General features: G+C 47.2%; 2 protein-coding genes across 2 annotated transcripts; one reads left to right on the forward strand and one right to left on the reverse strand.

The window, feature by feature from the left end:
• Positions 1-5445: 5445 nt before the first annotated feature.
• Positions 5446-7840, reverse strand: RPS19BP1 (ribosomal protein S19 binding protein 1). Its single transcript, XM_082311188.1, has 4 exons — positions 7740-7840; positions 7506-7646; positions 7096-7193; positions 5446-6120 (listed from the first exon to the last, which is right to left on the reverse strand). The coding sequence occupies exons 1-4, from the start codon at positions 7786-7788 to the stop codon at positions 5986-5988; spliced, it is 423 nt and encodes a 140-aa protein (XP_082167314.1). The 5' UTR covers positions 7789-7840; the 3' UTR covers positions 5446-5985.
• Positions 7841-53203: 45363 nt separating this feature from the next.
• On the forward strand, positions 53204-212807 carry CACNA1I (calcium voltage-gated channel subunit alpha1 I; the record flags this gene model as incomplete). The annotated part of the gene is made up of 36 exons (XM_082309099.1): positions 53204-53484; positions 122016-122127; positions 123179-123312; positions 141270-141367; positions 158659-158818; positions 161063-161378; positions 162083-162175; positions 168034-168340; positions 169757-170154; positions 178340-178491; positions 179115-179300; positions 179993-180110; positions 180603-180758; positions 181211-181301; positions 183844-184046; positions 185218-185634; positions 186581-186681; positions 187735-187858; positions 188646-188714; positions 189769-189953; positions 190291-190417; positions 191520-191645; positions 192131-192220; positions 193223-193415; positions 194504-194655; positions 196240-196349; positions 196958-197091; positions 197833-197903; positions 201662-201740; positions 202318-202439; positions 203190-203528; positions 204171-204317; positions 208571-208687; positions 209073-209241; positions 210125-210321; positions 212106-212807. The coding sequence occupies 36 exons, from the start codon at positions 53204-53206 to the stop codon at positions 212805-212807; spliced, it is 6576 nt and encodes a 2191-aa protein (XP_082165225.1).
• Between the last annotated feature and the right edge of the window lie 19770 nt (positions 212808-232577).

The raw sequence follows: 232577 nt of genomic DNA on the forward strand, positions 1-232577 counted from the left end.
TGCATACTTGGAAACAGCAGAATTCCCCCCATCTACGTTACATAAAAGCTATTTGAATCTGAAATTGGCATGGCTGATGGGATTTCTGTCTCGGTTCATTTTTCCTCTGAATTAAGGGCAGTGAAGTGGACTTCACACACATAGCGTGCATGACCCTCAGGCTGCTGATCCCTTACCTGATTTTGTACTACGTGGTAAACCAGAGTCCAACATTCCCATACACAACCAAGCAGCCCCTGGCGGTTCATTGCTCACAAAGCTGCTGTGACAACATATGGCCTCTTCTCACGAGTTTGTTTCTGCTGTTATCACGATATTTATAACTACCTTCCTCTTCGCACTGCCTTTAGAGAGACCCAGGTGCTTGTACTTCTTTTTGCAAATGAAAAGAGGAAACCACCACCGCTGACAGCTTTTTCACATGCCTGTATGGAGAACCAGATGCACCTTTGCAGCACACTTACTTACAAAAATAAATCCCCAGATGCAGCTTTGGAGAATGAAGAAAGAATAACGATAAAATCTTCCAAATAGCTTTTGCCCTGGCAGAAAGCCCAGAAATAGCTGCAAGGACAGGCTGTCCTTTGGGAGATGAATGCTCCCTCAGCGCTGCTGAGCTGGACTGATGGAAAGAAAATGTGGGTTATTCTGATCGAAACAATTTCACACAGTGGTAGTCTGGTCACAGCCCCCTCTCCCCCGGCCCCAAAGCCATGTCATCTCCAGAGAGGAGTCACGTGCCTCCTGAAAAAAATACACTCCTTGTCTCGCCCGCGTTTCCCGCAGCCTCGTTAAGTATTGCCTCACCTTTTTTTTAGGCATGGTTCAGCTTCTGTCCTTGGCATATCCATATGCTTTCCCTGTTTTGAGATGTCCCTTGCTTTCTCAACCCTCACTGCTGTGTAGCCACCGTTCTTCTCCACTTACTTACTAAACCTGTTTCTAATTCAGAAAGCCTTTTTTTGGGGTGGGAAATCTATACATTTTTGGTCAGAATAACACCAGTTTTCTTTATCTTTCCATAAGCTTAGGCCTTCAGAAACAACAGGATCTATATTGTCCTTCCTATACACATAATTTCCATCTTGTGTATACTAATTTTTCCTTAATACAGTTCAAGTAGCTTCTGGAGACAATCTACCTTCCTCTGTCCTCCTGATGCATTCACAGCCTTGCTGTACAGCCCAGCACATATACTCCTGTTACACTTCATTTCCAGTGCAAAGACAGTCTTGGGGTCTTACCATAAGCATCCCTGGCTGGGCCAAAAAAGCTCATCTTTGCTGACTTTCCTATTGAAATGCTTCAGGCTGTTTAGTTGGGCCTTGTGAATTAACAGAGGAATTCAGTCCTCCAACCTAGGCAATACTATTTTGGCTGCTGAGGTATCCCAGGTATGCTGTCTTTGCATTATTTTCGGTACGCTCATGCCATGTCACAAGCCACCGAATGAAGCTGGCTCTACCCACAAGCTCCAATTTCCCTATTACATAGGTGCCTGTTCTCCAAGTAATGGCTAGCTGCCTCTCATTTCTCCTTCAGCTGCTCTTTTCCTCTCTTTTACACGTACACACCCTTTTAAAAAATGGCAGGGAGTGAGTTCCAAGCGCAGCAGACGCGTCAGCTTAATTTATATAGGGCAGAGAATCTCCTCGTTCTGTAACTCCTCTGCGTTTCCATTGCAGCGTGCGGACAGTTGGAGAAAGAGACCTAGTCTTTGCCTCCCATTAAAAGAGATAAATGAACTTGCTGGCACATAAACGGTGCAGCTCAGGACAGACCAGCTTGGCTAGATTACTGGTTAGCCCTGCCAACAGCTAATTTGTTCAGAAAAAGGTGCGTGTAACCCTGTAGACAGCTCCAGAGCAACCTTCATGCTTTTTATTTCCCCTGCCCCCACCAGTTGGTGGTTGGCACTGTTAATCCTATTTATTTAATGTAACTATGGATAGACATGCAAACCTTTAATCCGTCTCAAACCTACTAACCCTTCAGCCTGGCTTGGCTGGCGTTCCACATTTTGAGCTGTGAGCAGGCATTAGGCAGCCTGCCTTCTTTTACGCTCCTCATTTTTAATTGAATTGATGGGTCTTGTCTCAAAATGAGAAACTTCCTTTTGCTGTAACTTTTCTTTTGTGAGTTATTCAGGGTGCTGCTGCTGTGCACCCTTTCTACAATAACCATTCCCTTGCCCAAGGCTTTCAGGAGCCCGTCAGTGTTGTAGGTGCTGATGCTGTGTTGGTCATCAGCAAGACTGAAATGGAAGTCAGTCATGAAAAAGAAACCAGAGACTGAGATTCCCAAAGGTTTTTAGGACCCTCCCCCTTGGTTTTCCCCCACAGCTTTTTCAGCATTTCAAGTCTTGTTTGCCTGAGCAAGTTTTACAGTCTGTCTTTGTTCATTCGCAGACAGGTTTGTTATTGCTATGTCATTTCAGAGGCAAGAAGTTGGTCAGTGTCTTGAGCAAACGTGTTTTCTTGGTTTACATTTGCAGTCCTCCTCCCTCCCAATACACATATAACGCTGATACTAGCTGTTATTGCTTTCTAGACTAAAGAAGTAAAGACTTGCTGATACAGCAGAGGCTGTATCGACTTAACATTAGCTTGTAGCCTTCTAAACAAGATTTTCCTGTGTGCTTTCCATTCACATTACAGAGGGAGCAACAGGCCATTAACCGGCCCGATGAATCTTATTCACAGTAAGCTAGTTCAACACTGAGCATCTGGGAACTATTCTGCCTCCTCTAAACCGTTTCCCTGAAAAGGTTTTAACCACGTTAATAACACTCCAGAGCTTTTATTTGCATTTATATTAAAGCTGCTGCTGCCGTCTCCCATTCCGACTCCCTGCTGCATGTGGGTGGGGATGTACTGTAAGATGGCACCCTCCTCCTTCTTCCCTAGCTCAGCTACCTCTATTTTCTGCTGCAGGGTGCTCAGCTGGTGTCGCAGAGCTGGGAAGAGAGCCAGCAGCCCGATTTGCTCAGCCAGCAGCCTGATTTGCTCAGCCAGCATGCAGCCCTCGCCCTGCAGCAGCGGGATGCCTCCTTGCGCCGCCGCTCGCAGCTGCGCCGGAGAAAAATGCCGTCTGGCACCTCTGAGGGTTGCAGGATGCAGCGTGTTAGCTTCCAGCATGGGAACCGGAGGTCAGAGGCCGAGTAGGAAGAGCAGCTATGGCAGCTGCTCCTTCCCTGACCCCCTCTTCTCTCTTTCGTGGGGCAGCGAAGTCTGGCTGCAAGGAACAGAGAGATGGCACAAGTTGCTGTAGGATAGCCACCTCCCGGGGTCCCAGCACAGCCGAGGAGCTGGCATGCTCTAGACCATAACGAAGACGGTTGGGCACGTAGGAAGATGCTTAGCTTTAGCTTACCACCAGGGACGTGCAACAGGCTGGTACCCGTTCCCCCCTCTAGCTTGAAGACGTTCCCCTCAGGGGCTAACGCCTGTCCTTCTTTACCCAGTGTGCAGGCGGCACTGCTGTTCTTTCTTAGGAGGTCCAGCTCTGCTAGAGAGGGGGAAAATCAAGGCTAGAACATGTCAGATCTTTGCCCCTGCAGAAGATGGTTTATCTAGAGCCACCCGTTCACTTCTGCTTGGTTTTCTTTTCTCCCACAAGATAAAGTGTAATTTATTTAAGGATACAGTTGGCTGTGCAACGAAGTTTGATTTCAGATGGCAAAATCCAGTCTGTCCGGTACCTTTACCCTCTTCAACAATACAACGCCTCATTGCATACAGCCACAAGAGGTATGTTGATTACTTGTGTTGGCTCTGGTCTTTCCAGCCAGTAATGAAAGCTCCCATCCAACTTTAAAACTCCACAGATCAGGGGGGTGTTATCCTTGGGGAAAATCGCTTTGGGCCACACTTTAAAGCTCCTCATTAACTTTGAAAGAACAGCTTTCCTGTTTGCTTACATTTGCAAGCAAACAAGCTTGGTTTTGTACAAAGAGAGTGAACCACATTACCCTAGTGCTCCTTTCTGGAGCAACAAAGGATGGTTTTGCTTTCCTCAGCCTGCAGAAGAAGGGCCCAGGAGCTGAACAACCACAAGCAACAATGGTGCGTAGAAGGAACTGGTGGAGGAGGTGCAGGGGGTGACATGAAGGACCTCTGTAAGGTCAAAGGAACTGCCAAGTACTGGAGATGAAGGCTTAAAACAAAATAACACCCCAGAAATCTACTGCTTTCAAAAGTCAAGTTGTGGCAGAGCCAGCTTTTTGACACTGTTAATTGTCTCCATGACAGCTTCACATAGAGCTGCACGTTAGACCAGCTCACGCTCGCACTGCAGCAGGCACAGAGTGCAGAGGTTTTAGGGAGACATGCTGCATACACATTTTGCTTAACTACTTTTTCAAACAATAGTGTTTCCATTCTTTTAAGAAGCAAACAGTCATTCTCTTCTTTTTACCTGTTGTTTTTAACTTTGGGAGCAAGAACAAACTGAAAAAGAAGGAAATTGGTCTTTGAACTGTTCTGTATTCACCGCTTTTGGCTGCAGAGAGATGAACTTGATCCTATTACCAGAAATCCCCTCCCATGTGTTATTACACAATTTCAAGTACACACACTTCAGTACGTTCACTACTTCCCCTGTCTGGACCTCATACGTCTGGGTGACTTTCCCTCCCATGCAGACAAGAGGGAAAGAACACAACAGAGGAGGCACAGACCTAAGAGGACAGCACTAGGAGAGGGCAAGGAAGGGATACCAAATTCCCTCCAGTACTGACATCTAGGCCGCTGCTGCTCAGGTCAGCCAAGCCCCTTGTAATCAGCTCCTGAGTCTAACCAAAGCTTGGCATTAGTCCTTCTCCTTACCTCTTTTTTTCTCAAAGGGAACGCACTTTGCATTCTTTTAGGTAAGGGGCAGGAAAGGGCAGTGTCAGGAGCTCCCCAGAAGCGTATTTACAGTGATTTAGCAAGGAAGAGTGTCTGGAACAACACTCCCACCTGCTGGGCCTTCTATTTGTTGCAGCATAGTCTAATTAAAAAAAAAAATTCCTTTCAACCCAGCACCACAACCTCTGGCTCAGAAGATTTTAACTTCATGCCGAGGCTAACATCTGGGTCACAACCCCTCCTGGCTACAGAAGCTGGCAGCACCCAGCAGCGGTGCCCTCCTGCTGTGGCTGAACCTCGGTGGGAGGCTCAGGTGTAAGCATCCAGAGGTCAACTTTCTCCACGTAAGCCCTCTTCCTTGGAGAGGGGAGACCGTGAGTAGGCAAAACAGGAGTCATCTCCATTCCAGCCCGCTCTCTTTGAAGGCCTGAGCATGTCAGATTAAATACATGTGTCAACATGAATCAGAGAGAAGCCACTCACACAACTGAGTCATCCTAAAGAGACGGATGCTTGGATCAGAACAGTGACACGGTTTGCCTTCATCAATCGTAGCCTGTCATAACAATCACTATTACAAAGGCAAAGATAGGCAGTGTCTGCAACGATTATTTAATCAAACGACATACATATACAAAGTTTTTGCAATGACTGAAAAACCTGACAGAGGCTCTAACAACAGAAACTGCAAGGCTACTCAGGTTTAACAGTCTTTCAAAGCATCCTTCTCTTCTGATGATCTATTACTGCTGGTCCAAAACATTTCTTCGTTCAGATACAGTGCTTTAAATGCTCCCTGCCAAATAACACAGGTAGCAGAAGCCTTACATCCTGAGGAAGGGGAACAAGGTTTCTATTTGGCTTGCTCCACCCTTCTACATTAAGAATGCAAGAGACATTGGCTGGAGATTATAAGAACAACACATCTCAGAGCCAAGAGAACCTCCACGGCTCTAGCTGGCCAGTAACAAGTTCTGCACAGATGCAGAGTTTCTCTGCAAGTGTGACATTAAAGCACTTGCTGACAGAGGCACATCTCCTGTGTCCCATCTCAAACGTGCTGAGGAAACGGCCAGTCCTGCGTGCTGAACACTCAGCTGCAGAAAGACTGGAGCTGTGAGAATCCCTGTCACGTTGTTTACGGTCTCCCAAAGTATTCCCTCTCAAATTTACGGAAATCTTCCTCTGTAAAGACAGTGCCCTCGGGTTTCTTCTTTGCCGCCTTCTCTGGAGGCTGATCTTTGGACTTCCTACCTCTGTTCTGAGCAAGAACCTTGAGACAATAAAAAAGTAAAAAACAGTCAGTCATTGTTATCCAGACCAAACCACAAAACGGTGATTTTCAAGCTCACCTGCAGCATCCCTGCTATTCTGCTGGTACCCTGCTATATCCTGGAATGCCTCCAAAGAAAACTGAGAGGCAGTCACCGATGTAAACCAAAGCAGGTCACTGGGACAACAGCAAATACCAACCTAATATTTGGAGCCAAATACGAAAACTACTCTCTGGTAACTGTCACAGAGATAGAAACACTGATTTCGATTCAGATGTTTCTGAAACTGTGACCTTCTTTTATCCTGTCTCTCCATCAGACAACCTGAAAACCCAACAAGTTGGTGGAATTCCCTCAGCATTTTCTAATACACCATCACCTCCTTTCACAACCTCCAGCCTGAGAAACACTGGCCTGAACCACCTGGTTTGTTTAAATTAAAAGCCCGTATCTCATGAAAATAGCCCAAGATTCTAGCGCTGTCAGCTATTCTTTTCAAATCCCGGCACGGGACTACCTTTTGGGGAAGACCATTGGCTAAATTCTCAGGTTATGAGAAACATCATTCAAGATGCTATGAAATTTCTATTACATGAGCCAGCAGCCCATCTGGTTCCTTGCTAAACAGCCTCCAGCTACAGAGAAGGACAAATCAATGAACAGTAAGGAGGAGGTCTGAACCAGGGCTTCTTTGCCAGCTGAAGCTATGAATATCTTTGGTAATTAAGAAAAGCCAACAGTTGTCAGTAGATTTTAACTAGTATCAGAGAACATCGCAGGGGACAACATATCAACAAGAGTTTAAAGCTTAGTAAGTTGCTTTGCCAGTGCACACAGAAATTCCTTAAGGCCACTTCCAGACAGAAACTTGACTCCTTTGTACAGGGTCTAAGCTGGAAGACCGGGGATGATTCCCATTCACCTGTGTTCCTCAGCAGAAGCAGACCCCCCAGACAAAGAAGTAACAGTCTTACTTGTTCTGTGATGGCTTTGTCTGCAACAAATTGTCCCTTCAACATGTACTGCAGGTTTGTTCTCAAGTGATTCACGGCCTTCTTCTTGTGATACTCCTCTAGGTCAGAGCAGAGTGGAACAAAACACATCAGCTGCTCATCCAGACAGCATGCAAGGAGAGACATGGGGATCAAAAAGGCCTCAGGAGAAAGAGACACTGCTACAGCTCAGGGATAGGGGTGCTTCTACAGATCAGGCTGTGTTTAAGTGTGGGACATCAGAAGTGCACCCAGGAGGACGGGATGGGATGGATACAAGCGACGGGGAGGGGGGCGGCTGCGGGACACCGCGAGGGGACCCGGTGCGAGGGCTGTGGAGGGCGGCAAAGCTGCTTTCCCCCCCCACCGGAGGGAGGCGGGCCGGGACTCACCTATCGCCGACTTGACGACTCTGCCCTTGACCGTGGCCTTGTTCCTGCCGGGCTCCGGCGCCTTCTTCCTCCGCCTCGCAGCTCCCGCCGCCCTGGGGCCCTCCTGCCCCCGCTGGAGACCCGGCAGGGCCTTTCTCCGGCCTGCAGCGGGAAGAGGGACGGGGTTACTCAAGCCGTACGCCGGGAACAACCCCGTCTCCCCGCCCCCACGTCCCCCGGTCCCCACGGGCCCACCCGGCGCCTCCAGCAGCTCTAGGCCCCGCCGCAACAGGGAGGCCGACATGACCCCACACCCCCTCGCCGGTGGCCAAGTTCGTCTCCTCGCCACACTTCCGCCCGCGCGCGACGCCACTTCCGTCTCCGCCGTGCCACACTTCCGGCGCCATGCGGGTTGGGCGGGAAGGGCCGTGGCGCCATGTTGTGGCGCCATGTTGTGTGGGGATTACCTCAGGCCCGTCCGGGGCTCGGGTCGCACACAGCGGCTGCGCCGGGTTCTTGCTGGTGGCCCTTGCTTGTCGCCCCTTTCTCCCGTGGTCTGGGAGCTGGCCCGTAGGCCTTCTGTGTTACACCTTCATGGAGCCACTGCAGTGGGGCCAGGGCTGTGAGGGGCCCCCGCCATCACAGGAATAATAACAAATACAGGCTGTGCGGAAAGGGGATGGCCAGCAGCGGTGTCATGTTTTGTCTTGGCAAGGCCCCAAAACCCAGATGTAACTCGGTGCCAGGCTCCCTGGGCACAGAGGTTCACTCTGCCATAAATTGCATCTATTATTCAGTATTACTTTAGTCTATTTATTTAAAGCTTTCCTCCCCCGTTTTGGCCCCTCTAGAGACTTGATGCTAATAACTGCTAAATTTAGCTATCATCTGAATAAAGCTTATTCAATTACAGCCAGTGCTGGCAGTAACAAGCTGACACTGGAGAAGAAGGAGAGAGGTTTATTCTCCCTCAGACATGTCCTGCAGGGAGAAAGCGATACAAGCGGCTCTCGTTGTTGCTCATAGTAATGATCTCTAGTGGTGACAGATAACAGTTAAACCTCGGTTCATTAAAAGACATTCATTCTCTGGAAATTGTTCTCCAGCCTCTGCAGATGCCACCTCAATGCCTGCCTTTTAATTGTCCGTTCTCTTCCGAATCCCTCCCTGGGTGGACCCCGGCATCCTGTGTCAATATCTGCCGGTGCGATGGTGCTAATACACTTTTCTGGGCAAGACCTGCTCGGTGCTCGTTCCTGGCTTCAGGGCTGGGGAGTGTTAACCATTTACTGCTTGTTCAGCATGTCGCTTCTCACCCTTAATTTTCCTTTTACAGTTATCAGAACCATTTTTTGATTGATTCGGAGCGACCATCGCTGGGTGTGTAACGCAGAGCACTTCTCCATTTTCTTGTTTTCTGTTAGTAGCTAGTGGAAGATAGAGCTTGCTTAGCTCTTAGTTCCCTGCCAGGTTTGTTCCTCCAGTTGTGTGAAAGCTAACGAAGTTATGAGGAGGTTGTATTTTTGCAAAGGAGAAGCTGAACCAGCAATGAGTTAATAGCCTGTTGCTGAAATTGAAGAGAGCACTAGAGAGCATTCTAGTCAGCAGAAGATTTGTTATTGCTTGTATACTCGCATTATCTTTATCTTGGTCAGAGTGAGATAAATGATAGCTGCCAGTGATCGTACCGTGGGGAAAGCGTTTACGAAGATACCTCATCAGTCAAACGCTCTCTTTTAGCCCCTAAAATACAATTTACACGTTCTTTGTAAGCTGTTCGTTGTTACATATTGCATAGTATATTCAAGCTAGCTTATTCTACTGGTTAAACGCTACCTTTGCATCATTTAACTTTATTAGGATCACCTAATACATTGTTACACATGCTTAGTGTCAGAACAGTGTAACCTCATAAATGCCTTATGAAGGCACCTGATGCAAAAACATCTTCGTTACTGGCACTGCAAAAAATGTTTAACATATTAGCGTGGTACAAGCTGCACTGATTTATTATCCCGTTGATGGAAAATATATGCCCTTTTCTACCTCAAAAGTAAACCATTACCAGTACTATCCTATTTCTATTTCTGTTGCGCCAGTTAATAAAGCTCTCAATTATGTAGGTCTCAGAAAATCTGACTCCCTTCTTATTAAATACCTTCAGTAGCAAAAAACCATAATACAGGCAACGCCTCCTTTGACCAGCAAGGTTGAGTGCAGACTTGCTATGATTTTAGTCAGCAATTACCTGCTAAATAAAATTTAACGAGCGCACAGGGGTCACTTTGCTGAAGAGGGAAGGCAAGGCCCTTTCTTTAACTGCATTCACAGCCTCCTACCTCAGAGTCTGGTCAGGCCCTGGGAGCTAGTTAGCGCACCAAGAAGTTAAATGGATGTGCACTTTGTGGTGCGACGCATTCGCCAGGTTTGGATCTGTTACCAAAGATCATGGTCCAACATGGGCCACGGATTTTTTAACACTTTGTAAAATCATGTACCTATTATTAATACGTTATATTTCTTCAGCTCCTTTTAACAGGATTTGGCAGCTTTTCTCGGGGCATGATCATTAATATTTCTCCTAACTGTGTTCGGGCTTCAGCTGTGGTTGGTCTTGGCAGACACGGTGATAATAGGGTCTGTCGTGTCTCTGTCCGGGTGACTTTGGTACAGCTGATACCTGTCACGCTCCTGCAGACACAGGTGCAGATTCTTCCCTTGCTCTTTGACTGTAATAGAGAACTATGCTTACATCTTTTCCCTGCAGTGCTAAACAAGATCAGTTTATTGACTTATATTAGGAATGTACAAGCATCTCGTACTATGAACTGGATTTTGCCTGTATATGTTCCTTTAAACCTGTATATATTTAGAATTTATGCATTTGGATTACATAATCTCCTCTTCTATACGTTACAAACTGTAAAATATCCATTGTTGACCTTAGATTAAGTTGAGTAACCTGTGTTTGACAAATCTGCTTCATGCTGAGAACAGCATATAAATGCTGTATTTCTCTTTGCAGGAGCTTGCATGGCTTTATCACTCTCACAGTGAGGATATGTTCCTTATTTCATTATGATATACATATTTAACTATCACTTTCTTTTACCTGAATCACTGTTGGAAGCAGTTGAGCAGACCCTACAAATAGCTTTTTCCAGACTAGTATGTAATATTAAAAATTTAATGTTAGGAGACACTGTGTCTGTGTCAGTAAAAAAAAATCAGTATTTCATTGTACTGTTTTAAGGCTTCTGTTCAAATTAAAATTTCATCCAAGAAAACTTCATCACTTTGTAATCCCTCAAAAATCAGTGCAGTTAGCTCTTTGAAGTGCTTTGGGGACAGAATGAATGTCAAATGGTGTTCATTTAAATGTATAACATCCAAATAAATCACTACCTTAGAGCCTGAATAATCTAACTTCGGATGGCAAAAACCACAGGCGCTGCATTTCAGATTGAGAATGTCTTTGTTTCTGAGAGTTAAGCTATCTTCGAAAGCTTTTTGCTGCTAATGTTCCTGTTTTATAGCTTTCTTTAAATCTCATGCCTCAGTGGGTACCCGTGAGCTGGCTGGCTTTTCAGTTACAAATAACCCAGCATACAGATCAGTTTAAGTTTTAAGTAACTTCCATATGTGAATATTATCAGTTCACTTTCTGCTTTATTTCTTTTGGCATTGAAAAATGGAAATTTTCCCTGTCTGAATATGTTGATAAAGTTTCTGATTCATCTTGGAGTGACTATTCTCCCTATTATTCTAGGCTTTGAAAGATATCTGAGATTATCGTACATTTGGCCTGTTCCACCTTATTATTCTGTACTGTGTGCTAACAGAGACGTTAATGATATTCATGGTTAATCATATTGCTGTCTGTGGCAGTTAATAATAGCTGTTTGTTTGCTCTTACTTTATGTTCCAGCTGCTGGATTCAGGGGGTTACGTAGGAGTCTCAGTCTGAAGGAATATTGTGAAGAATATTAGAAAACAGAAGCTGAGGGCAGCATTAGAAGTAAAATACAACAATCACAAACATTTATTTAGTTTAGGGCTTTTTTGAAAACAGTCTTATGGTTTTGGGAAATGGGATCCTGATGTTTGAACGCTTGGTATTGTCCACACTGACACATATATCGGTATTTTCTGTTCCAAAATGAATCCGACCAATTGCCAAGCTGATTTATAACAGATTTTCACCTCTGCATATTTCTTCACGTGTGGATTATGGAATGTGCTTTGCTTTAGACAGCTGTCCAGTTTCACCACATCCCATATTCTGTATTTTCTCTTGAACAGCAGTATTCGAAGCTGCTGTCATTAATATTTAGCTGTGTTTGCCAACTTGAAGCAGTTTGTGTCGTGGTCACTGTTCCTACAAAAAACCATGGATCACTGCCTGCCCTGTACCTCAAGTACATAGGAACCTTTGTCCTTTAACTGTGTGACATGCCTTTGAAAAGCGATTTGACTTTCTGGCCTACTGAGTTTGAACAAGGGCTGGACAATGCTTTGATTGTATGCTCGCATGGATAAGTGTCTAGTTACTTTAGACTGACAGAAAGTCTTTCATTCTGATTTTTTTTTTTTTTAATCCAGTGCAGATACCTACCTCTTACATGCACTTTTCAGCCTGTTCCAGGTCACCAAGACGCTGGCTCTGCCTTGCACGGCTTCTGCAGATAGTGTTGGCACAGGTTAAGATTAAATCGGCCTCCCACCGTACTAGATGCTGTAGTGAGAAATGAACTCTGCTCCTGAAGAACACAAGAGCTATTATCCTCCTATACAGATGAGATAAGGAGGCACAAAGATTAAGCAACTCGCAAAGTAGCTGAGACGGGATGAATGTTCAAACTAGGTCTTCTGAATGACAATGTGGAGGCTCAGCCCAAGACATATCCTTGTTCTCCACCTGCTGTTTTTTGGCTCCAAATGGGAAGAGAGCAAGCATCAATAGCTTTGCTGAAGCTGTAGGAGCCCACTTTGTAGAGAGAGGTAATATTTTTAAGAACATAAATGTTATATTTGGAAAAAACCCAAACAAGTCCTTCTTCAGGGCTTAGAATAGCAGAAGAAATATTACTTTGCCAGTAATATTTTGCATATATTTTGCAGAGTAGGTGTCACAAGGTTTTTGTGGTCAGAAATAATGGGGTTTTGCATCCAGACTCACAAAAATGCCTGAACTTCCAGTGCCCTCATACTTTCTATCTTTGCCTGAAGGGAAAAATCTCTTGAGAAGGGCATTTGCTGCTCTTGCATGCCTCCTGGAGTGGAGCAGGCAAACAGGTCTGCAGCTGGAGGGGAACGATTTCCCTCTCTGTTTCCCACCGCTATCCTTAAATGTCAGGAGAGGGGGGAAGTAGTAGAAGGATCCCAGGGCTCAGAGTGACTGACTTTTCCCTGTTCCTTCTGTGGGCCATGGAGACGGTTCCCGTGTCTTCCTCCTGCCCTCCCCACCTACTTCATTCCTGCAGCATCGGCTCTGGGAGAAAGTGGCGGAGCTTACTGCCACTGTTTACTCCAGTCTAGAAGGCCAAAAGGTATCCCGCTGTAGCTGCTTTTCCTTCTCCCTAAAAACCTGGGAAAAGAGGATAAAGATCCCATCAGGGATGGGCCTGAGTGAACAAAATGCAGGTGAGCTGTGGACCACGAACTGCTAAATGCTGGAGAACGAGCGTTACAGATGGCGGACACAGGAAGGAGGTAAAAGCAGGGCTGATACAGGGATTGGAGTGGCTACAAGCTTGCTTTATAGATTGTCAGGCTGAAGGAAATGCATTGTAGGAAGAAGAGTAAAGTGTGGACAACAGCTACTGCTGTATGTACGCACTGGGGGTTATTGAAAAACTTGAGAGCTTTGGGCCCGTATCTTGCTTTTGGGGGATCCAACTTGTTAATTTTTGTGGTTTTGTGTCACTCTCAGTGCTGGATCATCACAGCTTCCAGGAGTTACGAGCTGTTTGGTGGAAGCCCTTGAAGAATCTTCCAGGACATCTTCCCTTGTTGCTTTGGGAGCTTACAGTTAGTGATGGGCTTGATGAGACTTGCACCTCAGTTACCAGCATCTGAGCCTCCAAGCTTACCGGGAGCTTTGTTTTCCTTTCAAATCAGCTTCAAGCAGCTGGACTGTTACCTGTTGACTTTAGTTTTTTTTCTTTTCTTCCCTCTGGATTTCAGCCTACCTTTTTTTTTTTTTTTTCTTTTGTGCTTCTAGAACTGATCTTTCCCTTTTGAGCTGCAGACTGGCCTCCCTGGCTTGACACTTGACCTTCTTTTGTTTCACCTTTGGCTTTCAACTTACTCTTTATTCCTCCCTTACATTGTTTGATTTGCTCTTTGTAGCTTTCTTTTGTGTTTTAGTCAGAACTATAGATACTCCATGCCAGAATCTAAGAAATTCACCCCTAAAAATATTCCCTTGCTGAATACACAGAAAATGGACAGAAATTGAAACAGGGATTTTGAGACAAGGTTCTGAGTGTAACATTCTTTAACTGGAGGGATTTGTAGAAAGGCAGTGGTGGTTCTCAGTTCTGGAAATATTGTGGCCTTTGATGAAATAAAGTCTTGTTTCTTCCAGGAAGGATGTATTTTATCCTGATTACAATGGAAATAATGATTTCTCATGTAAAGAGCTTGGATATACACAGAGAAGAGGCTGTATTAGAGCTCAGAGCTTACGTATCCTCATGCTGTGCAGATGTGAAATCGGGGAATGGCAGTCATTGTTGAACATGGCTGTTTTCAAAGCAGTGACAAAGAGATGGAAGGCTGTGTTTTGTTCCCAGCCTTTCTGCTCCAGGGCCTTAAAATGTTTACAAGCCCCAGAGCTGGCTCTGGATGCAGCGAAGTTTAGCTAGTTATGCTTGTCACCAACGATTAAGGGTTTGGAGACAGACAGGAGATGGGCTGGGGCTGTCATGGGCTTTTGCTGCCTTAGGCAGGCCTCATTAGGGGATGTCTCCGCTGCTTGGTGCAGAGCAGAGCTGGTGGAGCTGGGGGCAGCATTGCCCGCTGCCGCAGCTCCTGACTGCTGCATCCTGTGCTGGCACCGGCCTGATCTTCCCATGGCTAAAGGTGTGTCAGGTCCCCTGGTTCAGTGGCTAAAGGCGTATTGTGTCCCCTCCTGTTCCCCAGTCCCTTCAGGCTTGGGAGGGAGCCATTTGGAGACAGCAAGAGAAACAGGGGGAAGTGGAGGAGGGACGGGATCGTGAAGGTGTTGCAGGGCAGGGGACATCCAGGCCACCAGAATGCATCAGAAAGGAGCGGGGCAGGTCAGCTGGTCCCCTCCCCAGCTGCTTCTGATGTGGGAATTGAGAGCAAGGCAGCATTGTGGATTTGGCTGCAAGCAGCAGGGGGACTGGATGCTTATTGCCACAATGCACACTTTGTGGTTTCCTAATTTGTGGGATTTTTTTTTCAGAATTGTTCAGAACTACACAGAATAGCATGTGAGGCTTGCCCAAATCAAGGAGATGTTCTGTCCTGTGGCTGGCACGCTGCATTTATCAGTGTGGTGCCAGACCTCTCTCCCTGCGCTCTGCTTTTGTCATTTTTTCCCCTCCCCTTTTTTTTTTTTTTTCCTTTCCTTCCTTTCCTCGCTCTCTTTAATAGCTGTATTTTGTCTTTCCTTGTTTTATTCCCTGTTTCCTCAACTGCTGTCTCTCTTTGTAGCCCTTGCTTTTCCAACCAGGATCTGCAATTTCTGAGGCTGTGGGAGGGTGACAGTTCAACCTGACCTTTTTTGTTCTTGGCTCCCAGCAGTTGAGTCCCTCTAAATTATACGGCTGGCTCTCTCCTCTCTTACCTTCCTTTCTCTCCCTTTCCATACCACTGTCCTCAGCAGAGTGTAGAAAATGCTCTTTTAGAAAACACTGAAAATCCACCGGCATGCACTTGGGGGTCCCCCACTCTCTCGGGGTGCAGGGGCAGCCCTGGAGGCGCTGGGTACCAGGTACCCATACGCTCACCACATGAGTCCCCCTGGGCCAGGCTGCCTTCTCCTCCAGGGCCACATGTCCTGCTCTGCCTCTGTCTTTGGAAGTCCCGGGAACAAATGTGAGTGGGAGAGGAGGCCAGGTTGGCATTTCTTGCGCGGGTGCATGGTGCCACAAGGGCTCTCCTCACTAGATGTCACTGTGAGGCTGGGTTTCACCCACCACAAGCACAGCAGCCAGGAGAGATGGGTGCTGAGATGGGTGCTGAGCTTTAGGAAGGCCCTGCCAGGAGCAGGGGGAGGGCATGGAAGAGGTTTGCAGGACAAGTGTTGAGTTGCTGTAGGTTTTACCCAACCCTGGCAAGTTTTGGGCGCAGAACCAGCAAGGTGCAGGAGGGTTTTGGGGCACAACTCCATACCACCTCCTTTGAACACCCAAGCCTGTATCTAGTAGTCATCAGAGCTTTAGTGTGAGTTGGCCACTGTGACTTTCATCTGAGTAGTGCTCATCTCCTGCCAGTCATGATATTGGTTTGGCAGCAAGTCCCTTGCTAATGCTCAGCCCCGGATCACTGTTCACTGTCCCCATCTGCCATCACCTGTCCGTATGTGCCTTGCTCCTCCTCCCTGCCCTGGCCACAGCACACCTCCATACAGTAAGTCACCATGTCGCTGCCTCCCTGGCAGGGCCATGGGGGAGAGGATCCTTGGGGAGGCACTGTGGTAGCCCCCAAAGCTGAGGTGGGAGCTGGGGAGCTGCGGTGAGTGGTGTAGGGAGGCGTGCCAGGGGCTGGCCTTTTCTTGCACCGAGGAAGGCAAGTGACAAGCCAGCCACGTGGTCCCTGTTACCGAAGATGTGGGGCATGACTGCAGGGTGGGAGCCGGCAGACCCAAGTGCCCGTGGGGAGTCTGGCTTGCAGGAGGCGTCCCTGTGCAGTGAGCGAGGAGACCTTTTGTCCCGCAGTCAGCGTGCACATTTCTCAACATGGTGGCAGAAGCCTTTATAATTTCTTTTACTTGCTTCATTTTTTTGGGCTTTCCTTCTTTCACTTCTTCTTTCTTTGCTTCACTCCCTCTCTCTTCTGATAGCTGTCTTTTGACTCGCATTGCCTATTTCTCTCTTTCCTTGTCCTCTCTTTCTCCTTCTAGCCCTTGCTTCTCCAGCCAGGGTCAGTGGTTTCTGGGAGGATGACAGTTCAACCTGACCTTTTATCTCTTGATATCTTGAATCCCGGCACTTGAGTCCCTCTAAATTGTAAGGCCAGCTCTTTTCTTCTTTCTTATCTTCCTCCCTTACTCCACTGTTTGTTCCTGAAACTTTGTACTGTGAACTGGACCTTGTGATCATGTCTCTGTCCTTTGAGGGGTCGCTACTGTGCAGAAACTGTAAACTGTATCCTAAGGGAGAGGAACTGGCTAATAAATGCCCCATGAACCACCATATCTGTGGCATAGATGGTCTTTAGGAGAATTATGTGGTTTTATTTTTAAGTCAATTAACTGCAAGCCAGAAACAAGGGAACGAGGGTTATGTGGACAGCCAGCAACTCCGGGAAAGTGTTCTGGTCTGGTTGTGGGTAGGTATACAGCCTCCTGTCTTACTGGGTACACCACGGTTTACACTGGTATAAGAGCACACCCCATATACGTGTTAGCATCCATATGAGTTTCTGCCTGGATGTATTCACATGTATGGAAGCAGTGCCATGGGATGTACAGTGTGTGAGCTCCTCAGCATGCATCTGCACTGATTTTGTACAGCCGATTCCCTGTGTGAGGTTTGGATGGCTTCAGGTAAATGTGTGTGTTTGTGTGCAACCCGGGTGTGTGCATTTACACATGCGTGTGCATCAGTGGACGTGGAAGAGATTGGATCCAAACCCCCAGGACGTGCAGCCTTTGGGTCTGGCCAAAGCGGTGGGGAGCCCCAGACTCCTCTGCTGGGCTCGCCTTGCCGTGCTCTTCCAGCCAAATGCTGCGCTGGAGGCTGAATCCAGCTCCACTTGATCGCATGCCAAGGCGTATTAACATTCGCTCCATCACAGCGCAGCCCAATTAATATTTGATTCTGGCAAATGAAGGAGGGCAGATAGATTAAACGGGGTTGCCAGCTGGGGTGGTGGGAGTGGCGAGGGGGAGGCATGCTCCTTTTTGTGCCGCCCAGAGGAGCAGGACTACACTTTCCTGGAAGAGGAATCAGGATCTCCCCTCTGCAAGCAGTAGCTCCGAACGGTCTGCCTTGGTGCCTGTTGGACACGAAGCTGTGCTGAGACCAGGCGGCTCTAGGGGTGGGATATGGAGCTTCTCACCACTGGGTTTCTGCTGACCGCTGGGCTGACCGCTGAGTGTCGTTGTGGAGGAGGAGCAGGAGGTTGCCTGAACCCTCTGGGGCCTAATCGTGCAGATCTAATGGAGTGGGCATGGCCGGTTAGCCAGTGCTGATAGGAAGCTGCAGCGCTTGAAGGGGTTTGCTAACCCCTTGTAAAGCGCTCTGCAGGAATAAAGGCACAGATCCAGGCCACAGATGTCCTGGGGAGCAACTTCTGTGTCGTCTACTCAATGCATTTGCAGATAGCGGATCAGTGTCGGCGGTGCCCTGTCAGTGCCGCTCAACAGGAACCGTGGCTTTGCTTTCACATCCCAGGCAGGTGGGATGAGGCAGATGGGCTGAGGTGAATCCCGTGCCCTCCCCTTCTTCGCAGAGCTGCCTGCGGTCCCCCGAGGGCTGGGAGGCCCAGCAGGGTTCAGCACATCCAGGGGAAGCTGGTCTGGGCTGTGGTACTTTCAGCCTCTCCCAGATGTGATTGCCCCCTCCTAAGCAGGCATCATGTCACTTCCCAGTTGAAAAGCCAAATGAAATTTCAAGGCAGTTTGCAGCTTTTATGATTCACTTGTTTGCTTTTCTCCCTTTCTCTCCTTTTTTATTTTTTAATTTATTTTTTTTCCTTTCTCTCTTCTGTCTCTATTCACTACTGCCAGCTGCCTGCTTTGAATTTAGTTTGTATCAAGAACAGGTGAAATTCATTTTCTGCTTTCCTATTTGGTGCAGAATGGGTTCTCCCCCCTACATTCCCCTTCCCTGCCTGTTGCTGAAGTAGAGATGTCTTGGAAACATTTCCTTTTTAAAATCTCCTTCTGCCCTTTCATAACTATTTGGCCTCTCTGCTGACAGTGTGGGACAGGTGCTAACACAGTGCTCCTTTCCTGATTCAATAGCTGGAGAATAAACTCTTGGGCATATTGCAGATAACCAAGTGAGAGCAAATCTCACTACAAATCTAGCTACAAAAAAAAAAGTAAAATAAATATTAGAACAGTTGGAGAGGGACAGGTTTTTCATCATTTCTGGGAAATTATCCCTACTGCTGAGCCCCTGAGAGCTGCGAGCATACAGAGCATCTCAGGATTCGGTGTTGGGACAACAGATACGGCCTGACAATGCTTGGACCTGGGAGGAGAAGCATGGCATGGCAGGATAGTGGCCAGGAGGTGATATGGTCAGTTTGCAGCAGACATCTGGTAAATCTGTTGTTTTAATCTGGAAATTGTGTTTTTGTGCTGCGGATATAAAACTTCCCAGTTAGGCATAAAGGAACTGAAAGCAACTTCCCAGCTCCCACAACCCAGCGATGTATAGGCTCTGTATGTGTGCGTGTGTGTGCAATACTTGCTGGTAGAGCATATTTGTGAGATGTGGCGTTTATGTTACCTTTTAGCGAGGAAGAATCGTTTATCTCAGCATTCTAATTATGTTCCATTAAAATGCAAATTTGGGTTTATGCATTGAAATTGTCAGTACCATTGCCATGGCAACTGGAGCTTGAGGGTGGGGAATTGGAATAGGTGGGACCGTGCATCTTTCTCTGAATCCCTCTCAAATACCTCCAGGTAATTGAAATCACAGTACCCTTCCCTGGGAATCGTGGCACTTTCCCACTAGTGAATTTGGGGCATCACTGAAGTTCTCCTTGGAGTGGTTATAACAGGGCAAGGCACCATGTGTGTAGGTCACCGGGTAACTCCCAGCAAAGTAGAAGAGCTAATGTACAGGTCTTTCAGAAGGAGGTGAATCCTTCCCATTTTGCCCCCCATGTCATGCTTCTTTTGAGCTGTCCAGCTGGGAAAGAGGAAGGGGAGATCCCTAATGACTTCACAGATTTCCACCTGGAAGCCCTCAGATGCTGCCACAGTTACGGGAAGATCCAAGTGCTGTCTATGCTTTTAAAACCACTCAACGTCCAGTTAAACACCCAGTCAAGCTGTCTGCGTTGGCGATGCCCTGCAGCAGTGAGTTCCCCTGTCAATCATCCTTGGCACAGAGAGAGTAGAGTCTTCCCTGTACCACCTTCTTGGGGCCCTGCTCCTTCCTCTGTTCTGCATGGCAAGATGGTGTGTCTCTGTCTTCCTCCTCTCTTTACCAAGTACAGCTGGGACTCCTGGAGCTTGTCTCTCTCTCCTGTTTAAGAATCAAGTGGAGGGGTTTTAGGATGCTGGGTGGAAGCGAATGCTGAGAGAGATTGGGATATGCCTGAGTACATTTTACAGGGGAAAAATGTGCCCCTCTGTTTTGGCTGTTGACTGAAAATTTTGATGATAAATAAAGCATGATGACTTAATTCCCAAACCACACTGACAGCTGGGCAGGGAAGACAGGACTAAGTCTGTTTTCTGGCTCCCCACCCTGGTGTTGCCACAGAATTGTTTTTTCCTCTGTACTGGGAATATGATTTGCTGATAGTAAAATCTAGATACAGTCTTATGAACATGGTGACCCAAACTGCGGTTTCTGTTGAATATCATTGACTTGGGTAGCTTGGAGGCTGTTTACCATCCATTTAACAGTGAAATAAAGAAAAGAGGAAACATTCAGAGCAGGCTTTACTTTGATCAAGGGAGGTCCCAAGCAAGGAGAGGTAGAGTCAGGCATTGCCCCCAGAACAAGACAGAGAGTGGCAAACTGGAGTGAGTTTAGTGGAAGGCCATGAAGATGATCAGGGAGATAGAGCATATAACATTCGAGGAGATGCTGAGGGCACTGGCTTTGTTTAGCCTGGAGGAGGGCAATTTAAGGGGGATCTGATTGGTAAAGTAATGGGGGGTGTATGTAGAGACAGTGGAGCTGGACTCTTCCCAGAGATGTGCACCAAGGACAATAGGCAGCAGAGACAAGTTGCAGCGAGGGACATTCCAACTCCATATAAAGAAAAAACATGATCATGAGGGTGGATCAGATGTGAGATGGTGGCCCAGAGGTATTCTGGAGTTTGCATCCTTTGAGATACTCAAAACTCGAGCAGATGAGGTGCTGAGCAACCTGCTCTGGCTTTGAAGTTAGCCCTGCTTTGAATAGGGATTCGGACCGGAGGCCTCCAGAGATACCCTTCAACACCAGTTATTCTGTGGGCTTCCACTGGGGACAGGTTCTGCGACGCATAGCGAGATGGGGAGCCCACACTGTTCTCTCCACTAGGATGAATCACAGCACAAGCAATCTGTGGGCTTCTTTTGCTATAAAATGCAGGACCTTACCATGGACCCTCAGCTTCTGCTTTGGGGGAGTTACGTCTGTGCAGTGAGCACAAAAGTGATGGGGATGGGGGCTGGGCGGAGATCTAGATCCCATGAAGACAAGGAATATATCGCTTGCTACTTCCACGCTAGACAAGCCACTAACTTGAGTAGATTGGGTTCCCCAAGAGTGACATGTGACTGGGAATGAGGGATAGGACTAAAATAGGCCATTTTACATTTCAGGCTTTCTCAAGGAGCAGATTAAAAATATGTGCTAGAGAATGTCCTTCCCTTCCAAGCGGAGAAGATGGTGGGGGGGAAAAAAGGTGATATTTGAGTTTCTGTGTCTGATGTGACAAGGAAAGGCATGGAAGTGGCTGTTACCTGAAAGCAGAGCAATGAAGAACTGGCTTCAGTGGGAAAGAAGCCATTTCACCATGTTCAATATTATCATCATTAAGCTGATCAGCTTCACCAGCAAGGAAGATACTGAGAATGAGAGAGAAAATATTGTAAGGGAAGGAGAGGAACACACATTCCAAATAGCTATGTTCTGGAGAAAACTTGCCAATAAGTGCTTACAGAGGGAGAGACAGAAGGTGAGATGGAGACCAGAAGAGAAAGTGGAGAACAGAAAATGACAGGGTGGAGGAGAGTGGGAGAAAAGAAAATTTCTATCATTTCTGTAACTCTCTCCATCCTGCTCCCTTGCTGTTCCCTCGCACACGCAAGTACCCTCCCCTTCCTCAGCCACACTGTGAGACTCAAATTCCCCCTGCACCATGCTGGTGGCACTCTGTTTCCTCGGGGGATGAGCTGAGGGGCTTCAGCCCTGAACCTCTGCCCCACATCCCTGCCTGTGGGATCCCCGCCCTCCCCTCCACCTCCCCAGCCAAGTCCTCCACTTTGGGACAGAGAGCTTGTGCCACATCTCCTTCTGTATGCACACCTGGGTGCAACAGAGGTTTCCTCTCTTACTGGGCTGATGTTTTACTGACTGTGAAGATTTAACCCTGTGTCTGCTGATAGGAAGGGGCTTTCCAAGCTAAGGAGTAAAGACCTGCTTTGCTAACGTCAGCGAAAGGTGGCTTCTGTCTCATTGATTTGGGGGAAGAGCAGACAGACTAGCTGACCCCATGTCATCCCTTGTCACTACATACTTCTGTGGTGATGCACATGATGCTGTGCGAAAACAGCCAGCGAGCCTTGTCCTTGTCCAACAGGTTGGCGTTGCAAAATCTCTTCGCCTTTCCCAAACGAGGTCCCCTAGTGGCAGCCGCAGCAGAGATGCTGAGACCTCTAGGAGCGGTGTCGGACCCGGGTGATGCTTTCCCTCAGCACGGCCTTCACTCCATCCCTTCACCTGCAAACCCAGGCTGCCTGTGCGCCCGCACCCATTCAGACTGGTGGGGATGGCAACACACGCACCCTCCCACCCTCCTTCACTTGGAAGGGAAGGAACAGCCGTTCCCTCGCCCTCCCTTCCCCCAGCCTGCCAGAAACAGATCCCCATGGGCTGCTTTCCTCTCACACCCTTGGCTGTTCTAACATGTCCTCAGGGAAAGTGTAAGACTGGCTGAGGCAATGAGATTGCGATCTTTCTCTTTCCTTTTTTATTTTTTTTTAAATTGACAGTGGAGTTTCCCTTACCATTTTCAGCAGATCTAAAAAAAAAACCCTTCATCAAATAGTCAGCATCTTCCTGGAGCGCAGTGGTAGCCAGTGGGGGCCGTGGGCACGTGCTTGCAGAGGGGATGATTCATGAGCCTCGTCTTGTTCTCGGGGCCCCCAGGACTCCTCTGCTTCTCTCAAGCTGCTAACAGGCCCGTGGCTGCCGACTCTGATGGGGCTCTGGTCACAGCAGCGCCAGCGGCCAGCGGGAGGGGAAGAGGGCGGGAGAGAGGCACCCTGCTCGTTGGAGGCTGTGGGGATGGGATGGGAGGGGAGGTTTTTGCTGGAGTATGTGGATAATCGAAGGAGGGTGCCTGGAGGCTTTACATGTAACGCTGGGGATGTGCTGGCGGAGAAATCTGGCCGGGAGGTCTGTTGACTTGGGAGCCCCCTATTCGAAACCCCCTGTACAGATCCCCGTCCGCTGCCCCAGGCATTCCCCTGGTCCCCTCTTGGTTCAGGCTCTTTCCTGCTGGAACCTGAGCCAACGCCAGCTCATTTTCACACACCTTCCCCTGTCACTCGGTCATTGACTAAATTAAATTTCAATTACTTTTTTCTTATTAAAAAAACAGTGAAAACAGCATTTTTTAATTGGCAGCAGGGAAGGGCGTGTGCGGGAGGTTTGGGGAGGAGGAGGAGGAGGCAGGGGAAGGTGGCGAGTCACGGGTGGCACCTTTCTGTGGAGACGCGGGAGGGCACAGGAGCAGGTTCCTGGTTGGGTGCCTCACTGGGAGATGTGGGGTGGCATGCTCTGCTCCTTCCCAAAAAGGGAGGCTAAAAATACCAGCTGGTGGCCCCTCACCTTTGGGGTTGCCCACCAGCTGTCAGTCCTGGGGAGGAGGGACACACTAAAGGGTGAAAGTGGTCTTGTTCAAGCGATCCACCATCGGTCCCTCATGGTCGGACATGACCAGCTGGCTTTGATACCCATGTTCTGATGGGCTGTCGAGGGTGTAGCTTGCTTGTTAGGAGACCTGGCACAGCCTGACCTTACCTCTCTGGCAGTATGTCCTTCACAGCCCCTCAGCAAGCTGAGGAAAGACAGTGAATGTCTTCACTTGTGCGTCTGTTGGGACCTGGGGAGAAGTGGTGTGTCTGCCTGAAGGCACGCACCATTTGGCTGCTCTCCTGCCCCTCAAACGAGCAGGACAGGAGCTGTGCAGGCAGCAAAGCTGCCCTGCATCCTCTGGGAACACCAGGAGTCCTAGCAAGAGCGTTGCCTCGGGTCTCTGGTTTCTGCTGTTGTTCAATTTTTCTTTTTTTCCCTCTATGCTCCTCACCGCTTGTCTCGGGGAAATGCCACCTGTGACCTCAGCCATCATACCTGTGTCAGCTGTGCGGGCCGGCAGCACCTGGGGCCCCTTTTCTGCCGGTGACATCTCCTGGGTGCATGCTGACAGGTAGTCAGGACTCATTGTCTCTCGAAGAAACCAGGAGAATAAGCTTGTGTTTGAATCCCAGGTGCAGTGAGGGTCTGCATGTCACAGCCAATTCAGCCGCTGCTCTGCCTGGCAGTGTTATTTTCTATTCTACGGGATCCTATTCACCTTCCTCTCTTTTCCTTTTGCTCGCTTTCCCCTTCGCTTCTCTCTTTCTCTCTCCCTCTCCTCCCTAAGATGCCTCCCAGCAGAGATTGGCTATTAAGCCAACTGTGCCGAGGCTGCGATATGCGCACAGGCATTAGGAACAAATGACATTGTTTAGGGACTTGCCTCTATTGCAGCAGTCGGGCGGCACAAATCTCCACGAGCAGCAGAGCAGCATCGTGCCAGAGAGTGTGCGTGCCAGGAGAGTGTGGGAACAACGCATGTACAAGAGGTGTGATTACCCTTAACTTTTTCATGAGCTGTCCCTTGCATCCTGCAAGTCAAGGTGTGAGGCTGATCTGCTTGAGCTGTCAACATATGGGCATGCATGTTTCTTATATGGTCCACGGGGTAAACAGCCACACTGTGTCAGTATAAGTTACGTATGGACTCGTGGGAATGGAGGAGATGCCTGGCTCCCACATGCAGTTGTACAAGAGCCAGGGTAAGCCCATCCCTAGCATAAAAACTGTGTGAGCAGCTCTGGGTTCCCCCCTACCTGTGGCCAAAATGTAAATGCAGATGCACTTGTGGTATCTTCTGGCATTATAGGAGCAGCAGTCAGAAGGGCTGGGAGCAGTGGTGTAGAGGAAGCACTGTGGGTATGGCTGTGTCTGTCACGGTGACGAGGGCACGGAGGAGGGGAGGTTTAGAAATGCTGGAATTCAGATGGCTTAGAGCAGCCACCTTTGAAAGGGGAGAAGGATGAGAGTGTGGTCTTGGTGGAGGTTATCAGAGGAACAGACTCAAATGGATTTTATGAGTTCATTTTTATCTGAAGGAAATTAAATGTCTTTCCTAGATAGGCGCTGATGATTTGGTCATGGCTGTGTTTAGAAACTGTGCTGAAGTGGCCATGGCTGGGTTGGCTTCTCAGCACAGTGGTGCAGGGTGCTTGATACTGGGAAAGCTGTGGAGAGCTATGTGGCTAGTGCTCAGCTCCCCGTGCTGGTGGCAGGCACGGTGCCCACCGGCCTTTGGAGGGAGCGGGATCAGCCGAGGGGGAGTCATTCTTCATACATCGAAGGGTCAGTACCTGCTTGGAATCTGTCTCACTTTATGACTGTTTCCCTTACAGACTGGTTCCCCCTTGCCGTGACTGGTTTGACTTTCAGGGATTTGCCCAGGAGTGGGTTAAACTTCCTCATTAATAACCAGACAGACAAAAATCGCTAGAAAAGGTAAATGAAATGCTGCTCTGACACATCTGATGCAGTGGGGGAGGCAGATCCCTCAGACTGGAAAGCCATTGTCTCCCAGGGGTTTTCAGATATCACATCCTCGATGGAAGCAAATAGGACATGCCCAGCTCCATGAGAGCATCTGGTAATGTAGCATGGAGTGAAGGTACAGGGACAGACTGGGGCCAAGACAGCTTTCTGATTTTATTTTGGGAGAGAGCTTCATGGTTGGTATGCGTTGGTTTAGGCCCTGGGCTGAAGAAGTGCAAGGGGCAGAGACAAGACCCACCAGCTGTGCGGCTTCTAGCAGGGAGACTCAGTGAGTGATGAGCAGTGCAAGGGAAGAGTGAATTAGAGCTGCACGAAGGAGTGATGGCACCCAGGCTTTGGAGAGATCAGCAGTGCCCAGTGCCTGGATGCTCTGACTCTTCCTTAGCGTGGGCAGCACCTCTGGAGACATATTTCCCTATGACATAGCCTACAGTATTAAAAAAAACCTAAAAAATGGTTAGGGAAGTATTTCAGATACCGTTTGCTGTTGTCAAGGCAGCTTTGCAACAGGCAGTGGTGAGGAGAGGCAGCAGAGGCTGGCTGGCTGCTGCTGGGCAGAACATCCCAGCAGGAGATCACACGGAAGAGAGCAGTGGGCCAGGGTTTGGAGCAGGGGCTCCTGCTACGAGCTCCTCAGTCTTCATCCTAATGCTCACCTTTGCCGGTGGCAACTGGGCAGTCTGTGACAGATCCCTCCCTTTTTCCTGTGCCTCTACTCCGAACCTGTTCGGAAATAAAAAAGAAAAGAAAAAGGTGTTGGGAGGATGTGGGAAAACTGCCTTGGAAAAATAACTCTTCTTTAATATGGGAAAAACTGTATCTTATTTTGTTGGAACAGATGCAGTTTAGAAAGAGGAACATTAAGGAACACTTTGGGGAAATCTTTAATCCAGTAGCAGCATCCAAGAGAAATAGTGTAGGAGAAAAAGACCTGAGGGAGATGAAGATACGGAGATGCATTAGCAGATAAATAGCATGTAGCAGGCTCTGGGCAATTCCCCATAACTGTGCCCTGGGAGGACCAGCTGGGCTTTCCTTTCAGCAACTCCAGCTCTGCAGTAGAGGAAGAGAGGGATACGCGGTTCGTCTCTCCCTGTCCTCAGCTCAGCAGAGGCTTTCCCTCGATCTGGCATATAGTTCTAATATCCAGAGCTTGTTCCTTTAAGCATTTACACCTCCAATCAGGCCGCCAGTCCCACTGCCATGTGGAGCCATAAACAGGGATAAACAGTAATTAGTATGGTAAATAGCTTGGCCTTGTGTTTTCTGGTTACAGTATCATGGTAATTATTTCCGGCTCCCTGCCTGTGTGCTCCTGCTGCTTGATTTTGTGTGCTGTACATCCTTGCCAGCCTGATAATCGCTGGACGCATTAAAATTGGCAATTGCTGTCTCTTGTCTCCCATCCACTCCTTGGGGGGGGCTGCTGGGCTAGGCCTGTTACGCCGAGGTGATCAGGGATGATTGAGGGGTGATGGGTAACACCAGACAGCTCTCCGTCTTCTGGGGGCTGTACCTTAATGGGCAGGACGTGGGTCCGTGCTGAGATAACATAGGACAGCATTTTCAGGGGCCCCGCCGTTGGTCACTGGGCCTTTGTAAAATATGGCAAGAGAAATGACCAGATGAAACAGCCGGGCAGCTCCTAGCCGTGTGTCCCACTGCTGAGGTTTTTCTCTCTTTCCCTTTTGGCTGCCTTGCTGCAGCAAACAGCTTTGTCTCTGACAGAGGGTCTGATTTCAGTCTGGATTTTGGCCCAGCAGGGATGGATGTGCACATGCACGCCAGCATATATGTGGTGGCTCAAGGTCCTGCTTGCTGGGGAGGGGCAGATCAAACATGCCTCATCTTGGTCTCTTGGCCAGCATCCCAAGCTCGGCTTTTCTTAAATGCAGCATGGTTGCTTTTGCATCCATACACATGGGCTATGGCCAGTTGAGAGCCTATGGGTTCGGGGGCCTGAGACCTTCCGACCAGCTGTGGGACCCCCTCCAACTTGTGAGCCATTTCTTTCTAAACTCCTCCCAGTTAAAAGAGTCTGTTTTGCAACATGGTGTGCTTTCGTCTTGTTTCTGCTCTTCCCCAGAGCTCCTGACTCACTTTTTCCTTCTGAGTGTCCCTCGTCAGCTACCCTCCTGCAAACTACAGCAGGTAAGTATGTGTCTCTCGCTTTATTTGCATCCAGCCCTTTCTGATAGGTATGCACGCCGGTCGGGGGTGCTGGAGGCAGCTTCTGGAGCTGGGGTAATTGCGCATTCACTCCCTCTCTCCCAGTGGCCAGGATATTAGTGTGAGCAATTTGTTAGAACCGTCTCTCAGGTCCTGTTTGATTCATGGTTTCAGCTATGAAATGTCACCAAAATCGTTGTGTTTTCCCAGTTATATCTGGGATATATCCCAGTTATATCTCCCCTCTTCCCCCCATGGAGATACACTGCCTTATAACCCCAGTGTACCTAACGGGTTGGATTTTGCAGCACTGTAGGGTTCATTGACAGATGCATTGGCTGCTCCCGATGTACACAGGCGTGTGCCTTAGCTGACCCAGTTTTTTATTTTGCTGGAGATATATGAGTGTTATTATTCACAAAGTGTTGCAAACACATGCTGGGCTCTGTGAGACTCTCAGGAAGACAAAATAAATGGGCGTTTCTGGGGAAGGAATGGCCAGGGGAGAGAGAGCTGCTGTTTCTCCCCAAAAAGCACCACAATAGCAACACTTGATTGTGGTGGTGGCCACAGGCATTTGAGATTAGACACCCACAGAAGACAGGCCTGGCAGGGTCCTCAGGATGTCACTGAATTCATATCCATCCCAGGAGGATCAATGCATGCATCATTCCCAAGAGGTTTTGGCTGGCCTGGTTTTGAAGGCCTGAAGTGTGGGATATTCCCCCGCATCCTCAGGCAGTCTGTGCATTGTACGTCTTGCTCTCCTTATCACTAAATGTCCTGTACTGTAATGTAAGCCTGTTGTTGCTTCTTCTGTCCACTGTGGACACTAAGAATTGAGAACTCTTCTCCTTTTGTAGCAAACTTTTATCTATTTGAAGGCTGTTATTGTCCCCCTTCTCAATCTTCTGTAGTCTAAACAGCTTCATTTTGCTCAGTACCTTCCTGGTAGGTCATGCTTTCTGCATCTTTGATCATGGCGGCACGATTCTCCTAACTATTTGCAGGAGTGCTGTGCTCTCCTCTCCCATCACTCTCAGACTGATGGAAGAAAACCTCTCCATCACCCCTGAAACTGTAAGTCCGTACAGAGACGCATGCTATCCTTCACTCCTCAAATATGACTTTGACTACCTGTCATTTTTCTAGACAACTGAAGTCATTCATCAGATTTTTTTCACAAGACTTGGATTGGAGTGCATTGCTGTTCGCAAAGGCAATTAATTCTAGCTGAATCTTGGCTTAGATGTGAGCCAAAAAGGTGTCTAAAGGAAAACGGATTTTGTGTGTGTGTGTGTGTGTGTGTGTGTGTTTCCTTTAGAAAGTCTCTGTAGTGTTGATCTAAGGGGCGGAGAACCTTTCAATTTGTTCCGCATAGCACCCATGCTGCTTGGAAAACCATCTCAGCAGTGGAAACCAGCTCTACTGCTTGGGAAGTTTTGCAGACGCCAAGCAGATGAGCTTTCCCTGGGGGCTGCCTTTGAAACCAACCTTCAGGTCCCCTCAGCCAGCACACGTGGGGGGTTGTGATTTTGTTTCCTCCATCCCAGGGTACAAAACAGTGCAGGAAAATGATTTACCAAGATTCTGCCAATCTCACCCTTCCCCAGTTTTTATCCCCTGCGGCTAGAAGATCGGGAAGTCTATCTGTCATATGGGCTAGCACAAGCTCATTCTCCTCCTACTTCTCATTTGCTTCCAGCACCTGTGACTCGGTCTTCAGCTTTAACCTTCAGATCCTCTTTCTGCCCACTCATGGCTGCAGGCTCTGCCTATCTGCCTTCTGCAACAGCTGAGAAGTTGCCTTGGTGTATCCCTGCCTCAGCTCTGCCCTGGCTGAAGACTTCTCCTCAGCCTTGGTCTCCTCTCCTGGCTGCTGTAGCTCCCATTCAAGGGCTCTTTAGGCACCGTGTGCTTGGAATAGATGCAAGGTACAAGTGAAATGAGTCCTCTGCATGTGCAGTGGTATTGCCAATATTTTGGAGTATCCCAAGAGGACAGTCACATCTGCCATCCTGCTTCTCATCCGCGTGGCCTGCAGGTCAGCCATCAGGGCAGAACCAGTCCTAAATCACCCTCTGTGCTTTAAAAATGTTTCCTTCCCTGTGTGCCTTTCCTTTTGCTGCTTTGCTTCCTTGCGATCTCACTGCAGTGGCTGCGAGAGCCCTCGCTGGCACCTGCATTTTGGGAGCTGCCTGCCCTCACCTCTTTACCTCTCCTGCTCCTGCTGAGTGCAGCTGAAATGGCATCTGTCCCCTCTCCCCTCCCTCCCATGCCCTCTCTCCCTCATTTCCCTCCCTGACGAAAGTTCAACTCGTATGCAATGATGCATGCAGAAACACTAAGCATGTGCTTAAGCCATGTAATAAGCTCTCAGCTGCTACAGGCTGTTCTTCAGCCTTGGGCTCCAACACGCTTCAGCAAAAAGACAGAAATATTACCCTCTCTGCGTGGCAGGGGAAGGTGACTCACACAGGGTTGCCCAGCCTGCCTGTGCCCGAGCTGGGAGGAAAATACAGGCAGCCTAATCCCTGCCTGATGCTTCCCCTTGAGTAGACAGTCCTGCCTGTCTCTGGATGCGTTGCCTGAGAGACGTTCTGCTGCCAGTGATGTACATGCATGGCCCATTGCTGTGAAGGTGCGGATGTGTGGGCACAGGCTGTCCTTGTTTTGGGTGTTAACATGTGTGCATGCATGTAGGCAGATGTGCGAGCGCTGGAGGGCATTCGTAGGCACACACACAGGCCTCCTGGCCCTGGTGGCTTTCACAGCAGCTGGGCTTTCTGCTTGGCTACTTTTCACACCAGGCAGGGGGGATGCAGAGGTTGACCAGGGGCTGGTGCCAGCAGGGAGGCTGGGAGGGAGTGGGAGATGGAGGCTGTGTCTGCTGTGCCACGGCAGCTCACCAGCTAATGGTGGCTCTACCCAGCTCAGCGCTGGCCCCTGACGGCTCTGTGTTGGGCTTGGAGCACCCTGGTTTGCTTGGCAGACAGCCCACTTAGTAGCCACACGTCTTAGACAAGCAGCCTTCTCCCGGGAGTTTTGTGTGGCAGCCTTTTTGCCAGGGAGGATGGTGTCACGCTGGCCTGATTTGCAGATGTGAGGGAGCACTTCTGAAATGCTCGTGGCCAACCCAGGGCAACTGCCCAAGCCCCGCTCCCCAGCCGACATCAAAGCAGCTCCTCTTTGAAATAGTGGCTCTGGAGTACTGATGGTGACAAGAAGCCACGTGTCTTTTCTGCCCTCACATGGGCAGAGTATTTTGTGGGTCTCTTCTTGGTGTATTTTTGTGGGGAGCTGTTTCACATGCATCTCTTCCTCCCCTTCATCTCCCAGTTGTAAACGCTGGAGTCCTTTCCTCCCTGTCCACTAGCACTTGCCTGCTCTGCACGTTGCTGGGTCTGGCCGCATGAGTCCCAGTGGGCTGCATGCAGGGTAGGAAAAGGAGAAGGCTTTTTCCCTCAAAGGCTGTACAACAGAGGGGGTAGGATGGAGTGATGCAGAGCCTGCTCATGCTGCAAGCTGGAGATAACCCCTGCTCTCCTTGCCCAGGCCTCCTGAGCAGCCCTTGGGGTTGCATAAAGCATGCTGCAGTGCCATGCAGATGCTATCTGGGTACCAGGGCGTAGCTCTATCAGCAGGACAAACTGGTTTGGCTGAGCATGGTGGCTCCATGCATCCCCTTCAGCTCTGTCTGTACCGTGCAGCCCCGGGTGCTCGGGCAGACCCTTCTCCTTGCTCCATCATCAGTAAATGGAGAACTTTTCACCTGCAGGTTTGGTGTGCTCCGAGCACCCCCTTCCTACCCTCCAGCAGGGGATGCTGGCAGGGGAGTGGGTGCGCCTGGGGAGCGGGTGCGCCTGGGGAGCGGGTGCGCCTGCACTGACGGCCAGGTCAGTGGTGTGAAGCTGTGGGAAGAGGCAGGCGCTTTGCATCAAATTCCCAGCCTGACGCGAAGTGACGGAGCAGAAAGAGTGAGCGACAGGGAGGGCGGGAGGCAGGATGGGAGCGATGGAGGGGCTGGGGGAGGGGAGAAGGAGAGTGGTCTGTAGCCTGGGAGCAGAACAGTAAACTGGCTTATTATTAACCGTAACCCCCGCCCCTTCCTAACCTTGCATCTGATAAACCGTTTTCCAATTTCTTTTTTTTTGTTTGTTTTTTGTTTAATTCTCCCTCAGGCACTGCTGTAGCTCAGATTTAGTCTCTAAATTTATATCTTTCTGTCTCTTCTGTTTTCTTTCTTATTTGAAAAATACACCCAAGAGGACTGTGGGACTTGGGAAGAGTTAGAAGCACAGGGGATGCCACATTGGATCAGTTGATCTAATCCGAGATCTTCCTTTCTGCCCATACTCCACCTCTGCGGAAAATTAAACAGTCGATCCCAGTGAAAAATACAGCTGTGTGATGGGAGGTTTGGTGAGGAACACCTTCCTCACCCTCCCCATGGCAGTGCACACCTTGATGTGTCAAATTTGGTTTCTATTTGACGAGATTTGGTATCCAGGGGATCTCCCAGCTGGGTGCTGGTACAGGATGACCCATCGTGTGGGTGTTGAGCTGGGGCTGGGCAGACCTGGCCTTTTACCCCATCTGGGGGTGATCTTGGATGAATCATCTTCTTTCTCTGGGCCTCAGTTTCCTCGTCTCTAAGATGAGAGCTAATTAGATCTGTCCCCTTCATCAAGTGCTTATATAACATCTCTACAGCTGAAAAATGCTGGAGGAGATGCCTTGTTTTGTACCTCAACAACCAAAAAGTACATCAGCTGCCTCTGGACCTAGAAAATTCCTCACTGGTAGCATTAAGTACATGAAAGGGCATATTTCCCCTGATGAGGGGGAAATCAGTAAATCAGTATACACCATACTTCAGATAGAGCTGAAAAGAGATAAAGCTGGGGAGATAGTCACCCCAATGGAAAAGGTTCCTCTCAGCTTATATCCTGGGGATTTGATCTTGTTTCATCTTACTCTGGAGCCCAGAATAAGGATCATTGGATTAAATCAATTTTCAGTTATGTTAGAGGGCAGGTGAATCTCAAACCTTTCATGTTGTGCCAGTTTATACTTTTAATTCAGGAAAGCGCATCATCTCAGCCACCCCTCTACTGCAGTGGTGAGTCCCACAATAAAAAGCACATTCTCCTTTTCATTCCTATATTGTTTTGTGCCTTTACTCCATGAGCTTCTCTGCCACAGGGCACAGTATGATGGGAAAGGGTGGGGTCCATCTGCATGTTAGGCATCCTCTATCATTTGCACTATCTACTACCTTCCCTGGGCTTGTGCTGCTCTCAGCAAAAGCAGTGTCTGGGCCAAGGTTCTGTCTTTCCTGAGCCATAGTAAATGTGAATGGGTCTCACCTTTTTGTAGATCTTACTGCATATGGACTCCCATCTTGATCCTTTTCCACTTCTGCTCTCGCTCCCTGGAAGGCAGCCGCCCTTGGACCCAGGACTTCTTGGCCCAGGATACAGTGTGCAAACCCATCACGAGGTGGCACCACAAGATTGCCTTTGTTGTTACTTTGCTTTTGTAAATCTCTCTCCATTTTTCTCACTAGCCCCAGCCATCCTCTTGCTTTTTGGCCTTTTGCTGCTGTCTGCCACTCAGCTGACTGCAGGCGCTTGTCTGGTTTTCCTTGGAGGCTCCCCTGGGTCCAAAGCCAGGCCAGACCATGGGTCAAGGCCAGCTGGCAGAACATGGCACAGAGCCTCAACGAGTTAAGGCCAAAGTGATGGATGGGTGATGAGAAGGTCTGTCTATTATTTGAGATGCAGGTTTGCTCTCTTCTCTTTTTTAAGGAGCAGTGAACATGCCTGAGAGGAGACCCCAGTCCAGCCTGGGATGCTCTTTAGCCCTTGCTGCCACCTTATCTGCTCCCTGGAGTAGCTGCTGATCAGAGGATGCCTGCTCTGCCTCTGCTCTGGCCTCCCTCCAGCTGTGTGAGGGTAGGCAGAGACTGCCCAAAGGAGCCAGAGAGCACCGTTGTGCTGAGAGGGTAATGGATCTCTTCAGGGCTTTTGACCTCAGCCTAGACAGAGCCTGTCCTGTAACAGGCATTTTGCAAACGCTTACACACTTGGGGTTAGCTTGTTTATGCTTTCTCCAAATGAAGCGCTGGTCCTTCTTGCATTGAGGGTGATCAGGCTGCTGTACGCAGGCACCCGTGGTTATCCTTTGGATGATCAGTGGGGGGAAGCAGGTTAGGATGGCTTAGCTTCAGTGCTTGCCCACCAGCTGGGAGACCAGCTCCCTGATACTTTGAGGCAGAGAGGCCAGGAGCAGAGATGAGAAGGTTTTGAGCAAGACAACAAATAGGTACCACTCTATCGACTCTATGAGACAGTCCCTTAGAGACAGACATACCTCAGCCTGGGTCCCAAGCCAAGGGACGCCTTAGGGAAGCTCAGAGCCAGGTTTCTCCATTGGATCCTGCAGACCCACATCTAGAGAAAATTCATCCAAGGCATTTGAAGACAATGCTCCACTTCCCAGCAGCTGCTCAGAGAACTGCAATGGTGATCTTCCTTTCCTAGACTGAGCTGTTGGGTTAAATTGAATTCCATTCCTTGGAGACCTCTCCCTCAAACGCACATCCCCTCATTAGGCTTTTCCTCTCCACTGTTGTTTTTCATAACACGCCACCTTTTCATAAATGGTCTTTGTCTCCCTTCTAGAAACCTGCCTGCCACTGCAGCTCAGAGCTGCCCTTTAGGGGCAGAGATTCCTCTTTCTCTTGCACTCTCTTTGTTTCTCTCCTCTGCTGGAGGGATTAATTTATATTTTCCCTCTCTCCTCTTTGTGAGCTGTTCTCTTTTACCATCCCCTTCTCCACTTGTCTTGACCTGTTCTGGATGAGGAGGGGTGATGTGAGGGGGTATCACAGCTTGCAGATGTTACAGATCCACAGTGTTCGGTGCAACTGGAAACGGTCCGTGTGTGCTCAACCACTCAGCTCTGCGGCACCACTCTGGCCCTGCAAAAGAGAAACCCAGGCAGGTTTGTGCACGTGGACGTTGCTTCCCTGCAGCATCGTGTCCTGCTGCACTCCCCGTCTCAGCCATTGTCCAATGTTACACCTCTCGAGGGGCTTCTTTTCCAACATGTAAGATGATGCTGTATTTATCAGGTAGTGGAGAGGGATGGCAGCACCCAGCAGAGAGGAGGAGGGGATGTGTGGGACCCCCCTCTGTGGGCCCCTGGATCCCCTGTGCAGCCGATGGGCAGGTTGCAGCCCGCATCTGATATGTGGTGGTTGTGGAAGGGGAGAGCAACTGTGGCACCGTCATGCCGTAAATGTACAAGGTACAGGTGCAGGTGTGAGGGAGGGTGCTGTGGGGTGCCAGCCATGCAAGTCCCCTGCTCTGGCAGATCACAGGTGAGAAGAATTGTGGTGGTTTCATCGAGATGCCTTTTGCCGATGACAAAGTCCTTTTTCTGGTCGCAGAAGTGGAGAATAGCTGGCGGTGGCCAGCAGCCCTTCCTCAGGAGGCCCCTGATGCCCAGGTGCCACAGCTGGGGCCAGAGGCATGTTGGCAGAGTGGCATTGTGCCCCGGGGGTGTGGGGCTGGAGAAGGCAGGGACACACTCTGCCAGCCCCAGGGCACATGGCTGGGCGCCAGAGGGGAGCTCCGCACTGGAGCAACGGGACAAGAGCCCCCTGGGAGGGAGTCGACGTCTGTCCCGAGAGCTGCGTGACCACCGGGATCAGGAGGCGGCGTGGATCTGATTGCCAGCACCGTGGCTGGGAGTGTGGGGCCAGCTCTGAAATGCATTGGCAGATCCGTGTGAGGAGCTGTGCTTAAGAGCCACAACACTGAATCATTTCCCAGAAATCCCCTGTCAGTCTAACCATAAACACTGGGGAGAGTGGAAGGTGGGGAGACGTGTTTCTTCAATTTGCTACAACAAAGCAAGCATAAAGGGGATTAGGAAGGCAATGCTGGGGAAAAAGAGGGAGAGATTTAGAAGGGAAGGGAACATTAAGATAGAGAGGGATAAAATGCAGATTGAAGTTGTTGGGCTAGAACAGGAGAACTTCTCAGTCTATATATTTAGCTCAGTGAGGTATATAAACAGAAACCTACAGCCAGCTCAGCCACTTCTCCCCCAGTGGAGTGAGTCATCAGCCCTTGGATCTAAAGTTAGGTTCACGTCAGAGCTTACACACTCTCTCTCTCTCTCTCATTTTATTTTTCTCTTTCTATTTTGAAGGGTGTGCGAAAAGCTGAGCACCGTCTCCTGGAAGCAGCAAACATAAACCCACAATGGCAACAGATGCCAGACCTGATGCCCTACCTGGGAGCACTCTGAAAAAGCCTGCTCTGTGTCTGGCTGCTCCTCTTCCTTGCCACATGCCTGGAGATGAGCTCAGCCGACACGCGGCCGTGGCTAATCTGGGCACCCAGTGGACGCAGCTCTGAGGGGTCTGTGCGCTGTGCAGACGAACCGGAGGGCGGGCTGGGCTGCACAGGCGTTCCTGGGGGCAACAGCAGCAGGATTCGCAGCGACGGTCAGTGTTTGGCTCCTGTGTGCTGCGTAGGAGAGCAGGATCTGCCGTCTGGGCTGGCTAGAGGGACCAGGGCTGGGTCAGCCTGGCAGGAGGCAGGATGATGCCCATGAGACTTGGCTAGAGGATGCCTTTAAATCCAGTGTAGGCTGCTGCCTAGTGGGTTCAGCCCACAGCCACCTGCAAACCTGCAGAGGAGGGGGCTGCATCTCCCAGAGCTATCCCTGCAGCCTCCTTGCTTTGATACGGCTACCCCTTTTCTGCTTGTTCCCTCTTGCCTGGTCCCCTCTCTGAAGCAGTTGCAGTGAGTCACACACTTTCCCCACTAACCCCCCAACCAATGCTGCTGGCTCAGGTGGTGACAGGGACAATGTGGACTTTCCTGTTCCTCTCAAAAATCACAGAGGGGACAGGGAGGGACCCCTGGAAATGCTCTGGATGCATCTGTAGGACCAGCTTGTGCCATGCTCTGGTGTGACTCACCCCCAGGTCACTCCCAAGAGAGCCCACACGTACCACTCAGGGCAGGTGACAAAACTCTTTGAAAGCACCTTGGGGGTTGAAGACGGAGCCCTGTGACTACTGTGAGCTGCAAGATGAGGAGTAGTTCATCTTCAGACCCTTCCCTTGGGGATGGTGGAGAGGAGGGTCTGCTCAGGGAGGTCAGCGGCTTCCCAGCCCAAGGCTTGGTGACAACACTGGGATTGCCACTGTGGGGGATGCCTGTGGTGTACGTACCAGCAAGCCCATGGAAATCCTCCCCAGGGTGTGCGGTCTGGGGAGGGGTGTGGGGATGAGGGGGCGCTGGCCTGGAGCACGAGCTGCCCTGGGCTTGCTGTTTTCACCAGCTCCAAATCTGTGAAGGGATGAACGACATGGCTCCATTTCCCCACCCGGCCCCTTTCCCGCTGCCCTCCTTCCAAGCCTGTTGCATGTTTTTATCAATTTGGAGGGTTTGTCTGAGTGAGAGTACAAATGTCTCTTTATCCCCATGCTGTGGGTATGCTGGAAGGCAAACAGACGTGATCCTGGGATGTGGACATCAGTGATGACCCGCGGATTATCCTGGTTGTACATTTATGTGCATCTGTCCTCCTGTGCCCCTCTGGGTGTACCCTTCATCTTCCTTTACCATTTTGTTTCTTTCACCTCTCCTTGCTGCCCTGTTTCTCCCTCCTGCCTCACCCTCTCCCTCTCTCTCCTGCCCTCCTTCTCATTCTCTTTTTCTCATTTGATATTCATGCATGAATAAATTCAATTGCATTTTTTCCCTGTTCCCCCTGAAGGGGCTTGTTGGTGAATTGCAGGCATCTGAAATCATATAATGCTCAGATTCATCATTTCGGGGACAGAATTGAAGCCCTTCTTCTCAGGAAGGAACAGCAGATGCTTTTTATGAGGGGAGGGAGTGGCGAGTGTCTTGTGGCTGGTGAAGAGGAAGCCAAGGGGATTAACCTCGGCAGCCCAGGGTGGACTTGCTAGCACGAGGGGACTAGAAGGTCAGCCAGCCCCTCTGGTGTGTGTAGGAATGGGGAAGGCGTACATAGGTGTATGTGTACGGGAGTGCGAGTGCCTATGGTCACTTGCATATTTGCTATGATGTGTGGTGCTTGTGGTGTGCTTGGGGAAGAGTAACATCTCTTAGGGGGCTGCCAAGAATTGGTTGAGGCAGGAGCTGTCTCAGCAATCGTCTAGAGATCTTCCCAGGCTTCCTCCTCAGCCGACTTTTGGGATAATTATGTGGCTCTGGTATCACCCCAAACTGCTGTGGGTCTGGGGACGTGCCCGGAGCCATATCCCCACTGCACTAAGAAGTTGTATGTCACAAAATCCTGTCCATCCTGCACTTCAAGGGGCTTCCTGATGTGGATGGGCACTTGCTGTCTGCCTGCTCCTATGCAGGAGCCCTCCAGCCCATGCAGGATGGGGGGACTCAGAGTAACCACAACCATCTTTGGTACCCAAGGTGGCTGGAGGCAGTCCTGCACAGCTTCGGTACAAACAGGCTCTGACCACTGACAGGGAGAGGTCTGGCCAGCACAAGTATTTATCCTGAAATAAAATCTCCTTCTGGCTTGTGGAAGATGCATGGGTTTACCATGCGACCGCAGCCCTGGTCAGAAGCTATGAAAAAAGAAAGGCTGGACTTGGCCGGCGAAGGGCTTTTTTTCATGAGGGTTGTTAATCAGGTAACTTTTGATGCTCACAACATTCCCATCATTTATAACTCTGTTCTCTTTTCTTTTTTCTTTTAAACACTCCTGGTGCACCCTGAGGATCCTCTGAGGGCTGAGTTTGTCTTTCAGGACAGGAAACAAGGTTAGACACTTTATAAAACACAACAGTGTTACGCTAAAAGCAGACAGCAGCCGTCATCTTTGCTCCAAAGACTTCTAAGGGCCTCATGAGAGATGGTGGCAGTGCCAACCACCTTGCTCAGGCTCCAGGGAGCTCGGCTTACGTGATGGAAATGGCTGGGGGCTCCGTGGCTTCTGCCCGATGCCCCTGGCACGGCAAAGCCAAGCCACGTGGAGATGGACAGCAGAGAAAAGGATATGTATTGGGTGTTTTTCACCCTAGACGGTGAACGCACGTGAGCTACCCTGAGGTCAAAGCAGAGATGCTCTGACTTTACTGGAAGGTGGGCTTGCTCCATTGCCTTCCTACGGAGAGTTAACGACCGAGGGCCTGTTTCGCAGTGCAATTAAAGTGCTTGGTTTCCCACCATTTTTAGGTCAGATGTGTTAATTACCCTGACCCAGCTATTCTAGCCGTGAATGCAAAGTCTGCTACAGCTGGTGCAGGTGTCATCTTGGTGGGGACGGGCTGGAGAAGGTTTTGTGTAGCCCTGCGAGGAAGTGGAGGAGCTTCTAGGCTGCAGTGCATGTTGTGCCACACCCTAACTGGGGGCTGGGTGATTTTTAGCTCCTTATTTACAGTGTATGCCTGTGGCAGATGCAAGAATATTTCCATTTCTCTTAACACCCAGGGTTTTATTGGTCTGAACAGGCAAAATGCATGAAGAGCCTTGAGGACTGTGATGGCTTCACATAGCGTCTCTTTCCCAGAGCCACCTGGGGGATCCTCAGCAGGAAAATTGAAGGTTGATGCTCTAAGGGTGAGGAGCCTGTGCTGGTGCAGGGCCAGGCTGCTCGCCCACGGGATGGGACCGGTGGGGGAGACAGCTGGGCTGGCCCTCCATCGGCAGGGCTTGGGGCCACCACACTGTGTTCTAGCCCCCAGGCAGTGGGATTCCTCTCGTTTCACCCCAGCTTCACGAAACACTGTAGGAAACTAATTTGCAGTGAATTGTTCCCACACCCTGAGTTCCCGTAAGAGATTTGGGAGTAGGATGGGGGAGAGGAGGGACTGGTTTTGAGGGAGGGACTTTTCTGGGGGGTTGTTAGTTGGTTTTTTCTCTTCCCAAGGGGTAATTCTCTAACCTGCTTGGTCTGTGACCTGTGGAGGGACACACGCTCACAAGTTCAGGGCAAGGCAAGCATGCCGAAGCTGGTGTCCGTCAGAAAAAGAAGGGGAAAACTGACTGTGCTGAGACCCCTCCGTGGACGTGGGTGTGCAATGGTGTGTGAGGAGATTTCTTCCTGTCCTCTGGTGTTGCTAAAATTCCTGCCTTATGCGCCTCTAATTGTAGGTTTCACCTAAAGACATTTGGTGTCACTGTAAGGACGGCGTTTCTCTCTCCCTCTCTGCCTGTACAGTTATTCTCTCTCTCTCTCACTGTGCAGTTCGCTCCATAAGCCGTTGGTGAACATACCATAAGACACAGATAGAGAGAGAGAGACAGACAGAAACCACACACCAGCCCTTCCTCCTCGCTTTCCCACCATGGAATAGCTAAACTTGCCCCCACCCACACCTCCATCACCTCCCAGCGCCCCACGATTATTTTGACCCTCTGGTCTTTTTGGAAGGAAGCTTCTGTCACTTCTTAACACCACCCGCCTCGAAAAACACGCACACACACACACACACACAGACAAAGCCCCCCAAACCCTCTCGCAAAGGAAGAGGTCCTTTTTTTTCTTCTTTTCTTTTGCTCTGACTCCAGAGCTTCAGACTCCAGTCTGAGCAGCCACAATTTCTTACCATGTATTCTCCTTTTAAACCATCTCCTTCCTGCACACGCTCAGTCCTTGCAGCCACGGATCTAACACAACTCCCCGCTTCTCGCCTGCAGGTTCTTTGCTCCCCGTCACTCAGCTGATCCTGATCTTTTTTCTCCTATTTCCCCCCCCACCCCGGGTGCTGAGGTGTGTGTGTCTGTGTATGAGTGTGCCTGTGTGCAAGGAGGGGAGGTGGGGGGGGCTTTTTTTTTTCCTTGGTGGGGGAATTTTTTCAAAGCGTCTTCATTATTGTTTTATTTTGCTTCTCTGACTTGGACACTTCTCCCTTGGAGATTTCTTTTCCATGCAAAGGTAGGTGAGATGCATGCACGCCTGGCTAACCTTATGTCTGTCTTGTTTCACTTGTTTTTGCTGTCCTTTTAATAGAAAACTTGCGCCCACCCGTGTACCTGCATCATTTGTGTTTTGTTTCATACCTGTTTCCTCCCTGGCAGAAGTAAAGGCTGAGGGTAGACATGTCTGTAATGTTAATAATTCTGTCTTTCCAGAGAGGAAAGTTATTTCTCTGTGCATGTCCATCTGTACATGTATGTCCATGTGTGGTGCCCATGTATGTGAGACTGCCTCTGTTTACCCAACAAGTAGCAATAACTGATTTTGGTGTGTGTTTTGGGCAGGGGTGGTGATGGAAGGGGAATGACCGTGTCCCCAGCAGTTTACATCCATGAGCGACTGCAGCAGGGAATGTGTTTCTCACACATATTCAGCAGCTCTTTATACATGACTATAAATGATACAAGGAGTGTGAATAATCCCAGGAATTTCAAATTTAGCCCTGGTTAGTTTGTACTGTTGTGATGGGGAAGGATGGTGGGAAAGAGGAAGGGTTACAAAATCTCCTCCCTGGAGAGGTAACTGTCTGAGACTTGTATATATATAACTTTTCTTAAAACCATCTCACTGTTTAGGGGCTTCTTGGGTTTGGGGTATTTTTTTTCTTTGCAAAGTAAGAGTTGGGTCTTGGATTTAGGTTTCATAAATTGTCTTTTCTTGTTTTGTTTATGATTATTATTGCATTTCAATTGCGTGTGCAACATCCAAAGTGTCTGAAAAGGGACAGGGAATAGGATGTACTTTAATATAGCAAATGCATCATCTTCTGTACATCACTGGAAGCCGTTGGCTGGAGTTGGGGTGAAAGAAATAGAAGAATTAAAAAAGAAGAGGACCAGAAATTATGTTAGACGTTGTTGACTGGCAATTATCTGGCATATTTTCTGCCAATACGGGTTTTCGTAACACTCTTGATGGATACGTTTTGCTTCTCGGTAACAGCAGCTGTGTGAAAAGTACCAGGGGCTTTAAAAAAAAAAAGAAAGAAAGAAAAAAACAACATGCATCATTTCCCTGCAAATTATTACAAAGAAAAATGGTAAACATCAAAAAGCAGAAGTTGATCTGCATTTTCTCTCTGCTAATAGGAAGCGTTTTTCTCATTGATCTGGGGTTGCTAGCAGTTCTGTATCTCTGTCGCTTAGAAGACTGCTTTGTTAATTGTCAGTTGTCTCTATGTGCTATTGCAGAGGTCTTGGTCTTAAATTTGGGCTGGTGATTGAGGATTTATTATCTCAGAAGAAGGAAGGGGTCTGCTGACCCTCCATCCCCCTCACCCCTCGATGTTTTCACTCCAACATGTAAACTTCTCTGTCAGTGGAAGGAAATCCACAAGCTCATTATCTTCTCAGCACCCTACCTGCAAAGAAACTTTTAATTCAAAGCACTGGGAAGGGAATTCAAAAGCCCTGTTTCTGCCCCCCTTCCCCTTTGTATTTTAAGGACACCTTCTGAGAATCTCTCCCCCAGCCAGCACTGCCCCATCCCTCGGGTCTGGGCAGGAGCACAGCCTCAGGCAGGAGGCACCTGCCCGCTGCCTGCAAGGGCTTATGCTGCTGGACTGAGAGCATTTAATTCTCCCTCCATTAAGTAACATAATATCATGGCATTGGCATCAAATGTGAGCTTCCTTAGAATGGCAGCAGTGTGCGCCTGTCGGTGAAGGTCTAGTGCCACGATTCTCTCCTCAGGGGAGCCAGGAGTCAGGCAGGGATCGAATCTGGGCATCACGCTGGATTCCCTGCCCATGGGCAGGGTGTTTGCACCAGGCTGGCTGGGAGAGGGTGCAGTACCTGTCCGGGAAAGCCTTGGCCCTGGCTGTAGCAGGAAGGTGGGGAAAAGCAGTTTTCCTTGCAGATCTCACTGGAAAGCATGTGTCTAAGCACTGGGCACCTCGATGTACCAGCAGATGCACATGTGCCTTGACAGGAGGTCTGGTGGTGAATATCTCAGAGGAGAGTCAGGGGGACAAGGAGGGAGCTTTGATCTACCACTTCTAAGGGGTTTGCCTTGTGAAGCCTGGATCAATCTGACAGTGCCTATCATAAAGCGGGTGTTATGCCAATCTGTCTCATGTTTTCTCTCACAAAATCTTGCCTTGTTGCTGCCTCAGGAGTGTTTTCAGTCAGTGGACCTGGCTGAAGCAGGGCCAGCGCAGCCGCAGCCACAACCATTGAAGGAAGCGTCACAGGAGGGGAATGCTGATTCATGAGGAGCTCCCTGTTTGCCTGTGGGTGTTTCTGGGTAGGCACAGTGGCCTTGGTTGGGATATGAGGAGCCTGGTTGGGCTGCTTTGGGTCTATCAGAGTGCACCTGCAATGCTGGGCAAGCTTTCCTGTGTCCCCACCTTTGTCCCTACCAAGAGCAGCACCTTCCCCGCTGGTCCAGCCTTGGGCATCCTCGAAGCACTGGTAATGCACCTGTGCCCCAGGCTGCAGCTCTGGCTTTTCCTCTAGTCCTGGGCTTGCTTGCTTGCTTGCTTGCTTCCTTCCTTCCTTCTACCAACCCACTTTATGCCTGGCTGCGTTACTGCTGCCTGATCTGGTTTTGGAGAACCCATGTGTCCATGCCCAGCGCGATGTGGTCTCAGCCTACAGCCCTGCTTAGTGTTACAGCCCTGCCCTGTCCCATCCACAGCAAGGTACACCAGGAGGATATCCCAGACTAGGGTGGTTTAGGCTGAGCCCTGGCTGCCTTTGATTTTGGGAAATGCCTGCAATTCTGGGCTCTGCTGCAAAGAAGCCATATGCTTGGTCAGCTTTTTTTCCTGGGGGAAAAAAATGTTGAAACCAATTTTTATTCATTTTTCTCAAAGAGAACAAGTAGCTACAGCTGGAAACTCATGAAATGCACACACAGTGTTAGGAATCTTTAAAAGAGCTGGCCACTGATTTAAAATAAATTTGATCTTTTATTAAATCAAAGTCCTAATCCTGCAAATTCAAGCAAGCAGGTGGACGGCTGCACTTGCACAGAGCCTTGCTAAAACTGCTGGGTCCGTGGATGGGCTCAGAAATCAAGTGGCGCAGGTGGATCTGCAAGATCAGGTAGTACCATTTCTTAGCTGTACTTTTTAAAATCTACAAGATGGGATAACGTAGGGCTGATTTTAAGAGTGTTCAAGATCTACAAAACCCCAGCGTGTTATTGGAAAGTAAAGGTTTCTTCCCAGTTACGCAGAGGTGCATAGTTGTTTATAATGACCTAATATAGTCAGCTTATTTAGTTTATTCATCTGTGTCTGCAATGCATACCTTGAAGCTCTTAGAAATCATGTAGTGGTTTGAAAAATGTCTTATACTGATACAAAATTTATTTAAGCCCTCTAATCATAACTCAGACTGCATAAATCAACACACTAACTTGGTAATAAACTCCTCGCTTTCTCAGTACTCGTCAGGCCACCGTGTTTGAAGCACTGCGGTGTGCCCTGAAGAGCAATCAGCCCGGTGTATCAGGAACTAATTGCAATGAGGAGATCTCAGAAAATGCCTTGTTGCTTGCCTTGGACCAGAGGTGTGTCCTGCTGTGGTGGCGCAGGAGGGAGGTGGTCCCTTGGCTAAGCCGGGCTCAGTCATCAGGGCCTTTGCAGGTCAACGCCAGTCCTTGCAGCCTGTGGGTGAGTGGAGGTGCTGTGGGCTCTTGGTGTGAAATGCTGCTTGTTGGTGTTTTCTGCAGCAGCTTGTGTTTCCCAGCACCTGCAGAGTGCAGTACGACAGCCTGATCTCTGTGTGACCAAGGCAGGGTCGGAGGGGTGCCTCCGAAAGGCAAGGTTATTCCTCACTTATCAATTGACTGTGCGTATTAAAAAAAAAAAAAAGCATCTGGTCTCTGCTTCTGACATAACCATCGTCTGCAGTGCAGGCACCATATCTTGCTGCATCGTGCCTCGACGTAAAGCTTGACGGGGGCATCCTGGGGAGGGCTAGCAAGGGGCATTTCCATGCAAAACCACCAGAGCTTGGGGTTGTGGCTCTGGGGTTGAATGGGATGGAGAGGAGCTGCTGACCTGTGCTGTTGGTAGCTGGTGAAGTGGCGAGTGCTGGGGATTTTGCTGCTGTGATGTGGATGCTGAAAGTATTTGTGTGGTGTGATCACTGTGGGAGGGAAAGGTTTTTATTTCCTTTCTCTGAAGTGTCAGAGTTTGGCTGTGGCTAGAAAAACAGTGCTGTATAGAGAGAACAGGTGAGGTTAGTGGTATTAAACATTTCTCAGGTGTTGGGTTAGTGTGTCTTGTTGACAGGCTCGAGTAAGTTGCTTTCCAGGGTGGAGGTTAGGAACGGATTTTCCTACAGGTCAGACTTGTAAGGATGGATGGGATCCTGTTTCTGCTGCTGCAGTGTGTGTGTGCGCAGTGTGTGCATGTGTGCATATATGCAGTGTGCCCAGCGGCATCTCGCATCTCCTCCCAGAGCAGGGACTTTCGGCAGTGGTGATGCCCTCAATTGCTTGTCTTCCTTGGGCATTTTTTTTTCCAATTTTGCCTTTAGATCTTCTCTAAGTTTGCCAGTGGGGGTGGTGGGAGATGGGGGGTAGGGTAACTGTTTATGGACTCTTTTGGACTGAGTTTCCTTGCAAGGTTGTCTGCTATGGGGAGGGATTGGACTTGGACTACAGGGGTCCACTTCAGGTCTGTGGTCAGATATGCTTGCATTGGTGTCTTTGCTGCTTTTCAGTGATTTCTATTCAACCATCCAAGCTTTGATTTGGGTTTTTTTTTTCCTGATGGCAGCAGGGAGAGAAGGGGACTTTTCAGGCCTATATAAATGAGTAGCAGTGTCAGTAGTCAAATCATGTGGGATACAGGGAGCCTTCACAAGGTCCTGGTCTATCTACTGACCTGAGATTGAACATAGGCCTTTGCAGAAGAGCTACCAGCATTGTCTCCTCCCTGCTTCTAGATGATTCCCATCTTCATAGCTACATTTCTGTCCCATATCCCCTCTCCTTTCTAGAGGCAGAGCCTGGGGCATCATTGCACTCCTCATAGCTTCAGCTCCCTTCCTGTTTTTGTTTTTGCCAGAGTTAGTTTGGTCCAAATGTGTATCTGGGTTTATGCAGGTTATCTCCTTTGGAGGCAGGGGACAATAATTTATAGGGACGGGAGAGGTGTAAGATATAACTCTTGGTGCTCCCCAAATCCCTTAGCGTTTTGTTCCCTTTAGATGTGCTCCTTCCTCTCTCGCTTCTCCCCACCTCCCTTTCCACCCTGGGGTATCTCCTCTCCAGATGTGAGCAGTGATGGGGGTTGGGACAAAGTCGGGAGGTGGGGTGAGGATGCTTGTGCGGGGTGGGAAGTTGCATCCAGTGCTGTGCTGTGATGAGGAGCAAGGAGTCTCCCGGGGTCTCCCTGCTCCTTGTATGCTGCTGTTTTCCTACACCTGCTCACTGCGACAGGTCCTGAAGGGACACTGGGTCAGGCTGGGCACTGGGACCAGGACAAAAGGGGCAGAGAGGTTGGTCCAGGAAGGATGGTGTAAAAGGGCAGAGCTTCTCGCTGTTGACTTAGCCCGGGTGGGAGCGACCAGCCTGCCTACAGCCCTGGGCTGCCCTTTTCCATCCACTCTCAGCGCAGGTGCAGCACTGGCAGCTACAGCACTGGGCACCATCTTCCCTTACGGTGGGCAGGAGCTGCAGCTCCATTCCCCCAGCATGGGCTTCTGCAGGAGGCACAATCTAGGTATTTGCATGTTTTGCCTCTCCTGCCAGCACTTCATATTCTGGCTGAAGGGCTGAGGGTGTGAGGACAGCCCCAAATCTGTCATTGCTGGGAGCCTACAAGACCACTATCTTCCTCTTCATCATCCTCATCAGACTGGTCTTAGTTGACATCTTCATTGCTGATCTGGAGGAGGGAGTAAACAGCATGTTAATGACTTTCGCAGATAGTGATAAAACAGGTTTTTGCCTGCCAGTGGGGATGCAGAAAAATAACACAAAGCGAACTAGCAAGGTCAGAAAGATGGGCAGAAAATAACATAATGAGATTCATCTTAGGAAAAATGCAAGCTAACGCACCTGGGGGCAATGTAATCTGAAACTTGTGGTCTGAGGACCTGGTGAGGGGCAGGGAGGGGACGGCACATCCCACAAGACCAAGGTGTGACAGTAGATGGCATATCAGACATGGGCTTGCAGCACGACAGGGCCAGCAACAGAGACATCAGGATGGCAGCTCGCCTCTGCGGCCGGCCCAGGCGCCAGCCCTGCGGGAAGGCAGTGCTTGGCACATCATTATCGGCAGAGCATTGGTAGGCGAGAGGCGGCTTTCAGCGCAGATCTGCATGGAATGACCACAGGGCTAGGGAGATTAATTTATGAGCATGGATTAAGTGCTAAAGATGTGTAGCTTGGCTAAGCGGTGGTTTCAGCAAGAGGACATGACAGGAATCCACTCATGTGAAAGGAGCCCACGTGCCCAAGGAGGAGGCCTCGCTGTGAGCAGTGCAGACCAAAGGGAGTCACAGGGAGCGAGGGGGGCAGGTTGGAAAGGGAAAACACTGGCTATGGGGCAGAATCTCCCCATCAGTGGGTCTGTTAGAGTGGGGAGCTGTTCCCAAAAGGAGTTTTTTGGGTACCTGTTTATTTGGGACACCAAAAATGAAAATGTTTTGTTGAAAGCAAGCATGTGCATTCTCTGGGGAGCAATGGGATGAGGCTGAGGTCTTCAGTAGGAATAACCTCTGGGTCTCAAATGCCCCACATATTTAAGGCCAGGTAATAATTTTCCACCGGGACACTTCCTTCGCCTCTGTGCCTCCTCAACCCGAAGTGAGCATGTTTCTCCCATGCCTTTTCTTCTCTCATTGTTTACCTTTTCCCCATCTCTCCAGCAACATCTTTACTGATCTCCACAACATCTCCTTCAGGCTTGGCCAAAGGCTTCTTAGCAGCATAAGCAGATCCCTGCTTTGCTGTGCCAGGGACAGGGACCAGAGGCATGGCCAGGACGGGGCTACCCCAACCACATGAAACAATGTGGTGGACATCGTCTGTGATGATAAGGGTGGGAGAGTCCAGGAGATCTAGGCTTGCTCTTCCTACAGCTGCGGGGTACTGCCTGCGGTACGGGTTGAAGGCAGGGTACTGCCGAGGCTTCAGGACAGATAGTGTGCTTATCTTTATTTTGTCCTGTGTTGACAACACTGCTCCTTCCTTCCCCTGCTCAGTGGGATGGGGGAATTTCTTCTGCTCCCTGTCCTGAGCAAGAGGAAGGATCCAAAATCACCAGGGTGGAAAGGGGGAGGCTGTCAAGCTCCTGAGCAAATCTGGCAGAGGTTAATAACATGTGTGGAGGTAAGGCACATCAATCACCCAGCGTGCAGCTGAAAGGCAACAGGTCATGGGCATTTGATCAGCAGGGCAGCTGGGAGACCCTGGCTCTGATGCAGGCCATGGATGATGTGTTTCGGGGGCGTGTGGGCACACTGGCACCTGTGAGTGATGGTTTCAGGCGCCGTTTGAGATGCTTTCTGCTGGGTTCTGCCACATCCAATTGCATTAGGAGGTGCTGAGATGATGGAGATGTAAAAGCTCCTCTTTCAAATTAGCTGCCAATAAAAGTGACCCTGTTCCTTACTGATACTTGTACACCTCCACGTGCATACAGGCCGATGAGAATAGGCGCTGCCTCACATGAACAGGCAGAGAAACACACCGATGCCAGTTGAACATAAACACAGAGGGAGCCGTGTACCACTAATTATATTGTACCACTGCAAATGCTCAAAATGTGAAACCTGTATGACTAACACATCCCCACAGCCAGACGCATGCATCAAAGATAACACACAACCGGCGCTTACCATTTATAGCAACAAACAAACACGGGCTCACAACCACGTACAACAGACCACCCCGGGAGGCACACGCGCACACGCAGCTACCAAATGAGGTTACCCACATGCATTCATAAATATGCCATGCAGTCAGAGACATCCTTAAATAAGACTGGGTTTGTGTGAAGCCAGCTGCAAGAGCCATGCCCCAAGATGTTCGTCAACTTCCAGATGGATGTTTGGAGATGATAAATAAATACGTGCACCGCAAGTGCTGCTCCGATTGACGAGGCTGTCTTGCCCTCCCCTGCAACGCCAGCTGGAGGTTGTCATTTTTTGTCCCTCTTCTGCAAGCGTGTCGCATGGTGTTAGCGGGACAGAGCGGCTGCTGCGCTTCCTGCCGCTTCTGAGTAGCAGGTGAATGGTTGTGATGGCTGGTCTGTAAAGGATGGGAGGTACTGTATACATGTAAGGCTGCTCTTAAAGGAAATATACTCTGCCCTTTCATCTTGGCTGCGGGCCCTGGTGTTGCCCATGCAAGCAGTGAGCAGGGAGGGATGGCCTCAGGGCAGTGTGGGCTGGTGAGGGATACAGGGTTAAGGATGGTGGTGGGGAAGGTGAACTCTGTGGATGCTCCTGTGTGGAAGGGGAGACGTCCTGCTGGGTGCTGGGTGGGTCGCTTCCAGTAATGGGATGGTGCTCTGAGGACCTCTCTCCGGTATTTCCCTCTCCTGTCTGGCTGCAAAAGGCTCTTTCACTGGCAAGATGCAATAGTCTTCCCTATCCTGTCTGCACCCTAGAGGTTTTCAGGAAAGGCCTGCATGAGCGTTGCAAAGGTCACATCAGCCCTCCCTCACCCACAGTCCCTGACAGCCCCTCTCTGCCCAAACCCCAGCCAAGGAGGGGTGGCGAGGAGCCAGGAGACTGCTTCAGCTGGGGTGTGATGCCTGCAGGACACCTTGGACTGGCTATGAGCAAGTGGCACTTTGGTCCACTGTGGCGTGCCTGGCAGGACGTGGCCTTAACAGCCCTGGGATGCCAGTTGCAGCCCTGGAGGGAAACGTCTCAGAAGAGACCTCTCTGAGCAGCACATGCCAGGAGGTGACATCGGCCTCTGGGGACAGACACCCCCAATCTGAAGCACTTCCCCTGAATCCTGGCATCTCCTTTTCTTTCTCCCAAGCAATCTCCCCTGCTCATTAAGTCCACCGCTTCCCTTGCTGTTTCAGAGCATCCTTCTCCTTCTTCCCCAGCGGAGTCTAGCAGGACCAGGTGCCTTCTCCGAAGCAGTGAAAGACTGAGCCAGAGGCTGGCAGCTTCTCCCGTGCCTGCCAAGTCAATGAGCTCCCTGCCAGCACACGTGTCCGGGGCAGGTGTGCGTGCCAGGTGCAGCACCAGCGGGGACTCGGCTCGGGATGGTGGTGGTTTTAAATGGACCTCAGGGATGGACAGTGGGAGGGGGATTGCAGACCTGGCTCCAGGGAAGGCTTTCGTGCAGGCTGTGCAGGGAGAGAAGCAGGAGGAGCTGCCAACCCACAAATACATTCCCTTCTCCTGGGAGGGAAGTGCAGTGGCTGTAGCATCACTCCTCCAGCTGTATGCGACTTTTGCAGGGGAATGTTTTTGTGCATTTGGGGGGCATTTGGCCAGAAAACAAAAGTCAGGGTGGGGAGGATTTGATTTTCACCGATTGGTCTGGCCTGCCACTGCCAGCTGGGAATAGGCTTGCCTGAGCAAAAGGTTGAGTGGGAAGAATGTGCATCTGGCCACCCCATAACCCTCTAATTGCCCTCTTGCATTGCCCTTGTCGGAGTAAGCAGCACTTGCACAAAGGGGAGGTTAGAGGCATCCCGAAGGCAAGTTCTGAAGCCTTAAAATCCTGTCTGGTTTTACTATTACTGTCTTTTATCTGGGTAGGAACTGTCTCCGTTGATGCATGTTTTTCTTTGTATGCAGATGTGTGCATGTGCCAAACTCATTCCTCTTGGTCATTTTGATTTAAATAGGGCCTCTCCTGGGTTGCAATATTGTGGCAGGCTCACTCCAACCGAGTTACACAGCACTGCTACAGCATGGGAAGGCCAGTAATTGCAATCCTAGGGCAAATATCAGCATTGCATGAGTTGCAGCCTGGCCAAAATAGTGGAAATACCTGATTCCAGCCTCCACACCTGAGCTGGTAGTGGTGAGGACCCTGGATCTGTCTCTGGCAGGAAAACCACTTCCTTCCCCTTTCAAGTTGAGACAGGAGGACTGACTCTGCGTAAAGAGCTTGGAAGTGCCCCACTGCTTGGGTTTCCCCCCTCCCTCTTTGACACAGCATATTAATCCTGCTTAATGTAGGAAATAATATGCTGTGATCACAGCCTTGGGGCTGGTGTGGGTGGCAGAGCAGGATTTAATCTCAGGAAGGAAAGGGGTATTACTCACATCTCCAGTAGGGCAGCTGTCATTCAAGGACTGTATTTAGCTTCAGGAGTCCCAAAGGGATTCACCTGGCTCTGTGTCCGTATGACCTCTAATGAGTCACTCTGGGCTGCACAAATTGGAGCGATAAACTGCCCATGATGCAGCCACCACCCGATTTGTGCATGTGTGTTTGACATGGGCAGAGCTGCATCCCAAAGTCCCAGCTGCATCTGGGAATGGTGAGATGGAGAAGAGGCCCTGAATGTTTGCTTGCAGGGAAAGGAGGGAAATGCTGATGAAGTTGTTTCTCCCATTCCTTCGCTCAGTTGTATTGTTAATTATGAAGCTTGCTATGTCGCAGTTTGGAATTGTCATGCCCTTGTCAGCGTGGATGCTCTGAGCACCGTAATAAGTCATTCCTCCTGGCTGTCCCTGCTAACCTTTCTCCTCCGTGTTGTTAATGGGAAAGAAGCTGGGCTCAGTCACTGCATGTTAATAGCCTGCAAGGGAGCCAGCTCAGAGCAGGCAATGGGGAGCTGGTGGGAACAGGGAACGAAAAAGGTGGTAGAAGGAGTTGCATGGGTGCTCAGAGTTAAAAACCTGGTGAAAGTGAAAACAGAGGTGCTGGATAGTGGGAAGGATGTGCTGCCACTTTCGTCACAGGGGTTAAAAAATTACGAACAGCATCCCAAAGCCAGGCAGGAGATACAACGCCTGTTTCTTTCCAATAGCTGCAGGCCTTTGGGGTAATGAATTCGAAGAGTCTCCGTGCTATCCCCTAAGGGACACTATGTCTGCTTTCTAAACCTCTGCGCTTTGCTGCTCTTTGTTCTGACAAATGCCAAGCCTCGAAGAACAAGCAAAGCTTTGGATCAAAGTGCATGTTGGAAGCAGGGGGCTGAGAGAACAGGGTGGATAGGCAGAGCTTGCAGGGTCTTAAGCGGGAATAACGGGGGACTGCAGCCCAAGGTGGAAACGTTGGCCGGACCTGGCAGATGAGTGCGGAGGACAGCGCTGGAGATCATGAACCCAGCAGTGTGGGTATCAAAGGGGTCTCAAGCTGAAACATCAAGGGTGCAGCATGCCAAGGCAGAGCAGCGTCAGCAGAGATGTGTGTGGGCTGCATGCTCCTAAAGTGAGGGGGACTGAGCCGAGTGCCTGGGAAGATACCCTACAGCCAGGAGCAGCTGTGAGCAGACGAGGTCTGTGCCGTGGATCTTGGTGACAGACACGTCCTTTCTTGCTGCTGATCAGCCCTTTTTGTATTGTGGTGTATCTGAGGGCTCTTGCGTTGCTTTTAAACCTGTACTGGTAGCACAGGCACTCCAAACGCTTGAGCATACCAATAGGGTGAAAGGAAGAAATCACCCATCAGACCACCATCGGGAAAGCTCTCTTTTGTAAGAGCGTCACTGTAACACCTCTCCAAAGCCAGGACTTGGAGTTTATTTCATTCCCCTCACTTTGACAAGCCACTTCCACTGTGCTATTTAGTGGACAACATTTGGCTTTGTGTTTTCCCAGAACAGGGCCACCATTAAGTGCACCCAGGCAGCAAAGTGATATTCTTTAGCAAAAGTACGGTGCTCTGCAGTACTCGAGTGCCACCAAGCGTAAGACCTGTTCTGCTCTTCCTGTGTCCACCTGCACTTTCTGACCATTCTGCTTAGTTGAATAACTTTTGCAGCCTGTCTTCATGATGCTTCCGCTGCCCTGGCAAAGGAGAGATCCACAAGCTCCAGTAAAGGGTGCTTAATATTTAATCCCACTTCTAGTTTGCGTTACAGCTCCCTGTTTGAATGACTGTTCTGCCCATGAGCGGCACGGCACGAGGCCAGCCCAGTGTGTCCCTGGGTGGGAGAGGGCATGCCTGGGGCAGCAGAGCTGAACCTGGGGTTGACAGGACCGCGTGAGGGACTGTGAAGGGCAGGGTGGCTGTGTTGTGTCAGGATGGGTCCACTCCGCTACAAAGCGCAGTGCTCCGTTAAGGTGCTCAGGCTGGCTCCGGAAGAGTTGGCACCATCACCTGAGATGGTGCAGCACCGTGGCAGGGTGTCTCAGGGGCTACTGGGATGATTTAAATAGTTAGTGATGGAGAGGACTAGCCAGAAGAGTCTTGGTGAAGAAAGAGGCTGGCAGAAAAGAGAAATATTGGCAGAAGCTATCCTGCTCCAACTGCTGGCATAGAGAAACAGCCATGCTTCAGCGTTGGGGCTAAACCAGAGAGTTTTGCTTAAAATTGTTTCAGCACAAAGTGCAACCACGGTTTATCATTGTCAGAACTGTCAGTCCTGCGGCTCTCCCCTGCTCTGAACTCACTGGGAAAGCATGGGTGTGTTGTGCTCTTGCTGCTGATTCCTCACATGGGTTTCATTTCTCTTTCTCCCCTCCTTTCCAGGGGTTCTCACTTGCGGCTGGCATGGCAGAGTACGTCCCCCAGCCTCCCTCCACCTGGCCCGCAGGCCCGCAGCCCCCTCACACCTCCGCCGTCTGCCCGCTGGAGCCCGTGGATCTGGGGGTCTCGGAGCAGCAAACGCTGCCGGAGCAGCCGCCATCCTCCCCAGAGCTGGGTGAGGACGAGGAAGTCACCTCCCCGCCGGACCCCGATGTCCCCTACCCTGACTTGGCCCCGGTTGTCTTCTTCTGCTTGAAGCAGACCACCAGCCCACGGAACTGGTGCATCAAAATGGTGTGCAACCCATATCCTTTCCAAGCTGCCCTTTCTCCCTCCCTGCCTCTTGCTCCTGCCTGCCCCATTCCTTCCCTCTCCCTGCCCTCCTGGGGCACCTGGCAGGTAAGGAATGAAGTTTCCTACATAATTAACAAACTGCTTTGTTCCTTGCTTGCGTTTAAATGGAACCTCAGCTGTTTTAGTGTGTGATCAAAAGAAGGTGATTATGAAAGAGGGGGTTTCAGAGAGAGCTGCTGACAGCCCCAGTCACCAGGCGCTGGGTGAGGGGAGTGGGGAAGGCGTGAGGAGAGGTATTTTAGAAAGGCCTGTTCTTCCCCTTCCCGGCTCCCTTTTCACCTCTGCCCTGGGACAGAGTGGGAGTTGCTAGCCCAGGGGCTTGTCGGCAGGCTGCCACGAATGGAATGGCAGAGGTGTCTCCTCCCTCTGAGCATCTTGCCCTTGGTGAGGGAACCACCACTCCTGGACCTTGACTGCAAGGATACCTAGGTGACCTCTTGCCTTTCCAGCAGGCACATGCCACTGTCCTGCCAATGTCTTGCTGTGATGCCTAGGCAGGAACAAATGGGAAAATCTGTTTAGAGTTTGATGCTGAGCCTCATACGCCCTGGGGGAGAGCTCTGGGATGTGAGCACGTCCTTCCTTTGCACGGGAGGTCAGCAATCACACACAGGTGTCACCATTCACACTTGGTGCCTTGATTGCAATGAGGCCCCTGCAACCCCCCAGTGCAAATGATGACCACCTGCACAGCTCATTAGCACTGAGGCTGCTAGGAATCAATGGCCTCTGTGGGTCTTGAGACTGATCCAATATAAAAAACAGGTGGAGGGCACTTGCTGCTCTTTGCACTGTGAGACCCTTCAGGTGGGGAGGAAGTAGAGGAGATGATGAACCATCAGAGAGGTTTGTCTGAAGTTTTATGTTAAACCTTTTTCTGGCTAGAAATCTCAACTGATGGCGCTTTTTCCCTGGAAGTTTCTTAGTTCCTAGTTTGGTGGGTATTATCTATAAGGATGCTTGGTATGGTTTTGATGCATTGGCTTCTAGATTAAATCTGAGTGTCCAGGCACGCAGCAGAGACTCACAAAATGTTTCCAAGAGCCTTTTCAGCTTCAAGAGCGAAACTCCAGGTGAAGTCTTGAGGTGCTGTTAGCAATAACAGATGACCTTAGATGGCTGATGAATCTGGAGATTTGTTTCAATTTCAAATGTAGGAAAAGGTTTGGGTTTCAGCTCTGAGCTCTTGTCTTAAAGCTCAGAAGCTCTTAAAAAGGCGTTGCAGTTTCAAGCACAGCAACTGAGAACTTGTTGAAGGTTTATGTTTTCTGCTTTCATTTCTATGGGCTGCTCCTTAAAATTTTAAATCTTCGTATTGAATTATGTATTGCTTTTCAATCACTGTGTGTCTACACTACTTATTATGGCCTGGGAATCTTGTCCCAGCATGCGGTGGTCTCAGAGTAAAGTGTGAAAGATTCATGTCTTAATGCAAAGGCTGGATTCAGAAAATGAGAGAAGAGTAATAGCCTGGGTTTGGGATAAAGATTTGCTCTTGGATGGGGGAAGGAGGTTGTGGGGGAAGAAGAGAAGTGCCTGTTCTTATTTCTGGCTAAAAAGTCAGTCAAAACAGTCTTTCCAGTTTGGTACATAGTAAGGAGCTTGTTTTAGGGTGTTGGAGTTATGTTATTCAAGGAGCTTGGCACTGTATGCCGATCTCAGTGTTTAAACGTTACTTTTGTTTTAACCATCAGAGATGTGTGGTATTTGACTCCAAAAAGGACTTTTTCGTAGTAGAAGCTATAGAAGGAAGGAAAAAGCCTCATGTAATCACCTGTTGCTGACATTACACCTGGCTACATGGGACATGGGCTTAAGGGCAATGTTGGGGTTGCTGGAAAACTTTTGAAAGGGTTGTTTCAGACCTGTGATTTCAGCTCAGCTGTGTGAAGTTAGGAGACTATCTGAAAAGCAGAGGCTATGTGGAGAGGATTTGTCTCCTCCTTTGATTCTGCCCCACCCCTGTGGTCCTCATTTTGAATGGATCATGCAGTAAGTAGTTCCCACAATTTTTTTTTGAATGAGGGGTAGTTTCTGCACCCTGAAGGTTTTTTGCAGGTTCTGGCATCATGTTTTTTTTTAATTTTTGATAGCACTGTAGAAATGGTACAGTTTCATGGCCTGGCAGCAGATCACTCACTGTGGTCTCATCCCTGGCTGAGAATGAGCCCCTTTGTAAAGGATGCTTCTATGAAAGTCAAAGTGTCTTCTAAGACTTCTGAGTCCCTGCCATAGGGCAACACCTGGCCTTTCCTGAAGACTTAGCAAAAAAGATGGGGCATTAATTAAAGCCTGTTAATCTTATCATTGACTTTCTACTAGGCCAGAGCTTGATGATCATTGTTATGGAAGTACTGTCAATGAGACTTAAAATGGAAGCTCTGATTGTTAAGGACTATGTAGCAATTTTTGTAAGCACAAGGTCATTAACCACCAAATTTCAATTTAGGTAATTGCATTCTACCTACTTAAATCCCCTTCCCATGAAGATTATTTTTCCTTCCATGAGCAGTCCTGCAATTTTCTCATGTGCTATTAAATAACTGCCATACTCCTTTGCTGCAGTGCAGTAAGAGACGAAAGAACTACTTATATCCCTGCTTTAAAATCGTTTCTGGATGCATATTAGTGTATAAATGTGTAATGCTGTTATTGCAAAAATTGTAGACCCTAACTCCCTTTTAAGATAGGGACTATGTTCCATGTGAAACTTCTGGTGTTTGTCCCCAAAGGGAGTATTTACTGTGCTTTTTGCCATTGTGCTGTATGGTGAAAAGGAGCCTGATGCTTTGAAGTTAGGTGATTGCATGTTTCTGGGGTGGCTTTACATACAGTGCAAATGAATGCTTGAGTTGCCCTGGTTTATTGGTGAGCAGATTTTTTTCTTTTAATACTGATTAACCTTGTTAGATACAGGTAACTGCTGTGTAATCAGCTGGGTACGCAATGCAACGCACACCTGGAGCCTGGCTTGGCTCCTGGTAAGTGTGCCTGTTGGAAAGGAGTCCAGTGTGATACAGCGTGTGAGCAACCTGCCAAACAGTTTGTTTAGGTTGATTTCTGTTTTGATGAACAGGCAGAAGGCTGGCTGCTCAGAGTTGCAGACCATGGGGCTGTTGCAGTCAATATTTGAGATATGGTTATGAGAGATGTAAGATTTTTTTTTTTCCTTTTATGAAACCTGAACTCCATGTCAAATAGGATTTCAAGTAGAGCTTGCAGGTGAAATAGGGTGAAAAGTGTGAAAACATGTTTCCAAAACAACTGTGTAGCATTCATCTTACAAATTTATAAAGTGTTTGGGACTAAATAAAGGGCATGCCACATGGTGCCTCACAAATGGATCCTGATGCACTTTGCAAATTATGAGAAGATAATGAGAGAGATGCCTGGATGTCTGCATTGCTGTTTGACTACTTGGGGTTCCTTAAAGACGTTGCACTTCATCCATCCCTAGGGTCAAATGCAATAGATTTGGTTTGTCCTTTGAGCTTTTCTTTAAAAGAAACTCTTTCCAGGAGGCACAGACCTCCCTTTGCTGTCATATCTATAATATTGACATGACAGTGAGAGCAAGAGTGAAGTGTGCCATTAAAAAAAATCAATGTTAAAACTGTAGCAGTAATAAGATAGGCTCTGCAGTTCACTATGTCATTTTCTTGTTTTTTGTTATATACCAGCCCCCTTCCTTCATTTGTGAAGTGTGTTGGCCATTTAGGCTTCTGTTTTGCTCTCGGGCAGTAAAGTGTTGCGTTTCCAGTTGATTTCAGTGGTGTAGGAGCAGTGAGTCAGGTCCCAGTTGTGCAAAAGCTTATATACACACTTATATACACTAATTTTTAGTACCAGGAGCTGTGTTTTATAGAGTACAGAGCCGGGTGGCTTCTCGACACTAGTATGACTGCTTGTGTGTACTGAGGAGCTGCCTTGTAGCTCATTAGCTTTAAAGATCCTCCAAGTAGGAGCTTTGCCATTGTACCTGTCCCTGAAAGTCCTACCACGCTTCTAGGGGTACCTTTCCTATAACTTGTACTGGCAGATGTATAGGCTTGGGCTATGTGCTTGGTGCACAAGAAAACAGGACTGACCTTGGGCATATTGATGGGGAACTAGGAAAACCTACAGATTTGTTCCCCACCTCCTCCCTGCCTGGTGCCACAGATATCGTTTATGTACGAGCTAACTGGGTATAGGATGATTGTCAATGGCAATAGTGGTGTTTCATGCTGGCGCTGTCCTATGGGAGCAGAGTGGCAAACTAAATGCTGGAGGAGCAAAGAACGTGAGGTGTGTGTGGATTGGTAGTTGGTACTTCTCTTGGTGTCACTGAGCAGGTGATGCCGTGGTGCATGGGGACCCTGTGCTGCCAAACCCACCGCTTTTCAGGTAACACACATGGCCGAGGGGCTGACAAATGTTTTGCTCATTAATAAGCTTTGGGTGAATAGGTGTGTTATATATTATGCCCTGGTCAAATATCAGCTTGGGCAATTTGGTTTTGTGTGAGTGAAATTTTATGTGCAGATTCTGTAGCATGTTGTACTTGTTTCTGCCTTAAGCTGTTGCGTTGTGTACTGGTAAACCCTGGATGCAGTCTTCATAACAACTGGATGTAGTTAATTAATAAATGCAAACTGCAAATTTACTGTAAGTCTTGTAATAGTTGCTGTCTGTCTTAAGGCCTGAGCTCCTGTAATCCTCTAATGAGGTTTACTTTTCTTTTTACATGTGTACATTTATTTGTGTGTGTATATAAATAAAAAAAGGTTCCTCCCTCTCTAGTATGTAGAGAAATGCTTGGAAATGGATCAGAAGCTGTAATAATATGTAAAAAATTGAGTGGCTTATGAATTTTAAGCAGCATTCATCATTCTTGAGGACCTAGGGATCATGGCTTTCCACTCTTGGGGTCAGCAGTATCAGCTTTTATGTGCATACCTGGAAAACACTAAAATGCATGTGTTAATCCTGCTTCTCCATTTTAAAGACAGATCTCTCCTGTCTCTCTGCAAATCTAGCTCAGAAGACAGGTGAAGAGCCTGGCACTTATTTAATGACTTGTGATAGCTTTTTATCATTCTAGGTAATCAGGAAGATGTTGCTGCTGTGCCCTTTAGGAATGGATTGATTTCTGTTGATCACACAGCTCTGTAGACCCAAGATCCAACAGGTGCAAGATGATTTTTTTTTTTTTTTTTCTGTAAGAGGTTATCTAACCTCTCTGCACTCCACACCATGCTAAATCAACTTTACAGTTGCTCCTGTTGCGTAGGAAACTGAGCTGAGCCAGAGGTCTCCTGTGGACATGTGGGGTTGGTGGCATTGGTGTTCCCCTGGGCGTGTGCCAAATGCTTTTCAAGCTTTAAAAGGGGGCAAGCCTGCTTTAGGTCCTGCTGGGTTTTCTGCCACTCTGCCAAGCTCCCTACTGGTGGAATGAAGTTTGCTATTAGCAAATAAGGGTGACTTTTAATAAACCAATTGTCCATAAACTTGATTAATATTTGAAGGCAATGCATGCACTGGGCCAACAGGGCCATCTCCCCAGGACCAATCTATTCTCAACTACTCTTCTCCCCTTCTGTGCTAAGAATATGAGCTTTAAAACCAGTTGTTTCCTATGCTTGTAAACTGACCCTTAATTTCCCTGTTAATTCTTCTCTTGGGAAAATGGCTGGGCTTTGCCCCATCTAACTCTACCTCTCTGAAAACCAGGCATCCAGGATCTTTCTATAGATATTTGACAGATGGCCATCTGTAGTGGGAAATTTGTCATGCTTAACTTAACCCCTCCCTTTGGAGGGCAAAGTTGCTTTCTGGAGGTGCCTATTTTTTCTTCTTTGCTAAAGAGGGAGTTTCTGGATAGCGGGCTGCAGGGATTGCTGGCTAGCATCCTGGGGTGCCTTTGGGATTGCTATGCTGTTTGGTTCCCCAGATGCTATGGAGGGAGGCAAAGGGGAATGCAGGGAGCAGGTTTGGTTTTGGAAATGGTGCAGTCTGAACATTTTAGTGCTTCCATAATGAAATATTGGGCAATCGTAGTTTTGTGGTGGGAGGGAAAGGCACACCATCCACCTGGCCTCTGGATTGGGAAAAAGTAGTCCTGTAAATTCCAGCTTCTTTCCTGGGATAGAAACCCTGTTCCTGGTTGTGGTTGGTAGGCAGAGGCAGGTGGCAGTGGGGGCATGATAGTGCTCAGGACCTGCACAAGCAGTTGGGAAGGAAGCTGCCTCTGCAAAACTAGTGACAAGGGAGTGTCATTAGTGTGGGTCGTTTGATGTGCAAGTTTACGATGGGAAGTTTAGAGGGATCATTTGCACAGTCAGACGTGGTGTAAATGGAATTTAAACTCGTGCGTTGTCATTAGTAGCACACAAGGGATGGATGTGTTTGAAGGGGATTTGCATGCTTGCGATCTGTAAGAAATTGGCTGGGTTGTGTGTATGCAAGATGTACGCAATTCCAGGCAAGTGGGCAGATGTAAAGGGATGAGGTCTAAATTTGGCTGGCTTGCAAGCTGGCCCTGTGTATCTAAGCACAAATGCTGAGACAGGATATCTCACTGCCTCCCATCCCTTTAGCTTATTCTCTGGAGGTTTTTTATAGTGAGAAGTCAAAGACCATGGTTTGGAAATGAAGCAGGACAACAGCACAAACAAAACCAGAGCTCTGACTGTCTGAAGCTTTAATGTTCATAGGGTCTAACAAAATCAGAGATAAGGCTGAAAAAATTCTTAGTGTCTTCATGCAAAGCTCTGAGGATTTTTCCCCTGTTACTGAAGGATAGATTCCTACTGTTGGAGGAAGGGCTAACTGCAAAATAGTGAGAGGACACTGGTTTAGGAGAGGGGTATTTTTTTTCTGTGTATATGTTGTGCTGCTCTGTTTCTCCAATATGTGCCAAAAGCAATAAAAGACCTGCTAATGTTCCATGCCCTGGTGCTTCAGGAAAGTGGGTCTAGGACTCCTACTGCAACAGCTTTTTATGAGGTATCTCGGTATGTTCCCTGGATTTCTGATCAATGAGTGTGGAAGGTGTGGGGAGACAGGTGGGAGAGAGTAGAAGATGAAAGTCACATCCTTGTCTGCTGTAAACCAGTGTTGTTCTGCTATACCTAGTGAAAACAGACCTGTTTGCACCAGCCATTGCTCTTCAGGCTGTGTTGGGAAGATTGGTCTTGTCTTGTCTTCTCATAGTAGTACAGTGTTATGCAGCACAGACAGTGTGGTTTGTGCCAGCCTGGGGGGGTACCTGGTAGTGTCAAGCCAGAGGAGAGGGACTACGTGCTCTGCCCAGTGTGGGGATGGTAGCAGTGTGTGCCTTGGGAGACCTCCCCATCCTTCTGCAAAGTGTGTTGCTGAACCGAAACAAATGCTGAAAAACCCTGCTGGAGCATATTGTGTTTATTCACTGGAATATATTTTGCCTTGGAGATGAGAACCATTTACTCTCTGAAAAATGGTCAGTTTGCCTTTTTCAGCCTTCTTGAGCACTGGAGCAGGGTGTGTGAGGGAGCCAGAGGGGGCTCTTGGAGAAACAGAAAGGGCAATAAAAATACTCATTTTGAGTTTAAGACCTATAAAGTACTCTGACCAGACCTCTAATTGCATGTTCTGTCATAACAATGTGAATTAAATAATGCAATTAACCACTAACAAATTGACCAGCTGCCTATTTGAGGACTTGACACTCTTCCCACCCCAGACCATGGGAAAGGGCCTGCAGTCAGCTGAATTTGCTGTGTGTTGTGAGCATAATACTTGACAGGAGCTGCTTCAGGTGAGGAGTTGTTAATAGAGTTGCAGCTCTTCTGCAGCAAATGGCCTGCAGCTGGTCCCAGGATGGTTAAGAGGAAAGACTGAAAAACTTGGCCCATTTCAGACCTATGGAGAGAACAGGAGCAAAGAGTTTGCCAAGCTGTCAGCCTCTGAGCTGGGAAGATCTTTATAGTCCTAGAGAGGAAACCATCTTTGGAAGATGAAAGGTGTAGGAAGGCTGCAGCCTGGTGTAAGATGGACCAGGCTCAAGTTTTCACCCACTTCTGTCCTGCACTTACTTTGCCCACTGGTTCTGGTTGATCCAGCACACCTTGGCCAGCCCCTTCCCCGAGTGCCTCACACATCTCCATGCCACTGTTGTGGGGCAGGGGTGAAGGAGGTCCTGTTTGAAGTGTGCTTCTCTGAAATGGGGTTTGCAGCCTCTTGCTGGTGGGGAGGAGAGCTGAGCAGTGGTGGGAAGTGCCACCAGGCTGTTAAAAGGGATGGATCTGGTTAATGGATTGGGCTTGCCCTCATATCTGTCACTGCTGTTCCTTGGGCCGTGGATTTGCACTGTGCTGCTTCACGTCAGCCATGCTCCTCCATCAGGGAGGGGATGCTGCTGGCTCCACTGCCCTACCTCCCTCCCCTCCCTGGAGGGGTGCTCTGGGCTCCGCTGCTGAAATGAGCAGGGGTCATTTCAGGAAAAGCTTCAGAGGAGAGGACAGGCTAGCCAAGGGGGATGTTTTTTATTTGGGCTGGAGAGTACAGCAGAGTTGTAACCAGCAGCTAGGGAAGGAGGCTGAGATGAGCAAGGAAGGCAGATAACAGTGCAGCTTGACTTGTAAAAGAAGAGATGAAGTGTGATTATGAAGATGTAAGACAGAAGCTGATGGAAAGTGATAACTGGAGGTTATCTAGGTTGGGAACAGCTACTCCAGCATCATGCTGCAAATCCCTGCTGAGCTTGGCAGGCATCTCAACAAATCCTTGTAATCAATGGTATCAAAGGCGGCTGATAGATCTGAGAGAATCAGCATGAGTGCTTGATCTTTATTGACGAGTAAGGAGGTGGTGTGATGGTGGTGTAACCCTCCTGCTGGAAGGCCTGCATAGGTGTTTGGATGGGTTGGGTGGTCTGGGGGCTGGAGTTTGAGTGCAGTGCTGTAGTTGTAACAGCTTTCACCTGCCAAGCCCTGACTGCAAGGTCAGCTGGTGGGGTTGGAGATGAAGAGCTTAGCCTGACCTTCCTGCCTGAAGGATGCCTGTCCCTGCCTGTTGCATCAGTGCAGATCAGGGGAGGGGACCGGCTCCCTCTGATGGGATGGGGGATGCACAGAGCTGTGATGTGGGTGACCATCTGTCCCCTGAGACAATGGTGCCATTTACGCTTACGTACTGCAACTCATCCAGGAGGAGAGAGAAATCTGTCCTCGCTAATGATACAAAACCACACTCTTTGCTTATCCTTTCTTCCTTTAGTTTTTTCTCCCCCGGTCTCCCCTCATCATCGCCTACTGTGCTTGAGTCTATAAAAGCTGCCGTCGCTCCCCCTCCTTGAGTGTGACTTGGAGCTGCCGAGTCCCTGCAGCTTCTCCAGCAGCCCCTCCTGTGACTAGCCACCCTGTCTCTCCCCTCTCCTTTCTCCATCTGTGGCAGTCTGTCATTTTTCCCTCTCATTTTTTTTTTTTTCCTTCCCTTGCTGTCATTCCTGGGTTTTGCTGCTAGCAGCTTGTCTCTGTTGATTGCTGCTGCCCTTGAATTGGCTCTTTCTGTAACGTGCCCTTCTTAGCCAGTATCATGGACAACAGGCTTCCTGGGGGGAATGGTCAGGAGCTAAAGGGAAGGTCTGAAGGTAGGATTTAAGCAGGGGGCATAACTCATTGGCTTAGTTATAAGCAAAGAAGAGGCCAGGGCTCTACAGAGCTGTGTAGAGTTTACCTGTGAAAAGAGTGGGTTTCCCCTGTCTGTGGGTACCCACAGTGGAGGGACCTTACAGAGCTATGGGAGGACAGGAAAGGGGCAGAGTGAGGAATCAAGGTGAGGAGTGAGGGCAATGGGAAATTAGGTGATCTTGGTGAGAGGCAAGGCTGGCTGGCTGGAAGCGTGGGGATATCTGAAGCAGTGACCCAAGCTTGGTGGCTGTGGTGGGGTGAGATTGTTGCCTCTTCACCCTCCTCATCCTCACAGGGTGCTTCCATTCCTATCTAGAGCATTATTCCCTGGCTAGGTCAGCACCTATCCCCCTGTACCCTCCAACGTGCGAGTGGCATCTCTGACATCCCCCTCCTGAGCTGTCAGTGTGCAGTAGGACTGCAATGGATGGCAGGGTACAAAGGGTGCAGCCACCCTGGGAGCAGGGACAAGGCCATTCTCTGTGGGGCAGAGTACTAGCAGGTGGGCATCCCCTGGACCAGCTCAGGTGGGATTTGCTGCTGGAGCAGCTGGCCCTGCTCCTCTCTTGGAGGTAGCCAGCTCCCTGCTAATCCCTGCTCACCAGGGCTGGCTCTTGTAGGTAGATGCAGACAGATGTGAGCTCAGCATGCTGGCTGGGAGCTGTGTGGCCATGGTCTCCTGGCCCTGTGCCCCAGCTTTTGAAAGCTGGGCAAGGTGCTCAAGGGTTTGCTTAGAAAAGTTGAACCAACCCTGCTGTCTCAGCCTTGTTCCTGACCCCCAAACCTTTGTGAGAGCTGTTTCATCTTGACTTTAATAACTCTGTTTTGTTTCTCGCTGCCTCCCCAGAGTATCATAGATGCTGAAATACCACAAGGGCTTTCAGGTTGCTTGCAGCTTGAAGTAACTGGATGTCCTGAGAGGCGGAGTGAACCAAATATACCTCTTGTGGGATTTTAGTTCTTAGAGTCACAGATAAAAAGGACTAACATCAGTACAAATTCATCCAGGAGAAAGCTGCTGAATCCAGTGCTTGTAATGCTAGCTATGAGATTTGCCTCAACAGGCAAGAAGGGAAGAAATGGAAAGAAAACACATGGTAAAATATTAGCCTCCCTATCGAAACAGGCAGTTTGTAGCAAACAGCAGCTGTTCTGTTTCATGGCATGGAAGAGGCAGGAGCTCAATATTTGAAAGTGGAGAAATATTTTCTTCCATGCAGAGGTTGACAGTGTCTCAAGTCAAAGATCCAAAATCTCTGCTTGCCTTCCAAGCCCTGCTTATTATTTGGGAGAACACTAAAACACCATGAAAGGTGTACTTGGCAAATCTGCCTTGCCCCATCATTCAAACGTCCCAAAAGGATGCTTCCAACATTTACCTGTATCCTGCATCTTGCTTCTCAGCCAAGAACTTGGCACTCTAGTGCAGCAATAAGTCCCCCTATGAATACAATGCCCATATTTTCTACAAAATGTACTACAGGTTATTTACCAGCTGGCTAGCGGGCATTGTTAACAAGCATTGTTATCAATAATTAAGCTAAAACATATTTGAGAAAAGTACGCTTTGTGATTTATTACAGTTTTTGTCATGTTTTTGTTCATATATTTACCAACTCGTGACGTAATTTTTGCTTTGAGTAAGTCTCCTGGTTTTATGGGTGAATCTGGCAGGCTCTGCTTTGTCCATATGCGAGATTCAGGCCAGGCCTTGAAAGTGTTTGTCTCATAAGTGAATTATATTAAAAAAGGCATGCTCATAGAAGTGCAACAGTAATAATATATTGTCTTTGTGGTACCGCCTGATGTTCAGTGCTGCTGGCCAACTGTGATATTTCTTAATGAAGGATGTTATTTTTTTTCCTCAAGGCAATTCTTTTGCTTGCTTTTTTTTTTTTCCCTGTGGCTCCTTTCTGATTAATTTCCTTGATGGAGTAGGATCCTTCCCTACCTTGGAGTTTGCTCCTTTCTTCTCCATGCTTGTTGACCCACTGTTTAGCAGCCTCTGTACTGGCAACTGCTCTTGTCTTCCTATCTGGAACCCTCTTTGGAAATGGGATTTTAGTGACTGGAGGGGGCCCTAGATGGTAGCCCACTTGTTTTATATAGGAAAAGCCATTGGATGCAGCAGTCTTCTTGCTCTTTCCTTGTAGCTTTTTGTTTGTCTGATGCTACAGCCTACTAGTTTCTATTTCTTATAGGTTGACCCTGTTGTCTTTCCCTACATGGGCGACCTCCTGATAATACATGGTTTTTTCCTTGCTGGGTGCCGAGTAATGTTTTTCCTTCATCTTCTGCCCAGTGGGATCCCTGAAGTCACATGGTTCATATGAGAGCCATGCAGACAAACAGAAGCAAAGAAATGGAAGACTTAGTTTTCATTGTTACACAAGGCGGTAACATGGTTTTCTAAAGCTGCCCAACTTTTCCCATTGTAACACACTTTTTATCCCTTAATGAAATTTTAATTTGAGGTCTGGGAGACAGGGACCAGGCAAAAAGCCTGGGAAGGATACTGGAATGGGGGACCAAGAAGCCCAGGAGGAAAATAAGTCCAGAGGGTCAGGCAGCCAGCAGGGAGCTGAGGTGGAAAGCTTATCCACCAGATATCTGCCCACCAGAGGGGAGGGACTGGGGACCGATGGCATGAGTGAGCAACCTGGAGAGGGGACTGGGTGGGCTGGGCAAGGCTAATGGAGGGACAGGTAACCAGGGTGAGGGAGGTGGGGATCTGGATGGGAAGAAGCTGGCTGAGAAGGCAAAGGCTGGGGCAGTGAGCCTGAGTGGAAGCCAGCTGGCAGGGCTGGAGGGCTCAGGCTGCAGTGAGAAGGGGTGGGATGGGAGCCTCACATGTAAGGTTGGTGGGGCAAAGTGATCTCCCTGCCCCGGAGCCTGCATGCTACAATTCTGCTTGTTTCTATTTCCCTGCTGTCAGCAAACTTCTGTAAGACCCATTGGCTAAATAGGTGTTGCATCACTGTCTTCACTGAATGCCATCTCATCCTGTGGATGCGGGATTCCTGTGGGAAAAAAAAGGTATAAGTATGCAGTGAAAGATTGTGTTGTAAAGGCATTGTGGAGAGGGAGAACCTGAGGTTCTGCATTCATCCTTAATTGTGTCTTAATTTCTTGGATTGAGGCATATCAAAACAGTCTCTCCTGAGCATATTCAAAGCACATTTTTCTTTTGCCCGTGGCAGCTGCTAATTTATCTCTGGATGGGTTGTTACAGGATGAGCAAAAGAGGTCTCAGAGGCTACCCTGCTGCTCAGTGCAAAACTAGTGTTTCAGAGCATCCAGCAACAAGTGCTAGTCAAAAAAAACCTCTTGAATGCTTCTGCACAGACAAAACTTTTTTTCTTTGCAACTGTTGAAATTCAACTTAGTTTTCCACCAAAAAAAAATGTAGTCATACCTGCTATGGAAGTTTCAGCTCAAGCTGCCAGTCAGATGAAGCTCTAAGCAAATGAGACTGGGTGTGGGAAGGGAGAAGAGTTTGGGGTAGGATTAATTAAAATTAGTGTTATCAGTGTAGCTGCATATAGCCTTCTACCATATAGTTCAGCTCTCACTGAAGCCTCAACTTTCTTCTACAATACAATAATTAACTATTAAAGTAGGTACTTCAAAAAAACCTTCCTCTATAACCTGGGATTTTTTTTTTCAAAGCACAGAATTGATTGCATTCCTCCACACTATCTTTGAGGTGCTGTTATTTCTTTAAAATGCATTTCCAGCATATTGTGATATGTCACACATCCTTTAAATATCCAATAGCTTTTTAACTTTTAAAAATCTATTTCACACTTAGTGGCATGCCTGTAATGCATTTTTCTGGAATGTGTGGCAGATGTCTGGGGAAACTGTGTTTTCTCCCATATGGGGGTTATTTTACTGAAAAATGAAATAGGATTGGCACTTCATTTGATTTCCCTGAGCTGTCACATCAGGGATTCTCTGGCTGGGTGTGAGACATGAATCCAGATCATAGGTAGACTGCAGAAGGCAAGATGTGCTCCCTTCCCTGGGTGAAGGGGAACTTCCCATGGAAGAACATCCTCCAAGGGCTGCAGGGGAGGGGAGAACTGGCTGGGTAGGTCTGCTCGAGGATATCCTGCTCCATGGGACTTTTCAGCATGCTCTGGAGATAGAGAGGTGCATACTTGAACCTTGCTCTATGAGGAGGAGGAAGGTGGCAGCTTTGATGTTACTCAAACCTTCAGGGAACTCCTGACTTGTGACCCAGGCTCCTGGGGTGGGAACTAAGCTAGGACTTCAGGGTTAGGTGTTGCTGAATTTGACTCCTAGGAGGAGTCATAAATGCCAGGGTTGCGGTCATTTTGGATGTATCAGGCCACGATTGCATGGCTGTGGTTTAGGGACAGAAGGGGATCTGTCATCACTGTGTTGCCCAACAATACCTGTGTTTGCAGGGGCCTGATCTGTGTTTCTATTTTGACTCCTCTTCCTCTCTACCCCGTTTGAATGTGGCCTTGTGTCCCCTTGTCCTTGTGCTATGGTGAACTATGTCCTGTACTTTCTCTTTTTCCTGTTCCTTATAGAGAGGGAGACAGGCTGAGTACTGTGCTTGGGGCAAGCCCCCTCTGTCCTTTCCCCTGCAACACCAGAGGGAGAGACAGGGAAAGGAGGTAGAGCAGATGAACTGCTGCAAGCCCCTGAAGCTGGTGCCTGTGCCACATCTCCCCTTTGCTGAGACAAACATAGTGGTGAAAATACCAGGTGTCTTTGGAGTAGTTAAACGCACTGACAGTCCCTGTTTTGTCATGTTGGGATAGCAGAGTCTTTCTTCCAGCTTTACATTTCAAAAGATTACCTGTGACACTTGGCCCACCCGTCTTGTGTTCAAGTTGGGAGATTCGTTCCTAAGTTTCTGGGCAATAAAAATGCCCAAGGCTTATTTGGCTGTGATAGCAGCCAGTGTGTCCTCACTGCTGGTATGTGTGGGCATGGGCATGCTGCTGTCGAGGTGTTTCTGGGCAGAGTTTCCAAGGGATGGAAGAGCATAGCCCTGGGGGAAGCTGTCACTGAGGGCATTGCAGCAGGGAAAGCAGGAAGGTGCTGGGTATCATGTGAAATAGAGATGCAAGCCGCTGTGCGGAGGCGAGGGGACGGGTGGCTGAATGACCTGGGATGTCCCCCACAAGACAGGAGGTGTCTGTGGTCCCATCAGTGGAAGCAAAGGTGTCAGGTTAGACAGCTCTAGCAGGAGAGCACAAAAGTGATTATTTCCTTCCCTGTCCACTTGACTTCTCTGAGTACTTCTTGAAAGTGATTAAGCAGATTAGTGTCATGCACTTGAGACTTTGTCTTGTACCTATGGCATTTCCCATTCTTGTTTGCGTGCGTGAAGGATTTCCTCATCCATCGCTGTGACACCTCTCCCCACTGGATGCAGGATTATTCTTTTCTGATGATTAACATTTTCATGGGTGTCAGGCAGCTTTTCAGGAACACAAAGAGAAATTCCCAATAGAGAATCTAATGCAAAGTCTTTACTTTCTGGACTTAATAGTTACACCTGGGATTATTTCATCCCACTGAATGACCTCTTCTGAGACCCTGCCCCTTCCCCCAAACAGCAGTGAGGCTTTGTATTTATAGGCTTATCTCTGCACCCCTTCCCCACCAACTATGCTGCTTATGCTTGGTGCCTTCAGGCACTTAGCTACATGCTTGTGTTTGGAAATTGCACGGAGGCCTCAAATACACTGTCATGAGATTGTTATGTCTCAATCTTCTCTCCCCCCCGCCTCAATATGTGCACACTGAGATGCAGGCTGGGAGATAACTCTCATGGAGCCACTGTTGCTCTCAGCAAAAACGTGTGCAAGCAGCAGTCAGACCATCGAAATGCACTAAGAATTGGACAGAAGAAAGTATAGGAACTGTTACTGCAATGTATTATTGCTTTTATTAACTCTCTATATTGATGATACATACACAATAAATATATTTGACTAATAGTGATACAATTACTACATAATAAATCATCTAAATGAGTTCTTTGTTACTCTAATTTACATGCGTCTGTATAAATCAGGGGTGTACTCACCATTCTCTTGCTGTCCCTGAAAGATACAGGAGGATTAGAAGACATTTGCATTGATGAGGCTTAGGTAAATATTTGACCTGCTGGCAAGTTCCTCTGCAATTATTCCTAGGAGAGACTTGCTGTACCTTCCCCTGTGCCTCTGGCTGGGTGATGCCAGATGGATACAGGAAAAAGGGAGGCCCTTCCACCAGTGTTTAAAATCCTGAGGGGACCTAAAAGCTTTTGGCTGGAACATGAGGATTTAAACTTGGTGTTACTGTTCAAGGTGTAGGGGGAAGGAAGGCTGTGGAGCTATGACGAGAGAATAGGTCATGGCAGAGGAAATTTAGTGGGCTGCTGTATTTTGGGTAAGCTGGAGGCCAGTGGTGGGGAGGGTAGTGACTGAAGTGCATCAGACAGTTAAAATCGGTGGGTTCCCAAATGTGGCTCAGGTGTGTTGGGATCCCAGTGTAAACCATTAGTGCAAGGAACTGTGTGTTGATGGTGGGAGTGGAGCCCTCCCAGCCCTTCCTGGGCACCACCCTGTGGTCTGGCACATCCAGGCAGCCAGTGAGGGATGCGAGGGGTGATTTGGTTGAAAAGTGAGATGTGCTACAGGAACTGGAGTTCCTACCCAGGAAATGGTCTAAGGGCTGGTGATGGGAAGGCCCTGTTTTGGCAGAGGTGGGCATGGGGCTGCCCCTGCCTGCTGGCTGTATGTGAGGTGGGCTGAGCCTCCAAAGGTATAGGGCTCAGCGCAGGTAAGTGCTCAGGTGTTTGTGCCATATCTGCTGCGGCTAAGAAATTGGCACTGCTCCATTGACTTCCACAGAGCTCTGCTTGTTAACTCCAGTTCAGGTCCTCTTGGGATTCTCAAACTGGGGTATACATTTTTACAAGAGGGAACAAGGTCTTGCAAGACTTTGGCTGCCTTTCTTGTTTTGGTCAGGCTGAATATACCATAAAGGACAGCCTTTGTGTCTGTGCTGTTTTCATACTTCTGTTCAAACCAGGCATTTACTGAAACAAAATGAGATCTGTGCTGGCAAGTTGGGTTTGCGTTTCAGCTTCACTTGGTTTGTGCTTTGTTCAGATTAATTCTCCTTTCCCCCAAATGCTTGTACCTCCCACCCCATCCCCCAGACAGGGAGGCAGCTGTTGAGTTGTCATTTCTCTGCTTTCATGAAGGCCCAGTGGGAAGAGGAGAAAAAGCAGAACGTCTTCTGCCTTCTTCTCTGACTGCAGGTAGGGAGCTGAGCTCCCAGAGGAGCCTGTGCTTAGCTGCTGCCTGTGAATTGGTGGGACATTGCTCTGGGCATGCTCTTGTGGCAGGTGCTGCTGGAGTGAAAGAGGGGGAAGGTCTAAAAGAGAAGGCGAGAGTGAGCCCAAGTGTTTTGGAGGTTCTCAGTTCAGGTACCTCACTGGTCCTCTGTGTACCTGTCCATCTGAGGTAGAACTACTAGGCAGACCCTCCTGGGATGGCCAGGCAAGCTGGCACATGGAGAAGGCACAGGAAAGGACCTGGGGAATAAGATGAGGCAGTGCATTAGTGCTCCTAGGAGCTGTATGTCTTTAAACTTGATGTGTTGCCATGGAGTGTGCCTGGCAGTGAAACTCCCTTGTTGCTTCTCTAATCCCATTCAGGCAAAGAAGAATGGCGAGGAGATTAAACACAATACAGAGCGAAGGCACGGTTTCCTGCTGTAGCATGGTCTCCTTTGTCCCTGCACTCTCCACTGCCTGGGGATCTCTGCAACTTACTCCCTGACATGGGCTGGGTAAAACAGCCTCCTTGGTACCTGCCACCCAAGACAAACGTGTTGCTTTCCCATGTCATGCAAGCCCAGGAAAGCACTTGCCACAGCTTCTGCACAAGCAACAAAGCAGGGAGAGAGAAGGGACCTTTCTGGGAAGCCAGAAGTGCAGGTGCAGGACTGGAGGCGGCAGAACTAATGGCAATACTCCCACTAAGGTAAACGAGCAGAACTGGGTTGGTGGAGGTCTGGTGTTACTTAACATACTCAATAATGACTGAAGAGGAAGCTAATAGTTCAATAATGGACATTTCAAAAGATCCTTAACTGCAAGATGCTATAGGAAGCACGACCTAGAGAGATTAGTAGCCAGGAAAGGACATGAGATGGTACTTAAACCCTGTTCTTCTTGCCTAGTTCTTCTCTTGGCTTTTCTATAAGCTCTTCTCACCAACATCCACCTCACATGGCCTTGTGACCCATCCATCTGTGGACCTCCTACCCGCTTGTGCCTTTGCTGGCCCTGACTCTGCCCCTCAGCTGGGTAAGCCACGCTCTCCCCCATTGCAGGGTGCTGGGGATCAGCCCCATCAGATCTCACTGTCCTCCTTGTCCCTCAACATCTTGCTCACCCCAGTCCTCTGGTTGTGGCCCAATGTCTCTCCCTACTACCTGCCATGGTCTTTTTGTTTCTAATGGCTGCTGTGGTGCAGGAGTCCCTGAGGAGCCAGAATGGCCCTTATTCCTCTGTGCCTACAATCATCCTCTATCTCCGTCTGCAAAATAATTTCCTTTTCTCACTCCTTGTTTGACGGGGAGACAGTTGAGCCACTATTCCCTCAGCATCTAATGTGGGGGGAATAATTGCTAAGGAAGGAGTGAAGGGGGCAGTGGAGATAGAGGGAGAAGAAGCTGCTGCTGTTCCTCTACATGGGGGTGACCATCCTGTGGTTCACGAGCAGTTCAGGTGAGGTGGAGTCCCTTCAGTGGGATGGAGCTGCCACAGGGGCTCCTGGGTGAGCCAAACCCCTGCTCCAGGAGGGAGCAGCTCCAAAGTGGTGAAGAAATGACCCTGTTTGTCAGTGTGGCATGCTGAGTCTCTCCTTGCTTTAATAAGCTGTTGTTTCTCCATGGAGATGTTCCCTGTCCCATGCCAGGTCCCCTTTCCATGACAGCCAGAAATACTCCTGTTTTAGCCAGAGGCATTTTCAGTAAAAAAAAAAACACCTTTCCCTTTTGTGCTTGCAGGGCTCAGTGCAAACACCCTTCACTTGGGAAAACCAGGGCTCAAGTCTTGCTACAGGTGACTTGCCCCAGTGGAGCCCTCCTCGGAGAACCCTGCCACCCTCTTGCCCCAGGCTGCCCTCCCCTTTGATCACTGTCCTCCCCCAGCTCCACGGGGTCCCCAGGCCCATGCGCAGCTTTGCCAATGGGTCTCCCTCCTGCACAGCAGCCTGCCAGGCTCCTTGTGCCCATACTTGATTGCTGATGGACTAATGGGTGTCTGAAGTGTGGGTTATTAATCCTGACCTCAGGCAATGTCTCATTAAGAATGAAAATAAAACAGAAAATGAATAGAAGAGGAAATGAAGAAGCTGACAGCTGAAGAAAAGGGAATTGTGAGGAAGAAGCATGGAAACAGGGAGGAAGAAATTAAGTTTGGGACTTGATTTCTCTGGAGGCAGAGTGGAGAGGAGGAAAAATGGAAAGTTTAATAGGGCAGGAGAGGAGAAGATAGAGGTGGATTGAGAGGAAGGAGGGTCAAAGGACCCCTTGCCTAGGTAGGCCATAGACCTGCTGAAATTTTATCAGGGCCAGGCTGAAGCAGATGGGGAGAGAAGGATTGTGAGTCTGAAGGCTGCATGAAATATTTAAGATCCTCCATCAAGCTAGCTTTTCAGTGGTGGTGAGATGCTGGGTGGGGGAAGGCAAGAAAAACTTGGCTGATAATGAGAAGCTTAAAAAAATATATTTTGACAACATGCAGCTCTTCTTTCCATCTCTCTTCTTACCTCTTACTTTCTCTTCTGTAGAGGTGACATGCTGTCTAATTATGCTGGACACAAGGATAAGTTTCTTCATTCTCTGAGGCTTTAGTTTGCTTTTGCTTTACTCTTCCTCACTTTCTTCCTCTTTTCCTCATTCCCCAAACTTGACAGCATCCATCAGTCACCAGCTTCAGGCTAGCTGGGTCTTGTTCCCCTCTTCTTACTGCTGGGGCTCTGTCCACTTTGGCCACAAATGTGCCTTCTCCCTCACTCTGCCTTTGCTCCAGCTGTAGACACCAGGTGGAGAGTCACCTCCTCAAGCCCTTTCCTTACCTGCACCTGGTGCCTGGTCCCTTTGACTATCTGCTTTTGGGAGTGGGATGACTTGAACCATGCCTGGTACAGTAAAGCCTTGAGCTCAGTTGAGGTGATGCAGGAGCAGAATCTTGTTGTAGAAGTATCCACAAGGATTTTTCTGACTTTATCCTACCTTGGCTGGTAGAGGCAAAGCTCTTGAAGTAATGGATGTCACTGAAGCACCTGGGGATCCAGGCAATGGCAGAGCCCAGGAGAAACCAGAAAGCTCAACCTTCTCTGCTCACAAGGTTTTAGACCAATGTGTACTGCACTCATGTGCAATACCATCACCCTTTTCTTCTCCGTCTTCCCTCCATGTGAGCAGCAGAGAGGTGTTGGCTTCAGACTGGATGTGTGTAATCACCATGACCTAGTTTGAGAGCTAAATCTAGAAGGGGGGGGAGAACCATGCCTGTTAAGTTAACAAATACAGTAAATGACTACGCTCCCTGGCAAAATCCAGTGTTAAATTCACTTAGTAATTTAGATCAGGCTTTGGTTAGGTTTAAAAAAAAAAAATCTCAACACCTGCAGCAGTCACTGTTTTAAAATGTAGAAAACAAACCAGACTTAATTTTGAATCTTTCAGCTCTGGAGACTTCATTTAGAGGTGACAGGTACTGCATATTGCTTTTGTGATCTTCCTGTGCATGATGTGTCCTGCCCACTGTTTGCTGCCTCCCCCTCCCTGCGAACCACGCTTGATCTTTTCTAAGAGGGTGGAATTGTCTGTTCTTCCTGCTGATTCAACTGAGGTCTGCAGGTGACAGGTCAGCAAGTGCATGTTGGGTTTTTTTTTGGAGGGGGGGTGGGAAGGAAGGAAGGATGTGAAGTACATTTGATGTGGTTCACAAAGCGAGTGAGCTTGGGTCATTGGTCTCCAGGTTTTCTTGATCACTCTGGCACCAGAAAACATGACAAGACATGGTTCAGTAGACAAATATTACTGTGTTTAAGGCAAAATATGCTACAGGACTGTACCAGCATGAGTTAATAAAAGTGAAGGAGTGAACAAAAAGTAAATGTTGTCTTGGATGACAAAATAACAGGCTTTCATAATGAACTAGCATCCTTTCCTAGGATTGATGGCTTCCACTAAGCCTGATCTGTTTTTTTCCACCCTTTGGTATATCACAGCCAGAAAACGTTCTGAAAATCTTTTGTGTTTCCCCCCCATCATTTTTGTGATAGGATCCCAGGTACTGAAATGTCTGGTTAAGGCTATTGATAAAACATCCGCAGTACAAGACAGCAGCATATCATCCAATTTCTTCCAAAGATATGAGACATGCATCTGCATTTGCAAGAGCAGTATAGCAGTTCACATCCGAGTAGATTATGTATGGGAAGCCTACATGTTGATGCTGTCTCTCTATTATCCTATATCAAGATTGATACAGAGTATTACCTTAGCTTTCCTCAAGTGTTGTTACTCTCTTTGGCTGTTCCCATTCCTCCCTCATTAGGATGAATCCATGAAGTGGGAATGAAAAATATAGAAACCTGATTTGGCTCAGGAAGCCCGTGAGCTGAGAGCGGTTGGCAGCTGGAAGAGTGCCTAAGGGAAGTATTGTGTCTGCTCATTCCATTTTTACACAGTTCCCTGGGCAGCTCTGTTGCAGCCTAGTCTGGACAGACATTTGGTCCAACTTGAGATGCTCATTTATTTGTTTTTGTTATATTCCTCTGACTGCTCCCTAACTTGTGTAGGCTTTCTGAGAGTCTGTAAACACTTCAGGTCACTTACTTTATTAACATTCTCCTTTCTGCTTAATTCTTATTACCATTTTTCCCCTCCTTTGCTTTCAAGTTACTTGCCCCTTTTGATGGGTGTTCCCAATCAGGGGGACACCAAACCTCCAGCTCTGGAGCAAACAGGAGCTGCTCTAGTCTACTCAACACCTCTTGGTGGGGATTTCTTGCTCATGATCGGTAGCTGCAGGGGTGGGGTCAGAGATTACTATCTCAGCAGCTGGTGATGCCCACCCCATGTTTGCCTGCTGACTAGAGCACTGAAGGAGCAGGCTGGGGAAGTGTCCCTGCCTAGGCTCTGTGGTGTCCCATCTTCCATCCGTCCTGCTGAAAACAGATCAGGAATAAGAGCTCCCCCAGGCTCTGACTCTCCTCTGCTGGGTAAAAGGATGCAACATGGAGATGAGCTGCTTGCTTTAAGAGGATGGGACCCCTGCAAGGAGGGGATTACCTCTCCCTTGATTGGAGAGGTCAGCCTGGTTCTGACTAATCTGGACACACTCAATTCTACTATATGGTTTGCTTTATGTTCATCTTCCCTCTCTCCTCCTTGAGCATATATGAGGCTTTGGTCTAAAAATTTAATTACAGTGATCTTTTCCTTCTAGGCTGTGAAACAGTCCCTGGTTACACAGGAAGATCTTGACCAACTTACTGACTAGTTGGAGGCTCAGCGATGTCTTTAAGTTCATTTGAGGACGAACCTGTAGCACAGCATTTGAGTGCACAGGCAATTCAGCAGCCTGAGGCTGCTGTAGGAAAGCACTGGCTGGGCAGAAGTTTTTCTTTCATTGCACAAAGGCCCAGACCTGTTGCATTACTCTTGCATGTCCCGTTTGTGGCTTTACACCAGATCTGCAGAGTTTTCTGTACTCTCACAAGAGCTCAAGCTCCCACAGGCTGAGAAGTTCTGATTTAGTCATAACACCAGTACTTGTCAGCAAGAGATGCAGATGGTTCAAAGGGAACTGTTTTTGTTTCTACTGTTTGCTGGGCATCTGTGTGAGAGAAACAATTCTTAGTTCTGGCTTTTCTTGTCAAATTGTATTAAAAGTTAGTTAAGTGTTATTTTCTACAAACTGCTCCTGCTATCCTCCCAACCCAGTGTTTCTCTCTTATACTGGGGTTAGCTTTGGATGCTGTTCCCATGCCCTTTTCTTTAGGCTCAGCAGAGTATGTGGTTTTAAGGTCTACTAATCAATTTTCTAGAGCCATGCTTAATTTCCAGGACTACACCTAATGAGATACTGAAAGAATTAAGTAGTCTGAGGGATAGTGACCTGGGAGGAAGGGGTAGGGGTGAATGAACACAGGCTTCAATGGGCATCCAAGAAACAACCTTGTAAAGGACTGAGGGTCATGCAGGAGTGGTTACTTAACTTCTTAATGAAAGTGATGAGAAAATGCTGCTCATGGTTTGCCTGGGTAAAGTCTGCTTTCAAGCCCTGGGAGCTGGTGCTTGTTTACAGGTGTTATAATGATAGTAACACAGCCTAATGCTAATGGAAACAAAGATGACCAAGGCTTTGGAGGAGTGGATCATCACTGAGCCCACTCCACTTTCTTAATAGAAGCAGCCTATGCCCCTAAATAGGCAGAAAGGGAAAATGAAAAAATGTATGGATACAGGTGACGTTAGCAGTTTTGAAGGTAATTTAGGGTGGGGGCAGGACAGATGTTGAAGGGAGAGATTTATTCAAATTGGATAAAGTGTCTAATTTGACTAAAAGGTTGCTTAAAGAAAATGACAGCTTGTAAAAATTATTCTTTCTAGTGTTGGGCTAAACTTCAGAGGGTGAAAATGACTCTTCAGTAGGGCAGAGGGTGCAGAGGGAGTTTGAGAGATGGTTCACTTGCCAGTGGGTGGCGCAGCCTGATGGGCAGTGGGGTAAGGGACACAGCTGGGTGGTGTTTTTTTTTTTAGCCTATGTCTGAGCTCTCCCTTGTGGGTTATCCCTGTCTGGGCAAAGGCAAGATGAGATGGTGTGAAAGAGCTCTGCTTAGAAGAGGAGGAAGGATGAATATTATGTTCCTCAGAGGGGGAGGCTTGTAGGCAGAGTACTCTGGTGTACATGCAATGTTGCCTTGAAGTCTCTCTTTTGTAGTGGTATATAAACATATTTGCCCTCTCCCCAAATCACTCTCTCCATCTGTTTTAGTTGTAGGCACCTTGGTCCTTATCTAATGTTTTATCACCTTGATAGCTCTTACCTTATTAAGTATGTCTGCTTCTATCTCTCTAATCTCTTCACATCACCTCCCCAGGGTGCTCTCTCATTTTTCTCTTACTGTTCTCTGTGACTCCTTTACCTGTTGTTTTTTTTTTTTTTTTTCACCCTTCACTGATGCATTGCAACCTTGGTTGACATTTTTGCTTTCCCTTGGAGCAGTGGTGAGGAAACACTGTGTGGTGGGTACGGGAAAGGGATGCAATTTATACAGAGTGCAGCTGCCCTGGGGACCTAGAGATCTGGTGTCCCCTGGGTTGGGAACTGACCCCTTCAAGCTTCCTATGTAACTTAAGTCAGCTCTGACCTTTAATGGCATAGGCAAACCACCCATGAAAACCTCTGTTCTACATTCATGCAAGAAGGGAATTTATGGGGGTCAGCAGCTGCCCACAATGTGTTAGGTGATGCCCAGAGATGTTGCAGTGGGGAGCCTCTCACTCCTGCACTGGCTTTCCCCAGGCATCTTCTCTCCTCCAGGTCCTGGTGCACAAGGACAGTTTGAGTGGCAGCCAAGGGACAGGGAAACCCAGTGTGTCAAATGAAGAGAGGGCTTGATGATGAGAGCAGAAGTTAAGGCAGCCTGGAATAAGCAGGGTTAAAGCTGGCCAGGACCTGGGGACAGATCCATATTTCCAAAGTGTAGTGACAGGGAACTGGCCAGAAGAATGTGAAGCTGGCAGGAGGGCAGCTGATGGTGCTGCTCTGCAGGACGGTTTACCATCCACCTTCAGCAGTGTTGGCCTTGTCTGAGCAGCCAGCCTCACCTGAGAGGCAGAGAGCAGTCAGACATCCTGAGATACCTACCCCTGTGCTGTGGGACCCCCTCCACATGGGCACCACCAGGAGAGCTGCGAACAAGACCTGCTTGTACAGAAAAAGGGTTGTAGTCAGCTGCAACCTCATTGTGGAGCACCTGCAGGCTCAATAGTGTGGGTGTCCTCAGCACCTTGGCATCACAGTGGCTCTTGAGCTCAGGTGAGCACTGTGCTGATAGACCCAAATCACTTCAGAGAGAGCCTGCTCCCCTGGGAGTGGGTTTATTTGGTTGAGAGCTGATTTCTCAAATTCAGACAGGCCTGTCACAGGGGGTGAGATGTGGAGGCGAGCTGTCTAAAAGACAAGTCTCTTCTCTAAGCAAGCTGTCTAGTTGCTGATGTCCAAGGCAGGTGGGCTGGATGGCCTGTGGAGATGCCTGTTCCCCATCAATGACTAGAAAGAGAGCCTGATTTACTAGCTTAAACTGCATTCCTAACTTCCCATGGGCTACCTGCCTGCTGGCTGAAGTGACATGAGGGGAATCTGAATCAGGGTGTGTGTGTGAGGTACCTGCCGTTACCCATGCTGAACGCGGATCGTTTGGTTGTCCTCCTCCTGCTTCACAGCAGGCAGCTCTGCTCCTGTGGACTGCTAATAGCCGAACTGCACCAGCTCTCTGTGCACGTTGGTAATGGCACCCTGTCCTCATATGGTGCTTTCATCAGGGATGAGACTGGCATTTTGAGTGCCGGCAGTCGGGTGCTTTGTTCCCTGGTGCTGGTTCCCAGTAGGTGACGGGGCTGTCAGTGGAGCAATGTGTGTGTGTGTGAACATGCGGCTGCTTCTCAGGCGCAGGCATGTGAAGAACTCTCTCTGACTCCTGAGCTCTTCCTGCTGCTTTCTCTTTCTCTGCCTTTGCTCCCCAGATCCTCTCTATTCTTTGCCTTGGCAGGAAGAGGTGTCCCAGTGTGCTCAAGGCTTGAAAAAATGCGAGCAAAATTGGAAATGTTTCAGCTTTTTTGTACATGTTTCAATTTTTCTTTGCAGTTTACAGTGCTAGACGCACTGGATCTTATTACATAAAGATGTTGTTTCTTGTCATTAATCCAAGGCACGGTGGCTGTTCTTGGCACTTTCCTTCTAATTTGCTGTTCTCCTTGGTGAACAGCTATCTCATAGCGTGCGCAGACTGGCTCTGCTTTAGCCCTATTGATAGCATTTGCCCCTTAAGCCTAGGGTCAAGGGAAGCATCCTTTCCTGTTTTTTTTTTCCTAATTTTATTCATGATATAAAAAATAATTGTGGCTGAAGCAATGGTAGCTCAGCAAGACCTGGGCTTCTCTTCCTGGGGTGTGAGACTTTTCCAGTTTGCCCATTCAGCTCAGGCAAGAGTTGCAGTGCTAAATTCTGGGCCTACTGGAATTGGGCATTGGACCCATGGATGCACTTTTGTCTGGAAATGCCACTTAAAAATGTGTAAGGATGGTTTTCCACAGCAAGAAAGTAATTTTCAGTGCTCAGCTGTTCATACGCTTATGAGTATTACTAGAATATGTCAGTATTAATGTTTCAGCATTTCTCCCTTTCTGCCTAAATCAGGATGCAGAAAGCATCATCGTTACAGCTTTTCTATGCGCAAGCATGGTCTTTCAGTCAGAGACCTGGCTAGTGGATGAGCTGTCCTACAGTGAAAGTTTAAGGCTGAAATCATCCAAGTTCTCTCCTTACTTCCCTCTGAGGTTAACATTAGGCATGTTGCTGGACTCCTCTGTACTTCTTGCTCATCTGAAAATAAGGATAATCACACTCCACTACCTGTTGTGATGGTTAATTAAGGCCTCCTTGAGTAATGGAAGAAGCTGGGATGAAGGGGAGGATGGAAACATAAAGAACTGTTGCACAACCAAGTGCTCCACTGTTCAATAGTGGAGAATTAAGTTGGTCAGCGCCGCGCCTTATGTGTTCACAGACCATATTGTTTCCTATCGGTCTCCTACCTCTGTCAGGTGTTCGAAGGATGGTGCTCACTTAATGAGCAGCTAGATTACACTTTGTTTTCCTGTGTTTGTTCAATGCATGGCTGTAGGCCTTATTGACAACATGCTGTTTAAGTCCTCCTCTGAAGACGGGATTATTGATTTCCTTGTAGTCTTTTTTTATCGCGGTAGTACCTGAGTGCTCATCATTATAGAACCCAAGTGCTTCACCAACATTAATTTATCTTTACAACACCCCTGGGAGGAAAGCGAACTCCCTGCTTATACAGAGGGGATAGGTTGTGGGCACAGATTGAAATCAGAAGCATCCAGTGATTTTGAAATCGTAATTAGAGATACCTGGGACTAGATTTTTCAGAGTCTGCAGAGTGTAGCCCTTCCTATGTTCAAAATATGGAGCCTTCAGCTGCAGAAGTGAGCTGTCAGTCATCCCTCAAGCTGGACTTGGGATTTCTGGTCTGTAGTGTGTAATGAAAACAACAGAATTAGTGACCACCTGCTTAAAGTGACTTGTTTTGCCTAGAGGTCGGAGCCTCTGGACAGATGCTTTCTGTGCTTCGCTCTCTTCTGACCCCATGGTCACAGCATGAGCCCCTGGAAGAAAGTCCCTGTGGGCCACCATTGCAATGGGTTACCAGATGGTGCAATTGGACCATGCTCTCAGGAGAGAATAGGATGTCCTGGGTGGGCTAGTCCATGTGTGCTGGCACAGGAGAGTGACCATATGGGAAACTTTCTAATTGGATTTATTTTTCCACCCAAACTAGAGAGTAGAGCAGGGAAATCCAAATACCTTTGGTTCAGCCTTCTGGGGTAGATGGCTTGCCCTACAGTCAAAGTTGGAAGAAGGTCTTACCAAGATGCCCTTCTCATGGTAGTAAAAGCCATTCCCAGGTGAGCAAGGACCGGGGGTGGTGTGGGAGTCAGCATGCAGGTCCTGATATTTCACACTGCATTGGGATCATGCTGGTGCTTTGCTCCAGGTGATGCCATGGCAGCTGTTCCTTCTGCTTGCAGTGGGGTGAGACCCTTGGCTGTGTAGGTCTTGCTGAATTTCAGTGGGGCTGGGAGCTGCTGCCTCCTCAGGGACAGCTGATCAATGGGATCTTGCCTTGGCACCTGGTGGGAGCATCCATCAATTATTTGTTTTGGAGCCAAACACTTGTGTTAAACTCTTGCCAGTTTTGCACGCAGAGCAATATGGGCCCTGCTTTTCCCATATGGGGAATATTTGGGAAATATGAGAATATTCCCATGTAGGAAATATGGTTCCTCTGAGGGAACCCCATTTTGGTCTATCTTCCTGTTTGAACTTCTGTCTGCTTTGTCTTGGGTATTTCAGGTAAATATTAGTTATTTACTCTTTTGTACCTTTGTATTTTGATCTCCTCCAGAGAGCTTCTCATCACAACAGTCTTTCAATAGAAAGTTGTTTTTTCAATTTCATTGGAGCTTTGCCATGGAAAACGTCTCATTTCCACAGAAAAGAATTATTTGGGGCAACAAGTGTAACACTGCAGGGCCTGCGATGCTTGCTCTAAGCCCCGAGTATCCAGGTTCTGCAGTATGTTCTGGCTCATTATAACAGAGCAGGTCAGCTGTAGGGTATGACATCAGCCAGATACCTTTTTTTATGATGTATTATAGCTGCCTGGCTCTCAGGATTTGCTGCTTCTGGTTGCCAAAATAGCTACCCTGCTTTACAAACGGGGTATGAACAGGGAGGCCAATGCAGGGAGAAAACTTAGAATGCTGAGTGAGTGGCTAAGAGCCCCACAGAGCAGCATTTCGGAATCCAAACAGTTCATCTTTTTTGCTGTAATAAATATTTTGATCTAATGCCAAAAAGTACAGATTTTTCTCTGGGGAGGTGAGGAAACGTTTTTCTGACCTCCTGCACTCTGCAGTACGTAATTGCATTGCTGTTGCAGGGCTAGCAGCTTTACTTTTTGACTTCCAGCTGTCATTGTTTGATCTCAGCCATACTGGTTGATTGTCTAAATGATGGTTTTATATGTCATAGTAAAATTTTGGTTTATTTTGCCTCTCTTCCAGCTGTATTTGCAAGTCTGGTGTTTGCTTAGATTTGGATAACTGATGTCTTGTGGGGAAAAAAGTCCTTGTTTGTCTACTTGTTAGCATCTGTGATAGGAAGTCTAATCCTTCCATTCGTGTGTTTCCAAGATCCAGCAGAGATAGATGTAGCTCTTTATTGTCAATTTTAGCTTCTTTTTAGACATACATATTTGCTGTCCAATGGGACGTCTGGTTCTCTGTGTGCATCTTGATGAGGAGGTGAAAGGATGAAATTAGTGTGTGTTAGTGAAATTCTAAAGTTTCCCAGCTGAGAATTGGACTCCTGTGTTTCTATTTGCAGCAAATGATCTAGTCTGCTGTTTGAGCTTTTTTCCCCATTGCAAAATTAAATAATTTTGTTACCTGCATTTTTCCAAGACAAGAGTGACTGCTATGCATTTGAACAAGTCTTTTTTTTTTTTTTTCTCCTTTCTAGGTGTTGCTAGAGCAATCTGTCTTGCTCCATTTAACAGAACATTCTCCTCACTGATTTCTTCCCTCAATGGCCAATGCCATCCCAATTTGCTTCTGCTGCAAGCCATCTTTGTGAAACTGCTAATTGCAGTTTATGCAAAATTAGGTGTCTCTTTGTCGTTCAACTTGAAATGCTGCACATTTGGATGGGGAGAGACAGCTGCTTTGCTAAGGCTATGTCTGTACTATTGTTCCGGAGGTAGGCACAAATTCTGCATGCCTGCACTCCAAACTGGCTCAGTATGAGCAAAGTCAAAGCCACGCAGTTTCTCGTGGCGCTGAAATAAAACAATAAATTGTGTTGAGGGCACAGCGTGTTACGCCGGGCTCAGTGCTGTGCCAATGTGGTCACAGCTTCCCACTGGTTCTGAGCACAAGTGTGGTGTGTGCATTGCTTGCCAGACACTGTGTGGACATCGCTTTTGTGTGAAACTTCTCAGAGCTGAGTGAGAACAAGGCCAGGGTAGGTTTTGGTCCTCCCAAAGCTGTGAAAATGTGTTTATGCGAGTGTTGCTCACTCCAAGAAAAGTGTAATGTACTCGCGTTGCTCCACATGGGACACTGCCTTAAAAACTACCTTATGCTTGGGAGAATGCAGGTGCAATTCTTGTTCCTTTGCTACAAGGGTGCTGGTTTTCAAGACCTTTCACTGAAATTGCATGGAAGAGAAACTTGCTTTCCGGTAGCAAGTTTTCTAATGAAAGCTGAGATAGCCAGTTGCAACCCTTGCATGAGAATTTCGAGTCCAAGTATTGCTGTGAAAGCGGGGAGAGGCTGCCCAGAGTAACCTCTGTGTTCTCCCTCTGCCTGTGGGAGAAGCTGGTCCTGCGTGACCTCCATATTCAGGGATGTTGCTCTAAGGCAACACTGATGTGGCTATGGGTGTGTCCCGTTCTTTTCTCAGTTGGTACTCTACCTGGAAGTAAAGGGCAATTTTTGCTAACCCCCTCGCACCACAGCATAGTCATTTTTAGAAGTGCAAAGTGGATTTATTGAACTGCAGGTGAAAAAAGCTCCATTATCTTTTCAGCTTTGGTGTTGTATATTGCAGTCTAGGTGCTGCTCCAAAGCATGCTCTTTAAGAGGAGCATGCCGCCATCTGTTTGAGGTTTATGAGATTGTAATTTTATATTGGTAATTTATTATTCTGTATTAAAAGGTAGGCATAAAATAAACCAAGCTAAAGGGCATACAACCTTTCAAAAGGTTTTCAGCCAGTTAAATCTTCTCTCTTCTATGTAATAATGTGTTTGAAAGCAAGATAACTAAACACCTGGATGTGGTTTCTGTTAGCTCTGTGTAGAGATTGCAACCCAAATGCAACTGGCTGCTGCTCTTGAGTCCTTCTGTACTTTTTTTTTGGGGGGGGGAGGAAATGCTGACATTGCAGCTGAGGTATTTGAATGACAGTATAAAGTTGGCCTGTTGATCGGTGTGTTAACTGTTCCAGTACCTTTTTACACCCATCAAACCAGCTGCTGGAGGCAAGCCATGTTCCAGCACTTTCCTGAAGTGGTTTTACTGCCTAATACTAGATTTGCAATGCCTTTTGTTCAGGCTTTATCATGCTCACAAATCCTTGTAGATCCACTTAGGTTCTGGTGTGGCTATTTCATCCATAGCATTTATTTTGTTTGTTTTTTTAAGCCACCTTCATTCAGTGCAAGTCAAATTCCCCATAAAAGGGGGATGACCCAGAACTCAGCTGTTGCTTGGCTCCTGGGTGGACATGGGTGAGGAATCCTTCTCTGTGGTATCTACCTGGATTTTGTCAGGAGCTTATGTGCATGCAAGGTCATCCTTATCTGGGCTCCTGAAATGAAGATGAATTGTGATTTCTGGGCAGAGATGAACTGTTTGCCCTGCAGAGAAGAACACGAACAAATGTCCGTATCTTTTTCTGAACCAAGGTACTACTGGATCATTATTCTCTGGCAGATATGAAATGCATATGCTGTAAAGCTTTGCATATAAATATATGTCCATTCGTATCAGTTTTCTGCGCACAGGTGACCATTAAATATGTTTGCTTTCATGTATACATGCATACATTGTACACAAATTTATCATGTGGAAGATGCATTTCTTCACTTTGTTTTTGCGTGGATGAACACAGTTGTGACCAGCCCATAGTGTATGGATTTTATATGTGGGTTGAGTTGAACACAGTGCAAGACTTAAATGTCTGTATGTGAATATTACAGCACAAAAGTGCACACATACAAGCGTGCTGAGGTTCTCTGCATTTAATGAGATACGTGCATGTTGATCTAGTTTTTCCCCAAAATCCTTCCTCCCTGCAAGTGAAGGTTCAACACCTCTTGGGACCAGAGAATTTTGCTACCCTGTAGTCTGAAGAGAAATGGATAAGTGAAGTATGATAAACCAAAGCCAGTGACATTTCTTACTGTGGCAGAATAAAGTCTGTGACTCTTATCTCAAAAGGCTGGGTTGAGTGATCTTAGAAATCAGCAGAAAACTTGTCTTGGGAAACCTGTGTTATGGTTCTGAGTTGTGCTGTTGGGTGGCTTGCTGAAAGCTGCTTCATCTCAGGAATTTCAACTGTGGAGCACAGATGCTTTTCTCTATTATAATTATGCTTTTAATACATTTACTACCTAATGGATGTATATTTGCAGCAAAGCTTGTCTGTAGGGTGCTCTTCACCACTTGTTATGTCATGTTATTCGTGGCAGAACCTTGCAAAAGTGGAGTAACACAGGGGAGAATTAGGCCCTGTTCTCTAATTGTTCCTTTAATGGATTACCCTAATTAGAAATGCATTATTTAATAATTAAAATGTACTATTTTGTAATTCTGTAATGATCTAAGTGGTTAGTCTTTGCAAGACCTGAAAAGGAGATCTAAAACCAGGTAGAGAGCTCTTACATGACATCTGAACAACATGCGCACCATCGCTAATTTAAGCTTAACCCTTGCTTTTTGCCAAAATGCTTGTATGTACATACATATATAATCTCCTGTGTCTTTTGGGAACTTGGCTTTCTCTTCAGCAGTGGGTTTTCTCAGGCAATGTTCACACTTTATGGCTTTATGTAAATCCCATGAATCACTGGATAGCCATACTTAACATGGCCTTTCAATAACAGCCGCAGACTCTGGATTTACAGGAAGCTTTACTTTTCCTACAACTCTCCAGACTTTCTATACTATTATGGTTTTTACATATTAGGAGAAATTGAATTTTTAGCTCTGTTTCCTTAAGGAAATAGTGTAGGTGTCTGCACCATCCATCTTTTGAACCCCTTGGTCTTACTTCAGTCCTTTTTGACAGAGGAGCAGAGGTCTCAAAGCAAAGCTGGTGCAAGGAGGCCACGTAGACATAAAAGACTGTACAAAGGCCTCTGCAGCAGAAATCCTGCTGTATGCGCTCTTCCTTTATTGGACATCAGGGACTCAATGTGACTGTTCAGCCTTGGGACACATGCATGCAAGGGAGACCCTGGTCCCTGCAGAGCCCCTGCTGGTACCTTGGGAGCCTGCCACTTGGCAGGACTCAACATTAATGCAGACAGTGGAGGGAAATCCTTACCCCTCTGCAGCACATGCAGCTTGGAAGATGAATATTTGACCACAGTGGAGATAAGATTTTTTTTTTTTTTTTTAAAATTTACTTTAAAAAAACTTTTTCCTGGGTGCTCTGCCTCTGAAACACATCTGATAACTGACCTCCAGCCTGAAGGTTGCTTCCGCCTCCTCTTCCTCCTGCTTGCAGGTTATTTTCCTGTCCCATCCGAATGACTCAGCAGTGATTACCCTCCATCATAATGCAGCTCACGATGGGAGGGCGACTCAACAGAGGAGCCCTGTGTTTCTATGCAGGGCCTTGGAGACAGCCATGCTGTACCAGAAGACACTTGCAGCTGATCTCCTTGTGTCTGGCGTTGCAGTGAGGCAGGCTTTCAGCTATGATATGTTAATCTGCATGCACTGTATAGGAAGTTGTCACTAAGTGCTACTGTTAGGTTTTTTCTTTTTGAGCAGGGTGGAAATAGTTATTTGCCCTTGTACATCAAGTCCTGAGTAAGCAGCATGCCTTGCCTTAGATTTCTGTGCATTTTCCTTAGCTATGCTATTTATTTTCTAGGATTAATGCTGCCCGGAGCGCCAGTGCCTGGCATAAAAAGATAGAGCTCTGTCTCTGTTCAGCTGTAGCTGCAATCCTGAAGCAGCTTGTACTGTGGTCACTGCAGTTACCAAAAGACATGGATCATTGCCCTGGTGCTGCCCAAGCATGCAAGAGGCTTTGGCTATAGCTGTGATATAACTTTCAAAAAGCGTTTCTTGTGTGTAAGCACTGATGACATAATTGACCAAATGCTAAGTGTTTTCTGGCTCTTACTTTCCTGTTTGTGTGAGGCTTGGTACAGCTGCAGTGGAGGCACTGGAGGATCTTTCTTGGCTATGATGGCGTGTCGAGTCGGCCCTTTGTACTTCTGAAGATCTGTGATTGTTGCTTTAGTTTTCTGCATCTTTCAGCTCTGGGGATTTCTTTGTCTTTTTTCAAATGATGTCACCTGGAATAGCTGCTTCTGCTGTCTCAAGCCTAAATTTGCATTTCACAGAATTTGAAAAATCTCTCTGGCTTAGGTTAAGGTTAAATCAGCTTCCCACATGTGTCTGTGACTTGCTCGGTCCTTTTGTGTTCTGTGTATGCGCCTAATCTTTTCACTAAAGAACCATATTTACTCAGACTGACAAATTTGAGCTGTAAGTCTGTCGTATGCATCTACTGATTCATCTTTCCATTGATGAAGAATAAAGGAGGAAGGTCCCACACTGGTAACTCTCTGCACTGAAGAGGCTCGTTGCCTCTGCATCCGTCTGTGCCCTGTGTCTTGTTTTCTGTCATCTTCCCCTTCATCTAAAAGCCCTGCGTGCCTGCTATGCTGGGAGCCCGCTGCAAGGAGAAATCACGTTGCCTGCCCTTAGGGGTTGCAGAGGAAGAGCCACCCCCCTCCACCCTAATTTCATATTGCTGCCTCAAATGCCATGGCTGCTGTGGTTCCCTTGGTGGTCTGTGCTGGAGGGAAGAAATAATCTTGTTGTCTTTTTGCTTTGTCTGTGCAGCACCTGGCGTACAGGTCCTGACCAGACCAGGGCACATAAGCACTGCAGTTGTGCAAACAATTAGTGGTACTAATTGCATGCTCTCAAGCAGCAGAGGAACACTTCAGAGCCCCGGTGGGCTGGGCAGAGGAAGGCTTTTCTTTGTGAAGAAAAATGTCTAGAAACAGCAAGTCTATCCTGGGTACCATCAGCACAGCTTTTTGTGGCGGTGGCAGCTTCCTTTTAACCTTGTGTGGGCTCCTGGCACTTACTACCTGTGGCCTAGGAGGAGCTGTTGTGTTTTAGCCTGCACATAGTCTTCATTGTGTGCTTTCCCTTCCTTGGGTCAGGGTGTCCCCAGATTGCATCTGTGCCTATTGCAGGGGCTCCCTTGAGAGCAGGGTGGCAGCCCAGGGCTGCAGGGAGGATGTTGGTCTCTTGGTGCCGGATGGTCTCCATCTGGGACAGGGGCTCCTATATCACCTCTGCCCAGTCCTCACCTCTGGTCTGTCACTAGCTGTAGGTTTCTTTCCCGCTGTCGTCTCCCACCTTAGTGGCCAAGGATGTGCACACCTCGCCATTGTACAAAGTGTGGCTACCTGGTCTTGTCAGGTGGCATACAGTGGTATTTAGGGGGGACCTGCCCAAAGGGGACAGAGCAGTGGAAATAGTTTCCTGTATCTGGGTGAGGTAATTTGCTTTCTTACAGAAAAAATAAATGTCCTCTCCCCCTTCCTCTCTTTCTGCTCCCCTTATTTTACTTTGTAGTTGTTTGCATTTTTCCCCTTTCAGGCTATCTCCTCCTTTTGAAAGGATGGAAAAAATGGCCCCATAAAACCTTTGCTCATAATTGACAGAGCTGCCTCGGCATGAGGGCACAGAGAATGAACCTGATTGAAGGGAGGAAAAAACAAATGGTGTTCCTGTTCATCTGAGAAACAAAAGAATTATTTTCTCTTTTTCTTCTTCTTTTAATAAGTCTATGTGTGAAATGAAAAAGGGAAAAGGCAAACAGAAGACTTTAAATTCTGCACCAGGGAAGATCTTGGTGTGTTCCAGTCCCTGTGCACGGTGTATAATTAAACCCAAAATAGAGCAGTGAACTGAGGGGGGGAGGTGGGCTACAGGACCAAGCAGGAGGGGGCAGGGTTACTTGCTTCAGAAGCACTATCCAAAAATAAGTCCCTATTTCTTTCTCCTGCTTTGTTTGACAAATGGGCTTGGTCTCATTTAATCCCATTTCTGGTTTTCTCCTTCCATCTCCATCTGCCCCCGTTCTCTCTGCAATGTCACCATAACTATTTATTAGAAGTATACTGGGCTATGATGTCCATAGCTGAGGCTGGATCTGCTGTGCCGGAGTTATACCTGCAGTGAAGGAGATCGGTGGTTCTGGCTGGGGAGCACTGGGGAGTGGTGGGCTGCAGGAAATCAGTCTGTGTTGACTGTAACTTTCTCTTCTAATTAGCTCTGTTTTTTTTGGGTGTGGTCCCATCCCCCCAGACTGGAGCCTTTTTCTCTTGATACAAATACATTTCAATATAACTTTTCTTCCACCCACTGCACCCCCTCCACCTTTCACCAGCCTTATATATGCTTTTTTGCTTCCGTGTCTTATTTAGCTTTAATTTCTCGTCTTCGTTTTCTTTTCTTCTCTTTCTCTTCTGTTCTATTTGCACATCTTCCCGCTTCTGTCTTTTTTTTCTCCCATTAATGATCTCTGTTGCTTTATTTTCCTCTCGTTGCATTTCTCTCATCTATGGCATTGCAGTGTCTTCCCTGGCATGTGGCTAGCCTAAAGCCTGTGCCCAAGTGTCTTGCTTCAGCAGGCATCTGCAGAACAGGAGGTGCTTTGCTGATGTGTCAAAAGGTGAAATACTTGTCCCATCGCTGAATTTACAGGCAGATAGAAGGGAGGCATGAAACAAATAAATGGTTGTTTTAGCAAAATTATATTGGGTAAGAAAATACCCCCAATACTTTCTTGCTTCCTTGTCTTTTTCTTATCCTGTTGTCTTATACTGCTTTTTTTCTTCCATACCCTTGCTTTCCTCTTCTGTTCAATTTTTCTAGGGCATCATACTTATAATATAGCCACAAGGTAAAGGCCAATGGGCTTGCAAAGGAAAATGCTTTGCAAGAAAGTGAGAAATTCAGGTTAATTGGATGCAATCAGGTCAAAATTTAGTTAATCTTTGAGTGGGTGGGTGTGTTAGCACAAGGCTGTGTATGCATGCCCAGTCTGGGGGCTGATCCAGGCATATTCGTTTCCAACTTTGTGTGAATATGCACATTCCCTTGGAGACTGGGAGAGTGATGTGCATCTGGGGAAAATGACAGGAATACAAAAGTGATATCTCTTCATGTCACAGCAGAGGAACTTCTTCCTTCTCTGGCAAGAGAACAAGGCTGCCAAATCCGAGAGTAAGAGTAGTGGTAGAGCTGCAACCTAATAAACAAGAGTGAAAGAGCAAATGGAGCATCTGTCCTCAGGAAAGGATGCTCTGTGTGGAGGGCAGAAGGACATTGCCTGTGTGAAGGATGAAGGGAGGGCAAGATTCCTTTGGATATCTGTATTGATTTTCTTTTTTTTTTTTTTTGTAATTAAGGAACAGGTTTAGTTTTTCAAAGCCATCTCATTTTATTCAGTTACTGAGATGTCTGCTGTACTTAATGCCTGGATAGGATTGGAAGTTGAGGAAATGGATGCTGTAGTTTTGGGGGGTGGGTGGTGTGGGTGCTGGGAATCATTGAATCCTTCAGACTGGAAGGGACTTCAGGAGGTCCCTCAGGAGTCCAACCTCCTGCTTGGGCCAGGCTGCTCAGGGCTTTGACCAGCTAGGATTTGAAAACCTCGAAGGATGGAGTCTGCACCACACCTCTGGGCAATAATCTGCTACAGCTTCACTATCTACATAGGGAAAACTCTCTTGCTTCCCTGTTTCATTTAAAGGCTATTGTTTCTTGTTCTCCTGCCATGTACTGCAGTAAAGAGCCTGGCTCCATCTCCTTTTATTACTGGATGGAGGGCTATTAGGTCCCTCAAGTCTTCTCTCCAGGCTGAACAAGCCCCAGTCCCTTAGCCTCTTCTTGCAGGGCAAGTGCTTCAGCCCCCTGAGCATCTTGATGGCTCTTCACTGAACCTGATCCAGTTTATCAACATCTTTCTTGTATTGACAGATCCAAAGCTGAGCCAAGTATCTGTATATGGTCTAGAAAGTACTGTATGAATGGAAATAATCACATTCCTTAACCTACTGGTTACAGTCGTGTGAATACAGCCCTAATGCTCTTAGCTGCCCATGCTGCTGGGGCAGAGGGTGGACTCCTGAACCTTTCTTTGATTTAAAGCATGCTGTCTGATTTGGCCAGTTGTGGCATCTGAGTGGGGATCACCCTGGTTGACAGTTGGCTGTTCCTCATCTTGGTCCTGAATGGAAGGGACATGGCTCAGCAGCTCTGCTGTGAATTTGGCATGTGGGACAGACAGTCTCCTGGGGGGTGGTAAGGGCTCTGAAGGTAAGGTGGAGCTGCTGACATTGTCATCAGCGAAAGAGGAGGATTTGATAGCGAGTGGAAGCTATTGCAAAGGGATCTGCTGCTTGGATAAGGACAAGCTTTCCTCTTTTAGGGAAAGGCCAACAGAAATAACTTCTCATAACCATTCAGTTGGTGAAATAGTGAAGTTTTGGCATCTATCATTTAGTAGCATTAAATCAGACCCGTTGGAAAGAAAGCGCTTTGAGTTTCTATGGCAGATACTCATGTGGCTAACCACGTGCCACCAGGTACCACTAAACACTGGACTCTTGTTCAGGTCTGCAGGGTAACTGCCATGTTGTCCGTCTGTCACACAGGAGGTCTGTTTAAATAATTCCAGTCCTCCAGCAGTCTTAAGCCTCTCTGAGTGTGGTCAAGGGCAGAAAACATGCCTGCAAAAGTGCTGCTGAAGCAATCTGTTTGGACTATCTGGTGGACTTTAAATTCTGAATCCCAGTGTAGCCTGACAGACCTTTGCTGTTCACACAATGGAAGCTTGTCTTCATGCAAGCAGATATCACCTGTGTGGCCTGGTGTGACTGCTGAGCTATGGGTTCATGAAAATATGACCTGCAGTAGATGTTCAAAAGCTGTTTTACTTCCAGTGCTGGTTTTATATGACCATGTGATTATGGGCTAGAATTACTCACTTGTACATCTTTGCTGTGTGTTAAGTAGTTGAAGTATGATATTAATGAATTACAAGGCATTTCCTAAGCAGTTTGAATATTCAGGAATATAGTAGAAAGTCAGCAAGAGGAGTATCAGACAATTCATAGGGAGAAGCCATTCAGAATTGCAAGCCAAGTCCCCTTTCTTTTGAATTTGATTATAAATCATTCATGATTAGGGTCTGTAGGAGGATACTAGAAAGTGGAGATGTAAGAAATTCCTAGGAAGCTGGAAAGAGTGCACTATCCTGATGTAACCTGAAATGAATAAAAACCTTGCTTCAAAGCTTGGAGATAGGACTTGCTGAAACTGTGCTCTGCCTGCATTTGGGGGAATCTCCAGTGGAGCCAAGGACTTAATGTCATAACAGATTAAAAGGAAAGGCCCCACTAATAAATTAGCTAGGCCAACTGGTGGCCTGTGAACTGTACGAGTGTTTGTGTGCTTCAAGTGATTTCCCATTTTGGGTCTGTGTCAGAGAGCAGGGCTTGGTTGACAGGAGAGCTGCTGGGTAAGTTGGGGCTTCAGGCTGGGGTAGGAGGTAGATTGGGTGAATTGGCCACCCTCCCTCAGCAACATGAGGTGAGAGGTGGCTCTCGGCTGTGTGGCGGCTGTCTGATGTGGTTGATTGGCTTAGGAGCTTGGAGTTTGTCCATCCCTGTGCTACAAAGCAGACACCCACCAGATACTTCAGGGCTGTGATGGACTTTGTTTTATAGAGTCTTTTAAGGTTGGCTGAGTGGGTGGTGGATTGATGTTATTGGAGTCATTTTGGTAGCACCTTCCAGACCAGAGAGCCCCAGTGCACCACCACTAAGTGTAAAAAGAGGAAGATCTTGGGGGCAAAGCCATGACTGCAGGGAGTAATGACCTGCAGCAGGAAATGGAGGGAAGGGGATGGGTGCTGTGGTTTCCTCTGCCTTTGGGGGTCTCCTGCTCCTTGGCCTGTTAATGCGTGGTCTGGAGAGACTCCCTTGATCCAGGAGTGAGGTGACTTTGTGTCAAGGTGGGAGCTGGGCTTTGCTGCTTGAGGATTGGAGCCCTGGTACTCTCTGTCCCCTCCTGGTAGGGCTCTTAAGCCCCCGAGGAGGGTGGCAGAGCGTACAGGCAAACCGGTTTATGTGATGCTGCATCAGGGAGGGACTCTGTACCTTGTGTACTTTTTTTCCTGCAGCTATGTAAAGGCAGCCCACAGGCTACTGGCACAAACACTTTCAAACATCTTTATCCGTGGCATGCTAAATCCTTGTGATTAGTTTTAATTTCAGCTATTTTCAGCGATTAAAGTGCTGCTTTCCTTGCATGGCCTTGTGCTTTTAGTTAGCCAAAGCAAACTCATGTGCTACAAAATCCTTTCCTTCATCCAAATGGAGGAGAGTTTTATCATTTCTGCCACAGCTTTTCTTTCAGAAATGCAAAGCAGGATCCAGTAGCTGGCAACCCCCAGAGCTGCCAGGAGCCTGTGCTGCTGCAGGCTGTTTCCCTGGCATAGGAATGAGTGCGTGCATGCCCACATGCAATGCTGAATGTTTAAACTTTATCACACTCACAAGGAATGGAGGACCCCTTTTGCTGCACGTGCCTGCTCTGCTCCTTGGTGAGCACTGCCTGGGATGGTGGGGTCTGAGGATCTGCTATACAAGTGTGCCATCTCCCCTGGGCTGCTTGCTGTTGAGTGGCATATGCAGTGCCACGAGGCAGTGCCCACCTCGTTGCTCTAGTCCAGGGACCTTCACAGACCCCCCCACCTGCTGTTTCTGCAGGTGCCCTCTCTCCTCCTTTCTCTTCTGCTCTAAGCACAGATTTTCAGATAAGTGATACAATATCATCTTATTTTGTGTGCAATCTGCCATGCTAGCCATATTCTCTGAACACAATAGCACAAATTACTTTACATAACAGAAGTAGGGAATTCAATAATAGCAACAGTGGAGGGAAGAGGGAAATCAGCCACCAAAAAAATGAGAGATGTTTCCAGCTATGGGCTTTAATATTCATAGGAGTTAAATTCAATGCAAGATTGATTCTTGTGGGCCAGTCCTGAAATAACTGAAACACCTTGGTAGGGAGTGATATGTGGGGAAATCTGGGTGGCTGTTTTGCCTGAAATGCAGTGGAGAAGGTAGGGACGTGGGGAATGGTCTTAGGCCAGATCAGTACTCCAGCTATAAGAGCTGTCAGTGTATCTCCTCCTAAATTGTGTAGTGTGATCATGGCCATGGCGATGTTTTACCCACCCTCCCCATTTCTGTTTGGTGTGGTTTTTTTTTTTCCTTTGAGATGGTAACCAGCACTGCATATAATAATCTGGGTGTGATCCCACCCCCGAATTATAGAGGGCTCAGCACAGTCTTTGTATTGCTTCATCCTGTTCCTCCTGCATTCTGACATCGTGGTTGGGTTTTTTGCCACAGCTGCACAGTAAGCTGAGCTCAGCATTCAGCTGTTCCTATTGCCATCTCAATTCCTTTCTTTGGTAAGACAGTTATTTCATAAATCTGAAAGATGTGTGAATAATGTGCAGTTTTCCCATCTTTAGAGGTATTATTTGCATTTACCAACATTGAATATAACTTATTATCACATTGTCTATTTGCTTAGGTCTCACTCAGGTTCTTCCCTGTTTGTTCTGGTCTTGGCTACCTCAAATAACTTGGTGTTGTCTGCAATTTTGTCACTCACTGGGTGTTCTCATTTCCAGATAAGTGTGTTTAACATGTGACACAGCCTAGAAATGAATCTCCAGTAAGGATTTTAATCCTGCTGGGGCTATAAACATTGACCAATTTCATTCATTCACTAGCTTGTCATATTTAAAATATTCGAGGGGTGGTAAGACATGATTTTCTTTAGTGTGTTTAAAAAAACATGTTCTTCCAGATGTTTAGATACTCTGCTTTTAAGGGTTATTTCATCCCATTTGCTGGGCCTAACTTGAAAAGCTCCTGAGATGCTTTCTAAATGCAGTGTGTGGCCTGTTAATTCCCCAATTTGGTTAGTGTTACTGAATTTTTAAGTGATGAAGCTGCCTCATATTGCAAGTCATTTAGACATCATTGGTGTAATATTCGGGAGTAGCAGCTCCTTGTTTTTTTTACCGTATTGGTTTGTTCCTGAGCTGCTTCTCCTCCTGGCCCCTCAATCTTCAGCAGTATTGTTTCACTTTTAGTGCAGAAAAGGATGGAAAAGAGGCTACAGCAGAAATTTTAAAAAGGGGAAATATTAAACTAGTTACTTTTAAATGAATTGGAGATTAATGAAGCTATTCAAGTGCAAGAAAGATGATAGCTTTTGCTTGTACGACATGAACAGTAGGAGAGTGATATTGGGGGCATGTTCAAGTGAAGTGGGACTTGAGGCAAAATAGGGAAATGGGTCAGGATAAGAGGAAAAAGCGTGGATGAAGCTTGCAGTGGAAGGGAGACTCAGGGAAACTGTAACGATGATTAATAAGGCTCTCCTGCTAAATAACATTTCCCATCTGTACATCTGAAAGCTGTTCAGATGTGCAGCACATGTTTAGAGTCCTACAAGTAATAAAGGTAAGTAAATTAGATATGAAGTTACAAATCAATGTATCAGAAGAAAAGTTCGGTGCAGTCTTGGGCTGCACTGTTAATGCTATTACTATTGTTATTTTTAGCTCTGTTTCCTAAGGAAATGAAGTGGAGGTGATCGATGCCCCCCTGTAAGAACCTGTTGGCCAATTTCAGTCTCATAACCTGAGGTGGGTGGATGGAGGAGAGTGGTCCTACTGGTGCCCTCACTAAAGGAAGGATAGGCAGAGCATCTATTCTGCTTGGTCCAACAGCCACTGAAAGGCAGTGACCACCTAGCCAAGTCAGCCTGCCATGCCAGAAGGCCAACGAGCACTTGCTATGGTGGCTGCTGCCTCTTGCCATGCTGGTAGGTCATGCTGTGCTGAGTAGGGTGCACTGGTGGGAACAAGGAATGGTCCTAGGCTGGGGCGGTGGTAAACTGTTGAGAAGATGTTGGGAACCTAGGGAGAAAGTAAAATATTGTGGTGTGATGCGGAGTGCATAGAGTTGCAGGAGAAGTCGACCTGAGATGTGTTGAAAGGTATAAGGAAGATGGGCAAACCTAGAGAGGATGAAAGGAGTAGTTTTGTGAGCAGCAGAACTAATGATGCCTCACGTTTGTATCTCATGCCCTGCAACCCTCTCTCTCTCTCTCTCTGAAGTGGGAAGGGGGACCCTCAGGAGCACTGGGGCAGAGACCTGTTCCTGAAAAGGGGACTTTTGGAGAGATAAGACACAAATCATAAAAGCTTAATAAATTCTGCAGTTCAGAGCACCTTGCTCTCCCTATTATGTAGGAGGATCAGGAAATGGTTGTGGTAGACCCTGTATAAACATAGGAAGAGAAGATGGTCCCTGCTTTGAAGAGTTTGTTGTTTAGGTGTACAGCAAGACATCATATGGTAGACCTCGCATGTAGTACTCCTTTTTCCTATGGGATTGGGGTCGTTACACATTGAGTACTCTGAGCTCTGGGGTGATGCTGGCAAGAGTGAAATGAGAAAACAAGGGAAATTCTGAAGGATCTGGAAGAACTGAGGGGTGTTTTTCAGCAGGAAAGATTAAAAGTGCTAATTATGGGTTGTTTGACTTAGCAACAAGTCAAGGGGGAGCCTGGAAGGAATTTACAACAATAGGAAAAGTTTCTGTCCCAGGGATGGAGAGGATTTGCTTTAAGACTGTAGAAATGCTGGAGGCTTATTGAGGAGGAAAGGGACAAAAGATTTTGAATATTCAAAAGAGCTTTGTGCCTGTGAAATTGTTAAGTTGATGAATGCTCCATGGCTTGTGACACTCGCAACCCAACTCAAACACACTAGAAACTGTCTTGCTAGGATCCTTCTAGTTGGAGCCTAGAGAAAAGGCCTGGCTGCTGTGTGTGCGCCTCTGTCACTGCTGACTCACATATTTCTAGGGAGAAAAGCATCAGCTCAAGCACAAAATTAAGAAGGAATATGGCAATTACCAGTCAGCCAGACTGGAAGCCCTATCACTTTCCTTGGCTGTAGACAAAACCCACAAGTCTTAAGAGTGTCCTAGACTTTACTGGGTACCATCATCAGGAGTGATAAAGGCTGGGAGCACCCCCATCCACGATGGCAGCAGTTTCCAGGTATCATTGCAGTCCAGGAGGGACCACTTATGGTTTTGTTTTAAAAAAGGGATCAAAAGGCCACAGCAGGCAAGAGCATGAATGGAGATAGCACTACAGAAAAGGAGTTGCCTATAGAAAGAAGGAGAGCAGCTGTATCACAAACAAGGAGAAGCCAGGCAGGAGCAAGAGATGTCAACGCTGAATTCCAGGAGGATGCAGCAGCTCAATATTTAAGGCTGGGCTAAGGTCAAAGAGAACGAGCCAAGAGAAAAGCTCATGGTTTGCAGAAGATGAGATCATTAGCTATCCCAGGCAGCTCCAGTGCTCCAGCTCTGCCAGAGCCTGATCTAAAAACAGGCTGGGCCTATGCTGTATATAAAAATGAGAGGTGGCATTTTCCCCCTCCCTGCTTTCCTGGAGAAGAGGGAGGGCTGAAAAGTGAGAATGTGTCAGGGCAAAGGTGGGAATGTGCAGGGGGTGTAAGTAGTGACATCTAGCAAGGTGGCAGGAGAGTAACAGAGGAGAAGAAATTCGGAATCGTGATAGTGGGGGAGGGAGGTGGAAGGAGTGGGAAGTGGTGCAAAAGGAACAAGATACGAGGAATACCCTGAGGGATGCAAGAAGGAATAAACAGTATCCTGGGAGCAGTGAAAAGCAGCAGGCAGGCAGGCAGCAACATTATTGAGATATAGCCCAATCTTACATTGAAAGGAAGCAACACGTGCTCTAGCACTCATAATACGTGTGTGTAAGCTGCAATCCTGCATGCATATGCTTTTTCAATGATAAGGAAATGAGTAGCAAATTAATTAGGAATTGGGAGCACTGTTCAGATTGGCTGGCAATCCATAAAGAAAAGATGGTCAAGTGCCATGACTGAAAAGGAGCTTAGAGCTCAGAGAAGGCTTGGGCATTTGGCACTCAGGCTAACTGAGCTAGATAAAACATTGCAAAAAATTTGACTGGCCAAGCAATCTACTTATCCTGAAACTGGCTTGTTTCACTGCAGCATCCCAGTGCAATACAATCTTGTAGCTGCGTTTTCCCTGGACACTGAGCTAAGCAAACATTTCTCTGCCTGTTTATCTTACAGAAAAAGCTGATGTGAGGAGGATAAGGACATTGAGCACTTCTAGTGCTGGGCTAAGTCTGAATTGTTGGTCTGGCCTCTCTGACAGTGACTGGTGTGGAAGGTGACAGGTGTCTGAAAGTTGTCTCTACCTTCTGGGGTATTAACTAACATAAATCACAGCAGCTTGTGGTGGGTTGACCCTGGCTGGATGCCAGGTGCCCACCAAAGCCACTCTATCACTCCCCTCCTCAGCTGGACAGGGGAGAGAAAATATAACAAAAGGCTTGTGAGCTGTGATAAGGACAAGGAGATCACTCAGCAATTACTGTCACAGGCAAAACACACTTGACTTGGGGAAATTAGTTTTATTTATTACCAATCAAATCAATATAGGGTATTGAGAAATAAAAACTAAATCTTAAAACACCTTTCCCCCACCCCTCTCTTCTTCCCAGGCTCAACTTCACTCTTGATTTTTTTTTTTTTCTACCTCCTCCCCCGCCCCTAGCAGCACAGGGGAAAGAGGAATGAGGGTTGTGGTCAGTTCATCACATGTTGTTTCTGCTGCTCCTTCCTCCTCAGGGGGAGGACTCCTCACACTCTTCCCCTGCTCCAGCGTGGGGTGGTGCCTCCCATGGCAGACAGTCCTCCGTGAACTTCTCCAGCGTGGGTCCTTCCCACAGGCTGCAGTTCTTCATGAACTGCCCCAGCGTGGGTCCCTTCCATGGGGTGCAGTCCTTCAGGAACAGACTGCTCCAGCGTGGGTCCCCCACAGGGTCACAAGTCCTGCTGCAAACCTGCTCCAGCATGCACTCCCCTCTCCATGGGGCCACAGGTCCTGCCAGGAGCCTGCTCCAGCGCAGGCTTCCCACAGGGTCACAGCCTCCTTTGGGCATCCACCTCCTCCAGCATGGGGTCCTCCATGGGCTGCAGGTGGATCTCTGCTCCACCGTGGACCTCCATGGGCTGCAGGGGGACAGCCTGCCTCACCATGATCTTCACCACAGGCTGCAGGGGGATCTCTGCTCTGGCACCTGGAGCACCTCCTCCCCCTCCTTCTTCACTGACCTTGGTGTCTGTAGAGTTGTTGCTCTCACATTCTCATTCCTCTCTCCAGCTGCAATTGTGCAGTTTTTCCCCCACCCTTCTTAAATATGTTGTCACAGAGGTGCTGCCACTGTTGCTGATGGGCTCGGCCTTGGCCAGTGGTGGGTCCATCTTGGAGCCGGCTGGCATTGGCTCTATTGGACATAGGGGAAGCTTCCAGCAGCTTCTCACAGAAGCCACCCCTGTAGCCCCCCTGCTACCAAAACCTTACCATGCAAAGTGAACATACAGCTGTACTAATGCAAACAATTATAAATTGAAAATGGAGTGTTAAGCAGGGTTTGGTTGGCCTGATCTATGAAGGTCTGACTGAAAATGATGAGAGCAAACTGATCCTGGAAGGGGGGGGAAAGAATGAGCATCAGAAAAGTTAATGATGATGCCCACTTCATCTGGTGCAACATACAGCTGCCCTCACATGATGCCTTACTTGCTCCAGCTCAGAGACCTGTTGTTTGTCTGCCTATGACCCCTGTATGCTTAGGCACTTCAAAAAATCAAGCAGTAAATGTGATTGCCTTGATTATAAATGTCATCCAGCTCAGATGAAAGAGGAATGGCTGAGCTGGGGCTGGTCCAGTACATAACTGCTGGTGATTAACCACAGCAGGGAGCGCCTCACAAAGTGTCCAGACCTCACTGCAGGCAGGTGTGGATTAATCCCATGTGTATGGGTTAGAAATTGGTGTAAGTGCTGGGGCTTTGAGTGTCTCTAGTGATGATAACTCTGGGTATGGCTTTCTTTTCCTATGGATTGCTTGGTCCTATATTGAATGATGTGGGGATCCTGGTCTTGCTACCTTCCTGTGGTATTGTGTTCTGCTGTTTAATCGTATATTGAAATGTGGGGGGAGTATTTCCCATCTGCCAGGTTTGTATTTGCCATCTTCTAATGCCATTGTGTATCCTCTTGGCCCTGTGCTGGGAGCTGGGAGCACAGAAGTTCCCCAGTTACCATCTTTGTCATTTTATACACTTGTATCATTTTTCCTGTTCAGAGGAGCTCAGGACCAAAAGGGATGGCTGGAGTTGCCTTATCCAGCACGCTGCAATCATGAGCCACTATGCTATCAAGTCCAGAATGAGCTGCCAAAAATGTACTTTCTCACGTCAGAGGTCGTGAAATGTTTCTGTATGCTCTACAGCAGATGTAGGACCTATGCAATATCAGATCAAAAACCTCAAACATGCTGCAGTGACAGTCCTGGGAGGAATCAAGGGTATTGCTAATGTAATTGGTGCTTGTAGTGGGGGAGAGGATTTCCTTGGTAAAAGGGACCAGAAACAGGCCCAAACTTTCCTCTCTCCTTGCAGAGGCCAGCGTTCCCAGGCTGTCCAACACTTCTGTTATCCTTCTCTGAACCTCCTCAAGTTCTGCAAAATCTATCACAACCTGAGGTGACCATTCCTGCCCACCATCTGTGGCCTTCCTCCTCCTATTCCTTTTGCAGCTGGACACCTTGCCTGATGGCGTTGTGCTCGGCTGAGAAGCGCCGAGTTGGGTGGGGGGGACCCCAGCTCTCTTGCACAGGCTGCTGCTGCTTGAAATCCTGCAAGATGATTTATCATTGTATTGGCCATCTGCCTCGCTTGGTTAAGTCTCACTCCAGTACCCAAGAGTCCCCTCTGGTCTTGAGAGGCTGTTTTGATCTACCCAAAATAACCTGCATCCTCTGCAGATTCTGTGACCCCACCAAGAGCTCCCTTCCCATATCACTTAATATATTATTCAAACCATCTGTAGAGCACTTGCTTCCTTTACTCTGAACTAATGTCCTTCTGAATGACTCTTGTTGTGCTCTAAACACTTTCCTAAAATCTAGTGTCACTCGTGTATCTCTTCATTCACTGCCACCTCCTCGTACATTGTACTTAATTATGTTGTGAACCCTATTACTTAAGGGCTCGGATATTGTCACTTCTTGAATTAGTTCCTGCGTGTTACTGAAAAAGAAGTCAGGAATAGCTGCTTTTGCTTGTGGGTGCTCGAATTAGCTGTTCCAAGAAGCAATTGCTTAAAGTGCTGAGGAGCTGTTGTGTCCTTTGTGCCAGCTTACAGGTGAATTCCCCCATCTTCATTTTCTTTAAATTGTGCCATTGTTTCTTTCAAAACTGCACACCCAGTTGTCTTTATCTAGAGCCCTAATGATAAATGTGCAGCATCGGATTATAAATGTATTACAACTCCTGGGGCTGTGAATTCATGCAGAGTTGATGGTATGATCTTTTGCACTTAGAGTTTTCCCTCTTAAGAGTTTTAAGGTTTCCGAGTGAAGTCCACGGAGATATTTAAAAGGACTGCATTATTCCTCCAACCCGTTGGCTTGAACCCACTCTTCTATATAACTTGTAGCCAGGTATTATAATATCTCATTTGCTTTTTAGCATTCTACCAAGTTTCTGTCATTCATAGTGTATTAGTCATCATCCATTGCCAGGATTTCTAGTTCACCTTAAAATCAGCCCATTTTGAGATGTTTAAAGCTAGGCTTGGGGAATGGGGACAGGGGGAACACACACTAAAAGAAAAAAAAATAAAAAGAGCCAGTAGTAGAAATGCTAATGTCAAACCTTCCTCCCTTATTTAAGAGTCTATGTAAGATGTGACTTGATCGGTCTTTCCTGCTCCTGTCTCCTCTGAAACTGCGCAAGTTGCTGAGGGAATGTGATTTCTGGGCTTGGGTTTGCCAGATAACTGGTTTACATTTTATCTGCTGTAATGAAAGCAAGCAAGCTGGAGTCAGGCAGGTGAGAAAGGACCTTCAATAATTCCCCTTACTCCACCCTGCTGCGTAAACACTGCTAGGTTTAAGGGGCTGAGGGCTATGGGGATTCTGTGACCCTATTAGCATGGTCTGCTGTGCTGGGAGCAGGGCTGTCAACTCCAGGGTGTGGAAAATGAGGGTGCAGTCTCCTGCCCCATCCCACTGCATCCCCTTGTGTCCTTCAGGCTGGCCCTTCCCTGAAGGGGATGGTGGGTGCTGCAAAGGGGCCAAGCCAAGGTAAGAAAACAGGATTAGGTGTCCTGGGAAATGGGATAGCTTCCTCCTGGGGGGGGCACACGCTATAGGCTGTGAGATTATGCTGGTCCTTCACTGTAGGGCTCTTCAGGGAAGAGGCTGATGGGATGTCCCACAGATTAATCCAGTTAAACTGTTCTTCGTGGGGCAGATAATCTCTGTGTCAACATTTGTGAGTTCACACCCACTGATGAAAGCTCCTCTGCAACGAGCTGGGAGCTGGATAAATAGGACAGATACTGCCTAATGTAATGGCTTTCAGCACTCTGTACAAACCTCTGACAGCCAAAAAGAAAGGAGCTCAGTGGAGAAAAAGGGGCCAAAGTTGGGTGTTTGAATCTGTCCATACGTGCATAGTGTTTCAGGTGCACACTGGGAGGACAGCATGTGAGTTCCCGGTGGTGCTTCTAGAAAACTTTGCCCTGGAACTAGTGTCAGTTGGAAACTGCTGATTCTGTGAAATCAGCATAAATTTATTGTCACCTCTCCACCCCCTGGAAATGATGTGCATGTTTTAATCAGCTCAGCATGTTTCCTTTTGGCTTTGTATGATAATGTAAAAGTCAACATGGTAATGGGCCATAGTCAAAACCCTTAGGTCAAAACAATGTACTTCAAACAAGTCAAAGCAAAATGTATTTTTGAATATATTGTTTCGGGCCATTGCAAATTCAGAAGATGCAGGCTTATGGCACATGGCATAACATTTGACTTCCAACAGCCTATTAGGAATCCATGGCCTTAATGTCCAAACAAACACTCAATAAGGTTCAGTTTGTTTCTCTCTTTTTTAACAGTGTTTAGTTCTGATAACGGCTGTGGGGCTGACAGCTCTGAAGAATGAGCCTTAATGCATTTCTGCGACTCACATCTTTAAAGCTTGATGTGTCCTGGCAACTCCTCCTCCGTTTCTGAAGCTATCTTTTTCTCTTTTTTTTTTTTTCTTTCGAAGCTTGTAATGTTTCATAGGTAGACATGAACTACATCCATCAAAGCACAAGTTTAGCTGTGAGGTGGACAGTGGGGTCTGCAATGCAGTCCATGTGGTTTCCCACATGCTGCTGGCTCCAAGCCCACCCCTCGTGCAGGCTTGGAGGGTTTATACTGTGCTCAGGCTGCCTGTGACAGCCCATCCAGACCACACAAATGAGAAGAGGCAGTGTGTGGCCGGGAGTGTAGAACCTGGGCTGACACAGGAACTTATTGTGGCCACTGGAGTTTGCAGGAGAGGTAAGGATGAAGCCTAGGAAGGAAAGCGGCTTTTGGACCCCTGTTCACCCCACCTGTCCAAGACATTTGCAATACTCTCGGTGATTTTTGGATAGGAGTTTGTTTGCAAGCTCATTTTGTCAGAATGGAGACAACCCTGCAGGAAACAAGGCAGGGATGAGTCCCCCAGGGAGGGCTTCCCGCTCATCCTCCTGCCACCCCTGCAAGAACAGAGAAGGCAAGGAGGTGAGTCACCTGCTGGGGCAAGCCTGAACATATCCAATTCCTTGCTCTTTTGTTGGCTGCTGTTTCATAGAGAACGGGTGAGCAAGCAAGGGCCTGTGTTGGGAACCAGGCAGGACACTGGGCTGCCGCCTTCCCCCTTCATCACAGCATGGAGGAAGGGGTGAGAAACAGGACCAAACATGTCAACGATCCTCGTTGGGCATAAGCAAACAAATATCTCACTGGAGATCTCGGCAGCGTGAGCTTGTTTCCATACAGCAGCGCCTGTACCACCCCTACTCCTGTATCCTCCCTGATGCCGGTGCAATGTGGGGCAGCTGGGGAGAAGCCGAGCACGAGCTCCCTTCCAGGGCTGGAGTGCTGCGGGGAGAGGTACAAATAATGGAAATTGAAATGCAAATTCTTATTCTGAGTGGAGAAAAGGCCCCCATAAATCAGGAGTGACAGGAACACAAAGACACCATCAGGATGCATTTGCACAATCAAGGGATGTTTCATATATCAGAGGGAACCAAGGCTCAGCCTCTGCTCCTGAAATAAACCAAATCCATTTTTTTCTCATCAGTGAAGCAGTCTGAAATTCCCTGTTTGAAGAGCAACAGAAAACAGAAAGGAGATTTGAGTTAAATTTTACTCAGATGTGGCATGTTTTCTAATCCAGACAGGAAAACATTTGTTTTAAAGGGTCAGTGAAAAACAAACAATTTCTCCCTCCCTACACATCCAGCAACATGATAGGGATCTGCATTTTTTTTTTAATCTAGATTTGATCATCTTCAAATAAATGATACTGCTGCTGAGAACCTTCATAAATGACCCTTCATAATATAATTGTGTAGTCTAGAAACAGAGTAACCTCATGACAAAGAGAGAGAGCAGAAATGCTTCAACAGAGATCCAGTCCACAGGACACCAGCAAAAGGAGCCTGACAGCATAGAGAGCTTTTTCCTAGGCTTTAACCTAAAACCACAACTAAATGTTTCACCAGTTTGTGCATAGGGCTGGGTAAGCTGGAGGTGCTGCAACAGAAAGAGGTGGAAGTTTTAACCTGAAATCAGAAGTGGCAAAGCTGAGTGATTGAATCTGGTCTTGCAAGTCCTGCCCTGGATTTTTAGCTTCTCTCTTCATCATGCTGTCACAAGCACCAAATCAATCTAGCTTTTTCTGTGGTAACCGATAAAACCCCTGTGTCTCACTATCTTCCGTGTTTGAGTTGAGAAAGATCTTACTGGCTTCTGTACTAGGCAGTGTGTGCTGGGTGTTTCTCTACTTCCATTTAAGCATTCCTAAGGAGCCCAGCTCCCATGAGTGCAAGATCTTTATCCCAGACCTGCTACAAGGTAGTTTCTTTGTGCAGTTTTCAATGTGTGTGTGTGTGTCTCAAAACCAGGTTGAGGATGTCTGATGCTATCTCTGCATTGCAGAAAACATGATTATGTGTGTGCAAGTGATCTAATAAATTGACCTTAACAAATTTGTGCTCTGCTTTTGACTGCAGCTGTGTGGTCTTGTCCCACATGTAGTGTTGGGTTACACTGGCAAGACTGAAGCAGTTGGCATCTTCTGTTCTCCACTCTGTTCCTCTGCTGGAGGTGCCGTGTGTGGGTCCCCCACCCCCAGCAAGAAGGGCTGAGTGGGATGTGTGTCCGCCCCTGTGCTGCAGCGGTTTGCAGGACTGTGCATTGAGATACGTAAATTGATGGAGAGCTTCACTGACTGGTGGAGTTATGGGCTATTCCTGCCCAGGTACAAATACAGGACCCCTTTGGAAAGCCATTGGGTGGTAAGCACTGGAGTTGTCCCAGTTTATATTTCCTCAAGCTGGGCCACCACCCTCTGCTGTTCCAGCTGTAGAATGGGGATTAGGCAGACAGGCTTTATTGACATGGTTTGGAATAGATTAAAACTTACAATTGAGTTATGCAGGTTCTGTGTTAATAAAACCTTTCCATCACACCACCACATGCTCTAAAGCACGTTAGAAAGCGGCTGCATTATGAAGGGCTTGGGGAATTCAGATTTGTTTTCCTGCAGCTGTTTTTCTGTCCCTGCCAGGGTCAGATGTGTTATGTGCCATCAGCCTCACTCTACTGGAGCTGGAAAGAACCATCTCTGTTTCTAAAAGATGACCTATGATAGCTTCTCTAATGCTGAACTGCTTTTTTAACTTTTTTTTTTTTTTGGAGCCATTTCATAACTAGAAGGGAAGCAGGAGTATTGCTAGAAAGTGGAAGGCTCCTTCCTATGGAAGGGTGGTCCTCTTTTCCCTGGATCAGGTACAAAACTGGCTGTGTTTCCCTGGGAATGACATTCATTTCATGGATTCCTGCTCTCCTCTGCCCTGGTTGTTTTGTCCAGTCTCATGCTGTGTCTCACCAGCCTGTTGGTGGAACTGTCAGTGGGCACAGTGCTCTGAGAAACAAGAAGCAAAAAACTGACCCAGAGTGGTCACTGTGACTGGGTGAAAAGGGAATGATTTATTTCCACTGTTCCCCCAAACAAGCAGACAAACATATGCATACATGTCCACACTGCTCCCTCTTTATGTATTACGCAGAAAATCAAATATAGATCCCCAAATTTACATGCTGTTGAGATTAGAGACGTGGTGGCCAAGATTTGATGGAGTCTGGAAACGGGAGCTCGAAATAGTTGTCTAGCCCCATCTCAAATTGTCAGGGTCTTCTCAATGTTTGGATAAGTTCCCTGTCTCTGTGCTGTGGGCTGAAAGGTGGTTGCTTTACTCAAGACCTTGTTTGTGCAGCGTGTGGGGGTTTGCTGACTTCAGTGGCTTTGTTTTGGACCTTGATGGTGGTAGTTACAGGGGAAAGGTGCTAAAGGATCACAGCAGTTTCTTCTGCAGAGCACAGGGTTTCATTGCAATGAGGATAGGGAATAATGATCTCTTTTATTGCTCTTTCTTTCAAATTAGGCTTAACTGGAAAAAGTAGGGGAATTCTCAAACATGGGAAGAAAAGGCCTTCTCAAGAGAAAGGTTAAGTTTCCAAATAAGTATGACTGGCTTAAAATAGAGGACTTTGACCGTTTAAAAATAACATGTTGCATCAAATGTGTCGTCAAAAAGCCTGGGTGCACTAGGTGAAGAAATAAAACACTAGACAAACCATTAAAACATGTGAATATATGTGCCTTCCCAATGAAGGACCTATATCAGCTGATGATTGTCCTATGTATGTGGCCTATATCCTTGTATATGTTACTCATGCATAGGCATACTTCCTTTGAAAAGCTGTCATGCAGCAGCCTATAACAGGGCCAACATAAGTCTATCATTTCTTTTTTATACACCTTCAAACAAAACCTTGTAAGGCAGCATCCAGGAAGCCAAAAGGAAGAGTGTGAGAGAGAAGTGTGACTGCTAATGGGTGAGGAAAGGATCAGGCATGTGTGTGTGGGGAGGCTTCATGGAAATGGTCTTAAAGCATGGAGAGATAGACAGGACCAGCAAAGAGCTTTGTACGTGACAGCACAGCCTGGCATGACGATTGTCACTTGGAAATTTATGGCTCTGTGATGCTGAAAAGTATATTTGAAGGGTCTCTGGAACTAATTACCCTGGAGAAATGAAGCTGGATTTAAACAAAAAAAATTATAATAGGGGTCACCACGCACAAAATAAGGGTGCAAATATGTGATTTTTCTCCATACCCTCCTCTCTAGTCTTAGTGGCAGGTGGTGGGAAGGGTGCAGAGCAAGGGAGAGGGTGGGGAAAAAATGCCTTATCAGCCCGGTGCAATGTGCAGGGGTTTGAGCACGTGGCTGGCTCCAGACCTGGCACACTGTGGCTGCCCTGGCTCCTGGCCGCTGCCTGGCAAAGGTTCCTCACCCCACGGGGCCTCAAGACTTTGGCCACCTGGCTGTTGGCTGGTGATTTGTCATCCTCCCTGATGGCAGAGGGGCTGGGAGCAGAGCTGGCTTTAGGGACAGGCTGTTCTTTCCGGGAAAGCGATGGGAGATCTTTCGCGCTCGTTTTTCGAGATTTACTGCGGGTCCTCAGCGGCTGGCTCCTCCAGGCGTGCCAAGTCTGTCTTCGCTATCCTGACCTACGCTCTGTTTTTTCTTTTCCTTCCACTCACTGTCATAAATAATGTGAAAGCTCTTTAAATGCAGTGAAGCTAAGTGGGTGCTTAAAGAGTGCCTAAGAGGAGGTTGTGCTTTATATGCTATGGAGGTGCAAACACCTCCTGCTCCAGGCTCCTGTCATAGGAACAGGTAGGGCAACTTCTTTTCCAGAAAACTGGTGGTGCAGGGGGGTTTTCTCCTCTTCCAAATAGGTGTTGTGTCAGGTCCGTCCCTTTTTTTTCCTCCCTGATAAGTAGTGACTGCAGCTACCTGATGAAAAATGTTGTGGTCCCTTACCTGACTCAGGCCAAAATAGACATCCTTCCTGCACAGCACAATGTCCCATGGGAATGGACATGTGTAGCAGCGTCTGTCCTGGCAGCAAAATGGGTAGATGCTTGAGGCACAGGTCACAGCAGTGACTTCAAACCCCTCAAGCCTCTCTGCCTCCTGACTCTCCAGGAAAACTGTTCTTTTCTGCATTTTTCTCATCTTCCTCATCAAGTCCTGTCATTGCTGAGTTGCCACAGGTAAACTGAAGTGGGACAGGCCAAGCATGTGGTCTACTTCTGCTTGGAGAAGCACATGTACGTGGTCAGCAGAGTATTAGACATGCAACTAGAGGAAGGGACTCTCTCCCTCCAGCTCCCAACTTTCCTCTCCAGAGCTCCCATCAAGCTCAGTAGCACCTTGCTGATGGTGATGATGAGGACACTGGGTACTTCCAGTTTGCATCTGCATTGCTTTCCCAGCCAGGTGACATTCTGGGTTTGAGAGATGTCAGCTTGTGCAGGAGCACAGACAGCTTCTGGTTTGGGTTTGATAGTCGCTACCATTGGCTGCATAAGCTGAGTGGATGTGGTGTGCAAACAGGTTATGGGGAGAGGAGATAATTCTGTTGTCTGCCGTGCAGACAGTTGGATGTGTGATGGCCATGAAACCTGTAAGATAATTTGCCCACTGGATACAAGGGTGTCAAATCCCACAAGGTATGTGAGTACATTACATACAGCTGTGAAGGCGCCTGTGGTCATGGTACATCTTAGTATCAGTAATATAAGAATCTGTAGGAAAGAAGTCTTGAAATATAAGGGTAGATTATTAGCAAGAAAGTCTAAAGCTAAAGCTTCTATGGTAGTCTTTTCTAGTATGCTGCTGGCTCTACGTCTGATTGTATCTGGACAGGAAGAATCATTCTCAGATGAAGGAAAAGATTGTGCAGAGAAGATGTGAGCTTTGTTAAGTCACTGCTAAATCTATTTGGAAAGGGATACACTGCATGTAAGGGGTAAGAGAATAAATTGGCAGAAGATGATGGGTCTGCTAACTGCAGGTACTGAGTTTAGTAGTAGCTGGTATGTTAAGACCATATGAAGATACTACTCCTGATGGGCCCTTGGCAGGGCTGCACTGGGCATAAAGCAGCCGTTCTAATCCACAAAGAATGAATTTATCACATGTATCTGGTCACTGGTGCCCACTATTGCCAATGTCTTGTCTTGCTGAGCTGGGCAGGTTATCAATAACTTTAAGGTGTCTCTCTTTGGCTTGGTGATCTGCTGATCCAGGGGGTTTCAGAGGTGAAATGTCTGCATCATGACACAGCCTTCCCTGCGGTGGACCTTTGCAGGCTGCCATGACCCTGCCTGAGCCCAGTCCTCTGGGGCAGGGGAAGATGGCTGGGTTTTGTACTCTGCTCACCGACATTTTGTACTAGCTATGTCCTAGCTAAAGAATCATCTTTATTCCATCTTTATGGTAAAGTCACTTTATTGCTATAAGCAAAAGGGAAGTAGGCTGCTGGAAATGAGGTAGTTAAGTGGGCAGTATTTAAACAGTGTATGTACTGTGGAGAGGGGGGAGGAATCTGAGGGTAGATGACTAGTGGAGAAGGCAATGAAACCTGCATGGGACAATGGAAAAGCAAGTGATCCTTTGGTGCTCAGTAATTAATGTGATGGAAGATGGCTGTGAGACAGTGAAGAGTAATCTGATAAAGCAGCAGCTCCTGCAGAGTCACACAGAATTGGGGATGGTTATTAAAAATTAAAACAAAACAAAACCAATGGGCTCATAAGAAAGACTCTGAAAAGAGAAAGGGAAATACTTGGCATGGCTGGAAAGGATGGGGCAATGAGCTAGGCTGTAACTGGTATGTCCAAAATGAAATGAAATTCATGCACATCCAGTTTCTGACTGGAAACTGTACAGGGGAAAAATAAGTTAGGCTGTAAACAAGAGGAAGAGGCATATATTTCCAGATGCTGTCAAAAACTCCAGAATAAATAGAATTTGAAGTTGAATCTATACGAAAGCAAATAGGTCATAGGAATACGAATATGGTAATAGCAATGTACTACTAGTCCTAAATCTGAAGAGGTGATGAATACAACAAGCAGAAAGACATCAAAGAGGCAGCCGAACTATGCTGTACTGATGATGGAGGCTTTAGCTAGCCTGTGCTATTAGCAACTTGCTGCATAGGAACCGCCTTTTTTGGAGCTGGTCGTTCTGCAGTCAAATGTGTTGATAATTTGTGCTTACATAGCGTGCTTTTATTGAAGGAACCTGGAGCGCCCTTGGAAGGTAGCAAATTCTTTGGCAGATTGGAAAAATATACATGGGTATTAGACCGGACTTAGTGTTACATTATTGTAACTATGGGCTGAATTTTATCTTGATATCCCAATGACTTGAGATGTCAATGAAGGTATCAGTGGAAGATGGAGGTAGAGAGCATAGGTCTTCTGGTTCCTGCCTGTCTGTGTACTGCACACCTTAACAGCCAGAAATCTCTGGGTGCAAGGGGCCCTACATTTACGGTAATCTATATGCAGTATGTTACTTGTCTCTATAAAGTGGAACTTGGACACCTTTTCCGTTGTTCTCAGGAAAGATTTATGGAAGAACCATTCTCCCTATGGGCACTGTCCTCATCAAATGCAGTTGTAGTTGAGAAGGAGAATGATCTTAGGTCAAAGATGCTGGAGAACAAATTGGGAGACCCTTGCTCAGTTCCCAGCTGTGCCCCATGTCTCCTATCTGCCCTTGGGTAAATCCATTCATTTCTCTGTGCTCTGGCTTCTTGTGTGCAAAGCAGAGATTGTAATGCGTTGTTAGCCTGTCCTGTTCGGTTAGATTAAAAACTCTTTGGAGCAGGCAGCATGTTTTACCGCATGTTTATGTAACATTTTGCATAATTTGAATTTGATCTTGGCTAGTGTCATCTAGGACACATGGAGATACCTCATAAATAATATTAATAATATTTTAATATTGATAATGCTTAGCATGTTCACAGCATTTAACCCCCCTAAAACAGCACTCAATACTGTCGGCATCATGGTGATTGAGCATGAATCATGTTGGCTCCTTTCCCTGGCATGGTGCAATCTGTCAGCTAGCCAGAAAGCTGAGGGGTTTAGTGAATATGTACTGGGTGTCAGGAACACCTGAATTTTAATGCAGTCCTAGGCAGTGACTTACTGTGTGATCTCTGGGTAATGTTTTTTCTAAAGGGGGCTCTGATCTTTGGCCATCAGACTTCAGGCTTTGGGGGCCAGATGCTCGGAGGCTTGGAACTTCACAATTCTTGTTGGCTGTGTTAAAAATGACAAGTATTACACGGTCCTGAAAACCAGGCTCTAAGAAGCTCATGCATTGTAGAGCGCAAATCAGGGGCCACTTTTGAAAAACCTGTTCCTCTCCTGCTTACTTTCTTACCAGTTACAAAGGAGAAAGTATTTATATACCTTAAGAGGTACTGCCAGTTTTTCCAGCATACCCTCTGGGAACCAGGGCAAAGGGGCCTGGGATGCATCCAGCTATAGGCCTTCAAAAACATCAAAAACAGTGAGGGAAAAATGTGCATTCAAAGTAGGGGGTGGTGGCATCTTGAAACTCTGGAAAATAATGAGTTTTATTTAATTACAGCCAATAATGAAACAAACAACAGGAGCTCATACCCAGCTCTTTTTGTTATTGCCCTGTATTTTGCTTAGACTGTATGCAATTTCTTCTGAGTGACCTTACCGAGCACTCCCCACGCTTCTGAATTAATCTTTATTTACTTTGCTGCAGAGCTTTGTCACTGCACGACTTTCTTTTCTGTACTGAAGCACTCGTGAGAAAAGCCTGCTAAGCTAAACACCAAGCATGTGATTTAGTGATGCTGTATCTACTGAAAGCATCACCTAGGCTGGGAGAAGGGAGAAAGGCAAAGTGGCTTTATCCCATCTTTCTGCCTCTCTAATTCAGGACCGCTACTGGAGTCAGGGTACCCTCTAAGATCAGTTGGCCTTGGAAACTGGCTGCCTGGAGGAACAAGGTGCTCACTTCTACATCCTTCACTGAGTGATGTGCTGGGGTACAGGATACTACCCTGGCAGCTGCAGAGAGCGGAGCCTCTGCGCAGGACACGTACCCCTTTTAAACTGTGAGAAGGTCCATAATCTGTCCTTTGTGCTTTCGTTGTTGTCTCCGCATTCCTGCAAGGTGAGACAGTCTTTTATCAAAGGTGCCCTGCACTCCCTTCACACGTATTTGAGTTGCGCGTCCCTGTGAGCTCAGCTTGGACTCGTGTGACATTTGCCAGAGATGGATGGGAAGTTGCAAAGAATGGAAAAAGCAATCTGTAATATCTGAAAACTAGGATGGACTAGAAAGACAACAGTGATGAACAGAGAGACCAGGGCAAGAAAAAGCGGGAGCAGGAAGACAGTGAGTGTGAGCTTTAGACCTTCAGTGCTGGTGAGGTTTCTTCTACCTGTTTTCTTCTCTAGAGAAACGGCTTCTTATTCAAAGACAGATGTTTCCACTGTCCCTTTGTATTTGCTGTAAAGTAGTAGGGGAAAAAAAAAACAACCCTCAAAAGCAACACCCAGGACTCATATCTGTCTGTCCTCCACATGTGTGTGCTGTAGTCCTGGGGAGGTGACCCCCAGCCCTCCAAGCCTGGGCAGTGACAGGCCGGGGCATAGCAGTGCCTGTTTCAGGAGGTTCACTGGAACATCATCTTTGTGCCCCACAGACTGTTTCCCAAGGCCCATTGAGCCTAAAACCCACACCTATAAAGCACCAGGAAGTAAGATGAGAAGGCATTCCTTTACTGGGAAGGTGAAAGTTGCACTGGAAATGGAAGGAGTCAACCATGCTTTTAGACTCTGCTTGGCACTTTGCAGCCAACTTTCCTCCCTTCACATATACCCTTCTTTCACCTGTTTGTGTTTGTGAGCTACCAGAGAGCTGATCTGGTAGACTTGAGGGGCACAATGCAGTCTCACCAAAATCAACGGGAGGCAGAGATCTGTACGCTGTAAAAGGTCCCACAAAATGTTCTTGTACATCCTTAAGGGCCTGCATGTCTTCCAAAACAGGTTCCTGAAGAAACATTTATTCCCCTCCCTGTGCTATTTCATTCCAAACATTTAGGCATTTCTTTCCACTAGAGTGGGGGAATGAGAACTCTGGAAAGCAAAAGAGAAAGAGACCAAGGTAGAAGAAGAAGAAGGGAAAAAAAAAAAAAAAAAAAAAAAAGACAACAAACCAAAACAAAGAATATTAGGAGCAGTAGGGAGGGGAAAAGGCAATGCCTTCCATTGTCCTCCCAAATCCATCATCACTAGTTCTTTCCTTCTCCCTTTCTTGAAGTTGAATCACACAGACACTGCTATTATAGTGCTATATTTATTTGCTATGAATATGTCTACTGGACCTACCCAAGATAAGGACGCCATTCAAACCTATCATGACATGAAGGCCAAAGAAGGGACTGCAGTATTGCCAGACATGGCAGGACTGTTAAATCAGTTTGACAGGTGCTGGGGAAGACTTTTACACAACTTTGGATGGCATTTCTGGGAGGCAGGGCAATGAAGCACAGAAGAAAACAGGGAGGGTTTGGAGAGATTTTGATTTTTCTTGGAAAGCACTTTGTGTTTTTACACTTTGGAAGGAAATTTCCGCCAAGTAAGCTTGACCACATCCGGATTAAATCAGACAAAAAGCCAACAACCCCACCACCATGGGTCAGACTCTGGTTTGAGGATAGTGACTCCACCAGCCTCTCTGATTGGTCTTCTCACTTTCTGGGGCCATGCATGATGGGGGCCCTGTATTGGAGCATTCAGCTGCCCCATTCAAATTCAGATTTTGTTACTCTGGAGCACATTGCTAATTCAAATCACTCCTGGACTGCAAATGCCTTCCGGCCTTGGCCTGCCAAGTTCAGGTCTTCTCTGGAGCAGAGGTCCAACTCAGTGCAAAACCAAAGACTACCTCTTCTAAGATCCCTACTTTGCCACTGATGTCAGTAGGGAATTGCTTCTACAAAGTGAAATATCAGTAAGCAGTAAGAGCTTTACAGTTTGGATCCCAGTTTTGTGGTTCAGGGGCTTTTTGCTGGTGGTTCTTCCCTGGTGTCTGTTATCTCTACAGCTCCATCTGCAGCAGGAAGCAGCTGCTGAACCTGCCACTTTGACTAGGAGATTTTGGAGCAAAATTCTTTCAATTGTCATATAGCATAATAATGTTCCAAGCTGCAGTCACATCACCTCATGCTGTGACCTTGTTGAAGCTCCTAATGTGAAGCCAGGTCAGGTTTTGGATGGTGATCTCCAAGGCAGAGCCAGAATGCTGCAGGAGGCGCCATTTGGGAGCCAGCAGGAGGTGTGATTCCTCAAGTCAGTCCTGAACTGATTCCACAGCATGGTGGAGTATTGCTTTGCTGGCAAGTAAGACATGCAGCTGCAGTCCCAGCCATCTGAGGATATTAAAAAGCTCTTTCTCCAGGAACAGTCATTACCTCTAATACCCTGCTCAAGTTTAAATTTGGGTAATTACTTTCTTCTGACCTAAAAAAAGATTCTCGGGTTTTTTTTTTTTTCTAGATACTATGTTTTTTTCATGCTTCCTATAGTAAACAGCTTTGTAGGAATGTTACACACTGTTAAACAGATGCTCTGTTGCTCCCTGAAAGCTAGATGCAATTTGGAGGTGGGTCATTATCAGTAGAGAAGCTCTGGGGCCCAGCTGCTACAGGCATGAGATAATCATTAATAGTAGAGCTGTGTAGCAGCATTGATGAAGATGCACGGTATTTGTGAGATATTTGAATAATTAGTGGTAAGATCTGCACACGTCTTCTGAAGAAAACACCAGGTTGCTTTAGAAGACCAACGTATATCCATCCAGGTGGTGTGACAGCCATCCAGAATTACTGGCATAACTCGTGCTGGCTTTAGGACCAACAGGCTCTCCTGTGGTCACTGTGGTGAAGAGCATTGTAAAGAAGCCTTACTTTCTCTCTGCAGCCTCCTGTTTGATTAGGGGCCTTCTGTGGCCTGTTGTGGCCCTACACGAGGTCAGAGCTCTCTCGTTAGCTTCCTATTTCTGGAATATCTGAAGACTTGTCTCATTGCGTTAATACCTCTGTCTATTTGCTCTTCAGATTCCTTCTTAGCCTCTTAATCTCCATTGTACGATTTTCCTGCTAGAGGTTAAATTTCTTTCTATTAGTTTTGGTTTTACTGGACTTGATAGTTTAATGGACATTATTAGCAGGTCTGAATAAATCATTATGCAAAGAGTTTTAAGAAATGAGATTTGCTTAATTTTGTTTCTGTAATGAAAAAAAAAAAAAACAAACCAAAAAACCAAAACCCACCAGCTTTCCAAAAGCCATCTTCAGTGCTCACCTAACTCCACAGGGGGATATGATGTGGTGTATGAGATACAACTGACTCAGTTCTCGTTAGTCTCTAAGCTAAATCTGAATTTGAGCTACACAGCCAAAAGCCTGTGTGGCCTGGTAGAGGACCCACTTTCTGAGCAGTCCTAGGAAGTTAGACCGATCAGAGAGGATGACATATGGTGCTTTGTTTTATTGGTGTTTGTCTGATTTAATATGGATGTGACGAGTCCTTTTTCTTTTCTAATGAATCTGTTCTTGATGTAAAGTCCCTTCCAAAGGGCAGAATCATCAAAGTATTGCCAAGTATTTAAAATCTCTCTACTGCCTCTCTCTTCTGTAGTTTCTTCTCCTGCCTCCCAGTAACACAATCACAAGTTGTGTAAGTCTTCCCTAGTGCCTCTCAAATCAATGTAACAGTCCTGCCATGTTTGGCAGTACCGCAGTCCTTTCCTTGGCATCAATGTTGTGAAAGACTTGAAGACCTTAACGATGCATATGTCAGCTGTCTAAAGTTCAGGTGCTCGTCTTTTGTGAGAAGAGCGTATAAATGATGACGTGATGAAAGCAAACATGTACAAGAGATTACATGACATGGGAAGACCTAGAGCATGTTGACCTTGAGGGCTTGCAAAAAGGCTTTATAAATTGCACTGTATGGCTTGGACACCATGAGATCCCAACGTTGCAATGCTGGGTATTGGCATTTAATTTCCAATTGACTCAGAACTCAAAAAAAAAGAGAGTTCTAAGTCAGGTCAAAAAGCCACAACTTTTTTTCTGTAATGTTGAAATATTTCTTTGCACTAAAAAAAGTGTTTCAGCCTTTCCAAAATAGGATTTTTAAAGCTTTTTGTTCTGAGAAATATTTTGTTTTGATCTATTTGAACACAAACACATTTTGAGATGGATTTTTTGCGTGAACATCGGGTGTTACATTCAACTTTTTCTAGTAGGTTATCTTAGCAGATTGAGACTGAAGAGAAAGAACCCTGTTGCTTCTTTCAGTTTGTTTTGCAGAAAAAGACCATGAAACTTCTATGCATCAGCATAGAAGGAAAAAAAAAAAGTGAGTGGTGATAAGAAAAAAGTGGGAGGAGGGAAAAAAATGAAACTCACCTGTGAGGGCATCTGTAAAAGCCAACAGCAATGAGGGAGAGAAAATAAGCACTTCTTTCACTGGAGCTACTTGTTTCTTTGACCTTCACAACACAAATCACTCCTTCCATTATAAATGAAATATCAACTGTCCTACTGCAGTTATGGCATCCTACCTGGCTTCTTGCAGGAGGGTCACAAAGCAGGGGAGGGAAAGTACTGAAGGAACAGAGCACTGTCCTTAGCTTATTTCAAAAGGAGGGAAAGAAAATGCAATCACTGCAAACTGGAATCACAGGGTCCAGCCATTTAGCTGGTGGGAAGCATGGTGAGATGAGAGGGAGGTGGAGAGAAGCCCAAAGGGGAGGCAGAGAGGAGTGATTATGCAAATGTGATGTCTCACCTGCAGGCTGCCCACAGCTGTGCCTGCCTGGCACTGGCTCAGAGTTGGGAGGCCATAAGGAGTTGTGTGCATGCGTGGCCGGTGTTTGGGATGCATATTGCATGGGGCTCCATGTTGCCAGTTCAGTCACTGAACTGCTCTACTGCAGCAGGCTCTTCTCTCTGTTTTGAGGCAGGAACAGATGCTACCATGACCAGCCACACCACAGAGCTGGCTTTTCCCCCTTGCTGTAAGAGCTTTGTAGCCAATGTATTTCCACTGCAGGTTAAACAGGTCTGAGATATTCAAGACCTGAATTGGCACAAGGCATACCCTAGGGAGTGGTTTGGAGATAGCAACAGGAAAGGCTAAGGGATTGTCATGCTTGTAAAGCTTTTATATTTTCTGTGCTGTTAGGAGCGCCAGCCACTGGGGAGCTCTTTGGGCCTGGTGTACTCTTACTCTTCAGCTGATGATAAAGGAGGAAGAGGAGAGGGGACCCCAAAGTATTGTTTTGTTTTGCTCTGTTGTTGTTTTGTTAATGATAAAAAGCAGAGATTGAGGCATATCCCAAGAATGTTAAGTGGTACCTAGTTTTGCAGGTGCAAGCTATTTACAGCTCCAATACAGCATACCTTGCTTCTGCTATTTGTTATTCAGGAATGAAGCCCAAAAAGCTTTGCCTGTATCCTATCACCCGTTTCTAACATCATCTCGCGTTATGCATAGTCATGTTATCAAGCACTACCACAACATGTCCAGCTCCTAGAAACACCTGCACATCTCCTTAACTGTCCTGTAACTTGTGGTTTTCAGCTCTGACTCTGTCCCAGATGGTTTGGGGTGGCTGATGATTCTCTCCTGGTGTGTGCTGGTGATGTATGTCCCCCTTGAGTCTCTCCCCATCCCAGACTTGCCCTGTCCATTGGAAGACATGGTGGAGAGTTAATGGATATATGGTGGCTGCCTTCAGGCAGCAGCTGCATGGACCCTGGTTGGGGTGTGGAAGGACAAGGAGGGGACACATCAGCAAAGCAAAGTGTCGCTGCCACAGGCAGGCACCAGCTATAGAACCAGTACAAGGAAATGTGGTTTAGGCAAAATATAATTAACCTAGTTATGGATCTTGATGCCACAAGACAGTGCTGAAGCCAAGAACTTAACAGGACTTTTACAAGGAAGAGACAGTTATGTGGATAATGAGAATAGCCCATGGTTAAAGGAGTCACAAAACCTTTCTCCCTTGCTGTTTTTCCTTTTTCAAATGAGCACTGTGACCCCTTTATCCACAAGGACTTGAATCAACTGTGAACAGTCACCGTTAGGGAAAAACCTCCCTTTAAGGGTAAGTTATTACATAGTGGGTTGCTGTGGGTTTTCTGGTACCGTCCTCTGAAGCATCTTGTGGTGGCCAAGAGAGAGGAGCTGACCATGGGCAGAAATACCTAGGTCTCCTTTTAGTTTCCAAAGCCTGTTGGAGGCCCCAGGCCTCGCTGGGAAATGTGTCAGGAGTGGGGCCATAGGAAGGGAGAGCAGCAGTGAGGAAGGGCCTGGGCAGAGTGGGATAGCATGTGCGCGGGTTCACTTGTAATTAGGAGATTTGAACTTCAAAAGAAGTTAATTAGTAATGAAACTTCTGACTGAATGATGCAGATTGTGAAGACTGGCTTTGTCAGCAGCTGAAATTAATTACAGGCTCAGGCACAGCGAAAAGGAGGGGGTGAATGATGCGGGGAGGGGGAGGCATCACCAAAAGAAAGATGATAAACCTGGCTGCAGGCTGTTGCTGTGGTGACGGGAGGCAGTCACTGTGGTTGACGGTGACACATTGAAGGCAGCAGGTACTTCTAATTACCCCCTCCACCGACCCAAGCAGGCAGCAACCCCTCCCAACTTGGGGCAGGAGATGCTCTGGTTTTCTCCTAGCACTTTCTTCCTCTCTGCTGCAGGTTGGATGTGCCTTTTCAGGGTCCCTGCCTGTTCTGAAAGGAAAGCCGTAGGGTGGCAGCTTTTCCTACTGTCACTTTAATAGCCTAGGAGTAGCCAGCAATTCAGCAGCATCCTTGGGAAGCCTGGACAATGCTGGCAAACTTTCAGAGAGCTGGTATCCAAAAAACAGGGGAGGAGAAATTGAGTACAGCGGGCCACAGCTTTTTCGGCAAGAAGATGAGGGCCTTGCACATCTGGCCCAAGTTGCAATGCTTTTGGGAGCACTTGCTGTGGCTGGCCAGGTCTTGTGCTTTGGGGTCTTGCCAGCTGCTTGAAGGCACCCTGCCATGGTCTGCGTGGCCTGGGGGAGGGGGCACTACAAGGGGAGCGAGAGGAGCAAAGGGAGGACGGGAGCATCCTGACCACCCACGCATTGCTGCTGCTGAAGCATGGGCACAAAAGCATAGATCTGTATGAAACAAACCCCTGACTTGGAGTGCCTTTGCCTGAATTCCCTGAGTTTGGCTACAGTTGGAGAGTACTCCCTGCCTCTGGGTCTCTTGTGTCATGTTTTCTGGATGTTTGCTGAAGAAAAAAATCCTGGCTTTTAAAACAATTTCTGCTTTTCATTTTTTACGTACTAATTTCATCCAGGGCTGTTCTAAGCACTGGCTCTGTCCGCACCTCTCCTGACTGCCTTATGCCCTGGCCTGGGAGAGGGAGTTCTGCAGCCCGCACCTTTTGGTCCCTCGAAGAGTGTCATTCAGCACTGATCCCTCCATCAGGGTTTCACTGGTGCTGCCTTTCCAGTAGCTGTCAAAGCAGCTGCTGCAAAATGGAGAGGCTGAGAGAGCTGGGACTGCTCAGCCTGGACAAGAAAAGGCTCAGGGGGATCTTATCCATGTGTATAAATATACAATGGGAGGAGTAAAGGAGACAAACTGCTCAGTGGTGCCCAGTGACAGGGAAAGAGGCAATGGGCACAGCCTGAAATGCAGGATATCCTATTTAAATGTAAGAAAACACTTTTTCACTGTGTAGATAGTCAAACACTGGAGCAGGTTGCCCAGAGAGGTTCTGGTGCCTCCATCCTTGGAGGTACTAAAAACCCAACTGGATGCAACCCTGAGCAATCTGCTGTAGTTGGTGCTACTTTGAGCAGGGGGGGTTGGACAAGATGACCTCCAGAGGCTCTTCCAACCTCAACCATTCTGTGGTTCTGTAATTCTATGAAAAATGATGCCAAACAGATTTTGAAAAGTTCAGAAAAGAATTGCAGTCTTACCTGAAAAGCCTGTGGGAGCTAATGGAAACCTCTCCAATTGCTTTCCTGGGCTTTGGATCAGATCGTTAAAGAAATGTGTAAGAGACAGAAAGGTGGAAAGTTAAAGCTGTGTTGTGTAGACCTCTGAGGGCAAACATTTTATTCGTGCCCTTTTGGTGTGTTCCTCTCAGAAAAGGCCCCTGGTTTTGAAGTCTACATCGAGGGTGGGCTCCACATGCATTACTTTGCACGGCATTTGGGATTAACTTAGTGAGGGATAGTGATAACACGTTCTTGAAATCACCTCATAGCGTGATTGGCACAGTAGAGCTGGTGCCCTGCTCTTGTCTGATTTTGCAACTGAAGGTAGCTCACTGAAAACCAGGTGGGGAAGAAGAGAAAGAATTAATAATCTTCTAGATCAGATTGTGCAGGTTAGTCATGAATCACTGTCAGAGAATGAGCACGGAAGAGTTGCTCAGAACGAGCCATAGATGTTGAGTATCTTTCAGAAGTGACCAGAGATACAGGCCACCATTTTGGATTCAGTTCTGCAAGGACTGAAAATGGGTGCACTCAGTGGATTGTATTTTAAATGGATAATTTCTTGGCTCTTTTATTTTAAATTAAAAAAAAAAAAAAAAAGTCTGAAAATGGAAACTGAGCAGATATGTTTGTGAGGTGTGTAAAATACCCAAGAAAGATGGTTTTGCCAGAGGCTGGAGAGCCATTCTCATTACATCTACATCACTGCTTTGCAATGTGAACACTGGAAAGATATCTCAGAAATGTGCCCACTTTTAGAGCTAAAATACTGTAAATGAGTTCTTGGATAAGCGTGTATCAGGCCTTAAGACTCCTTCAGGAGGAGAGGGATGGTGAAGAGGAGGCAGGTAGAGGGTGTGGAGAGCACAGAGAAGGTCACACAAATACACCATTTTTATCCTCTTCTGTAATATATAAATGAAGTGGTACTTGATGAAATTAAAAGGCAACAAATTAAAAAGAAATAGGAGGAAACAATTTTTAATGTAAAGTATAATTAGCCAACGTAGCTCATGGCTGCCAACTATTATCGAAGCAGATATTTTAGTAAGATTATCAACAAAGGATTCAAATGAATAAGCAAAGCATCTGCAGGGACACCAGTGTAGCTGAGAAAACAATTATAAGGGCTATCAATCCTCATGCTTTAGGGCATAAACAGATCACCAGCTGGGGTCAGAAATGCAATTTCCCCCTATCGTTACTGAATAACTTAATTAGGCACATTGTGGGGTTTTATCCAGCCTGGGTCACTGCTGGAAGCAGAATAACAGACTAGATGGACCATTGACCTCTTCCAATATGGCAACACTTAATCTCCAAGTTCCTCTCAGAAGGGAAGAGGGAGACTTCTAGCCTTGTGTTGTACCCCATTCCCAAAAGGGCAGTAATCACTAGGTTCACATAGAGATCTGGCTGTCTATTGTAATTTAGATCCTTAGATCATAGAGATTTCTGCTACATTTGAGCATAGGCCACATTTGAGTATAGGCCACCATGGAAAGCCTCTTCCATGTATTTGGAAGATTTCGTAAACCAGCGAGGGAAGGGACTCAACAAACCAACAGGAGTGAGCTTGTACTTAACTATGGCAATGATTTGACTTGTATAAATACCTTAGGCCTTTGTGGTGCCTCTACTTTCCCCTTTTCAAAAGAGTTTTGGTTTAATCAAGGAGTGCAGTAGTGAGGAACTGAGGGGGAAAAACATAATGTAATAAATCAACCTACCAGCAGTTGTTATTCCTCTTAATCTTCCTATTTTGTCACCCCAAGCCTAGAGCAAGCTTATCTCAGCCATGATGCTTTTATAGAAATTTTTCTTGACTCTTTTCCACATGGTTTGAGTGTGTCAGCATGATGGTGATTTTGTTAAACTGCGTTACCCTGGGGATGTACCAGCCATGTGAGGATATGGACTGCCTTTCTGACAGGTGTAAAATATTGCAGGTAAGCAGACTTCCTTCTTCTTGCGATGGCGCCTCAGTCCAAGTCACAAATTTTCCTGCGTGCTTTCCTTCAGCGTGTGGGCAACACCTTCCCAGACAGGCTGGCAAGTGGGCAACACCTTCCCATACAGGCTGGCAAGAATGTCCCTGGCAGTAAGCAATCCCGTTGTAAAATGGCAAGAGCTTGCTTTGAGGAGGGGAATGGGGCGAGAGGGAGATAACAAATGAAGCCTACTTGTGACCAAGCAATACAGAACAGTTGCAAACCTTCCTCATCCTGTGCATAAGCAGGGATTTCCTGACATAGACAGCTACAAGATGCATAGCTCAGAGGTAAGCCAAGGAGAAATAACTAAGGTTACATCATCCAGGCAGGAGAGAATGGCAGCCCCCAATGCATTCGCTACTCTGTTGAGGAGCAAGGGTACTACTGAGTCCACAAGTAATGTGGCATTCAGCATGCCCAAAGGGAGAAGAAAAAAAAGGTATGCCAAGAAGGGCCATGGGTACATCCAGCCTATGAATGCACTAGCTGTGCTTGCTGCTTCCCCAAAGAGAAGGTGACGGCAAAGGTTGTCATCTATACTGTTGCTGAGGCTGCCATGTTCAGGTATCTGAAGCCTCCATCTCTGAGTGGTATGTGCTGTCTAAGCTGTGTGTGCAGCTGCACTATGTCCTCAGCTGAGCCATTTGCAGTGGGGTGATGAGGAATCCCTCCTGGGAGACCTTGGAAGGACAGTGTTTCCCTGGCCAGGTTTGGACCTGCTGGTGCTGAGCCAACACCTCCTTTCAAGTCCATGTAAGGAGTCTTTGAGTCTGCATTGATTACTTCACCCATGGGGGGAAACAAAAAACCAACAAACTATAAAAGCCCCTTGCTTACCTGAGCAGCAGGAAGCTGTGATGGCAGGGCTGCATGGAAGAAGCTTTTCCAGCCCTGCTTCTAACTCATTATCAGAAGTACTGAAATTTGTATTTATCTCACATTCTGCGTTTTAAAGTCCAAGGCTGAGAATGCTTATCAAACGTGCTCTTGGGTTTCTGTTTGGCAGGTATTTGATGATTTTATCTTCATCTTCTTTGCCATGGAAATGGTCTTAAAGATGGTGGCCTTGGGCATCTTTGGCAAGAAGTGTTACCTTGGAGATACTTGGAACCGCCTGGATTTCTTCATTGTCATGGCTGGGTAGGTCGATAGTTTCTGGGTTTATTTGTTCTATGTTTGCTAGAGCCTTGCATGGAACAGAAATGATGTAACTGAGGGGAAAGTTTCCACTCTGGTGCTACTCCAGTACATCTGCTGAACTGGAATCAGACGTGCTGGAGTTAGCAGTCTATGGAAGAAACAGTAAACAAGGTAGCTTAGCTCCCCAGCTGATGTGCAGCTATCTATCTCACACAACTTCAGTAGAGGGTATTAACTTGTACTAGCTGAAGAGCTAGCCCAGAAACTTTTGTTTGTTTGTTTTTTGTCATGATTTAACCCCAGCTGGCAACTAAGCACCACGCAGCTGCTTGCTCACTCCCCCCCACCCCAGTGGGATGGGGGAGAGAATTGGAAGGGTGAAAGTCAGAAAACTTGTGGGTTGAGATAAGAACAGTTTAATAATTGAAGTAAAATGAAATAGAATAGTAGTAGTAGTAGTAATAATAATAATAAAATAATATACAAAGCAAGTGATACACAATACAATTGCTCACCACCTGCCAACCGATGCCGAGCCCATCCCCGAGCAACGATTGCTGCGCCCTGGCCAACTCCCCCTAGTTTATATACTGAGCATGACATCATATGGTATGGCATAGCCCTTTGGCCAGTCTGGGTCAGCTGTCCTGGCTGTGCCCCCTCCCAGCTTCTTGTGCACTGGGCAGAGCATGGGAAACTAAAAAGTCCTTGACTAGTATAAGCACTACTTAGCAACAACTAAAACATCAGTGTGTTATCAACATTATTCTCATCCTAAATCCAAACCACAGCACTATACCAGCTACTAGGAAGAAAAAATCAACTCTATCCCAGCTGAAACCAGGACAGTTTTTAAAATGTCTGAATGGAAAAGGTATAACATTTACCAGAACCAAGCTAGCTTCTCTGTTTCTAGCAGCAGTGTTTCAAAGGTAGGAATGTCATTTTTGTTACTCTGGGCTTTTTGTCTTTGTATTGCACTGGCCTTACACTGGTACTATTGGGACAAGTTGACATTTGAGTGTTTTTTACAACAAAATTGCTATGGTGAAGTTCCAATTTCCCCTCTGCATGTAGGAAGTGGAAAGCCTACCAGGATTTGCCTATTGAATCACAGCAAAATGTTCATTGCTGATACCAATGGGCATGTGCTTTTTTGAAATTTGTCCATTTTCAATTAGATTGCCTTGTGGTATAGTAAAAAAAAAAAAAAAAAATCAGAAGTAAATATGTAATACTGCTCCTCTCACAACAAACAAGTGAACATCTTTTAAAGAAACCCCTACTTTCCAGTTCCTCCCAGCACGGAATTACCCACATTTGCTGTCACATGGAAGCGCGTGTATTACTGACTGAGCCAGCAGTGAGTTTGAGCTCACTTTGCAGAGTTTTCCCCTGCAGTGCGGAGCAGCACTCTCTTTATACTTGCTTTTGACACAGTTCTTCTACAGCAAGACTTGAAAGTCATTCCCTCTGGAGGGGTGTATAATTGTTTGCTTCTGGGGGGAGTGGAGATTTTCAAACTCGGTTCAGTTGTAAAAGTTTGAAGGCTGATTCTTGGCCAGCTTGTGCATGAAAGGAGGACAGGCAGATGAAAGCTATAGCTTTTTCTGAATTAATGCAACATGTGTGAGATGGGAAGACCTTTCTTGTGGCTGAGCCTGCTGGCATCAGCATCTGATTTAAAATGGCAAGATCAGTGCAAGATCATCAGGAAAGGCTAAGTTAAAGCACCTGATGCATGGTGGTGAGAAAAGGCAGATCTTTGTTCTAGCCTGAGCTCCTGGTGGCGAAATTGCTGGTGACTGGGTGCAGGGAAAGCAGGACCCTACCACAGCAGCCTTTGAGGAGGAAAAGGAAGAACAGGTGTGTTTGAAAGGGGGGCCTTGGAGCCCATGGTGCTCCTCCATGTGGGTGATGTGCTGCAGTATGCTGGGAGGAAGGCTCTGCTCCAGGCGGGCACAGGATTGCTGGCATACGGGGTAAAAGGCTTGGGAACTGGGGGTCTCGCTCTGCCTGGTGTCCCTGCAAGTATGGTATGCGAGTGGTGCTATCTGGAGAGACGAAGAAATCAGTGGGGCAATGTTAAATGAAAGAAGGTGAGCTCAAGTGCTTACTCCATGCAGGAAACAAGTGAAATCCATGCTACCTATATGAGAAGGGAGTAAACCCCATTTACATGTTGACCTCTGTCTCCATTGCTGGCAGAAATTTGACGAGAGAGAGAGTCTTTTGTGCATCTGATAGCGGTACTAGGAAAAAAAGCTCATATCTGAACTCCTTTCAATGCCAAGGAGACTTAGAATCAACTCTTTAGATATAAAATAATCAGTGTGGAAGATTTTTCATTTCAGGTCCAAAAGTGAAAGAAATTTGTTTCTTGATTTCTATACAATTGTCCTCATGAGGTGTCAGGCTGAAATGATAGTAATCTCATTAGAATATCTGATCTCAAAAGACTTCTGCTAAAGAAAGATTTTTCCATTTAGTTATAGAGAACTAATGACTATATAATGTATTTCGAGTTATAAAAGCTTGTGGTTATTAATTCATTATTCTTTGAAATTCATTAAAATTGTCTGCACTGTTTAAATCAAATCCAAGGCTCAAACTTGCCCTTACAGACTGTAGGCTTTTATTTAACCTCAGATTTAAGCCTCAAACTTTATTCTGATTGGTCCCACACCTAGATCATGGCTACAGCTTACTCTGGGTTCAGATGCTGCCTTAGCTTTCTGACTAAGAGGTCTTGTGCGTTAGGTCTTGTGTGTTTTCTCCATGCCAATGAGTTAGATCCTGATCAGGGGCTAATCAGTTTTCTCTAAGGGCCTTCTCCTTTTCATGGTCCTGGACTCTCATTGCCTGTAAGGGAGGTCATAAATTTGGCTGTCAAGAAAACGTCCATGATGTTGGGAAGTAATGCACTGCCTAGAAGATATGGAGCTTCTCTCAGTTTCAAGAATAAGGACTGTACTTCCCAGCCCCTTCTATTCCCTTCTCCCTTTTGAAATAAACATCCATAAAGCAGCAAAGGCCGGAAGAATATACTGTAGCATGGAAAAGCAAAGTGCAGGCAAGGGACCGTTCTGTTGGATGTTCCTGGGCAGCTGAGATACCTCCATCTGGCTAGCTGCATGACAGCATGTTTTATCAAAGAGCATAATGATTATTTGCTGCTATTGCCCCAGACAGTGTTTTGGTTACATAAACCATGTATTCAGGCATTCATTTGTAGTTTTCTCCTCATTTCCTTGGAAAACCAGAAGCTATAGTTTTAGTTAGCTGAATTCCCTCATGTGCCCCTGCCCTGCTTGCCCCTGCTCCCCACGCAACCCAGCAGCTCAAGGAGGAAGACTCCATTGTCACTAAAAATGTTCAGTTTCCATGGCGATAGGAGCTGACATCACCAGAACTTTCTGCCCTCTGGTACGCTCCCTCCCCCAACCACCTTCAACACGTTTTTTTCAGAAAGGATTAGAAAAAAACCCCCAAAGCAACAGTCCTAAGTCAATGCTCTCCTTCATTGTTCCCCTCAGAGCTCCTAAAACCAGGCGAGGTAATTTGGGTTGAAGAATGCCTATGCTGTTGTGTGCACGAGCAACCAGGGCTGCAAATTCAGCTTGCCGATGCTCCAGTTCCCAACTGCTTGCTGGCAACAGGAGGTTGCACGTTCCCAGACATTTCAAGCAGACTGTGCTTGTCACCAGCTGTCCTGGTGGGAGTCCCTCTTCCCTTGCGTTTGTGATTAGGTCTCGTCTATTGTCATTTGTTTCCCACAGCGATGCGTGCATTTGGAGAGCTTGATCTGAGGCAACTTCAAAGGGCAGCTTCCTAAAGTTGAGAGTCTACTAGGTTTTGAAAGCTGTGATAATGTGAACACTAATCATGTTTTAAATGCAAGCCAGCATCTCTACATGCATGAATTTAGGAGCAAAGTCACTTATTTCTGGGCTAGCACTCATCAGCTTTTTAAGTGAGGCAGTTCCCTAGCAAAAAAAGAGTGAGCAATCTCTTGCTCACTCTATCTCTGAAGCAGTTGTGTTCACATGCAGTTGGAGATGATGCCACTGTCCCTCTGGGAAGGGAGACGTCTCTTTGCATGACTCTGTCCTGGGGGTCCCCATGCAAGGAGCGAATTCATGCAACCTGCCTGGCCTTGGGGGCATTAATTCCACTGAAGGTGTGTTTGTTCCTACTCTCTTGAGTCAAGTGCTGTAATTAGCGATCTGCGGTGAGAATTATGTCTGTCTGCCCTCTTCTGCAGCATCCCCACGACATGTTCTGGTATAGCAATTTACTTGTGTAAATAGGTAGGTAGGTTACAGGGGAGAGGGCTTCACTACGTGGCCAGAGGGATGATTGTGATGACAAATGTGTGCCCAGAATATGTCCAAAACCTTTCCTTAATTACTTGCTGCTTGGAGTCCAATGGCTGAGGAGAAGCTGGTATATCTTTGAGGGAACATTCCATCTTTGCCTCTCTCCTTTATCACACTGGAGCTTGCAACACAGATCTTATAAGATGTGGTCAAATCCCATCCTAACCTTGCCTTTGATGCAAAGAATGGCATGACTTTGTATATCTTGGCATTTTAGGATGCGCTTGCAGTGTTTTTTAACAGCTTTTGAAGGTGATGAACATCAAAACAAGACACGGTACTCTGTGTAGCTACTTCAGTGCCTTGAGTAGTAATAGTCCAGCCTGAAATTTCCCCATTCCTACAGCCAAGGATTGCAGTAGCCCATCTAATCCATCACTGCATCTCCCTACCAATTAATTCGGCTGCTTTCTCTATTGGCTCCAAGCTTGGTTGATTGGGTTTTATCCCTCTCAGTCTCCTCTTCTGAAGAGAGAAAATCCCTTCCTATTAGTAGGAACAGCAAACTTTGTTCCCAGATGTATGCTGTTACATTTGTTCACACTGGAATACATATTATTTGCATTTCCAAAGCAGTTCATACTCTTCTATATTGCTGACTTGTCCTCTTCATTTCTTTTTCTGTTCTCCCAAAAATATGCTTCAACTGCAAAATCCATCAGTGATTTTTTTTTTTTCTAATTTTCTGCCAGGTTGTGATAAATAAATAAAGAACAGAGTGGCAAGAATTGTGCATTACAGAAGTACATCTGCTCATGAATGAGTCTCCACTTACTGTTGCATATGAGGTTTATTACTTAGCTAGTTTTTCTCTAGCTAATGTATGTCATGATGATTTCATACCATTCCAGCCATATCAACATAATTACTTGTGTGAACCAGACTTGTAATCTTATAAGAAATTATAGCACATTAGTTTGATGGTGTCTATTTTTCCTTAAACCTGTGTTGATTATGGTTAATTTTATTATCCACCTTTAATCCGTAATCTATCAAAGCCACATATTGGCGATTTCATTACTGTACTGTGATCAGCATCAGTCCAGTCAGCCTACTGAGATCACTGTGTTTCTAAAGTACTGGCACAATATCAGAACTTCTCTGACCCTTGGATCCTTTCCCAGTTTTCTGAGACTAATCAAAAATCACCAGTATGGGTCCAGATCTTTTCTGGCCATCTCTTTTAAAACTCTTGGATATAAATTGTCCAGGCCTACTTATCTTAGAATATCCCTATTTTGATAGGCACAGCTTAAAATACTTGATCACAGCTGGAGCTGAAACTAGCTCATTATCATCTATGGTACACATACATCATCTGACCTTCCCCATAGAACTTTTTTTTTAATTACAGTTTTCTGCCTTTTTATGCTGCTTGTGACAATTCTGTTTTCTTGTTCCAGTGATTAACTTGTACCATTTTATGTGCTTGTTCAATTCTCTTACAAATTTTCTACAATTTCCATCTCCTAATTTATATTCATTGGTATCAACTTCCCCTCTCTTGCCATTACATTGCTGTTTTTCCTTTCATTGATGTTGTACTACCTTTTTAGCTCGTTCAGCTTTCTTGTCTCTATTGAAGCTTCTTGGGTACCTGATAAATATTCCTAAACACCACTTGACTGTCATCCACAGTTCATGAATTAAAGTCTCTATCCTGACCAGTTTGAGGCATGGCTGTTTCTGTGTGTTTTCAACTTCATGAATATGGCCTCTCTAATCCACCACTTGGTTGATGACCTTACTTGATTTGTACATAATACATGTAATCAAGTAGTCCTAGCTTTAAGTTCTATGATAAAAAAAAAAAAAAAAAAAAACCAAAAAGAAAAAACGCTTAATAGACAGTCTCTGTATCTTCCATCCTTAAATGCAATTTTCTTTGAGTTGTAAGGCACATCACTGTAAATGCTGGGAAATTGCAAGGAGATTTAGGTGTCCCCAACACATGTTGCCCAAATTCAACTCTTGCAGATGGATAAGGGGAGGGTTTTTCTCCTATGAATTACAGACCAATACCAAGAGAGCTAGTCAGCCTCCTTTCTAGTGTGATCTGGACATACCTAATCACATTCATAGGATAATTCATGTTGTAAAGGACCTTGTGAGGTCTCCAGTCCAGCCTTCTTGTTCAAAGGAGGGTCAACAATAAACTCAAGTTAGGTTGCTCAGAGTTGTCTAGTCAAGTCTTGAAAACCACCACAGATTGAGACTGCACCACCTTTCTGGGCCCCAGCCCCACTGTTGATTTATCTCTGGAACAAGTCTGAACCTCCCTTCCCTGCTGGGATTTATGTCCATTGTGTCCTGTTCTCCTGCCGTGCACCACTGTGAAAAGCCTGGCTTCATCTCCTCACTGACCACCTCACAGGTACCAAGGAGCTGCTGTTAGGTCCCTCCAAAATTATCTCCTCTCCAGGTTGAACAAGCCCCCATTCCTCAGTCCCTCCTCACAGGGCAAGTGCTCCAGCCCCTGAGCATCTTGGTGACCCTCCACTGAACTTGCTTCAGTTTATCAACATCTTTCTTGTATGGAGGGGGCCCAAAACTGAATGTGCTATTCTAGATGTGGTCTACCAAGTGCAAAGTAAAGGGGATAATCCCTTCCCTTATCTGCTGGCTGCACTCCTGTTGGTGCAGCTTGGTATGCCATCAGCCTTCCTCGCATGGACTATGTGTTGCCTGCTGTCCCGCAGGACCCGCAGGTCCTTTTCAGCAGAGCCAGTACCCATCAGCCCTTAGGCAGTGGGTCAGTCCAGCACAGGTCCAGGACCTTGTATTTGTCTGTTGAATTTCATGAGGCTCCTGTCAGTCCATTTCTCTAGCCAGGAGGAATTCTCTACTTTATATGGCAGAAAATTAATCCATAAGTATTCATTTCCAAATTGTCACCAATTCTGTACTAGAAAATGCCATTTTTGACAGAGTGTGCTGCTCTCCCTCCCTTTCTGTCCACTTGAGCCTCTCTAGCTAGGTTAAAATCATTGATTTTAATATTCCTTTTATGCAGATCTTCCTACCAGGCTTGCTTAATGCCATTTAGGCTGTTTATGCTCATAAAATGAACGATTTGTATTCTCTTTATTACTTAGGCCCCTGGCATTGGTGTATAGACAATACTGTTTTTCTCCTCTTTACATCTTTTAGTGCCTTGATTAGTTTTGTTCTTGACATGGAGGCTTTATAAGAATTAACTTTTTTCCTAATTTCGTCACTTTCCCCTTTGGTCTTTCATTTAACAATCTCCTGACTGGTCTCTCTCTCAGTTCCCTGAAAACTATTTATTCTTCTAATGAAATACTGGTTCAATATTTCTGCTTCTCTAGCAGTAGTCCAGTGCTGTGCAAGTCTCCTGCCCTATGTGGCTGGCCAAGCCAGCAGTTCGTTACCAGATTCCTCTATCATCTCCTTTGCCTGTTGGCCAGGATGCGCTAACAAGGAGCTCAGTTGAATATTTCTTGTCCGTCTTCTTCAGAAAGTGTCTATAACCTGTGGCATATCATGCTAAGAAAAACAATTAATTTCAAAATATATCATCATGAGTAAATATTGTCCTGGAAGTTTGAAAACCTTCCTAAGTTAGCTTTTTTAATCTTATTTCACTTATGGTACGGTAGCATAGCTGTCCTGATATCTTCACTTCTTTTCCAAAGCATCCTTTCCTTTCTGAGTAGTTATGCAGCCTTTGAAGAGGGTTTCCTGGCATCTTTGTACAGCTGGAGATCCCTTCTCGAGTGTGCCTGATAGCCCCTTAGATTGAGCAGAACATTTCTTCTTGCTCACTGTGCCTTTTGGCTAGCTGCTTCTTCAGGAGTGCTTTATGCAGCTTCCACACTGGGAGCCTGGAAGGTATTGCTCTCTATTAACTGAGATTATTATTATTATTTCTGTCTTCTCTCTCTGATAGTTATCTATGGTCCTTGATTTCTGCTTCCCCTTATTCCTTAGACATTACATGCTTTCTTCCATAAACCTATAATGATGCTGCTTCCCAAATCCATCCAAGCTCTTTTCAAACCTGTGCAGCATCACTGTGTGTACCTCTGAAAACTGACTCTCTCCTTACCTGGAAGCCACCCATTTACACTTATGGCCCCGAGTTTCTCTCTTTGAATTTCAGCCCAGGAAAGGGGGCTGGCAGCTCTCTGAAGGATGAGAGATGGGGCCTCAAATGCCCACCCATTCCCAGGAAACAAAATTGGCACCATGTGGTGCCCTTCCACACCAGGAAGATGACGCTTAGCCTGAAACATGCTGGTTGGCCTTAATCTCGCAAGACGGGGAAGTATGTTGCCAATCTTCTGCTTTCTCTTTGCTTTTAATTAACTATCGTCCTTCAGGGACCTGGCCAGAATTTGCATAGTTATGACTTTAAAATCTCAGACCATTAAATGCTTATTAGCAGCAGTGTAAACAGTAGAATGCTCAGAAAATCCTAGTTAGCTAATCTTTTATGCCAAATGGAAGTTTCTATAAAATTATGGCAAGTTAAAGAAAACTGGAATAAATACAGCAATTAGGTGTTTCAAGCAGTGATCAGATAAAGGTGGAAACCAGCAAGAAGCAGGCTAAATAACATCTTAACTAAAGGCAGAAATATTAGAAGCATATCCCTCTCCCCCAACACACGTTCACTTTTTCCTCCTTAATGATACTAATTATTTCATTTGCTTTCTCCTAGTAAAACTATCCATAGATGTGCAACATATTGAAATGAAAGCAGTCATCAAAATGAAATGAATCACACCAGAGAAGAATCAAAACAAGGAGGCAGTGGTACCCTGCATGTGTTATGTGTAGTTCTCAATTATTGCCTCTGAGTTTTTTGCCTCCCTAAAAGCTAATTCCCTACCATGTGAATCTTTAGCTTTATTTAAAAAAAAAAAAAAAAAAGGCAACACCAGTAGGCTCGCAGGACCAAAATGCAGACACCCTTTTAAATTTTTTTTTTTTTCCCCTAAGCAATGAAATACAGAACTCGGAGCCTGTGTTCAGACTCCTGGTTTTCAAAAGTGATGTCCCATCGCTCGTCTTCAGTCATCTGAGCTTGGCGAGTCCCTCTGGCTTTCTTATCACAGTGTGAAAACCCGCTTATGTCTTTTCGTATCATGTCTCTGAAACTATTAAGAAACTCTGACGTTTTCTCTTAGTACACAGTTTGGAGAGAAATCTGAGTGTTCAGGGGTGTGAAATAATCACATTCTAGGCAGCAAGGGACCAGTCTCACAGGCTGTGGAAGCTTTCAGCTGCTTTTGCTTGCAGAGCAATTAAAAAAAAAAAAAGGTAAAAAAAATGTTTTTTACTGGGGCGGGCAGTTGCAGGTTATTTTTTTAAGAATGCTAAGCATCATAGCTCTGGAGCTGACTGTGTAATTAGTAATTGATCTATCACTCCCTGAAGAAATGTCTTACTTTTTTACTAACAGAACTATAGCCTCTTTAATTATTAATTTTTTTTTTATAAAGAGGGGAAAAGGATGTAATTTTTGCAGTCCTTGTTTTACTAGAAAAGGATTTTTTTTTTCTTCTATGTTCCAGCTTTTATGTCAGCAGAGTGTTGTCTTTTTGAAGCGTGATGAGCTCTAACGTTAAAAAGAGATAAGCAGGACTACTTAGCTGAGTACACTGTGGTTTGCAGAGCAATTTAAAGGCCTACTGTGTAATGTCTGGCCACATCCCATATGATGTTATTGCATCCTTTCTATGGTAGGTGTTGAAAGGAGTTTGGCTCATTTATTTAGGGTGCATTTTGAAGCCTGGCCCCAGAGGCACCAAACTGTGTGAAATTGTGTGCAAATGCCTACATGGCATACTTGCTCTTCAAGTATGTATCAAGCTAGCTGGTAGCAGGTTCAGTGCTGGGGGCTGCCTGGCAGCCCTATGTCTGCTGCACCATGGAGCAACCTATGCCCATATGGCAAAAGATTGGGTCCAAGTAACCCGTCAGCTGGGACCCAGAGCATCCGTGAAGACAACATTTTTAAGGATGAGTCCATAGGTGACTGCAGCCCTGATGTGCCTGGGGGGCTACATGTGCTTAGCACACCTCACGCGGGCTGGTGCCCCGTGCTGTCTGAAGCCCCTGCCCATTCCTAATGCACCGGTAAAGATTGTGCCTTCTTGCAGCTGTGAGCAAGTGAACAAAATGGGGGCACTGGCCACAACACAACTCTCTAAGTAGGGAAAAAGGGACACCTAGAAAGAGTCTTTAATTTCTGCTGTGGCCACTGGGACCTCTGGGGGCAAGTAAGGATGTGGCTCCAGCTGTAGAGCAGAAGGGCTGGCATGGTGCAGAAATCTTAAAAAATACGTCCCATCCTGGGGCTGGTAAGTAGCCTGTTTGCATGCGCTGTGTGTTTTTTCTCTCTGCTGGTACGTGTGCATCCTGTAGTTGCAGACTTGGGGTGGAAGTAGTAGCCCTCCTTTCTTGCCCAGCATCTGGGCAGACCTTGTCAAAATCTACTGGCTTCACTTCTGATGTCTCTAAAAGGGTTTGTGAGAGATTGGATTCATCCCTTACTGGTGCCTGCCTGCTGATAGGTCTCCTTGTGTACAAGCCAGAGCACATCCAGCCTTAGCAAGGGCTGACAGGAGGTGTCTTGAATGCCACACGTGTCCCACACTCTAGCTGTTCAGCTGTGTGCTCTTCTTCCTGCCTCCTTGCTGTTGCTCCAATGCTGATGGTCCCCACTACCCAGGCAGTCATGAGCATCATTAAGTGGATTTTGCTGCCTGCCCTTCCTTTTTTGCACGCCACAGATTCAACTAATAGAGCCCCTGGGGGAGCTTGGCCAGCCCCGTTCTCCTTGTTCCCTGCCAGCTGCTACATCTCTGGCCACAGAGGGCCAGGACTGGGTGGATCTAGTGATGCACATGCTTTTTCATTCCCTTTCATCAGAATGGATCATTAATATAGGAGGGGAGATACAGGACTATTGGAGTACATTGTCCCGTGAGAGGACTGGCTTTGCTCCTTCTTTGTGTTGTAGCCACAATCTTTGAAGCTAGAGCAGAGGCAGTGAGACCTTCCTCTCATCCTGGTGTGTACTGCAGATGTGGGAGGATTTAGGGGTAAATCAGTCTTCCACCACCACCCCACAAACTGCAGGTGGGAGATTTGAGCTGTGGGATGGCTCACACATGGTTCACGTATCAGGGGGATAGACAGCTTGGTAAATGGAGAGACGTCAGCTCCAACTTTTGGTGCCAATATCTGAAGTAAAAATTCAGACAGGGAAAACTGACAGACTTAGTCTTAAATTTTCCCTGTGACTCCTATGTTCTGGATCTTTGCAGTGACAGGAACTCCAGTTTGTGGAATTTGATGGCCGAATCAAGGAGCCGAGGACAGAAAGGCATATTCTTGTACACAAAAGACATTGGTTAAATCGCATCTAGTAATGGTATAGGTACACATCAGGCTTAGACCCCTGACATAGCTGAGAAGCGGAAGGAATTTGGAGCAGAGAGCAACCAATCTTCTGTCTTGGTCACTCCGGGTGCTCGTAGATATAAAGACCAAATAAAAGTCCACAGGCAGGAAAAGCTTCACTTTGCATAGAGACTCACAGCAAACCTGAAATTACAGCTAGGAAGTCACAGCCATGAAGTTTCTGGCTTCAGTGCCAATGCCAAATTTATTTGACAAAGAAAAATGAATTGATTAGACTGCAGTTAATTAGATTTCAATTGAAAACCCCTATCAGAGAAGGGGAATTAGGCAGCTTTTGAATTTGACAAAAATATATTGGCTTTGTATCATAAGAAAAATACTGCCTTGGTATTTTTCATGAATGCTTCTAGAATACATTTTAAATATGATTTCTTGGCTGCTAATTTTCAGCAAATAGAAGTTCAGGAGCTAAGATTGGGAAAGTTAATAAGTATTTAATAAAGGTATAAGGAGATGTAAATATGAAGAGGTGAATGGTAGTGTTTGAACTGTTTTAAACATGGATTTCATTGAATGTAATCGCGAGGAAGCTGCTAGCTAGGCACTGCACAACTACATCATCTTGGGTTACATGTACAGCAAGATGAAGTCTGAATTTTCTGGACTCCATACATGGTTTTCATATTCTCACTATGTCTATTTTAAATAGTCTTAGTTTTTATTCCTCTGTCCTGCTGGTTAGTCTGCTGTCCCATGCCTGGCATGGAGCCGTGTTGGCCGTGCATTTCTGCTGTTGGGCAATGAGCATTGCTCTTCTCTCTTGAGTTTCATTGCTGCTGGAGAAGTGGAGAGTGCCAAGACAGATCCAAGCCCACTCTTGAGCTCACGGGTGCAAAGGAGGAAAAGAAGTGCCAAGCTGTAGCTGATGAAGCTGTTCTGCTGTTGTTGAGACCTCATGAGCTGTGAAGGTTTGCAACGCTGGTGGTTTGGTGCCCCCTTGTCCCCTTGTGCTCCATGTCTGCTCCAGTGGCTTGGCATAGGATGAAGGTACACCAGACCAGGGAGGTGCTTTCTGGATGGGGTCAATGTGCTAACAAATTGCTCACTTGTTCCCTGCACTAGCTTGGTCTCATCTCTGTTAAACTCGAGGTCTCGTGTGTGTTCAGCTGAACAGTCTTACTTGGGCATAGGCTAATGTTTATCAGCAAGGCAGAGACTAAGCTGGAGGAGAAAGCAGGAAGATGATCAGTAGGGAAAGGGACAAAAAGAATAAAGAGGAAGATGGAAGAAGAAATAAAGGATTGGGAAGGGAATTGAAGGATATGAGGCAAAGTGGAAAAAGATGAAGGAAAGGCAAGGGGTGGACGGAAAAACTGGAAGTTAAGGAGGAAGATTAAAATGAGATATGGAAATGTTGCAGGCGGGCATGAGTCAGAGGGATGTAAAGAGACAGAGGGGGTAGGGAGGAGGTGGGATACCTTGAGAGTGGGGAGAGAGGCAGAGCTCGAGTGGAGAGGTGTTCCCAGCCAGGCATCCCCCCTGCTTCTGCAGGATGAACCCCATGCATGCAGCTGGTGCCCCTGTCCCATTTCCCACCCTGTCAGCATTCCCACTGTGCATCAACCTTGTGGCGTGGGGATGGTGCATGCGTCAATCCCCTCTCCTTCCAGAAGAGTTTCATGTGTAAAGTTTTGAAGAAGAAAATCTCTAGTGAGGGAAGAAGAATTACTGTATAAATTCAATTATCTTGACAGCTCAGTGCTCAAATTCCATCACAGATCAGGAGTTTCTCCCTGATTTAGCATAGTTCCAGCTTCTTAACCTGCCCCTGCACTTGCCCACCCACACCAGAGGCCACAAAATACTTCAGCCGTACCAGAAATGAGCTGCCGTTTCCCTTGGGAGAGATGCGCTTCCCCCCTGCCCTGTCATGGTAAGGGGAAATGAGATCTCACAACCAGCACGTTTTGGTTTGTGTTTGTTTATTTATTTTTTATTTTATTTTATTTTATTTTATTTTATTTTATTTTATTTTATTTTATTTTATTTTATTTTATTTTATTTTATTTTATTTTATTTTATTTTATTTCCTCGACTTTGTCTGACTGCCCCTGGACCTTAAAGAAACCAAGGCCTTTACAAACAAGACATGCTTAAAGCAGCCAAGAGGCGATAACTAGATGAAGGGCAGTCAGGTTGTGGGGGCTACCCTTGCTCATGGCACTGAGCTGCAACAAAGCAAGGAAAAGGAGCCTGGAAAGCTCCTGGAGGTTAATAAGGAGGCAACTATTTTGTACTAGCTTTAACGTTTCCCTGCTCTTGGTTTATGAACACCCAGCAACCACATGGTTCCTGGGTTGCTGGTGTGATAAAGATCCAAGCACTGAAGGTCAAGTGCCTGCCTGAGAGTCCAAATAAGCACGGTGCACCTAATCCACCATCACAAGATCTTGAGACACAGACACAGGAAAATGTGAACTGCCTAACATAAACCTGCTGCCACTTTCTGGCTGACCACTTTTTGTGTCATGCCCTTTTGACTCTCTGTCAACCTGTTACCACCTCTACATGTGGCAGTAGAAGATCAGGTACAGTCCAAATCTAGAGGGGTTATGTGTATAGGGTTTCCAGGCAGTGGGGAGCAGGGCTGGCTGGGGAAAGATAAGAGCAAAAAGAGCTGGGCTGGCAATCCCTGAAATGCTGCAGATGCCCACAGGCCCCAGCAGAGTCGCTGAGAGATCCCATTTCATTAGAGAAAGGAGGCAACAATTGGATTCATTAGTTTTACCTACACAGAAAATGTTTGGTGGTTTTTCTTTTTTTTTTTTTTTTTTTTGTTAATTAATGGAATTTCATTTCACCCTGGTCACCTGCAGTCCATCATGGTATGGGCATGCTACTCTTGTGCAAAGAGAAGCGTGAACATAAGCTGATGCTAAAGCCATCACTAGGAACAAAAAGGCGAAAATGAGTGGCCCTAATGCAAAATTGCACTGGAATTGTGTTGCAGTTGTTTTGGATATGATTTACGTTACTACAATAGGCATAACTCATCTGCAGGGATTTAAGCACCCTGTGTCTCTGTTATTATGCCCAAGACCAGGAGGCCTCAGGAAGAACTGTAGGCAGAAGGGGGTCTGCTAGGGCTGAGCTCGTTTTTGTTGGAAGTTGCTCTCTGAAAAATTTAACAGTTGACCTTCTCTGACCCATCCTTGGGAACAGCCTGCTGTTTTCATTGGCAGTGATTGACTGTTCAGTGTTTTTTTCCTAGCTAAACTGGAACGTAATCACAGTAAATCTGCAGCCACTGAGGGCTGCAGGAGGCTGGCTCACTGGCTGTAGGAACTACGCAGTTGCAGCTAGGGTAGCGTTCATCTTGCTCCAAAAGGACCTGTGCTCGCTGCTTTGATGATTGTTACTATTCTAGTGACGTATGGACTGTGCTATATAGGTGGAAAGCTTATTCCACCTAGGAGAGGGCAGCAATGTGCATCTGGTTAAGGTGACTCCTATTGTAATGTCAGCAACATGGCCGTAGCTACAAGAGGACAAACCTCGAAAGGTTTGTAAATGGAGGTTCTATTTTTAAATGAATTTCGTATGGCTGAGTCTAAGAAAGCGTGTCACCTCTGCCCACTGATTTCATCTCAGCCCTAGTTCTGTGCTGTTCCCCTGTGTTCAGTTTCTGTGAGGGCTGTGGTGTTCAGAACTTCTCATTTGATCACTTGCAGTTCAGAAAAGTCTACTTTTTGAAATTAGATGTATTTTTGCGCTATTTTCTTATTTGGTTTCTGACAAAGTGCGTTTCAGGTTGTTCTGCTACTGCTCAAAAGTAATTTTTTTGCCTTCAGAGGTCTGACCTCAACCCAGTGCTCTAGGGGATGTGTTTTTTTAGGAGAGGAAAGGATGTTCTGTGGGACTTCACCAAGCTTGGAGACTTTTTCGTTTCTGTGCATATACCTGCCTCCTATAATAAACTGCAACGCAGGGACTCCTTCAGTCATGGAGCAGCCTCTATGTGTCAGGTCTCTGTGCCGTGAAGAGATGTTAGCCCACGTCCTGGGAGCAATACAGTTACGTCTATACGATGCTTTGCCCATAACTGTAGTTCTAAAGTTTCAGTAGGTTTGTCTAATTCTGGAGTGACAACATGCTGATGAGGCAATTGTGCTTTGTGCTTTTGGAGCAAGGATGATCAGTGCTTACTTAAGGCCCTTTGTACTGTGTTCACCTGCACAATGTAGTTATGTCCTTTGCATGATGCCTGATGCCTGTGCATTTATATCAGTGTGTGTTTTTCCTCCTTTATACACAATTCCAAATTTCATCTGACTGGACCCAAGCCTCTGTCTATCACTAATTCTTTCTATAGGCTATCTAGGTATTGCTACTTGGTTTGGGGTGGGGTTTTTTTGAGTTGCGTTTTTTTTGGAGGGTGTGAATATTTTGATTATCTGCATGAAATCCCTCCTCTCTCCTTCTGCACTCGGTGTATGTGGAACTGACAGCTCCAGGGAGGTAAATGAATGCCACTGCATTTCAGAGGAAGAATTATTTCATGCAATTACCCTAAAAGTGCATGAGAGAACAGAGTGAAAGGAAAGGGAGAGAAAGAAAGAGAGCATGAGAGAGAATAATCACAACACTTCGACAGGTTTACCCCATTGTGTTTGAAAATGTATCACTCTGACAAGTCCCTTTTGTGAAAGGTGTAGATAGATAACTAGATATTTGCTCTTCAAGGTCCTTTTGAGTGAAGAGGGTGATCAATGGAAGGATCAGTCTGTTTCACTCAAGTTTCACTCAAGTCCTCTCCTTGATATTTCTTACAGATTGGCTGTACCCCATTTCCCTCTCGATGTCTCACTTAGGCTCTCTGATCCACTCCTTGGTGGTTCCTGGGCGGAGGGATTCGGGTGGGCTTTAAGCTACTGGACTATTGACTTGTGTGTCTTTATATAGGAATTGTGATGTTTTTGGTTTAAGAAGGGGTGCAGTAACAAAAGTCTGTGGCCCCTGTTCCCTTCCCATTTCTTGAATGTGTTGAAAGGAAAAGGGAACTTTTTGTAGCTTCGTTATTCACATCTGAGAAGAGATTCAGGAGAAGCAGTTCCTGTCCTGACTCTGCTGCTGTTGCACCTGCCAACTTTGTCACCCTCTTGATCCCATCTGTACATCAGGGTCACCCTGGGGAAGCTGGTGACAACAGCCCATGTCTTCCTGGAGGCTTCATACACCTATGTTCACTAAAACATGCAAAGTGCTTTGAGATCCTTAAGTAGAAATTGTTGGTCAGGGTAAATGGTTAGTATAAACCAGTTTCTTGCTGTGCTTTCCAAGAGGCAGGCAAGTTACTGGATATTTGCCATACTGGGCGCAGAGGGGAGCACTGGACTAAGGGATGCTGGGCCAGGTCACTTTTTTTCACCTGCACCTGCTGCTCTTGTAGCAAAGCCAATGTATTAGTCATAGCTATTTGCACTTTGAGGTTATTTAGGGAGCATGCTGTTGGGTTAGGAAAGTTAAGGTCTAGCATATGTCCTAAAATTAGGCTTTTCCCCTTTCGGTTGGTGTCAGAAAGAAGTGATTCACAGCTATGGGAGAAGCCTTCCCACCTAGCTGAAGCAGTTACTGCTTTAAGTAGAGAGTTTGCTTCTATGTGAGTTAAAACAAGTTAGCTGAAGCCGCCTCCAGGTACACCATCCTGCACTGTGAGGTGAGGGGAATATGGGGAGCACCCTGCTGTGCTGCAGGTAACGCTCAGCAGAACCAGCTATGCAGCCCCCTTCTCCTGGCCTCGTGGGAAATGTCCACCCCACTAGGTGCACACGGTCCTCATTGGAGCATCTTCTTGCAGCTCCTTTCCCTACTGACGGTCACAGCAGGTAAGTGTTATCGCAGCTCCTGGGCTGCGTCCTCATGACACGCTCTCACTGCCAGCTGCCTTGCTGCCATCCCATGGACAGGCTGTGTTTTCTGCACAGGGGAGCCGTGAGCTCCAGTACCACTCCTGGAGGGCTCCCAGAGGCTTCAGCTTTGCTCCCAAAGACTCAGGCTTCATCTCCATGACTTCCAGGAACCCTTCAATAAAGAAACAACGACTCTGTGACTCAAGCCAAGATTTTGGATTCTTTTAAACTTTATTTTTTTGTTTGTTTGTTTTCTCTCTCTTCCCTTCTGCAGGATGGTGGAGTACTCGCTGGATCTCCAAAACATAAACTTGTCTGCAATCCGTACTGTCCGCGTCCTGAGACCCCTGAAAGCTATCAACCGTGTGCCTAGTAAGTCATGCTTCCCTCTCACACCTGCTCAGCCTGGGTTTTGAGAAATATGTGATCAGTAAGGATGTGTGTGGTGCTATTTTCCAGGCTGGGTTCAGGTGCAAACTGAGTATGCAGGCTTTTCCCTGTCATGGGGCCAAGAGGTATTGTTGGATGGGCACGAAAACTACAGTCTTCCAGCATATCTGCCCTGGTCATCCTTCATGTAGGGCTATGCCGATGGCTTAGGAGCTGAAGCTGAACAATGTGCAATAAAGGGTTTTTTCTTGCTCCTTGCTCTTACTGAAAGATATTGCAGGTTTGATGACATCTGCAACCTCAAAAAGGGATGTGTGTGAGATCTGGAGAGGGGTGAGCTGGTGGAAGCAGGGAGAATTGGTTAGCTTAGGCTTTCACATGCTCTTCCAGGTCCTCTCATCTGAAAAATTTTTACGCCATTACAGCTTAGGGGTGCGTAGCACTGGCTATTTTGTCTCTCCTCCTTATCCTATCTATGCTTTGTACTCCCTCTTTTGTGCTGACTGTCCCTGCTGAGAGCTGGCATGTGTGTATGAGCCGGGCTGAGCACTGCTGGGCATAGGGCTGCGAGCGGGCCTGGATGTGTCAGCAGCCGAACTGCTGCTTGCCGGTACCCTTCAGATCTGAGACACATTCCACAGCTTAGGTCTGCAGGCAAACCAGAAAGGTGCTGCAGCCCTGAGGTCTGTGCCACCTCAGGGCTGTGGGCTGCTCCCATGTGCTCTGTACTGGTGGCCCCTCCACAGCCCTCACCTCCTCCCTTCCCAGAGGATGGGGACAAGACCAGCCTCTTTGCCATGCTTTGAAGCTTTTATTGGCGCTGAACTGTTTCTTCCCTCTTCTTCCCTTCCTCTCCCTCTTTTTTTTTTTTTTTTAACACTCAAGTCAGTGTTGTTCTCCCTGCAACCCTGGAGCGAGTAAGCAGGCGTTGCAGTTGCTATTTAACTGCAGGAAACACCGATGGAGGTGGCTCAGGCTTCCCAGTGGTTGTATCCAGGTGGAGGGAAGCGAAACGTCAGGCCGGTTGCATGCTATTGGGGTTGGGGAGTTGCAAGAGCACTGAACTCGGTCTGCTGTGTCACTCCAATGTTTCTGGCTATCCCTTGTGCAAAGGCAGCAGCTGCCACATGCAGTCCTGTGAGACTTTAGGCATTTCTTCCACAAGTTTTTCTGTCTTGCAGAATGGCAGGAAGTCTCTTTGCTCTTCCCCGTAATCTTCCTAATCAGGCTGTCTGCAGTGGCTAAGACCTTGCCAGAGCTCTCCTAATCGTTCTCTCAAGCTCAGATGCTCCTTTTTCTTTTCCAGATCTGAGGAAGTTTGCACAGCTGACCTCCCAGTCTGCATCATATGTTTTTCCTTGTGCTAAAGTCACTTTCACAATGCCACCTATTTCTTGGACGTGCTATGGAGGCAGATTTCAGGGTCTGTGGCTCCATGCAAAGCCCTTCTAGAAAGGGGTCTTGTCCCTCTTCCTGGGTGTATTTTTATCTCTGGGTAATAGCTAGAGACAGAGGGTGCTGAAAGGTGTGATGGAGGAACTGAGGCACAGTCCTGTGTGCCCAACGTGGCAGGAAGGTGCCAGGCAGAGGAGCAGCTGGTTTGGACACTGAGTGCACACCCAGGCATATAACAGGTCCATTGTAGGGTGATAAAGATGGGAGCCAAGAACAACCTTTTGGCTATCAACTGTTAGCAGAACAAATTCCCCAGCCTGCCTCCATTTCTCTGCCCCTTTTCCAGAGAGGAGAGGGCTGGGACCCAGCCACAGTCCTGGCTGTGGGCATGCACTGCGGTGTTGGGCGGGCGGGGAGGCATCTCTCTTGGGAGGACGTGGCCTGGAGGTCGTGCGTGGCAAACTTGCCCCTTCCATGAAGCGTATGGCTGTCCGTGTGAGGGCAGCACTGTCCTCATGTTATGCAGCTCCCTTTCCTCCCTGCTTCATAAGGAATCCTATGAGTCTGTGCTCAAAGACCACTTTGAGGCTGATCCCTGTTATCAGGGTAGACTTAACCTTGATGTCAAGTGGGAACATCTTGAACAATATCCAGTTGACCCCTGTAGATGTCTGCTGTGTTAATTGTTGGACACCAGCAGTCAGGAGCAAAGCTTGACTGACAAAACATCGAGGCCTTGTTTTATTCCTGTTTATCTCCCGGAACAGCTGGAGTTGCTCCTCTGCCAGCAGGAGCTGCCCCAGGGAGGAGTGATGTGAGCAGCATCAGAACTGGCCCACCAGGGACCTGCTCCATCCATGCAGAGGGACTAGGGACACTTTCAATCATCTTGCTTGACCTTTGCAGAGCACGGGCTGTTGAATTTCCCCTGACTGTCCTGGCCATGACACTGCTTGTCTGCTCCTTTGATCAATATAAAACTTTACCTGTATGAAATTGATGCTGTTTTAATTTCCACTCTGTGGTTAAACATTTATGTATCTTTCTCGCTACATAAATCTGTGATTACGTGCAGACAACATTTTGGAAGAAAGACATCCTGCCATTAATTTAAAAAAAAAAAAAAAAAATCGGATTCCCTGGGAGAGGAAGCACTGACTTGAGGGTTGAAAACTGGTGAAAAGGCTGTAAACACTTCTTGTGATAAATGGGAATGAGTTGCGTTGGAAGAAGGTGCCTAGTGGGGTACAGCAAACATAATTAATGGGATCTTTGGCCACAAATCTTTTTTTAATGTCTTTTTAAAGTTCTTCATTACTGATCTGAAGCAAGAGGAAAGTCTATTAGTGAGATGTACTGATGATATGAAGCTGGAGGAGTTGCAGGTGCTGGAAAAGACAGAGGGGAATAACACAGCAGGAGGTAGAGGGAGATTGAGGTCTTGGTGGGAGCATGAGATATTTGGGAAGGGGCAGGGGGGTTAATCCCAAAGGTAGATGCTTGGCCATGTTCAGAAGGCTGTGATGGGACAATGTGGCCCAGCGTTCACTGGTGGCCATTTCAAAGGTTTCCACATGGGCACCCAGGTAGGGACCAGTTTTCACAGAGGAGTCTGGCCATGGGGACTGAATAATGGCAGTTTATTATCAGGAGAATGGACGAAGTGGTTGGGAACCTGAGTCATTACTGCATGAGCTGAAGAGTGCTGAAGTGGTCTGTCTGCGCAGATTATTTAGTGCCCAAAGAACAGTAATGCTCTAATAATCAGCCAGCATTTGAAAAGTCCACATACTGAAGTGAGAAATTTCTGGAGAATTTGAGAGAAATTTCATACTACGTGAAGCAAAAAAATAAGTGATGCCAGAAAATTAGGAGGGAGGAAATTCAGAATGACTCTAAGAAAACAGTAGTGACATGGTAGAGGAAAAAGTATCACCCATTAAATAAGTTAAATAAACTTATTTTTTGTTCTTGGCAGGTCAGCAAGGCTGAAGTTGAAATGCCCAAATTGGATATGTCTAAATTCTGCTTACCTGTGTTCATTCTTAACATGTTACTGAAAGCCCTTCCTTACAGTGAGACTTGTGAGGCTTTGAAACAATATCCCACAAGGAGCTGACAAATGCTATTTGCGTGTGCCATACTCATTATGTGTAGTGTAAAGGATGTATAGGCTCTCCTACCTCAGTTGTGACAGAAGAAGAAAAGGGCATCCAGTGTAACCAAAAGGTGGCAAACGTCCATTAAGGAAGAAGTTCTCCACCCAGTTTGTAATTAGGCTGTAAAACTTGCTGCCATGGGAAGAGTCCTTCTAGCCCCAAATCAAGTAAGAGGCACTATGCAAATAATGTCGATCTGCTGGAAGGTAGGAAGGCCCTACAGAGGGACCTGGACAGGCTGGACCGATGGGCCGGGGCCAACTGCATGAGATTCAACAAGGCTCAGTGCTGGGTCCTGCACTTGGGTCATAACAACCCCATGCAGTGCTACAGGCTGGGGGAGGAGTGGCTGGAGAGCTGCCTGGCGGAAAAGGACCTGGGGGTGTTGGTTGACAGCCGCTTGAACATAAGCCAGCAGTGTGCCCAAGAGGGCCAATGGCATCCTGGCCTGTATCAAGAACAGTGTGGCCAGCAGGACCAGGGAGGTGATAGTGCCCCTGTACTCAGCACTGGTGAGGCCTCACCTCGAGTACTGTGTTCAGTTTTGGGCCCCTCACTACAAGGAGGACGTAGAGGTGCTGGAGCGTGTCCAGAGAAGAGCAACGAAGTTGGTGAAGGGTCTAGAGCACAAGCGGCTGAGGGAACTGGGGTTGTTTAGTCTGGAGAAGAGGAGGCTGAGGGGAGACCTTATTGCTCTCTACAACTACCTGAAAGGAGGTTGTAGCGAGGTGAGGGTTGTAGCGAGGTGAGGGTTGGCTTCTTCTCCTTAGTAACTAGCGATAGAATGAGAGGAAACGGCCTCAAGCTGCGCCAGGGGAGGTTTAGGTTGGATATTAGGAAAAACTTCTTCACTGAAAGGGTAGTCAGGCATTGGAACAGGCTGTCCAGGGAAGTGGTTGAGTCTCCATCCCTGGAGGTATTTAAAGAATGGATAGATACGGTGCTTGAAGACATGGTATAGATGGACTTGGCAGTGATAGGTTGACGGTTGGACTCGATGATCTTAAGGGTCTTTTCCAACCTTGACGATTCTATGATTCTAAAGTAAGTAAAATGGGATTGTCCGAGGGATGAGAGCTCATTTCTTGCAATTCTCAGCAGAATGTGCTACTGACAATTTCAGATTTTGCTTCTGGATGAAGAAGTCTGTGGTTCTGCCTTGCCTGATCATTCCTCCATTCGCATGTCATCTTTGAAGTGTACTAGAGAAAATGTGAGGTGCCCTAGTTTTCTAATACATATCACACCTTCATTAGTATTCTTGCTTATCTCTTGCATTCCTGACTACAGCCCCAGGAATGCTGCCTTTTGGGGTTTTGTTTGAAAATGCATGGAAAAAAAAAAAAATCAGATATTGTTCTGGTCCTATTACCATGTGATTCTATTCCATGGCGGTGAGCTGCTGTGACAAGCCCTGCGAGTCACTGAACAAGTGTAAAGAGGAAAAAAAATACTCTCCAAGCCTCAGTCAGAGGTAGTTGCTTTCTGCTCTGGGCATGTCTGTGTCCTGGGCTTGGGGTGAAATTCCATATCCATTTGCTGTTTTTATCCTTTTGCAATTGTGTGGCAGGTTGCTAGGTGAAACATTGCTGTTTCTGCTAGCTCTTTTATCCCTTCTTCTCATGGCAAGGCACAAGGTTTGGGGGGGAGGCTGGTTTTGTTTATTTCTGCCTGCTTTTGATCAGGGAGTCTGTAGTAATTTCTGATCATTTGAATTTCTTTTGCTTCTGTTATTACGGTTTTTTGACATTGGAGCAGAAAATGTTTCTTCAGTTTACTCTTTCTTGTCACGTTGGTCTTATGTAAAGAAGAGTCCTTGCATTGTGTTTGATGTCTTCCAGTTTCCACTTACAATTTAGTAACTGATTCATCATTTGGAAGCAGATTACTTCAGCTGAGCACACTGTACGGAAGTGAAGGAGTCTGTTGCAGAGTGTTGCATAGCAACTTTATTGAATAGAAAGTGTATACATGTGCTAATACTTGGTGTGTAAGTGCAGTAATACTTATGTGGAGGTATAGGCATTAGAAATATAATGTTATATTCTTATTACTAGCTGTGCAGGAAATAGAATTTCAGATTTGTGGGAAGTTCTGCTCTTTCTTAATGTGCTTTTTCTCAGTCAGAACAAGAATAAGCATTTCCCATCTATTTTAATAAGGTTTTATTCTGCCTAATTTTAGGTGGTTTGTTTAGCTTTTTGATTTTTTTCCCTATACTTTGTCATGACAAAGAAGTTTAAAAATCAAAAAACCTCAACTATGCTATTCTAGTATAAAAATGCTTTTGTCTCCTCTTGCTCTCCTTTTCTTTTTGCTAAATGATGTTTCAATAACTGTCACAACACTGAAGTGTTTCCATTTCAATGAAATAGCATTTTTTGCTGGTAAAAGTGCTGTGTAGGAAAATCTTGGTCTAGCTCCATTTTTCTTTGTTAATTATTGTTATTATAGTAGCTTCATGGGTCCAAATAGGCTGGAGTTTTGTACTTTTCTTCTACAGATCTCAAAGATACAAACCAAAGCTTGTTAGTTTAATCTTTCTCATGTTTCCGGTCAGGTGAGTGAGACCCAGTGAGTGTCGCCAGCGGACTCAGTAATACAACTGACATCTCCTAACTCTTAGCCCTGCGTTCGGCTCACTAGACCAAAGCACCAATATAAAAATAGTCTGAAGCAGCTGAACTCTGCAACGGGAAAAGCAGATGTTTTCTGTTTATATGCCTGCCTTAAATCTGTATTCCACACCAAGCTACCTGTGTTTGGTGCTGTAACGGTGCCTAAGACAGAGTGGTCTGGCTATGAACCCCACACTTGGCACAGGCACGGGGGAAAAGTGATGACATTTACTTCTCTAAATGTGTTTTTGAAGAACTAATTTCACTGATGAGCGTGTGTGAAATTAGCTTCTAACTGAGATATATTAGGCTGTAAAACAGTCTCATTTACAGATAGATCAGACAAAAAGCAAGCACATTTGATAGGCACAGTCCTGCCCTAGCACTTGGAAATGCAAAGGGATTACAAGATTCTTCTTCGAAAACCACCCCCCCACCCCCCAGAGTCTTTGCTTCAGATGCCTCAGTCTTTCTGAAAGAGCACTGTCGCTTGTTCTCTTCCAACGTTGATTCCCTTTCAAAAATGTACTCTTCTCTTTGACTTTTGTGGAAGTACATGTTTTTCCCCTCACGGCTTTATTTGTGAAGCGATAACGGAAACTCAGGTGTTGTTGTATTTTCCAAATATTTAAACTTACCCCACCCACAGTTCTTCATATAAGCTGCTCTGTAAATATTTATTATCACATCTCAGTGACACACGAACCATACTTAGAACCGTGTGCAAATGTGTACACACACAGACTTATCCATACATAGCCACAGTCCTTGAGCAGGTTAGTACAGGGATAAGAGTGATGTTCTCTTGCAGCATCCATACACAAAAGTTAAGAGGTCAAAAAGCCCTTTTCATTCCCTGGTCAAGCTATGTGTTACTCAAATGCATTCAAAGACGAAGCTGCCAGCTCTCTGTAGGCTCTGCTTCCAGGCAGGCGGGCAGCGAAAGGATGGCGAAAAGCCGACAGGGGACAGACTTGACTGACGGGGTCGAGTTCAGTCTATATTCTTCCCTCCCAACCCAGTCTCCTAGCCAAGTGGAGCGAAGCACTGAAGAGATCAATGTGATTTATGCCTGGAGCAGGCCATTAAAGGATGCCTTGCCTCAGAGAGGGGGGTAGATTGGGGATGGAAATGTAACTCAGAGTTGCACTTTCCTGTATGTGCAGCTCTTTATCGAGTCAGTCGAGCCCTAAATCAGAACGGTATGTTCAGGATACAGGGAAACGGTGCAAGGGGGAGCAGAGCAACATGAGGATCAATAGAGAGGAGAGCAGAGAAGGAGCGGGGCTCCAAGGAGTAATGCACAGGAGGCAAGTGGCAGGGTTTGCCAGGCACAGCGCATGAAGGCGTGACGCACCTCTGTGTGTAGGATAATGCAGAGAAAGTGGGGGTGGAGAGAGGGAGAGAAGGGGAGGAAATCAAAACCAAAACAAGGGTGAGGACTAGTATAAAGAAAGTCTGTTGACTCTCAGATAAATATGCTGGGTGGGTTTGCAAATCAATGCTTCTCTGGGGCTTTTTAACAAACTGGGTGGGCTGTAACAGACCCACATCTTGTAGTGCTGGAGGAAGTCTTCAGTCGCTGAAGACAGGCTCCAATTTTATTTACTTGTTGTCTGATCTCAGTGCTGTTTTCATGTGCATTCCACAGTGTGCAATATATTGCCACATGTTTAAATGGGTAATCAAAGTAAATTTGGGAGGAAAAAAACCAAAACAAAACAAAAAGAAAATTATATCTCTGTGTTAGTGTAGCATCATGGCAGTGAGCTGGGGAACACTGAGGTGCAGAAAATGCAGACCTGGTAATGCCTTGTTTTGTACCATACGTTGCTTAGTCCCCTTTTTAGCAGTCACAGATCATGGGAGAAAGTCATCTTTCCTTCTCTGAACTAGTCTGCTCAATTTCACTGTTATTATAAACAAGTATTTAAAAGTCACAAATTGTGTGCTTGTAGGTTGTCAGATGGTTTTAAAACCATGAGATTTGAAAAAGGAAAAGGGAAAAAAAAAATCACAGATTATTTTTATTTTTCCTGTGGCTTTCAGACCGTTAGATCTGTAACTTAGATCTTGTAGCCCTTATTTTTCCCCCATAGTAGTGAAGAATAGAAATGTCTTCTCTTTTTTTTTTTTTTTACTGTAATCCAAGATCATCAAGTCATAGCAAGATTTCACGCCTGAAGGTTTATGTCACGCATCCCAAGACTCCTGATAAAAATCACAAGAGTTAGCAAACAGCACTTCGGAGTTTGTGTTATTGGAAGTAAAGCAAGCCTGGAGGGAAAAGAAAAAAAAACAAAAACAAAAACAAAAAAACCCAAAACCAACACAAAACAAAAAAACAAACCAAACCCCCCCCCCAAAACCAACTAACCGAAAACCAGTCATAAAGAGACCTTTGCTGGAATCTTTATTTCTCCCTTCTCCTCTAGGGGAACCTGTACAGCCAGAATTTAAAAAAATGCTCAGTGCCTCGCAGCTCCCATTGTGACAATTCTGCTGCCTGTTCAAACAAGCTCAGCCTCCAGTGTACAGAGCACTCTCGAAAGCCCAGCCACGTATTTTGCTGCCTAAATGGGAGCTGAGCTGTTTTGCAAAAATCTGTCCCATGGGACCTATCAAGCAATGGATACCATGGAAATGTGAGCAATAATGACAGTGTATTATGGGGTGAAAGATAATGTCATATTACACTAATGCAAATTACACTTTGTGTGTGTGGGCAGGGCAATTTACAACCATAACCTTACATTTCTCGATCTTTGTGTATTTCGGGCCCGATTCTCTTTTTCACACACATTTCACCTAACGTCACGTCACTGCCTGCAGTAGAAAGAAACATGATTCATGCTAGTGACAGCAAGAGGAAATTAGCTCCCTTAAATCTTAACCAGAAGTTGCATTAACACTGTTTTACATAATATTTTGCATTATTCTGTCCTACTTACACAGCACTAGAGATATGTAAAGAACTTAGGGGTATTTATAGAATGGAGGTAAGTGGCTCACAGCCACAGCACTGGAGTTGCCTTTTGCCCCTGGTGTTGGGTGACCCCTGCAATTCTGAAAGAAAAGCTGTCACTGTATGTTTTTAATAGAGTTTTCACTGAAAGTGAATGCAGTCATCGTTGCAGTGATAAACGGGGAAAAAATGAGATGATCAGTGAATGAACAACAGTAGCAGGTGGTAGTAGGTGTTGCTTATTAGATGTTAAGTATTAGAAAAAAGAACAGAACAACAGCAGTCCCCCAGAGAGACACCTCTCAGAAATAATCTGACACCTGGCATCACTCTCCAAGACAAGGTTACTTAACAGTCCAAAGCTTGCAAGGGTGAGAGAGTGAAGAAGGGGACTCCTGACTGAGACTTTTGCCTGTGTCCATTTCTGCTCATGTCACAGATTATGTGGCTACCAACCGTGCTATGGTGGCACATACTGAGTGCGAGTGCCTGTGGTGGATGAGATTTCTGTTGCTATCCATGGACCTTAGCTGGGCTTACAACATTCCTAATAGGGTGCAGCCTGCTGCAGAGCTGAGGTGTCTCCTTTTAGGATCATAACAAAGCCTGGACCGAGGCCCCTCTTTTTCTAGAGGGGTCAGCATTTAGGTGTCAAGGTAAATGTTCTGGATTTTGCTCTCGTTCTTGAGGCTACTGTAACCCTGGGGTCAGGTCTGCAATTAGGAGGCCTCATCTCAGGGCTTGCTTCTTTAAAGCACCTGGCAGCTCCACCTGGCATGGCTCTGTTTTCTGGTCCCTCTGTAGGGCTGGTGGAGCTCCAGCCCATCAGGGAGGAAATATTTTGTGTGCTGGGTCTTCTGCACCTTGGACAAAGATGAGGAATATGAAGGCTTGGGACTGAGCTGACTCCACAGGGTCTATTTAGACCACCTGCCTTCTGTAAAAGGTTTGGAAGGTGAGACTAGAGCCTGACCCTTCAAGCCACAGTTAATTTTTGGCATTATTTATGATATGGCAAGAAGATAATTTTCCCTGACCTTGGTATGTATTTCTTTTAGCATTCTCCAAGAGTGTTTTGGTTTTTTGCTTTTAACATATTGATATTCTCTAAAAAAAATCCTTTTTATAAAGAGATTTTTACTACTCTATGATGAAAGCTGGGCCTGTTTACTTGTAGAATTTACTGCAAGTCTCCAGCAAAGAAATGTGGCAATAAGTACTTGTGGTGTGAGCCAGGCCAGGGCTCCATGGGACTTGTTCCTATATACCATGCTAAAGGGAATTATAATTTTCAAGGTTGCTGACATTTCTGTATGCTAAGTGTCACTAGGAGGGGCCTATTTCCTTGACATGCATATGACATTTGATGGGCAGATAGGAACAAAAGTTCTGAGGGATTCAGAATACTGAGATTCAGCCCTGGCTCTGGTACTTGAGCTGCCTTCGGCGGTGTGCTGAGCATCGTGGCTATGCAGTGCCCACGTGTTTGTGTTCTCATCTTCCCCCCCCGCAAGGAAAACAGCATGTCTCAGGTTTCATTTGCACTCTTTTTGGTGGTTGTTTTAGCTGAGTGTGTGTTGGGGGGTGTTGTTAAGTGGCGTAGTTTTTTTCCTCCTCTTCCTTTTCTTTTTGATGCTCATGTTGCCCTGACGTAATCCATCTAAGGTAAGCGTCTTGCTCTCATAGCAAAAAGCAATGAGGTCTGTGCTAGTCCCTGGCTTGCGAGGGAATTGTTTCTACAGCCTGGGAGCAAGCTTGAGAGAGCTCTTCTTCTTACATCAGTACACTTTAAACCTACTCTGGAGAGCTCCATTACCCCAGCAGGGTGAAGCTCTGACCAACAGTTTTTTTTCCTGGAGCTTTAGTGTCTCTTTTGGCTACCTCGGGCTTAAGCTGAGGAGCACTTTGAAGGTAAGGACTGAGGACACTTAATGCTTGAACTTGAATCAGTATCCTTAGGGAAGTCACTGCGCTGAGGTGAGGCTTGATGTGCCCATGCTACTGAGCAAATGAGCAACAGCTTTTTTTTGTACTGGCTGAAGCTTTGTAAGTGCTGGAAATGTCACACTTCGATATTTTCTGTGTCTGTGGTCCAGCTGAGGAGTGACAAAGATTTGGATAATTGGAGGTTAGGCCATCAATAGGCTGAGCTGAGTGAGGTGTCAGAGCCAGTCAGAGATGCTGGAAAGCTTTGTTTGTCAGCAAGAGTGGGGTGGTGGTGAGGAACTGAGTGGTGCTCCTAAACTATGGATCATGCTGACAACCTGTAAGTGCAAAACACCCAACCCTAAACATATTGTACAAATTCTCTGGGAACCTGACAGAGAGATCAGTGAGAAGACTTTTGGTTATCTCTGAATGAGGCCAGTGTTTTGCATTTGTATCTGGGACAGGTTTTCCTTAGCAGTAGAGCTGGTTTAAGAGCTCTCACTACCCTGTACGGTCAGCTGGACCTGTTTTTCTGTGGGGTTCATTTAATCTGGGTCAGGCCAGCCATCTGGACATGCTTTCTCTTGCATTGGTGCAAAGCAAGGGGTGATGGTCTGCAATGTGAGTGAGGCTGGCTTTGCAGCTTGAGGAGAAGGCATCTGGAGCTGCACACCGGCTGTTCCAGCCGAGCAACTCTTGCTTACATGTGTGTTTGCAGGGAAGGCCTCAGGAGGAACGCAGCAAAGCGAAAAACATCTGGGTGGCGAGGGAAGCTGTAGGTTATAATAATGATGAACTTGGCAGTGCATCTACAGTTGCACACACAGCTGATTAGATTCTCTTTGCAGTAGTTTGGCCTCACGTTTTAGCTAATGTAAATAAATGCAATGTGTGAAATGATAGCTAAGCCTCAGATCAGCAAGAGGGCCACAAGTTGGAGCACCAGTTTGCACTGTGCACACAAACTGAATTTATTTTAACTACAGGGCTTGGCCACAAGAAAAAAAGGCGCAGCTCCTCCTGCATGCTCTCTGCACAAATACCATCTATCTGCTGGAATGGTTCCTCAGTTCTGAAAATTCCCATAAGGGAACATGCACAGGAAAATCCTGCCAGCCCTGAGCTAGCTGGGTGGACTGCCATGTGTCCTGGGGCAGGGGAGGAAGGAAAGAAGGCATGCTTGGACAAGCAGCCTGGCTGAGGGACAGAACAATGCTTCAGTCTGCACTCTGCAAGATGTCCTGCCAGCTACCATCACAATTGTTGATGGGGAAGAGATTTGCTTTTGCTCCAGTTATAATGACAATTGGTGGCTTGGCCCATGATGCAGATAAGATGGGTGCTGAGAATTATGTTCTCTTCCATCTGGTTTACTCTAAGCAAGGGAATGATTGCCTCAAACCGCTATCTCCTTTTGATTCTGCACACATTAGCTTTGTCTTTCATTGTAGAGCTGGGGAGGATGCAAAAGCCTCAGAGGTGGGTGAGATAGAAGAAACCAGAAAGAACAGGGTTTCTCATCCTCTTCTGAGCCAGTCCCCCGTTCAGATCTCAGAGTTATTAATGCTAGGGAGTGCATCAGCTCAGCTGTTGGTCCTCACTCCTGGAAAGAGGCAGGCGGAAAGCGACAGAGTGATGCTGCAGGAGCAGGGGTAGGCGGTGGTAAGCCGGCGGGCACACCTGCACTGCGTGGCTGGCTCCGGCTGCCTGGAGCTCACCTACTCCCCAGCCCTGCCCCAGCTACTCGCTGTCGCCACCGCCATGCTTTCCCCGGGGCTGGCACATGCCAGCCGAGTCTGCTTAGCTGTGACGGCCAGGCTAATCAGGGTTGATGGCAAGTGTCTGGAGGGAGCTACGGTCACTGTAGCATCTGCAGAGTTTGTCAGGAAGGGCCTATGGATGCCACCAGGGTGAAGCAGAGGATTTGTTCTGCCTGAACCCAGGAGGAAGTTCAGTGACTTTGTTTTATCTTTTGGCTTTGCTCAGCCCTGTGCTTCCCTCTGACAGTTTGCTCCTGGCATTCCTCTCACCCTCCTGCTGCTTCTCACTCCTGCAATGTACTTTCCCCCCCGATGTCCGCTGCTGTGTTGGAGTGGTGAACACATCTCTGTTGTGCTTGTGGCTTTGCTCCCGCAGGATATCCTACCAGGAGTAGCCCTGCTGGCGAGGTCCCATCGAGCACCCTTCCCCACCCTTTGCCCAAGAGCATGGCTGAGCAGCAGGGAAGCATTATCTGAGCATCATTTCATGAGGATCCTTCCTTGGATGCCTATAGCCTATGCCATTCCATTTCCTCCTTTCCCCTGGTCTCCTCGTGAGGGTGAGTGGGAAAGAGAAAAGGCCTTTCAGAGCCCACACCTGGCACTCATGAATATTTCATGTTTCTAGCTTTTCTTCCCCTTGAAGAGCAAAACCTTTTCATATTTGATGCCCTGGGAGCCTGTTTGGTTGCTGAATGTTGCTTCATCAATGCTCTCCCTCCCTGCTTTTCCTCCAGACTGCTCGGCCCCTCTTCCTTTCTCTTCTCAGGGAATGTCTCCTTTTTTCAAAGGCTGCTTCAGAAAAGGTCATTGTCCCTTTCATATTCCCTCCTTGCTGTGAGCCAGCATGGCTTCTGCTCTGCCAGTGGTAAAGGACAAATGGGGATGTGGGGAAAGGCAGCAGTGGGGAGGCAGGAGAGGAGACGTGCACATATATGCTGCAGGGCAGTGCAGAGGCAGAAAGGAGATGTAGGCACAGCAAGAGAAAAGTAAAGGGGCAGAGAGGCAGGCAGAGGTGGTGGAAGGTAGGAAGGAGGCAGCAGCAGGACTTTGTCAAAGAACTGTCTTTCCAGCACTTTCCAGAAGTTGTCATGGAAGATGCACTGGTGTTGCTGTGGATGGGGGCTTGTCCAGCGAAGGCCCCTTGGAAAAGAGAGGAGTCCCAGTTCTCCAGGGCAGGATGGTCCCAAAACTGCACTGACAAATATGCTACCACCCCTGCCTCGCCTTCTGCCCGTTTCTGTTGCCCTGCAGCTGCTTTAGAGACCTTGTCATCTTGGCCACTAAGGGTCTATGGTAAATCATCGCCCTCTATCCTTAGGCTTTTCAGCCTTTCTTCCTCTTTCCTCCACAACTCACAAGTGCTTGAGGAACCAGAGACCGTTTGCAACCTGCTCCCAGTCAGGCTGTGCAGACCCTGAAACACACTGCTCTGTTGGTCCTGCCTGAGTAGGGCTTATCCCCTCCTGCCCGCGAAAGCATTCAGACACCTGGCAGCTGAGGGTCCCTCCTTGGAGACCTGCAGCAGATGCCCTAGCGTGGCTGCCAGACCAGCTCATCCCTTCCAGGGCCCAGGGGACTGCAAAGGCTCAGGAGGGGATGGGGAGGCTACGGGGGCTTCCCCCCAAAGTGCCCATAGGGGCTGGCACAGGTGCAGGAGAAGCACTGCCAAAATGCCATGGCAGAGGATGGAGCTCAGGGACTCTGGCATGAGTACTGCAGGCAGCAGGGGAGGCTAACAACAGAGAGAACAAAAGTATTGAGCTTGTATTTACACCATGCCTTTCATCCATACGGAAGTAGTAGTTAAAGTACCTCCACTAACTGGGTGAACTCAGCAGAGGAGATCCATTTTGTTTCCTGATGGAAAACTGATGCTTCTGGTGAAAAATGGGTTCTCAGAGCAATTGCTTTGTGGTTTAGGGCAGGAAGCAAAAGAGGCTTTGTGCAAAGTGAAGTGGTGGATTTGTTTTAGAGGTGGTTGGTCCATAGGAGAATTGCAATTGATGTTTGGATGGGTGTAGGTTCAGCGTTCTTGCTTTTGGAAGAGCCAATCTCATGTCCGCAGTCAGTATCAATGGGCAGAGAAGGATGATTCTGTTCAACTGGGAGATTTTTAAAAAAATCAAAATGGGGTTTCATTTGGACTTAGAAATGGAACCCACCAATGCTGAAATTCTTTGTGATGTGGAAAAGATACCAAGTGCTGGGGCCACCTGCCGGTTCGTGGGTTATGGGCCCAGGTACTCCAGAGTGCCTAGCATAAGGGCAATTGCTATGATCCTGGAGCTGTGGATAGCACAATCCTGTACTGTCAGTAGCTCCTCTGAGAACCTGGATGGAGAACGTGTGGGCAGGCAGGATGTTTCCAAGGAAAAGACAAGCAAGTTTTGCAAGTCACTTGTCTTCTCCTGGAACATGGACAAAATCAGTTTTCGCAAATTCTGACCCAACAAGTGTGTTGTCTGTAAAATTCTGGTGGGGATGTCTGTTCTATCAGTTCTGCATTTCAGCGTAAGGGAAGTCTTATTCTTCCCATTACCTCTGCTCTGAGATGGAGCTAGCATCAATTGATCTGAAAAACATCACCCCTGCTTGCAGTGCTGCTGGCACAGCTTCCTGTGTCACTTGGCTCTCCCTAATGTACTGACCAGGACAGTTTATGGGAACTACCGAGCTTGTGCTGTGAAGCAGCGTTAATGCTGGGAACATGCTGCACTGCAGTGAGGGTGTGTGGCCTTAAAGCCGAAGTGTTGTGCAGAGCATTGCTCCAGAGCCTGGCAGGTCACAGGGACAGGCGGCAGGGCACTGTGGCTATGCTGTTGGGCTTTGTGTGGTGACAGATTAGAAAGCTATCAGTGACTCATGGCATGTCTGCGATCCCCAACGAACAGCTGGAACTGTGCCCCTGCACTGCTGAGTTACTGATGTGCTGTCTAGAAACTGCTTTAACTGGTGACTAGCAGTACAGGTGGGCAGTCAGGCAAGCAGGGCTTAGCTCCTGCTCCACAGCCTGGCCTTAGAGCTAATGCCATCATTCCTTGTTCTTCATGATCCCATGTAGCCATCCTTAAGCATCTTTTCCTTCCTACACATCACCTACCTGCAAATACCACTCCTGTCTCTCCCACCTCCATCCGTCCCTGAAGCATTCCCTCCTGAGCTAAACCAGTCCGATGCCCCACACCAGGCACCTTTCTCCCTCTCCCTTCAGTGTGCATGCCCCCCATGCCTGCATGCCCCCCACAGGCATCGCTTCCCTCCGCTCTCTGCAACGTGAGCAGCTCTGGGAATAGAGACAGAGTGTAACGCACAGCATTGTGTGGCTAATTACTTGACGCTGGGCACACAAGGGGGATTAGCTTGTGCCTCAAAGGGCTGTCAAGGAATCCTAATCTTATCTTCCCCTCCTCTTTCCCCTTCTGCCATCTGAAGTAATGAACTGGTTATAAATACCTAATTAGTTAATTATTTGCTGGCCTACATGGAACATCTTCAGTGAAGGAACTCCCTGGGCCCCTGGGGGAGGGACCTCCATGGAGGTGAGGAGAGATGACTGAACAAGGTATGCACTGGGGTAGAGGTGGTACGGTGATGCTTGGAAGGATTTCTAGACTTTCACCATCCCTGGAGAGCAGAGGAAAAGTCATTAGCTCCACAGAGAAAGGAGCTTGTTCTTACCCTTACTTGTAGCTGTGTGAGCTGAAGAGCCAGGGAGAACTAAAACCACAGAAAAAATTCATTACCTAATGAAAAAAAAAAAAAAGTTATTTTGGAAACATTTGCACTGGCTAGAGGTCCTGTGCCTGTTACCTGTGTGCTCCAGCCCTCTTGGGGAGGGGTGACTAGACAAAAGGGAAAGTGTGGTCTCCATGACTGTCCCCTGATGAGACTGTCACTGAGAAGACCAATTTATGCCAGTTCGTGTGTGCTGGAGAGGTTCATCCCACTAGGTAGGCTGGCTGTGGACCGTCAATGCAATTCTCACAGGTTGTAGCATGCAGTCTTCAAACTGGGGTGTCTGAGGCTGTTGAGCTGCCGTGGACCTTTTGGGCAGAGTTTTCACTCCATTGTCCTTCTGCAGGGAAGGGACAGGGGGCAATATCAGTGAGGGAGCTGATGGTACTGAAAGTCGTCTTCCCTTTTCTTCTCGCTGCTGCAGACAGAGGCCTAGGGTTAAGAGATCACAGCATCACAGCAGGCTCTGCTGGCTGCCTGTCAGTAGAGATTAGGACAAGAAAGGGCAATGATCATAAATCTAACCTGGTTTGGGCAGTAATTAATTTCTGACACTCTGCTTTTACCTTCATGTGGCTTTTTTTTTCTCCTCCTAAATTTTCCTTTCCTTTTCCTTTTTTTCCTTTTCCTTCCCTTTCTTTTTTCCCTTTATCTCTCTCTGTCCCTCCATCCCACACTTGCTCTTTCTGGTTCTCTTCTCCCCCTGCAGGCATGCGCATCCTTGTGAACTTGCTCCTGGACACCTTGCCCATGCTGGGGAACGTCCTTCTTCTCTGCTTCTTTGTCTTCTTCATCTTCGGCATCATCGGGGTGCAGCTGTGGGCTGGGCTGCTCCGCAACCGCTGCTTCATGGAGGAGAACTTCACAATGTGAGTGCCTGGGAGACGATGTCTCCTTTCTTTCTTCCAGGGACATTTCTCTTTGCCCTTCCTCGCTCTCGTCTTCTGCTGCCTGGGTCTCTGTGTATCGCTTACTCCAAACGGCTGTAGGGTGATAACATGCAGAGTGTTGGCCATGTCTTGCAGTGGAAAGGAAGGGAGGGCACAGGCAACTGGTTTTAGTCTGTCTTCACGGTCCACAGATGCCAGGGCTCATTTGGATTTGGCCAAGGCACAGGTTAGCATAGCTGCCCCCTCCAGCCATGCCCAGGGATTCAAGATGCTGCTCCTACTCCCAGAAAGTGTTGAAACTCTGAAACACCATCCGTGCCGTCTTTCTCCCAAACTTGCTTCCTCTTTAAAAAACAACAACCAGAGGAGTCTTACAGAAAGCCATAGTGCTGCCTGATGCTTCCAGGGACATCTTTGGCACCTTCGAGATGAAGCTGAGGTCACTGTTTGGACAGTAGTGCATTACCTCCGGAGGCTTTGAAGAGACATGGGGAAATTATACTGGAAAACTTTGGGAGTAGAATTGCATGTGGGAGGTGCTACGGGGAGGGGACAGAGGGCTGTCGGGAGAGGTGTCCCACAGCTGGGTTAGTAGAAGTGAGAGCATCTGAAAGTGAAGAATGGCTGCTTGAATGGGACAAAAACATGGGGAAACATGGGCATGGTTCTCTCAAAGAGAGCCTGGAGCCACACAGGGGACAATTACGGGTATCTGAGGTTTTTTCTGGGGGAGTCAGGGGGAGCCTGCAGAGCACAGTTCTCCTCTTTCCCAGAGACAGTGGGGTGGAAATCTCCTGCCTACCATGAATTCTCTGATTACCTTCCTGGGGAGCAGAGCACCAGTTCCAGGGCACAGCTCCTTCTGTTGACTTTCTGGCTTTGGCAGATCTTGGGCTTTAAAATGTCTTTTTAAAACCATCTACTAATCCCAGGCGTCCTACCAGTTTAGACTGCTTAAAAAACCCTAAAGCTGTAGATCAGTTTAGACTGATTAAACAATTCTGAAGCTTTAGATCATCTCAAATTGGAAAAAAAAGAAGTGTGAAAATACTATCTGCAGAACAGCAGTGGGGTTGGAAAGTACGAGCTGTTTAAAGCAGCCATTTACTAAGTTTATGTATTCCTTGGGGAAAAATGAATGTTTAGGATGATTGTCCTTTATGTAAATCAGGGCTAGTACTACTTTAATGAGCATAATTACATCCATGCAGAGTTGATGTAACTGAAAAGTGAATTGGGGCCACAGCCTGCAAAGTGACGGATACTAGAAAATCTTTGGCTGACCATTACTAGAGAAATGAAGTCTGCAGGCATCCAGTTCACCAATGACGTGAATATGTTACGACAGATCTTTGTGGTTTAGTCCCATTTAGTTTAGAATCAGAGACTTTCTCTCTTTTCTTTTTCATCAACATTTGTCCTCTTCCAATGACACTTAGTGAAAAAGTCTGCATTCGTGCAACATGAAAGTTGTGTATTATAGCACTGCAAGGAATGCACCAGATAAAGTTTAATGGAAAATTTTAAATCTCTACCTTTCATTTTCCTGATCATTAGCTCATCTCCAGCTAGGCAAGCGTAGATGATTTTAATTATTCATGCATTTGGAAGGTGCTTGCATTATTTGGAAGAAAGCATGTGAACTTGTCATGAAACATTGCACCCATAATGCTAACTGTCAAGGAGGAGCCAAAGTTAAGGTTAAGTCAATTTTAACTTTGCATTTCCTGATTTTAAGGCTTAGCTGTGCAACCTTAATTATGCATGAACTGGATTTTTTTTTTTATAAGTACAGAAGGTTCACTGCCAAATGTTATAAAACATGTCTATCAACGGTTACATACATGAGCACATCACAGTAAAGCCTGATGAACTTGCTTAATATCACCGCATCTGATTTAGCTTTGATGCTAATGGGGAGAGTGATCAGAATGCAAATCTCTGCATTCTAGCCTTTCTTCGTCTCCATGCAAGCAGATTGTGTAATTTGGCTTGGGGTGATCTGATAGCAGGCAAAGCTCTGAAAACTGGGGACTCGCCCTGGAAATTTCCTGTTTTCCAGGAGTCCTGTCTTCCTTTCCCTTCTCCTGAGGCAATAAACCTGGAAATCCCTTACCTAGTGCAGTCCCTATGTCAGGATGGGAGCTCCCAGCTCCACCAGTGTCAGTGATGGGAAACGGTCTGTTACAGGAACTTTTTGACTGTGGGTTTTTATCCTTGCAGACAAGGTGACATTGTCCTGCCCCCTTACTACCAACCTGAGGAAGATGATGAGATGCCCTTTATCTGCTCACTGTCAGGAGACAATGGAATTATGGGCTGTCACGAGATACCCCCACTGAAGGAGCGGGGCCATGAATGTTGTTTGGACAAGGACGATTATTATTACTACAACTCAGTCCGTCAAGAGTTCAACATCAGTGGCATGTGTGTCAACTGGAATCAGTACTACAACGTGTGCCGTACAGGCAATGCCAACCCGCACAAGGGTGCCATCAACTTTGACAACATTGGGTATGCCTGGATTGTGATATTTCAGGTAAGACTGAGTTAGCCTCCTAACAAGGCTCAAGCTATTTTTCTTTTTTCCAGCTCAACCTTCCTGTGCTCCTGTGATAGTTTCTGCAGGGTGTGATACAGCTGCAGAGAGAAAAGGGCCTTGTAACTACTCTGGCAAGAGAGACAGGGTGCACACCATGCATGAATGGTGTTCCTGAAGATGAGGAGGGATGCAGAGCTGTCCCAGCCCCTTTCTGAAATGAGCTACACCCTTCAGGCTGACTTATACTAGTTTTTCCTTCAATCCAGATCACTATAGCAAAGGGGGTTTTTTGTTTGTTTTTTTTGTTTGTTTGTTTTTTTTTTTTTAAATTCCCAGCATTGCAGATGGGGGCTAAAATCCATGCTTTTTTTCTTTTCCACCAACTGTATGCAGTTTCCAGTCCAAGGGGCACAGAAGCCTGCTGCGGGTTTTCCCCTGCTGCGATCCAGGGAAATGAACTATTTTAATGAAATATTCCTGCTGTGGGCTAGCATGATCTCACAGGCTTTGACAGTATGCCAGTGTCACCAAGCAGTACCATGCTGATTTCCTGGAATGGAAATTTGGCCTCCTTGAAATGAATTGTTGTTTCTCACCTTCCTTGGGTTGCAACAGCCCTGCCAGTATCTGCCTGTATACACTGAGGAGTGAACTCTGGAAGCCCGCTTCCCTCCTGTTTCTCTTGTTGTTTTTCTTTGCAGGTGATCACACTGGAAGGGTGGGTGGAGATCATGTACTATGTGATGGATGCTCATTCCTTCTACAATTTTATCTACTTTATCTTGCTGATAATCGTAAGTATAAGACTTGATGGCTGTCAGCATTGCAAGCTAAGAGCCTACAAAAAACAATTGTTAGGCCAATGCAGATATCGGGGAAGCAAACTACTTTATCTGGATTTCTTCTAGGAATCTCAGGAACTCAGCTAGTTGATTTTCACCAAGAGTCGGTGGCAGGATCACACAGTTTTCAGGCAGGTTATTCTCTTTCACTCAAAAAATATGTCTAGGATTGATTCCTAGAGATATACATACCCAGTGTAGGATAATATTCTCGTCTACAGATCTTCTCTCAAAGTAAATTCCCCAAACCAGTAGGCCCAAAACCACAGAAAACCATTTCTGCATCTGCCCTCCTACTTGGTCTCTTTCTACATTTTAAGCTCTTGAGTCATTCTTGAGCCATATTTTATGGCTTTTGGCAGCACCTGTATTTCTCAGAATCAGGGTCTCAGATTCAGATTTTGTCAGATTCAGGGTCTGTCATGCTGGATTACTTTCTTAGCATGAACAAAAATGAGCTGCTACTCCAAAAGTGTCAGCGGTCCAACATAAAGAGGCTGTGTGAGATCACCTGTGGCTGATGGGGATGGAAAGAGAGAAGTGTGTCAGTGATGAGAACTTAATAAGCAGTTTATAAGCCCTGTGGATTTTATAAGTGAAGGTTGAAGGTTGCTTTGCTGTAAGGACATTTGTTGTTGGTGCCTGGAGAGAGAGGTGAGAGACGTGATACCATTGCTTCTTCCATTCGTCAAGCCTCCCGCATGTAAGTGCATTTTCTTGGAAGGAATATCCTGTTTCTAACAAGGAAGGATTTTGTTTTTATGAAGACTCTTGCACTTTTCCCACATGGAGACTAAAGTCAAGACTAGAAGGGAAAGACCTAGGATGGGTTATGGGAACTATAAAATCTGTACATAGTAGGTGCAATTTAGTTCTAGGTCACTTAACCAGTAAGGACCTCAGTGTGTATCTCCAAAGCCTACACGCATTTGGATGGGCTGCTGAATGGACCTGGTTAAGACTCTGCTCTTCACCTACTACTTGTCCCATATGGCTATGCCTTCCTAGAAATAGGATCTCTAGAAGCAGTCACCCAATAACACTAACACACTCACCTGGCACAGGATCCAGTTTAAATTCAAATTGACATGCAATGATTTGAGAGTAAACCTTAATCTAGTTTCTGGGAGAAATTCTGCAACCTGTACATATGGGGGTGGCAGAAAAACCCCTGTTGGTCCATTCAAGTCAGAGAACTTATGAAAAAGCTGAATCTTCATGATATCCTCGATTTCTCTCTGCCTTCTGGCCTTCTACCATCACAAGGGAAAGACAAGGAGAGGAAAACAGAAAGATGACCTACTCCGTGTGGGCTGTAGCATGAGCAGAGGTGAAATACACTTTGAGGAATGCTGCTTTTACTTTGAGGTTAGAGAGTCCCAAGGAGAGACAGTGCAGAGGTATGATTGCACAGGATGGCGGGGGGAGGGGGTCTCCCCCCAGCTCTATTCCCAAAGGCAAACTGAACATCCACTGCTTTTTGTGAGTTCAGAAAACAATTATTTCCCATAAAGTTTGTTCAGATCTCCCACCATGCGATAGATGTTTAGCACCTACTTGCATTTTCACTTTGAGCAGCATGGCCAGGATACCCAGATTTGTACAATGTGCATTTCAGCACAGCTTTTACTCCTGGCCTCAGACACAGTGTCTCCCAGAGCTGGGAAGGACTGTGCAGAGTCAGTGTTTAACCATTGGGGTGGGCATGCCCATCTCCTTCAGGCCAGTTCAAAAAATTGCCCCTCACCCTCTCCTCCAAACTACATACATTCTGTCAGCATATTTTTGGTTTCTAAGCAGGAACATCCTTCTAGTGCTGGCTCACCTCATGTGGATTCCCAGTGATTCAAACTTTGTCTCTGAATTTGCAGGTGGCTGAAAACCCTCAATTAAACACTCCACCTGAGATTTTACTGCAGAGTGTCATTGACATTTCTAGACACTCCCTCCTCATTTGCAGAAGCCATGTAGGTTTATTTCCATCAAACACAGGAGCACATGAACCTCAGCTTACTTTGGGGATTGCTCAGAACAAAGGAGCCATATGCTAGATGGGATATTTCCTTTGCCTTTGGTGGAGTTACCCCAAGAAAGTATTTAGCCTTTCTGTTACCTTCTTTGCATGTGTAACGCATCTTTTGCAGCACATAGCAAAACCACAGTGTGAACTTGCTATCACTTGGTTTCATTTTCCCTCTGAGATGTCTTATAGAAATGACGATCCCTCTTCAAGTCTCATGAAGCGCAGTCCTTCCAGCCTTCTCCATGGTTGAAAGGCCTGGGTTTTTAAGCAGGATTGCTCTGACAGTCATACTTCAAGCCCTGACTCTTTGCTTTTCCACATACATCCTAGCCTTGGCTCAAACTTTTACTCTTTTGGGGCTGGATCTCCGCAGCCTCTTCCTTAGAGCTATGCTTTCATCCATGACTTCTCCCTCCCTCACAGAGATATCTTCAAACACCCACATAAGGGCACTATCTGCTACTGCTCTTCTGGCAGGAAGAAAGCTCCACCATCTGGATATATTCTGAGCATGGTCTAAGACTCCTGTATAGACATGCTCCCCAAGGGGAAGAGTGCTGGCTCACCCTGGCACTCAGAGTGGCCTTGCAGAACAACCTGGTAAAAGCATTTTACGTATTCAGCAAATTGTAAATAGCTTCCTCCTCTGCCAGAGACCAGGGAGGTGACATGCTTTCACCTCTCGGGTCAGTGCTTCATTTCAGTCTTCCTGCTTGAGGTCCAGCTGTCTCTTTGTCGCCTCTCCAGCTACTTGGCCGCTGGTGAGGCTCCTGAACTAGAGAAAGCTCTTCTGAACTCTCAGATTGGCAACCACGTTGCAGCACTCAGTGGCATCCTTGAAGTGCTCTGTGCTTATGCGTGTGGGCTTCAGAAGAAGAGCTGGATATCTAGCCATAAGCAATAAAAATAATGGGAAAGTAAGTCAGCATCTCCAACATCAGTCAGATTTTATTATATATTGCAGAGACAGGGATCGAGCCTTGGGCTGAACAAGGCCAAGATCTGCTTAATCACAGTACAGCTCAGTCTCAGGGCTGAACAGGACTCCTATGTCGGGGCTTTGAATCAATGGTCTCCTTCTGCCTCTGTCAGATGCTTTGTCTGACTCCATGTCAGACACTTTTGGTCTCCCCACTCAGCTAGCTGAGATGGATCACTCAATTACGAGCTATCTGGGACCCTTACTGTCCTTCTGCTAGCTGGGAGGCAGAGTCTTAGAGTTTATGGACTCAGCAGAGCCTTAGAGTTTATGGACCTGCCTGTCGCCTTAAGGATTAAACAAGCTCATTTGATTTGCGTTTGATGTTCCTAGCTAAGAGGTTTAAGGATTGGGGGTAAGTTGCCATATCCAGTCGTCTCCCTCCTCCCCTCTTTGGTCATCTGGTGGGAGATACAGCAAATGGTGCCTGTGAGGACAGGGCTTGGTGATGTGAAACCTGAACCGCCCTTCGCATTCAACCCTAGGCTTACAATGTTACCCTGCTGAGGGCATCTTTTTGCCCTCAGCTCCTCTGCTTGTAGCCTAGAGAGAAGGTGTTGCAAGTCTTAATCACTTGTTGTTTGTGAAGTTGTTGGAAGTTGCAAAGTACCAGGCAGTGTCACAACTAGTGTTCCAGAAAGGCGCGCACAGCTGGCATCCAGCTCCCAACCCTGCCTCACTCAGGACAAGCCGAGGGAGATAATTGAATGGGCAAGCCCGTGTGAGTGTTGTGTGGTGCTGAGGGGGAAGAGGGCAGGAGAGTGCATCAGAGAAGAATTTGGATTTCCAGTCATGCCCTTATCAGTGAAAACATGCAAGACATCATGGACTGGGGAAAATCTTGCGGGAAGGCGAGTCAATCCAAACGAGGCATTGTTTTAATTTTCAAGGCCACATACAGAAGCTGAAGGGAAAAATAGGCTGAAATATGGGCGGGAGGAGAGGGAAGAGAAGGGTTCAGTGATGAAGGGAAGCAGAATTAGAACAGCTTTGAAGGGTGCTGAGAGGAGGAGAAAAAAAAAGCCCTTTATTTTGAGATGGTTTATTGTCCTTATGCTGAATCTGGTTGGGAAGGGCTTCATGTTTCAAAGGCTTATTCAGATGCTGGCAGGGACATCTCCCCTTTGAAATACTGAGAGCCACTGTACTGAGCCTCTGGACAGAGCTGCTGGGCACCTGTGTGCAAGAGAAAGGGACAACCAAGGGTGCAAGCTGGTGGGGGAGTGGCAAGGGCTGTGCACTGAGGGGAAGGCTGCTTGGACAGATAAAACAAACTGGGGTACTTGCTGAAAAAAACACTCCACCTTTTCCGTGCACGAGGATCAGGGTCAGGTTATCGCTACCTTTGCTTGCCCTCTCCCCTTTGCTGGAAGGGTTATATGGGGGAGGACACGTGCGTGAAGATAAGGGCAGGACTGGATCCAGCTCCATGTCAGAGCTGTTTGCTTGGAAAGGAGAGATGGGGAGGTGAGACTGGGTCCTGTGTGGGTTCGTACAGGAGGAACATGGTGCAAGGATGTCCCTTAGCAGGATTGCTCCCTGGTCCAGGGGAAGAAGAAATCTTGAGCTGGTGCTTCCTCTTCTCCTGGGGGCTGCCCTGCAGAGTCCGTTTCAGAGCAGTGCAGATGTGTGGTCCTTGTTCAGAGATCAGACTCTGCGTTTTATAAATGCTGTATCGCCACTTCCAGCTCTATGGGGAGTAGACACCAATCAAGGCATCGTAGCTTTTGAGAATGATTCTGAACGTGGTTACCAGACCTTTTATGTATGAAATTCTCATCATATTGAAGCCAGGTTTTATCCTAAGTGTAATGGATAGATCTCCTAGTGGAGATTCATCTGTAATTTCTTAATATGTAACACTGAGAGTGCAATTTTTATCTCCAGATCTCTCAGCACCAAGAAATATTTGCTCCATTTTACAGATAGGAAAACTGAGGCAAAGGAAGCTTAAAGGGAATATGCAAAGGTTTAAAATAAGCCTGACAGACTTTTTGGCTTCTGTACGGAGAAAAGGAAGAACTTGTGCATTTTGTTTTGTTTCTAAGAAACTGGGGGAGTGGGTTGTGGTTATTTTTGTATTTGAAATGGAAAGCCTACCTAAGCTGGAGGACAAGTGAAATAAGAGCTAATATAATATGTCTAGTATCAGAAGAATAGAAAATGAGCAAGGAAGCACTGTTTTGCCAGATTATTTAGTATCCTTCTCAAAGTCATTAGTTTTCATAAACTCCTCTTTGATTTCAAGAGCTCATTCAACAAAGTGCCATCTCTCTGTATGGTGAATTAAGGTGTAAATGGTAGAAATAAATAAAATGCTCTGAGAATATTGACATGTCCTCCAAGAGTTGAATACTATAAATGACAGTGTATGATTGTTCCAGTAGTAAAAGAGCAAGTAGAGAAGAAAGTAACCAAAATACCAAACTAGTTCTCTATCTCCCACCTTCTGTTTAACACAAAGGAGAGGGAAAGAAAAAGTCCAGTTTTCATCAAACCTTTTGCAGGTAACTTCTAAGTGACTTGCTAAAGGTCCTAGAACCTGCCAAAAGAGCCAAAAGTCAGGCCTGTGTTTCCTGAATTTCAATTCAGAGCTCTAAATTCTGCATGGAAATGACATTGAGCGAGTTCTCAAAAACAAGCTCAGCCAGCCCTGACTTTCTCTGAAATCCCATCTCCATACACAGACTGGTTCCCGTTCCTCTGTCTGCCTCCAATCACCTTCCCCTCCTCTCTCCTTTTACATTCCCTTTCCCACAATGTTCTTCCTCATGCTGACACTGACTATCCCTTCTCCTTTGCTACTAGGTGGGCTCCTTCTTCATGATTAACCTGTGTCTGGTGGTCATCGCCACACAGTTCTCAGAGACAAAGCAGCGGGAGCACCAGCTGATGCAGGAGCAGAGGGCCCGGTACCTCTCTTCCAGCACTGTTGCCAGCTACATGGAGCCAGGAGACTGCTACGAGGAGATCTTCCAATACGTCTGCCACATTGTGCGCAAAGCCAAACGCCGCACCCTTGGGCTGTACAATAGCATACAGAGCCGGCGGCAGGGCCACGTGGAGCCGAGCAATGCCAAGCTAGGCATGAACAGGAAGAGGCAGAGGCACTACAGTAAGGATTGCGTGGGTAAAGCTAGAAATGCCAATAGTGGAAACGTGAGAGTAACTGGGAGCATCTCCATGTGCCAGCTTGCCAAAGGACCTGTGCCTACAAAGCACAGAATTAAAATTAACATTGGCCATTGAGCATGGGGCCATGGCCAGTGCACCAGACCAGAAAGGTGGGGATGACCAACAAGAATGGGAATGAAACAGGGGTGACCAGCAGGGAACATGGGAAACCCAGGTCTGAAACCGAGAGACCATAATGGGATAACATTAAAGGCACTGGCTGGGGCTTGTAAAGGGCTTCAGGTCTGGTATAGCAGGGTGATGACAGCAGTTTTGGAGAGATAAGTATTAGGGGGATGTGATGGAGTGGGACTAAGGATTGGACTCAGTGGCACAGCAGGTCCCCCAGAGCTCTCCTCCCAAACTGAGTTGCTGTGGGACCTCAGGAGAGAGGCAAAGGGAGTAGAATTACAATAGGGTGTCTCCTGAACCAAGGGAGCAATACTGAAGAAGTCAGTTTGATATGTAAGGGCAATGGAGACAATTTCTCTTAATGGGAGCACATGCTGTTGTGTAAAATTAGGCACGAGATACCATTTAAATTGGATTCCTGGCCTGAAAAGTGACTGTAAAAATGGTTTTATAGAGTTAGTATTAACTGCCTGCCGATGCCTTTCCTAAGTTATGTTTCCCATTAACAAGCAAAAAGGCAGATTTTTGTTCAGCTGGTCTTGCATACTCAGTCTTTCATTTTCTTTACTTGCTGAGAGAAAAGTTTCTGCAGGCTTCATGCACTGTGTTAATGAATTAATTGCTTCATTCCCCCAACATCCATTTGATCTTCCAAGCCCAAAGGAAGGATCGAGGAACACAAACTTAGTTTTCTCACCAAAGTCAGGAGATCTGTTCTGATTCAGAGTGCACAGACTATTAGGAGGAAGTGTTCTTGTGCTATCTTTTCTGACTTCTTGAGATGCTTTGCTAATGTAGCTTCCCTAATTTAGAGAGTTCAGCTCAGCCTGTGGGTTCTCAGACTCCACTTGTAGCAGTTCAGGCCAAAAGCAGCCCTTGTGATTGTTTTTCCCTCAGTTCCCACTTAACACAAGCTACTGAGTCTCAAGCTGTGATTCCTGCATCAGACAAAACAGTTCTTCCTCTGATGGACATGAACCCCCATTGAGCCTAATCACGGGCAGCTGAACAGTGCCATGCCTTTTGGTGACACAGCCAGTCAGTATAAAGCCTCCAACAGCAATGGCTTTTACTGCTGCCCTTGAGATGATGCGCCAGTGTTTAATCATCCTTACAGCTAGAAAGCCCAGTTATCCTGTCTAAATATCCAAAAGCCAAACAGGTGCCCAGTTCTGATGTCTTTTTCAAAGCCTTCTCCTTTAAGCACGATCACTTCTCTCCGCAGGGCTTTGCCAGCAGCACAACTCTCTTGACTGCCCTGCTCAGGGCTTGGTCCAGCCCATTGCTGTGACAGCAACCTCTGATCCCACCAACTGCCCCCGATGCCATAGCGGGGAGCACGAAGCATCGCGAAGGCTTTCTGTCCTGGATAGCACTGACTCAGACCAGGAGGATGGAGGAGCCAGCGAAGAGGAGGGAGAGGGCAGCAGAGAGGACCAGGGTGCCTCGGCACTGGAGAAGGAGGAGGTGGAAGAAGGCGGACGGCTGAAGCTCTGCAGTGACATGTGGCGAGAAGTGAGGATCAAGCTTCGAGGAATTGTGGACAGCAAGTACTTCAACCGTGGGATCATGATCGCAATCCTAGTGAACACCATCAGCATGGGCATTGAGCACCACGAGCAGGTAAGGCACCTCAGGGCACAGGGTGGGCAGCGGGGACTGGTGAGTCCTGCTTGGGGTTATGGCATCACTAAGCAGGTGATGCAAACTGGTGGAGGCAGAGTGAGCAATTTGGACCCCAGGCTGCAGCACAGATGGTCCCAGCACGGCTTTGGAGAAAACCCCAGGATCTAGCAGGGCCTTTTCTCCCTTGTCCCTGCACTTAATCACTTTCACTGTCTCTATGTATTTTCCTCTCATCTCCTTTCAATCCCTCTCTTTTCCTCCTTCTCACTCACTTTTATCCCTCTGTTTTTCTTTTTTACCTTGTCTTCTCTTTCCATTTGCTTCGCTCTCCTTTACCCTCATCTCTTCCATCTTCCTCATCTCTCTCCCTCATTTCTCTCTTCATTAGCTTACTGAATCCTTAGTCTATTTGGTTAATTTAATGTGCCCTCTGGGGATGTCACAGGCACTTCACCAGCATCTCAATTCAAATCCATCAGCTTGCTAGCCTTTCCAGCTTAATTAAGAGATGCCTGAGCACAGTCTATCTATATAAGAAGGCTAGGAAAGGCACCACCTCCTATCTCCAGTCATTTTGGGGGCTCAGATGGCTTGAGCCTTTCCTTTGCCCTGACAGCAAGAAGTGATAGATAGGTAAGACATAGACAGCAGGTGTGGGCACAGGTTTGACTTTCACACCAATAGTTTTCAGGCAGCTCTGAGTCAGCAGTGCACTTTATCCTAATGACAGACTTGTGAGATGGAGAAGGATTGTGTGCCCTCATTTTATAGCAGGGAAACAGAGGCTGTCTACTTTGTGATGTGCAGAGCCAGCTTCAGAGGGTGTTAAGCTCGCCCATGACCTTGCATCTGCATCACTGGCTGGTAACTCTGCTGCACTTTGCATTAAATGAGTTTATGCTGTACATCCATGTCTCAGATCTATGCCGCCAGTCTGAATGTGACCATGATTCACTCCATGTGTCTGCCCAGATCACAAAAATAAGAGATCGCTCCACTACTGAGATGCTGACTGCATTGAAGCTTTGGAGCCAAGGTGAAATCTAGTCCTGAACACAGTCTCAGGCAGCAAAGAGACAGGCAGTGAGTCTGGTTCAAGCAAGGCACTTGGATTTGTCCTGTGCTGTGTCAGGATGGAGATATCTTGAGACCCAGAGTTGCCCTGTTTGAGGCAACATGGTGTCTGAGCCAGTATTTGAAGACTCAGATGAATGGATCCCACCCACATACCAGGCATTAGACCATTTTTCAAAGCCCAGCTAGTTTCTGATACAAGGATGGGAAACCTTAATTTGATCCCAGAATGCAAAACTGCACTGGATGCTTCAGTACCAGAAAAATACTGACAGGAGCTCAGAGAAGAGGAGAATGAAGAAGAGGCTGGAGGGGTTGACTCATGAAAATAGATAAAAAAGAGCGATATATTTATCACGTAGCAGAGAGATGACTAAGGGTTGAAGTCCAGGACAATATGAAAACTGCACACTGATGTTTTAAAGATGTGAGCACCAAGCAGGGAGAACCACTGTTCATTTTGGTTTATTGGAGACAGCATGAATTAAGAGTTTAGCAGAAGAATATTTGAGCTGGAGGTAGAGAATTCACTCTCATGTTCTGGCTATTGTGTGTGCAGATTTAAGCCCTTCTAGGCTGTCTCTGCTGTGTTTGTACAGCCTGCAGCAGAGTGGGATCTGCCTGCAGCCTTGGGGTTTCTAGTAGCAGGTTATTAATGACACGTCCTTAAAGTTATGCTATTGCTTTTTATCCATAAGTAGCTAGGAAAACCTTATGACCCTGCATGCTGTTTCTACTAGAAAGAGGTGTCAGCCGAATTGATCATAACTGAAAAATGTGGTGCAGCCTGTTTATTTAAAATATGTATACTGGATGCTGTTTCCCTGAAAATAATATTCAGACCATACCATGAATTCCAGGTCCTTTTCAGTCATCAGTTAACTCAAAAGCACACAGGCATTTGCACTCCCCTTTGCTCTCTTTCATGAAAGTTTTCCTCAAGCCATGTTATCAGTACATCTCAGACTGGTGCTTCATTGCCTCCTTTTCTCTCCTTCCTTTCTCTCTTTCCTGTTGTTTTTCCTTCCAGAAACACAAATTTTGACAGAGCAATATCCAGCAAAACCCCTCTGCCCACAGAGATCTGCAATTTGCAGGGTGACACCATCCTATGACTGAAGTAGCTTCTGTTGCTTCAGCTGCTTCATTGTATGAATGTCTCCCGTCCCAGAGCTAATGCGTATAGAGACCTCTCGAGCTTTTATTTTCCGGTGCATGGGAGATCACAACCCTAGCCACTCTCTGGGGACATAGGTGGCTGGGCAAGAGGACATGTGAAGGTGTCACAGGTTTGAGCAATCCTGGGAGCAGCTCATAGCACGGCCGTCAGCTCCTTGCTGCTCCACTTGTTCATGGACTATACACAGGTGAGCTGGCCCACTGACCAAAGCACCCACCAACCATCACGTTAAGGGGTGAGAGAGACTTCAGGAGCCAGGCACAAGGTTGAGGCTCGGAAACACAGGAACCTGGTAGACAGAGCCCACGTGCAAGTCTCGCCTTCAATTTCTGAGCCTTGACCAACAGAAAAAAAAAAAACCCCAAACATTAATTAAAATTATCTGTTTGTTACAATTCAGGGGTTTTATTCACAACGTTTTTCTGCCAGGAGACTTAACTTCAGCAACTCAAACCACTTTACTCAGATCCAAATAACTTTGGAATTTGGCTTTGTTTAGCTTATCCATCCAGTCCCTTGTCCTGTCCTGTTTATGTGGCCAAGGCAGCTTCCCAACTCCTTTCCTGTGAGGGAAATCAACTAATTTGGGGACAAACTGCACTGCTATGAGTCATTTTTAATCCTTAAGCTTATCACAAGTTATCATTTGTAAATAGATAAGTTTATTCAAATCTATCAGTGTCCATTATACCATGTAATATCCTCAGTATTAGGCCTTCAGATATTGCTGGGGCATTGCACAAACCAAAATCCATCATTTCAGTCTCTATCCTGCTTGAAATAGATTTTGCAGTTCTTCAGATCTGCTTCTACTTGGAAGTGCCTATTTTTAAAATCCAGTGTAGAAAATCAAGATATTAGATGCTTGTGGCTGTCTAGAAAGATCCTTTTAAGAGGCTTACTTTTTTTAATATTCACAGAGGTTCTGATCCTGCTTGCTTTTCTCCCTTATTCAGCATGACGATGAAAGGCTGGTCCCAGCTGAATGTCCCAGGCTGCCTTTCTCATTTATTTCTTGAATGGCCTGTTGGACTCAAGCTTCTTTGCTATTAGTAGCCAATGAGACAATTGCTGAGTAACTTGGTTTATCTTCACCAGTATCTACTTACAGTACTCCTTTGTACATCAGATCAATACTTTGTGAGGTCTGTCTTGGGCGGATCAGGAGACGATCCTTTGTTTCCTAACTAGACCAGCCCTGTGGATCAGTACCTTCATATGCTTTAGCCTGTGTGATTTCCCTTTATACCAGCATTTATTGCATCCACAAGTTCATATTTTACAGTTATTGCTTCTCTTTTACTATTTGCTGCTTGTCAGAAACATTCAGCAAATGTCCAAACCAGCTCATCATACTGACATTTAGTAAATGATGGAACAGTCTCCCTGGGGTGGTAGATGAAACCACATTACTTCAGTCTTGTAAAACCAGGGTATAACAAAACATCACAAAATCCTGCATTGGTTGTGGGGTGGCGATTAGAGTAAGTAAAAGCTAGTTGGTATGTTCCATGGCTGATTTCTATGACTGTTCTGATTATTGTCAAGTGACGTTGAAATGGTGAGTAAAACTGGACAGGCTGGAAAGACCTCTCTATGGAGAGAGGTCTTTATTTCTGTCTCATGTTCTCAGAGGCAGTGATGTGCAGGTACGGTTTGGTAGGGCTGGTCTGCGTAGATCACATCAATTACTCTTCAGTTTCTAGACAGTTGCAAATTTACTCCTGGTTAGGAGAAACTTCTGCAGGGGCTTCATGGTGGTCTGCGTATCCTTAAGCTTTCCTATAGTGCAGGAGTTTCTAGCTGCTGTCAGATAATGGACTAATTACATTTTCAGTCTAACCTGACATAAGAACTCCAATGTTAGTTAGTAAGACACTGAAAAGGGCGGAAAACACTGAGCTGCTACCCTCCTTTGCCCCAGTTCTAGTTTCTGATCACTGGGCAGGAGCTCTGAGGTAGATCTGGATCATACATTTCTCTCTCAGTATTTGATCTACATTGTTAGGGATGAAGGACTTTGTGCCATGAAGATATGAATTAGGTAGTTTCATGGATTTGGGAAGAGATCCATATGCAGAGTAGGTGAACCAGTCTGGTTAAAACACTGGCTCTGGGCATGCTTTGCCCCCTGGGGTCTCTCTCCCCTTCAAGCCCCCCTCCTCACCCCAATACTCAGCTCCCATAGTTTTGTTCAAGTTTCTCTCCTACTGTGATGGGTAAACCAGTCTATTCTGGCTTGGCAATATGAATAGACTTCTTGTGGGGAGATTTCTGGTGTTCCCTGGTTTTGCTTGGACTAAAATAGCCTTGAGTTCAGGCCTTTCCTTGTGGACACTTCAATTTACAGTTTCTAGGTAAACCCGGGTGGCCTGGGAGGAGGAAGCCTTGCTAATAGCTTTGATGATAAATGCCTGAGCACTGCCTGTGGGAGCCTGGGGAGCTCTCACAACTGTGAGGTGACACATCCATTGTGTTGGGGATCCCATGTGTCAGTAGGAAGAAAAGGAGAGAACCACTTTTTCCCTTTCATCAAGTTCACACTTCCCTGGCCAGAGGGAGTCCCCCCCACCAGCCGTGTCCCAGCCACCAGCCTTGTCCACTGTCACTCATGGCCACGCTGGCCCAGGTGCGAGGGCATCCCCGCACAGGACACAGCCCCTGGTGGCCCCCACCCTGCAGCCCCGGCTCCCAGCTGATGGCTCTTTGCACTCTGCCGAATTACCTCTATCTCTAGAAATGGCTGCAATGCAGGATCTGCCTTTAGCCAGTGGAGTGTGCCTCTCCAGCTGGCTCCTCTCTCTTTTTCTCTTCTTTTTCCCTGGAGTTCATTCCTTTTGTGTTGCTCTTCCTTTCCCAGCCTTTACTTCTTTCCTACATAATTTTTAAAAATCTCTCCTTCTCTGCTTCTTGTGGGTGCCAGTGAGTTTATTTTACTATTTCTTTTCAGCTTTGTTTTTTGATTCCTCTTTCACTGCCTTTCTTTCTGCCCATCTCTCCTTTCTTTCCCTACCCAGTCTTTCCTGCCCCTCTCTCTAGGAAGGATGGGGCTGATTGATGGCCCATTAGAAAAAGATTAACAGGTGGAGGCTTGACTAGAGAAACAGATGTCAGGGAGGGAACAAGAGATGGGAGAACAGGTGACCTTTTCCACAAGCGTGATGCAAGCATGGCTTTTCAAACATCAATTGCTCCCTACGACAGCACAAGAGAGAATGTGTGGACAGGAGAGAGAAGAATCATCCACCATCATAGCCTGTCACTTTTTTACATTGCTCATTCTCACTGACATAATCATTTGATTTGGGCTGAAGTTGGCATCTCTGTTTAGCATATGGACCTCATGTTCTGGCACGTGTCATTACTGCTTGGCTCCCCATGAAGTGATCTTCATCTCTCCCTTCCCGTGTGCACTTGCTCATTCTTTCTCTCTCTTCGCTCTTATCTCCCCTCCTTTCCCCCTCATTTTCAGGATGGTTTTGTTATTGAAATGTAATTATGGGTGGAAACTGAGCCATCTCCCCTTTTTTGATTTTAGAGAAATGGAGTATTTCAATAAAAAGCTGCAATGAGGAGCGCAAGAAATTAGCAAAGAGCATGGAAAGCCACAGATATGAGGAGCAGTTTCCAGTCCATTTGCTCGCCTGTGAGGATCTGGGCCCCTGGGGGTCCCAGAGCAGGGGTTAAAGCAGCCCCCAGCTTCAGGGGGAGGGTCAGACCCAGAACTGCATTCCTCCCTCACTTCCCCTTCCACCAGCTGAATAAGTAACAGGTGCAGCCAACACAAAGGCTGCCCTTCAGAAAAACAGCAATTTTGCATTCCTCAGGGAGAGACCATGACTATCCTTCCTAGTGGGCACTAGTACTGAGTTCATGGTAAAAATATTGGCTCTGACCTGCAGAGACTCACTTTTTTATTTCCACAGTGCCAGGCATGTCTGTCCTGTCTTACCCCAAATAACAGGCTTTTGCAGTTTTCTTGTTCCTATCCAGTTTATGTGATGCTTAAAAGAGTGGCCTGGTAGCCAGGCATAGTTCAGACCAATGTGAAGGAAGAGGGGAGTCTTCAGCCGCCTTTTCGGCACAGGTATCCCAACAGTGAGAGCAGTACTGCCTGCTGCCACAGAGCCTGAGTCAGACTCACCTTGAAGGCTCGGAGCTGCAGTTCAGTGGCGCAGTAGGTTAAACATCAAATACGTAACCTTGTCTGAGGTGTGACACACCTGCCCCAAGGTAAACATGGAAATTTGGGCCAGAGGAGCCCTGAAGAAGTGCCTTGGAGCTGCCGCGCCTTGTCCCTCTGCTTGGGAAGCTGGCACACCTTCATCTGCAGCAGGCCCCCAACAGCTGCTGCTTGGGAAGGTGATGGCCAGCAGCGTGCTACAGCCAGGTGAATTGCCCTAGGAGTCTCATGTGGTCTGAAGGCCATGGGTTGTCTAGCCTGGCCCCAAGATGTAGCCTATTATACTGGGAGGAAGTTTTTCTCTCACTTTGGGAACATTTTGTACCTTGCTATTGCTGTGGTAGTCTCCCTGGGCTATGTATGTGTGCATCTGAGTATGTGCAAACATGGGCAGGCTTGCGCATGTGTTGCCCCTTGTGCATCTGACCTTGTTCAAGACCTCAGCCCTTGCTGTTTGGCCTGGTGCAGTCCTAGTCCCTGGGTGAGAGGTGCTTTGAGCAGATGAGTCCATCCCAAATTCAGTGCAGGGAATGCCTCCATTTCACAGGGGATGGCAAGATCCTGGTATCCCTCATCAATGACATCAGTGTAGCCTCTGTCTCCCTCTGAAGCAATGTTTCATCATTCCTGAGGAAACGGTCTAGACCCTTTCCTGACCTTATCAGAGAAGTTTCTAAGGCTGCACACACTGAAGAAAGTCATTAATTCAGAAAACAAAAGGAGGAGTAATTTAATTTGCTCAGACTTGTTCCACTGATAGAATCATTAAAACACTTTCTCTCACATACACAAAACACATCGGTCTCTGCTGGAGAAGGATATATCATAGAGGCTGAAAGATGTCAGAGATTCAACAGAAAAAAATGCCTGAGGCAGGGTCAGATTGCTTTTTTTTCTTTTTTTTCTTTCTTCAACACAATCATCTTGTGTCATCCCTGAAGGTTTTCACCTTGTGCATCTGCCTTTCTCCTCTTGCTGTCCATTTTTCTCTTTTCCTCACCCTGTCCTGCTCTTCCTGTCCTTTACATGTAGGTGTTAGCAGTGTGCCCCTCCTCACTGTTGTCTTATTCATCCAGTGTGATATTTGCTTGGGTAATTATTGAGACCACTCTGAGGATAGAGGCATGAGAAAAGACTGCTGGAGCAAGACTGGAAAACTAATGCATACCAAGGATTTGGTGGGGAGCGGGGGAGAGAAAAATGGGGAAGGGAAAAAATAGAGGGGAAAGGGGCAGAGAAGTGCATTGAGGTTTAGAGGAAGATGGGGAACTGTTTTCCTACCATTCAAATGTTTTCAGAATTTCAGGAAAAAATTGTGCCAGCTACCTATGGAAACGTCAGAGGAAGAAATCCTTGAAGAAACAGGTTGACCACAGATTAGCCGCTTTTGCCCTGCTTCAAAAAATACCCAAGTTCTTTGCACAAAGTAAAGCAGCCTTTAGCTGGGGGACCAGGGAACGGAGTGGGATGCAGGAGACACTTCGTCAGCCTTGGCTGTAAGAATGGCTGTCGGGCTCCTGACCACCTCTAGTAAAAGAATTTATTAGGGATATAATGCATGATGAATCTATGAAATGTGCAAAGGAATTGGAGTGCAAGTGGCTCTATCCAGCTCCACTCTAATCTCACCCATGGGAGCTTTGCAGCTCCCTACAAAGCCTGTCCACTGGGAATGCTTGGCCCTTTATTTCCCATAATTTCAGGGCTCTTTCAGTTCTGACTCTCTGAATTTGCCTTCTCTCCAGCCAGAAGAATTGACCAACATCTTGGAGATCAGCAATGTTGTCTTTACAAGCATGTTTGCCTTGGAGATGATCCTGAAACTTGCTGCTTTTGGTCTCTTTGATTATCTCCGCAATCCCTACAACATCTTTGACAGTATCATCGTCATCATCAGGTGACAAGGGCCTTGGGGGTCAACTGAAATACACATAGACAAGAATACCACAGAGCTTGCACGTTTTCATGTTCCTTTTCAAAAAGGATTTAGCAGCTGTACTAGGAGGAGCTGACCTGATGCACAAGGCCAAGGACTGGGAGATCAAGATGTCTTTTCCCAACTCTTGGCAACCCTAGGCAAGCCACACAGCATTTCTGCCCCTCAGTTCTCTCCTCTGTAGAACGGAGGCAATTGCAATTGCCTTGTAAGTCCACAACAAATACTAGCTGTGAAATATTTTAAAAATGTACAAATTAAGGATGCTACAAAGGTTTAATGTGTGATAGAGGAACTTGTCTTGCTGGAATTTAATGCTGCAATCATTTCCTTATTCCTGCAACATGCAGTGCCATGTTCATGTTCTTAAGGGAGAAATGCAGCTTTCTACACATAAGTATAAGCTTATAGTATATACTTCTAATTATATCTTGCTCAAACAGATTTTCTCTGTGACCCCTTTATACTTGCTGCCAATGCAGAGGTGAAAACTTGGATTAGCATTGTTATTCCCCTCTCTCTTCTGTTCGTTCACTTGTCTTTAATTTTGTCCCTTGTACTCCCTGTGCCTCTCTGGGCCATAGCATCTGGGAGATCATCGGCCAGTCGGATGGGGGCCTCTCTGTGCTGAGGACTTTCCGTCTCCTACGGGTGCTGAAGCTGGTGCGTTTCATGCCTGCGCTGCGCCGTCAGCTTGTGGTGCTGATGAAGACTATGGACAATGTAGCCACCTTCTGCATGCTCCTCATGCTCTTCATCTTTATATTCAGGTGAGGAGGCAGTTAGTTGCCTCACAGTGTTTTGGAGAGGCACTGCATGGCTCACGTGGACAGCAACTTCAGAGCATGATTGCGTGACTCGTCTTGCACATTGCTCTAGGCTCAGGCAGCACTGACAAACATTTATTTGTTCATAAGGGCTGAGGTTACTGCTGCCCTAAATTGGGTTCAGCAGCTGAAGATTTTGCCCAGACCGGGTGGAGAAATACTGCCACCAAATGTGCACGTTAAGCGTAATGTCCCATTGCAGGATAGGTGAAGTCTCTTGGTAATCAACACTGGCTGCAGGAACAGTTCAGTCTGGAAGCTGACTCTGGCAGAAGGGCGGCAGGAAACAACCAAGAAAGTTTGTCAGTGCATCCCATGGATGCAGTGGTAGGGACATGAAGAAAAATGAGAGCAGACAAGAACAATGGAGAGAACAGATAGAAAGGACGGGTTGGAGGGAATATGTGAGCTCTGAGGCAGTACAGATGGAAAGCAAGGTTCTTTGGTGAGCTATAGGGGTGCAATACACAGCTCCTTCACGGATAGGTCCCAGTGGTCTGGCTGTGTTTTTTCTACCCCTCATTCCTGTGGTGTTACATTAGATTGTTGGGTGGAAAAGAGAATGACTCTGATGAGCTCATTGTGTTGGCACCGATATTTATATTTGACGCCATCTCCACTTGTTGTCCCAACAGCATCCTGGGAATGCACATCTTTGGTTGCAAGTTCAGCCTCAGGACAGACACAGGAGATACAGTTCCTGACCGGAAGAATTTTGACTCCCTGCTGTGGGCGATTGTCACTGTCTTCCAGGTGAGCCCACTTTGCTCTCTATGGGAGGGCTAGGGCAAAGCAAAGAGGATCAGGAGGTGCTTTTTCTCATTGTGGTATGTTGCACTCAATCCTGATGACACAAAAGGCCGCACAAAAGGCTCTGGCATGTGATTTTTGGAGGAAGAACAATTACGTGTTGTAACCAAACGATTGGTGTATCTCTCAGGCAGGGGTGCTCCTTCCTTCCTAGGAGACAGTTTGCAAAGGTCACTCCTGTTGTGGCAACTCCCATGGTTAACACCATCACCTCAGAACATGGCTGCCCTCATGGTCGCTCTTGTTTCTTCCTGCTCAGCTAATATTATCGGGGCAGTACCACAGCTGGACAGTGACAGAGGGCAGTGGGTGTGTGGTTATGGGGAAGTTAAAAGGCCTGATGTGGTCTTGATGTCTATCCTTTCACTGCCCTTCCCTGAGAATCCCCTTTGTGTTCTTCCTTCATGCGTATGTGGCCTCTGCTCCTGGTTGCAGATCCTAACCCAGGAGGACTGGAATGTTGTGCTCTATAATGGCATGGCCTCCACCTCGCCATGGGCATCCCTCTACTTTGTGGCTCTCATGACATTTGGCAATTACGTGCTCTTCAATCTGCTGGTGGCCATTCTCGTGGAGGGGTTCCAGGCTGAGGTGAGTTGCCACCGAGGCCTCATCAGGAGGAGGAATAGAGGTGCTAAAAAGGGGACCTTTGAGACACCTTGAGGGTACTGGGGTGGAGGACTTCCGACGTATCACAGCTCTGTCATTTCCCTTGTTAAGTTCAGGGTGGGCTTCCTTAAAAAAAAAAAAAAAAAAAAAAAGATGACAGTATTAATCCTTGCAAGGAAAGAGACAAGCCCTCTGGAAGGGAGTTCATAATTTCCATCCTGTGCAACAGACCCTGTCCAACTAGGGTGAGTCCTTTGCCCCTCCAAAAGCAAGAACACAGTATGTCAGCCATCCCAGGTCACATGTGATTCTTTCCAGTGATCACACTGATGCCTGGCTGCCAAGGAGGATTTTACAGTTGTTCCAGCAATGAAAGAAGAAAAAATGGTCTTTTCTGTTTATGAGTTTCCAAATTCTAAATTTTTGTGTTCCAGGGTGATGCCAACCGGTCATACTCAGATGAAGATCAGAGTTCATCAAACATGGAGGAGTTAGATCAGTTCCAAGAGGCTCAGGAAGGCTCAGGTACAATAGCTCAAACAGCCTCATTTGCTTATCTCCCGTTGCTGTTTAGTGAGAAGTCTGAAAGCAGATTCTGCAGAAAATTCACTCCCATCTCCAAGAACTTACTGGTTTTCATTTTGAACTTTATGCTAGCTTGTGGTGTTACCTGTGGAAAAACAGAGCCGTGTTGGCATCCTGAGGAATGTGATAGCTAAGGGGATGCCCTGGTTTCAGCTGGGATAGAGTTAATTTTCTTCTTAGTAGCTGGTATAGTGCTGTGTTTTGGATTTAGCATGAGAATAATGTTGATAACACACTGATGTTTTGGTTCTTGCTGAGCAGAGTTTACACTAGTCAAGGACTTTTCAGCTTCTCATGCTCTGCCAGGTGCATAAGAAGCTGGGAGGGAGTATAGCTAGGACAGCTGACCCAGACGGGCCAAAGGGCTATTCCATACCATATGACATCATGCTCAGTATATAAGCTGGGGGAAGAAGGAGGAAGGGGGGGACATTCGGTGTGATGGCGTTTGTCTTCCCAAGTAACCGTTACGCGTGATGAAGCCCTGCTTACCTGGAGATGGCTGAACACCTGCCTGCCGATGGGAAGTAGTGAATGAATTCCTTGCTTTGCTTTGCTTGTGCAGGTGGCTTTTGCTTTACCTATTAAACTGTCTTTATCTCAACCCATAAGTTTTCTCACTTTTACTCTTCTGATTCTCTCCCCCATCCCATCGGGGGGGGGGGGAAGTGAGTGAGTAGCTGTGTGGGGCTTAGTTGCTGGCTGGGGTTAAACCACAACAGGGGAGCAGTGCTTGAGTGACCTACATAATGGCAACTAGGAGTGAGAAGTGAGACTGTCTCTGCTTAGCTTCAGGGGCACCATTTCAGGAACACTGTGTCCAAATCTGGGACCCACATTTAGATAGGGGATACCAACACATTAAAAAGGACTTGAACAAATCTGGAAGTCTTGCCTCATAGCGAGAGGCTAATGAAGCTTAGAGAAACCAGAGAAGTGACTTGATCACACACTCTGTAAGTGCCAACCATAAGGAGAGATTTCTGATGGTAGATGGCTCTTTAATTGAGCAGAAAAAAGCATAATGAGATTGTAAATGTTGGAAGCCAAAGCTAGACAAATTCAGACTGAAAAAAGCCACGTATTTTTAAGGAAAGATAATTAACTGTTGGAACAGTCTGCCTACAAACTACTGGGTAAGGTCTCCACCCCTTGAAGTTTTCCCTTGAGGACTGCAAGTCTTTCTACAAGAGGTACTATACTTCAGACTGGACTTGGTGGCAGGAAGCAGCAAGAGTAGCTTACTCCACAATGGATGGCGAGCCAGGAGCTGAGGGGAAGGCACAGCCAGGCAGGAGGGCAGGAACCACACTGACAAAGGCACAGTACTTGCACAAGGTGAGCAGAGCAGGTCTGCTGACACTAGCCAGGGTCAGCCAATGGTTCAATGATTGCCAGGCAAGTCCACTGTGGTGAGGCAGGTCTGAGGTCAAGCCAGAAAGTTCAGTCAGCAAGACAAGGTCAGGAACAGCAAGGTGCAAGGACAGGCACAAGCATACTCACTGCATAGACCAGACAAGGACCACAGGCACAGGTCTGAGCTTAAGTGCAGCTCCTGCAGCAAGGAGCAGTGCTCTAGTACTGTCTTGTCACAGCTCTTCCCTGCAGTTTAGCTGTTTTCACAGCAGTCTGATCCTGGGTTACATGGTTGCACCATATCAGAGCTTACCTTGAATGTAGGCAGCCAAACCCCTAGGAGGGCAGATGGGGAAGAGGTTACAGAGCCTGTTGGTGCACTCACTATGTACAGGTGTGGATATGTGACCTTCATTATGCAGTAGGTCAAACAAAAATGATTGTTCTAGTCCTTTCAGGCATTAAAATCTAGTACCCCATCCTCTCCATCCATCTTGACAAATGCCAGATGGTCATCCACAGCACCTAATATACCCCTCAAAGGTGTCCTGGATCTTCAAGGTCAATGATCAGTCATTTGAAGAGGCCCAGTGTAGTAGGATAGACTGGGATGAAGAGTATGATTGCAGGAATTTAAAGGTGACTCCAATATGTGGATAGTTGTGGGTCTTCCCACGTCTTTGTCTCTTCCTCAGTGTCTCAGCCTAACTGCTTTAAATAGCCAGTCTGACAGTAGGTGATATTTGTTCAGACCTGAAGATGCAGGTGTCTGTTCTTGGCATGCAGAAGCACACTCTCCTTCCCTTGCTGCCAGGGTTCGGCTTCTTGCTCTGCCTGTCAGCCTGAGTCTGCCTGACCAGCACTCTGCTCGTCTTTCTGGCCCCAAGGAGAGCTGCTGTCAATTTTGGGGACTGAGGAGACTACTTCAAAGTCTTCCCAGCTTGCACTGCTTTTGCCACAACACCCTAAATCAGAAGGAATCGATGTTGATTGATGATAAACAGCTAATAATCTGTTAGCTGCTGCTAACATGCTAAACAGCTTAGACATTGAAACAGTCACTGGATAGTGAGGAATCCATGTTCTTATTTTCTCTTTCTTCTTCTTTCTGCATCTTTCCACCCAGATCCCAAGCTCTGTGCAATTCCTGTGACACCTAATGGACACTTGGACCCATCCTTGCCCTCTTCCAACCCACCAGTGGCTGCTGGGGGGGTCACCAACTCTTCACGCAACTCCCTGCAGCCTGACCAGATTCGTGTTGCTGTTGGCTCCCGGAAGAGCAGTGTGATGTCCCTGGGGAGAATGACATATGACCAGCGGTCTTTGGTGAGTGAGTGAGTAGAAATGTGTGTCATACCCTTCTTTTGAAGTCCAAGCACTCTGTTGTCTTTCTGCCATCGTCTGGGGATTGCTGTGGAGGATTGCACTACTGCTGTAGGTTTCTAACACAAGCACATTGTCTGTCTTTAGCAAGCCAGGTCAGTTCACATTATTTATATAAACTTCCAGGTTATTGACATCTATTTCCATGTTATTGATCTATATTCCATTGAGTGTGGGATTCATCTCTTTTATATTCTTCCGGTGGGACAGGGAGAACACCAAGGAGACAATCTCCCTCGTAGAGCGACGCATGTTTTGTCCTCTTGCTATTTCCTTGTTTTCCTAGAGCACAGCACACAAAATGATTCCCTGAGTGAGTTAAGAGCATAGGATTATCTGGGTGATGCCTGAACTGTCAAGTCCCATAACAGATGGATTTTCTGGAAGCTTTTGTAACAATGAAGAGAGAAATCTTGACCTGGAGCTCCCCATAGCAGGTCCTGCTGCCCCTTAGCACTTCCCCAAGCACTGCTGGCTGTCCAGCCAATGCATCTCAGACTTGTCCACCTTGTAATATCAGTTTCTGGGCTTTCTACCCACTGACACATGCAGCTTTGGGGAGGGTGCATTGGTGCTCAAAGGGTTCATGCCCCTGCTATTTCTAAACAGGGAGAGCTGGCAGCCACGTACTACAGAAGTTGCTGGTGTGGTTGGACTAGACTGTAACCAACAAGCCTGTTTCATTTCTTCCTTTTACCAAGACTGTACTCAAAGATGGTGTGTCATATTATCTATCACCCGTACCCTTTACCCCAGGGCAGTGTAAAAAGCTGCCAATCAGATTTTTGGAGAGCTTTATTCTTGCTCTGTGCTGGTGTAAGTAACAACATCAGGCACCTGGCCTTTGGCTTTATTATTTACCTTCCCCATAAGTGCTTTGCACACAGATGGTGCTATAAAGTAATTACAGCCAACACCATTGCTAACTCATTATCAATTTATTGTCAGATTTACAGAGATTGCTGCTAAATTCCCACCATGTAACTTCCTCAACAGCTGAAAAATGGCAACCTCCTGGCTTAGGGGCCCAGGGAGAAGTCTGTGATCTCAAATAGGATCGCATGCTCCCTCCTTGTGCCCGGAGTCGCTGAGTCCCAGTCCTGCTCTCTTACAGTCCAGCTCCCGCAGTTCCCACTATGGTGCCTGGGGCCGCAGTGGGGCCTGGGGGAGCCGTCGCTCCAGCTGGAACAGCCTGGCCCGGGGACACAGCCTGAAGCACAAACCTCCCTCGGCCGAGCACGAATCTCTGCTGTCTGGGGAAAGGCACAGGGTGGCAGATGGGGAGCCGGATGGGACAGGAAGGGTGTTTCATCACCGCCGGACACTCTCCTTGGACAACAAAGGCTCCTGTGACCTGCTGGAGTTGGCCTCGGTCCCGTCTGGCCACAGAGTGACCCATAAGCTGGGAGCAGCATCTGGGGCCAGTGAGCATCAGGACTGCAATGGCAAAATGCCCAGTATTGCCAAGGAGATCTTCCCAAAGATGAACAACCGCAAGGAACGGGGAGAGGATGATGAAGAGATAGATTACGTGAGTACTTGGTGGAGGAAACCAGGGAACCACTGGGTTGCACTGCAGTGCTGTGGGAAACCCCAAATCCATCTTCAAGTTTCACTCTCCCTGCCACGTGGATGAGAGAGCTTACAAAGGTGCTTTAAGTACAGCTGGAGGACAACATTGAACGCAGATGGGACCTTCTAAGGCCCAGACAAGCTCAAACCACATTGTCAAGCTCCCTGCAAGGCAGTCGTATGGGTGGATGGTGGCAGGAAGGCAGATGTGAGGCATGTGTGTGGTCGTTTGGGGGCTATTATTTCAGAGCAGTGCAGCCAGTGATTTCTACAGGTTAGGAAAGGTCAGGTTGTGTGAGCAGCAAGAGCTTTGCATGGGGAACATCAGCAGATCAGAGCAGGAAGCATAGGCACAAGAGACAAAGCAAGTGAGTTTTGTGGTGCCAGCTTGGAAGACCGCAATGCCCAATCTGTGAGCAGATCAAAGGGTGGGAAAAAATGGAGGGGGGGTCAGTAAAAATTTGAACAAACATATATACTGTATAAAATTAAATCACCTCCGAGCCCAAGTGCCAACAGAATGCCTTCCTATCCTGGCCTCTCATTTAGCTGAGGTAGTGAGGAAACACTGTCCTCATGTAACAGAGCCACTCCAACAGCTCTGAGAAGGCATCACGGACAATGTCCTGCTCTAGAAAGGACACCAGCAGTTTTATTTGTAATGATCTGGGGAGGAAGCCAGATGCCAAGAGGTAAACAGGCCCTGGCAAAGAAGCTCTTACCTCCTTTTCAGTGTCTTGTTGCTCTTTGAGTCCATTTCCTCATTTGGGGGCTTAAAGAAAGGCAGGTGGTGCACCTGGGGAACAGCAGGTAGTGGTGTTTTGGGGTTGGGTGTGAAAGGAAGAGTGCCTCTCAGGCAAGTGGGAACGTAACCAGTGGCACTTGCTTCTGCTGCATTCCTCCAGAGCCTGTGCTTTCGCATCCAGAAGATGATGGAAGTCTATAAGCCAGACTGGTGTGAGTTACGGGAAGACTGGTCCATATATCTCTTCTCTCCACAAAACAGGTTTGTGCAGGTTTTGCCATGAGAGGGTTGAGAAGATGTGGCAGATTCTGTTGATGTACTGGCCACATACGCTGAGCTGCATGTCAGGTTGCAACTTTAAACTTACCAGCTGGGAATGTGTTTTGTCTCCTCCATCTCCCCTTTACAGCCAAACACCACTTCTCTTCCTTGATTCCGGACATGAAAGGAAGGATGAGAATCCTAAATAGCTATTGTGATTTTTCCCTCCCTTTGGAGCATCCCATTTTTCTTTTGTGTGATCATAAATATTTATAGCAAAGCAAGGCAGGGAATACTAACATTAACCCAAAAAGGAGAACGAATGTATTATTAACGACTCTATAATACTGATATTTCCTCCCCTGGTACCAGAACAGTCTCTCCACTTCATTTTCAGTCCCAGTACCAACTTATCAGCAGTCATATCACACCTTTTAGGCCAAAGTTAGAAGAATTCTTGCCTGAAAAAAAAGAAATTTGGGATAAATTCTTCCTGCTAAAAGGGTCTTCCCACCAGGAGAAAATATCCATGTACCTCAGCCAACAGTATTCTCACCCACGTGTATCACTCCTTGAAAAGAAGGGGGTTTCATTACAGGTCATGAGGGAGAGCTCTTTGCTCTGTGTGTCACCTATGCTAATGGGCACAGTGTCTTTCAGAGCAGACAGAAGTGTGGTCCCCATGACAGCCAACCTACCTGCCTCTCCTCAGCTTTCAGCATGTGGCCTCTTTGCCCTGGGGTGCTATAAAGTGTGAGTTTCGGAGGAAAACTGAAACTCAGCCACTTCTCTACAAGGCAAGAGAGGAGCACAGAGCCATAGTGGTTAGAAAACCACTCTGACACTGGGGCAATGGATCAGCTCCTTGCTCTGCTCCAGGCTCCTTGTGTGACCATGGGCCATCCCTGGGATATTGCCATGGCAAGGGACATCAGTGATAGGAAAGCTGCTACGTCAGAGCTCAGTTTTGGCCAGACCACTCAATTCTCTGTCCTCATAGCTCCTAACTTTGCTCTGCCCAAGGCACAGGTGCCTACTGGAACTCTCTTGCAGGTTTCGCCTTCTCTGCCAAACCATCATTGCTCATAAGCTCTTTGACTACGTTGTGCTGGCCTTCATCTTCCTGAACTGCATCACCATAGCCCTAGAGAGACCGCAGATTGAACACAGAAGCACGGTGAGCACCATTTCCTCTCACCTGCTTTTTAGCATGACCTCTGACAGAGGTTTGCAAGTGTTCCTGGCACTGGTATGACCTCTGGAAGAACTTCAGCATTAAACACCAGCTGTTCAAATGCCCAAGTATTAGTAATTCACATAGTGTGTGCTTCCCCTGCAGGGTCTTATAATGGGGCAACTCACTTTATAATACAGTAATCCTAGTTCTCCCCCTCTTGGAGAGTAAGAGTCCCCCAGACACCTGCAGTTAAGAGGTGACTGGCAAAAGGGACAGGGACTGGGAACTAAAAGACAGAAGTAACTTCCATTCTGTAGGAATGGCATGTCATCATTCATGTATGCTGCTTTTGAGCTATCTTGGAGATGGCAAGTGAAATTTCTGCATGTCTGCCTTAGCTGACCCCCAGACTCCACTGCATTTATACGCAATCCAGTGGCTGGTGCTCAGCAACCCTTCAGGAAGGAGTCCCAGGTCAGCGCAGCAGGTCAGGACTGAGCAGCACTGGCAGAACAGGGCAGAGAGTGCCTTGAAACCAGATTTGCAGGATATGTTGCCAATCCCATCCACTGTGCTCTTGCAGAGTTGTGTAGGATCCTGTCCCAACTGTGGCACAGGGCTATGCCAAGGTGTGTGAGCTAAAAGCTGCCCAGCACTGACCTTTGCCAAAGGCACCTCTCTTATTTCCCCAACTTTCAGATCAAGAAGTCAAGATATATTTAAGGCCTTTTTCTGTTTTGTTTTTGTTTGTGGTTTTTTTTGTTTTTGTTTTTTTTGTTTTTTCTAGGAGAGAATCTTTCTCACTGTGTCCAACTACATTTTCACAGCAATTTTTGTAGCCGAGATGACACTGAAGGTAAGTAACTGCAGAGATGAACAGCTCAGAGCCTTTTCCCAGTGTCAGGAACAACATGGTTCATGTTTGCTCAGCACCCTTCTCCATCTGTTCAGTGTGCCAGTCCTTCCCCCTACCTTGGTAGAGGCAGATACTGCCTGGGGTTGAGTCCCCTCTTGTAAGGCACGGAGGGGATGTTTATCTGAGGCTTTAAATCCAAAGGGATCTTAGTATCTGGGAGGAATAGCTGACCTCCAGGTATGGATTTTGTAATAATGTCAAATGTTCAAATATATTGGTATATTTTGCTATATGTAATATATATTTTGGTATGTGTAATATACTAAAAGGAAGTGAATGCTCTAGATTTTTTTTTTAATTATTGCTATTTTTATTATTTCTGTTCATCCCTTCCTCCTGGAGCAAGAATGGGGGAAATAACAATATTAATAACATGCTGTTAGTTGAGATAATTATTTAATAGGTGTCTAAGTACTTTATGACAACAGGGATATCTTGTTATTCCCCTCTTGTGATTGGGAAAGAGTCCCAAAACTGGGTAAAGACAGTCTCAAAACTCGGTGCCTGAACTTAAACCCCCTAGAATTCATACCTAAATTATGGCCATGATTTACAGGGTGTCCAGTGATGTCTGTAGCACCTGCTGGTGTTGAGAACTGCTGAGAATCAAACCACCCTCTTAGGAGCCAAAGTATGGGTTTGGGTGCCCAATTTTACCTCCCAGGTAATCTCTGGACTGGGAGACTTGCCCCAGGTCTGTGATATGACAGGGAAAGGTTTCCTCTGTGTTCCCTACAGTGTTCTGTTGCTCAGGGAGGCAGAGGAAAGGTGAGAAGACACCATGGCCCTGTTATTTCTGGAGTTATGTGCCACCATTTTCTCCCAAGATGTTTTCCTTCATAGCCTTCCAGGTGAAAGGAAAAGATGAGATGACACTTCAGTGTCATGTAGAGTTGATAACTGTCCCCATCCTCCCCCTCTCCCCACAGCTGCCCTCTACCCGGCAACATGGAGAGAAGCCATTTAACCCCCTCTCCTCTTTCCTCTCTTGCAGGTGGTCTCTCTAGGCCTGTATTTTGGGGATCAGGCTTATCTTCGCAGCAGCTGGAACATCTTGGATGGCTTCTTGGTCTTTGTGTCTCTCATTGACATTGTGGTCTCAGTGGCCTCTGCTGGTGGCGCCAAAATCCTGGGGGTGCTGCGAGTCCTCCGGCTGCTGCGCACCTTACGTCCCCTCCGGTCAGAGCCCCACCGAGCCCTGCTCAGCCCCCTCTTCTCACCAGGCCCCCCCAGGAAGGGTCCTAGAGTCAGATACTGCTGTGCTAGGCAAAGTGTGCTTTGACAAGCCATAAGCTACAGGGAGGGTCCCCTTAGCCGTATGGCTCTGGCCCTGGAGGTACCTTATCAGACAACCAACTCAAGGGACAGAAGAGACTTTTTGGTCACAGGAGAGTGATCCCAACTGATGGGTCACTGCACAGGGAGAGAAGGGGACTGCTGCTGCTGAAAATGCGTAGCTTAGGCCAAACATCCCTGCCCTATCCTTCTGTCATCCCTCCCCTTCCTTCCCTTCCAGAGTCATCAGCCGAGCCCCTGGCCTGAAGCTGGTGGTGGAGACGCTCATTTCTTCCCTCAAGCCCATAGGAAACATTGTCCTCATCTGCTGCGCTTTCTTCATCATCTTTGGCATCCTGGGTGTTCAGGTAGGTTGTTAAAGCTCATCAAACAGCCTCCGTGCCCCCACCCCTACCATGGGCACCTGTACCCCTAGGTGCTACAACAGACACAGGGAACCAAGCAGAGCAGCAGGGACAAGCAAGCCAGAAAGTTTTCTGCACCTGCCCTCCTCTATGAGCTGTCTCCCACCACAGCCTTTGGCAAGGACAGCCAGATGCTCAGCAAGTGCAGCTATTGCTGGATGTGCGAGACGGGAGTTAAGGCTCACACTAGGCAGGAGTTGGATCAGGGTTTGGGTCAGCGTTATAGGGAGAGCCCAGGGCTGGCATAGCACAGGGCTCGCTGGGCATGTCCTTGTCACACCACAAGGGCAAGCAGCTCAGCGCCTGCTTACACGAACCCTGCCTCCAGTCAGCTTTTTTTCTCCCCCTTGCTCTGAGCCCTAAATCCACCCACAACCTTCCTTTATTTTTTTATTTAATCCTCTTTATTTTCGGCTGTTGCATTGCAGAGGAGCAAGGGCGTGGGCGTTACTTCCATCTCAGGGAACGTGCTATACTTAGTCTGCTCCGATGCATCTGTACAAATGCACAATCCAGTATCTTCCATATGCGGAAAGGAGCCCTGGGCAGAAGAGCCACAGCAGTGCAGTGCAGCTTTGTGAAAAAAAGTATCTGAGAAGCAGGGGATGTTTTTTCTGGTTCTTTACCCTCAGATGAGAACTTCTTTTCCCTTTAGCTCTCTCAGTAACTGGGAAGCAGGGAGGGTAGATCGCTCTTGGGGACTGAAGAGAAGATTTTTTTTTTTTTTTGTTCTCCTTTTTGGCCAGTGGCTCTAATTGCACCCAGAAAGGCTGCCCTAAAGGCTGTCACGTGGTAAGGGCTTACAGTCACTGCTGGCCTGGGGCAATGGAGGAGGCTGCAAAGCCAGGTATGGGTTTACAAGGGTGGCCCTGGCTCCTTAGGTACGTTTAAGCATGTGCTCTATGTCGCATTAGTGGTCCTCCCTACCTGTCGTGCTCCACCTGGCTTGCAGCCCACCCGCCATCTCAGGAGCTTCTGCACATCCCAGGGAGCATGGGGGAACCCTGTGGGGAAAGGGGCTGATGGGGTAACTCCCCTCCTGCAGCTCTTCAAGGGCAAGTTCTACCACTGCCTGGGAGTCGACATCAGGAACATCACCAACCGGTCCGATTGTGTGGCTGCCAACTACAAATGGGTGCACCACAAGTATAACTTCGACAACCTGGGACAGGTGAGTGTACCCACAGATCCTGTCTCTGATGGGAACCCAGCACAGGGTTTGTCGTCTCCTATATATACTCCTCCCCGGGGCACAGATGCAGTGCCTGGAAAGCCCGATCCCTGGGCCAGGAGGGGCGGCTATTTGGCATTGGTATCCATGCAGAAGCTGTGTCACTAGTGGGTTGGTATCAGGATGATGCTTACAGGTTGAAGGGGAAAGAATATTGGTGGCAGCAGAGAGCTTGATTTTCTTTTTCCTCTTGCCACGAAGCATGTGTTCTTCACAACCTTTCTCCTCTGGTGGGTTTGGCTGCACACGGCTTCCTGTCCCCTCTCCCTCTCCTCCACGGGGGAAGGAGCAGGTTTTGATGTGTGCAGAGACACAGGCAGGAAGAGTATTTCAATGTTGTGTGTGTTAGAGTGTAAACCCACATTTTTTTTTCCCAGACTGCCAGATGCACCTGCTTCTTATCTGCTTTGCTTTGTATGTTGCAGGCTCTGATGTCCCTCTTTGTTCTGGCTTCCAAGGATGGCTGGGTCAACATTATGTATAATGGACTAGATGCTGTGGCTGTTGACCAGCAGGTACGAAGAATTCTGTGTGGAAGGACCTTTTTCACTTTCCTCGGGCTAGTAAGGCAGAAGCACACTTTAATGTCCTGCTTCATACACCTACCTCAAACCAAGAGCCCTTTCCAGGGCCCTTCTGAATCCTGTGCTCACCTATTTGCAAGGGGTCAGGGTCATGCCTGGTCCATGCAGGGAGGTGCAGCTGTGGCTGTGCAGTGAGTGTCTGTAGTAATTCTCACCCTCTACTCAGGTTGGATCTTACAGCAGGCCTTTATCTATTTGTAATGACAGAGCAACAATGCTATGTGCCTTTCTGGGCATGCTGGCTCCCTCCCGGCCCATAGATGGTTATTTTAATACCCTGTAAATTAGGGACTGTTGAGCTGCTGCCCACTGCATCCCTATTCCTCTACTGCTAAGGCAATGACCTTGATAGCGTCCAGTGTAGGTACTTGCCATGGGATGCAGTACCACAGGCTTGAACCTTGGGGATGATGCTCCATTTACCTCTGAACCTCTGCACAGGGTGCACCACTGTTGGCTTTGTAGGCTTTTTGTCAGGACACCTACTCAGAGTCAGGGCCTCCTTTCTCTCCAAGCCTGAATAACATTTCTATTCTGGTCTCATTGCTGTTTTGGTGGTGTATGGATATGTGGTCTCTACTTGCCCTTCAGCCAAAGGTGTTCCCGGTGCCTGGACCAGCCATTTTGCCACATACTGGTGTTGTACTCAACCTGTGGCTGGGGTTGTGCCTGAATTGCGGGTGACTCTGTGCAGGCAGGCCCTTGCCCTTGACTCCCACCAGCTCCATCAATTGCCAGCTAGTGCCAAAATCCAGTCAGCCAATTACAAACTGCCTTGCCTGTAGCCCCAGCTCTTCCCAGCCCACTGCCCTAATTTCCATAACCCTTCCCCACCTTCCCAGCAGCCAACAACTATGGCAGGTCCCACCCCCATCATTTCCATATCACCAGCATCCAACCAATTGACCGCCTCTGTTCTCCCCCCTCCTCCAGCCTGTGACCAACAACAACCCCTGGATGCTCCTCTACTTCATCTCCTTCCTCCTCATTGTCAGCTTCTTTGTGCTCAACATGTTCGTGGGGGTGGTGGTGGAGAACTTCCACAAGTGTCGGCAGCACCAGGAGGCTGAGGAGGCGCGCCGGCGGGAGGAGAAACGCCTGCGCCGCCTGGAGAAGAAGCGAAGGAGTAAGGCACAGCCTAAGTGTTTGGTCGGTTCGTAGGCCAAGGTTTTCTGAGAAAAACCTTCTCCTCTTCTTTTTCTTTCCCGACGGCCTGGTCTCTGAAATGCATCGCTTGTGGCCACGCTCTCAGCCTTCCTCCCCACGCCACTGCTGTGTCACTACGCACCTCACCGGGGCGGTCTGGGGAAGAAGGGTGGCTGACAAGGTCTGCTGGGACTCTGGGGAAGTGGCTGGGGTTTTAGCACCATGCCCCTTGGGAGATAATGTGTACCAAAAATACCCCTGTGCACACGCTGGTGTGCACTCTCAAGACAGGATGTGCACGCATCAGTACAACTCCTGGGCTTGGGATAGTCCCACCTGGGCTTCCTGCAACCCAGCTGGTGTTTGGGGAAGACCTGGAAAGACCATCCTTTGTGTTTAAACCCAAATTTAAAGAAGAGGGAGGGGGAAAAAAGAGGAAGACCCCTGTGTTTTGTTCCTGGCTCTTTCCATCAGTGTTGCAGTGTCACTCTTTGGGGTCCCAGACCCTCTGTGGTGAAGCAAGCCCTCTTCCTGGTGTTTCTGTCCTCTTCTGTGTTACCTTTAGACAAAAATTGCAAAAGCATACTTGCCCCTGGAAATCATCCCTACTACCCCAGACTGATGGTTTTCTTCCATTCACAGCCTGTGGGCATGCTTTCCCTTCCTCTGCTCCAGTTTTTCCTCTCTGTCCTGTGACACCCTGGGGCCTCTCCTGGAACCATCTGCTCCCTTTTATCATTTGTGATCTTAATTTGTCGAGGCATGAAATGCTGATTTAGCACCATTTCCACAAACATAGACTAACAAATTTTCGTTCTAGCATTCCTTTTCTTTTTTCTACTTACTTTTTCCCCCACTTTCCTCTTTCTTGCAATTTTTCCCTCCATTCTATGTCCCCTATCTTTTACCTATCCTCTTCTGTTCTTTCTCTCTCCCACCTTCATTTCCTTTTCTTTCAACACCTATCACACCACTCTTATGCTTGCTCCCTCCTCAGTGTTTCTTACCCATTTCTCTCTTTCTTCCAATTTCTTCCTAACTCTGCCCATCTCCCTCTTTCCACTGAAGAGGCGCAGCGTTTGCCGTACTATGCTACCTACTGCCCCATACGCCTCCTTATTCATTCGGTCTGCACCAGCCACTATCTGGACATCTTCATCACTTTCATCATCTGCCTCAACGTGGTCACTATGTCCCTGGAGCACTACAACCAGCCTGTGGTGAGTGAGATCATGAAGACAAGCCCTGCCTCTAGTCATTATGTTACTTTGCTGCAGCTCTCTGATGACCACTGCCCACCAGCATAGGTAGGACACTTGAGTGTCTCTTAAAAATACTGTTGAAGTGTTGCAAGAGGTAATGTAGTAGGCAAAGTTATGTGAGGAGTTTTGTATGTATCCAGAAAGGTAGCCTCTACTCAAACACTTGTTATCCATTAAAATCAATAGAGAGAAGGCATCTAAACAAGAGTTGGGTCCCTAGAAACCATGGTGCAATTAAGTCTCTGTGCTTTATATTATTAAGTGGATATGTGTGTCACCCAAATTTAGCTGCCTGGTCTGCTTTGTATGTTCCCCTGGATCCTAACAGGAGGGGTGGAGAAAGCAGCAGTGTCATGGGAGCTTCAGGCTTTGCATCAGATTTCCAAATGTCAGTCTAATTGCCCTGCCATACGGCCTGCGCTGAGAGGACTAGAGTGGCTGGTTGTGTATCATGGGATGGGACATTTACCGAGCCACTTTTTTTCTGTAAGAGAAGTAGGGCCAAAGCACTGAGCAGAGCCTCTTTCAGCTGCAGGGGGTGATTCCCAGTAAAGGGCTTTGAAGGCCAAATAAGTTTTATACTTTGGTTGGGGAAGACCATGTACCTCTCAATGTTCCTGGCAAAGTTCTAGATGCCTTTGACGGAAAAAATGTATGCTGTGCATACCAAAGGAGCTTTCTGCCTCTATGTGTAGACAAAGCATTTATCAGGACATCTGCCCAGTGGCATTTCAGTTTTCTCTTCAGGAGACCCTTGGTTTAGGTGACAGCTCTGGTGTCTGAGCAGATGCTGTCCAAGGTAGCTCAGGAACTGAATTTGTCTGTCCTCATTCAAATCCATTGCCAGGCTCCTCTATTTCTTGCCCATCTTGCCCAACTGCCCAGTTTTTATCTTGCCCTTGATGGTGCTCAGTTTTACTCTGCAGGAACTCTCAGCCTTTATCTGTTGTCATCCTCACGTCAGGCATTTGTTCCTGAACAAGTCACTCCTCTTCCTCACTCCTCAGCTCCTTCCCCTGGAATGCAGGTCCAGCCATGCCAGCCTGCTGTCCAGCTCTGCTAAAGAATCTTGCAAAAGTGCTTCAAACTATTCCAGTACAAAATGCCACCAAATGCTTCTCACTGCTTACACTGGTCCTCGGTGGTGGAGAACAGGCAACACATAAAAGAATCAAAAGCCCAACAGCTAGGAGATAAGACATATGCCTGCCCCAAACCAAGGCACAGAAAGGTTTCCTCCTATCAGAGATGACATGTATCCACAACTGGATTAACCTTTATGTCTCACTCATGGTTGATAGCTATGCCAGTGCCATTAACATGGTGCCATCCAGGTGGCAGGGGCTACTGGCAGAAGAGGAGGCTGATGGTACTTGGTGGTACTTGCCCTTAGTAAGCAGTCTCCACAATCAGGTACATAGGAATCATGGGGCAGCTTCCCCACCTCCCAGTGAATTCCTGGCACTCAGGAGAGTCCCCCAGCAGGTTATGTGCTTGATGTTGCTTTTGCCTCAATTCTTTACCCTCTCTTTCTGCTGGCAGTCCCTGGAGACCGCCCTCAAGTACTGCAACTACCTGTTCACCACCGTCTTTGTGTTGGAGGCAGTCCTCAAGCTGGTGGCATTTGGTCTGCGGCGATTCTTCAAAGATAGGTGAGCAGAGGGTTATGTCAACTGTGGCTGTGGGACAACTGGCTTTTGGGGTGAAGGTTTTGAGGATGGATCCCTGTCTGGAGTGTGAGGTGGTAGCAGAGTGCCCTGACTGCCTCCCAGTCCTGCACAACATGGACCTAGCCTCAGCCCGCATGAGCTGCAATGCCTAGGCAATAGTAAGAGTTGTCCAAAACCTGTCTCTTGGTTGGCATCTGCTGGTTAGGCTGGAAAGCTAAGGAGGTGGGGTTAGAGAACGCCATTTTTTTTTCTGCCCTTGGGGCAAACTGGGAGCATGCTGAAGCAGAACACATATAACGAAGCTGATTCGAGGTAGTAAGGCCATAAAAAGCTGAGCCCATTACTCAAAGCACAGCACCATAGTAACACAGCTCCATGCTTTCAGATCAGGCTGGCTTGCCTCTGGCTGCTCAGGGTGTGTGCAAAGTGAATCTCTGTTTGTCTGCAAAAGCCCATATAGGCTGACTCAGAGTGGGGCCTTGAATTCATACATAAAGAAATAGGTTAAAGTGGAGACAATTCACTTTCTTTTTCAGGGAAATGGAAAAACTCCATATCTTCCTTTATTCTCTTCAATTTTTCTTCTTAAGGTGGAACCAGTTAGATCTGGCCATTGTGCTGCTCTCTGTCATGGGCATCACGTTGGAAGAGATTGAAATCAATGCTGCTCTCCCAATTAACCCCACTATCATCCGGATCATGAGGGTGCTGCGCATCGCCCGGGGTGAGACACTGGCCAGAGGCAGTGGTGTAGGTGGCCATGGAGTGGGACTTGGTGCCATGACTCATTGAGCAGTGGCTGTAGAGTCATGGACTCCCCCTGTCCTTAGCCCTGGGAAGGAGGCAGGGGGATGTGACAGAGGACAGACTAGAGGCTAAGGCTTTCTGGTTTCCTTAAGCCAGGCATTTAGATGCAGCGGTTTTAACAGGAGGTGAAGGACCAGGAGGGTGAGCAGATCATGGAAGAGATGAACTTTTCCTGTCATTCGTTTATGGGACAAGTATGGCAGTGGTGTTCAGAGAAGTGGTCACCAAGCAGGTTGAAGTCTGCACAAGGAGGGGACTGAATCTTCCTGGTGGTGGCCAAGATGTGCTAAGTTGCCTTAACAGATGGTGGCTGGAGGAAGAGAAAGTGATGGAATGAAAAATCAGAGCAGAGGGAGAATTGTGATACACAATGCTGGGAGAAAAAGGGTTCTTGACCAGACTGTCTGGGTGAAGCAGAACAGGCCTGATAGGCACGGGTGGCAGAAACAGAGTATTTAGAAGGAAATGCACTGGAGAAGGAACTACCAGTCAAAAGAAGTGAGCAAAGAGAGAAGGGGGCCAATGGGGACAATAGAATTTTTCTAGGGCAAGGGGAGACAGGACATCTGTCTTGTGCTACTGCCATTAGTAAGTCACACAAAGGATGGACCTTCTGAGCTCAGTCTGAGTGACACTTCTCTTGTGCTTGTTTTGACAGTTCTGAAGCTACTGAAGATGGCCACAGGAATGCGAGCACTGCTGGATACAGTTGTTCAAGCCCTGCCACAGGTAAAACAGACCAGCTGCCCCAAAGACTCTCCTTTTATCATAGAATCATGGAATAGTTTGGGTTGGAAGGGACCTTTAAAGGTCATCTAGTCCAACTCCCCTGCCATGCACCCTTTTTTCTGAAGGGTTGATTCTTGTGGTGTCTCAGAGGTGTGTTGAGCAGGCAACTGCCTGAAGGTGATGTCCAAGCTTTCATGTCAGTCATGGGGGTACAGCTCTCAGATAAGTGTTGTTCAGTTTATCATGCCAATCACGGAGGGTACAGTTCACCTCATGTCTCTGTTCTCTATTGGGTGAATGAAATAAGGCTTGATTCCTGGATAAGGGCAGATTTCTTCCCATCATGTCTAGCTAGTGTCTACCACTTGCGGCTAGTCCCCAGCTCCTCTCTCCCCTCTCCATAAGAAGGGGAGAGTGACTGGCAGCCATTTCAGGAGGAAAGGAGGTCTTTACGTCTCTGCCTCTCTCACCCTTCCCCACATGCACCCCCTTTTCCCCTCCTCTCTTTCATTCACGCTACTGTCACTCCTTTTCTTAGCCAGTGCCTCCCCCTTCCTGCTTTCTTTTCTTCCTTTCTCCTCCTGGATCCCTTTGTGTTTCTGAGCCTCTCATGTATGAGAAGCAGTGACGCGCTCTGTTGTGGCTCACACAGACGGCAGTTAAGTGTCTACTGCAAGACAGCTAGACAGAAGGATTTCATGAGCTGTGAGCGGCAGCTGTTCCTGAATGAGATGCTGACATGGTGCTTTACACAGGCTTCAAGGCCACTGTGAGGATCCTCCGTGATGGATGAGCAACAAGGGAGACTGGTCCCCTTCCTTTTGGATCCTCTAGAGAGAATTGTTAAGCAAGGAGTAATGGCATCAAGTGGTTCTACTGATCATACATCAGACCATTCCCCTGGCAGGCCCCAAGCAGGCAGCTGTCTTGCATGATATCAAAAGGCATGGGCATTTGTCAGTTGATTTATCAGCTAATATGCCAGTCTCAGTGAGTGATGCAGAGCTGAGAATCAATCTGAAAACAGCATGAGTAGCTACCCAAGGAGTTTACTTCTGATGTTGGTGACAATAAATGTCAATCTGAATTAGAGGAATCTCATGGCACAGAAGCGAGGGGGAAACAGTTTGATCTTTCCTGGATCCTGTGCTCTGTCTAATCTCTCATGCTTTTCATTATACAAGAATAATTTGTGTTTTTGTCTAATAATAATAATATAATTCATATATAGGATATATAATAATATTATCATCCAGGATAGTTGGGGGCTGAGATACAATGGACAATGGAAAGAACAGGAGATTAAGGGTGTTCTTACAGCAGGTAGCTTTGGGTCAGTAACGTTTATTAGTTCTGGCTCTGCTGCCCCAGGCTGGCTCAGTGCAGCTTCTTTGCACCTTGCTCTTTTCCATTGCAGGAGCTACAACAGCTGATTTGCTCAGGCAAGGATCTGGAATGGAGCAGGTGTCCAGATCCAGCATCTACATGTCTGTGGCATGTTTATTCTGCAACCCAGATAAATGCAACACACAGATATTAAGAGCTAGCTGAAGCAGTATCCAGAAGCTGTCAGAGGACTCTGCAGTGTATTTGTACTTAAATGGTGACACTCAACTTCTACCCCCAAAATATAAAGAATAAATAGGAGAGGAGGAAATGGTCATATCCCTGTCATGTAGATGGAGAAACTGAGTCATCAGGCAGTGAAGTGTTTTGCTCAGGATAGCAAAAGGCACAGCTGGGACCGCAGTTCAAGCTTCTGAGCCCTGCTGTCTGGTCCTAGCCACAAACCACAAGCATATTCTTCCATACTCTATAAATTCTGGCTTTTCTCTCTCACATTCACCTACAGCTCCTTTGCTATCCAAGATGATAAGTCAGGTCTTTTGGAGGTCATTAATATCTGCCACAAAACCCTCACAAGCAAATGTCTAAAGGTCTGGTCTCTAGATATTTCCTGGAAGGTAGTACCAAGTAGTGCTTAATCCTTGCAGCATCAAAGCCTATGATCAATTCACTTCCTATTGATTGGCTTTTGCTTGCTTCTGTAACAGGTTGGCTTCATTTAATAGTTATATAACAGAGGGATCAAAAATCACTCCATAGTTAAAGTTGTGTAAAAATCTGCACTTAAAGCAGGGCTAAAATCCCCCAGTTTCACTGTTAAAAGATTGAATTTAGTCTCCATATTTTATACACTGAGTCTTCAGGGGACAATTGAATTATCTGTAATATTATTCTCCAAGATTTATTGGCTTTGCCAAAAGAAGCAGTTTAAAATAAGCTGTCCTTTCCCTTGTGCTTTTTCCTCCTCTCGACCTTTCTTTTTATGTTCCTAGAGCACAGACTCACATCAGGGATATTGGCTTGCTAATGGCATATAAGGCATCTCCAGTTGTCCTGTTTCAATTCCCTTCCTGTCTTTGTTATACTGCAACAATTCTTAATAGTGAATAGAGCTTTAATTTTAAAGGGCCCTTTGGAAATTTAGCTCTTAGCTAAGTTTTATTAACTTCTTTTTCTTAATGCCCTGTAGACACAGACCCAGAGGGGTGTGTGTGTGTTCAGAGCATTTACAATGGTGTCCAATTTAGTCATCAGAAATAATTCATTCCACTGAGTATGTAGCGAGCCAGGACCTGGCAGCCCAGGGGACTGGGTGGGCTGAATCATTCATTTCTCTCCTGAATTTGGATGGCACAGCAGTTGCCTGAAGTGGATGATCCTAACAAAGGCCCGGTGGCCATATGCATTCAGACCAAACACTGTCTGTTTTTTCAAAAACACCCATATACCAGTTAGGTCCTTAATTTTTCCCTGCCTTCTCTTGCTCCACCGACAGTGTGCTAACCGTTACTGTCATTTTTTGTTACTGTTCAGCCTATCTCTTCTGAAACCCTTTCCTGCTCGTTACATATAACCCAGCTGCCCCACATGCTGGGAGGCAGGAGACTGAGAGGTAAGCAGTGATTTGGGAGAGTGAGGACTTGGGGGCAGTGCCATGTTACTGGTAGCACTGCTGCCTTTGTGCACCATGAAGGAGCAATCCTTGCATTGGGGCATTTCCAAACAGCAACTGCTGGAGGCCCAGAAATTGGGCTTTGACCTATTATTCACGAGATGCAAAGGAAGCTCTACTTCTCCTCTTGGTTCCTTCATGGTCTCCTTTTCTCTCTTCTCCTTTCCACACATTTCAAGAGGGTCTCTTTACCCTTTTTCCTTCCCACCTGCCTATCTACTGTAACCTCTACATGTGGCTGGTGCTTTACCCCACCGTGCTCTGCCTGGTTCATGGCAGGAGCTGGTGTACCTGTGTCCCTGTCTTTTTTTGAGCACTGCTATTGCACTCTTCACATGAGCATAACTTCAAGGGATTTAGGCAGTATGGTGGGGCATGTAGCACTGCAGGACATGTCTCTATGCTGTAATCCATAGCTTGTCCTTCACCCAGCCAAACTGGCTTCACCTTCTGCGCCCCTGCTCCCATGTGCTTGTCTTCACCTGGCCCAGAAACTGCACACTTCAGTCAGCCCTGGCCACAGCTTGTGCTGGAGTGGAGGCAACTGGGAAAAGAGCATCCTTCAAGTCCAGTTGCAAACAGTGCCATCACTGGTGATTTTCCAAGTGATGAGAAATTGTTTGGTTGAATTTGTACATTGGGAATTTGCTACTGTTCTCTTCAGGCTTGGAAAGACAGAAACACTTGCCAGTACAGATGAAAGACTTTGGGGTAGGCTGACCATGCTGTTTGCTTTCAGGTGGGAAACCTCGGACTGCTTTTCATGCTCCTCTTTTTCATCTATGCTGCTCTAGGAGTGGAGCTCTTTGGAAAACTGGGTAAGTCTCAAGCAGACCATGCTCCAGTGTGAGATACAGACCTGCTGGGAAGCTGAGGTTTCTCAAAATCAGTACTCATTCAATAAAGGGACTGAATTACTTGGTGGCCTTTATTCTCCCTTACGCGTAATTGATATAAGAGGAATTTCCCTCTAAATTGTTATTGTCCTACAGCCTAACAAAATAAAAGCAGTGTCTGGTTTCTCTTTCATTCTTAAACTTTTGCTTTTTCTGCACTGCCTACCTTGATATCGCCTTCAAGATTACAGGAAAAACTCAGGGAAGGCTTATTTATATCTCTTGCCATGGAATATTGACCAACAAGAAAGGCAGCACAATGACATGTTGGGAGGATCCCCCTAAGTAACTGAGTTACGCTGCCTGATATGCTGGGGCTGGGCCATCAGGAATTTTTCTGTATTCGTGGGCAACAGTCAACTGTTGGGCAGGGTGCAGAAGCCATTACCAGAGGTCTCCAGGCTGTGAGAAGCCTGAAGTCCCCTTCCCCAGTTCCTGCTGTTGATCTCAGGGCTGGCAGTGTGTCCTCTGCTGATAGCTGCCATCCCCTTCCTTTCAGTATGTAATGATGAGAACCCCTGCGAGGGCATGAGCCGCCACGCCACCTTTGAGAACTTCGGGATGGCCTTCCTCACACTTTTCCAGGTGTCCACAGGTGACAACTGGAATGGGATCATGAAGGTAACTGGATGTCAGAGGTGTGGATGTCCTTATTGTGGGGAAGGAGAAATTCTGATGTGTGCTCTGTTCAGCAGTGCTTGGGCTAGAAAAGGGAAGGAGCGCAGGAGCTGAGTTGCTAGATAAGGTCCCTGCTTGGGCCAGAATCTCCTTCCCCACCATGGTAACTCAGACCTTGGGCTCATCTAGTCCTACAGACATCTGGCTGAGAAAAGTGCAAATTGTCCTTGGGAGGAACAAGAAGACTGTCTAGGCTAAGAGGGAATATCCACTGTCGTAAGGCCTGTTATCAAAGCTGAATATAGGTGCGTTGGACATGGCATCCATCTGCAGAACTACCAGGCCAATCAAAAATAAATATTTCCTTCAAAGGAGAGGGAGAGAGGAAAGTTCTTTGAACATATATGGTGCTTTTGAGTCTGGATGGGAGAAGGCAGTATCAAACTGCTCAGTTTTGTTCTAGCTCACATGTACGTGGCTACAGTGGGCGGCAACGTGATGGTCTGGAAGTAGTTTACTCTGTACACCTTTAGACATACTTGCTCTGAAGCAAAAAGCACACGATCAGATAGTGTCCCTGATTCTTTGAGAACCTCATGATCCCAGAGGGTGTGGGGTGATAGAAGCGTTTGCCCTGTTCTTTCCATTGGCATCAGTGGGTTTTGGCAGAAAGAGCAGCCAAGCTTGTATTCTTACTTTAGTCCTTCCTTCCTTCCTTCCATCATTCCCTCTCAAACCCAACTTCCCCTCAAGGATACCTTGCGTGACTGCAGCCACGATGACCGGAGCTGCCTCAGCAACCTGCAGTTCATCTCCCCACTGTACTTTGTCAGCTTTGTGCTCACAGCCCAGTTTGTCCTCATCAATGTGGTGGTAGCTGTGCTCATGAAACATCTTGACGACAGCAACAAGGAGGCCCAGGAGGATGCGGAGATGGATGCTGAGATTGAGCTGGAAATTGCACATGGGCTGTGCTCCCGCAAGTCAGGCTCCCCAAATTCAGGACAGGGAAAAGGAGCAGGAACAGGAGAAGGCAGTGGGAGAACAGATCCTGAAGGACGTCTGTGCATGAGATGTTACTCTCCAGCACAGGTAAGTACACCTTTGAGCTTACCAACCAGACTGCAGCAAGTAGCTGTGGGGAGAAGCTGGGCAGCCTAGATGACAGAGGGCTTAGCTGTAGCAGATAGACTCTTCCACCTCAGGGTGAGAGGTTTGCTTTCAGTGGTAGGCTTTTGAGTTGGTAGCATCGTGTGGGGACAAGGCTGTGATAGCAGTGGGTCCTGTTCATTGTCATCATGGTGTAGGAACCTGAGGGCCAGCAGAGGAGGGATGGAGCAGATCAGCTAAAGGTGTGTTAGGAGCAAATTTGAGAGTAGAGCTCAGAAGAACAGAGCAGGGGAAATGGCAAATCAAGAGTGAGACACTCTAGCAGAGCTGGAAGGGAGGTGTGAGCAGTGCTGTGGTGCACTGACAGTGAGTGAAGACAGTCCCTTCTTTTTTTTTTTTTTTTTTTTTTTTTTTTTTTTTTTTGCATTGAACTCTGGCACCTTTACACACCCTAAGGAGCAAATGCTTCCCCAGTGACCCTGTGCAGGTACCTGCAGAACAAAGTGCTGCTCCAGATGAGTCAGGGTGGAAAACCCAGCCCCAAATTCACATGAAACTTTGAAGCAAAAAACTCGGCATTCTTAAAATGATCTCTCCCATCCTCCCCCCTTTCTTGTCCCCTAGGAGAACTTATGGCTGGACAGTGTCTCTTTAATTATTAAGGACTCCTTCGACGGGGAGTTAATGATCATCGATAACCTATCGGGCTCCGTCTTCCATCATTACTCCTCGCCGGCCATGTGCGAGAAGTGTAACCATGACAAGCAAGAGGTAACCCGCGTACGAGGATGCGTGAGGGGACTTTCCCCCCCAAGACTTGCACACCCACACCCACATGCCTGCAGGTTGTCCGATGTGTGCTCCTGGCTGTAGGTTGTGTAGACAGAGAGCTTGTTGACCTGTGTTTGTCATCTGTCATGCTTTGCTGATACTGCCTCTAGTGCAGGCCTGCCCTTCTTAGCCACAGGGCACGTTTGAAGTGGTGGAAAGGTGAGATGTGCCAGGACGTAGGTCAGGAGGGACTGAATGAGTTGTAGAGAAATTACTATGAAGGCGTCCTGGCAGCTCTTGTGTTCAGTTCTGCAAGAAAAGCAGAGGTTCAAGCTTATGTTGTATGGAGGACTCAAAGGATCTCAGCCCAGTGACAGCACTCAGGGACAATTCAGTGGGAGATTTAAGCATGTGTTTTGTTTTCATTTTAAGTGTGTGCTTGCTTATTCCCTGTTGAGGTCGATGAATTAAGCACATGCTTAAATGCCTTGTTGAACAGAGTCACCGCCTGTGAGCAAGGATTGGTTTGTGGTGAAAAACAGCTAATTAGTTTGAGCAAAAACTAAATAAAAATGGGCCCACTGAGAAAGTTTGAGAGTCTCTTTTCTGATGTAGAACCTGTTAGCTGACAAATGGGTTGTTGCTAAGAGCAGGACACTAAATGGCTTAGGCTTGTGCTCCTAAAGCTGGTAGATGCTTTGGAAGACTACTTCCTAAGCAAACAGTCTTTTCATGTTGTGAAACATCAGGAGCAAAGTAGCCTGGGAGAAGTTAGGTGAGTAGCAGAATTAATTTTGTTTCTGAAATCATGTTATTGTATTTAAGTGCTACAATCATGGTCAGACTTGTGACAGTAGCTTGGCTCGTTTGTCAGGACATCAGTGGCAATCTTCACTATCTCCTTCCCCATAACTAACTTGATATGTTGCTATTGCTTATAAAGAAACCCAGAAACTTGGGAAGAGAGTTCTCATTGGCAGAACGCTCTATCCATGTTTGAAGAAAACAATATTATGTTTGGTTTCAGATGCCTAGTTCTGATGCTCTAATTTTTTTTCAGCCTGTCAGCTATCTGCTTGTCCCCATAGCTTCCCTTTGAAAGTATCAAAATACAAACATTGCTGTAGTTGATCAGTATTGCAACACTTCACAAATGGATGCTGCATTAATGCAGTCAAATAACTAGTTTTCAGTTAACTGTGATTTCTACTGCTTTACATAAGTCCTTATATTCAGCAGTTGGTGCTCAGCCTTCTTAGAAAATCAGGTCTTCTAAGGCATTCCAGAATGATTACCCCGAAATTAAGTCATTTGCAGCTAGTTTGCTGCATTTGAAAACCTTCCAGATAGTCTTCAGTATCCTGCCTAGGAAGGAAGACAACAACAACAGATTTTCTTGCCTTTCCAACAAGGAAACTAGACAGCCACAGCAAGGAGTTTAACAGAATAATCACAATCAAAGAATTATTCTTAGATCATATTCTCTAATGGTTGTTATGGAGCCATAAATTATTTTTCAAAATTGATATTTCAATACATCTAAAATGTGGAATTGAAAAGAAATTGTCTATATTTGCAGGAATAACTTTAGTAGTAAAATGTAGATATTTTATTTCTGATTATATGAATCAAAACTACAGCTCAGGATTTTAAATCATGGTTGATCATGACCTTCTCATATTTCATAGTATAAAAACATTGAGGAAATTCCAACAGGAAATCACTACATGGAGTCACAGCTAGGATTGTCCCAGCACTAACACCAGGAATGCACATAGTCATTAGTAAATTAGAGTGTACTCTGGTACATCAGCATATCCAAATGTGCATTGTACGCACAGACAGAATTGTACTATCTCAGAAGCAATTGACAGCAAGTTATAGAGGAAAAACAGTTTTTATCTAGTCCCATTCAATACATGTGTGTTCGAACAAAATAGTATGCTTGCTGCCCACCAAATCACCCTTAACTCTGCCCTTGTGACAAAAATCACATATTAGCCAAAAATGTTCACTCCCATTTTGTTTGTAGTTTAATCTGTCAAGATGCTGAGCACAGTGGATGGACACAACACTTAAACATATGCTCAAAGTTATTAATATGTGCTAAGCTTTTTGTTCCATTGAGCAGAAGTGCTCAGTGTCTTTCCCAGTTAAGCTTCTGGCATCTTATTTTCAAACCAACTACTTGTACAATTAAGGATTTTTTGTAATCATGGCTCTGTTCTTAAAGATATGTTATATCTGCAACTAGTTATATTCTAGGCGATAAGTGTGTATGGTTCAGTGTCTCGGGTTGATGTCCCTGGCAGTTTTTATGGATTGTGCTCCTAGTGAAGAGCCCTTTCTCCCCCCACTGCAATTTTTAAATTTTTTTTGTTCCTTATCTTTAGTCAGAAGATTTTTAAATATTCTGCAGTAATGGAAGCTATAAGAACAAAACATCTTTTTTTCATACCGCTAACCTCTTCTCTTGTCATTGCTATCCTTTCACTTTTGGGCTGGTTGACAGTTAGACATCTGTGTATTGGTGGCTGATAGTGTGTTTAGCCAGGGGCAGGAGCTTGCCAGTGAGCAGCAGTGAACCGCGTTTCCACACATGCAGCTTATCTATTCATGACTTTGTTGATTATGTTTATTGTGTAGATCCCAGGGTGGCCAGAATTTGTGAGCAAGCGGTTCAGTGAAGAACAGACTATTCTGGCTTTTGTTGAAACCCTTTTTTATGGATGAAGAAGGTAGTTACAGATGTTATCACATTTCATGCTCGTGTCTCTACAAGCACAGCTGTGAGGTTGTTCTGGTGTAACAAGCACTTAGGCGAGTAATGGATGAGTACGCACATTAAGTGGGACTGAATGAAGACTGTGTTTCTCTACACAAGTAGTTGTTGACTGGTGGCTGTGTAGCGTGCTTGACATAACTTCATTGTGGGTTCTCCAGTGCGTCTGTGCTCTGAGCAGCAGTTGTTGGTTTTGGGCTCTCTTCATGGTTGAACGGCACCATGTTCCCGTGTCAGAATAATATCCCAAATAAGGATGTCATTTGTGCCCTTTATTTAAATCCAGCTCTGGTTTTCCGCCCTGTTTATTCAAAGTGCATTATCCCTCAGATGGAGACCTCTTCCAGTCTCTGGCATTGGCACAAGCCACTAAACTCCCAGCTCGAAGGAGTCATCTCTCCAAATGTTCCACCTGCTCTTATAGCACAAAAGCTGTACCCGCCTCTTGCAAACACAAACACAGGGGAGGACAAGATAAATGGCCAGGAAGCAAGTTGTCCTGACTAAGACAACCCAGAATATATCTTTCAAGAGTCAGGTGCTGGTGGTGGGAACTGGTGGGACTCTAGAGACTAGTGATGGAAAGCCGAGCACAGGAGAGACAGAGCAGCTGCTTAGGCTACTAGAAAAAGGAGATGCTTTTCAGGCATTGTGGGAAAGAGATGTCAGGTAGAGGGGAATTGAAAGCTTGGAGGAAAGAAGATGGGAGAGGGGCACACGTGGTATGAAATAGGCCAAAGATGAAGCAAGGTCAGGCACGGGACTGGAGCGGAGCTGAGGCCCAAGTATGAGAGAGATGCAGTGGTCAGACTTGGTTTCAGGAATCAAGAGAGCACAAGTATGGGTGGGTGGGAGGAATGAGTTTAGGGATGGAGAGCAGGATGGGAGATGGTGTTAGCTGAGGTCTTGGGTAGGTTAGAGGTGAGGGGAGAAGGAAGACACAGGGAAGCTGAAGGGAAACAGGGTTTCAGTGATAAAGGTAAGAATATGAAAAGCATGATACTGGCATGGACTGCAAGAGGCATGATTATCCCTGGAATGAAAGCACCTTCATGTTTAAGCAGGGCTGTCCATGGCGCCTTCAGAGAGAAGGGTCCACTCCTCATCCCTCAGCAGAGCAGACTGCCTTGTCACCGGCCTGAGGGAGCCCTCTCCCCACCTGGCTTTACTTGCAGGGCCTTGTGCCAGCCATATCGCTGGGACAGAATCAGGACTCCTTCCTCCAATTCTGGCACTAGAGGAGCATGGACTGGTGGTGGGCTGCTTGCAGATCATATGATCAACCTTCCTTAAAAAGTGGATTCTCCTGCCCAGCCCAGGTCTGGGTTAGGCAGTACCTGATGTATCCAAGGAATATAACCTAAAATTGATCTTGGGTCTACAGGCTCTCACTTATCCATCATGAACAGTGTGACTGCTTGAAATGTGGATGCCAAGCATGACCTGTGACAGCTCCTTTCCATTCCTGCAGGTCCAGCTGGCTGAAATGGAAGCATTATCCCTCAATTCAGACAAGTCCTCTTCCATCCTTCTAGGAGATGAGTCAGACAATCGCAGCACTTCTCAGCTGAGTCCTAAGGAGATCAAGGTTAGCCCCAGGCGGTCATGGGCATGTTGCACCATGTGCTGTATTTCTGCCTCTGCTCTTGTGAAGTGCTCTGTATTCATCCAAGTGTCTCTGATGAGGAATATAAATTCTGGTCACTTTTCAAGAGCTTCTCCATAGAGACATATCATAGAGAAGGATTTGGGGAGAAAAAAAGGGATGTATGTTTTTGAAAGTTCTCTTCACTACTGTCAGTAACTTCCTCTGAATGAGCCTAAATTTTTAGGGGATTTGGGCTGCAAACCTGAGCATCTCTTAGCTAGCTTGAAGGTATCTTCCGAATCAGCCCTTCTTGAGGCTTTGACAAGTCTGCTCTGTTACCTGCCATTAAATTTTACAAGTCTTTGTCCTCACTTGTTTTTTCCAGCAGGATGGCCAGGACAGCCCTGACTCCAATGGGGCAGGAGATCTGGGGGAATGCCTGCTCCCAATATCCAGTGCAGATGGCTCTACAAACCCGGACAGTTACCTGTGTGAAATGGAGAAAACTCCTTTCAACTCAGTCCAGTCTTGGCTAAAGCATGAAAGTACCAAAGGTGAGCATGGTTCTCATCGTTCTCCAGGTCTGCTGAAAGTGTGGGTTGGTTCAGCTCATCTGCCTTTCTCCTGCCTCTCCCCTGCCCGGAATGGAGTTAAACTGACGTGGAGTTACACTAACCAAGAATTAGCTTTCAGTTTGCTAGTCCTCAGGAATGGGGTGAGGAGCAGTTCCTTCTTTTGCTGCTAGATCTTATATCCTCGCTCAGACTTGCTTATGTGAAGTATCGTGAAAGAGCTGATTCCTGTTCACAGTAGTGCGCCCATGCACAGTCAGACAAGAGTGGGGACAGCCTCCCCTGACATGCCAGCTGGATGAACTGTGCTCACTTGGCATTGTGAAATGTTGCTGCCCCCTGAGACCAGGCTCCTCAGGTGGCAGGTTCAGGGAACGTGTAATATATGTCTGCCTTTGGCGGAAGTGCTCCAGTTCTACCATTGAGCATGCTCTGGCCTCCTATGGTCCACAGGTTTCCCAAACCACCAGTTTATTTATCTCCCTTCATCCCGTGCCTTGCGGGATCTGGGATGAAAGTCCTCTGGCAGTGATACGTAGTTGAATCAAGGCCTTACGGCTTGGCATTTCTGTGAGAGCAGCAACCAGAGAGGCAAGCTGGGCTGTTGCTTTATGGCTCTGAGCTGCGTTAGATCTTCTGGGTCTGGTGCAGGTTTTGGTCCTTGTGTAGAAAGTGGGACTATGCTGTGAACACTAGGCTGAGTCTTCTTGGTATGTTACTAAATATTCTCCGAACACTGGATTTGCAGGACCCTCAGTGTAACAGCAGCAAAGGCACCAAATCAAATTGGAGGATTCTTCAACTTTTTTTTTTTTTTTTTCTTCTGTTTCTGTTCTCCTCCCCATTTCTTTTGGTGCTTTGTCAGTCCCTCCCAGCCCCTTCTCTCCAGGTGCGTCTTGCCCTCTGTTACCTGTACCAGCAGAATTTTTCCACCCAGCCATCTCTACCACCCAGACAGGGCCTGAGAAAGTCTCATGTCCACGCAACCTTCCTAAGATCTCTCTGCAAGGCTCATGGGCATCACTGAGATCTCCAAGTGTGAACTGTTCACTTCTTCGTCAGGTGAGGACCCCCGCTTCACTCTGCTAGGAAAGTGTGATCTTCGTGTCACACCCAAACAGAGAGGGCTGAATGGGTAGGAAGGCAGAGGAAGAGGCAGCTCTGATGGTCAGGATCTAACCTGTTGGAGGAGCACCATGGACTGCAGAATGCAGGAAGGTTGGGGAGAAGAGAGGGTTGTATAGCAAAGGGGTGTTGTATAGCTCTCACCCCCTGAAATCATATATTCTTCTGCTTTGACAGCTGCAGCTAGCCCCATGTGAAAATGAAATCACATCACCTTTTAGCTTGCTCCTGGGTCCCATGTGCTGAGTGAGCTGCAGACACCTGCATGCACAGCAGCCACAGTGTAAACCAGGGAGATGGCAGCTGCACAGCCACCTCCGCTCCTCTTAGCGCCATGACTCTGGATCACACACCTGCTTTGGTTGGAACAGGCTTCTCCCTCCCTACCTCCTCCACAGCCCTTCGTGCCACATCCACACACTGTGTCCCTGAGCTCGCTGTTTTCCCCTGCCCACTTAGCCCTTACAACCCAGAAAGATGCTATCTCTTTCTGAAAAGGCAGCTATTTCTCGCTAGTGAAAGAGAAGAATAGAAGTGTGAGGGAAGATCAAGTGTTTCTGAAGAGCAGAGGAGGCAGAGATGAAAGTCCAATAGAGATCCCTGTTATTGTCCTTGGAAGACACTCCATGAACAATTCCTGTTTGAGGAGTACAGGGACGCTCTATTCCAGACAAACTAAACAATAAAAATAAAAATAAAATCATATGTTATCCAGTTCTATGTGACAGACACTGTTGGCACAATACAAATGTGTATAAATTCACTAGGGATAAATTTAGCCTCGAGCTGAGGCCACTGAGTTGTTGCGGTGGTGAAACTTCTCGTTTAAGTTTAGACATGAAGAGAAAGAGCTCTGGAGTTGGCATACCACTGGGACAAAAGTACTGAACTGTTGTAAAGGAGAAATTGGTAAGCTTCTGATTATGTGATGCAGACTGTATTGAATAGCTATGGCTCAGGAGAGCACTTCTAGTCCTACATCCATAATTCGCAGTGCTGTGTCCCAGTGATGATCTCATAGCACAGACCAATTTCCTAGGAACAACTGAAATGCAGCTTGACTAACTGAGCACTGATAGAAGGAAATTAAGGCTGTTTCCCCTTCCTGCTAGAAGGGGACCCCACCTTTCTGCCCTAAATACCATCATTGCCACTAGCACTGGTCAAAAGAACTATGATGCCTCTTTTCTCTCCCCAGATGTTGCTAATTTTTTAATGAGAGGAGGTCTATGTACAGGGCCTGAGATCTATGTACAGAAGTCCCCTGATTTCTGGCAAGCTGGTGGTTTTGATGTATCCACAGCCAGTGCGGCAGGTTCACAGGGAAGCAGAGAGCAGGGATCCACAGGGAATCTCAGCCTCACTGCTTCCTGGATGGCCAGTGAGCAGGGGCACCCCGGCAGCAGGGGCTGCACAGCTTGCAGACCCAGCACCCCTTCCCTTTGATGGAGCATTTCACATGGGAGGAGAAGATTCATCCTGGAGCAGGATGAAATCAGAGCTCAAAATATTGAAACCTTTCCTCCTCCAGAAGGGATTTCCCTGGGCAAACTGAAGAGCTGGTGCTTTGTGGCATTGTTCAGGTGGCTTATAGCTGCCCTCCCCAGGAGAGGAGAGAGAGGAATTGAAGTTTTTCCCCTTTTTCTGTAATTGTGGCTAATTGTGATTTTTTTTTTTTTTTTTTTTTTCTCTCTCCTTCTCTCCACACCCTTGCTCTCCAGGCCCCTGAGAGCGATACCTCGCTGGACAGCCGGAGCAGCAGCTCAGCGGGCAGCCTGCAGACCACACTGGAGGACAGCCTCAACCTCAGCGACTCTCCCCAGTGCACCCTGGACCTCCCAGTGGCTCTGTGCCCCGTGCCAGCTGCCAGCAGCCAAAGACCCCTGGCAGCCCCTCTCTCCCCCACCTCCCGCCGCCGGAGCCTGCGGGGCCGGGGGCTCTTCAGCCTGCGAAGCATCCGTCGGCACCAGCGCAGCCACAGCAGTGGCGGGAGCACCAGCCCCGGCTGCACCCACCATGACTCCATGGACCCCTCAGACGAGGAGGGGGCGGGCAGCAGCCTGCGGGGGGGTGGCAACAACAGCGAGCCGTCGGAGACGCTCAGCAGCCTCTCGCTGACCTCCCTCTTCTCACCCCCGCCGCCGGGGCTGACACTGGTGAAGAAGTGCAGCAGCACCAGCAGCCTCCACGCCAGCCCCTCGCCCCGCCGCCCCGTTGCCCACCACGCCAAGCCCTTCTACACCGTTGACCCCCGGGGCTTCCTCTCGATGCCCTCCTGGGTGACAGACTTCTGCAAGGACACCCCCTCGCCTAGGGAAGGAGAGGAGCCGGACAGCCCCGGGAGACTGGGGATGGGGGACCGTGGCTCCCCGCTCCCATCTGAGCTGGAGCTGGGCGATGGAGTCAGCAAGAGGAACAGATGAGGGTCCCTGGGGCACAGGGAGGGAGCGTTCAGCTGCCGGCATGGGGAACATGTTTCACTAGTGTCTCCCCAGCAGCAATTCCAAAGGATTTGCAAGAAAAAGAACCAGGCAAACAAAAATTTATAAATATATATATATACATAAATATATATATATATAGAATAAATACTCTGGTACCGTACCTCAGAGGCATGGGAGAGTGCAAGCAATACGGGAACAGTCCTGCCTGAGGGCAAGACCTGGACCATCACCGCAGAGACTATAGTGACAAGAAAAGGCCATGGGGCTGGGAGGGATGGGACCCTCCAGCCAGGTGACTGCCGCATGGCAGCTGTTTAGTTATATACATATACATATATAGAGAGATTGATTTATTTATTTTTTTTACTGAGAGATTATGAATTTCAGAAAGTGCTAAGGAGGAACAAGCAAATGGGGGCTGAAGGAGGTGCTACACCAAACAAGGAGGGTGGGGCCAAAGGGAAGGGAAGCAGGGTGAGAAGCAAGGGAAGAGCGTCTGGGGTTTGCCTTGCCTGTTTCTGGGAACTTCCTTATTGTCCATGCTTCCATTTCCAACATTAAAAATTGTGGGCCAGATCTTCAGGTCGAGCGTAAATTGGCAAAACGTGATTGTGCGCTTCTGTTGGTATAAAGCAGCAGAGCTCTCGCTTGAGGTGGATTCATGCTGATTTACAGCAGGTGAAAATCTGGCCCCAGCAGCAGGGAAAAGCAAACAGCCACAGAGCACGGGAAACATTTTAAGGTGAAAAGCCTTGCTTTGAAGGGAATGTGTGAACACAGTGGGCATGCTTATGGGAGGAGGGGATAGAGGCTATAGAGCATATTTTTGTTGTTGCTTTGTTGGTCTTGTCTTTTTCATTTTCCAAAGAAAGAAAAATGCTAAAGGAAAAAAATTACAACATATGTGGGGAAATTTGGAGCAGGAGAGGCAGGGTGGAAGGGGAGGGGGAGGTAAAAGGGGGAGAGGAAATTGAACTTTTCCCCCTTTCATTTGCAGTAATTGTGATATTTCATTTTAGAAGCCCAAAGGTGCAAAAATCATCTCTAGAGAAAACCTATCTGTTATTTTTGTATCTATAGCTATATATATTAAAAGAAGACAAAAACTAGAATTTTAAAAAAGACAAATAAAAGCAAAGGGGGCTTCAACAACACAAAATGTAGTCAGTCCCCTGGCCAAGGGCTAACCCTGTTCCAAGTCCCAGCGGGAAGACCCTACAAGAACATCCTCAGCTTGGTGGCAGCTCTGCCTCCTCTCTAGGATCACCTTCATCCTCTGGCGTTTTCCTGATCTGCATCAGTGTAGCTGGGACCAGAGTCCTGCTCAATGCCAACTATGGACATCGGGAGCAGGGAATATTGGCGCGTGTGCAGGGGGCGTTGTGCACACAAATGTAAGGATGTTTATGTGTGTTGTGTCCAGGCTAACTGTCTCACCAGCTGGAGAGACAGGGGAGAGGAAGAAGGAGAACTGCAGCTCTCCTTGCCTCTGCCTTGCAGGGGAGTGCGAGTGGGGAGGGTGAGGGCAGACCGACTCCTTGAACCACAACCTGCCTCAGGATCCAGGATTCAATCCGGCAGACACAATCCTCTCCCGGCATGGTTGCAGCAAGGCCTCCAGAGGCTACATACCTCCTTGCCTTTCCAGCGGTATGACTGTATGTGTCTCCTTCTTGGCCAGGGCCAGCCTGGATCTCCTCCTGCAGCAACTCTGAGGTTTTATACCCTTCCCAGGTTTGCAGGTGGGTAGGAAAGCCAAGCACCAGGGGAGCACAATGAATTTTGGATGTCACCTACCACCCCAGGGAAGCTCCACTAAGGTGTGTCAGAGAAGACAGAGTGAGAAGAGCAGCAGGGAGAGGATAGCAGCCCAACAGAGATGGGGAGGTTTGGAGGCTGGTGCACTGCTCAGAGGAGGAGCAGGGCTCCCTGGGGGCTTCCTGTCCCATTATTTCCATCAGATCAAGAGGGTCCCTGCAGCCCTCCCAGAGCTCTCCCAGCTGGCACATGAAGCGCTGTGAAGTGGGCAGTACAAAACAGATGTTCTGGTTTTATTGTGACCTGTCTGATTTTTAAGCAGCTGCTGCATCTTACGAACTGGGGCTGTAAACAGCAAGTGCATCAAATGGGACCAACAGCCAGGAAAAGGATTGTGTGGACTTTATTTATTTGCTGGAAGGAGCGTTTGCCGTGTTGCAAGCACGCACACTGACTGCAGGGAGTTCAGGCCTGTGGGGAGAGGACAGGAGAGCCCAGGTCCTTGTCCTTGCAGAAAGGATGCTGATCCAGATTTATTAAAGCAATAATTAAGGGTCTTTAAATGCTTTTTTTGCACTGGTGGTTCTTTGGGTGAGTTACCCCTGCCTGCTCTCCTGCGGGCAGAGAGGGAGAGACAAGATGTGTGGTTTCACATCCTCAGGGAAGGAGGGCAGTCAGTCCCCAAATGGCTGAACAATGAACTTGGGCTACACAAGGCTTAGACTCAAACCCAGAGCTGCTTTGAAGCCAGAGGTAGGGCTTACCAAAAAAACCCCAAACAGTTAAAACACATCCAAACCCCAGACAAATCAACACACCGAGTGTTTCCTGGAAGGTGGCCATAAGGGGACTTGGAGGTGGTACTGTGAGCTGTCCTGGCAGTCATGTGGGCTGTGAAACATTTCAGCTGAGGAACGGGAGGAAGGTCAGAGATCAGTGCAGTGCTAGAAGCTACCCCGATATTCAGTCACGAGAGAAGCATGGCCTGCATTTGGAATAGTTGGGAGGGGAGAAAGGTCAAAAGATGGTGGGAAAGATGGTGGTGGTGACCTCACGGGGTGACTTACAGCCCCTAGGATGGATGCACTCTCATCTTATCCTTGGTTGTCCCTGGAAGTGATTTGCAAGGAAAAACTTTGTTTGTCTCATGTTTTGGCGTCCATGACAGCCCTTTTGCTCTGCATGATGTCTCCCCTTCTCCTCCCAGCAGGGTCATGCCACCACTCCCGCCTCCCTGCAAAAGGGCTTTCACCCTCTGCCGTATGACTCAAGCAAAAGGCTTCTGGCTTAGGAAGGAGGTTGCCATGGAAACAGAAGACTAGGTTATCTTTAGAGAATATTTTGTCTCTCTCTTTTAATTATTTACTAACTGTTCGAAGAAGAAGGAGGAAACATCCCTCCTTCCTGAAGAGGAAGCAGAATACTAAAACCCAGCAAATGCTTTGTGTTTTTGCTGGGGATTTCTGTGGCAGGGCAGGTTGTGGGGTTTCTCCTGGCAAGAGTTGCCTTTCCCAGCTTATGCCTGGCTGTTGGCACCAGGAAAAACCTCTGTCATCACCCACCCACCTCCCAGACAACACCTGAGGGCAGCCCAGGATTTGCCCAGGCGTCTTTTCAGCCTCCCATACTCCCCACTTCCCACGGGGGACTATATCGCAGGCAGCTCCTGCCAGGAGGCTCTTTACCGTCGTCAGCCTGAGATTGCTCTGTTTTGTCCCGCTGCTGTGTTACCCTCATGCCCGGATCTCCCCCGCATCTGCCACTGAAAGCAGTCCCTCTCCCTGCTCAATGCTGAGCTCCTTCACGTGCTCACACACCGCTACCATGTCCCTGCTCTGGCTGCTGCTCTGCCAAGCTAGGCGTATTTAGCTCTTTTCATCTTGGTTTGCCAGCTGGTTCCTCCACCTCTTTTCAACATTTTTCTGAGTCTTTTTTTCTAAGCCCTCCCTGTACATTTTCCCCTCTCGCCGTGGCCTCTGGGCCCATTGGCGTGGTTTATTGCAGCTGCAGAACAGAGCCCATCCCTAGTGCTTCCCACCTTCTCTTGCACATGAAATCCTCAACCGCTCCAACCTGCCCATGGAAAATGCAGCCATGTTTAGTATTTCTTCTGCACCCAGAGGCCCTGTCTCAGCACTGCCAAATGAACGAAGTGTACCACTAGGTGTACTTCTTTTCATGGCTTCTCCATCTTCATCTGTCTTCCTTACTACTACCAAAAGTTTCCTTATGAAATTAGATATATGGGAAACAATTGCAAGCATGACTGCTGTTTTTGTTCATGGGAAGTTGGCAGTGTGGTGCATTTGGTGTTTTTTTTTTTGTTTTTGGGGGGGTTTGTGAGGCCAGGTCCTCTGAAGGACTGAACACCACCAGCTTTCTGTGAAATTAATATGAGTTGAGCAGGCCCGGGGGGGCGGATATTGAAAGTGTCATGGAGCAGCAAAATAATTTTTCAGACAAAAGAAACTTAAAGCAGAAAACTTAGATGTCTTCAAGGAATTTTCTACTTTTGCTTTTTGCTGAGAATGAAATGATTCCTACCAAAATGGCTCTCATGTCCAAAATGCTCCCACAGGGCATCACAGAGGTATTGTGTCCTGGGTGGCCCCTGGTGACTGTCTCCTCGAGACACCAGGCCACTCGTCCACCCCATGGGGCACTGAAGATGGGTCCCCAGGGAGTGAGATGCCCGCAAGATGCTGTGGGAGATGTGCCCTGTACACCCACCGTGCAATGAGAGCAAAAAGCATCGGAGTAGCAGCTCAGGAGCAGAGATTTTATTTTAGCCAACATAACTAAAAACTCAAAATTTGTTGTGGAAGACGTGGAGGTAAGTGGCTTTGGTTTTCTTGTTCTCATCACAGGAATTTCACAGAGAAGAGAAAAACTAAACCCCGCTGATTTTCTGACTAGCTGTGATACAAAACACACAGTGCACCTTGTAGGAAGCACTTGGTACTTTGCAAACTCAGGCCCCTGAATGTGTGCCACCCAGTTCACTTTATCTGTGTGCAGTCTGACTTTCCAAATATTCCCTTTCTTGGTCTTCATGAATACCTTATTTTACGAGATCTGCCTTACTTCTCAGCTTTTTCCATGTTATTTTTGGTCCTTGCTAGGGACTGTCTTCCAGTAGGAACTCAGTAGCTCAGTATCTTTGAATTATCATTCATTTCTTCCATCTCATTTAGATATATATATTTTTTCTCTAGGACTTTTTCTTTCTTCTGCATATTTCCAAGCCCCTTGTTTACTTCTACTAAGGTCCTGTCCCACTTTGAGCAGGAGCTGGCAATGTGATATTCAATATTTATGCCTCCTGGCCACTTCCAGAGCAGATGTGCTCAATTTACAAGTAAAGAGCTCTCACACCCACCAAAACCAGCATTCCAGTCCCCAGTTTGCAGCACGCCTCTGCTTTTGCTCCAACAGCAGTTGCAGTAATAAGGGCTCTGACCTTTCCCGTATGCTGGTGATAGGATTGCACAGATGGACCTTATGGCCTGGTGCATCCTCAGCGTTGCTTTGCCTGTCAGCAGAGCTGTGGAGCATCTTTCATGCTCGTGACTTTAGTAGGAGCAGGGAGGACTCCGCACCTCACGAAGTTGCTCCCATTAGCAGTTGGGCTGTTGCCATGTAAGCCACAGCAGGCTCCAGCTCACGCTCCCCCTTTGCTGTGCAGTGCTGTGGGCACAGAGGAATACAAATCTTTTTCCTTAGCAGTTTTTGCTGTAGTTACTGAAGTCAGCAGATACGGTGCTCTCTTTGTCTCATGGTCTGCGGAGCAGAATGATAGAGTGGGAGAGGCATTGTTTTTCCAAAGACGTTTTCCTGGAGACCAGAGCACTTTAACCCCTCTGGCTAATACTGTTTTAGTTATCTGTATTATTTCTGAAAACTTTGAAAGATGCTGTGGCTTGGGTTTTTTTTTTGTTTCTGGTTGCTGGGCAGGGTCGGTACACCGTGCAAAACAACAGCAGCTCCTCCTGCAGCTCTTCCTCTCCCTTTCCTCCAGCTTATTCATCCTGGATGAAATTTTTGCACTGTAAGTTACCTGTTTGTGCTGACCACGGTGCAGTGGGATTTGCTGCCTGTCATTGCCCTGCTGCCACAACTTTCTTTCTCTTCTTACCTTTCTTATGACTGCTGCTAAGGGAATAGCACTGTTCCTTCACAGAGCCTGGCAGAGCATCTCCAAAAAGGGAGCTGGCAACCACCCAGCACAAACAGGCAGAGTGGCTGCCCCTCCTTCACTCAGAAACACCCATATGGGCTAAAATGCTGCTTCAAAACAAACCATTAGCAATACCATGGGCTGTGCAGATAGCAATCTGAAGAGAAAATATTTTTTTAGTGAAACATCTTTAATCCAAGCTTTTGCTCTTAAATTGCAAAGTGCTTTCTTAGGAAAGAGCTACCTGCCCACACACAAGGAGGAGAAGCATCATGCAAGAACGCAAGGTACGTGGTCCACGCGCAGGCAGGCAGGCATTTGTATTACCCTGCAAGTCCTTGGAATAAGCCTTGCTTTCGAGATATCACAGCTTTTGATATGAAGCACCAGGTGGGCTTTCCTCTAGAACTACCACCATCGCCCTTAGCTGCATCTAATAATTGCTGGGATGATGATAATGAAAGCAGATGACCCTATTTCTCCTTTCAATTACAACTTCACAAACACAGTTAATTTATGTTCCCATTTACACACTACTTCTCCCACTTCCTTATCTGAGCCATATGAAGGGTTTGTTTCAAGATATGATCTATACACAGAAATACTACACACACTCTAGATAGTAATAGATATTTCTAAGAAAGAGTCGAGTGCAATGTAAATGGGGTCGCGTGGATAAAAGATCTGCTTTTGTGTGCATATTCCCTCTACATACGTATAGCCGCTCCTCCTGTACACTTATATTTCTTGCCACAGTCTTTAAAAATGACCTTCCATTGAATGTAGAGTTAATAACACGTGAGAGACTGTTAATCATCATTGGCCACTGATTAGTTTCTGCTGCTATAGTAAGCCCAGGCATAGGAAATAAATCAGGAAGAAAAAAATGGAGAGAAAAAAAAAAGAAACCAACAAACAACGTGGTATTGAATAAAAAAAACAGAGAGACTATTCTGAAAATCCCTCTCTGCTCAATATTTATTCTTATGCTTCCATAGTCACTGCTGCTTTGTGCGTGTGTGCGCACGTGTATGTGGGCGTAGGCATGTACCTGTTTCAGGGTGGCTGTAGTTTATAACCACATCTCCCACTGGTCTTTTTTTTCAAGTGTATATTAAAGTAATAAACAGACCGAAGTGCTGATACAGGACACTGCTCACCAGTAGTCCCCACAGCACTGATACAGGCAATACCCAGGCAGCACTTCCATCACTGTCCGCAACGAGTTGCAGAGGTCTCTGCTCACCCCAGGGTAGAAATCCCCGCTCCAGCCATGCACCATGGGCCTGGAGCAAGGGGCAACCTCAAAGCGTCACAGCCTGAGGAGCCAGGCACAGCACGGCTGCAACCCACACTAGTCATTGTGGCATGCCCGTGGCTGGTGCTCCGGGGACTGGTGTCCGTGGGGAGGGGAAATAGGGGCGGCAGTGTTGGCGGGGAGCTGCGGCAGGCAGCGTGGTCAGGCACGCGGGGACCTGGGGCCACTGAAGCCACCACGTGTGTATGTGTGTGTGCTTGTGTACGTGAGCGTGTACTCTCACGGCGGAGACCTCCAGGACCCCCCTCGCACCATGTAAATCGTTAGTCTGTCTGCAATTCAGGACTTGAGCTGTGGCACTTCAGCATCAGTGATTCCCTCAGGAACCCAAAGAGGTCAGAGGTCCATGTCAAAACATGTTGAAGGACTTTCCCTTTGGGGCAAGGACGCACAAGCACCCACAAAAGGGAGGCCAGGGAAACAGCGGCTCTCTCTGCAGTAGAAACAACTGACGTGCAGAGCCCTGGCTGGGGCGGGGAAACATAGCAGGCACCCCTGTGCTGCTCACGAATTCGGAAGGTTAGTTATCATCTACCTGAACATCGCTCCTACATGGGTTTGCAGGTGAAATGGAGACAGTGTTGGCAGCCAGAAGGAACCAGGACCCCCTGTCCCTGTCCCCAACAGTGAGGGTGCCCATGTGGCTGCTGGTTCTGTGACTGGAATCAAGCCTGGGGCTCTGGATCCTGCTCCAGCATGATCCCTCCAGGCCTCATCCATACTCCTGCTCGGTGACCACCACAGAGGCAGAGCCATCACCTCCATCCCAGCTAAGTCCGATGCCCTGATCCGGTGGGACCCATTGGCAGGCTAAGATGGGGGGGCTGGGTGTGCTGGCTCCATCCCAGCCTGACTGGTAAACAGCCTTTCCTTTTGTGCTTGGATGGACACAGCATTTTAATGTTTATTTGTGTCCAACCTGGCAAAAATACAGCCTAGGTAATAAAGAGGTGAAAAGGCCTGAGGGGAATTTGCACTAACGGTGGAGAAAGCTAGTTAAGGGTCTGGAGGAGGTGAAGATCTGACTCCTGGCTTGAGACACAGATGATTCACCCTGAGGGACACCCCGAGGGTGCGGGTTTCTTCCCTCCAGCCTCATGCTCGCTGCCACTGCATTTTTCTGCTCTGTAAATACTGCAGGATTCAATGCAGCAGCTAATGTGGCACTTTTGACATTTGAGGAAGGATTATCTCAGAAGCGAGTGTAGAAATCTGCTTCATCAAAAGTCCAGAGGTGGAAAGCAGATACTGGCTCACAGCCTCCTGCCTGCCAGGTGTCTCCTGGTGGCAGCCCCGCAGGGGCAGGACCCACGGGCGCAGGAATCTATGGGGCTGTTGCAGCACCCAATGGGTCTGAGCATGCAGGTAGGGAGGGAAAGAGGCAGCCTGGCAGGTTGTATTGTTTGCTTTGCACTGGTGATGATGCAGTGGTATCATTTTCACACTAAATGCTAATTTTCTGCTTTACTGGCCTCAGAATCACCTACATTCGTATCCTTCATTGCGGCAATTAAAGGGCTGGGTGCTTGAGTAAAGGCGCTGGCGATGAGTGTGATTTTAATCCGTGTGCGCGGCAGAGAAGGAGGAATGCGATTGCTTTGCTGTTGCTGTGGGAACATGTGAGAGCAAATCTGGGCCCATGAGGGGTAGGAGAGCCCGCACCCTGGTACGCATGTGCACCAACTCCAGTCCAGCCCTGGACTAGGGAGCGCAGGCTTGCTGCATCTTCCACTTCTCTGTCTGGTTAGGAATTGCTGTACGACTTCAGCAAAACATTGAAACAAATCGCCTGCTCTCTGCCTCGTGTTCCTACCCCTCGATACCACCCTCCAAGGTGCTGTGCACTGTGCAGCAGTCCCCAGCAGATTGCAGGACAGCCTGAGCATCACTGGCCTGTCCCCTCTGATGGGGAGGCAGGGCAGAGGGAGAGGACCTGGTGCCATACTGCACAGATATGATTTCCAGGTGTGCCTGTAGGTAAAAGGAGGCAATTACATAGGTCCCCGCTATGAGACTGTAGCTGAGGTTGCTCTGCACAGGTGGGCAGGAGAGTCCATTTGTGAAAGCACTAGGAAGGACATTAGCGTGTAAGTACTTCAGCATTTACACTGTCTAAATCATAAAGCTTGTGCTGCTGGGTACACTCGCAGATCCCCTCTACCTCTCCAGCAGGCTTAAAAGTCCCTCCAAAGGGGAATAGGGGCCGTGTCACTTCAATCCTTGTTGCTTTGCTTTCCCTCAGTGTGGCTCAATTCCCATGTTTGCAGGGAGGGGCCCACCCTGCTGGGGTTCTCAGCAGAGCCGTAACTCTCCCTGCCGCTGCCCCAGCACCATGGGAGCCACAGCAGGTGACATGGGCAAAACCCCCCAAGACATGGAGTGGCGAGAGAGTCCAGGGCTCGCTGCACCTTGTGCCCCATGTCAAGGGATATCTGTGTGCAGTGGGGTCTGCAGGAGAGGAACACCTAAGGGGGAGACTGAGCTTGTACCAAAACTACAGGAGCCGGGGGGGGGGGGGGGGAGGGGGGTGATGACATTTCTGGGGCAGAGACAAGCTTCCTCAGTCATCATTTCAGCTCCTCCTTGAGTTTATCCTATTTCCTTCCTACACACCCCTCTCCTCCTTTTGTCCCTTTCTCTTCTCAGCTCATTTATTTGGCTCCATGGGGGACATGGTGGAGGGGGGTCAGTCAAAAGCCCCTTTTGTCTGACATGGGGGCTGCTTGTGCAGGTCTCCTTATACATCTTAAGTCATTCAGCTCCCTCAGAGTGGGGACTCACTTTTTTTAAGCCATCACTGTGTTAACGCCCCTTGCCTGAGATGAATGTCTATGCTGAGCTAGTTTCCCCAGTCCTACTCCTGGTTTTGGCCAGGGGCATCACTTCTGCTACATCCTCTGTCGGGGGGAGTGATGATGGCTTCAGGGACCTCCCCAGTCACTTCAGGGTCCCACCCCCAGCTCACCCCCAGGAAAAGCCCCATGTCCCCTCACAGGCCATCCCACATCACATGTGCTAGAAGGCAGGAGGGGGTGTGGGAAAACGCACAATCCTTTACCAACGACTCCCAGTAGGTCTGAGCATCCCCTGCAAATGTCCTGAGAAGGAAACCCTCTGTCCATGCTGTCCCTGGGGAGTGGGAAGGGAGAAGGAGGCCTTAGCTGGCCGATGCTGGCTGTGTGGGGCCCGTGCCCGGGAACCAGGCTCAGGGCACATTGGCATCCAGGGTGATGGGCACAGGGGGAGGAGGCAGGGGTGCACTCAGCCCCTGTGGGTTGTGGACACAAACTCAAGCTTGCTTCAACACAGGTACTCCAGGCACTCATTTGTGAAGGGGTGGAAGGAGAAGGCTTCAGCACTAGCTCCCCAAGTGCATGTGGGACATGGGACCCGCACAGGTCTGTGCCAGGTTACATTTTATGCCACTGCTCCCTGCACCTGGGCTGGCATGAAATGAAAGTCACCTGGGGTGACCTCACCTGCTGCAGTTCTACTGCTGATGGCCACATAAACACATCATATATCTGTCTTACTCCTCACCTCTCCATTCATCCATCTGAAGTCCCTGTGTGTCTCGTTTCCCCTTTTTGTGACCCATCCACGTTTTGTGGCCAAAGACTTTATGTGGCAGTCAGAGGTGGTAACTGCAGATAACACAAAAATCAGAGGAGCAGCTGGTTTTGTTTCCTCCATGAATTCGGAGAAGATTTTCAACCTTCTCTCCAGATTAGCAACAGGGAAGTTAACACTAGGACTAAGGGCTTTCCTCCCACGCAAAGCCACCATATATTGACGCCTATCCTGTTACCACCAGTAAATATTATCTCGGAGGCATTTGAATACTTTCGCTGTTTTTCTGGAGGTTTTACCAATGCCATTGCCCTCTGTTCAGGCAGGAGGCTGGGTAGCCTTCTTAGGCAGTGGGCAATCCCGGGCAGATAGCCCACACGTACCTATAGCACAGCTCTGCAACATGCTGCACCTCCCCAGCATGCATGTTCTGGGCAGGTCAGAGTTGCTCTGTGTATGCACATCAGCTATACAGCACGGTTATGGAAGAGCTGGCTTTGCCAAGCATGGGTTACAAGATATATATTATTTTCAAGCTTCTGCTTCCTAGCCAGCGGCCAACCTGATGGACAAGGTGGAGGAGGAAGTGGTTGGAGAGGAGGTGGGTTCTTCCCTCCTTTTTGCTCCCAGGTCCTGCCCAGCAGGACTCTGTCAGGCCCTATCTGACATCTCTAAAAAGCATCTTTTCTGTCTGGGCCACCACCTGAGAAGGGAGAACAAAGTGAACACAAGTGAGCCAGAGGTGTATGTTCACTTAAAAAAAAAAAAAATTAAATCTGTTTGTGACCAGCAGCAACTGAAGCAAGCTGTTATTTCTCTTTTCCTCATGGACAGGTGGACTTCCAGGGCTCAGGCACACGGGCCAGGGCAGGAGGTGCTCACAGGATGGCGTGAAGGGCCACATTTGGACCATGTGCGCCTGACAAAGGCCTGTGTCAGTGCTCCCTGCTGCAGAGGGGAGGATGAGCAACACCTGGCCAGGGTGGACATGGGCTTGGACACAGAGGTGGTGGATTCCCTCTCCCTCCTCCAGAAACATGGGTGAGAAGGGAGCTCTTTCCCCCACACCGGCTGAGCTTTGTGCTCAGCCTCGCTTCCTCCTGCTGTGTGCTAATGACAGCACAAGGAGGAGAGGAGCTGGAGATTGACAGCCATGAGGGATTTCCATTGCTGTTTAGGACAGATCTCTCTCCATCTCTTCTTCTGCCTTTCTGTTTATTTTGCCATCTCCCTCTTTTTCCTTCCTCCACCCATTCTCCAGTTCCACACCCTTCCCTCAAGCCCAGCCTTCCTCTCCCTTTTGTCCTGGTCCTCCTTGCCTTTTCTGTAAGTGAGGAATTAAATAAGCCTCTGTGGAGAAAAACCCAGGTAGTACCTTCTCCCTTTATTCCCTAGCTATGATACCAATACAACTAAAGAAGAGGCACATCCTAAGGATGCCACATTTATTTTAATATCAAGTCTAGCATGCACCAGGTCAGGGTTTCATGAGCATCCTTAGAGCTGTATGCATGCTTGCAACGCAAGAGCTCGCTGTGAGGTCTCAAAGCCCCTACATAGCCAGGTCCCTGATGCCTGAAGTAGCAATAACCACCCTCCAGGCACTGCCCCACACGTAGGACAAGGGAAGGTGGGGTCTGACCAGCACAAAGAGCTACTTGTCACTCAGATGAGGCCCACCTGGAAACTTGGTAATAAAGAAGGATATAGGGTACCAGCCTCAGAGCATTTAGTGGGTAATGGAGGAACCTGAAGGTAGTAGGAGCAAATAAAAAAGGAAGGACACAGACAAAGGGTTTCTTTGCTTTACAGAGCTTTCTTGGCTGGGGCTGTCCCTTGGTACTGCTATCTCATATCTGTGCCGTCAGTGTAAATAAACCTCCTCTTGTAAACGCTGACCTCAAGCTATGTAGTAAATTCTGGTGCCAGCCAAACCTGTGCTTAGTCACTCGCAGTGGTATGTTGCTTCTCAGTATGATGCTGCTGTATTGCTTTTACCGCAAGCTCCAAAGGGAAAGGCTGTGAGATGCTTTCCTTTGGGTCTCAATTCCAGGTATGCTCCAGCATCTGGCCAATTTTTTCTATTGCTCACTCTCACTCCTCATATTGTAAAAGCAGCAAAGTTTCCTGTTACATTTTATGCCACATTTCTACTTGAGCGCTGACTTAATCTCTGTGTTTTTTCTTTCTCTGTTAATCTCAGGATTAAGAAAAAGCTGTAAAAGTATGACTTGAGCTTTTAGAAATATTTTCTCCTTTTTTAAAAAAAAAAAAATTAACCTGCAATGAGCAATGCTTTTTATTTAGAACTGAATTAATGAGTTTTAACTGAAGATGGGCATGTTGGACATTAATATATGTATAATTATGCAAAACCACTGTTATGTCTCTAATGAAAATTAGATTCTACTACTGAGGCTGTGTTTGGCGATAGTGTATATCTTCATTTGCGCTGTATTTTTTTTTTCCTAGCTGCATGACCTAGGATTACAGTTGCTATGGTGATAAGACAGTTAGTGAAGGAAGGAGTGAAAGGTAAGTTTGTATGTCTGCCTGTGTGGTGGGGCTGGCGGGGGGGGGGAGGCTGGCAGTCTCCTTCCCTTTTGCTGCGTCTGCCTCCTGCTATTGCTGGGACTGAAAAGCACTGTTGCACAGGTTATGGTATTTTCTGAGTAGCTTGGGGATGGGTGCTCAAGCAGCGGTAGCAAGGGTTTTATTCCCCAGCAGTATATCTGTGTGACCAGGCCATGGGATTGCTGTGCTGGGACTGCTTTTTAGTGGGGGTGAGAGGGGACTGATCCCCTGTGTGCATCTCTATGCCAATGGTCTTAGAGGGGTTTAGAGGTGTAAACCTCTACCTTCCGACTACTCATGCATTTGTTGACCTGCATTTGCGATCCTGCGTGACCTGGGCTTGGAGCTGGAGATGTTGAGCATCAGTGGCAGCTCCCTCTCCCCTGTACCCCGAGTTATGTTACCAGCCCTTCTGCTGGGGTTTGCTTCATGGTGCTTGCTGCAGGAGAGGCAGCATCCCCCCAAAACCCTTCCGGCAGCCAGTGCCACATCTAGACCTGAGCAACTAGCTCAGGAGTGCGGGGGTTGTTTTGCTAAGTAATTGATAGTGGAGGAAAGTCTGCCCTTGGTGCAGCTTTCTTTATTGACGAGGAACATACACGAAGTCCTGTTTCCCTAACACAGCTGCCCAAAACTCCAAGTGTCTCTCCTAGCCTGCGCTCTGCAGCCAAAGCTCTCCCTTGGCTCGCTCTGTGTTGTGCGGGATGTGCTTCCCTGGCTTCTTGCCTGCCTCTCCGTCCTGCTGCCCCTGTCTTTCTCTGCACCCTTCCATCAAAACTGCCCTTGCCATTTGCTTTAAGCTCTTAGTGGAAACGCTTACCATGGAAACTCAGGCTGACCAGCCTTGGTAATTGCAAGACTGATTCAGGCAGATTTTTTTTTGCAATTGCCTGTTCCAAAATAACTGAACAGCTTCCTTCTCTCTTTCCTCCTGAAAGAACAGTGGCTGCTACCACTACCAGCTTAAAAAATTTTCATTTGATCTTCCCAATAGCAATGCTTTTGTAACTCTGTGGAGCTCTGGGTTGTGTTCTTCTCTCAGGTACATTGTGAATTAACATATTGAGGGCCAGTGAGTAAGTCTCAGGCTCTCACCAGTTGGTCTCAGTAGCCCTAAATATCTTCTTGGGCTTGTTAAACTTTTTATTAGGTATAGATTTTCCACCAGAGGTCTTATTACTGTGATTATCAAAAGACATAAGTGTTTTAAAAGAGTCTCTCCTTTCCTGCCCTGCCATGCTTTGTGTTTTTCCCCAAGTGAACTCTTTGCCTGCTTGCAGCTTATCAACAGTGAAACCACTTTAATGCAAGCAGACAGCACTCTCCCACTCACTTGGACAGGGGTAAGGCAAATGAGCTGGCTGACAGGGACAATCCTGTGCTTGTACTGCTCTCTTGCCTTGAGGAAAACTCTTCCAAGCCACTGAGCCTCTGAGAAGGGGTCCTCTTCATGCTCAGCCACCCTCTTATCCACAACCATCAGCATCCATCAGTGGCTGCACAAAATGCCTGTGCTCACAAACAACTCCACAGCTGGGGGAGAAGGTGGAAAAAACTGATGGGCAATGCCCAGTGGTGACTAGAGTTGCTTGTCAGTCTTAAGGTAAGGGTGGGAGCTTGAAGGAGCTGTATTGCAGTCTGTTGGAGAGTTGTTGCCACCCTCTCATGGGAAAAAAGATATCCTTGGGGCTAAGGCTTTTCTAGCTCAGAAGCTGGGGAGCACTGAAGTAACAGAGCAGCTGCTTCACCTGCTCCTCCCGTGGGAGTCTGTCTTCCTTCCAAATCCCAAATATCGTGGCAGGTGCTGAGGGCTAAACAAACCTGTGGCCTGCTCCTGGCTGCCCACACGGGACCGCTCAACAAAGTAAACTTGCCTGCATCTTCTCCAAACCACAGGGCTCAGCAGAGCAGGCTGCCCAGCTTTCCCCATGAGGACTGTTTCAAAGCGTTGGCAAATGTAGCCTGGAGATAAAGAACATGCTTTTGTGTGCAAAACCTGAAAAAGCAAGAAAGAATAAAGAGCTGTACAAGAGGACGTGCAGCTTAGAAGGAGTGGAACAAACTCACATTTTTGTCTCCCCTTCCTGAGGCAGGGAAAGCAACAAGGTGGGAAAATAAATGGCTCTTTCTCCTGAGAATCCCTTCTGGCTGAGTCCTGCTTCAGCTGTGCCACATCTCAAGGTGCCCTTGCATAATAGGTATGAGGCTCTGCAAGTGGAACCGAACAATAACGAGGACGATGGTTCATCTAGCTTGAAGGTGTCGCCGAGGTTAAGTTGGCCTATGCCCTACCAGTGTCAAAACTGCTTCCATAAAGATAAAAAGATGGGTCATTATCATAGAAGACTCCCTTCTGAAGGCAACAGAAGGCCCAATATGCAGACTGGACCCATTTCTCAGGGAAGTCTGCTGCCTCCCTGGGGCCCAGGTTAAAGATGTGAAGAGAAAGCTTCCTACCCTGGTACAGCCCTCAGATTATTATCTATTGTTGATTTTTGAGGTAGTCAGGGATGAATTTGCAACAAGAAGTCTGAGGGCAATCAAGAGAGACTTCAGGGCCTTGGGATGACTGGTTAAGGGATCAGGAGCACAAGTAGTGTTCTCCTCTGTCCTTCCAGTTGCAGGGAATGATGAGGGAAAAAACAGGAAGAGCCAGCAGGAGCCACCTGGCTCTGAGCCTGGTGTCGCCAGCAGAATTTTGGGTTTTTTGATCATGGGTTGGATTAAATGACACCAGGCCTGCTGGCAACAGATGGGATGTACTTGTCTCAAAGCAGGAAAAGGATCTTTGCACAGGAGTTAGCAGGACTCATTGAAAGAGCTTTAAACTAGATTTGAAGGGAGGAGGGGATAAAACCAGGCTTGCTAGAGATAAGCCTTGGGGCAGCACACCAATATTTGAGGGACAGTGTGCTAGCAAGATCCTTCAGTCTGCCGTCTCAGTGGATGGAGCCATTGTGCAGCAGGAAAGCTATGATATAGTTGCCACCATGGAAACATAGTGGGATGACTTGCACAACTGGAGTGCTGCAATGGATGGCTATAAACTCTTCAGAAGGGATAGGCAAGGAAGGAGAGGTGGTGGGGTAGCCCTGTATGTTAGGGAGTGTTTTGATTGTCTAGAGCTTAATGATGGTGATGATAGGGTTGAGTGTTTATGGGTAAGAATCAAGGGGAAGGCGAAGTATCAAGGTAGGTAGAACAAGCCAGGTATCATGGTGGGAGTCTGTTATAGACCACCCAACCAGGATGAAGAGGCAGACGAAATATTCTATAAGCAGCTGGGAGAAGTTGTGAGACTAGCAAGAATTGCTAGCCCTTGTTCTTGTGGGGGACTTCAACCTACCAGATGTCTGCTGGAAATATAATGCAGCGGAGAGGAAACGGTCTAGGAGGCTCCTGGAACGTGTGGAAGATAACTTCCTGACACAGCTGGTGAGTGAGCCAGCTGGGGAAGGCACCCGCTGGACCTCTTGTTTGCGAACAGAGAAGGATTTGTGAGTGATGTGATGGTTGCAGGCTGTTTTGGGCACAGCGATCACAAAATGATAGAGTTTTCAATTCTTGGAGAAGTAAGGAGGGGGGTCAGCAGAACTGCCACCTTGGACTTCCAGAGGGCAGACTTTGGCCTGTTTAGAAGCCTGGTTGACAGAGTCCCTTGGGAGGCAGTCCTGAAGGGCAAAGGAGTCCAGGAAGGCTGGACATTCTTCAAGAAGGAAATCTTAAAGGTGAAGGAACAGGCCATCCCCATGTGCCAAAAGACGAGCCAGCAGGGGAGAAGACCGGCCTGGCTGAACAGAGAGCTTTGGCTGGAACTCAGGAAAAAAAGAAAGCAGAGTTCATGACCTTTGGAAGAAGAGGCAGGCAACTCAGGAGGACTACAAGGGTGTCGTGAGGTTGTGCAGGGAGAAAATGAGAAGGGCCAAAGCCCAACTAGAACTTAATCTGGCTACTGCCATAAAAGACAACAAAAAAATGTTTCTATAAATATATTAGCAGCAAAAGGAGGGCTAAGGAGAATCTCCATCCTTTATTGGATGCAGGGGGAAACATAGTGACAAAGGATGAGGAAAAGGCTGAGGTACTTAATGCCGCCTTTGCCTCAGTCTTTAATAGTCAGACCAGTTGTTCTCGGGGTACCCAGCCCCCTGCGCTGGAAGACAGGGACAGGGAGCAGAATGAAGCCCCCATAATCCAGGGGGAAATGGTTAATGACCTGCTACACCACTTAGATCCACACAAGTCTATGGGGCCAGATGGGATCCACCCAAGGGTACTGAGGGAGCTGGCAGAGGTGCTCACTGAGCCATTTTCCATCACTTACTTATCAGCAGTCCTGGCTAACCAGGGAGGTCCCGGTTGACTGGAGGTTAGCAAATGTGGTGCCCATCTACAAGAAGGACTGGAAGGAGGATCTGGGGAACTACAGGCCTGTCAGTCTGACCTCGGTGCCAGGGAAGGTTATGGAGGAGATCATCCTGAGTGCCATCATGCGGCATGTAGAGGACAACCAGGTGATCGGGCCCAGTCAGCATGGGTTTATGAAAGGCAGGTCCTGCTTGACTAGCCTGATCTCCTTCTATGACAAGGTGACCCACTTAGTGGATGAGGGAAAGGCTGTGGATGTTGTCTCCCTGGACTTTAGTAAAGCCTTTGACACCGTTTCCCCCAGGATTCTCCTGGAGAAACTGGCTGCTCATGGCTTGGATGGGTGTACTCTTTGCTGGGGAAAAAAACTCGCTGGATGGCTGGGCCCAAAGCGCTGTGGTGAATGGAGTTAAATCCAGTTGGCAGCCGGTCACAAGGGGGGTTCCCCAGGGCTCAGTACTGGGGCCAGTTCTGTTTAATATCTTTATCAATGATCTGGACGAGGGCATCAGGTGCACCCTCAGTAAATTTGCAGAGGTCACCAAGCTGGGCGGGAGTGTTGATCCGCTAGAGGGTAGGAAGGCCCTACAGAGGGACCTGGACAGGCTGGATCGATGGGCTGAGGCCAACTGTATGAGGTTCAACAAGGTTAAGTGCTGGGTCCTGCACTTGGGTCACGACAACCCCATGCAACGCTACAGGCTTGGGGAGGAGTGGCTGGAGAGCTGCCCCACAGAAAAGGACCTGGGGGTGTTGGTAAACAGCCAGCTGAATGAGCCAGCAGTGTGCCCAGGTGGCCAAGAAGGCCAATAGCATCCTGGCTTGTATCAGAAATAGTGTGGCCAGCAGGAGTAGGGAAGTGATCATCTCCCTGTACTCGGCACTGGTGAGGCCGCACCTCAAATACTGTATTCAGTTTTGGGCCCTTCACTACAAGGATACTGAGGTGCTGGAGCGTGTCCAAAGAAGGACCATGAACCTGGTGAAGGGTCTAAAGCACAAGTCTTATAAGGAGCAGCTGAGGGAACTGGGGTTGTTCAGCCTGGAGAAAAGGAGGCTGAGGGGAGACCTTATCACTCTCTACAACTACTTGGAAGGAGGTTGTAGCGAGGTGGGTGTTGGTCTCCTTCTGCCAAGTAACAAGTGATAGGATAAGAAGAACCAGCCTCGAGTTGCGCCAGGGGAGGTTTAGATTGGATACTAGGAAAAACTTCTTCACTGGTAGTCAGGCACTGGACCAGGCTGCCCAGGGAAGTGGTTGAGTCCCCATCCCAAGAGGTATTGAAAAGACATGTAGATGTGGTGCTTGGGACATGGTTTAGTGGTGGACCTGGCAGTGCTAGGTTAGTGGTTGGACTCAATGATCTTAAAATTTTTTTCCAACCTAAATGATTCTATGATCTCATCTATGAGCTGAGGCTTGACAAGTTGTGGTCCCTCTTGCAGCCAATGCCTGGCGTGAAGGTGAGTGCAAAGTAAAGGCAGCTTTATTGCATGACCCTTGGGGAGTCTGGTTAATGCAACAGGTTGCGTGGTAGTTGTGAAGTGTCAGATGGTAGCAGTCCTTAGAGGGGAGGCATTAAGTCTCTCAGGCTTAGTTATGCTGTGGGCCCAGCCCAGGTCAGTAGCATACAGAGTCGTAAACACCAGGCAGAGGTTTGGGAGTGGTCTAGCACCTTTGGGCTTCAGTTACCATCTGCCAGTGCCAGGTCAGAAAAATCAGTCCAGCATTGACCAGTCTCCATCAGCTGTTGACTTCTCTGATGTCCTCCCTTAGCCTTCTGCAGGTCAGTACTGAGGTGGGTGACACGGGTGTGTGTGTGTACATACAAACTCTCAGTGCCTCTGCCAGCTGGGTATAAACAGAGGGCTGGAGGCAGCCTGGTTGGCTGTCAGGCTGGCCTCTTCTCTGGAAGAAAACCTGCTGCAAAAAATAACAGATAATTTCATGATTCCCCCCCTTCCTTTCTGTAAATATTCATCA

This window comes from Platalea leucorodia (assembly GCF_965183815.1).
Source record: "Platalea leucorodia genome assembly, chromosome: 4".
NCBI lineage: Eukaryota > Metazoa > Chordata > Aves > Pelecaniformes > Threskiornithidae > Platalea > Platalea leucorodia.

What these genes read in the sequence shown, in the direction of transcription:
- RPS19BP1 (XM_082311188.1), bottom strand. Translation starts at nt 7,788, where the DNA reads ATGTCGGCCTCCCTGTTGCGGCGGGGCCTAGAGCTGCTGGAGGCGCCG. An exon ending in AGAGCTGCTGGAGGCGCCGG is followed by an intron (nt 7,647 to 7,739) that starts GTGGGCCCGTGG and finishes TTCCCGCTGCAG; the next exon opens with GCCGGAGAAAGGCCCTGCCG. An exon ending in AGTCGTCAAGTCGGCGATAG is followed by an intron (nt 7,194 to 7,505) that starts GTGAGTCCCGGC and finishes GCTCTGACCTAG; the next exon opens with AGGAGTATCACAAGAAGAAG.